The sequence below is a fragment of the Nycticebus coucang genome, chromosome 21 (assembly GCF_027406575.1).
Source record: "Nycticebus coucang isolate mNycCou1 chromosome 21, mNycCou1.pri, whole genome shotgun sequence".
NCBI lineage: Eukaryota > Metazoa > Chordata > Mammalia > Primates > Lorisidae > Nycticebus > Nycticebus coucang.
The window spans coordinates 43561720-43802960 of NC_069800.1; the positions used below are offsets into that span (position 1 = coordinate 43561720).

At 46.3% G+C, this 241241-nt stretch overlaps 4 protein-coding genes, 1 non-coding gene and 1 pseudogene across 12 annotated transcripts; 1 reads left to right on the top strand and 5 right to left on the bottom strand.

Moving 5' to 3' along the window:
• Positions 1-1688: 1688 nt before the first annotated feature.
• DSN1 (DSN1 component of MIS12 kinetochore complex) lies at positions 1689-28397 on the bottom strand. Of its 5 annotated transcripts, none has more exons than XM_053573575.1 (11): positions 28165-28397; positions 25339-25387; positions 24777-24881; positions 19583-19656; positions 18749-18821; positions 14254-14341; positions 12393-12452; positions 11919-11993; positions 10256-10388; positions 3353-3440; positions 1689-2463 (listed from the first exon to the last, which is right to left on the bottom strand). In XM_053573575.1, the coding sequence occupies exons 2-11, from the start codon at positions 25370-25372 to the stop codon at positions 2360-2362; spliced, it is 834 nt and encodes a 277-aa protein (XP_053429550.1). In that variant the 5' UTR covers positions 25373-25387; positions 28165-28397; the 3' UTR covers positions 1689-2359. The 5 variants fall into 5 exon arrangements, with proteins under 5 accessions (XP_053429550.1, XP_053429547.1, XP_053429549.1 ...); XM_053573572.1 differs by having other exon boundaries at positions 24777-25094; XM_053573574.1 differs by having other exon boundaries at positions 24777-25094; positions 28283-28373.
• Positions 28398-31566: 3169 nt separating this feature from the next.
• SOGA1 (suppressor of glucose, autophagy associated 1) lies at positions 31567-116226 on the bottom strand. The gene is made up of 15 exons (XM_053573545.1): positions 115398-116226; positions 93936-94160; positions 85487-85645; positions 71376-71438; positions 69389-70546; positions 68201-68341; positions 64276-64401; positions 62799-63029; positions 61336-61440; positions 60224-60391; positions 58527-58778; positions 52606-52677; positions 51242-51312; positions 47263-48613; positions 31567-40306 (listed from the first exon to the last, which is right to left on the bottom strand). The coding sequence occupies exons 1-15, from the start codon at positions 116082-116084 to the stop codon at positions 40154-40156; spliced, it is 4962 nt and encodes a 1653-aa protein (XP_053429520.1). The 5' UTR covers positions 116085-116226; the 3' UTR covers positions 31567-40153.
• A 9492-nt stretch (positions 116227-125718) lies between these two features.
• Positions 125719-142575, top strand: TLDC2 (TBC/LysM-associated domain containing 2). Its single transcript, XM_053573579.1, has 8 exons — positions 125719-125869; positions 129100-129177; positions 131608-131763; positions 132435-132587; positions 135670-135855; positions 140433-140506; positions 141462-141631; positions 142255-142575. Exons 2-7 carry the CDS (start codon positions 129145-129147, stop codon positions 141595-141597), a joined length of 738 nt encoding a protein of 245 aa, XP_053429554.1. The 5' UTR covers positions 125719-125869; positions 129100-129144; the 3' UTR covers positions 141598-141631; positions 142255-142575.
• SAMHD1 (SAM and HD domain containing deoxynucleoside triphosphate triphosphohydrolase 1) lies at positions 140518-206110 on the bottom strand. Of its 3 annotated transcripts, none has more exons than XM_053573565.1 (16): positions 205739-206061; positions 197480-197546; positions 192663-192735; positions 185389-185549; positions 182946-183061; positions 179821-179891; positions 173710-173868; positions 172009-172109; positions 171785-171893; positions 170296-170387; positions 167484-167599; positions 158007-158146; positions 157117-157209; positions 153889-153993; positions 152805-152942; positions 140518-141095 (listed from the first exon to the last, which is right to left on the bottom strand). In XM_053573565.1, the coding sequence occupies exons 1-16, from the start codon at positions 206046-206048 to the stop codon at positions 141087-141089; spliced, it is 1860 nt and encodes a 619-aa protein (XP_053429540.1). In that variant the 5' UTR covers positions 206049-206061; the 3' UTR covers positions 140518-141086. The 3 variants fall into 3 exon arrangements, with proteins under 3 accessions (XP_053429540.1, XP_053429538.1, XP_053429539.1); XM_053573563.1 differs by lacking the exon at positions 140518-141095 and adding an exon at positions 143482-146885 and having other exon boundaries at positions 205739-206110; XM_053573564.1 differs by lacking the exon at positions 140518-141095 and adding an exon at positions 149387-150407.
• Positions 167107-167247, bottom strand: LOC128574424 (U4 spliceosomal RNA). The gene has a single exon (XR_008376778.1). It is a non-coding gene; the product is annotated as a U4 spliceosomal RNA (small nuclear RNA).
• Positions 206111-208505: 2395 nt separating the features above from the next.
• Positions 208506-211185, bottom strand: LOC128573379 (serine/threonine-protein kinase tousled-like 2; annotated as a pseudogene). The gene is made up of 3 exons (XR_008376449.1): positions 210355-211185; positions 209025-210255; positions 208506-208752 (listed from the first exon to the last, which is right to left on the bottom strand). The product of XR_008376449.1 is annotated as a serine/threonine-protein kinase tousled-like 2 (transcript).
• Between the last annotated feature and the right edge of the window lie 30056 nt (positions 211186-241241).

The window sequence follows — 241241 nt, forward strand, 5'->3', positions numbered from 1 at the left end:
TGCCCAGTACCCATGTCTGTTTTTGGTCTTTGCCGTCTCTCTAGTTCCTAGAACTTGCCTGGCATACAGCAGGAACTCAGAAAATATATAAAGAATGAATGCATGGAATTCAGGCATGTGGCTCACATCTGTAATCCTAGTACTGTGGGAGGCCAAGATGGGAGGATTGCTTGACCTCAGGAGTTTGAGACCAGCCTGAGCCAGAGCTAGACCCTGTCTCTACTAGAAATAGAAAAAATCAGCCAGGTGTAGTGGCACATGTTTGTAGTCCCAGCTAATTGAGAGGCTGAGGCAGGAGCATCCCCTGAGCCCCAAGTTTGAGGTTGCAGTGAGCTATGATGATACCATTGTTCTCTAGCCCGGGTGACAGACTGAGACCCTGTCAGCAAACAAACAAACAAATAAATAAAATGCATGGAGGTCAAAGAAAGGAGATATCAATTCTCATTTTCCTTGAGATGGGCCTTGCTCTGTTACCTGGGCCAGAGTGCAGTTTTTTGGAGTTTTTTGGGTAGAATCAGGATCTTGCTCAAGCCTCCCACCTGGGCCTCCCAAAATGCTAGGAATTTAGGTGTGAGCCATTGGGCCTGGCCTATCAATTTTCAAGAACTGGTGCTTTAAGACTTAAGATTACATGAGTTAAGTGTTTAAATGAAATGGGTATTGTCCCATTAGTGGGATCAGAGAATAAGAAATGTAACAATAAATAAGCTGGTGTTTTTTTTGTTTTTTGTTTGGGGAGACAGAGTCTCAAGCTGTCACCCTGGGTAGAGTGCCGCCACATCACAGCAACCTCCAACTCCTGGGCTTAAGTGATTCTCCTGCCTCTGCCTCCTAAGTAGCTGGGACTACAGGTGCCCGCCACAACGCCCAGATATTTTTTGGTTGCAGCCGTCATTGTTGTTTGGCAGGCCCAGGCTGGATTCGAACCCACCAGCTCGGGTGTATGTGGCTGGTGCCTTAGCCGCTTAAGCCACAGGCAACGAGCCAATAAGCTGGTGTTTTATTGGCATTTCATGCTGAGGTATATCTCCATATTACTGTTAATTTCAGCAGCTTGAGAAAGAATCCTATTTTCTCCTGAACCTTCCCTGTCCTTTAAATTTTTTAATATACTCCTTGGAGGTTGCTGTGAGCTGTGACAGAACAGCACTCTACCCAGAGCGACAGCTTGAGACTGTCTCAAAATAAATAAATAAATAAATAAGGCTCAGCACCTGTAGCTCAAGCGGCTAGGGCGCCAGTCACACACACCGGAGCTGGTGGGTTCGAATCCAGCCCAGGCTGCCACACGACAACTACTACAACCAAAAAATAGCCGGGCATTGTGGCGGGCACCTGTAGTCCCAGCTACTTGGGAGGCTGAGGCAAAAGAATTGTTTAAACCCAAGAGTTTAAAGTTGTTGTGAGCTGGGACGCCATAGTACTCTACCCAGGCAAAAGTTTGAGACTGTCTCTAAATAAATAAATTAATTAAATAATTTTTTTTTTTTTTTGTAGAGACAGAGTCTCACTTTATGGCCCCCGGTAGAGTGCCGTGGCCTCACACAGCTCACAGCAACCTCCAACTCCTGGGCTTAAGCGATTCTCTTGCCTCAGCCTCCCGAGTAGCTGGGACTACAGGCGCCCGCCACAATAATTAAATAATTTTTAAAATATACTCAAAACATATACAAAGACAAGGGAAAGCTTTTAATAATGAGCAATTTTATAATGCAGATTACAAAAAAAAACAAAGAACAATTAAAAGTAGTACTTAGCCCCTTCTTGCTATGAATCCAGGATTTAGGAGATGAACTGAATATTAAAAACTAAAACACGCTATATACAATAGCACATAGAGAATGAGAAGTATTTCCTTCCAATTGGACATCTTATGAATTGATATATGAATCCCATTGATTCACAAAATGCTCAAAACTCTTCTATTTAAAATCACCTGCACAGCCACACTAGAAAATTAGTCTCATTCTTGCACAACCAATTTCAACCTGGCTCCTAAAAATGTCTCATCAGACTTGGTTCTAAATGCCTTTGGTTGTTTCAAAACCTGAAAAATGCCTTCAAAAGATAAAGATTTCTGACCATGAAGGATATATAAAAGCATGGGCCACTAGTTCTGAAGGTCATTTCAGAAAAGAAATTTCAAGTATTTTGTACATTCCTGGAAAAAATATCATATATATAACATTCTTTTGGATGTATAAATTCTATCATTTTTAGAAAAAAGTCAACGTGCTCTATAGTCAGCCAGTTATCCTCTAAAGTAACAGGATAGAAATCTCCGTGCTGTCATGTGGTGGGACACTCTTCCTATTCTTCTCCTCCTGAGCACCTGTCCCAGAAAAGCTGTGTAAGGTCACTGACCAGATCCAGATCCAGGTGTAGTAGGCGGGTTCTGAAGGTGAAGCTTCAGTAGTTTCCGAGCTGGTGAGGGATCTAATTGTTGCATGCTTCTCTTCCCTGCAGAGAAAAGGGGCAAACAGTTAAATTTCAATTGGATTCACATAACATTTATTGAAAATATAATAGGTGGACAGTGTGTCAGACATTGAAGGGGATTACAATGACAAATAAGAGTCTTTGTCCTCACGGAGATGGCTGTCTGATAACAAAGTCAGCCATTACTACAATTACAATGTGATGAATAAGAAAATGAAGGTGTGTATAGCAAATCATTAGAGCTGGGAGGAGGTCAGAAAAGGGTATGGAGGAGGACTGTCAGTATCATTTAGTAGATCCTTGACAAATGAAGAGGGAAAAGGCAATGGGTACAATGGGTGAGTATTTCTTCAGTCAAGAATCTATCAAAACATGGCTCGGTCCCCGTAGCACAGTGGTTATAACGCTGGCCACATACACTGAGGCTGGCAGGTTCAAATCCGGCCTGGGCCAGCTAAACAACAATGACAACTGCAACAAAAAATAGCTGGGCTTTGTGGTGGGTATCTGTAGTCCCAGCTATTTGGGAGGCTGAGGCAAGCTTGCTTATGCCCAAGAGTTTGAGGTTGCAGCACTCTACTGAGGGGGCCATAATAAGACTGTCTCAAAAAAAAAAAAAAAAAAAATAATAAAAACTATCAAAACAATAGGTCATAGGGATTTAGTTCTTAGTCTACTGTGCTTCTGTGGAAATAATATCTAGAAATTTTCCATCAACTCTGAGTACCTACAGCATAATACTTTTTGTGGGAAGAAAAACAAATCACCTGACATAGGTCTTACTTTCTGGGGACAATAACCTGATAAAGGTTTTACTCCTTGGGACCATATTTTTTGAAGGGCAATTGGTCTCCCAATTGCTATAATATAAAGAAAACCCAAGCTCTGATTACTAAAGAGACAAGCTTACCAAGCTGTGCTGACATCTTCTGGAAGCACTGGGTACTTTCATTCATAAAGGCCTGCAGCTGCTTCACAGATCCTTGCAATTCATCCATCTGCACATAAAAGACAGCTGTAAGCTGCAACAGTCCACGGTATCTCAGATGTTCCTCAAACCCACCAGGCAAGCTTGTACTCAGGAGCTCTGGATTTGTTGTTCTTCCAAACTGGAATGCTTATGCCAGATACACTTTCTCCCGAGCCACACTCCTGTCTTCTCCAGGCTGCTCTCTACCCCAGAAAGCTGACCTGTATGACCTCTGCTAACAGGATGCCATGTCCTCTGGCTTCTGGTTAGGTGTGGCCAAGAGGGAGCCCAATTGGGAAGGAGCTGAATAGGTCAGGCTTGCTCCTGGAAGGCTCATCTTGAGTTAGCTACGTCCTTTAACTGAAAGTCATGGCTCCATCAAAGAGCCTGTGACTTTCTTCCCCCAGGTGCCACAATAACTGCGACTGCCTCTTTTTAGAGCTATACTGCCTCTAAACCCCAGGTTAATTCTCTAACTCTTGTAGTTCCCTAATATCCACACTTAATTTTTTTTTTTTTTTGGTTTTTGGCCAAGGCTGGGTTTGAACCCGCCACCTCCGGCATATGGGACCGGCGCCCTACTCCTTGAGCCACAGGCGCCGCCCAATATCCACACTTTCATACATAGCCTCTTTGAAAATAAACACTTGTTTAAAATTTTTGGGGCCAGGCTCGGCGCCTATAGCTCAAGCAGCTAGGGCGCCAGCCACATACACCAAAGCTGGCAGGTTCAAATCCAGACCCGGCTTGCCAAACAACTGCACCAAAAAAGCCAGGCATTGTGGTGGGCGCCTGTAGTCCCAGCTACTTGGGAGGCTGAGGCAAGAGAATCGCTTAAGCCCAAGAGTTTGAGGTTGCTGTGAACTGTGACACCAAAGCACTCGACCCAGGCAAAAGCTTGAGACTCTGTCTCAAAATAAATAAATAAATTTTTGGGGGACAGAGTCTTACTCTGTTGCTCAAGCTAGAGTGCAAAATATCATCGTATCTCACTGCAACCTTAAACCCCTAGGCTTAAGTGATTCTCCTGCTTCAGCCTCCTGAGTAGTTAGGACTACAGGCACTTACCACTATACCCAGCCCTTTTCTTTTTTTGAGATAAGAGTCTCACTTTGTCATACTGGATAGAGTGCTGTGGCATCATAGTTCACAGCAACCTCAAACTCTTGTGCTCAAGAGATCCTCTTGCCTCAGAATCTCAAGTAGCTGGGGTCTCACTCTTGCTCAAGCTGATCTCAAACTCCTGAGCTCAGGCGGGGCCTGTGGCCCAGTGGGTAGGGCGCCGGCCCCATATACCGAGGGTGGCGGATTCAAACCCAGCCCCGGCCAAACTGCAACGAAAAATAGCCGGGCGTTGTGGCTGGCACCTGTAGTCCCAGCTACTCGGGAGGCTGAGGCAAAAGAATTGCTTAAGCCCATGAGTTGGAGGTTGCTGTGAGCTGTGTGACGCCATGGCACTCCACTGAGGGCGATAAGGTGAGACTCTGTCTCTATAAAAAACAAACAAACAAACAAACAAAAACCCCAACTCCTGAGCTCAAGCGAATACCCACCTCAGGCTTGCAGACTGCTAAGATTTTAGGCATGAGCCACCCTGCCTGGCCAATTTCTTTTTCTCTTTTTTTGTATAGGAGCGGTCTCTCTCTAGCTCAGGATGGTCTTCTGGCCTCAAGCAATCCTGTCGCCTTGGCCTCCTAGAGTACTAGAATTACAGGACTGAGACACTGCACCCTGCCTAAACTCTTCTTGAATTACCCTGTTTCAAATGCCACCTGCTTTCTGTTGATACCTAGATTGACACAATACTAGACCCCAAATGTTCTTATGGTTCATTTCCTAAAAGTCTCTGTTCAAATAGCATCTCAGAGGGGCCTTCAAAAACCAAGCTATTGTATAGCAATCCAAAAACAAGAAGCAAAGGCTTCCCTAGATGAGAAGTCAGCAGAAGATCTTGGGATACATATAAAATCAGTGAATGGACACCCCCAGAAAAAAAACAACTCATACCAGTGGAAACAAACCAAAATGAGAAATTAAAATGACTTTTAGGGCGGCGCCTGTGGCTCAGCGGGTGGGGCGCCGGTCCCATATGCCGGAGGTGGCGGGTTCAAACCCAGCCCCGGCCAAATTAAAAAAAAAAAAAAATGTTAAAATGACTTTTAAAGAATTTTAAAGATGGATTATAAGGGAGCTCAACAAAACACAAGAAAAACAGAAACCCAACACAAATAAAAAATAATAATGCAGGAAATGAATAAAGAAATCAAATTATTTTTTGTTCATGTGATTCTTTTTTAGCTTAATAAAGACTCTAGGTTCTAGTTTGACTTTATTCTTTATTTTTTTGAAACACAGTTTTACTTTCTTGCCCTTGGTAGAGTGCTACAGCATCACAGCTCACAGCAACCTCAAACTCTTGGGCTCAAGTGATCCTCTTGCCTCAGTCTCCCAAGTAGCTAAGACTACAGGACAGGCGCCTGCCACAACGCCTAGCTATTTTTAGAGGTAGAGTCTCACTCTTGCTCAGGCAGTCTCTTTCTTTTTTCTTTTTTTGAGACAGAGTCTCACTTTGTCGCTATTGATAGTGTGCTATGGCATCACAGCTCACAGCAATCTCAGACTCTTGGGCTAAAGCGATTCTCTTGCCTCAGCCTCCCAAGTAGCTGGGACTATAGGCACCCACCACAACGCCCGGCTATTTTTATTTATTTTTTTTTGACACAAGAGTCTCACTATGTCACCCTCTATAGAGTGTGGTGGCATCACAGCTCATAGCAACTTCAAACTCTTGGGCTTAAGCGATTCTCTTGCCTCAGCCTCCCAAGTAGCTGGGACTACAGGTGCCTGCCACAACACCCAGCTATTTTTATATTGTAGTTGTCATTATTGTTTAGCTGGCCCAGGCTGGCTTTAAGCCCACCGCCTTTCAGTATATGTGCCTGGTGCCCTAACCGCTGAGCTACGGGCAGCAAGCCTGCCCAGCTATGTTTAGAGACAGGGTCTTGCTCTAGCTCAGGCTGGTCTTGAATTTATGAGCTGAGGCAATGTGCCCGCCTTGGCCTCCCAGAATGCTGGGATTACAGGCATGAGTCACCATGCCTGGCTTGGTCTCTAAGTCTTGAGCTCAGGCAATCCACCTGCCTCAGAAAGAAATCAAATTATTTAAAAAAAAAAAAAATTGGCTCAGCACCTGTGGCTCAAGCAGCTAAGGCGCCAGCCACGTACACCTGAGCTGGTGGGTTCGAATCCAGCCTAGGCCTGCCAAATAATAATGATGGCTGCAACCAAAAAAATAGCCGAGTGTTGTAGCGGGCAACTGTAGTCCCAGATACTTGGGAGATGGAGGCAGGCGAATCGCTTGAGCCCAGGAGTTGGAGGTTGCTGTGAGCTGTGATGTCACAGCACTCTACCCGGGGTGACAGCTTGAGGCTCTGTCTCAAAAAAAAAAAAAAAAAAAAAAAAATCAAGTAGAGTTTCTGGAAATGAAAAATTCATTCGAGGAAATATAAAACATAGTGGAAAGCCTTAAGAACAGCCTAGACCAGCCAGAGGAAAGAATCTCAGAACTTGAAGATATCTTTGAATTAAGTAAATCAAAGAGAAAGAACAAAGAAATAAGAGGAATGAGCAAAACCTGCAAGAAATACGGGATTATGTAAAGAGGGCGGACATAAGAATCCTAGTCATCCCAGGGTGAAGAAGAAAATACACAAGGGCTGGAAAATCTATTTGAGGAAATACTTGAGGAAAAATTCCCAGGCCTTGCTAGAAATCTGTACATCCAGATATCAGAAACACAAAGGACTCCTAGGAGAGTCATCACCAGAAGGCAATCACTATGACATAAAGTCATCAGACTGGCCAAAGTTAACACAAAAGAGGAACTCCTATGAATCGTAAGGCAAAAGCATCAGGCAACTTACAAAAGAAAATCTATCAGAGTAACTGCAGACTTCTCATCTAAGAACTTACAAGACAGAAGGGACTGGGGCCCCATTCTTAGTCTTCCCAAGCAAAATAATGGCCAACCTAGAATTTTGTATCCTGTAAAACTGAGTTTCTTAGGCTAGGCACGGTGGCTTACACCTGTAATCCTAGCATTTTGGGAGGCTGAGGCAAGTGGATTGCTTGAGCTCAGGAGAGGGAGAATAGCTTGAGCAAGAGTGAGATCCCCGTCTCTACTAAAAATAGAAAATCTGAGGCAAGATGACTGCTTGAATTCAAGAGCTTAAGGTTGCTGTGGACCATGGCACCACAGCACTCCACTCAGGGTGCCAAGAGTGAGACTCTATCTCAAAAAAAAGAAGGCAGGAGGTTCCTGTGGCTCAAGGAGGAAGGGGCCGGCCCCATATACCGGAGGTGGTAGGTTCAAACCCTGCCCCAGCCAAAAACTGCAAAAAAAAAAAGGCAGACCACCAACAAACAAATAAAAAAATGCTCAATGTCTCTAATTTCAGAGAAATGTAAATCAAAACCACAATGAGATACCACTTTACTCCAGTGAGAACTGCTTTTATCAAAAAGTCCCAAAACAAGAGATACTGGCATGGATGCAGAGAGAAAAGAACACTTAATACACCATTGGTAGGACTGCAAACTAGTACAACCTCTACGTAGTATGGAGATACCTCAAAGAACTAACAGTAGACCTACCATTTGATCCAGCAATCCGACTACTTGGTATTTACCCACAGGGGAAAAAAATAAGTTATAAAAAAGACAATTGGGGTGGCGCCTGTGGCTCAAAGGAGTAGGGCGCCGGCCCCATATGCTGGAGGTGGCGGGTTCAAACCCAGCCCTGGCCAAAACTGCAAAAAAAAAAAAAAAAAAAAAAAAAAAAAAGACAATTGCACCTGAATGTTTATAGCAGCATAATTCACAATTGCAAAGATATGGAAACAATCCAAACGCCTATCAACACATGAGTGTATTAATAAAATGTGGTATATGTATACCATGGAATAATACTCAGCCCTAAAAAAAAAAAAAGGGTGGCGCCTGTGGCTCAGTGAGTAGGGTGCCAGCCTCATGTACCAAGGATGGTAGGTTCAAACCCAGCCCTGGCCAAACTGCAACAACAAAAAAAATAGCCAGGCGTTGTGCCAGGCGCCTATAGTCTCAGCTACTTGGGAGGCCGAGGCAAGAGAATTGCCTAAAACCCAGGAGTTGGAGTTGCTGTGAGCTGTGACACCTAGGTACTCTATCGAGGGTGATAAAGTGAGACTCTGTCTTTAAAAAAAAAAAAAAAAAAAAAGGTGGCTCGATGCCTGTAGCTTAGCAGCTAGGGCGCCAGACAGCCACCCACATACACCAGAGCTGACAGGTTCGAATCTGGCCTGGGCCTGCCAAACAACAATGATAACTACAGTCAAAAAATAGCCGGGTGTTGTGGCAGCCAACTGTAGTCCCAACAACTTGGGACGCTGAGGCAGGAGAAATCACTTTAAGCCCAGGAATTGGAGACTATGAGCCATGACACCATGGCACTCTACCCAGGGTGACAGCTTGAGACTCTGTCTCAAAAAAAAAAAAAAAAAAAAAAAAAAAAATGTGATCTACTATCTTTTGTAACAACCTGGATGGAGCTAAAGACTATTCTTCCTTCAGTCTGTAATACTGATTTGGAAAAAAAAAAAAAAAAGACCATTCTTCTAAGTGAAGTCTTATAAGAATGAAAAAACAAGGGACAGTGCCTGTGGCTCAACAGAGTAGGGCCCAGCCCCATATGCCCAAGGTGGCGGGTTCAAACCCAGCCCCGGCCAAAAAAAAAAAAAAAGAAAAAACAAGCACCTCTCGTTCTCAATACTAAATTGGAACTAGGTGATCAACACTTAAGTGTACATATGAAAGTAATGCCCAAAACATGCAAATCTATAGAGACAGAATAAAGTAGATGAAGGGTTACCTAGGGCTGGAGGATTGGAGACAAATAATGAGCAACTGCTAATGATTATGGGGTTTCTTTTTAGGACAATGAAAATGTTCTAAAATTAACTGTGGTGATAGTTACACAATTCAGTGAATACTAAAAATCACTGAACTGTACATTTTAAATCAGGCGTATCCAACCTGTGACCCATGGAATGCATGCAGATTATTTGACACTTGTTTTGCTTATCTGTGGTATTGGATATCACAAAAGTATGCACAGACCTTTTCTTTTGCTCATCACCTTTCATTAGTGTTTGTGTATTTAGTGTGTGGCCCAAAATAACTCTTATTTTTCCAATGTGAGAAAGAAAAATAAAAGGTTGGACACCCTGCTTTAAATGGAAGAATTATATGGCATGTGGATATTTCAATAAAGCTGGTTATGGTAAAAAAAATAAAAAAAGATTATACCAGGTGGCGCCTGTGGCTCAGTCGGTAAGGCGCCGGCCCCATATACCGAGGGTGGCGGGTTCAAACCCGGCCCCGGCCAAACTGCAACCAAAAAATAGCCGGGCGTTGTGGCGGGCGCCTATAGTCCCAGCTACTCGGGAGGCTGAGGCAAGAGAATCGCTTAAGCCCAGGAGTTGGAGGTTGCTGTGAGCTGTGTGAGGCCACGGCACTCTACCGAGGGCCATAAAGTGAGACTCTGTCTCTACAAAAAAAAAAAAAAAAAAAAAGATTATTCCAAATTTACACAATTTACATGTACAATATTCCCCCCCTTACCCTTGCTTTATCAGCTCCTACCACCATATCTATAGTTATGTATTATTTTTTTTAATTATCTCTCCATGTCCCCCCAAGGTGGAGTTGAATATACTTATTGCATACATTCTCAAGGTCTCTTCATTTCCAAGGATTACAAGGTAGCAAAGCTGGATAACTCAACAAAATAAACATGAGCCCACTTACCACTAACTCCATACAATCAAAAACTCTGTTCTGGTTCTGTAATATTTTCTGGTAGTCAGGCTTTGTACTGAGAATTTCACTCTGTGAAGACCCATTATATGTCACAGATTCCACTCTTGTTTCAGTAGAGCCTCTAAAAACAAAACAAAGCAAAAGAGCTTTGAAGGAATTTTCTGGGAAAGATACCAAAGATTTTCTTAAGAAAAAACTTCCTATGAGACTGAATTAGTTTCTTCCACCCTACTCTTAGAGCGGCTCTCTTATTTATAAGAGGTTTGGAACAATTATCCAACATTAATGTTTTTATATCTCTGGATTCTAGGAAATGCTGGAAGCTTCAGGTCATTGACTCGATCTTTAATAGTAAGAGCCATATACAAAGACTATTTCTTTTTTTTGATAAAGAGTCTCACTATGTCTCCCTGGGTAGAGTGCTATGACATCGCAGCTCACAGCAACCTCAAACTCTTGGGCTTAAGCAATTCTCTTGCCTCAGACTCTCAAGTATCTGGGACCACAGGTGCCCACCACAATGCCCAGCAATTTTTTTGTTGTTGTTGCAGTTGTCATTGTGGCTTAGCTGGCCCAGGTCAGGTTCAAACCTGCCACCCTCAGTGGCTGGCACTACAGGTGCTGAGTCTACAAAGACTATTCTTTTTTTTTTTTTTGCAGTTTTGGCAGGGCTAGGTTTGAACCCACCACCTCCGGTATATAGGGCCGACGCCCTACTCCTTGAGCCGCAGGCACCACCCTCTTTTTTTTTTTAACAGTCTCACTTTGTCGCCCTCGGTAGAGTGCCGTAGCATCACAGCTCACAGCAACCTCCAGCTCTTGGGCTTAGGCGATTCTCTTGCCTCAGCCTCCCGAGTAGCTGTGACTACAGGGCAACAAAGTACAACTCTGTCTCTAGAAAATAAAAAAGAAATAAAAAAAAAGATCTTCTCTTGCCTCACATCCACCTCCACTGCTCCTTTTCATTTCTTTTTGTCCCAACAAAGGTCCTAGCCAGGAGCACCACCACCACCCTAAAACTGCTCAGAGGCCATGAACTCACTGAAAGCACTTTCACTAACATTCCTGGCCCAACCCTAGGTTGCCAGGTATAAGGCAGAGATGTGCCTGGCTTGTCCAGGATATGAAATGGCAGCCAAGAACACAGAACAAGGGCAATTCTGTTTTGGGCTGAAATTAATAACACCAACTCTCCCCTCCCTCATGTTCCATTTTTGGTCAGAAAGTGCTAAAATATACTTTATAAAGGTCTTGCTGAGCTGACTGGCCTGTAAGAAAGGATTCATCGGGGCAGCGCCTGTGGCTCAGTCGGTAAGGCGCCGGCCCCATATACCAAGGGTGACAGGTTCAAACCCAGCCCCAGCTGAACTGCAACCAAAAAATAGCTGGGCGTTGTGCCGGGTGCCTGTAGTCCCAGCTACTCAGGAGGCTGAGGCAAGAGAATCGCTTAAGCCCAGGAGTTGGAGGTTGCTGTGAGCTGTGTGATGCCATGGCACTCTACCGAGGGCCATAAAGTGAGACTCTGTCTCTACAAAAAAAAAAAAAAAAAAGAAAGGATTCGTCATTCAATTTGTGCTAACAGAAATGAAATAAACTCAGACAAAACTCTTAAAGGTAAAAAGACAGCTTATTTCCAATTCACAGATCTAACCTGGATAGTATTTCTTCAGCCTCCTTCTGGTAGCGCAGCAAGAGCTGATCCCAAGTCTGACTTTCTACAGAAAACCTATAGACTCAGAAAAAATTCAGTTGATTTTTTTATCATCTCATTCTAAATCACTCAAGACAATAAGTATAGAATCTGGTTATAAAATTCAAGTTGAAAGGGCATAAAGGATTAGAAAGCTTGACCCATTCAAAGAATATTAATTTAATCACATGAAACGTGAGTTCTTAAAATCAAATTAACATCCTTATTCCCCAGACTCCACACTATGAAACTAGGCATGAGTACAGTCTACAAAAATCTCAATAAATAGCCTTCTAGCTTCTGGTACTGATGTATGTGCACTAGTACTGACTCTCTGAACACAATGTTTAGTAGTCATTTTTCCCAGGTTTAGTTATTTTCTCCAGATGGAGAATGACTGTAGATTTTCTAACAGAAGTATTCATTTTCACTTACTTGTTTAAGTATTCCTTCATCTCAGCCACTGATGCTCCCAGAGACAAATCTGATGCTTTTCTGGGAAATAGGTAAGATCATCAGATTAACATGAAACTTTCAAGGAAAACTTGATTTAGTATAATGCTTTAAATAACTTTAATAGCAATAGAATTCATAATTCTTATCTTTCAACAAATACTTACTCTTGGACTCTATCTCACTTTTGCACTAGGTAATAATTTTTGAAATTGTCTTTTTATGTTCTATTTCTCTCATCAACTCCAATTTACACCATAGCCAGATTAACCTTTCTTAAAAATATTCCTTTTAGTTTTTTTGCTTAAGAACTCTTGTGACTTTCGGGCGGCGCCTGTGGCTCAGTGAGTAGGGCGCCGGCCTCATATGCCGAGGGTGGTAGGTTCAAACCCAGCCCCAGCCTAACTGCAACAAAAAAATAGCCGAGCATTATGGCGGGCGCCTGTAGTCCCAGCTGCTCGGGAGGCTGAGGCAAGAGAATCGCGTAAGCCCAAGAGCTGGAGGTTGCTGTAAGCCATGTGACGCCACGGCACTCTACCCGAGGGTGGTACAGTGAGACTCTGTCTCTACAAAAAAAAAAAAAAAAAGAACTGTGACTTTCTACTGCATACAGAAGAAAAGTCAAAACTCCTTAACTTGGCACATAAAACTGCCTGTGTTCTGGCTCCACCCTCCTCACCAACTTTTTGATTCCTACTGTCACCCAATGGCTCAGCTGAGCTGGGTGATTAATTTTAATGGAAAATAAGAAGGCACCGAAATGCCAAAATATTACAGAAGTACTTGGTATTCTACCCATCAGAGACAAATCAGTTATGTTACCATTTACATTTTTCTACTAATGCCTGTGACACTCAGCCTCTACCACTTCTAGTTGAGATGCAGTTGTCTATGCTTAAACACACTTCATTAAGAGATGCTATGTTGTTGGGCGGCGCCTGTGGCTCAGTCGAGAAGGCGCCGGCCCCATATACCGAGGGTGGCGGGTTCAAACCCAGCCCCAGCCAAACTGCAACCAAAAATAGCTGGGCGTTGTGGTGGGCGCCTGTAGTCCCAGCTACTCGGGAGGCTGAGGCAAGAGAATCGCTTAAGCCCAGGAGTTGGAGGTTGCTGTGAGCTGTGACACTGTGGCACTTTACCAAGGGCAACATAGTGAAACTGTCTCAAAAAAAAAAAAAAAAAAAAGAGAGATGCTATGTTAAGCTAAAATATTTTTCATTTCCTGACAACCAACGTCAATCCTAAGAATCTGTGGAAAAGTAGAAAAATACATTATCTACTTAAAGTTCAGGATGTAAGCCCAAGTGGCATGATTTGTTACAGGGTAGGAATGAGGATTGGGGATGTTAGCCTTGCCCCTGTTGAGAAACTTCCAAGTTTTGGAAGATTTTTAAATTCCTGCTAATATTCTTGTTTGCCAAGAGCCAAAGAACACAAATTTCACTCATTTTGCATGGCAAGCAAAGATCTGAACAATACTTTTCTTTTCATGGCATGTTCCTTCTCATCATTCAGGTCTTACAGGATTTTGTCCAAAGGCTAAACCACTCGAGGTCTTCTCTGAACACTCCAGCTAAAGCTGCTCACCATCAAGTCCCTACGGTATTTACTGACTTCCTAGATTACTACTATCTGTGAAATCATTATTTTTATGCATTTGTTTGTTTCCTCTATTACAATGTATGACAAGAAAGACCTTGCTTGACTTATCTATCACTATATTTCCAGTACCTAAAAAGGACTGGGATGCTGGATAAATGTTTGTTGAGTGAATGAACAACTTTCTCATTATAATCAAAAGTCTTACTTCAATTATAATTTAGGACAAAAGGGGAACTACTACCTGTTTGAATCTTCAAAACATTTTTGTAGAGTTCCATCACTTTCTAGCCTATCTGCAAAATGCTTCAATTCTTCAGAAAGAGAAGATACTAAAGAAAACAAATTTATAAGTTATAAGATAAAGAAGATACACATTTTCATAATGAGCTGCTGAGAAAAGTGTAACATACTTAAGGTGGTCCCAGCGCTAGGGTCCCCTGTTAAATTTTGGCCATCCCAGCCCCCCAAAATAGTATGACTATACAGCAAAAATTTATTTTATTCTCCAGTAAGTATAGATAAAATGGAAGACAACTCTTCTTTGGCATTTATAGATAAAATGGAAGACAACTCTTCTTTGGCATTTATGATAAGTAGTTTTATAAATGATGAGTGAAAAAGCATTTTAAGGCTGAGTGTGGTGGCACATCCCTATAATCTTAGCACTCTAGAAGGAGGAAGTGGATGGATCACTTGAGCTCAAGAATGGGAGAGCAGGTTGAGCAAGAGTCAAGATCCTGTCTCCAGGCTCAGTGCTGGTAGCACAGTGGTTACGTCACTGGCCACATACACCAAGGCTGTAGAGTTTGAATCCGGTCCGGGTCAGCCAAAGAACAATGACAACTACAACAAAAAATTAGCCAGCCACTGTGGTGAGTACCTGTAGTCCCAGCTACTTGAGAGGCTAAGGCAAGAGAATCGCTTAAGCCCAAGAGTTTGAGGTTACTGTGAACTGTGATACCACAGCATTCTACCGAAGGTGACACAGTAAGTCTGTCTCCAAAAAAAAAAAAGAAGAGAAAAAAAAAAAAATCCTGTCTTTAGCAAAAATAGGAAATACTAGCCGGGGGTAGTACAGAACACATGTAATGCTAGCTACTCAGGAGGCCAAGGCAAGAGGATGGCTCAAGCCCAAGAGTTTGAGGTTGCTGTAAGGCATGATGCTATGGCACTCTATCAAAAGCAATAGAGTGGGACTCTCTCATAAAAAGAAAAAGAAAAAAGAAAGGGCCTGGTGCAGTGGTTCACGCATATAATCCTAACACACTGAGAGGTTGAGGCAGGTGGATTGCTTGAGCTCAGGAGTTCAAGATCAGCCTGAGCTTAAAAGTAAGACTCGTCTCTAAAAAAGCTATTGGGTGTTGTGGTGGAAACCTGTAGTCCCAGTTATTCAGGAGGCTGGCCCAAGAATTTGAGTTGCTGTGAGCTATGACACCATAGCACACTACACAGGGTGACAGAGTTAAGACTCTTTCCAAAAAAGAAAAAAAGAAAGGCAGAAAGAGAGCATTTTAAAAGGTGTTATCTGCAGGCTGGGCGCAGTGGCTCATACCTGTAATCCTAGCACTCTGGGAGGCCAAGGTGCCTGAGCAAGAGTGAGACCCTGTCTCTAAAAATAGCTGGTGTTGTGGCAGGTACCTGTAGTCCCAGCAACTCCGGAGACTGAGACAAGAAAATCGCTTAAGGGCAGCGCCTGTAGCTCAGTGAGTAGGGCGCTGGCCCCATATGCCAAGGATGGAGGATTCAAGCCCAGCCCCGGCCAAACTGCAACAACAAAAAAAAAATAGCTGGGCGTTGTGGCGGGTGCCTGTAGTCCCAGCTGCTCGGGAGGCTGAGGCAAGAGAATCATGTAAGCCCAAGAGCTGGAGGTTGCTGTGAGCCGTGTGACGCCACGGCACTCTACCAAGGGCAGTAAAGTAAGACTCTGTCTCTACAAAAAAAAAAAAAAAAAAAAAAAAGAAAATCGCTTAAGCCTAGGAATTAGAGGTTGCTGTGAGCTGTGATGCTACAGTACTCTACTAGAGGTGAGAAAGTGAGACTCTTGTCTCCAAAAAAAAAAGGTGTATCTGCACTGATATTTCATTCTTTCCAAGAGATTTGATAGACTGTTTATCACAGCTCAATTTACAATTGCCAAAATGTGGAAACAGCCTAAATGTCCACCAACCCAGGAATGGATTAACAAGCTGTGGTATATGTATACCATGGAATACTATTCAGCCATTAAAAAAGATGGAGACTTTATAACCTTTGTATTAACCTGGATGGAAGTGGAACACATTATTCTTTTTTTTTGTAGAGACAGAGTCTCACTTTATGGCCCTCGGTAGAGTGCCGTGGCCTCACACAGCTCACAGCAACCTCCAACTCCTGGGCTTAAGCAATTCTCCTGCCTCAGCCTCCCAAGTAGCTGGGACTACAGGTGCCCGCCACAACGCCCGGCTATTTTTTGGTTGCAGTTTGGCCGGGGCCGGGTTTGAACCCACCACCCTCGGTATATGGGGCCGGCACCTTACTGACTGAGCCACAGGTACAGCCCGGAACACATTATTCTCAGTAAAGCATCACAAGAATGGAGAAGCAGGAATCCTATGTACTCAATTTTGATATGAGGACAATTAATGACCTAGTATATAGTGGGGTGGGGTGGGGGAAGGGCAGAGCAGAGAGATAGTGAGAAGGGCGGGTGGGGGAGGAAGAGCAGAGAGTGGGAAAAGAGGGAGGGGGTGGGAGAAGGAAGAGCAGAGAGAAGAAAGGGAGAAGGGGGGTGGGGGAGTCACACCTTTTGGAGGAAAGACACAAGTATAAGAGGGACTTTACACCTAACAAATGCAATCAGTGTAACCTTGTTTCTTGTACCCTGAATGAATCCCCAACAATAAAAAAAAGAGAGAGATTTGAATTGCTGGCACTGAAGGGAAAACATTACAGAAGTCAAGCAAAAGGCAAGCATGTACAGGCAGTCACTGAGTTACAAACATCCAATTTATATACAACTTGCTCTTAGGAATGGAAGCCATAACAATTAATAGGTAAATGTACCTATTTCAACTTTCATACAAATTCAACTTAAAAACAAACTTATAGAACCGATCTTGTTCATAACCCAGGGACCGCCTGTAATAAGAAACATTGGAGGCAAATAAAAAATTATGGGCATAAGGTGAAAATAGGTCTCTGCTAGACTTGATGATTCTGCTAATAATCCCTTAGGAAGAATGCAGAGGGGAAAGGTTATGTTAATTACCTACCAAGATAACCCTGAAGTATTTAATTATGTGATGGTGCGATTCTCAAATAAACAATTTCAAGTGGTAAGTAGCCTGAGTTCATGTATTTTCTAGGTCTTCTAGTTGAGGATTTCTGATCCTAGATGATTGCATATTTTTATTATGAGGAAAATAGCTATTTCCTATAAAGTTGAAAATTGATTCCTGGAAAAGAATATGTTTAACTGATATCAAAGACAATCAGCTAATAATTTACTTACTATATAATGAGCTCCTACTAATCAATTTAAAAAGGCCAGCATTCCAATTTAAACAAATGAGCAAAGATATGAATAGATAATACATAGAAAATTAAGAATAGCTCTAAAAATAGGAAAAAATGCTTATCTTCTTCATAAGAAAAAGGAACATAGATTAAAACTATAAAATATTGGCTCGGCGCCTGTGGCTCAAGCGGCCTAGGCACCAGCCACGTACACCTGAGCTGGCAGGTTTGAATCCAGCCTGGGCCCGCCCAACAATGATGGCTGCAACCAAAAAATAGCCAGGCATTGTGGCAGGCGCCTGTAATCCCAGCTACTTGGGAGGCAGAGGCAGGAGAATCGCTTGAGCCCAGGAGTTGGAGGTTGCTGTGAGCTGTGATGCCACAGCACCCTACATAGTGTGATAGCTTGAGGCTCTGTCTCAAAAACAAAAACAAACAAACAAAAAACTATAAAATATCTTCTATCACCTATAAAGGAGTAAGAAAATCTAAAATTTTAATGAAACCATGCTGGTGAGAATGTGAGAAAATAGATACTTGGCATTTATTGCTGGTGACAGCTGTAATAAACTGATAAAACCTCTCTGGAAGATAATATAGTAATTCCTATCATTTCATTTGAATGAGTTAATTTTGATCCTAAGAACTTATTTTAAAAAAAAAATACTCCTAAAAGCCTACTGGTAAAGAATTGAATAAACAAATATGATGCACTTATATAATGGAATATTACAATATGTGGCTACCAAAATGTCAAAGCAGCAGCTCTACAACTCTGATATGGAACAATCTATTAGGTTAAAAATAAAAAAAGACAATGTATAGAATAGTACACAGTTATTCACATGAATTTTATGAATATTTGGAAAAGCAGTATCTCTCCCAGGATACACAAGAAATTGGAGCTGCCTCTAGGGAGAGGAGCTGAGACTAGGGTTTGGAGTAGAGAGGAGGATTATATCTCACTTTCCTACCCTCTGAGCTTCATAAGCATATATTCTTGCAATTAAGAATAAAAAGAAGGTGGTGCCTATGGCTCAGTGAGTAGGGTGCTGACCCCATATACTGAGGGTGGTGAGTTCAAACCCAGCCCCGGCCAAACTGCAAAACAAAAAAATAAATTAAAAAAAGGATAAAAAGAGAGCTCGTTTTATAAGGCAGCAGCTTCTGTAAATGGGGATCCTACAAATGAGGCTTTGGCTCCACGGAGTCAAATCTCACTCACTTATTTAGCAACTTACCTTTGGCTCTAAAACTTTCAACACTGAAGCCTTTAGAATCCCTTAGGAAAGGTTCAAGTTTCTGAACAGAGAACTAAATAAAGAAAAATATTTTCAGGACAAAAACATCTTTCAGGCCAGTACTAAATTCATGCAACTTTCTGATGTTTAACAAATATGAAACTAAATCGGAATTTTTTTTTTTTTTTTTTTTTTTTTTTGTGGTTTTTTTGGCCGGGGCTGGGTTTGAACCCGCCACCTCCGGCATATGGGACCGGCGCCCAACTCCTTGAGCCACAGGCGCCGCCCCTAAATCGGAATTTTTATACCTGAGACTTTTCATATAAAACAAATAGATCAGGGGAAAAAAAAACCTGTGCATTTTGATTTTTGGTTCAGGAAAAGATGATTGTATTCACACAAATTACTAACTTATCTAAACTGAGGCAAACACCAGTTAGCAATATAACACACAATATAACTTTAATAGAAACCTCTAAAGCATGGGTCATATATTGATTTAGCATGTAGCTGGACCATAAATGTCCATGATAATTTAGATTATGACCTCTACCCATTTAAAATTCCCATTATCTACTGCCAGTGGGGAAAAAGGACACTATATTAGGGAAATCTCTGCTAGCTGCTCAGTTAGCAGCAACATCACCAATGGGATTAGTAGAAAGCTCAAGTCAGAGAGAAATCAGCTGCTGGGATTAAATCCAGCTTTTAAATTTATTCCACCCAGACAGAAACATCTTTTAATCTTTAGAGATCCTCACATACTGTCAATGTGTCTTAGAGGTCACTGTAACAGTTAAAAAAAAAATAATTACCCAATCCTAAGAACCTCACCTGGAAACTGGAAAGCAGAAGAGAGCCAAGCCGTTTGCTTTCTGCTAAATTGACGCTGATGGACCTGCTGAGCTCTAACATAAGATATTGTCACATTTAAGGAACTGGATCCTTACCCAGTTAATAGAGAAACAAAACTGAAAAATCTCCTCCCTCCTGATGCAAATCCAACTTAAGGCAAGAAGCAGCCTTGTCTGATTAAAGAGAGAATTCCAATTTTTCCAGGACCACTGAGGAATGACCTGTTCCCATTTGTGCACCCAAACTTAAAAAATAAAAAAGTTGTTGACCAGGTGCCATGGCTCACACTATAATCCTAGCACTATGGGAAACCAAGGCAAGTGGATTGCCTGAGCTCAGGAGTTTGAGACCAGCCTGAGCAAGAGTGAGACCCCATCTTTACTAACAATAGGAAAACCTAGCAGAGCGCCATGGCAGGTACCTGTAAGTCTCTGCTACTTGGGAGGCTGAGGCAAAAGGAATGTTTGAGCCCTGGAGTTTGAGGTTGCTGTCAACTATGATGACGCCACCCAGAGTGACAGAGTAAGATTATCTCCAAAAAAAAAAAAAAAAAACCCCAAAAAAAACTGTTTTAAGAATATGTATATAACCTTAACATTTTGTTTTGTTAACCAGGGTGGATTAAAAAAAAAGTTATTTTTTCTTGATGATTCATATACACTATTTGAAGAAAGGATATGGGAACATTTGAACATTTTTATAAGACAGTAACTGCAATATGCCTTAAACATATTAAATACATTGTCTTAAGAGTCCTCTTATAAACTCTGTGATTTCCATTTTACAAAGAAGGAAAGTGAAGCTCAGAGGGGAAATGACTTGCTCAAAGCCAGAGATTGATGGAGCCAGAATTCAAACCCAAGTCTGTCACTAAGATAAATGTTTTTCCCACACATTGCATTTCTATAATGGCCTAATAATAACATTAGCAGCTAATATTTGTTAAACAGTTGCTATATAAAAGCATTTGATTAAATGCTTTGTATACCTAGTGGCTCATGCCTGTAATCCTAGCACTCTGGGAGGCCAAGGCAGGTGGAATGCCTAAGCTCACCAGTTTGAGACCAGCCTGAGCAAGAGATCCCACCTCTAAAAATAGCCCAGAGTTGTAAAGGGAACATGTGATCCCCGCTACTTGAGAGGCTGAGGCAAGAGAATCACTTGAGCCCAAGAATTTGAGGTTGCTGTGAGCTACAACCCCATAGCACTCTATCAAGGTTGACAAAGTAAGACTCTGTCTCAAAAAAAAAAAAAAAAAGTATGCATACCTCATTTAACTTTGAGGCAAGTATCTTAATTATGTTTTATTATTTTTATTTATTTATATATATTTTTTTAGAGACAGAGTCTCAAGCTGTCACCCTGCATAGAGTGCCGTAGCATCACAGCTCACAGCAACCTCAAATTCTTGGGCTTAAGAGGTTCTCTTGCCTCAGCCTCCCAAGTAGCTGGAACTACAGGTGCCCACCACAACACTCGGCTTTTTTTTTTTTTTTTTTGGTTGTAGTTGTCGTTGTTGGGCAGGCCCAGGCTGCATTCAAACCCACCAGCTCCAGTGCATGTGGCTGGCGCCCTAGCTGCTGAACTACAGGCACTGAGCCTTATTATTATTTTTTTGAGGCAGAATCTCAAGCTGTTGCCCTGAGTAGAGTGCCATAGCATCATAGCTCATAGCAACCTCCAATTCTTTGGCTCAAGTGATCCTCTTGCCTCAGTTTTTCTATTTTTAGTCGAGACAAGGTCTTGCTTTTTGCTCAGGCTGGTCTCGAACCCGTGAACTCAAGGTATCCAACCACCTCGGCCTCCCAGGGTGCTAGGATTACAGGCATGAGGCACCATGCCGGGCCTGTTTTATTGTTATTATTATTTTTTTTTTAGATAAAATCTCGCTCTGTCATTAGGCTAGAGTGCCGTGGCATCATTATGGCTCATTGTAACCTCAAAATCCGGGGCTCAAGAGATCCTCCTGCTTCAGTCTCCCAAATAGGTGGGATTACAGGCTTGTACCACTATGCCTGGCTAATTTTTAATTTTTTATAGAGACAGTCTTGCAATGTTGCTCAGGCTATCTTACTTCTATTTTGATGATACATGATAACACTGAGACACAAAGGCTATATGGTAATAGGTAATTGCCCAAGGTCACAAAGTGAGTTATTATACTGAATTGGGTAGTTTATTTTACATAATTATGCCACTGGATCCTCAAGTAAGATGTAGTTACTGCTTTTTCAATTATGCCCATTTAAAAACAATTATATGGCAAAGGAAGTTTGGGGGAATTATAAGAGCTACATGTCTCTATTTGACTTCTGCCCACAACTGGCTGTTTTTAAAGTTCTCTTGTCTCCTCTCTTAACTATCACCACCATTAGTGAAGAAAAATATGATAGGCCGGGTGAGGTGGCTCATGCCTGTAATCCCAGCAATCTAGGAGGCTGAGGTGGGTGGATTGCTGCGAGACCAACTTGAGCTAGAGCAAGACCCCATCTCTAAAAATAGCAGGGCATTGTGGCAAGCCCCCATAGTCCCGGCTACTCGGGAGGCTGAGTCAAGAGAATCACTTGAGCCCAAGAGTTTGAGGTTGCTGTGACCTATGATACCATAGCTCTCTACTGAGGTTGACAAAGTGAGACTCTGCCCCCACCAACCCCAAAATAGAAAAACAGAATACTTTCTGCCTTATAACCAAAGAACTTGGCAGGTAGCCAGGAATAACCAGGTGATAACCATCTTATTACATTGGTGATTTTTTTGTTATACAGAATTTTAAGTCTAAATGCTCTGGCATAGAGGGGAGGGGAAGGCTAATCTTGAGGAAGCACTGTTTCCTCAGCACATCTAGGGAGTAAAGTGCATGGGCACTATGGCAGCAATTTTCTGATGTGCCAAGTGGCTGTTTTTAACCAGATGTCCTTCTACACATCAGACTATCTGGAAGTAAGATAATAACTAAGAGTAATCGCCAATAGTTTAACATTTGACAGTTATGTGTCAAGTACCGTGTTATGTATCAACTCACTTAATCTGCGCACAATCCCTGTACAATAAATACTATTTCACCCTCTTAGGGTAAAGGTTAAGTAATCTCCGCTCAAGAGCACACCACCAGGGCCTGGCCTCTGGGAAGCTGAAATGGGAGGATCCCATTCAGCTCAGGAGTTGGAGACCAGCTCAAGCAAGAGCAAGACCCTCTCTCTATTAAAAATACAAAAATTAGCCCTGCCTTGTGGCTGGCATCTGTAGTCCCAGCTATTCAGGAGGCTGAGGCAGGAGGATCCCTTGAAACCAGTTTGAAGTTGTTGTGAGCAAGGCTGAGGCCATGGCACTCTAGCCTGAACAACAGAGTGAGACACTGTTCCTCCCCCCCCCCACAAAAAAAGCACACAGCTAGTATGTTCTTCTTGAACTTCCACATCACACATTATGATGCTTACTGAGATAGTTACTATTGTAAATTCAGACAAAATGACACAAATCACATTCAAACACAGCATCCTGAGATACGAGGTTTTCACTTTAGGTGTTTCTATGTGCATCTTCCCTCTGAGGTATTTCCAGTTATAAAGGCTAAAATCAGGTTATCAACCGAAGCACCTTCTGTTTCACTTTAGGGTATGAGGCAGAAAGCCACAAGAAGAATATTTTTTTTGAGACAGAGTCTCACTATGTTGCCCTCAGTAGAGTGCCGTGGCATCACAGCTCACAGCAACCTCAAACTCTTGGGCATAAGCGATTCTCTTGCCTCAGCCTCCCAAGTAGCTGGGACTACAGGCATCCGCCACAATGCCCGGCTATGTTTTGTTGCAGCTGTCATTGTTTTTTATCTGGCCTGGGCCAGGCTCGAACCCACCACCCTCGGTGTTTATGCCTGGCACCATAACCACAAAGCCCAGCTATTTTTTTTGTTGCAGTTGTCATTGTTGTTTAGCTGGCTGGGGCTGGGTTCGAACCCACCAGCCTTGGTGTATGTGGCTGGAGCCATAACCACTGTGCTATGGGTGCCCAGGCACAAAAAGAATTTTTGTTCTTTTTCTAGGTGCAGTCTCACTGTCACCCTGGGTAGAGTACTGTGGCATCATTGTAGCTCACAGCAACCTCAAACTTTTGGGCCGGAGCAATCTTTTTTTTTTTTTTTTTTTGAGACAGAACCTCAAGCTGTCACCCTGGGTAGAGTGCTATGGCATCACAGCTCACAGCAACCTCCAATTCCTGGGCTCTAACAATTCTCCTGCCTCAGCCTCCCAAGTAACAGGCACCACAGGCACCGGCCACAACGCCTGACCATTTTTTGGTTGCAGCTGTCATTGTTGTTTGGCAGGCCTGAGCTGGATTTGAACCCGCCAGCTCAGGTGTATGTGGCTGGCGCCTTAGCTGCTTGAGTCACAGGCGCCGAGCCTGAAGCAATCTCTTGCCTCAGCCTCCCAAGTAGCTGAGACTACAGGCATACACCACTATACCCAGCTAGTTTTTCTATTTTTTGTAGTGATGGGGTCTGGCTCTTGCTCAGGCTCATCTTGAACTCCTGAGTTTAAGCAATCTACCCACTTTGGCTTTGCAGAGTGCTAGGAATACAGGGGTTAGCCACTGCATCCGGCCAGGAAGGATTTTTTTTTTATTACCCTGGGTACAGTGCGTGGCATCACAGCTCACAGCAACCTCAAACTCTTGGGCTCAAGCGATCCTCTTGCCTCAGCCTCCCAAGTAGAGACTACAGGAGCCGACCACAATGCCTGGCTATTTTTTAGAGATGGAGTCTCGCTCAGGCTCAGGATGGTCTTGAACCTGTAAGCTCAGGCAATCTACCCGCCTTGGCTTCCCCAAGTGCTAGGATTACAAGTGTGAGCCACCTCACCCAGCCTAGGAAGGGATTTTTTTTTAATGTCTCTCATGCTTGCAGAACAATTAGAAATCAGAATGTTTGTGGCAGCCAATCATATCATCTAAATAGCAATAATACTGAACGCTTACTAGAAGTTTGACAACAGTACTTATAAATGTAGAATATCCCCACAAGGTAGATAGTTTTGTCTCCATTTACAGATAAGGAAACTGAGGCTCAAAGAGGTAAAGTAATTTGTTCAAAGTGACATCTATTCTGCACACTTTCTGCCATACCTGACTGCCTCTTATCTGAGCTGGAACCTCACTGTCTTATGTAATAGCACCCCACCTGTGATGCCCTGGTGAATGGGATGCAATGACTTCCGCCGGTTCGTTCCTTTCATACTTGCTCGCCGCCAGGATTGCCTCCTGTCTTGATGATGGGTAGATTGCTCTTGTGGAGACAAACGAAGGGACCTTGACTGAAGTCCTTCCTGGTGGCTGGGATCACAACTTCCCCCTTTTGTGAGGCTAGAGTCAAGGTAAATTCTTTCCTTTGAAACACCTTGAGTCATCTCCGGGTAGGCAGATGATTTAGTACACACTTCCACAGAGCTGAGACTTGATTCCAATTGATGATCATGAGTCTTAGACATCACTGGTTGTTCTAGCATTTATTACAAAAAAGTCAAAATACAAAATTCAAACCCACCACAACTAAGTATCTGTGCAAAAAGGTGGAAAAAGAAAATGAAAATGTATGCCCCCAGATCATGGAAACATTGAAGAAGCATCTCTACAAATACATAACTATGTAATTCCAAATCCACCAGGAGCCAAGAAAAGATTTGAATATAGCTCAGAAGCCTAAATCCAAGGCAAGAGATACTGAATTTCACTACAGTACTTACCTTCCATAATCTCTGATCTAGTCACTGAAGTCATCTTGGGTGGGGAACTCTGAAAAGAGGAAAATGAAGTGATCTGTTCTTCACATTTTAGCTCCACTCTCAGTGGAACAGCACCCACATAGGCCTTGTGCTTTCCAGCCTCTCTGAAGTGCCCTCACTGACCTCCTCCACAAAGAATATCTATTAGTGGCCAATATCTCTTCTTCTGAATTTCTACAGAACTTATGGCTAGAAATATTCACGTCTCCCTTAACACACACCGTACCTTATTTCCCAATTATTTCGTGTTTAACTCATTCCTAATTTGCTAATTCATTGATGACATTATGACCTACTTGGTCTTCCAAACTAGAAAAAGCTTGTTATCCTTTATTTATTCTTAGCTCTCCAGATCCAAAATCCTATCCATTCCACCATAAGTCTCTTCTCTAAATCTTTTCTTCATTCCCACTTCAGTTCTCACAATTTCTGCTCCCCTCTTCCACTACAATTCTCTCCATTAGTTTTCCTACATCCAATAGCTCTTTTCCAATCAATTCTTTAGACACATGCAGAGATTTTTCTACCTTCCTTAAGCTAGTCCCACCTATTTCTGCTCTCTCCTGCCACTCCTATTCCTTGTACTATTTTTTTTCTTTTGAGACAGAGTCTCAGTTTCTTGCCCCTGGTAAAGTGCTGTGGCTCATAGCTCACAGTAACCTAAAACTCTTGGGCTCAAGCAGTTCTCTTGCCACAGCCTCCCAAGCAGTTGGAACTACAATTGCCCACCACAACATTCAGCTATTTTTAGAGACAGGGTCTTGCTTTTGCTCAGGCTGGTCTTGAGCTTGTAAGCTCAGGCAATTTACCAGCCTCAGCCTCCCAGAGTGCTGGGATTACAGACTTGAGCCATCGTGTCCGTTTTTTTTTTTTGAGACAGTCTCATACTGTGCCCCTGGCATTTTTAATCTTCTCTATGGGTAGAGTGCTGTGGTTTCCTAGCTCACAGCACCTTAAACTCTTGGGCTCAAGTGACCTTCCTGCCTCAGCCTCTCAAGTAGCTGGGACCACAGGCAGCCACCACAATGCCCAGCTAGGGTCTCACTTTATCACCTAGGCTGGTCTCAAACTCCTAGCCTCAAGTGTTCCCTTGACCTTACCCTGTGGAGTAACTGGAATTGCAGGTCCAAGCCACTGCACCAGTCTCCCTATACTATTTTTGAATCTTTGCACACATCTGTCCTTCTAATTGTAAAACTTTCCAACCACTTCTCTTTGACACAGTTGGTAGCTATACACTACACCCCTTGGTCTCCCTAGCATGTATCTCCCCAGCAAAACCAATTAGTATTCTAGTGTCTGTCACAGACAACTGACTGAAAGAGGGCAAGGACATGACTGCGGCATTGTTATCTTCCATACTACCCCTCCTTTCCAGCAGAACTCTGTCTGTGGGGGTGCTTAGTATAGAAAAATGAACATAACAGAAGAACATGGAAAAGGTAACAATGAGGAGTCAAGGATCTCAGTCCTCACTGTCCTTATGATTGTATCATACAGACTGAAGTCTGGATAATAACAGCAACAACTGTCATTTGTTGAGAGTTTACTATATGCCAAGACTTGTGCTATGAAAGCATCTTACTAGCATCATCATCCCACCTGATCCTTTCCATAACTCCATAAACACTACTAACTGAAAGGTGGTCTTACTAATAACATGTCTAACAAGAAAATAAACTATCAAACACAAAACAAGAGAAACAAGTTCACAGTACAACTATCCTTTGTTTAATTAAAACACCTATGACCTAACTCCTTATCACTAAGAGTTCACAGCCTTGAACAGACAGGAGTGTGAGCTATCCACTTCTGTACCAGATCACTTTTGCTATAAAAAAGAAACTAATTTCTGTTATCAATCTGTTATATGAGAAAAAAAAATCCAACACAGTAGCTTCATGCCCACTTTTGTTAACAATACCGTGATGCAAACAAAGGGAGGGGAGGCACACTGTTGCCCTTTAAAAACACTAGCTGCTCTTCCTGAACTGCCCCACACTTTCTCCCTTCCTTCTTACCGTGGGACCTCTCTCAATCTCTCTGTGTCTCTTTCTTTCTTGGGAAAATAAAGTTTTTTTTTTCTTTCCTTTTTTTTTTTTTTTTGAGACAGAGTCTCAAGCTGTCGCCCTCAGTAGAGTGCCTTAACGTCACAGCTCACGGCAACCTCAAACTCTTGGGCTTAAGCGATTCTTTTGCCTCAGCCTCCCAAGTAGCTGGGACTACAGGCGCCCGCCACAACGCCCGGCTATTTATTGGTTGCAGTTGTCATTGGTTAGCAGGCCCGGGCCGGGCTAGAACCCGCCAGCCTCGATGCATGTGGCCGGCGCCCTACTCAGTGAGCTACGGGTGCCGAGCTAATTTTGAGAATTCTTTCTCCACCCGCAAGGAGCACCTAATAAATTTCCACCCTTTCACTAACTACATTTTGCAGATAGGAAACTGAGGTTCAAAGGGGCAAAAAGCCTGGCCCAAGACTGTTACACAGCCAGCCCGGGGGCAGAAGCGAAATTCGAGCCCAGCCTGTACCTCCAACCTCTCCCAGGCCCTTAACCACTTTTCTGAAGTCTAGTCCGCTGCCTCTGCAGACAGTCCCCTAACGAGGAGCGTGGCTCTCCCTCGGGTTTTATTTCACCTGGGAGGTCTAAGCGCTCCCGGTACCCGCGAGTGTCCGCTGTCAGGGGCAGTGGGAGCAGCGATTCAGGCTGGGCCCAAGGGGTAAGACGCCAGAGGCTGGTGCGGGGGAGAGCAGGGTCATATTAAGGGAGAAGTCTGAAACTTCCTGACCTTAGAGCGAGCCTGTGCAGTCCCGGGCCACAAGTCGCCCTCCGCGGCCTCAGCGGCCCCTTGCGCTACCGCGGTGGGTCCACCCCGGAGCAGGTAGGGTGTGCGGTCCGCCACTTACGCCAGTGTCGCCTGGTCCAAAACTCCCGCCAACCGAGGGCGCATGCGCAGCCTCCGGTCCCTCGGGCACGCGCACGCGCACGCACTACGCCCATCTCCAGCGATGCGCATGCGTACGCCGGGTTCACGGGTTTTGCCGGCTCCGCCTCTCTTATTTGAGTCCTCTGCGGTCCCCAAGGTTATGTCACCACCTTCCCCCCTACTCCTCTCGCCATAATATCGAGTCCTTTTGCTCCCGAGAGTCCCCAAAGCCCATCTAAGACAAGCAAACAGCCAGATATACTTGCCGAAGGAATATAGCGCATCAGAGGGCATCTAAGATACCTTGCCCTGTCACTGAAGGTTCCCCACTCCCTTTATCTTCCTAGTTCCAGAACTGTGTGACTCGTGACTCCTCCCAGGGTGGATCGGAGCTCAGAGTTCAGTTTGCCTCAGCCGATCCCACTCCTGCGGTTTAGGACTTCATGTCTTTTTGCGGCGGTTTCTTTTTTCTTTCTTTTTTTGAGACAGAGCCTCAAGCTGTCGCCCTGGGTAGAGAGCTGTGGCATCACAGCTCACAGCAACCTCCAACCTGGGCTCAAGCGATTCTCCTGCCTCCGCCTCCCAAGTAGTTGGGACTACAGGCGCCCACCACAACGGCTGGCTAGTTTTTGGTTGCAGCCGTCATTGTTGTTTGGCGGGCCCAGGCTGGATTCGAACCCGCCAGGTCAGGTGTATGTGGCTAGCGCCTTAGGCGCCTAGCCAGCGCTTTCAATTCACAACAAAGTTCAGGAACTTTCCTTTCCAGGAGCCTCATACAGGCCACCCTACCCTCAAACTTGCTTAAGCCATTTGCTCTCCTTGGGAGGCCCTTCCCAGCTTTTCCTACCAAAATTCTCCAATTTTAAGCCTTACCTAAGGAATCGTCTCTTTCAGAGCCTCCTCTGTGGCTCTAGGCTGAAAACCAGGTGTCCCTTCTCCCTGGAAGCTGTGCCTGTTCCAGGATCCCTTTGGGATTTGGAGGTCTCCAGACAGCAGGATCCTTCCTCAGCACCTAACTTGACGCCACCAAAATCTCCCTTTGTATTTGCGCAGTCTTTCCTTTCAGATCTGAAACCTACAAATGTTGAATTAAGTGCAGCTACAAAGTCTGAATGAGGGGTTAAGGAGAGGCAGGTGGAGCTGACTATAGTAATTCATCCATAGCAGGTGTGGTGCTTGGAAAAGTTTTCTGACCTGAGGCTGAAATCTGCCTTCCTGAAATTTCCACCCTGCTGTTCTAGCTCTACTGGCTCCTGAACGCAGAAATTTGCTCTGGGACTCAAGAGATATGCTTGCTCTCTATGCTTGCCCTCCTCTTAAACTCATTTGTTAATTTCCCTAAAACAGAACTCATTGTTCTCAGTGAGGGCTGGCCACACTGGGGCACACTAAGATTATTACTTAATTGAATCCAGACCTAATAAATCCTCTATGCCCTTTCCCTGCTTTGAATCCCTGTGGCTCCCTCCTGTCCACAAGATGTTTAAAATATATTCCCTGTAAAGCACTGTGTGATTTGACCCAGCCTCTTCTTTGAACTCCCCACTTCTGCTCTGCTGTCTTTCTACTAGGTTTTTTTTTGTGTGTGTGTGGTTTTTGGCCAGGGCTGGGTTTGAACCCGCCACCTCCGGCATATGGGACCAGCACCCTACTCCTTAAGCCACAGGCGCCACGCTCTACAAAGTTTTTAAATGTGCTATTCATTCTCCCTGGAACTACTTCCCCTGAATCTCCTGCCTACAACACATCACCATCCCCTTCACCTGGTCAATAAATATCTCTAACTTAGGTGTCAGTTCAGATGAAGCCTTTCCTGGTTCCCCCAAGCCATTGATATTTTGTTGCCTATCTTCCATGCCCACCTATTGTTTCCTCATGGCCCAGAACAGACCTTGGTCTTAAAAAAGATCTGTAAAAATAACAGATGTGGTAGCCAGCTTCCAAGATGGCACCAATGATCCCTGCTTCTGGGTGTTTCCACCCTCATGTAGTCTGCTCACCCTTTGAAAAGAGCTGGTCTGGCGGCACCTGTGGCTCAGTCGGTAAGGCGCCGGCCCCATATACCAAGGGTGGTGGGTTCAAACCCGGCCCCAGCCAAACTGCAATCAAAAAATAGCCGGGCGTTGTGGCAGGCGCCTGTAGTCCCAGCTACTTGGGAGGCTGAGGCAAGAGAATCGCTTAAGCCCAGGAGTTGGAGGTTGCTGTGAGCTGTGTGAGGCCACCGCACTCTACTGAGGGCCATAAAGTGAGACTCTGTCTCTACAAAAAAAAAAAAAGAAAAGAAAAAGCTGGTCTACATAACCAATAAGATATCACAAATTATACTGTGGGACTTCCAAGGCTAGCTACTTGAGCCATGACAAAAGTTTTTGAGATACACAAAAATCAGGTAACGCAAAATCCATGCAGATAGAAACAAATGAAGCCCTCGTAGCAATACCAATAGGCTGAGCAAGTTGAAACTTGCCTGGGTGAATCAGAAAGGACTCTATTGACTGTTTCTAGAAAGTGAAATAATGGGCCATAACACTGTTTCAAAACTTTCCTACTGACCCACACATAAAAGACATTGTGACTTCCACCCTGCTCTCTAATAGATCACTTGCCCTGGAGGAAGCTAGCTGCCATGCTGTGTGAGGACCCACAAGCAGCTCTATGGAGAGGTCTACATGGTAAGGAACTGAGGCCTCCTGGGGCCAGCACTGAATTAACACCCTTGCAAATGGATCTTCTAGTCTCAAGTCCTGTGCTAGGCATTGAGGACACAATAGATGGGCTTGGAAGATAGGCAATGCATTCTGCAGCCTGACTGATAACTTGACTGCAACCTCCTGAGACCCTGAATCAAAACTACCCAGCTCCCGAATTCCTGACTGATAGCATCGGTGGGGTATAATAAACGTTCTGGGATAACTAATCACACTGCAATAGATATTTAACACATCTAAAAGTGTTATTTTTTTCGTGATACATTTTTTTAGTCTCTTATAGAAAATTTCAATTCTATTTTTCTTGTTTTTGAAGACTCTGTATTTATTTCTCAGTGGTCATGTCGCACATGGTGGGAGATGCTGAAATATCAGCAGTTTGCAGCCAAAACATCTGGTGGCCCCTCCCAAGTGACTCCAAACCAGCCAGCTAGCTGTGGCATTCCCAGAGTTTACCCCTTCCCAGGCAAACAGGGGTGGAGTGAAATCAGGTTTCAAATCTGCTGGGGGCCCCACCCACTCAGCAAGAGAAATAAAGAGGCCAAGTCCACAGCAACTGTTCATATGACATACTTTATTTCCAATCTACAACAATTAAAAACGCTTTGTAAGTTTACACTGTACAATTATTCTCATGTCTGAAATAAGACACAGGGGCAGAAAGAGCTGGTGGATTGGACTGTAGTCATCCTAGCACCCGATCCATCCTGGGAAAGAGCCTTTTGAAGATAGAAGTGGGGAAGAGAGAACAGTGGACAAGAGAGGTGGACAGTTGGCCCAAGGATGCCCTTGGTCCCTTCCCTCCCAAGGAGCCTTTCCCTGGAGGTCCCCTAGGGCCTATGACTGCAGGACCCTCACCAGGAAAGCAGGCTAAGAGGGAAGGGGGCTTCACAGTTTTGGCGGGGGGGGGTGCGGGGGGAGGTGGACAGGGGTGCTGGGATGAGGAGGAAGGGCAGCTTCTGGCTCTCTTCCCAGCAGCTAGAGGTTGGAGCTATTTTTTGGCACTGTCTCCAAGGTCTCCCTGGGGTTGGGAGGAGGACCTGGGGATTTAGGGTTCTTTCTTTGTGGAGTTAAGTTTCCTTCAGTTTGAAGTGAGACCATCTGGCCCATGGTGAGGTTCCCAAGGGATAAAGGACAGGGTCTTTTGCCTCCTGCCTCCCCAGGACTCCCACTCCCTGCCTGACTGGCACCACCCACACAGCCACACAGCTTGGTTTTTGTAAAACCAAGACAAGTGGGAGAGGTGAGCAGGGCTAGAACCAAGCCAGGACTTCCAGGCCCTCCAACTCCTAGGAAGAGGACAGACTATAGGATTGGTTTCTTTTCTTTTTTTTTTTTTTTTTTTTTTTTGAGACAGAGTCTCACTTTGTCACCCTGGGTAGAGTGCCATGGCATCATAGCTCACAGCAACCTGAAACTCTTGGGCTCAAATGATCCTCTTGACTCAGCCTCCCAAGAAGCTGGGACTACAGGCACCTGCCACAATGCCCGACTAGTTTTTTCTATTTTTAGCAGAGACAGGGTCTTGCTCTTGCTCAGGCTGGTATGAAACTCCCAAGCTCAAGCAATTCACCTGCCTTGGCCTCCCAGAGTACTAGGATTATAGGCATAAGTCACCGTATCCAGCCAGGGTTGTGTGTTTAGAGACAGAGTCTCACTTTGTTGCCCTCGGTAGAGTGCCATGATGTCATAGCTCGCAGCAACCTCCAACTCCTGGGCTTAGGTGATTCTCTTGCCTCAGCCTCCCGAGTAGCTGGGACTACAGGCGCCCGCCACAACGCCCAGCTGTTTTTTTGTTGCAGTTTTGGCCAGGGCCAGGTTTGAACCCACCACCCTCGGCATATGGGGCCGGCACCCTACTCAATGAGCCACAGGCACTGCCCCAGGGTTGGTTTCTTTCGTGGATAAAGAAAAGTTTCCAGTCCAGGAGTACAGAAGATGTTGGTATTTTCCACCTGTTCTTGGCCTGGGCCATCCCTAGTCCCTCCCCAGGCTGCACTAACTGCTAACTTAGATTAGCAGTTGACAGACTCCTATGCATGTCAGAATCATCTGGAAGTCTCCTTACATCCAGCTTGCTGGGCCCCACAACACAAGTTCTAATTCAGTGGGTCTTGGGTGGAACCAATAATTTGCACCTCTCTCAAGTTCCCAGGTGGCACTCCTGCTACTGGAACACAATATGAAAACCACTGGCCTAGAATGGTGCCCCCAGTCACCTCATCCATAGCAACCTGGAGCCCCTGGGCAGTGCTAAGGAGCTGGGCCAATGCAGCAAGGCCTAACCTTAGAGGCACATAATATCTGGGAAGCTGCTGTGAATGGTCTTGGGGTGAGCCCCCTGTGCGGAGAAGTAATCTAAGGCACAGAGAACAATGGTAGAGCTGAGAAAAGAGCCAGGATACCAGGGCCCAGAGAGGAAAGGATGGGGCTGCAAGATCCCAAAACCCCAGAGGGGATGCTCTGGTGCTCATCATAGGATCAGAAAACTGGGAGGGCTAGAGAAGTTTAGAGATCTGCCCAGATTTTGGCCAGGTCTCCAGACCTCCAGCTGAGGCCCCTTTTCATGGGAGTGGCCTAAGTGGTTTCAGAACACACTCTCCCCCTCCTAGAATATGAATGTGTGCTGGGGAAGGGGGCTGGTGGGATGCTGAGGTTATAAGACAATTCAGGAGAGGGAATGGTGTGGGGAGGGCTTCCTGGGAGGGCTGAGGGCTGGATGCAACAGTAAGCCTGGGGCCAGTAAAGGAAAACCTGGCCAGGGGCCAGGCCACTCCATCTGCCCGCAGAAGCCAGCCAAGGAAAAGAGGAGGCAGGAGGGGAGGCTTTGGAAAATGAAAACATTAATAACAGAGAGGGTGGGTGGTAGGAAGCAAATAGATTGAGCCCAGAGAGAAGAAAGGGCTCAACCAAGATCACAGAAAGGCAGAGCAATTCTCATTCGCCACTGGGGATGCAGAACCTCTCGTGAGTCAGGGAACCTGAGTTCTGGTCTCCACTCTGCCTCTGGTTTTCTTTGTGACCTTGGTAAGCCACTCCCTTCCCTGGGCCTGATCCTTCCTCTTAGAAAAAGAGGAGGCTAGACACAGAACAAATATTGTACAATTCTACATACAGGAGGTATCAAGAATAGACCAAACTAAAAGTAGAGTTTAAGAGTAGAGGTTATCAGGGGCTGAGGGAGGAGGAATGGGAAGTTACTGTTTGGTGGGTAGAGTTTCAATTTGTGATGATGAAAAAGTTCTGGAAATGGGCTCCATGCCTGTAGCTCAGCTGCTAGGGCGCCAGCCACATACACCCGGGTGGATTCGAACCCAGCCTGGGCCTGCCAAACAACAATGACAACTACAACCAAAAAATAGCCGGGTGCTGTGGTGGGCACCTGTATTCCCAGCTACTTGGGAGGCTGAGGCAAGAGAATCGCTTAAGCCCAAGAGTTGGAGGTTGCTGTGAGCTGTGATGCCACAGCACTCTACTGAGGGAGACATAGTGAGACTCTGACTTAAAAAAAAAAGTTCTGGAAATGAACAGTGGCCATGGTTATTATACAACATCATGACTGTACTTAAAGTGGGGTCAGGCATGGTAGCTTACCCCCTATAATCCTAGTGCTTTGGGAGCTCAAGATGGAAGGACTGCATCAGGCCAAGAGCTCGAGACCAGCCTGGGCAACAGTGAGACCTGTCTCTACAAAATAAAAAAAATTAGCTTGGCAGGGTAGCATGGGCCTGTAGCTTCTCAGGAAGGAGGCTTGAGCCTGGAAGTTGGAGGTTGCAGTAAGCTATGATCATGCCACTGCATTCCACTCTAGTCCCAGAGAAAGAGCAAGACCCTGTCTCTACAAAAAAAAGAAAGAAAGGTAAAATGGTAAATTTTATGTAAATTTTACCACAATTTTTTTTGTGGGTTTTTTTTGAGACAGAGCCTCAAGCTGTCGCCCTGGGTAGAGTGCCGTGGCGTCACAGCTCACAGCAACCTCCTGCTCCTGGGCTCAAGCAATTTCTTTTGCCTCAGCCTCCCAAGTAGTGGGAACTGCAGGCACCCACCACAACGCACAACGCCCGGCTATTTTTTTTTTTTGTTTTGTGGTTGTAGTTGTTGTTGTTTGGCAGGCCCGGGCTGGATTCAAACCCGCCAGCTCTGGTGTATGTGGCTGGCGCCTTAGCCACTTGAGGTACAGGCGCCAAGCCTGCCACAATATTTTTTTTAAAGGGGGAGAGACCAGTCCAGATTATGTCATGATTTCCTTTCCTTTCTATTCATGAAGATTAGTGAGGGAGGTTAGGGGGGTGTCATCTCACAGGGCCAGGACACTGAGAAGCTGGCCTGGGACACTGAGTGTGATCATTTTACTGCAGAACCTTATGTTTTTCCAAGTAGACTTGCAGGCACGGTATAGTATTTGGTCCTCTCCATAGCTATGTGAGGTAGAAAGACATTATGCCCACTTTATAGCTGGGGAAACTGAGGCATAGACTAGCCACGTGATCTGACCAAGATCATTCAAGTTGGTGGCAGTTTATTATTATTTTTAAATAGTCACCTGGAAAGCATCCTTGCATCTTAGGTTAACCTGCTAAAACACCAACTGGCTCAGAGGCCTTTGAAGAAAGAACATAGGTTATAAATTAATAGCAGAAGACTTTGTCTCCTGGGGCAAACATGCTTGCTTCCATGACTGGATGATGAGAATTATAAAACCTTGCTGTGTTTCTCTTTTTACTATGGCTGCCAGGAAACTCAGAGTAAAAGTTAATCACACTATTATGGAATTACATCAGGTAGATTTAGAGAATAATTTGTCTTGCTTTTTTTTTGCAGTTTTTGGCTGGGACTGGGTTTGAACCCACCTCCTCTGGCATATGGGGCTGGTGCCCTACTCCTTTGAGCCACAGGCGCCACCCTGTCTTGCTTTTTGACTTTTTATTTTTGTTATCTTAATGAACGCTATGACCAATCTTGTAAATGGCTTCTGATGCCTTTTGGAATTCCTTAGAGTAATTAAATTAAGAGTTTGGTTGAGGAGGACCCAGTCCCTTATGTCCCAGCTCAGTGCTTGATGCTCGATAGCATTGTAGTGATTGGTTAAAAGAAAGATGGCCTAACAGTCAAGGCCATGAACACAAATGGTATAGCCAATGGTGCTCAGGATCCCCAGAGAGAAGTCAAGATGGGGTCCAGGAATCTGCATTTTGAGCATGCCCTCAGAGGATTCTGATAAAGGAGAATCCCAGACCACCTTTTAGAGCACACAGGTCTAGAACCTGGAGAGGACTTGTTTTATGTATGGGTCGACCAGTGGCATTTTTGGGTGTTCTGTATGCAAATAAAGCCCCCAGTGGAGCAGTAGGTTTGCAGAGACTGCAGGACAGAGAGGGAATCCAAGTTCTTATCTAAAGTTGATAACTTCCTAGGTGGGTACTGTGATGAGACCTGCCCCTTAGTTTCTTCATTTGCAAAATGAGAGCCCTAACCCTTATCCTGCCAAGGCTGCCTCAAACAGTTGTTCCTGAGAGGTCTCATGAAGATGGAGGTTGGGGAAGTGATTTCTAAATAGTACAATGCCTTGGGCAGGATGTATAGGGGATTATGATTATTAACAAAGAGGTCTGGGAGCTTGGGGGTCTGAAGAGGCTGGAAAGTGGGACATTCTGGATGGTAGGGGAAAGGAAGGACATGCTGGACGTTGGGTAGACAAAAGGAGAAGAGGTGGGGTGATGGAACCATGCAAGGTGCATGGGAGTGGGTGTGAGGGAGTCATGTTAGTGTCAGGGTGCACGAGAGTCAAGACTTTGGGCCTTCATATTTGTCACCTGGGAGGCCAGCTGGTACAGAGTATCCCTGGGAACACCTAGTGGGCAAGCCCATTTTTAGTCCATAGAAATCCTAAGACCTCTTAGAGGTCAGACTTTGGTGGGGAAAGAACTGGGGGAAAGGGCCAGCAGGGGCCAGGGAATTGGATTCTGATGCCTTGTGCGTGCAGGCCTAAGAGTCATGGATGCACCAAAGTAGTTTGATTTTCATTACAATAAAGACACTATTTCACCAAAAAAGGTATGATTTGGCTCTGGGGAGAGGTCGGACATAAACAACATGAGGTTGCCCAGTTTAGGGTCAATAATGCCAACTGGGTTCCCTACTTCCCCCCAATCAACTGGTGCCAACCCCATGGAGCCAAGCCAAGTGGTCTGTAGGGGATGGGGACCCCAGGGTTCCTTGGGACTTTGGTTGAAGAGAGAATAGAGATGAGAAAAAGACAAAGAAGGAAAGAGGAGAGGAAGGAAGGGGCACAGCAGAAGGGTGAGAAAGGGAAGAAGGGTAGCATTTCTTCCTGGGACCCAATCCTCCAGGGAAGCCCTCCTGTGGGTCAGTTTTCTGCTTTGGGAATGTTGCCAAGACTGAAAAGGCATTTAAAGAAACAAACAAACTTAGAAATTACATTCCAAAAGAGCAAAGAGTTTTTATAAACCAAACCCCCACCCCAAAAAGGAAAACACAACCAGTTATCAAGTAAAATGCTAAAAACCAAACCAAACCAATATTTACATGTAACATTTTCAACCCCATCAAGCCCCATGTCCCGAGGCTTCTACAGGAACAGTGACGAGTGGCCTTGCACAGAGACATGCAGGAAGTAGAAACTGGGGCTTTACTGAAAACCAAGATCTGGAGTCTCCAACAGTGGCTGGGGGCCGGGGGGCCTAGGTGTTGACACAACGAAGATGACAAGGACAATCTTGGATGAGGACGATGGTAAGGCTGAGTGGTCCACAGGCCTTGGGGTTCAAGTCTCACAGGGATTTCTCCCCAAGGCCAGGGGTGCAGCCTCCCTGGCCCTCTGCAGCTCTGGGAGGTGGCAGAAGGCCTCTGGTGGCTTGTGGCCTGGTGTGAGTCCCCTCATCTACAGATAATCTTGGAGGGTCCCCGTAACCTCTTGGATGGAAATAGCAGCACCCCAGATGGGAATTGGCCCAAGGCTCCATTGGCCTGCCCACGCAAGTCACTATGGCATGATGACGTGGCCAGGATTGGCATGACCCTGACGTTCAGGGAAGGGAGATGAAGGCCCTGGGCAAGCTGGTCCAGGTGACGCTGAAAGGATGCAATGAGAACTGGCATGTGGGAGGAGGGAGCAAAAGGGCATCTCCTGAGTCCTGGGGGCAAACTAGCAAAGCTGTTGGCTTTTGGTGTTCCTGATAAGGAATTCTGCAGATAAGCTATTCCATTCTGGTGTTTCCATTCTGGGTCCCCAGCCAGTTACAGGAGGGCTGCATGTCTCTGTGTGTGGGCATGTATGCAACCAAAATGGATTCGCTGGCATTAAGGAGGAGCCCATATGAGTGAGGCCCTCCTCACCACACTGCTATGCGCCATGCTGCAATCCAACCAATGGCTTGGGTGGCTCACAGTTCATGTGGGATGTGGGGAAGGGCAGGCCAGTGGGTTGGGAGAAGAGCCATGAAAGGCTATAAGGCTAAGGAGAGAGGCTGGTGAAAAGGTTGCAGGCTGAAGAGAACCAAGGAAGGCTAGTAGATGCTCTCAGATCCATGTGCAAAGCTGCAATAAACAACATTCTCCAAGTTCAGTCTTGTTTTCCTGCACGTTCTCACTTGGGGAACTTGTAGGGATCTTTATGCTCTTAACAGAGCCTTAGTAATCCATGTTCAACTCACCAAAAAAAGTCAGAGGGAGGGAGGAAAGAGAGAAGGGAAATGGAGAATGTTTGGGGAGTGGTGACAACAGTCCAGCCCTTTGCCATGTCAGTGGGTGTTTTACAAACTGACTGGTGGAGCTGGGCAAGTGCCAGGTGTGGAGTAACAAGAGGTGCTCTGAGGCCAAATGGCCAGCAGTGTAGGGGAGCAAGTTGCAGGGCTCCAGCTCTGTCAAGGGGCCCTCCAAGAATGACCAGGACTTCAGAGCTTGGTCTCCAAACCTGGCTGCTGAGCAGCCTCATCTACACATGGGATCCCACACCTGTCCATGCTATTAGAAGGCCCACATTGTCCCAGTGGCAAGAATACGCGTCTCAATCTCCAATAAATTACCTTAGGGACTTTGGGGGTAAATTAAATTATTAAAATAAAGTAAACCGCCTTAAATATTTATAATAAGAAAAATTCAAATAAACAATCTAGGCAAGAAGTGTGTTTCTAGGCCCCAGTCTACTGCTGCGTCCTGAGCTCTGGCCTCTTGGGAGTTCTCCTTGGCCTAACCCGGCCAACTGGAGTCTCAACAGGGAACATCTTTGCCCCTACCAGCTGCAAGATGTAAACACAGTGGAAATGTGGTGCCAGCAAAAGAGGCCCTGAGATCAAGGCAGTGGGCATTTAGGCATTTCTCTATGCACCAGGTCTTAAGACTGATTCTACCTATTTCTGTCCTCAAGAAGTCTCCTGGGAAGGATAGGGCCCCTCAAGTTACCTTGGCAGAGGAGGCAATCTCAAAGGCTCCCCAACTCTACACATTCCCACCTTATCTCCAAGTTCTTCCTGCATCCAGGGAATGGGCAGGGAGATCCAGGGCTCCAGGATGCCAAGCAGATACTTGGCACTGGCTTCAGCCCTATCATACCCCCCACCCCAAGTCCTAGAAATCTGGAGCAGCAGGGCTGAGAGGAGCAGGTGGCACAGGGAAGGAGGGGATAGTGCCCGGCCCAGCTCCATCAGGAGCCCCACATGGAGCCCTGCAGCAAAGCCTGTTCTTCTCGGCAAGGTCTCCTCTTCGGTGAAGGGGTACATGATCAGTAGGGAACATCTCTCTGGGCCCTTTTCCCCAAGGGCATCGCCAAAGGTGTACCCTTCCCAGGCTCTTCCAAGAAGTGAGCATGGGTAGAACCAAAAGAGGCTCTCCCTTAGGACCCAGGGATCAGCTTGAGACGGATCTCTCTGTAGATGCTTCCAAAGCCCATTTTTGGTCTTTCTCCCACTCACTGCTTTCCCCTGGGAAATTGGGGCTCACCACCCAGAGGTCAGCAGGAGACCCTGCTTTACCTTCATGTGAAAGCTGCTCTGTAGCAGTGTTGCAGCTGCTACACCTCCGGGCCCAGGGTGATGCAGAGGGCACGGCCCATCACCTCCTCTCTGCTGGTTCCTTCCTGCTATCCGGGGCCGGAGCTGGTTGAGGCGGGGAGTTCTGCTGTTCTGTCACTCGCTGGGGGGTGCTGCCCTCTCATCCCCACCCCAGCTGGACTCTGAAGGGTGCAGCCTGCACTTGGAAGGAGAGTGGCGAATGGCAGAGCGGGACGACCGTGAGAAGCACGAGGTGAGAGACTGGGTGCTACAGTCACAAATGGCATCCTAGGAGGAGAGAGGGGGGAAGTCATGCAGAGTCAGGAGGCACAGCCCCTTGGGGCTGGGTAGCCAGCCAGGCAAAGGGAAGTCAGGCAGAGTCAGGAGGCACAGCCCCTTGGGGCTGGGTGGCCAGCCGGGCAGAGAATCTGGACTCAGCCAGCCCATGGACCAGGACCTGTAGTTCTTTGCTGAATCAACTGTTTTCTTTACTGTTTTTCTCCGGTCACAGCAATAATCAATGTTTATTACAATATTGTCTGGCCTAGGCAGAAATGAGAATGGACACTGTCTGTGGTCCTAGACATTCAAGATAAATTATTATTATTATTTTTTTTTGAGACAAAGCCTCAAGCTATTGCCCTGGGTAGAGTGCAGTAGCATCACAGCTCACAGCAACCTCCAACTCCTGGACTCAAGCGATTCTCCTGCCTCTGCCTCCCAAGTAGCTGGGACTACAGGCACCGGCCACAATGCCCAGCTATTTTTTTTTTTTTTTTTTGGTTGCAGCCGTCATTGTTGTTTGGCGGGCCTAGGCTGGATTCGAACCCGCCAGCTCAGGTGTATGTGGCTGGCACCTTAGCCGCTTGAGCCACAAGTGCCAAGCCTCAAGATAAATTCTTAACACACTGTACATACATAACATTTACCAAAATAACCTAATTTCCTATAGCTTATTTTCTTTTTTCCCCATAGCTTATTTTCCAATTGCAAAACAGGAGCACTTTCCTATCACTATATATGTTTAGATCTTTCTTTCTTTCTTTTTTTTTAGAGACAGAGTCTTACTGTGTTCTCCTCAGTAGAGTGCTGTGGCATCACAGCTCACAGCAACCTCCAGCTCCTGGGCTTAGGCAATTCTCTTCCCTCAGCCTCCCGAGTAGCTGGGACCACAGGCGCCCACCACAGCGCCTGGCTATCTTTTTGTTGCAGTTTGGCCAGGGCTGGGTTCGAACCTGCCACCCTCGGTATATGGGGCCAGTGCCCTACTCACTGAGCCATAGGCACTGCCTCTAGATCTCCTTTCTATAGTGGCTCTATACCTTTCCATTGAATGGAAATAATTTATTTACCCAAATTATTTTTGATGTACACTGTGTAGTTTCTAAGTTTTTACTATTACCATTAGACAGGGATAATGTTTAAAATTGTTGCTATAGACTGCTTGGTTCAAATTCCAGCTGTACCATTTACTGGCTGTGTGACCTTGAGCAAGTTACTCAACCTCTCTGAGCCTTGATTTCCTCCTCTCTAAGAGGAGGGACATGATACTTTTCTCAAAGTTGCAGGAGTGAAATCAGATATGATATGTAAAGCGATTGATATGGAACCTACTTAGCACTCAATAATGGTTAGCAGGTTTTTTGTTTGTTTTTTTTGTTTTTTTGAGACAGCCTCAAGCTGTTGCCCTGGGTAGGGTGCCGTGGCATCACAGCTCATAGCAACCTCCAGCTCCTGGGCTCAAGCAATTCTCTTGCCTCGGCCTCCCAAGTAACTGGGACTATAGGTGCCCGCCACAATGCCCGGCTATTTTTTGGTTGTAGTTGTCATTGTTGTTTGGCAGACCCAGGCTAGATTCTAACCTGCCAGCTCTGGTGGTGTATGTGGCTGGCTCCTTAGCTGCTTGAGCTACAGGTACCGAGCCAGCATTTTTTATTAATAATGTGCTGTATTTCTTCCTTTCTTTTTTTCAAAGAGGAGGTCTCCTTCTATTGCCCAGGCTAGAGTGCAGAGGTACATTCATACCTCACTGCAACCCCAACTCTTGAGCTCAAGCAAACCTCCTGCCTCAGCCTCCCAAGTAGCTGGGACTACAGACATGTGCTACCACACCTAGCTAAGTTTCTGAATTTTTCTCGTAAAGACAGGTTCTCACTATGTTGCTCAGGCTGGTCTTGAACTCCTGGGCTCATGTGATTCTCTTCCCTCAGCCTCCCAAAGTGTTAGAGTTACAGACATGAGCCACCGTGCCTGGCTAGTACATTCCTTTATACAAGTATCTTCTTCCACTTATGTGAACATTCCATAGACTATATTCCTAAAAGAACTACTGGATCAATGGGTGGCATGTACCTTTTACATACTAAAAAATATTTGGGTCAATTTTTTTTTTTTTATTTGAGATAGAGTCTTACTCTGTTGCTAAGGCTAGAGTGTAGTAGCATCACCATAGCTCACTGCAACCTAAAAGTTCTGGGCTTAAGCAACCTTCCTGCCTCAGCCTCCTGGGTAGCTGGGACTATAGGCATGTGCCACCAAACCTGACTAATTTTTAGAAGTTCTTTGCAGAGGCCGGTGCAGTGGCTCACGCCTGGTAATTGTAGCACTGGAAGGCTCAAGCAGGAGGATCGCTTGAGGCCAGGAGTTTTGAGACCAGCCTGAGCAGCAGTGAGACTCCATCTCTACAAAAAGTAGAAAAATTAGCCAGGCAAAGTAGTATGTGCCTGTAGTTCCAGTAACTTGGGACACTGAGGCAGGGGAATCTCTTGAGTCCCCAAGTTTGAGGTTGCTGTGTGCTACGATGATGCCACTGTACTCTAGCCCAGGAAACAAAGTGAGACCCTGACTCAAAAAAAAAAATGTCCTTTTTGTAGAAACAAGGTCTTATTGTGTTGCTCAGGCTGGTCTCAAACTCTTAGCTGATCCTGGCCCTTTCTTTTTTTTTTTTTTTTAATTGCAGTTTTTGGCAGGGGCTGGGTTTGAACCTGCCACCTCCGGCACATGGGGCTGGTGCCCTACCCTTGAGCCACAGGTGCCACCCCTGATCCTGGCCCTTTCAAAGTACTAGGATTACAGGTATAAGCCACAGTGCCCAGCCTGGATCAACTTCAAAATCAACATTCAAAATCCAGCCAGCTCTGTACTGTTGTTTCTTGATGTAATGCTGGTTATATGAGTGTGACAGTTAATTTTTTTGTGTCAACATGACTTGGCTGATATTAGGTGAAATATTATTCAGGATGTTTCTGTGAGGGTATTTTTGGATGAGATTAACATTTACATTTTCCCCAATGTTGGTGGGCCTCAACCAATCAGTAGAAGGCCTGAATAGAACAAAAGAGCAGACCATCCAAATAAGAAATCCTTTTTTTTACTTTTAAGACAGAGTGTCACTTTGTCACCCGTGATAGAGATGCTGTGGCATCATAGCTAACAGCAATCTCTCAGACTCCTGGGCTCAAGCGATTTTTTTTTTTTTTTTTTTTTGTGGTTTTTGGCCAGGGTTGGGTTTGAACCCGCCACCTTTAGCGTATGGGACCAGCGCTCTACCCCTTTGAGCCACAGGTGCCACCCTCAAGCGATTCTGTTGCCTCAGCCTCCTGAGTAGCTGGGATTACAGAAGCCTGCAACAACGCCCAGCTATTTTATTTAATTAATTAATTAATTTATTTGTTTGTTTGCTTATTTATTTATTTATACAGAATCTCACTTTGTTGTACTTGGCAGAGTGCTGTTGCATCATAGCTCATAGTAACCTCAAACTCTTGGGCTCAAGTGATTCTCTTGCCTCAGCCTCCCAAGTAGCTGGGACTATAGGTGCCCACCATAACGCCCAGCTATTTTTTGAGATGAGGTCTTGCCTGAGCTCAGGCAATCCACCCACCTTGAACTCCCAGAGTGACAGCTATTTATTTATTTTGAAACAGAGTCTCACCATGTTGCCCTTGGTAGAGTACCGTGGCATCACAGTTCACAGCAATCTCAAACTCCTGAGCCTAAGCGATTCTCTTGCCTCAGCCTCCCAAGTAGCTGGGGCTACAGGCGCTTGCCACAATGCCTGGCTATTTTTGTTGTTGTTTTTGTTGTAGTTGTTGTTGTTTAGCAGGCCCAGGCCAGGTTGGAACCTGCCAGTCTTGGTTTATGTAGCCAGCACCCTAACCACTGAGCAACAGATACCAAGCCCTATTTTTATTTATTTATTTATTTGCAGTTTTTGTCTGGGGCAGGGTTTGAACCTGCCACCTCTCGTACATGCGGCCAGCACCCTACTCCTTGAGCCATAGGCACTGCCCCCCTATTTATTTTGTTGCAGTTTGGCCGGGGCTGGGTTTGAACCCGCCACCCTCGGCATATGGGGCCGGCGCCCTACCCGCTGAGCCATAGGAACCGCCCCTCCCATTTATTTTTACAGATACTGAGCCCTATTATTTTTAGATGCAGAGCATTGCTCTAGCTCAGGCTGGTCTCGAACTCCTGAGCTCAGGCGATCCATCCACCTTGGCCTCCCAGAGTGCTGAGACTTCAGGCGTGGGCCATTGTGCCTGGCCAAGTAAGAAATTCTTTCTGCGTGACAGCCTTCAGACTCAGACATTGGCTTTTTCCTGCCTTCGGACTAGAACTAAACCTTCAGCTCTTCCTGGGTCACCAGACTGCAAGCCTTTTGACCAGAACTAAACCATAAACCTTCCAAGTTCCCAAGCCTTCAGACTCAGACTGGAACTATATCATTAGATTTCTCAGTTTCCTACTTGCTGACTCACCCTGCAGATGGAGGGACTTTAGACTCTATAATCACATGAGCCAATTCCTTATGATAAATCTCTCTCTCCCCCTCTACTCTCTATATAGCCTATTGGTCCTATTTCTCTAGAGAACTCTCATTGACATAATGGCTGTATTCAGTTTGTGAAAACTTAGTGACCCATCCTCTTATAGTATGCTCAGTATGAATATTAAATTTAAATTTTAAAGCTTATTACAATAAAACTTTCAAGGATAAAAATAAATATTTAAAAGATTTTTTTTGTTTTTTTTTTTTTTGAGGCAGAGTCTCACTTTCTTGCCCCCACTAAAGTGCCATGGTGTCACAGCTCACAGCAACCTCAAACTCTTAGGCTCGAGATTCTCTTGTCTTAGTCTCCCAAGTAGCTGGGACTACAGGCGCCCACCACAGTGCCCGATTAGGTTTTCTATTTTTAACAGAGACAGGGTCTTGCTCTTCCTCAGGCTAGTCTTGAACTCCTGAGTTCAAGCAATCCACCTGCCTCAGCCTCTCAGAGTGCTAGGATTATAGGCGTGAGCCACTATGCTTGGCCTATTTAAATGATTTTTTTTTTTTAACAATAGCCAGCTGCATGAGAGAATAGAAAACTAAAGCACTTGCTACATACTATCAGAGGCTGTAGAAATTGGACCAATCTTTTTGAAAAAGAATTTGGCAACATTTATCAATTATTTTTAAAAATTTTATCTTCTTTCAGCTTGGCGTCCATAGTACCAGCCATATACAATAAGGGTGGTGGGTTCGAACCCGGCCTGGGCCAGCTAAACAACTGCAACAAAACAACAGCCAGGCGTTGTGGCGGGCGCCTGTATTTCCAGCTACTTGGGAGGCTGAGGCAAGAAAATCACTTAAGTCCAAGAGTTTGAGGTTGCTGTGAGCTGTGATGCCATAGCACTCTACCCAGGGCCACATAGTGAAACTGTCTCAAAAAAAAGAAAAAAATTGTATTCTTTCATCCTATAATTCCATTTCTGAGACTCAAACCTAATGAAATAATCTGAAATGTGGAAAAACATTTTTTAGCACCAAGATGTTCGCTACAGCATTATTCATAATAGGGAGAACTGTATTATCATAGAAATCACTGGGATGTACAATAGAGAAGCTGACCTTTTGAGTCAACCACAGCCCTTCCCACACACAGTCCTTTTCACATCCCTGTGCCCCTGTCTGTGCCCACTGGATCCACAGCAGAACAATCCCTAAGTGACAGCTGACTGGACCAAAGAGGTATACTTCACATAACCTGGACCAATTAGAATTTCTTTCTTCCAGAAATGTGGAACTGGGACAGAGAGATCTGAGTCAGTCTCCTCTAAATGCTCGAACTAGAAGACATTATAAAACCAGAGCCAGGGCTTGGCGCCCATAGCTCAGTGCTTCAGAGCGCCAGACACATACACTGGGGCTGGCAGGTTTGAACCTGGCCCGTGCCTGCTAAACAACAATGACAACTATAATAATAAAACAGCCGGGTGTTGTGGTGGGAGCCTGCAGTCCCAGCTACTTGGGAGGCTGAGGCAAGAAAATTACTTAAGCCCAAGAGTTTGAGGTTGCTATGAGCTGTGATGCCATGGCAGTCTACCAAGGGTGACATAGTGAGACTCTGTCTCAAAAAAAAAAAAAAAAAAAAAAAAGAACCAGAGCCAGGACAGCTCACCCAGGCCCTGTGCAAATGTAACAAAGAGAGAGAAAAAAGAGGAGGAAGAGGACATCACAGAAAATCAAGCTGAAGGGAGAGGACAGGGGGAAAGGGAGAAGCTGCTGAGGCCTGAAGGTCCTACTCCTGGGTTTCACAAGATACTCTGCCACCTTTCACCACCTGCAAAGCTAACTGATGTGCATTCTGTTACTAATATTCATATCTTCCCTAACTTATCAGAAATTGATTTCAGGAATGGGCTGTGCAGCAAAAAGTCCTCAGAGACAATGTGAACACTTACGGCATGTGAAGGGCTAATGGAGGGGGGGAAAGGGTATGCTAGTTACTATTTAATAGCTGATCTTCCAGGATTGAGAGAAGAGCCCTGATTTGTAGCATTTGTCAATTTTTATGGTGTAAAGCTTCCCACTGTAGTCAATCTTAAACTACCAAAGTAACATTACTGAACAAAGATGCTTAAGATCAGCTCTCTCAAGTCGAACGGGCTGGCTCCAGCAACACACCAATGGGTAACAGGAGAGCAGTGGGTACAGCACATCCCTGGAGGGGATGCTGGCAATCTCTCGTGGGTGGTGGCAAAGCAGCTAGTTAAGCTAGGCTCACTAATCTCTTGGTATTCAAACCATGTGAGCATCAGATCTGTGTTGTTCTAGGTCCAGAACCTTCTAACCCCATTCCAGAACACCATAAGAACTTTTTAAGATACATAACTATATTCCCTGAGTTTAAAAACCAGCTTGTGCCTTATCAGCTAATCCCACCTCCATAGAAAACAGGCAGTTCCCACCCACTACCTACCTCACTTGGAAGGACCAGAACTCCATCTCCATCCCGGAGGACACCATCCTTCCCCACCTGGGGGAGTACGGTGGGCCTGGCCTCCTCGCTGCTGCCTGACTTGGCTGCCTTCTTGTTCAGGATCCTGGCCACACCATCTGGCTGGTGGTAACTGGCTGGGGAGAGGGGCTCTGGCTTCTTGGTGCTCTCCTCTCCTGCTGCCGAGGTGGGGCTTGGTGCCCGGCCACACACATTGCGGAAGAACTCCTGCACAATGCCATACTTGGGAGGCTCCGGCTTGGCTCGGGCCTCAGACACGCCCAGTTTCCAAACAGATTCCGTGCTCCCTGAGTGCTCCACCACACTGAAGAGGCTGGACAGTCCATCGTTGATGTTCCTCAACACAGGGCTGTCCCGTGTGGTGGTGGAGCGGGCCCAGGCAGAGCCATTCTGCTTGCCTTGGTGGAGGTTCCACAGGCTGCGGTCCTTGGTGCTGTCCAGCTTGGATACAGACCGCCGCTGGAGCTTTGGCGAGCCATACTTGGGGGAGCAGCAGGGCCGCTCGATGCGTGAGTGGACCTTGTCCAGGGAGGAGGAAATCTGCTTGCTGCGCACGGACACGAGTGAAGAGCTGCGGGGTGACCAGCTCTTGCTGTGGAGGCTGCTGCGGGGCGGGTCAGTCTGCAGGCCCACGCTGACCGTGCGGATGGTCTGGGTGCCCACACTGGCCAGACCCACCGTCTGGCTGGACGTGCTCTTCACTTTCCTCTCCAGCGAGCCCGAGCGCATGGCCTGGCGCACGCAGTTGGTGATCTCCTTCATATCATCACTCATGTTGCCCGACATCTCGAAGTCATGCAGGGCTTCTGGGAAGCCAGACCCGGCCACTGAGGGGCTGCCCCCTGAGCTCCCGTCCAGGCGCTGCCGTGAGAAATTGCAGAGCCACCGGCCATAGGAGCTCTCGGCCAGCCCGTCAGCCTCAGCTGGCTCTCTGGGCTTGGCTGTGGTGAAGAGGAAGCCAGGCTCGATGACGATCTTGCCTTCCTTGTCATGGACCACAGGGACGCCCAGGCGCCGGGCCACAGGGGGGCTGTAGTAGACTCGGATGCCCGTCTTGTCGGGCGCAGTGTAGCTGCGCTGCATCTGCCTCCCTGAGGGGTCCTGGCAGCCCAGGGCACCCAGGCGTTTGCAGTCCCTTGGTGAGAGCCCGGGCTTTTCCTTGGCATCTTTCTCTGGATCTACTGGCTCGGCACTAACAAAGGAAAAGGCAGGGCTGTTGGGCAGCTTCTTGCCACGGGTGTCTCCACCAGCAAGGTAGGGGGAACAGTCCAGCAAACTTTCAAACTCAGACATGGAAGAAACAGATTTGGTCCTGCATGTGACGAGGAGGAAATGCAGTATTAGCAGAAAACCACGTACACTGAGCACTCACTCTCACCTCCCTCCATGCACTGCACAAAGGCAGAGACCAGGACTGCCTTGCCCACCTCCTGCAGAAGACGCTGTTGGTGCCCAGCCCCATATTCACTCTCTACCATCACCTATGCATCTCAAACTGCCTACTCTGAACGCCTGAGGCCTTATTCTCTACCTGTGGGATTGTACTTGGCCTCCATGTAGACAAAGCTAGAACCAGAAGCGTTTATGCTCCTACGGAAGTGATTTTCAACCAGTATGCCGTGGCACACTGGTGTCGTGAGATAATCTTAGGTGTACTGTGAAAATTTTTAAAGATCATTAATTAGGGCTGGGTGCACTGGTTCATGCCTGTAATCCTAGCACTTGGGGGTGGGGGTGGGGGTGAGGCAGGTCCTTAAGCTCACGAGTTTGAGCAAAAGTAAGACCCCATCTCTACTAAAAATAGAAAAAAACTGAGGCAAGAGGATAGCTTGAGCCCGAGAGTTGGAGGTTGCTGTGAGATATGACACCACAGCACTCTAACCAGGGTGACAGCTTGAGATGCTTGTTTCCAAAAAAAAAAAAACAAAAAAGACCATTAATTAAATTATTTTCAAAAGAAGTTCAAAGCATAGTAAGTATATTCTTCTTTTGTTTTTTACTCTTTTTTTGATCAACATAATTTAAGTGTGTCACAGAAGTTTAACTATAGGCTCGGCGCCTGTAGCTCAGTGGTTAGGGCGCCAGTCACATACACCAAGGCTGGCAGGTTCAAACCCACCGCAGGCCTTCTAAACAACGACAACTGCAACAACAACAACAACAAAATAGCCAGGTGTTGTGGCAAGCGCCTATAGTCCCAGCTACTTGGGAGGCTGAGCCAAGAGAATTGCTTAAGCCCAAGAGTTTGAGGTTGCTGCGAGCTGTGACACCACAGTACTCTACTGAGGGCGACACAGTGAGACACTGTCTCAAAAAAAAAAAAAAGAAAAAAGAAGTTGAAGTGTGCCATGAGATAAAATAGGTTGAAAAACACTGCACTGGCTCAGCGCCTGTGGCTCAAGCAGCTAAGAAGCCAGCCACATACACCTGAGCTGGTGGATTTGAATCCAGCCCGGCCCGCCAAACAACCATGACGGCTGCAACCAAAAAATAGCCAGGCGTTGTGGTGGGTGCCTGTAATCCCAGCTACTTGGGAGGCGGAGGCAGGAGAATCACTTGAGCCCAGGAATTGGAGGTTGCTGTGAGCTGTGATGCCACAGCACTCTACCCAGAGCGACAGCTTGAGGCTCTGTCTCAAAAAAAAAAAAAAAAGAAAAGAAAAGAAAAACACTGCCCTACACACAGCCTTCAATAAACAATAGGTAGAAGATCGGCGCAGTGGCTCACGCCTACAATCCCAGAACTCTGGAAGGCTGAGGCAGGTGGATTGCTTGAGCTCAGGAGTTCAATACCAGCCTGAGCAAGAGTGAGACCCCATCTCTATTTAAAACAGAAAACCTTGCCAGGCACTGTGGCAGGTGCCTGTAGTCCTAGCTACTTGTGAGGCTAAGGCAAGAGTATCGCTTGAGCCCAAGAGTTTGAGGTTGCTATGAGTTATGATGCCATGGCACAAAAGTAAGACTCTCTCTCAAAATAAATAAATAAATAAATAATAAAAAGTAAACAATAGGTGGGATTTCGTGAACAAATACCTCTGTGCTCCTTGATGGGACAACTGACTTGTAGGTCCTACTCTGGCTCCTTGAGTCCTGAGTGAGACTGCGTTCCAGTTACCAACGGGATAACTTGGTTGAAACTCCTCTTATAGTTGCTTTTTCTTTTTTTTTCAGATGTTTCCTGATATCCTCTCCCAGATAAACCATTTGCACTTAAATTTTTGTCTGTTTTAGCTTCCAGGAAACCCAAACTTATGCACATTAAATGCCCAGCACAGACCTAGTACATGTGGTACATGGAAGTACACGGCCATGTCAGACCACTCTGCTCGCTCTGAGAGGAGCTCCTACTATCCCTCCTACATGGAGATGAAAAATGGTGCCCAAGGCCACAGAGCTAGAAATGGCAAGGCTGGAATTCAAACCTGGCCCTCTGACCCCAAGCCCCATCATCCTACTCAAGGGCCTGTTTGGCTTCCCAGCTGCTTGGGAAGGCTCCTATGGGGTTCCACTTCCCTCATTCCTTTCACTGGTTTGCTAACAGTGGGGAGATGGTCCTTACAGTCTAGGGATCCCGCCAGCCACAGCACAGGCTAGAATTCAATAATCTGAGGAATGGATGTCCATCTTGACTCTCTTAATTCTGGAGACAAGAATAAAGGATCCCAAGAAGAGTTAAACAGTGTCTTTCCCAGTAAGGGTATGCCTGGCCCTGGTTTCCACACCCAGGCGTAAACAAATAATACACAGCAGGCTGGAATTCCCATTGCCCCAGGCTGTCTAGCTCCTAAGTGGCTTATACCCCGGACAAACCATATCCCTATGCTCCCCCAACTTTGATGAGGGGCAGTGGAGGATGTCTGGAGCAGAGGAGAGAAGAGAGGCAAAGGAGTGGGGTAGGGCAGAGCCAGGGGCAGGGCTGAGGGGGCTACAGAGCACAGCACCTCTTTAAGCCAGTTCCCCCAAGCTCAACTTCAGGAACAGGTTCTTTGTCATGGATCTTCTCATTGAGTGTCTGTCAAGGAAGAGAGACAGAAAAGGTCAATTCTGGGCGGCGCCTGTGGCTCAGTCGGTAGGGCGCCAGCCCCATATACCGAGTTCAAACCCGGCCCCGGCCAAACTGCAACCAAAAAATAGCCGGACGTTGTGGCGGGCGCCTGTAGTCCCAGCTGCTCGGGAGGCTGAGGCAAGAGAATCGCTTAAGCCCAGGAGTTGGAGGTTGCTGTGAGCTGTGTGAGGCCATGGCACTCTACCGAGGGCCATAAAAGTGAGACCCTGTCTCTACAAAAAAAAAAAAAAAAAAAAAAAGAAAAGGTCAGTTCTGGCCACCAGAGCACCAAGGACAGATGACAGGAGGGCTGTGGGGGAGCTGTGCCCAGACTTCAAATCTTAATTCTCCTCAACTGTAGAGCAGAATCGATACCATCCATGATCTCAAATGCAGTTTCTGGCTGCACTGCATCTAACTCCTCTACCATAATTACATGACTCAGGCTAAGCCAACCAGACCTCCAAGAGTGACCCCCATGGAAACAGAGACCGTTCTCACTCCAAATGAGTTAGCAGCAACCAAGCACTTAGTGGCCCACTGTTCAGTTGATGGTGACAGCTACAATCTGGCAGCTACTTGTCTGAGCTTGTTCCTCCCTGGTTCCAGTGACAGTGCCCTGGGACCTGCACTGGTTTTCTGAAATGTATCACCCATCCATTTGAGCCCCTAATAAAATCTTCTCCTGCCTCAGTTCCCTAGAATTGGTGTTTGTTTGCAACCAAATCTTCTGACTGACCCACATTTTCTCGGGCATCATGAGGATGGAATAGGATGATGCAAAGGGCCTGCAGTTCATGGTTTGATTAGGCAGTGTGTTGCTATATGACGACTGGCAACTAGGCTTATGTGCAAACCCCACTAGTGTGACCTTATTGATCTTCACCCACACCTGGTTGCAAGCAGAAAATGTGATTCTCATCTACCAAAGAGGCAACTGGGACTCAGAGAAGGAGAGCAATTTACCCAAGATCACACAGCTATTTGGGAGCCTTGTGTTTCACAGGGTATGACTGAAACAAAGAGAAGCCAGAAGATTCCCCTAGACATGGAAGGATAGCATTGGCAGAGGACCCTTCCCAAGTCCCAAACGTTTAGGCAGGAACTATGGAGAAGAGACCCCAGGGCTGAGGGGCCCAAGGCACAAAAGCATGACCCTGCCGGACAATGTTAGCATCCTCTTGTCACATCCCCCAGTAGCAGGGATCTTTACTGTATAGCAAGACCTGAGAGAACACAGGTGGCAACTGCCCTCCTCACCTCTTTCCAGCTGTTGTCCTGCTTCTCCAGGTCTGAGTGCTTCAGGACCCAGGGGTCGGCAGCCTTCTGCAGCTGGATAAGGGCGAAGAGAGGGAGTCAGAGGCAGGCAAAGCTAGTCAGCAGGTCCTGCCCAGAGCACAGCCAATCCCCAGACTCCACTCTGCAGCCCACAGGACCTACATCAGCGGTTCTCAACCTGTGGGTCCCTACCTCTTTGGAGGTCAAACGACCCTTTCACAGGGGTCACCTAAATACATCCTGTATATCAGATATTTACAATACGATTCATAACAGTAGCAAAATGACAGTTATGAAGTAGCAATGAAAATAATTTTATGGTTGGGGGTCACCACAACATGAGGAACTGTATTAAAGGGTCGCGGCATTAGGAAGGTTGAGAACCACTGACCTACATCATGTGTTAGGGGCCACCTTCTCAGTGGGTAGCAGCTGTGAGTCACCCACAGGTGGATTTGGGAAATGATAATAAAAGCAACTACTTGCAAGCATCCTTCTAAATGTCACTACAATATAGTAGCAGTTGTTATTATTATGTTATTCATCCTATAGTTCTTGGAACACTAGATCAGCTACGGAGCAGCTATAGCATATCCGGTGGCAAAGACAAGACCCAGGTACCCCTGCCGCTCCATCACGGTGGCCATCACTAATGGATCCCAGCACTCTCCCACTGGGCCTCAAGGTGACCTGTGTTTCTTTCCTCTCCTGGAGCTTCATCAACTCCAGGTGGAGGGGATGGAACCTGTTTACTATGTGCACATTAGCTAAGTTAGTCCTCATAGCAACCAAAGATGATAGCTGTCACTATGGTTATTTTCATCTCACAGATGACAGGATCAAAAAAATCAAGAGGAGAAACATGTCCAAGGTCAGGCAGCTGAATGAATGGTAATGATAACAACAACATAGGGGTACCAAAAGTCACCCCTAAAGTCCCCATACATAGGGAAAATAGGAAATCGTTGCTAAATGTAGCTGTATTTACAAACTATTCATTAAAAAATTTTACAAAGAGGTAGTCAAGGCCAGGTGCCTATAATCCTAGCACTCTGGGAGGCCCAGGCAGGTGGATTGCTTGAGCTCAGAAGTTCGAGACCAGCCTAAGCGAGACCCCATCTCTACTAAAAATAGAAAAAAAGGTGGTCAACATATAGAAAATATTTGTAAACATTTTTGTAAATATTTCCCATATTCTCTATGTCTGGTGACTTTAGGGGCGACTTTTGGGACATCCGTAGCGTAGCAGATCCTATGGCTCAGTGGCCTTATCTGTGCCATCGGGAGCTGCAGCTTCCTTGGAGGATCAGCTTGGGTTACTAGAACCCAGTCACTGCCAATGGCAGACAAAGGCAGGGGTTTCAAAAGGCTGATCCCACAGCCAGGCCTTTGCCCTGAGGCAGACCAGCTGTGGGGAGGTTTACCATCTACGATCCCGAGTGTGTCAGGGGATTGGGCTGAGGGCAGATTTTGCTGGAAAGCATATCCCTACTTGGCTTCTTCTCTTTCCCTGTTCCGGCTTCCTTTGTCCCTTCAAATCACAATAGGGGAACCAACTCATCTGGGTTTGCCCAGGACCTTCTCAGCAATGAAAGTGCCACATCCCAGAAAACCCCCAGTTCTGTGGCTCGGCTTGTTTCCAGTTTAAAACTGAAAGTCCTGGCTTGGCACCCATAGTTCAGTGACTAGGACACCTGCCAAATACACTGAGGCTGGTGGGTTTGAGCCCAGCCCAGGCCTGCTAAACAACAATGACAACTGCAACCAAAAACTAGCTGTGCGTTGTGACGGGAGCCTGTGGTCCCAGCTACTCAGGAGGCTGAGGCAAAAGAATTGCTTAAGCGCAAGAGTTTGAGGTCGCTGTGAGCTGTGATGCCACAGCACTCTACTGAGGGCGACATAAAAAAAAAAAAGTGAAAGTCCCAGAAACACCCTTAGTCCCAGACAAACCAGGATGGGTTGGTCACCTTACTTGCATTGAATCCAAGTCTCAGGATTACATGTACATACATGAACATACATGCACATATATGTTCTAAGGAACCCCACATGAGGCAAACAGGGGCAACAACAAGAACAATATTAACGTGAAAGGACAGAATCAACAGACAAAGACCACAGGATCAAAGCAAAGCCCAGTCAGGGGCAGGCCTAGGAGCACCTGAATTACCCCAAAGTGTTCTTATGACTGTCTCCTTTTTTTTTTCTTTGAGACAGAGTCTCATTTTGTCACCCTTGGTAGAGTGCTGTAGCATCACAGCTCACAGCAACCTCAAATTCTTGGGCTCAAGTGATTCTCCTGCCTCAGCCTCCCGAGTAGCTGGGACTACAGGCGCCTGGCCCAACGCCCGGCTATTTTTAGAGATGGCGTCTCACTCTTGCTCAGGGTGGTCTTAAAACTGTGAACTCAGGCAAACTACCCACCTTGGCCTCCCAAAGTGCTAGGATTACAAATGTGAGCCACCACACCTGGCCTGGCTATCTCCTCTTATTCCCATAGCTACCCTGTGAGATGAGAAGGTCAAGTACAGTCACCCTCATTGCACAGATGAGGCCCAGAGATCAGAAGTGACCTGGCTGGGGCTATACATGGCAGAGCCAGTGTCAGAACGGGCAAAAGTGGTTTGGACTTGCTCACCCGTGGCTCTGGGTATGGGACAAGATAAAGTTGTCTTGACTTTCTTACCCATGGGAAAGTGCCATGTGTTCCTACATAGCCATAACTACGTACAGTGAAGTCATGCTTACGTAAATGCTATTTGGCATATTGCCATTATTGTTCCCCTGGGTATAAAAGTGTTGAAGACCTTCTTCTGTACGTGGGGATTGAGCATACAGAACATAGACTTTCTGTGTTAACTCAGCTCCTCAGCTGCAGGAGCTGGATAAGGGCAGACCTCCCATGCTTGCTCACCACCCACCTGTGAGCTGAACAAAGCATGTTGCACCTGTTCTCCATGCCTCAGTTTCTCTCTGGTCTATTGGAATCAGAACATTGGCATTATAGCCAGGTAGGGACTGAGGACTGCTGGAGAGAAACTCTTTCCCAACAGCCACTCTCACCATATAACTGTCAATCCAGGGGACCTGGTTAGAAGTGTAGGAGGCTAGAGCTAGCGGGCCAGCAACTCCCATGCAAGATCCCCTGATGTGGAAACAAGAGAAGGACAAGGAATCTGTGCCCTGATGAACTGGCAGGACATGCTGTCAGCTGATACATGTTTCTACCGTATGCTATGGGGCTGGTGTCATAATTTCGAAACCATTTTAGAACTATTTTGTTTTTCATACAATAAAAAGGAATTATTCTTTTATACATAGGAATGTGGTTTGATGATGCAAACAGGTGCACCTGATCTACTTTCCAGGTCGTACGTGGATTGTTCTGTGGTTTGTCTGTCATCCTGTCACCCTGCAAGGCACTCGTCAAGCACAGGCTCCTTAGTAGGTGTGAACCTCAAAGGAGGTCTGTCCCTGCAGGAGAGTGGGCAGGGCCCAGGGACTGTCCTGACTTGGGAGTTCTGCCAGATTCTGGCCCTGTCCCTTAGTCATTTGATGAGTGAGTCACAAAGGGACACGTCACTTTGCCTCAGTTTCCTAATTTTTAAAGGGAGTTTAGTAATTGTAACCTTGAAGAACTGTTGGAAGACTGTAGGTAGCATTAGGAAGAGGAAACACGTGATCAATATGCTCACGAAAAGATGTTCACCTTCACTAGAAATCAGAGAAATGCAAATTAAAACAGAGACAGCATTTTACACTGACCTGGGCAGACATTTCAAATATTGGTAATTATAAGAAGAGGCAAAGATAAAGCTGAACAGGCTCTTCTCCTCTTGTGGCTGGTGGGAATGTGGTTGGGCAAACCCTTTCTGGCTGGTGGCTTGACAGTTTCCATCAATCATAAATGCAAATGCCCTTAAATACAGCAATTTCACTTCTAGGAAACTATCCTTCCAAAATATTCAAGTATGTACAGAAAAACATACATGTAGAGATGTTCACTGAAACACAACTTTTAATGGAGACAGAGTCTCGCTATGCTGCCCAGGCTGGAGTACAATGACTATTTCCAGGTCCAATCACACTACCCTACAACCTCAAAGTCCCGGCCTCAAGAGCTTTTCTTGCCTCAGTTTCCCAAGTAGCCAGGGCTATGGGCATGTGCCACTGTCCACAGCTTGAGGCACATCTTTCAATAGAGAAAAACTGGAAACAATCTAGATTTCTTCAATATAGAATAATAAATTATGGTGTCTGCACACTAGGCAAAGTGTAAACAAAGTGTATATTACGACTCGATTAATGATTAAAAAATAAGGAAAAAAACTATATGAATATAAATTTAAATAGCAAGAGGTTGGACATGTTGGCTAATGCCTGTAAAATCAGCACTCTGGGAGGCCTAGGTGAGAGGATCGCTTTGAGGTCAGGAGTTTGGAACCAGCCTAAGCAAGAGCAAGACCCTGTCACTACAAAAAATGGAAAAATTAGCCAGGTGTGGTACTGTGGTGCGCCTGCAGTCCCAACTAGTTGAGAGGTTGAGGCAGGAGAATCACTTGAGCCCAGGAGCAAAGATTGCTATGAGCTATGATTACACCACTGCACTCTAGCCCAGGTGATAAAGTGAGACCTGTCTCATAAGGAAAAAAAATTAAATAGTAAGAAAGGGAAGAAGTGGGTTAGAGTATGCTTTTGTAATACGTGTATTTGCACTTGGAACTCAGCTGTTCCTGAGAGCTACATCCTCTCTATATACATGCATATAAAGGCGAAGTCCTAATTTATGTAATTAAAGTAAAAAATAAAAGAAAGGAAAAAGTAAAAGTAAAGAGTGGGGCATAGCAGCATGGTAGGTGGTAGCTGAGTGTGTGATATGAACTGAGATGGGGGTAATGATCATTAACAGCTTTTCCTTTTCCCCTCTTCTGGTCAGATCACTCCAACATTCCCATAGGAACCACTCTTAGTTCCTCCCTCTTGCTTTTTTTTGTTTACTTGTTTTTTTGTTTTGAGACAGAGTCTCAGTTTATTACCCTGGGTAGAGTGTTGTAGTATCATAGCTCACAGCAACCTCAAACTCTTGGGCTCAAGTGATCCACTTGCTTCAGCCTCCTGAGTAGCTAGGACTACAGGCACCCGCCACAACGCCCAGCTAATTTTTCTATTTTTAGAAAATGTATATAAGTAGAGATGGGGTCTCACTCTTGCTCAGGCTTGTCTTGAACTCCTGAGCTCAAGCAATCCACCCACCTTGGCCTCTCAGAGTGCTAGGATAACAAGCATGAGCCACCACGCCTGGCCTCTCACTTAGGTTTTGGCAGGCTCCAGGGGTGAGCACATGACTCATACCTGGCCAATCAGAGCCTTGTGAAAATAGACCTCTATCTGTTGCAAATGCTAAACTGTAAGATATGAGAATGAAACCAACAGCAGGGGTGGTACCTGTGGCTCAGTGGGTAGGGCGCTGGCCCCATATACCGAGGGTGACGGGTTCACTGGCCCCAGCCAAACTGCGACATTAAAAAAAAAAAAATAGCCAGGCAATGTGGCGGACGCCTGTAGTCCCAGCTACTCGGGAGGCTGAGGCAAGAGAATCACCCAAGCCCAAGAGCTGGAGGTTGCTGTGAGCTGTGACGTCACAGTACTCTACCGAGGGCAATAAAGTGAGACTATCTCAAAAAAAAAAGAAACCAACAGCAACCAGATCTGGGGATAGCTTAAGAGTAAAGCTGATTGAGCGACTGGGTCAGAGAGAAAGACCTGGTTCCTAGTATGTTCTCTAAGCACTTGGACTCAGCTGTTCCTGCGAGCTACATCCTCGGCCACACTTCATTGTCTGAGCCCCGGATCCCTCTATACCTGAAGGAAACCCCACCTCTGGTAGGGGTTGGAGGCCTCACCTGACTCAGGCGGTTCTGCAGCTCCTTCACCTGCTGCTCCACCTGCTGCTTCTCACCCTGCAGCCGCTCCACCAGCTGCAGCTTCTCCTGGCTCCAGTTGCGCTCGCTGATTTGCAGCTGCCGTGTCAGCTCCATGACAGCGCTGTAGGACTCCGCCAGGAGGTGCTGCTGCTCCTCACGCTCCCTCTGTAGGGCTGCCTTCCAGTCAGGCCCTGCCCTCTCCCCAGCTCCCTTGCCAGCCTTCAGCTCCATCTGCCGAAAGAGGGAGATGGGCAGCTGGCACCAGGAAGCTCCTCTTCCTGCCTTCCCTCCTGGGTGCCAGCAGGGGAAGTGGGAGAGGAGTCTCCTGGGTAGACCCTTCACCTGGGAAGCCTTCACTGACCTCCTCATAATAGGGTTTGTAGAGCTCTTTCTACAAGCCAAACTCTGTGCAGTGGGCTTTTCAGGTATTACAGTGTCCTTGTGAAGACTCTGGAAGAATTACCATTACCCATATTTTACAGAGAAAGAAGAGGTTCAAAGGAGTTATTTGTCCCAGGTCACATAGCAATGACATGGCAGAGGTTCCTAGTTACTGTTTCTCACGATAGTTCATCAACTCTTACCAGTGGTATGGATTTTAATTCATGGATGACATGTGATTATACTTCTTCCTAGAAAGCTAGGGCCTCACCTCGTCTCCCACAGGCCCTGTATGGGGACATGCGCACACAGTCATGTAATGTGTATGTGCAGGAATCACCCCAGACCTCAGGGTGGCAGGATGTAAATGTGTAACCTTAAGACTCAATTTCCCCCACTCACTGCTGGCTGTGGTCTAGGAAAACAGCTCCACGGGGCTGGTCAGGTTCTAGGAGAAGGAGCGTCTGGAATGGCTGGGTCTGGGGGGCAACGGGAGCAGTGAACACAGTGGAATGTGCAGATGAGTGGGAGCTGTGAGATCAGCAGGGTGGCTCAGGAGGGGAGGACAATGGCCCTGGGAAGAAGCCAGTAGCCTGTGAGCACTGAGAAGATAGAATTGGGTAACGGGGAGCCCAGAGGAGCAGAGGCTTGGGGAACAAGGATTAGCCTGGCATTTACTAGCCAAGAGACACTGGAAGGGAAACTTAACTCCTCTGTGCCTCCTCTGTCATCTGTCCGGGGTGAACATCAGAGTACCACATCCCAGGGGCCAGTGATTTCAGGAAGGATGCCAAGCCTCTTACTTTTTAGAACAGAGGCAGGCAGCAGTTTGCCTCCAGGCACACAGCAGACAGCAAACCAGGGCTCCTAGCTAAGGCTCTTTTGGTCAGCCTGGGTTGTTAAGAGGGGAGGCCCCAACTTTGAGTGGAGGGAGCCAAACAGAGCCAGGTAACAGGGTTAAGGGGATCCAGCAAGGACACCCCAGTTTGTGTGAAGGGCATCACCAGGTACAGAGAAGCATTTAAGTATGCTGGCCTCACCTGAGCATCCAGGTACCACAGGGGTGCCTGTGATGCTCCATGCCTCTCTGTCAATCCCCCACCTTCTTTCCCTATCCCAGTGACTCCTGCTGTCTGATTCTAGGCAAGCCTCTTGCCCTCTCTGGGCCACAGAGTGAAGTGAGAGGGTACCTATACCTCTAAGACCACAGCGTGGGCAGACTACTCCCAGATCCGACAGCTGAAAGCTTGGCTGACAGCAAGGGAGCAGACATCCCTTATTGGTGGGGGCCTCACCTGGGTGGTGTGGGCTTTGAGTTCTGCCCGCTCTGTCTCCCAGGTGGCCTTGGCCTTGGCAAACTGTTGCTGAAGCTCGGTCAGACCACGGCGTTCATCCCGGAGTAGCCAGCATAGCTCTTTCAGTGTCACCTTCATGTCCGCCAGGGTCTTGATGTACTCATTGGGCTGCAGACAGAGAAGATATGGGTCAGAGCTTTTGGAGGGGCAGGGAGGGGAGCCTTGGCTCAGAGAACTCACCTACGAGTCCAGCTCAGGACTCTACCAGGCCTCGGGCAAGTCCCATGACCTCCTGAGGTCATCTTACCCATAAAACAGGGATGACAAGCCCAGCGCTGCTACCTCCTAGGCTGATGTGAGGCCCAAACCCAACACAAGCAGAAAAGTCTTACAGTTACAGTAATAATTATTCAAACTAGCATCTGAGCTAAGTAATCTGACTGCTTCAAAGCTCTGCAGCCTCAGGCTATATGTCTTTCTCTTTGCTCAGGATCTGCCTCTCTGACCCAATGCCAACCTCATTTCCCATCCCTACTCCAGCTCTCTGTGTGTGACCCTGGGATCCCAACTCCCTGTTCTCTCTGACTCATGGCTTAATTTGAGGGTTCCTGACCTGAGCCCACAAGGCTCCACTTCATATGATACTAGCCTGATGTCCTTACCCCCCCCCATATATATCCTAAGCTACACTTAGTCCCAGAATACCTTGCCTCTACAAGGGCATCACCAGGTGTACCTCTACACACAGTTTTCTGAGTTCACAGAGGTCTTTTCTCCATTCTCTATGAGGCAAGCTCCTATTCATCCTTCAAAACCCACTACATATGACCCTTCCTCTGTGATACTGTCTCCCATACTCCAAGTAGAATTAATGGCTCTGGGCTCTCATCTGTAACTCCACAGTCCATCATCTGGCATTCTGTCATTGCCCCAGAATGACTTATATACCCCATAGAACTGAGCATCTGGGAGCAAGTGTCCAAGCAATAACCCTATACAGCTTAGATGCCCACTGCAGGGGGGGCAGGTCAGAGAAAGCAGCAGGAAATGATCTGCAGATATACAAAGAAAGGAATGGACGGAACAGGACTGGGAAGGGGCTGAGAACACACCGTGTTCTGGGTCCAGCTGTCCCCTGTGCAGGCCTTGTTATCGGAATGCTGAGCATTTATTTCCTCTTCCTCCATAAGCAGGTACAACTCTTTCATGCTATTTACCTATTTTAAAAAAAAACACACTCAATAGGAGGTGAAAGGATGTCACAGATGGGGCCCCAGCCTTCAGAACCAGAAGACCCTGGCTAGTAGCCCCAATAGAAAGGGGACTGCACAGCCAGGCAGGCAGGGTGAACAGAGCTTTAGGCATCCTACTCCAGCACTTATTTCCCATCCCACATCTTAAACTTTGGCCCTTGGAACTGTGTAAGCCAGCGTTTTTCAACTTTTTTTTTCTTTTTATCTCATGGCACATTTAAACCTACAGTTAAACTTCCAAGCACACTTAAATCCTGTTGATAAAAAAAAAAAAAGTAAAAAAATAATATACTTGCTATGCTTTTGAAAATAATTTAATTAATGATCTTTAAGATCTTCTCACAGCACACCAGTTGAAAATAACTGGTATAAGCCAAGGTGCATAGCCTCTTGGGACACTGAATAAAATGTATATCCATCCATATGCAATACAATTGCAACAAAATTAGATTTTTTTTAAGATAAGAGTCTCAAGCTGTTGCCCTGGGTAGAGTGCTGTGGTGTCACAGCTCGCAGCAACCTCAAACTCTAAGGCTTAAGCAATTATCTTGCCTCAGCCTCCCAAGTAGCTGGGACTACAGGCGTCCGCCACAATGCCTGGCTATTTTATGTTGTTGTTGCAGTTGTCATTGTTGTTTTTTAGCTGGCCCAGGCCGAGTTCAAACCCACCAGCCTCAGTGTATGTGGCAGGCACCCTACCCGCATAGATTTTTTTTGATACAGTGTCTCACTCTGTTGCCCAGACTGGAGTGCAATGGTGTGATCACACTTCAGGAAAGCCCTCAACTCTTAGGCTCAAGTGATCCTCCTACTTAAGTGTCTCAAGTAGTAGCTGGGATGACAGATAGGCACATACAACCACACCTGGATGATTTTTCTTTAATGTTTTGTAAAGCCCAGGCTGGTCTTGAATTCCTAGCCTCAAGCAATCCTCCTGCCTTGGCTTCTCAAAGCACTAAGATTATAGATGTGAGCCACCGCACCCAGCAAAACTAAATTATTAAATTCACCTAGATACTGCTGCCTGTTGAAGTCTCTGTGTAAAGGACCAACCAGTCCCAAAAGAGACTTTCTCTTGTCAAGGCAGGACTGAGCCTGTTTTCTCCACCAGGGTATACCCACCACGTGCCACGTGCCCAGTGAAGGGCTAGTGGCAACCAACAGATGCTGAATTGAGCCCATGAATGCAGGGAAGGAAACCTGCAAACCCATGGCAGGGATATCAGCCTCAGAGTTGTGTCAACACCTGCCAAGTGTCCCTTCCCGTTCCTCTGCCCCACTGTTCACCACAGTCCCAGTCCTAGGCCCAGGCTCTACCATACCTCAAGGAAGTCATCTCCTTCATTGGGCAAAACCTTGCCCTGCCGCCAGCGCTTGAGGAACCACCTGAGCTTCATGAAGAGCAGCAGGAAGTTGTGCTTGAACTGCTGGGATTCCTGCACCAACATGTTCTTCTCCTGGCTCCAGAATTTCTGCTCCAGCCTCCGCTGAAGGCTCAGACTCTGCAACTCAAACTCCCGCCTCAGGAGCGCCCTCTGCTGGTCCTCCTTTAGCTGCAGGGAAATAAGGGTTTGAGCAAGCTGGGGTCACTCACTGGCCACTGCTCCCCCCAGACGCTGGACAAGGACAGGGAGGAATATCTTCAAAGTGCCTTTGGGTGATGGCTGCCAGGAATCCCACATCTACTAGCTCGTCCTATTGAAATAAGCATTGCCCTCTGCCACTTGAGGGAAGGGAAACTGACAAAAACAGCAGCCACAGCTCTATCTGGCTCAAATAACCATGACATCATATACTGAGCACCTACTAGGCACCAGGTGCTTCACATGAGCTTTCACATTCAATGAGGAACCCCCCAGGGGTAAGTGATGATGGCAGGAAGTGAAAGGCAAAGGGCATGCTGGGATTGAGGAAGGCCAACAAATATGCACTGTTCTAGGAAGCAATGCAGTGTCATGGCTGAGAGAAACCTGGGTTCAAGCCCCAGCCCTGGGCACTTTGCTCTGGATGTGTAACCCTGGACAGAGCACTTTAGCTATTTGGGCTTCAGTTTCCCCGTGTGTAAAATGGGGACACCTCATAGGCAAGGGCAAGAGGATTAAAGGATATAGTATGTGGAAATCGCATTGCACAGGCCTAGTATACAGTAAAGGCTTAATAAATGCTATTCCAGGACTTTTTTTTTTTTTTGAGACAGGATTTCACTTTGCCATCCTGGCTAGAGTCCAGTGGCATCATCTTAGCTCATAGCAACCTCCAATTCCCATGCTCAAGTGATCCTCCTGCCTCAGCCTCCCAAGTAGGTAGGACTATAGGCATGCAAGACCATTCCTGCTTGATTTTCCTATTTTTTGTGGGAAAATCAGGGTCTGATTTTTCCCTGTGGGAAAAACAGGGTCTTGTTCTTGGTCAGGCTGGTCTCGAACTCCCAGCCTACGGAAATCCTGCCTTGGCCTCCCAAAGTGCTAAGATTATAGGTGTGAGCCACCATGTCCAGCCCTATTATCCTGATTAACAGCTAACCCTGATAGGGGCACCATTACACAGATGGGAAATTGAGGTCCTAAGAGAAAAAAGGACTGGCCCAAGGTCACACAGGTCCCTAATAACAGGTCCAGCCCAACATAGCTAATGTAAAAGCACAATTGCAGTGATGCCCCAGCAGAGCCTGGGGGCTGGAAGACTCAGGTTTTCCCTGACATTTCTGCCTTCTGAGGACCCATGGATCCACAAGGCCTCTGCCTCCAGCTCAGAGAGGCTATTGGAGCAGGTGTGTAGAAGGCGCTGGGCACCACGCACCTGTACCATTATCTGGTTGAAGTTATCAGCCTCCTCCTTCCGTAGCTGCCGCTCCTGGGAGAGCTGCTCTTGCAAGCCCCGAAGGCTGTCATGGGCCTCAGCCAGCACCAGCTGCAGCTCCTTGATCTGAGGTTGGGGTGGGAGACAAAGAAAGAAGAGGGGGGCGAGAGGAAGAAGGTAGAAGCTATGATCTAAGGCTGGGAGTGGTAGGGGAGCAACAGTAAGTCAGACCCAAGTTGTTTAGGTATAAATCAGGCATAAGAGCTGTCCCTACCTCCATGGGTTGACATGACCATTAAATGAAACTGCGTATCAGATCTAGCTATTGTTATCAATTCACCTTGATCACCCCTCTTTGAAATTTATCTGAAGAAAACAATATATTGGGAAAAAATTTTGATTAAAGAGATATTCACTGTCTCATTGCTTATAACTGCAAAATGTTATAAACAACTTATGTGATAAATGATGAGAATTAAAATACATTTAACCAGCCTATTCATGTGTAAAAATCCATTCAACGGTCCACTGAAGGATAGTGTTTTGGTTTTTATCTGAGACAAGGTCTCACTCTGTCAGTCAAGCTAGAATGTAATGGCACAATCATAGCTCACCGCAGCCTCAAACTCTTGTGCTCAAGTGATCTTTCCACCTCAACCTTCTGAGTAGCTGAGACTACTGATGCACCTTGCCACCATGCACCACCGTCTTTTATTGTATATATATTATTATATTATACTTCAATAGAAATTTTTTTAAAAAGATATACATTTCAATAGGAAAACAAAGGACATGGACAAACACTAAATGTAAATAGTGGTTAACTACGTGAAGGTCTTATGATGTTGACTTTCTTCTTTATACCTTTATGCAATGCCACTTAAGGATTTTGCTGCAGTTATTTATTGTTTATAATGACAATGTAATAAAATCTTTAATTTATTTTTGTTTCGGTTTATTCCCTAGGTTTGATAATAAAATCTTTAAAAAAGATAGAACTGGCTCAGTGCGTGTAGTTCAGTGGTTAGGGCACCTGCCATATACACTGAGGCAGGCGGGTTTGAACCTGGCCCGGGCCTGCTAAACGACAATGACAAGTGCAGGCTTGGCACCCATAACTCAGTAGTGAGGGCGCAGACTACATACACCAAGGTTGGTGAGTTTGAACCCAGCTTGGGCCAGCTAAACAACAATGACAACTGCAACAAAAAAATAACCGAGTGTTGTGGCAGGCACCTGTAGTCCCAGCTACTTGAGAGGCTGAGGCAAGAGAATCACTTAAGCCCAAGAGTCAGAGGTTGCTGTGAGCTGTGACACCATGGCACTCCTACCAAGGGCAACATAGTGAGACTCTGCCTCAAAAAAAAAAAAAAAAAAAAAGATAGAACTTTAAATTATGTTTTAAAAATTTGTTGCTAGGCTGGTCGCGGTGGCTCAGACCTGTAATCGCAGCACTTGGGAGGCCGAGGAGGGTGGATTGCCTGAGCTCATGGGTTTGAGACCAGGTTGAGCCAGAGAGAGACTCATCTCTAAGAAAAAGTAACCAGGCATTGTGGCAGGCGCCTGCAGTCCCAGCTACTTGGGAGGCTGAGGCAAGAGAATCGCTTGAGCCTAGGAGTTCGAGGTTGCTGTGACAAAGTGAGACTCTATCTCAAAAAAAAAACAAAAAGTTTGCAGCTAAACAGGCATAATCAATCTATTCTGTTAGAGGTACAGATGGTGACAAGAAAGGCACACAGGGACTTCTCAGGGCAGGTTATACTTTGTTCACTGATCTAGGTACTAATTACATAGGAGTATTTAGTTTGTAAGAATTATGTAAGTGGGTGGCGCCTGTGGCTCGGTGAGTAGGGCGCCGGCCCCATATACCAAGGGTGGTGGGTTCAAACCCAGCCCCAGCCAAACTGCAACAAAAAATAGCCGGGTGTTATGGCAGGCGCCTATAGTCCCAGCTACTTGGGAGGCTGAGGCAGGAAGGTCGCCTAAGCCCAGGAGCTGGAGGTTGCTGTGAGCTGTGATGACACAGCACTCTACCGAGGGTGACAAAGTGAAACTCTGTCTCCAAAAAAAAAAAAAGGATTAGGTAAGCTCTTTACTTACAATATGAGCACTTTTCTGTATATGTGTTACAATTCAATAAAATAAAATTTCTTTTAAGTATTTCAGGTTAACAGAGGGAAATGTTTATGCTATCATATTAAAGCAAGGGGGAAAGGGGGGCAGGGAAGTGTCAGTCTCAGTTCCTGCATAAAATCTTCCCAGCCATGGCAGATGTCCCTTTGTGAAAGAAAATAAATATTTATCATATGGCTGTTAATGTGATAATTTGGCAACGGAAGGCATGCTGGCTTGAGGTATATCCTGTCTGTCTTGTATTAAAAATCCTTGCAGCGCTAAACGCAGTGTGCTCTCTGTGGCATCCTCCTCCAACCTAGCGTTCAACACAGTGCTGGGCAATTATAACTCATTAGAGTGGCTGAGTGAAACAACATCTGAATGCATGCAGAAAAGTCTACAAATGAGCCTATAGACATAGGCCTATTTCTTTTTTCTCAGCAAATGAGAATTAAGTACCTCGTTTTCTTCTCTTTTTTGCCATGACTTCTAGGAAGCTCAGACCACCTCACTTAGAGAGTTTGATCCATTGGCTTCAAAGAAGGTTCTCCTCCCTACAGTTACTAGCTGGCCTTCCTGGAACCAGAGTTGTTCCCCGGGACACTCAGAAGAAAAGAGATCTCAGGCTGGGATAGAAACAGGACTTTCAGAGTTCAGAAGTTACAGAGATACCCCACTCAGTCCAGAGGAGTCTTTTCTTAGCTTTAGGTTCATTATGAAAAGCTGAGAAGAGGCTTAGTAGGCTTGGGAGGAGCTCAGACCACTCAGAATTCCTCTCAGAGCTGACAATTCTATAGCCACCATTCACTCTTATCTCCATATTACAGAAAAGGAAGCAAGAGCCAGAGGGTAAGAACATGTCCAAGGTCACACAGCCACTCCAGTAGAACTAAGACTTGACCTCGGGTGGCGCCTGTGGCTCAGTTGGTAAGGCGCCGGCCCCATATACCTAGGGTGGCGGGTTCAAGCCCGGCCCCGGCTGAACTGCAACCAAAAAATAGCTGGGCGTTGTGGCGGGCGCCTGTAGTCCCAGCTACTCGGGAGGCTGAGGCAAGAGAATTGCTTAAGCCTAGGAGTTGGAGGTTGCTGTGAGCTGTGTGATGCCACGGCACTCTACCGAGGGCCATAAAGTGAGACTCTGTCTCTACAAAAAAAAAAAAAAGACTTGACCTCAGGCCCACTGAGTCCCAATGATGTGTCATCCTCATCATCCACATCCTCAACCAACATGGACCAGGCCTTCAGCTAAGGTGTTTCATGTATTTAATCCTTTCAACAACCCCATACGGGACCTCCATTTTATAGATAAGAAAACTGAGTCAGAGAGGTGAAATGATTTCTCTAAGATTTCACAGCCATTATAGAGTAGATCCACAGTCAGTTGACTAGAGACTGCTGCCTTCCTGCCACATAAATTATTATTTCTATTAAATGACAAAAATTATTAAATATCTGGGAGATTTACTATAGGAAAAAAATCAATTTCTTCAGATGAGTTTATAAGTTTCCTTTAATCAGGCCATAACTTTCTTTCTTTTTTTTTTTTTTTTTTGCAGTTTTTGGCCGGGGCTGGGTTTGAACCCACCACCTCTGGCATATGGGGCCAGCGCCCTACTCCTTTGAGCCACAGGCACTGCCCAACCCAAACTTTCTTATTTCCCTTTTTGCCCTGGCTGACAGGAAGCTTGGGACAAAATAGAACACTCAAAATCCATTATCATTACCAGTTAAGACTCTCCATGGGTCATTCTGAGAGGCCCTGGCCACTTTCCTCCTACCTACCCCCCTGCTTGCTCAGGCCAAGACCTACCTCAGAGGCATAGGAATCATTGTCTTCAGCTCCGTAAGGTCTGAAGCTCCGGCTGGGGTCAGGCTTGGAGTCTAAGTCGCCATTGCGGAAGGTCTCTCGGATCCTGGGCTCCCATTCTGGCAGGTCCCTGAAGTCAGATGGCTATACACAGAGGCATAGGCAGCAGAGACCAAAGATAACCATGGGGAAGGGACTGAGATGTGCCAGAAACAGCCCCCATCCCAGGCCTCCAGCTTCCGTAAGAGGCTCTGACCACCCATCACCTCTGCAACCCAAACCCAGCCCTGGCCGGGGGCCCTGCCACCACTCGGTGAATGTCTGCTGAGAGGACATAGGTAAGTGTGAATGAAAACAATGACTCTGTGAAGACTCTCAATGACTCTATCTTGTGCCCAAACTTTCTGAGTCAGCCCCAACTGTCCTGCCACACGTGACACCTGCTCATTCCTCTTTTTTTTTTTTTTTTTTTTTTGTAGAGACAGAGTCTCACTTTATGGCCCTTGGTAGAGTGCCATGGCCTCACACAGCTCACAGCAACCTCCAGCTCCTGGGCTTAAGCGATTCTCTTGCCTCAGCCTCCCGAGTAGCTGGGACTACAGGTGCCCGCCACAGCACCCAGCTATATTTTTTGTTGCAGTTTGGCTGGGGCTGGGTTTGAACCCGCCACCCTCGGCATATGGGGCCGGCGCCCTACTCACTGAGCCACAGGCGCCGCCCCTGCTCATTCCTCTTTTAAGAAGAACCAAGAGGCAGACTCAACACAGGGCAGTCTCCTTTCTTAAAAAAAGCAAGATCAAGCCAGACAAACAGGGCATGAGTTAAAGAAATTATGGCACAGTATCATGGTGTAAGTTATTGGAAAGAAAGAGCTAAACCTCTCTCTGGAAATACAAAGATCCCTGTGCCACTGCTGTCAAGATGAAGATCAAACCTCCCCAATGCTCTCTGCAGCCCAGCCTCATGCCTGCTCTTTAATCCGTGCCTGAGACATACTATGGTCCTTCTACCTCTGATCTGAGTTGTGCCTTTGCACAGGCCGTTCCTTCTGCCAAGAACTCTCTTCACTGGCCAATCCATCCTTTGAAGGGATGAAGCTGTATATACTCGTGTCTTTCCCTGTCTGTATGTTATGGTTCAGTAAAAATTAATTTTAAAAAAGTTATAGGGCCTATGACTGGGACTTGTTACCTGGAAGTCTGAGCCAAGGTCTTTAGCCAGAAGGATCTCCTTAGAGGGCCCCTGGGAACCCAAGGGAGACAGCGAGGAGAAGGGTTCTGGCTGCTCCTTGCCAGAGCTCCCCAGTGCTGCGTCTGCTTTCCGCACGAAAGCGTTCAGCTCCTGCTGCAGCACGCTCAGCCGCACCAGGATGGCATGGAGGAGCTTGGCATCCCTGGGGCCCTCGCTGTTATCGGCACACTCATTGTCCAGACACAACCGGAGGCCAGCGGAGAAGCCATTCGCATCTGCCACTAGGACGTCAATGGCCTTACTGACCAGGGCGGCCTGCTCCCTCAGTCCAGACAGTGCCTCGGCCTCCCTGGCCCTGCAAAGCCGGGCCACGTGGGGCTCGTGGGCCTCACCAAGGGGCGTGGGCACACACTGGGCGGAGTCCCCTGCCTCGGCGTCAGTCTCTAACATTGGCCGCGTGCTCTGGCAGGAGGCAAGGTCACAACGCTGGAGGTTGGAGAGAAGCACCCGGTTCTCATACTGCAACTTTTTGACCTTGCCGCTGAGCTCGCCGATCTGCAGTTTCGCAGCCGCCAGCTCCTCCTGAGAGGGCTCGCTGAGCACGGAGCAGCTGTCCTCTGACAGCGCCACGTCCAGCTCGTGCTCTGAGCGGAACTTCGTCAGCTCGTTCAGCAGCAGCTTGTTCTGGTCCTCGAGCTCCGCCGAGGAGCGCCGCAGCAGCTCCGCCTCCTCCTCCACGAACTGCAGGTGTCGCCGCAGCTCAGCCAAGCTCTCCCCACACTCGCCGCCACCCAGCGCAGGAAAGGCCAGGCGTGCCTCGGGCCCCCCACAGCCGCCGCCGTGATCTTTCATGTCATCCATCTCGGCCCGCAGGCCCCGGTTCTCCACCTCCAGCTCCACGATGCGGCGGCTCAACAGGTTAGCTTCCTCCTCCACCAACTTCAAGTGCACCTTCAGCTCGGCCTCCCGCGAGTGCGGCGCGTCGGCGAGCTCCTCCGCGGACAGGGCGCCATCCAGGTCCCCATAGAGCGAGCGGTACTTGAGCAGCTCCTCCTTCATGCCGTCGTTCTCCTTGGCCAGCTTGGTAAGCTTCTTGCACATGAGGGCCGACTCCTCCTTGGCAAAGTGCAGCTGGCACTTCAGATCTGCACTGTCCTCCTGGGGCCCGATGGCATAGAGACAGACACAAGCCAGGAAGGTTAGTGCTGAGAAGTTACTCAGCACCAGCTATAGCATCTTGGGGAATCCTGACTATATGCTGGGATTGCAGGAATAAATCAGACACTGCCCAACCCTCAAGGAGTTGGGGGTCAGAGAGGAAGCTGAGATTGCAGCAAGCGTGGACTACCACCCACAGCCTGGAGGCTGGGAGTAAGTGACACTCTGAGGCCAACAGCTGCTACTATTACTACTACAGCTTCCTCACCTGAGAAATGGGACAATCACAGTCCCTCTGACTCTGCACCTTTGAACTTGATTGTCATGTTGTTTGGGAAGTCAGCTTGCTGCTGGGGGATGGGGAGGTTCTGAGTATCCAAGAACCATGGGCTCAAGGTGTGGTGTAGCGCTCAGCCTGTAGCTCAGAGACTAGGGTGCCAGCCACATACACGGGGGCTAGTGGGCTTGAACCTGGCCCAGGTCTGCCAAACAATGACAACTACAACAAAAAAACAGCCGGGTGTTGTGGAAGGCGCCTGTAGTCCCAGCTACTTGGGAGGCTGAGGCAAGAGAATCACTTGAGCCCCAAGAGTTTGAGGTTGCTGTGAGATGTGATACCACAGCACTCAACCAAGGGTGACATAGTGAGACTCTGTCTCAAAAAAAAGTGTGGTTTGGGGAAGTGGAGAGCAAAGCTAAGAACACAAGGAGGACGGGGTAGAAGCTAGGGAGAGGTGGGCAGTCCTGGGGATTCCTCGCCTTAGGCCACCTGGAGTCAGGCTTGAGTCTTGAGGGCAAAACCTGCCTTGGGGGGACAGCTAGGAAGTACCTGCGCAGAAGGCTTCTTATCTGTCTTCCCCAGGGAGCGAGTTCCTCTTTTCTTCAAGGAATGCTAAAGGGAGATTTTAAAAAGTCAGAAAGAAAAGCTAACAAGGGTGATGCATATGCAGTCATGTACCCAGGGTCACACTGAGGGCTCCATACCCACCCTGCCCCAATGTCCAGGCCTTGACCAGAACCAACAGGGAGGCGGAAGGTCCTTGAGACCACCCAGTGGGCTGGAAATGGGGGACATGACAGAGCACCTGAGTACCCAGGGTTCCTCCCCTCTCTCCCACTGTCACATTGTGATCTTGCTGGTCTGGGCCAAGACCTGAAAATATAGGTTTCTGTTCTTGTTTGTCTTCCATTCATTCATTAAAGATTTCTTGAGCACCTATTATGTGCCAGGCAGTTAGCTGCAGAGAACACTACAGTGACCACCAACACTAAGTACCCAGGGAGGGTGCTGTGGTGGTTGGCCTAGATCCCCCATCAGAACTGAGACACTTATTCCCCAGCTCAGATTTCAAAGCTGAGTACCCCTTGCAGCAATGGCTGCTGGCAGAGAGAAGCTCCCTTGTCCAAGGTCAGGTGGTCTCCCTGCATGGATGGTGTCATTCCCAAAGGGACTCATCCATAAACTTCTGCATGCAAATCTCCATTTCAGAGGGAATCCTGGCTTCCTAAAACTGACATCTACTTGGAACTTTAATTCAGAATGCATTCTATTCAAATGAATATGGGTATAACAAATCATAATTATACAGGCTTAGAAATTATCATGAGAGACTAATAGCAAATAATGATTCAAAAATCCAGAAGCAATAAAGGGAGGAAATTTGACATATTAGATTTTACATGCAAAGAAAAAAGAAACACCCCAAGAAAAGTAAAAATATAAATGACAAACTAGGAAAAAAATGTTACGCCATTTATAATACCAATAAAGGATTATATCCTAAATATATAAAAATCTTCACAAAAAGCATAAAAAGACCAACAAACTTATATAATAGGTTAGAGATATGGAAAATGGTTCACAGGAAAAGAAAGGCAAATGAACTTTAACCACTTCAAAATGTTCAACCCCATTCAGACAGAGAAATACAAATTAAAACTACACTGACGGGGCGGTGCCTGTGGTTCAGTGGGTAGAGCGCCAGCCCCATATACCAAGGGTGACGGGTTCAAACCCGGCCCCGGCCAAACTGCAACAAAAATAGCCAGGCATTGTGGCAGGTGCCTGTAGTCCCAGCTACTCGGGAGGCTGAGGCAAGAGAATAGCCTAAGCACAGGATTTGGAGCTTGCTGTGAGCTGTGTGAGGCCACGGCACTCTACCGAGGGCCATAAAGTGAGACTCTGTCTCTACAAAAATAAATAAATAAATAAAACTACACTGAGGGGAAAAAAAAAAATACACTGAGATACCATTTCCCACCTACCAGACTAGCAAAAAATCGCTCTTGCTCAGATACTGTATCTGACAACGTATTGTATTCAAGAACGTTCATAAATTGCTGGCAAGAATGAAAAATGGCACAATCCCTATGTAGGGGAATTTGAAGGAATGTAAAAATAATTATTACTGAAGTTTCCCACTGTTTAGAAAAGTCATTCAATTAGATGCATGATTCCATTTGAACACTTCCTCCCAAGAGAGGGGTGATTCATGGTGGTTGTGTATGAAACCACGCTTAGGTTGCTTTTGACTTTAAGTTGAGCTGGTATATTTTTGAAAGTGGTCTCAAGTGATTTAGATACATGCCTACCTGCAACCCCCACCTCTCACACCTCATCCCTAAAGGTGAGGTGAGGTGATCCAAGCCGTTTTGCTCTCACAGCAAATCTATAGCTAACCTAAGACAAATCTAGGACAAGTTCTTTTTTTTTTGAGACAGAGCCTCAAGCTGTTGCTCCCTGGGTAGAGTGCCCTGGCATCATATCTCACAACAACCTCCAACTCCTGGGCTCAAGCGATTCTCTTGCCTCCGCCTCCCAAGTAGCTGGGATTACAGGCACCCGCCACAATACCCGGCTATTTTTTGGTTGCACTGTTGTTTGGCAGGCCCAGGCTGGATTTGAACCTGCCAGCTCAGGTATATGTGGCTGGCACCTTAGCCGCTTGAGCCACAAGTTCTTTTTTTTTTTAATTTAAAGACAGAGTCTTACTCTGTTGCCCAGGCTAGAATGCTATGGTGTCAGCCAAGCTCACAGCAACCTCAAACTCCTGGATCCAAGTGATGCTCCTGCTCAGCCTCCTGGGTATCTGGGATGACAGGTGCATGACATAATGCCTGTACTCTATTTTTAGTAGAGACAGGGTCTCATTCTTGCTCAGGCTGATCTCAAACTCCTGAGCTAAAGAGCCTCTCAACTTGGCAGCCTAGAGTGCTAGCATTACAGGTGTGAGTTACCTTGCCCAATCCTAGGCTCAGTTATTGACATGGCTCTTGATCAAATTCCAAAGACTTGGCAGGATAAAATGTGCCTTCAAATTCGATGAAGGTCAGAGTGGAACTAGCACTGTGGTTCTCACTTAGGGTGCACATCAGAATTACCCAGGGGAACTTAAAAAAAAAAAAAATACTGATGGTCAAATGTAGGTCCCTGGCATCAGGACTTCTAAATAGCTTCCCAAGAGATTCCAAAGTGCAGGTTAGGTCCACAAAGCCAGGGAAGGGAATTCCAGATTCGCTTTCAAGTAAAGAATATCTTAAGACCCAATCAAATCCTAAAGAGACCTTTTGAAATGCAAATGAGGCAGGAAAGCAGAGGCTGATATTTCAGATAAAGGGTGCCCAGGGAGCCAGTATTTGAGAAGACTCGACCTGGGAACTTTCAAAAGCTAGAAGGGAGGAGGAGGAACAGTGGTGAGTCACAAAACAAGTCCTTCCTCAAGAGCCAGGAGGTAGACAAGTAGCAGCCTGTAGAGCACTGGACGGGATGCTCAGAGGGAAACCCCATGTAGAGCGCTGAGGTGGGGGATCAGGGCCAGACTTTCGGATCTGGGCCTACATACCACAGGCTGAGTGGGGGGTTTGTGGCCTCAGCTAGGAGTTGAACACTTGAGTTTATGATCCTGGGTAAACCCCTTCCTCTCCCTGAAAATTCCACTTAATCATAGATTAGGTGACCATGGCCCCCCTCAAGCACTGTAGACTCCTCAGAAAAGCAGTGGCAGAGTGGCAAGTCAGGGGTCTCCGCAGGCACCAAGGGGCTCCACAGGTCACGGACAAATGAATAAGATAATGGAGAGCCATTAAAAAGGAGTGACAGGCTCAGCGCCTGTAGCTCAGCAGCACAAACACTGGGGCTGGCGGGTTCACACCCAGCCTGGGCCTGCCAAATAACAATGACAACTACAACAACAACAACAAAAATAGCGAGGCGTTGTGGCAGGCGCCTGTAGTCCTAGCTACTTGGGAGGCTGAGGCAAGAGACTCACGTAAGCCCAAGAGTTTGAAGTTGCTGTGAGCTGTGACACCATGGCTCTCTACTGAGGGCGACATAATGGGACTCTGCTTCAAAAAAAAAAAAGAAAAAGAAAAGGAATGACAGATGATGAGATTCTCTGACGTGGTAATGGAAAGAAGTAACCTGCAAACCAACCTACAACCCAACTCTACACACCAACTGATGAATAGATAAACCAGACATGGGCTATCCCCACAATGGAATATTACTCAGCCATAGGAAGGAACGAAGTCCCAACACATGCTACAACATGCATGAGCCTGGAAGATATCACGCTAAGTGAAAGAAGCCAGTTGTGAAAGGCCACATATCCTAGGATTCCACTCGCATGAAATGTCCCGAATAATAAAACCCACAAAGACAGAGAGTACGTTAATGGTTGCCAAGAGCTGGGGGAGGGTGGGATGGGGAGGGAATGTCAGTAGGTATCAGGTCTCTTTGGGGGAGGGTGTGATAAAAATGTTCTAGAATTAGAGAGTAGTGACACTGTAAACCTCTGTGAAAATACCAAAAACTACTGAGGTGGGCTCCACAGCAGTAGCACAGGGGTTATGGCGCCAGCCACATGCCCTCAGGGTGGCAGGTTCAAACCCAGCCTAGGCCTGCTAAACAATGACAACTGCAACAAAAAAAAAAAAATAGGCAAGCCATGGTGGGCATTTTAGTCCCAGGTATTTGGGGGGCTGAGGCAAGAGAATCACTTAAGTCCAAGAGTTTGAGGGTGCTGTGACACCATGGCATTCTAGTGCGGGTGACATAGTGAGATTCTGTCTCAAAAAAAAAACAAAAAACTGATGTGTACATTTTAAAAAGGGAAACTTCATGGTATGTGAATCATATCTCAATAAAACTGTTATTTAGGCTTAGCGCCTATAGCACAGTGGTTATGGCACCAGCCACATACATTGAAGTTGGTGGGTTCAAACCCGGCCCGGGCCAGCTAAACAACAATGACAACTGCCAAGAAAAAAATAACCGGGCGTTGTGGCAGGCACCTGTAGTCCCAGCTACTTGGGAGGCTGAGGCAAGAGAATCGCTTAAGCCCAAGAGTTCAGGTTGCTGTGAGCTGTGATGCCATTGCACTCTACTGAGGGCGACATAATGAGACTCTGTCTCAAAAAATAAATATAAATAAATAAATAAAAATAAAACTGTTACTTTAAAAAAAAACTGGCATGTTTCTACTATTATAAAAATATGCTAGTTAGTATATTTGTAGAGGCGAAGGAAGGTCTGAAGAATATAGAGCAGGCTGATAATACTAAGAACACAAGGGACTTGCACCTTGTATGTTTTCCCCTCCATTTTCTGGAGGGGGTAAAGGGAATATAATTTTCAGATTTTGTCCTGTAAAATTTTTTTTAACTATACAAAAAAAAAAATTTTTTTTTGAGACAGAGTCTCATATGTCGCCCTTAGTGGAGTGCTGTAGTGTCATAGCTCACAGCAACCTCAAAATCTTGGGCTTAAGCAATTCTCTTCCCTCAGCCTCCCAAGTAGCTAAGACTACTGGTACCCACCACTATGTCTGGCTAACTCCTCTATTTTTAGTTAAGATGGGGTCTCGCTTTTGCTCAGGCTGGTCTAGAACTCCTGAGCTCAAGAAATCCACCCTCCTTGGCCTTCCAGAGTGCTGGGATTACAGGCATGAGCCACCACCATACTCAGCCTGGGCTGTGTTTAAAATACTGAAATGGATGGTACTATTTTAGATTTTCTTTCCTTCCTATGTTTATTTGATTCTGTGATCTTTGATTTTTATAATAAGCACTTTAGGCAGAAGAAAACCAAAAACATCGAGTATGTAAAAAAGAACACTGTGTTCATGCTGTATTATTCTGCGCATTACAGGAATAGTGTATATAATATAATTCCACCTTTATTTTATAAAAGAAAAAATACATAGAAATATGCCGTGTATGAGCACAGACAGAGAAAGACCTGGGAAGATACAAAGCAAATTTGTTGATCATGGCTTAGGCTCAGCAGTAGAATCAAGGGAGGCAGTTAAGGAAGGCTTTCTTCTTTCACTTTATGTACAGTTTTCATTATTTCTGTTATTTCTTTTTTCTTTTTTTTTTGGCCAGGGCTGGGTTTGAACCCGCCAACTCCAGCATATGGGGCCAGTGCTCTACTCCTTTGAGCCACAGGTGCCGTCCCATATTTCTGTTATTTCTTTTTTTTTTTTTTTATCACTAATGATACATCATGACCAGGTAGGATTTAATCACAAGATATAAAATTAAATTCTCAACCAATGAAATTCAGAAGAAAAAACTAACATTAATTTAAAAATTAACATTAACAAAAAACAGAACACTCATATGATCTTTAATATAAATGCCAAAAAAAATTTTAACAAAACACATATTTATGGTCTTAAACTCAGCAAACTTGAAAAAGAAGGAAACTTCTTTAATAGATGTCCTTAATTTGACAAAGGGCATCTACTAAAACCTACAGGCAACATCACACTTAAAGGAAAGATCTAGAACTTTATAAAACTGCACTCCCCACTTTAACACTGTAGAGGAGGTTAACAGAAAATACTGATACAATTTTTTTTAAAAAAAGGAAAAAAGGAGGCCATCTGTCATGGCTCACTCCTATAATCTAAGCAATTGGGAGCCAGATGCAGGAGGACTGTTTGGGGCCAGGAGTTCGAGACCAACCTGAGCAACATACTGAGACCCAGTCTACAAAAAATAGAAAAGTTAGCTGGGAGTGGTGGCAAATGCCCGGTAATCCCAGCTAGTCAGGAGGATGAGGAAGGGTTGCTTGAGCCCAAGAATTTGAGGTTGCTGTGAGCTATAATCACTGCACTCCAGCCTGGGAGGCAGAGCTAGACCTTGCCTCAAAAAAAAAGTTAAAGACGACAGAAATGTATATAAGTATAGACATATCACATGTGTGTGATATATTCATATGTACTATTTGTGTAATTAAAATAACTTAAAATAAACTATACCTCCCAAAACGAGTGTACTATGAAACCAGACAGATACGACCACTTTTACAAAGAAATCTAGTGTTTCGATTCCAAGCAGCAGCAAAAAAAAAGTCTTTTTTTTTTTTTTGTAGAGACAGAGTCTCACTTTATGGCCCTCGGTAGAGTGCCGTGGCATCACACAGCTCACAGCAACCTCCAACTCCCAGGCTTAAGTGATTCTCTTGCCTCAGCCTCCCGAGTAGCTGGGACTACAGGCGCCCACCACAACGCCCGGCTATTTTTTGGTTGCAGTTCAGCCGGGGCCGGGTTTGAACCCGCCACCCTCGGTATATGGGGCCGGCGCCTTACCAACTGAGCCACAGGCGCCGCCCGCAAAAAAAAAAGTCTTAAGGCACTGTTTTAGTACACACTTTCTAGCTTTTTCATTAGCTACAGACAAATTTATAAGTTGTAATAGCTTTTTCAAGTTAAGTCCAAAACGCTCCAGGCCAGATCTTTAGCCGGCAAACAAATCTTCCAACTAGGCGTCGATATGTAAAGCAGAACCTTAAACAGAACAGATCCTTCTCTCCACAAAAATTTGAGTTGAGCCTTCACCACTCGACCCTACAGACTTCTGAGAAGGTGGCCCTCGGGGCGTAAATGTGAGTCTGACGTCAGAACGCCTTAAGTCATGTTCAGCTTCACCAACAAATCAATTAAGTTTCAAGGTTCCCAACTACACGCCAGTAAAATGGAGACCAGCAACGTCCATTAATTACTGCACCACGCAGCAGCCCAGGGCATTCTTCCGAGCGTGGGGGGGGGGAGTGGTCCAGGGCAAGAGCCCCGGGTGCAAAAAGTGAACCATGGCCACCCCCCACCGGCCGGGCACTGAGGAGAAAGCGGGCGTCGAGCAGACCCGGATCCCGCCAGAGCAGGCGTCCACCACCGTCTGGCGGCTACTGGGCACCACCAACCACACCGACCCAGCACGCAGCGCCTCTGTTATTTCTTAATAGATGACACACGTGTAACTTAAAATTCTGAAAGTACACAAGGGAATACAAGGACCCGGTTGCTCGATTCTCCTGCCTCGAGGCAACCAATGTGACCAGAGGCTGCTGTAGTTCTCCTCAGAGGTATGCTAGGCATCCATTTCTATGCTTTGGTAATGATCTTTTTTGCTTCACTGAGTTTATGTTACTTTTTTAGATGAAAAATGCATATTCACGTACACATTTAAATACATATATAGGTATTCATAGAAAAACTCACTGGAAATATATACACCCCCAACACCTAAAGAGATATTCCCTCTGACTTCTAGATTACAGGTGAGTTTTTTTTTTCTCTATGGCTTATTTGGACTTCATAATCTTTCTCTGCCAAGCATGACCCACTACACCTCCTGGGAAGGAGAAAAACCACAGTAAATGTTTTTAAATGTACTTTCCCCAAGAAGTCACTGAACACCTACCTTTCCAACAGTAGGGGAAAGGTGAGAGTGAGTTGAACTTTACCAGAAATGAGGGTGGGGGCAGAGCAGAGGGGTTCTGGCCTTTTCTGGCTGGATTTGCCCCTTCCCCCATCTTGTCTAAGTCATGCGGGCTCCTACCCAGCCCCCCTGCTTTGGAGGGAAAACAAGGCAGGCACAGATCACACAAAGATCTTTCTCCCCTCTGCAGGGCAGCAGCTGGCCAGGCTGCTGGGGGGCCGCCCCTCAACAGAGCCAGAGCCTGTCAGAGCCCCTTTGTGGAGCTCCTGGGGGTGGAGCCAGTCCCTGTCCAAGAGGCAGATGTTCTGGCACCAGGCCTCAGAAGGGTGGGATGGGCAGGGCAGCCCTAAGCACCAGCAAGAATGTAGCCGCAAGGCCTAGGGAAGTGCCTGGCCCTGAGGGCACACACACTGTGGCTTGGCCTTACAGCAGGGGCTCCCCACCCACAACTCACAAAGCTCACAAGGCCGCCTTTGAGCAGACAGCGTGGTGCCTCCAAGCATCCCTGCTCGGAGGCATCCTAGTAGGGGCTAGCGCTTTGTCTTCCCTCCTGCTTCCTCCACAGTAGCCCCTGCACCCAGCAGCGAGCTCCCTAAGTGGAGCTCTATGGGCCTTCTGCTCTCTGACACCTTCAAGAAACAAAGGCCACAGCCTGGCACAGTGACTCACGCTTGTAATCCTAACACTCCAGGAGGCTGAGGAGAGTGGCCTGCCTGAGCTCAGGAGTTCAAGATCAGCCTAAGCAAGAGTAAGACCCCCGTCTCTAAAAATGGCCAAGTGTTGTGGCAGGCACCTCAGGAGGCTGAGGCAAGAGGATCTCTTGAGCCCAAGAGTTTGAAGTTGCTGTGAGCTGTGACCACGGCAGTCTACTGGGAGCGACAAAGTAAGACCCTGTCTCCAAAAAAAGAAAAAGAAACAAAGGCCGATCTTCCAAGACACAAAACCAACCTGCCAAAATAACTAGGCAGGTTTTCCCCAAATGTGGAAGGGACGTGTGGACAGATCTCACTGAAAGCACAGGCTGTGCTTCATGTACAAAATTTCTTCTAGAAGGAACTCGGGGTAGGGGGACTCAAAAACTGAGCCACTCTTCCTCCACAGTAGCTGAAACAACCAGAGAGGCCATGTGGCTCCCAGTTAGGGAGAGACCATTTGGGGAAGGAAACAAAGAGTGGTTCAGACATTAGCCCCAAATCGAATGTCACAGGGACAGACGGTGCCAACTGCAGGCAGTGATTTCAACATAGCTGCTCGTTCCATGGGCAACTGGCAGCTCTACCCAGAGAGCGCCTCACAAGAGGCAGCAGAAACGTATTTATTTAACTAAAGTAAATGCCTCTCCCCATCCACAGCCATCACAGCGTTATGAAGGCAGAGATAATAGCAAGCAATTTAACAAGCCCTTATTCTATGCTAAGCACTTCACTTGCTTGTCTTATTTAACTCTCACAAACACCTCTGGGAAGGAGGGATTAATAATCACCTTTTATAAATAAACTGAGTACAGGAACAGTTACATGATTTGCCCAAGGTTAGAGTTATTTGCACTTAAGTGGTAACAGCAGAAGTGGGATTTGAACCTGCCTCCCTGACCCCCCCACTGTCTGAGGCATGGTCAGCACCCTTTGCTGATAGGAGATCAGGGAGAGAAGCCAATGCCAGGAAGAATACTCACTGCAGCGGACAGCCTCATCAAACGCTCTGAGAACACAGGAGGGTCCCAGGAAAGCCCCTGGGTGAGGTAAAGAGGGCAAGGGCATCACTGCAAGAGTCAGTGTGGGTTTGGTAGAGACCGAGTCCAGGGTTTCAATCCCACCTCTGTCTTTCTCCAGTCTCATCTATATACAGCAATTCCACTCCTTGGTACATACCCCAGAGAACTGAGAGCACTCAATCACTGAAACTTGTACAAGAATGTTCACGGAGGCATTATTCACAATAGCCCAAAGGTGGAAATAACCCAAATGTCCACCAAATGATGAACGGACAAATATAATGTGCTATAGCCATACAATGGATTATTATTCAGCCATAAAAAGGAATGAAGTCCCAATACATTCTTTGTCATGGATGGATAAACATTGAAAACCTTTTGCTAAGTAAAAGAAGCCAGTCATCAAAGATCACATATTGCATGATTCCCTTTGAATGAAATGCCCACAACAGGCAAATCCATAGAGACAGAAAGTGGATTGGTGGTTGCCAGGGGCAGGAGGGAAGGGGGAGTGGGGAGTGAATGCTCACAGGTACAGGGCTACTTTGGGGGGCAACAGAAATATCCTGGAATTAGATAATGGCAATGGTTTGTACATCATAAATAACACTAAAAAAATCACTGAATTATACACATTTAAATGGTGAATTGCATGGTATGTGAATTAAATCAGAATTTAAAAATTGCCAAGGAAAGAGTGGCACCTATAAAATGGGGACAAGGACACTATACACGTGGGGAGGCTGTGGAGAGGGTTAAACAATGTTGAGGACGTATGTACAATGTTGCTGTGGTGCCTGGTACAGAATAAGTGCTCAGACAGAGCAGTTATATTATAATAAATCACATCAACACTGTATTGGCTTTCTGCCTAAAATGCAAAGCGGGGGAAACGATACCAGACAAGAGGGTGGCTGGTGTTACGATTCTTGAGCTGCAGCCCAGCTGGGCAACAGTGCCACCGCAGCACTAGGCTGGGGGCTGCCACCTCCCTTCTCTCTAGCCCAGAGTTGTCTCCATGGCAACCACATCAGCTCAGGCCAGGGGCTCCTGTTCCCAGCCGAGTGACAGCATCGCTGCAGCAACCTGTCAGGACGGCAGAGGCAGATCTTGATGATGGGACTGCAGCTCTGGCAGAAGAATTGCTAAGGGACCCTGGTCTCCATAGAAACCATGTCAGGAAGGAGAGGAAGGAGGGAGAGGACAAACAGCAAATAAACACAGGCTCCCATCTCCTTCCCACATCCTGAGCCACCGTGGGGCACCCAGGAGGGCTAGACAGTCTCACTGACAACAGCCTCGCGGGGGAAGTGAACTGGCACTTGGCTTCTTTCACTTAGCGTGTTTTCAAGGCTCACATATGTTGTGGCGTGTGTCAGTACCTCCTTCCTCCCTGGGGCTGAATACTATTCCATTCTGTGCACATACCACTTTGTTTACCCATCCATCCGCTGACGAACATTGGGTTGCTTCTACCTTTTGGCTATTTTAAATAACGCTGTTATGAATGTGGGTGTACAAGTATCTCCTCAAGTCCCTGCTTTCAATTCTTTTGGAAATATGCCCAGAATTGCTGGATCCTGTTGTAATTCTATGTTTAATTTTTTGAGGCGCTGCCATACTACCTGATTCTTTTTAACTTCTTAAGAGTATCCCACGGTTACACAATCTTGTTAGTGAGCAGAACAACCTCGCAGACTAGGTAAAATTATTATCCTGATGTCACAGGAGAAGAAACAGATTTAGAAAGGGGAAGTGGCTTCAGGGGTTTAGCCACATCTCTGCAAAGGAAAAGCTAGGTGAACTCAGGCAAGCTCTTCCTCTCTGGGCCTCAGTTTCCTCACTTGTACAATAGGAATAGACTCACCTCTAAGGTACTTTCTGAAATAGATGCCCCTTTTCCCCATCAAGAGTAGCAGCAACAAGATGGAGTGAAGACAGTGCCCTGTGTTATGGGTCAGCCCACGGCAGGCAGGAGGCTGCATGAAGAGAGAGGGCCTGCCACCCAGCCCTGAGCAGCAAATGCCTTCTCTCCACACTGGAAGGTGTTGGCACATTACACCAACATGCCCAGCGGGAAGGACGGCTGGAGGGCAGTTGTGACCTCAGCCTGTGGCATCTCAGTCCTGGAACACTGACATGCACACCTTCTGGGAAAGGTGGCAGGCAGGGCCTCTAGCAAGGAGTGTGCCCTCAAAGAATGTACAATCCTAGGATACTTTAATTAACAGCAGTTCTCAACCTGTGGGTCGCGACCCCTTTGTATCAACGAAAATACATTGCGGGGCAGCGCCTGTGGCTCAGTGGGTAGGGCGCCGGCCCCACATACCGAGGGTGGCAGGTTCGAACCCGGCCCCCAGCTAAAAACAGCAGTGGCAACTGCAACAAAAAACAGCCGGGCGTTGTGGCGGGCACCTGTAGTCCCAGCTACTCAGGAGGTTGAGGCAAGAGAATCACTTAAGCCTAAGAGTTAGAGGTTACTGTGAGCTGTGACGCCATAGCACTCTACCAAGGGTGGTAGAATGAGATTCTGTCAAACAAAAAGGAAAATACATCGCAGCATTAGAGAGGTTGGGAAGCATTGCCTGAATAGCAGCCAGAAACCACCCTGGGCTACCTAGAACGCAGACTTCTGGAATCAGCAGGATTCTTGCTTTTTTTTTTTTTTTGAGACAGAGTCTCACTATGTTGCCCTTAGTAGAGTGCTGTGACGTCTCAGCTCACAGCAACTTCCAACTCTTAGGCTTAAGCAATTCTCTTGCCTCAGCCTCCCAAGTAGCTGGGACTACTGGCGCCAGTCACAACACCCAGCTATTTTTTGGTTGCAGTTGTCATTGTTGTTTAGCTGGTCCGGGCTGGGTTCAAACCCACCATCCTTGGTGCATATGGCTGGCACTGTAACCACTGTACTACAGGCGCCAAGCCAGGATTCTAGCCTTTGTTACCTAGGTTGATGATTTTCTTTCTTTTTTTTTTTTTTTTGTAGAGACAGAGTCTCACTTTATGGCCCTCGGTAGAGTGCGGTGGCCTCACACAGCTCACAGCAACCTCCAACTCCTGGGCTTAAGCGATTCTCTTGCTTCAGCCTCCCGAGTAGCTGGGACTACAGGCGCCCGCCACAACGCCCGGCTAAGGTTGATGATTTTCAATCAGCATTCTTCTTCTTTTTGTTTTTTTTTTTTGACACAGAGTCTCACCATGTCGCCCTTTGTAGAGTGCTGTTGCGTCACAGCTCACAGTAACCTCAAACTATTAGGCTTAAGCGATTCTCTTGCCTCCGCCTCCCAAGTAGCTGGGACTACAGACGCCCATCACAATGCCCGGCTATTTTTGTTGTTGTTGTTGTTGCAATTGTTTAGCTGGCCTGGCTGGGTTCAAACCCGCTACTGTCAGTGTATATGGCTGGCACCGTAACTACTGTGCTATGGGTGCCGAGCCATATATATTTTATTTTTTTTTCTTGTGGTTTTTGGCCGGGGCTGGGTTTGAACCAGCCACCTACGGCATATGGGACCGGCGCCCTACTCCTTGAGCCACAGGCGCCGCCCCATATATATTTTATTTTTAAGACAGAGTCTCACTCTGTCATCCTGGGTAGAGTGCCATGGCATCATAGCTCATAGCAACCTCAAACTCTTGGACTTGAGCAAACCTCTTGCCTCAGCCTTCTGCCATGTCTGACTAATTTTTTCTATTTTTAGTAGAAATGGGGTCTCGCTCTTGCTCAGGCTGGTCTGGAACTCCTGAGCTCAAGCAACCCACCCACCTCAGCCTCCTCAGTCCACTGCGCCCTGCAAGACCTTGAAGACATCCCTCCTTCTCTCTTTCCCTTTCAGGGGCTGTTTGCTTATCCATAAAATGGGTATGACTGCTATTGAATATGGAGTCTAACTTGCTGTATACCCAACACACAGCAAAAGGGGGAGAAAGTATGCCAGGAAGAGGAACTGACATGAACAAAGACAAACAGGATGGCACCTGGGGGGGGTCACAGTCAGGAAGCATATAGTCCCCCAGGGACACAGGCCTGACACCCAGCTCAGGACAGTACTGACTTCATACCCAATGGCAGCACTTGGCAGACCCTGCAGCATCTCCACGCAAGTTTTCCCAGTTAGTTCTCAAAACGACTCGGCAATATTGCCCCATTTATAAATAAGGAAACTGAAGTGCAGAAGGCAGGGTCCCATGCTGGACACTGCTGCGTGTTTTCTCAGTTAATTGCCCAGCAGCTGTGGTTCCCTGAAGGCCTGTGAGCTCCCTGAGGACAGGAGCTGAGTGTATTTCATTCCCCACTGCATCCCTGGTATCCAGCACACAATGTACAGAGTAGGTGTCAGGAAACGCATGCCAGGGGAAAGAATCAGTAACAACCCTGCAGGGAGGCATAACCTGCCCATTTCCTGCAAGCAGGCAGAGGTTCAGAGAGACACTGGCTAGGTGGGGCTGGCATGTGCCTGCCTGCTCCAGCCCAGCCCTGCCAGGGTAGACAAGGCCCTCACCTCTCTCGGCCGCTCCAGCTCTGTCTGCAGCACCTGCTTAGCCAGCTCAGCCTCGATGAGCCGCTGCCGAAGCTCCTCGTTCTCCTCTTCCAGCCGTGCTCGTTTCTTCTCCACCACTTCGAGCTCCTTGTGCAGTCGCATAGAGATGTCCTTGGAGACCTGGGCAGGAGTGCGAGGTAAGAAGGATGTGAGCGGGATGAGCACAGCAGCCCTCACCGTGCGGCCTAATGACCTTAGCCATGGAACACCCTGGAGGTGGGCAGATTCTTAGTTTTTCTCTCCCACTAAGCAGATGTGCAAACTGAAGCACCAAGAAGCCAAGAAACTCACCAAGGGTCACTCAGCCAGGAAGAAACAGAACCAAACGAAAACCCAGGCACCACACACTCCCAATGTCTATATCATAGCACAGCCCCAGGAAGTGGTGAGGGCCCCGCCTATTCTCAGGAAAGCTTTTTGATTTACCTGGGGCTTTTTTTTTTTGAGACAGAGTCTCATTCTGTCACCCAGGTCTAAAGAATGCCATGGTCTTGGCATAGCTCACAGCAACCTCAAGCTCCTGGGTTCAAGAGATCCTCCTGCCTCAGCCTCCCAAGTAGCTGGGACTACAGGTGCCTACCACAACGCCCAGGCTAATTTTTCTATTTTTAGTAGAGATTAAGTCTTACTCTTTTTTTTTTTTTTTTTTGTAGAGACAGAGTCCCACTTTTATGGCCCTCGGTAGAGTGCCGCGGCCTCACACAGCTCACAGCAACCTCCAAGTCCTGGGCCCAAGCGATTCTCCTGCCTCAGCCTCCCAAGTTGCTGGGACTACAGGCGCCCGCCACAATCCCCAGCTATTTTTTGGTTGCAGTTTGGCCGGGGCCGGGCTTGAACCCACCACCCTCGGTATATGGGGCTGGCGCCCTACCCACTGAGCCACAGGCGGCGCCCCGATTAAGTCTTACTCTTAATCTTGAACTCCTGAGCTCAAGGAATCCTCTTGCCTCAGCCTCTCAGAATGCTAGGATTGGGTGGCGCCTGTGGCTCAGTGAGTAGGGCGCCGGCCCCATATGCCGAGGGTGGTGGGTTCAAACCCAGCCCCAGCCAAACTGCAACAAAAAAGTAGCCGGGCATTGTGGCGGGCACCTGTAGTCCCACCTGCTTGGGAGGCTGAGGCAAGAGAATCGTGTAAGCCCAAGAGTTAGAGGTTGCTGTGAGCCATGTGACGTCATGGCACTCTACCCGAGGGCGGTACAGTGAGACTCTGACTCTACAAAAAAAACAAAAAAAAAAGAATGCTAGGATTACAGGCATGGGCCACCGTGCCCAGACTTACCTGGGTCTTTTTTTTTTTTTTTTGTAGAGATAGAGTCTCACTGTACCGCCCTCGGGTAGAGTGCCAAGACGTCACATGGCTCACAGCAACCTCTAACTCTTAACTCTTGGGCTTACGCGATTCTCTTGCCTCAGTCTCCCAAGCAGCTGGGACTACAGGCGCCCGCCACAACACCCTGCTATTTTTTTTGTTGTTGTTGCAGTTTGGCGGGGGCTGGGTTTGAACTCGCCACCCTCGGTATATGGGGCCGGCGCCCTACTCACTGAGCCACAGGCACCACCCTTTACCTGGGGCTTTTAATGCTTCCCAAAGCTTCTCTCCCAGCCACCCTCTTGCCAAGTCCTCATAAGAGCCTGTGGCAGGACCAGAAACACTTTTTTTTTTTTGAGACAGAATCTCAAGCTGTCACCCTGTGTAGAGTGCTGTACTGTCATAGCTCACAGCAACCTCCAATTCTTGGGCTCAAGCAATCCTCTTGCCTCAGTTTTTCATTTTTAGTAGAGATGGGGTCTTGCTTTTGCTCAGGCTGGCCTCAAACTCATGAGCTCAAGCAATCCACCCCCCTTGGCCTCCCAGAGTGGTAGGATTATAGGCATGAGCCACCACACCCAGCCTCAGAAACATCTTAAAGAGAAGGGAGTAAACTGGGATGGAAACCCAGAGTGAGATGGGCAGCCCTGTTGCCACCGAATCTCATCTCTGCCAGTGACCAACATGAGATCCTGGGCAGGTCATTTCCCTGCTCTGTCTCAGTCTCATTAACTATAAAATGGGTATAGAAACAATAAGACCAATCTCACAGACCCAACAGGAGGAATGAACCAGCTATTGTACAAAAAGGCTTGGCTCAGGGCCTGCACATGACTGGCTGGAGGTCACAACGTGACGCTGAGATCTATTCCAATTGTTTGAGATGTAGAACATGCCCAGAATGACAAAAGCTGGGCAGGTATCCAAGCCATCCCCATGAAAGAAGCTAACAGAGCTGCAATCCTGGTTCCGGGACTCAGAAGCAGCAGCACCCCATTTCCTGAAGGACACATTCCGTCCTGTCCCCTGCTGGCTGCGTGTGAGGGGCCAGGAAAGGTGGCCTGTGGGAATGAGGAAGGATGGCCCTACAGAGCTGGGAAATTGCAAGCAGACTCCATCCCCGTGTGGGCTAGGCGCTTCTGTTTGGGGAACACCTACTGTGTTCACCTTCACCAGCTGCGTTCATCTTCACCCGAGTCCTGTACCCCATTTTACTGACAAGGAAACTGGAGCTCAGAGCAGAATTGACTTGCTCAGGGTCACGCAAAGCCAGTGTGGACTGAGCTGGGCTAAGAGCTCTCGGGGGTTGGCTGAGTGGCTGAGGCTCCTCCGGGGTGTGAGGGCTTTGCCAACAAGAACTCTGTGCAGGGCAGACAGCCCAGCGCCCTGTGCCTACTGGTCTCGGAAATGACTATGGTGCCTCCTCCCTGCCGGAAGGAAAGAGGGCCCTCCCTGGCTCTTGTCCTCCACCTGGGCCCAAGCCCAGCTCGGCACGGACCCCTTGGCAGTGTATAAGGGAGAATAGGAAAAACAACGACCAGAAGGAAACTGGCACTGCTTCCCCTTCCACCATGGCCTCTGAAGATCCCCAAGGACAGCCTTTAAGGATTGGCCCATGAAACTGTGCTTGAAGCTCTCTAGGCTATCAGACTCCTTTCATCCCTAAAGTGGGATGAACAGTCCCTCAATATCCAAACCAGAACTTTGCAGATAAGAAAACTAGAACCAAGCCTGGTTCCGCCACTTGCTGACTACATGACCCGGGATGAGTTTTTTAACCATCTGAAGTCTCAATATGATCAGCAATAAAGGGGGTTCATATAATCTACTCACAAGACTGCTCTGAGGTATAAATGATATAATGCTTGGGCTGATGGCTGAAACATAGCAGGTGCTCAAAATGTTCAACAGTTTTTACTGCATTGTTAAGATGATTGCTTCGCCTCTGTGTACCTACTTTACCCATATTGGACCAGTCGCAGGGCTTTTGCTGGATCTGTTCAGCTTTTAGCTTTTGACTATGGTTCCTTCTTTGGTACTATTAGGTCACCGAGTACACCCCTGCCCTAATCCACACTATATTCATTCATCCTGCCTGGCACTGGGCCAGGGGACGTGGGGTCCCAGAGATCAAGGCCAGAGACCATGCCTGGGCTCATGTACATCTATGTGGCCCAATAGCAGACAGGACCTGTCACACACGCTAAATGCTTAATAAGCGCTTGTTGGATGAACAAACAAATCCAAGGGTCCAACAAGTGAAAAGGGAAGGAGATGAAGGGGTGAATGATTGAATATAATTGGGGAGACCTCACCCACTATCCAGGGAGGGCTATGGCCCTGGCTGGGTGAGGAAGCAGGCTGTTAAAGGCAAGGGCTCCTTTCCACCTGGGCAAATGTCCCATCCCCACCATGGCCTCCACCTGCGGAGGTGAGGACTCATTCCCACCCAGAAGTCAGAATCCACATGGGTTCCTAGATACTTTTGGGTTCATGAATGATCCTTTTGGTTCATTTCATCCTTTCTTATCCCCTCTGTTAGGCCCCACGTTTTTTTGTTTTTTTGGGGGTTTTTTTGGCCGGGGCTGGGTTTGAACCTGCCACCTCTGGCATATGGGACAAGTGCCCTAGTCCTTTGAGCCACAGGCACCGCCGTAGGCCCCAGTTTTTTGTGCCCCTTTCTCTACAGAATCCCTTCCCCACTTAGTCCCCACCCAAGGGCTACTATTTCTTTTTTTTTTTTTTTGTAGAGACAGAGTCTCACTTTATGGCCCTCGGTAGAGTGCCATGGCATCACACAGCTCACAGCAACATCCAACTCCTGGGCTTAAGCGATTCTCTTGCCTCAGCCTCCCAAGTAGCTGGGACTACAGGCGCCCGCCACAACACCCAGCTATTTTTTGGTTGCAGTTCAGCCGGGGCCGGGTTTGAACCCCCCACCCTCGGTATATGGGGGCGCCCTACCAACTGAGCCATAGGCGCCACCCCAAGGGCTACTATTTCAAGAGAGCCCAACCCCGGGCAGCTTGCAGAATTTCAATATGGACAAAAAAGCCCTTAATCTTAGATCCCCAGAGTGCCCTGCACCCTGATGGAGGCCAATGGGAACAATATGCTGGCCTAGGGGACAGGAGCTTTGTGGCCTGGGGCTTGTCCTTTTCCCTCCCCCAGCCCTCACAGCCACTTAGTGGGCGGGGCCCCTCAGCCCTCACAGGGGACCTACAGAGGCAGCTGGCACTTCCCCAAGTGCTTACCACACATTCTCTGCTGAGGAAAACACTTTGATTATTATCCCTATTCTGAGGCTAGAAAGGAAAGGTCATTTCCCAAGGTCACACAGCCAGGAGGCTACAGAACCAAAATTTGAACTCAGGTGGGTCAATTCTGAAGTCTTGCTCTTGACCTGACCCTGCTGTATCAGCTCAAAGCCCGAAGACACATTACATTAACATCAACAACACAAGTATTAATAATGAGCCCCAACAGTGGGCTCACTGTGTCAGGCTCTTGAAGGGCCCCATCTGCCTGTCCCATTTGATCCTCTCAGCTACTCCCAAGGTAGTGGGGCTGAGATGCTAAGGGAGGAGAGGCAGCTGTGGCTTCCAGAAACCAGGGCAAATCCCCAAAGCACAAAACAAATGCACTCAGCCATGAGGTTACTGTTTACAGCACTGGGGTCTGGCTCCTGCCCAGTGTAACCAACAGCCTCCAGGCCCTGCTTCCCATGCATTGGGATCCTGAGCCTCTGGCTGCAGGGTTTCCCTGTCACTCTGATCCTCAGGGTGGGGGATGGGAACTGTCACCAAACAGCACCCACTGGCCAGGCTGCATTCTGGGCTCTGTGTGGTTGAATCCCCCCCCAAGAACCCCAGGAGGGTGGGAATATCACCCCCATTTTACAGATGAGGAAACTGAGGCTCAAAGAAGGGAGAGGACTTGTACAGGTCACCTAGGAATTAATCCCAAAGCCAGCAACATCTGTATCTAAGGAAGGAAACATGTCACTTATATGTCCTAGGCCTCCTGCAAGAATCACTTCAGATGAGGATTTAGGTCCCAGAGGCCGGGAGTGGTGGCTCATGCCTGTAATCCTAGCACTCTGAGAGGCTTAGGTGGGTTGATTGCTTGAGCTTACAAGTTCAAGACTAGCCTAAGCAAAAGTGAGACCCCCATCTCTACTAAATAGAAAAACTGAGGCAAGAGGATCGCTTGAGCCCAACTTGGAGGTCACTGTGAGTTATGACGCCACAGCACTCTACCCAGGGTGATAGCTTGAGACTCTGTCTCAAAGAAAAAAAAAAAAGAGAGAGAGAATTTAGGTCCCTCACTCCCTGGAATTGATACCCTCCCATCAAGTTCCATTTCCTGAGGGGGCCTGGGAATCTGCATTGTGAATAAGTCCTCCAGGTGATTCTTATCCACCCTGGGAGGCTGAGATTCTGGCCTACTCTTCCCGCCCCCTGCCCCCAGCCACCTATCCTACACCTCCAAAGTTCTTCTCGAGCAATAACAAAACCACAACCAAACTGCTTATTTGCTGAGCGAGCACCCGCTACCAGACCTAGTGTTTAATACTCTCTTCACTTGAATTAGTTCATTTTATCACCACAAAAGTCCCTAGAGGTAAGGACTAGTTTTACTTCCATTTTCCACACTAGGGAAACAGGCTCAGAGATGTCAAGGTGCTTTACCTTCACATCTCTTCCACCCCCTTTTTTGAGACAGTCTCACTATGTCGCTCTTAGTAGAGTGCTGTGGCATCACAGCTCACAGCAACCTCAAACTCTTGGGCTTAAGAGATTCTCTTGTCTCAGCCTCCCAAGTAGCTGGGACTAGAGGTGCCCACCACAACACCCAGCTATTTTTTTGTTGCAGTTGTCATTGTTGTTTAGTTGCCCCGGGCTGGGTTCGAACCTTCCAGCATCAGTGTATGTGGCTGGGGCTGTAACCACTGTGCTGCCGGGGCTAAGCCAGACATGTCTGCCCCTTACCCCCGGGCAAAGTCTCCACTAAGGTTCTGAGGTTCTGTAGGTTCTGTCAACTGTGAGGACCAGCAGAGAGTGGGAAAATCTGGAGGGGGGGAACCGATGTCTGAGATTTCATTTATGACCCCTTCAACAATAAGCCAGCCGTCCAGTAAAACCACTGGAGCTCTTACGATTCAGTTGGTCTAAGCCCAGAATTAACGGAAGGGGAAAGTGAGGCACCAAGTGGTTGGGCCAGTCGGAGCATGGGCCAAACAGCTGTTGGAGTAGGTGAGGAGAGCCCCAGAGATGATCCCCTCCTAGGCAGCTCCCACTTCCTCCCCACCTGGGTCCATCAAGCCCTCCCAGGCGATGCCAGGGAAGCCAGCATTCTTAGGACATCCAAAAATGTCCTCAGAACATCCTCAGCACTTGAGCAAAGGGTGGAGGCCAGAGGCACGCGGCTCAGGCCCCAGGCCTGAGGATGAGCTCAGCGCTCCAGCTGCAGGGGTGCAGAAAGGAGGGAGGGAAGGGGGCAAGGTGGCTGCTGATTGGCTAGTTCAAATCCAACACAAGGGGCCCGCCCCTCCGCCCAGACTGGGAGAGACGCCACCCCCACCTCCAACGCGCGCTGGCACCCTCCCCCACGCGGCCGGCTTCAGCGCCGCGCTCGCTCCCGCCTCAGCCAGTCTTATCTCTGGACAGAGTCAAACTTCTTAGTGTCCCTCCAGAAATCCTCAACTACCTCGGCCCAAACGCAGATTCGTCTGACCACCTCTTGCTCTTCCCTACTTCCCCCAACCCCTGACTCTCCCCACCACAGCTAACCCTAAGCCTCTCACCCCTCCCAACCCAGCTATAGGAATTTGAATAATCCTGGGAGCTGCCCTCTCTAGGAGGTGCGCTTTGAACTTGGAGGCATCCCCTTTCTGAGATCGGTTTCCTCAAGGGTATGACAGACCTACACTCCCACTGTGCACAGTCAAGACCAAGGGACCTGACGCTCACTGTGAGAGCCGACGCTGTTTACCTCCCCTGGCGCTGGGGCCTTCACGATCACAGCTCCAGCTGGTCCCCTAATGCACATTTGTTTTCTTTTTATTCCACTGGAAAGGCTGCAGGGCTTAGGCGAAACTTCTCCCTCTGCTTTCTCTCTCATGCCCACTCCTCCCTCTGGTGTTAGGATCTCATCCCCAGCTCCTTCATCCCCCTGATCCACTGGGCTGATCTCTTTCTTTCCTTTTTCTTTTTTTGAGACAGAGTCTCTGTCACCCTGAGTGTCCTTGGCATTATAGCTCACAGCAACCTCCAACTCTTGGGCTTGAGCAATCCTCTTGCCTCAGCCTTCCAAGTAGCTGGGACCAGAGGCACAAGCCACTACACTAGTTTTGGCTAGTTTTTCTATTTTTAGTAGAGATGGGGTCTTGCTCTTGCTCAGGCTGGTCTTGAACTCCTGACCTCAAGCAATCCAGCCTCCCAGAGTGCTAGGACTACAGGCAAGAGCTACCTCACCTAGCCTCATGGAGCTGATTTCTGAGGGAGGATGCCCCATGGAGCTCCCAGCCCCCAGACCAGGGCTGCCACAGACACACAGGGTGGGCTTCTCCCTGGAACATTTTTGAGTGCTTATGGTGGCATTTTACCTATATTATCTCACTTAATCCTCATAGGACCCTGTGAAGCAGGGGCTGCTCTTGAACTCATTCTATGCACGAGGTAACTAAAACATAGATTAATTGCCCAAAAAGTACAAAATTTGGGCATATTAGAGTCCAGATTTGAACTATCCTTGTCCACCTCCAGGCCCCCACCACTCTCCATTAGCACAATAAATAAACATCCAAGGACCCTGAACTGGGCCTACACATAGCACCAGGTATAGAGTAGATGCTCAATAGCTGCTGTTAGCAGGATTCATATTATGATGTCACTTTGGGGTGTCCCTGGTAGAAGGCCTGTCAGCTCACCAGGGATCCCTACTTAGCAAATAAGGAAACTGAGGCCCAGCTAGGTGGTGGGATTTGCCTACAGACACATGGGAAGTGAGATACTGGGATCCCCTGGGCCTCATTCTGTTTCATGGTCCCACCTTCTAACCAGGGCACCTGTGAGGACTGGAGAAGGCCCCTGGGCTGACCTTGACGTCTTGCTCCAGACCACGGATGAGTTCGCCATCCACCTGGCCGGTCTGGGCGGCACGGAGGCTGCGGCGCTCTGCCTTGCGCAGCCGGTACTGCAGGATGCGGCAGGTCTTGCTGGCCTGGTCCAGCTGCTGCCGCAGCTCCTGCAGCTGGTACACATCCTCTTCCATGTAGACGTCTCGCATCTCCAGCATCTCGGCCCGCAGCTCCTCAATTTCGTCCTGCAGAGGGAAGGAGTGGTCAGTGACCAGGGTGCCCGAGTCCAGCTACTCCAATGCTAAACAAAGCACCTTGGGGACCTGGATGTGGTAGCCCCAATAATAGACCCCCAAAGATGTCTACTTCCAACCCCCCAGAATCCATGAATATGTTACCTTACATGGCAGAAGAGACTTGGCAAATGTGATGAAGTTATAGATCTTGAGACATGGTTATTATTCTGAATAGTCTAAGGGGACCCAGTGTAACCGCAATGGTCCTTATAAGAGGGAGGGAAGCAGAGGTTGGAGTGAGGTGCTCCAGGGATGGAGGAAAGGGCATACACCAAGGAGTGCAGCCAGGCCCTAGAAGCTGGAAATCATTCTCTTCTAAAGCCTTCACAAGGAAGATAGCCCTGCCAACACATTGATTTTCAGACTTCTGACCTCAGAAATTGGAAGGTAGCCAGGTGCCGTGGCTTGTGCCTGTAATCCTAGCACTCTGGGAGGCTAAGGCAGGAAGATCCCTTGAGCTCAGGAGTTCAAGACCTGCCTCAGCAAGAACAAGATCCTGTCTCTACTAAAAACAGAAAAATTAGCCAGGCATGGTGGTGGGTGCCTGTAGTCCTGGGAGGCTGAAAGAGAGGATTGCTTGAAACCATGTCTTAGAGGTTCATCTAAGCTAGCTGAGGCCACAGCAGTTGAGCCTGGGCAACAAAAGGAGACTCTGTCTAAAAAAAAAAAAAAAATTTAGGGTGGCGCCTGTGGCTCAGTGAGTGGGGTGCCAACCCCACATACCAAGGGTGGTGGGTTCAGACCCGGCCCCGGCCAAACTGCAACAAAAAAATAGCCGGGTGTTGTGGCGGGCGCCTGTGGTCCCAGCTACTGGGGAGGCTGAGGCAAGAGAATCGCCTAAGCCCAGGAACTGGAGGTTGCTATGAGCTGTGATGGCACAGCACTCTACCAAGGATAATAAAGTGAGACTCTGTCTCTACAAAAAAAAAAAAAAAAATTAGAAGTTGTTTTAAGCCTTAAATTTGTGGTGATTTGTTACAGCAGCAATAAGAAACTAATACACGAGGACAATGGCAAGGAGAGACAATGAGGACCAGGCTCCTCTGAATCTTCTGCGTGAAGTCTCCAAACCTCATGAGGAAGATACACAGTAAGTGAACAAATAAAATTATAACTGTGCTATATGTAGACTATGGACTTCTATTCAATCATAAAAAAGATAGAGACTACATCTTTTGTATTAACCTGGATGGAGCTAAAGCACATTCTTCTCAATAAAGCATCACAAGAATGGAAAACCAATATCCACTGTACTCAGTAGTAGTATGAAGCCAGTAGACGATCTAATAAACTTCCACATAGGAGTAAAAGTCAATTCAATATACGCTGGGGTGAGGGGAAATGCGGGAGGGGGAGAAGGAGGGAGGGGGGATTGGTGTGCTCCCACTTAATGGACACAATGTAGGGGTACATGGCACACCTTCTGGGTGTGGCATACAACTACAAGATGGACTCGGCCTAACAAATTCAAATATTGTGACCTGGTTGTTTGTACCCTCACATTAACCTAAAATTAAAAAAAGAAAAAAATTAAATTAAAAAATAGTTATACTTTTAAGGGTTATAAAGGCAAAAATAAAACAAAATTTAAAAATCATGGGTAAACTAAAAAAAAAAAAATCATGGGTAATATGAAAGTGTTTATAGGAAAGGAACTGTGATAGGGGCATGGTCAGGGAGGTCATCTCTAAATAAGGGATATTTGAGCTAAGACAAGAAGAAACAGTCATGCAGACAGTGACGTTGGCAGAGATTATTCCAGGCAGAGGACACAGTGTGTGAAGGCTCAGAGGCAGGAAAGAGTTTGGTGTGTCAAGATAGAGCAAGGAAGCCAGGTCAAGTACCGGGGCAATTTGAGGCTGAGGAACAGTCAGGAGACAGCCAGACAGGCCCTTGAAGGGCTGAGGAAAGGGTCTGGGTTTAAGTTTTCGGGGGTTTTTTGAGACAGAGTTTCACTATGTCACCCTTGGTAGAGTGCCGTGGTGTCACAGGTCATAGCAACCTTGAACTCTTGGGCTTAAGCAATTCTCTTGCCTCAGCCTCCCAAGAGGCCAGGCACCTGTGACAACACCTGGCTATTTTTTTGCTGCAGTTGTCATTGTTTAGCTGGCCCGGGCCAGGTTCAAACCCGCCAGCCTCAGTGCATATGGCCAGCACCATAACCACAGTGCTACGGGCGCTGAGCCCTGGGTTTGAGTTTTAGGTGGAGAGTGTTAGGGGTGACTAACACCCCTTAGGTCAGCACCTGCCACCTCTGTTACTAGCTCCTAGCTGTCCCTCACTTCTTTCGTAATCATTAGTACGTCTGCAATTTTGACAGGGTTTGTTTTTTGGCTTTGGGTTGGGGAGTTGTTTCTTTTTCTTTTTTAGAGATAGGTTCTCACTATGCTACCCCAGGCTGGTCTTGAATTCCAGGGCTCAAGAGATCCTCCCTCCCCCCTCTCTTCTTCCTCCACCCTTGGCCTTGGCCTCCCAAAGTGCCGAGATTACAGGCTTATAGGCTGGACCCACACCCAGCCCAATTCTTTATTTAATAGGTTGTCTCCAGCCAGACCATGCTGCCCCACCTGCCATATCCCCCACGGCCTAGCATGCAGCAGGGTCCCAACAAATATTAATTAAATGAGTGCGTGCATGTCCAGTTAGGTAAAAAAGACAACAGGAAGGACACAGCAATGTGTGACAATCATTAGACACTAAGAAAGGGGGGTGGGGAGAGTGGAACTATGCAGAAGAAATGTAGAATTATTACATCTCATAACAAATATGAAAACGCCATCACAAATGGGAATAATAATATCTACTCTTAGTGTGACAGAGTGGTTTTTTGGCTTTTGTTTTTTATGATCTCACTTCTATTATCTTCTGGAGGTTTACAGCAGTTAAAGTATTTTTGCTTCTACATATAAAGGTTAAAAAAATCTTTTTTTTTTTCCATAAAATACAAGAGTTACCAATTTCACCATCAGGTGAAAGTAAAAACTAGGATTCTTTTTAAAAAATTAGTCCAAAGTGGCATCTAGGAACTTAGTCACAGGCTGCTGTGCTGACACTATGACGAACCAATGTGTAAGGTTGGTTCTGGTGTTGGTTTGGGTTTTTTGGGTTTTTTTTGTAGAGACAGAGTCTCACTTTATGGCCCTCAGTAGAGTGCTGTGGCCTCACACAGCTCACAGCAACCTCCAACTCCTGGGCTTAGGCGATTCTCTTGCCTCAGCCTCCCGAGTAGCTGGGACTATAGGCGCCCGCCAGAACACCCGGCTATTTTTTGGTTGCAGTTTGGCCGGGGCCGGGTTTGAACCCGCCACCCTCGGTATATGGGGCCGGCACCCTACCGACTGAGCCACAGGCGCTGCCCATGGTTTGGGTTTTTTTTCAATATCCAGTGTTCATGGATTAAGTTCTGGAAATGCTCCAATTATAAGGCTGGGATCTGTTTGGATTCCACCACGGGTATGCTCCTTGGGTTGGATGCTGGAGGGTGAGGCACGTTTTGCCGGACCCATGTTTACCTAGTCATCAATGTGAAAAAATTTGTCATCTCCTCCTTGGCATTCCATTCCCTGGAAATTTACTCAGCACGGCACAATACCTCCAATTCCACCAAATCCTTTCACAAACTGGGATCCTTCTTGTGACTTATCTGTGACAATTTCCACTGTAGCTCCCAATTTTTTATAGTTGTTAGCAAACCATTCCATGCTCTCAATAAGCTCATGTTCCTGTGCTGTCTCTGTCTATGAAATGTGACTGAGTAGTTTAAATAAGATGGCGCACTCCAAAGAGGAACTGAGTCACCAGAGATGAATGACTGTCCTGGAGGAGCGAGAGAACAAATGCGAGGAGAGCCCTGATAGAAGCAGGGGGGTGGGTCTGAGGAGTGGAAGACCACTCCACGGGCGCTGGAGAGGGGGCCAGACCTAGAGAGCTGGTCCTCAGCCCTTGGGGTCTTCCCTTCCCCAAAGGAAATGAGAATGAAGGGAATGGGTAGGGGGCTCTCGTACCCTCCCTCCTCATAGTTCACCACGAGGAAAGAGCATGCACTCTGCCCCTCAGGGGGTACCACCAGCACCCCTTACCCATCTCCCCAGGGGCTGGGGCTGGGAGGGGACAGAGCTAAATTGAGTCTGGGAAAGGCACACACAAGAGAGGCTCTCTCTTCACATCTGGCTGCCTACAGGGCAAGGGCAGGGGCAGCTGTCCCAGATAGTCAGCTTGGTGGGGTGGCTCCCTGTGTGGAAGACAGAAAGGCCTGCCATTGTCCAGTGCCCACTGAGACTGAGTAAATTTAATTCAGGGCAGGGTGGGAGGGGCACCCTCCAGGCCAGTTCTTGACACCGTGCAAGCTGACCAAGGTTTTCACCTGGCTCCTAGGACTATTTCTCAGCTGGTTCTAAACTCAGGACAGTAAGGCAGAGATGACAAATCTGCTTCTCCCAACCTGAACAGATACTACCTCATTTACACTGTCAGCCAAAAGGTTTAATCCCCACTAGCTGCCACAGCCTGTCTCCTGGGGTGTGTTCAACAGCACCCCCTAAAGCACCCCCTGCCTGGCCGCTGCAGAGGAAAAGGTACCTCACCTCACCCCTACCTCTGTCCTAATATACACAGACTCATCATCCCCCACCATGCCAAGTGGACAGAAACAGAGTGAAAAAGGAGGAAGTGGGACAGTCAATGATCACACCAGTTAAAGAAATGAGGAAGTGAAGGGTCTCCCCAGACGTGTCAGCTAGTGGATTAAGGAAGCATGAAGGAAACAGCACTCAGATAGTACAAGCCGGTCAACTAAATCCAAGCTACGCCAGCTTCTGGATAAGCCTGTGTTCAAACCCTAGCTACGTCATTTGCCACACCTCCCTTACTCTCTTTGCAGTAATACTGACAGGACCTGGTGATGATGAGTATGTGAGGGTCTGAGTGGACCCCAAGCTCAGGAGTCCACTGAGTCAAGGAAGGGACACAAAAGCTCACAAGGTTGGGCTCCATTAACAGATGCATGACATTTAGATATGGGAGGTGATGTTGCTCTACATAGGATCACCCCCCAGAACACCAGAATCATTTTGGGGAATCATTTTTTTTTAATTTTTCAATAACTGCTTTTTTCTATTTATAAAAGTAAAATATGATCATAGAGACAGTTTTAAAAATACAGAAAACATAAAGCATGCATAATTCTTCTACTTGGTCCTGAATCTCAAAGGCTCTCCAAGTATAGTTCCTGGACCAGCAGTATTAGTGTCACTGGGGAATTTGTTTGAAATTCACAGTCCCAATCCAGACCTCCTATATCAGAAACTTGGGATGGGGCCCCCTAGTGATTCTGATGTGGGGTGTTTCCTTCTAGTTTTTGTTTTTCCCTAAAAGGGCAAGAGCCAGGCCTCTCAGCACAAGTCCCCAGCCCAGGGCCTAATACAGAGCAGGGTCTCAGTAAATATCTATTGACTAAGTGAATGAATGAATGAATGAATGATCGTTCTCACACAAGCAGCTGTCTCCCAAAGGCCTGCCCGTCACTGCAGTCAATTGGTGACAGTGCAGGTTGCCAGCTCCATCTCTCCAGGGTGGCCCAGGGGGGCCCAGGCCTCCCAGGGGTTTGTCCCAGCTGCAGGCAGAATGCTGGTCAGCCCCTCCTGGCACGGCTCCTGTGAGAGCAGGAGCTGACAAAGGCGGGCTTGTGGCTGCACAAGCTGGGCTGGCTGGCAGCAGAAGCTGGTGATGTCAGGACTTGGGCAGGAGCTCTGAGCTTTCAGGACCTGTGGTAGGGGAAGGAGAGGGGCTACTGGGACCTGGGGAGGGGACCCAGAGGCCAGGGCACCCCTCGATTCTACTCCAGAGATTCATAGTCCTCTCTGAGGCTAAGAATCTTCTGGGGCCCCTCAGTCACATGGGCTGGGTTTTCCAGTGACAGATCCAAAAGAAGGGCCTGGCGGGAGAGAGGGGGGACAGGGAACATGGGCCTCCCAGCTCCTTCATATGGGCCTCCCAGCTCCTTCATAGACTGCTCAGTGGTCCTGCACAGCCTCCTCCACATAGACCCACCCAACCATGTGGAAGTTGGGAGGGAGAGGACTCCTGGTTACAGAAGAAGGTTATAGAAATCCCCCTACCAACATCAGTGGGGAAGCCCTGGGCCTCATCCTCACTACAGACAACAAAAGGTCACACTGCCTGGCAGTGCTCCCCTCAGAGGGGGGCTCCTAACTGTCAAACCTTCTATGATCTGGCCACCTCTTTCAAGTTCACCTCTCTTCCCCTGCAGCTCACCTTGACTGTTTCAGACTGCAGATGGGGAACTAGGGGCAGCAGGGTAGGAACAGGTACCCACCCTGCTTTGAGAGAAGTCAGCACTTCCCTTTCTAGAGGATATTTGTTTCTTTTATTGTTATTGTTGTTTTTTTTGAGACAGAAGCTCACTCTGTTGCCAGGTTAGAGTACCTTGGCATCAGCCTAGCTCACAACAACCTCAAACTCCTGGGCTCAAGAGATCCTACTGTCTCAGCCTCTGTAGTAGCTGGCCCTGAAGGGGACACAATGCCCGGCTAGTTTTTCTATTTTTAGTAGAGGCAGCTCTTGCTAGGCTGGTCTTGAACTCCTGAGTTCAAGCAATCCTCCTACCTTGGCCTCCCAGAGTGCCAGGATTACACGGCACTTCCTGGCTGAGGAAGTTTGTTTTGCTCTAATTACACAGGAGATACCTATTTATTAGAGAAAATTTGGAAAAAGGTGCACAGCTTTCTCTCTCCTCTGCTAGTTCCCAGTGGCTTGTACATCAGCTCCAAGGCCTCACCCTGGACCCAACCAGCCACTTGGTCTCCCCCCTGCTCCTGTCTTACCTCTGCCCTCCAATGGCACAGCCCAGTCCAGCTGTGCTATTAATACCAAGTGGCTACACCCTCCTGGGAGGCTCACTCATCACCAGGCCCCAGCCCAGGCCTCAGATGCAATATCACTTGACAGTTTAATCCTCTTTTCAACCCCGTGGATAGGTGAAAATCTGCCTATTTGACAGGTGAGGAAATTGTCAAGTGCTCAGAAGTTCTCCAGAACTGCTCAAGCAAGAGATGACCAGAGGCGAATTCTAAATAAGCCCCGGGACGCTGGGCTGGTGCTTCGTAACTATGTTCTTCCAGGTGTACTCAGGCTATTCCCTCTGCTAGAATGGGCTTGCTAGGCTACCTCCTAACATTCTCGTCCTTTCAGAACATTCCCTCCTCCCCCAGGCTGATTCAAACCACACACTGAACTCTCTGGTCCCCTGTGCTAACAATTTTAGGTTACATTTGCCTGTTTTTGAGTCTACCTTCCCCAAGAGGTGGGGGGAAGGGCAGAGTCTGGTTTGATTCCTGCTTTGTCCCCAGCATTATCCAGGACAGACAGCACTAGGTATAGAGCAGGCCCCCGTCACTGTCTACAGGTAGACATGTGAATTTAAGAACTAATATGGCTTCTGTCTTGCCCAGTCTCTGTGCACAGTCTGGGGCAGTAAGCCCTCCTGACCCAGCTCCAAGCCAGCTGCAGAGGGCTGAGGAAAGCACACACAAATTCAAAACTGGTTGCAGACCCCCATACCACCCCTGGAGAGTGGGCAGGGTCTGCTCATTAGGGAACCTCCAGCTTACACCCCTACTCTCTGCCCACAAAGTGCATCTCTGTCCACCCCCTGACAATCCATGAGGTCAGCCGCAGGAAGCATCCTGTTCCCCTCAATGGCCTGGTTCCCAGGAACCCTGGGGGAATTGTTCAGGAAGAGCCTCACAGTCCAGGCTGGGCCGGAGGGCCAAACATGAGCTCACGCTCCTGCTAATAATAGCAAGGCCTTGCACAGCAGCACAGGACTTCACAGTTTACAAAGACATTCCATCTGAATCATCTCGTGCATCTCACAGAAATACACTGTTCAGGCAAGACACAAATTATCATCCCTGTTGCTCAGTGAGGAATAACCAAGAAGCCCAGGACAAGTGGGCCATGCCCCAGCCCAGATAGATTGGGGGGCATAGTAAGGAACTTCTAACCAAGACCAAATCACTAACTATAGGATTTTTCTTCTGTACTTGAGTTCAGGGAATCTGTGAACTTAAAAAAAAAAAAAAAATCACATTTTTCTACCACTTGATATCAATGCTTAAAAAAAAATAAAGAGGCTAGGTATGGTGGCTCACGCCTGTAATCCTAGCACTCTGGAAGGCTGAGGCAGGTGGGTTGCTTGAGCTCAGGAGTTTGAGACCAGCCTGAGCAAGAGCAAGATCCCATCTCTAAAAGTAGCTTGACATTGTGGCAGTTACTTGGGAAGCTCTTTTCAACCTACCCACAGGGTTAAAAAGAGTAAGTCTCAGTTACTCAGGAAGCTGAGTCAAGGGATCACTAGAGGGCGGCATCTGTGGCTCAGTGGTTAGGGCGCCAGCCCCATATACCTAGGGTGGCGGATCAAACCCGGCCCCGGCCAAACTGCAACAAAAAATAGGAAGGCGTTGTGGCAGGCGCCTTGTAGTCTGGGCTACTCAGGAGGCTGAGGCAGGAGAATCGCCTAAGCCCAGGAGTTGGAGGTTGCTGTGAGCTGTGATGCCATAACACTCTACTGAGGGCAATAAAGTGAGACTATCTCAAAAAAAAAGAGGATCACTAGAGCCCAAGACTTTGAGGTTGCTATGAGCTATCACACCACAGTACTCTACTGAGGTTGACTAAGTGAGACTCTGTCTCAAAATAAATAAATAAGAAAGCAAATCGCTTTTTTTTTTTTTTTTTTTGAGACAGAGCCTCAAGCTGTCGCCCTGGGTAGAGTGCTGTGACATCATAGCTCACAGCAACCTCAAATTCCTGGGCTCAAGCAATTCTCCTGCCTCTGCCTCCCAAGCAGCTGGGACTACAGGTGCCCGCCACAACGCCCAGCTATTTTTTGGTTGTAGTTGTCATTGTTGTTTGGCAGGCCTGGGTTGGATTCAAACCCACCAGCTCTGGTGTATGTGGCTGGCACCTTAGCCGCTTGAGGTACAGGCACCAAGCCAATTTGAAATACATTTTAACAACTATATTTCAATATATTTGGTCTCTTTTGCATTTCACTTTAAACATTTGAAAACATTATACTGAGAATTATTCTCAGCAGAGAGCTTAAAGGGGTCTGCGTCACAAAATAAGATGGAGTCTCTATTCTCTCTAGAGCACCTCACCCTTGAGCACTTCACCATTAAGAGTATCCCCCTGATGGCTCAGTGCCTGTGGCTCAAGCGGCTAAGGCGCCAGCCACATACACCTGAGCTGGCGGTTCGAATCCAACCCAGGCCTGCCAAAACAACAATGATGGCTGCAACCAAAAAATAGCTGGGCATTGTGGCGGGTGCCTGTAGTCCCAGCTACTTGGGAGGCAGAGGCAGGAGAATTGCTTGAGCCCAGGAGTTGGAGGTTGCTGTGAGCTGTGATGCCACAGCACTCTACCCAGGGTAACAGCTTGAGGCTCTGTCTCAAAAAAAAAGAGTATCCCCCTGAAGAAGCAGAGCTGTGTTCCAACCACATCGTCAAGGTTCTAAAAAGACTGTTCTCTGCAAGAAAGCTAAGCAAGTATAAGATGATTAATCTTTGTCCTGTAAGGACAGACCTGGGCCTGCAGGGACTCTTGCAAATGACTCCAAATGTACAAGTGTGATGCAATTGGCATGCAGGCACTGAAGAGCTGTCGGACTGGAGATGAAGGTGACCAACATGAGGACCCTGTGCAGAAACACAGCAAATGGCAGTGGGGGGTCTCAACCCAGCATCAGCTCCCAGCTGGCCCTGAGGGGACAGGGAGAGAACTGAGGGGATGTGAGGCTCCTAAAGGCAAGAGGAGGCTGCTGCTCACCAGCTACCATGGAAGAGACTGTTCTAGAGTTAGGGTCCCTCAGCTACCTCTCACCCAAAAGTCAGCCCGGAGGAACTCTGATATGGGCCCTACAGAAATCTGCGATATAACAAGGCTGCGTCAGGAGCCCTCCCAGCTCCCATGGCAATCCCCACTACCTGGACCTCCTTCTACTCTGCACCTGTCCCACCTTCTCATCTCTCTCCACCAAGAAGCCTCCCTGGCTGCCCCAGGGTGTGGGCCCTTTCATGTGAACAAGAAGTAAGTTCCTGTGATGAGCCTACCTCATCACCAAATCATTGGATTTAATCCTCACACAGGGCTGGGCATGGTGGCTGACACCTGTAACCCCAGCACTCTGGGAGGCTGAGGCAGGAGGATTGCTTGAGCTCAGGAGTTTGAGAGCAGCCTGAGCAAGGGCAAGACTCTGTCTCTACTAAAAACAGGAAAAAAACTAGTCAGGTGTTGTGGCACCTGTAATCCCAACTACTCTGGAGGCTGAGGCAAGAGGATTGCCTTAGCCCAAGAGTTGGATGTTGTGTGAGCTATGGTGCCACAGCACTCTACCAGGGTGACAGAGTGAGACTCTGTCTCAAAATAATAATAATAATAATCCTCACAGTGGCCACTCTGCTCCCTACTAATTTTTTGTCCACTCAGCACAGGGAATGATGGTTTTTAAACCATGTTTAAAATGTGGTTTAAACTATTTACAATTTTGTCCTGTTTCAGATCCTCCAATGATCACCATAACCTGGAAACCACCCAAATGTCCCTCAACACGAGAGTGGATAAACTGTGGTCGGTCGATAAGGTGGGGTACTACTCGGCAGTGAAAAGGAAGGAGCCGCTGACACCTGCAGCACCAGGAGGCGGCTCAGAGCACTGTGTGAAGTGAAGGAAGCCACGTGCAACAGGCTGCATTTACATGACATGCTGGAAAAGGGAAGACTATTTTCTATCTACCAGTTGTAAGGATCAAGGGGGAGGAAGGAATTGACCTCAAAGTGCAAAATTTGGGGGGGATGATGGCACCTCTCCCAAATGTACCACCTCCTCCCTAGGCTCCAGGGGCCTAACTAGCCAGCCAACAGGCAGACCGACCTAGAAAGAATGAGAAAGCTGAGCTGAGGGGCCCAGAACCGTCTCTCTGCAAGACGGCACTCCCTCCATGGAGGAACATCTTATTTGTGGGGGTGGTTACAGAATAGGATATTTGTTAAAATTCATTTTATTCTATGTACATTATTATTATTATTTACTCTATGTACATTATTATTTTTTAAAAACCAAAAAATCAAAGAGCAAACTAAAACAAAACCTCTAAAGACTTTCCATCTCATTCAAGGTGACAGCCAAACCCCATCACAGGGGACAACCTCTCCCTATTCATCCATCCAGCCACTTGGATCTTCCCTTGTGCATGTCCCATCGCTGAGACTTTGTCTTTGCCATCCCCTCTGCCTGGATCTCTCTGCCCTCCAACTTGGCACTGCTGGCCTGACGCCTTACCTGAAGACTCCACTGAAATGCCACCTCCTCAAAGCCTTCCCCACCCCACCAGGCTCCACTGTCCAGCTTGCTTTTGTTTCTGTCATTACGCATCACAGGCTTATCTGTGATACCAATTATTTTACTCATTTGTCTACCACTAGGAGATGATGCTCCAGAGGACAGAGCCTGCACAGTGGCTGGCACACACAGGAACAGCTCAGTAGCTAGCTGCTGAATGAATAAATGGGCCCTAGGGGCAGGGAGAATCACCCTGTTCCACTCCCCGGCAGAAAACCCCTTCCAGGCAATGCTACTTTGTCTGAATCTCATTCTTTGACTATATGAAGCTAATGCCCATGGAGGCTTCAGACCCAAGATGTAGGCCTCAAATCCTAGCCAACCCACAGCCAGGCCATAGCCTGCCAGATGCCAAACCTCACCCAAATGTACCACCTCCTCCCTAGGTTCCAGGGGCCCAGCTAGCCAGCCAATGGGCAGACTGACCTAGAAAGAATGAGAGAGCTGAGCTGAGGGGCCCAGAACCCTCACTCTGCAAGATGGCAACCCCTCCATGGAGGAACAGGAGCCTCCGTTTGACCAGTCCTTGCCTTGGGCCACAGCCCAAGGCTGCCTGTCCATCTGCCACTCTGGCTGTGGGCCACTTGTCTCCCATCTTGGCCCAGGACACTCAAGCCAGCCAGGAAGGGCTGACCTACAGGCTGGGCCAGCAGGGGCGGCCATGCCAGCCCCACCCAAGAGGCCAGGGTAGCCATCTGCTGTCCCTTCTGCCATCCCCCAGGCATCTGTCAAGGCCCCAGATGAGATCATTGCACTTAGATACCAAGGAGAGGTCTGCAAGAGGCTCTGCAGAGCTTCACTTCCCTCTAGCTCTGGCCACAGCAGCAAGGGGAGGAGAACCCAAAGATTCCATCCCTTACAGACAGGGACACAGAGGCCTAGAGAGGGATGGGGGACAATCCCATAATTCCCTCAAGGGGCCAGACTTCAACAAGGAAAAACTCTGGGGCTCCTACCTCCCAGCCCACAGCTCAAGCCAGCTCAGCCTCTTTGGATGGAAGCTGCACTTTAATTTGGGGGAAGAGTTGAGTCAAAGGTCCTGGGGAAAGAATGCCAGGAGCTTCTCTGGTCAGGAATGAGGGAAGTCAAGGGTTCTAGGCCTGCCTCTCCAACACCAACAAATATTAAGTAACAAGCAGGTTGCTCCCTATGCCCAGCAGTTCACATATCCTAAGCGATTTCTATGGGTGAGGAACCTGAGGTCGGAGGAGTCAAGTATATTGCCCAAGGTTACACATAAAGTGGTACAGCCAGGACTCAGGTCCAGTTTGAGCTCCCGTAAGCTAGACTAGACAGTCCTCATAAACAGGACAGTAACACTAATGGTATCTAACATTTACAAGGGTTTGCATGTTACAGACACTAGGCTGAGACTGAGTAGCTATATCTCTTGCTCAGTGATGATCCTTTAGAGGTGAGTGCTATTATCTCATCCCCATTTTACAGATGAGCAAAAGGAGGCTCAGAAAGATGAAGGCTTCACAGCTAGTCAGGAGTGAGTCTTCCAGATGTGGCACAGCTCTGCACACAAGGCCACAGATGCTCCCTCCATCAGGGAGCTGTGTGTGCGGGTATGTATGTCTATGTGGACAAGGTGCCTGAAGACTGCTACCCATCCAAGCCACAGCTGGCTTGTCTTCCTCACGAGCAGAGCAGGGAGACATTCCCAGGCCCAGGGGAAAGGGAGGGGGTCTTACAGCAGAAGTGCCTGACAGTCCATGTCCTTTCCGTGTGAACAGGAAGGAAGGCAGCTTTTGGATCTGGGTATGTTTAAAACATCCCTCAAATGACCTCTGGGCTGCAGCCAAATCTCTAACCTCAAAGCAGAGATCTGAGGTCTTTAGAGATAGAAAGTGAGGTTCTGAGAGTTAGGAGAGTGGCTCAGGGCCAATGGCCTGCAGCTCTGGGATACCCCAGCATGTCATGCCCCTGGGCCTTTGCTTGTGTCATTCTCCCTGTCTGGCATCCTGGAAAGAGAACCACAAGACTCTAGTCCTTCTGCCTCTTGCCACTTAAAGGCTGTGACCTCTGTCAAGCTCGTTAACCTCTCTGGGCCTCTAAGTACCCTGGAAAGTCCCTGCTTTCACACAAGACAAGAGGGGGTGGTGAAGTGAAGCTTGTAATTACCTCACTGGCAATCTAATCACCATCTTGCTAAGTGCCCCAGAGGATCCTACGGGGAGCTCCTAGGTATGAAGCCCGGACCAGAGCATCCCTGGAGAGGAGCTGCTAGGGCTGAATGCACTAAGGTGGAGGAGGAAACCAAGGGAAAGGGCAGGGAACCTGAGCAAAGGACAGAGGCCTAGGGTTTGTCAGGGGTGGTGAGGCTGTGGAAGGCAGGACCACACAGACTGCTAAGCCACTGGGCCAGGGCCAAGGAGGGGCGGGAGGGGAGAGTCTGGGACAGTTGACCAAGGCCCAGAAGATCCACAGTAGGGATCCAGCCTTGCTGGGGGACCCCAAATTTTTTCTCCCTGGAGTTTGAACTTCTCTTTGTGGCCCAGGCAATGGGAGATTAATCACCTTGGTTTTAGAATGAGGGACCCCAATGGCAGCCCTCTATTTGCAAAGGCTTATCAGTAGGTTACTTATCTGAGGCACTGGGGCCTTGGCCATTCAGGGAAGAGTGATACAAGGCAGGAAAGGGGGGACACTGAGGGAGAGATGTGTTTGGGTTCCCATGATGCAGTTCCGCTCCATGCGCACCTCCCAGACTTGGCTCCAAGCCCAGACCCGCAGAGGCACTAAAGGCTCTGCCACCTTCAGCCCCACAGTCCCTGCCACCAAGGACCCAGGGCTCACAAGGGTCAGACCAAAGCCTAATGATAACAGATCATGAGGGCTAAGAGTTGCTGAGTCCTTGCTAGAAGCCAGACCCTGGCTAATCCCCTTACACACGTGCTTCCTCTTATTTAATCCTCATAGCAACATGCAGGACAAGCCTATCAGGATCCTCACTTTACAGGTGAGAAGACTGAAGCCCATAAAGAGAAAGTTCAGAAAGGAAAAGGCAGAGCTAGGATCCACACGCAGGTCAGCCAGGCTGCAGACCATCTTGGCCCCTGGCAGGGAAGGGCTGACCTGCTGCTCCCACCTCCTCTGACTGCCTGTAGGCCCCAGGGTCAGAGCCGGCTCTAAGAATGCAGACAGGGCACTGATCTACAGGGCTCAGCCTGCCCCAGGACACCCCAGAATCTTTGGCTCCTTCCTGAACCCAGCCCTAAGCTCTTTCAGGCACTAGAGGGGAATGAATGTGACTGCTAAAGAGGTCATGCAGCAGGGAGGACAGAGAGATGACCTTAAAACCCTGCAAGCTGGTCAGACCCTTGCCTTGAGCTTAGCCAAGTCCTTCCCCTGGGGGACTCCCTCTGTCCCAGAGGCTACACAGGACATAGGGCTCCCTTCCTTCCTCCAGGCCCAGGAGGGTGCTAGGTGTGCCATACACCTGAACTCTAATCCTCCAGGTGCCCTGCAAGAAAGGATTAAACTCTCATTTACAGGCAGGAAGACTAGAGTTTGATGAGGGCGCCTGCACAGGAAGGAGACAACAAAGTCAGGTCTGTCCCTGGACTTGACCCCAAAGGTAGAGTTTGCTAGTGAGACCACACAGCCCTTCCCGCCTCCCTCCCTCCCCGGGACAGGCCAGGCCTTGTGCCCTATGCTGTAGACACATGGAAAAGGGGCAGCTCCCAGCCTTGTCATAAGTTAAGGCCCCCATCCCCAGCAAGGTGGTCACAGTGCTTGGCTGGGCTCAGCGTTCAATGCCCTTCCCAAGCAGGCCCAGACTCTGGCCCAGCACTGCCCCCAGCCCTCCAGCCCACCCCCAGAACCTGCCTTCTGCCTTCCATTCAATTACATACACTGTATTTTGAGTCCCTACAAGGTGGCAGGCACTGTCCCAAGAGCAGCGCCCAGAGGCAGCCACTCAAGGCTAATTCTAGGGGGCCTGCCAAGGTTCTCCGAGTGCCCATACGTCTTCTGGCGCCCTCTACGCTGGCCTCCTTAGTATTCCCCAGTCAGAACTGGGCACCTTCCAAAGATGGGAGTGGCATGGCCCTCTACAGCCCCCAGCAAGGGAACAGGGGTGCTGGCAGGAAATTCTGAGGAGATTAGAAGGGAGTTACCCTGGGCAGTGTTTCTCCTATGGGCAGGCCTGACAATTGGTCCGCTTCACTCAGCCCCACTGGGCCTAGGCCCAGTGCTGGGCAACAGGGGCCTGGGGGCTTTCACTGCAGCTTCTCCTGACCTTAAGACCTCCCAGCCCCCATCTGCCCACCACTCACCCGACTCAGGCTAGTAGGTCCCCCAGACCCAGAAGGTTACAAGAACTCAAGCCCCTGGCCACACTCAGCGCTGTTCCTAGCTGTAGAAGGAACAAAAACAGTTGTGGAGGAGCCCAAACAGTAGGAGTTTGTACACATTAGCTCCAGGGAGACACAGACCAGGATTTCCTGTGTTTCTGTGTGGGGGTGAAATGTCACAGGCTGTGTGTGTGTGTGTCTGGGTATCCTGGTTTGTAAGTCTCTGGCTCCTGTTGGCAAAAGCTACATTTGCATGCTCCATGCTTGTGTCCCTGCCTATGTATATGTGATTGTGTATCGTATCTGTGTGTGAATGTCACCATAAGTGTCTCCTTGGTGGGTGTCTATGAGCCTCGCATAGATGTACAGATCTCAGCTACTCTCTTTGTAGAAAGGACAGGTACCAGGGTGGTGAGCTTGTGCCTGTGCTAGCCTGGCCGGGTGGCTCTGTAGACATCCTTGGATACCAGCACACGTGTACATAACACCTGTGTACTTCTGATGTGTCCGAGAATGTTCCTAAGCTGTGTATCTACCTCTGGGACACAGCCAGGTATATCTGGGGTGTAAGATGTGTGTTTGAGAGTGTGATTCTGTGCCCAGGGGTCTCCTTGATGATGCGAGTCTCCACTGTGTCTGTTTGGTGATGTGTGGGAGTGATGTGACAGGTGGTTGTGTATCTGCACAGGCTTGTGTGTGTCTTTGGGTGTGTGTCCTAATATGTCTGGAGGCGTACTTCTGGAAGCCACATCAGGATGTCGCTGGATGGGAATGTGAGATGGGTGTTGGGTCTCTGAGCTGGAGCTGTGAAGACGTGTATGTGGTATATGTATATTTGTATGTGCAAGAGAGAGTGTGCCCAGGGACACTGGCAAGCTCCTTTTCAAGGAATGCTGGCAGCCCTAGGAGCTCCAGCTACAGGCTCACATTTTCCATCTCATTTTCCATCTTGCAGGAGCTGCCCTCCTCCCTGCCCCAGGCTGATTCTTAAAAAACCCAGGTCTCTGAGCAGCCACTTCCAAGCTACCTGTCATGCCCCACAGGGAGACTGGGACTCAGGGAAGGGACCAGCCAGGGCTCTACTGATCATGATGACCCAGAGACAGGCTGGAACCCTCCCCTACAGCTCCTGGGAGCTACATCCAGGGACCTACTTCGTGGCCACTGGGTCCAGATACCCAGCACACCTGGTACCCACCTGGTACGTAGGAGGCACTCGGAAAATATGTGTTATATAAGTGAATGAATGAAGGAATGACTAAATGAATGCCTGGAGGAACAGGAGAGGGAAGGGCGCTGACTGGGATGGGCAACACTAACATTTACAGCGCACTGGTGCACTCACTGGGCATCCTCACACTGAAAGGCCTTCTCCACACCCCGAGGCAGGCATGCTAATCTCATACCCTGCACCCACGCACATGCCCCCCTCCCAGGCTCTAGAATCCGGCATGTCTTATTCATCATTCGCCCCCATTAAGTTTTAGCCTAGATCCTGGCCTGTGACAGGATTCCTCTCACCATCCTGGGTCCCATACTCAACACATTGTTAGCAACCAAAAGCTCCCTGCTCTGGTCACAGTGCAGAAAGAACAGAACCCAGGGTTAGACCAAACTGGGCTGGAATCCTAGCTGTGTGACTCGGGCCTTCATTTACCCATCTGTAAAGTGGCAACTGAAGTAGCTTAGATGCTCCTCTGAGCCCTTCTGAGCTGACATCTAGAATCTCCAAGGAGGTAAGGAGGTCTGACTTCCCAGAGCCTACACATACCACAGGGAATGTGGTCACACCTTGCTGTCCTTCCTAGAGCAGCTATTGATTTATCAATATTCTAAAGCTATGGAAATCCACCCTCTTACATTCTCCCAGTTCCTCTAAGTACAAACACCCAGACATCCTGTCTGCTCATTGGCTAAGAATAACAATTCCTCGTGAGATGTAGAATTGCACTACTTGCAGAATGTTTTATTTATCTGTATTTCTCTGGTTCCTAAAAATAATTCCATGAGATTGTCCAGACAGGGCCCATCAGCTTCATTATAAAGATGAAAAAAAGCAGTTCAGACAGGCTAAGTGAATTGCCCATGGCCACACAATAAATGGTAGTGTCAGGTCTCTAAGCCATGGGCTCCAACTCTTAGATTTTTCCATCTATATCCAGTGGATTCCCACATGTCCTCACCACATGGACATGGGTAACAGTTAGTGGTGATGAGAAGCTGGAGGACCTCAGACCACCAAGGCCTTAAAGGTCAAACCCAGGTGATGTGTCTGCTCTGCAGCCAAAGCTGCATCTTAGAATTCCACAACCTCTGCAGTTAATAACCTTCAGACTTCCTTGGCTAGAGAGGGCCAAGGTCAGGCAGCTCAACTGTAGTCACTACATGATCTCCCCCAAACACTCCTCAAATAATCACAACCACCAGCATTTTGGACAGTTTATAAGCTGCCTACCACAAACTCTATGTGTTTATCCAAGCATGAGAGGTCGTCCAGCCTCTCTTTGGATAATTCAAGTGACGGCGAGCTCACTACCTTCTCTGTAGAAGCTCCTTCTATCTTCTCACTGGGGAAAGTCACCCAATTTACATTTTCGTCACATGGGCCCTGAGCAGGCCACATGAGACAGGAGATCTCCAGAGAGTTCTTCCCTGGTTGACAGTTTCTAGGGCCCCCAGATTAGCTGGGGAGGGAAGGATGAGCCTACGCAGGGCCACCAACCAGACTCTTCCCACCCCAAGCAGCCCCTGCAGGTGACACACTAGAAGTTGGAGTCTTATCCTTTGTTACCTTGTCCTTTCTGTATCTGAGAAGCAGAGTGGCCCAGAGGGCTAGGAAACATATCAAGAGTTTAACACACTTTGACTCCAAGCCCTGGCTGCCTAGACACCCAGCTCTGGGACCTGTAGCAAGTTCTTCCCCTACTCTGGCCACAGTTTACCCATCATGGAATGAACAGACCTCCTGTTACAACCCCCATATTTGTGGTCCACAGTCTGTCTCTAGATTTTGACCCAGCCTTGAGAGGCTGGCAGCCATGGTAAACAAACCTCCAGAGAAGTCAAGGGACTGACTCAAATGTACACAGTGAGAATTTGCATGGGTTAGCCTGGCTCACCTCTCTGGTTCTTGAATTCAACAAGGTTTCTCTGAGTTCCCTAAGCTTGGAATGTTCCTACTCCAGCTCCTTATCCAGCCAGCTCATGTCATCCTTCAGCTCCCTGAGCGGCCCAGCCCTCACCTCATGTGCTCTTAGCACGCCATCCCCTTCTCTACCCATATCATGATCTGTATTGTGATTTATTGTATAACTATTGTTTAATCCCGGTCTCCCCAAAGCTCCATGAAAACAGACACTTCAGCCTTGTCCACAGTTGTATACCAGACCTGCACTAGTATATAGCAGGCTCTAAATAAATGGTAAATGAATGAATAAGGAGCCAGGAGAAAGGGTCCAGTCTGCTTTGGGTGGGGAAGAGGATCTATTCTGCACCCACAGAATCCTCAAGAGACCATGACAGGTGCACAAGGAAACATGTACCACTCCACTGAGAACAGCAGTGATCACAGCTACTTCATCTGAGGTTCACAACATTCCACTCTGCTCTAGTGGTGTTTGCAGGCATTATCTCACTTAACCCCTGAGGTGGGAAAGTGTGTTATGGTCCCATTTTTCCAAATTAGAGAACTCAGGTCTAGAGGTATTAAATAAACTTGCCCAAGATCACACAGTCGGGGAGCTACAGACCTCAGATCCAATAGCAGCCTCATGAAGATTGAACCACGGAATGAATGGTAGAAATTAAAGGCCCAGGCCTGGCCCAGGCAGAGAGAGGTCCCCTGCTGGGCCCTGCCTCCTGTGAGGCCATGGGCTCCACCCCCAGACTCCTGGGACCATTTTCCAATCTAAACAGCCATGAGTGGCTCAAACAGACTTCAGGGCAGAACCTGATCACCTCCAAAGATGGACAGAGGCCCACAGGGACAGATGCATGACAGACCTGATGCAAAGCTCCATGACCCTCACCAGAGTGCACAGGCACCAGGAGGCAGGGGTGAGAAGCTGGGAGTCAACTCAGGCAGTGAGCACTGAGAGGGCTGGAGCAAAAGACCCTCCTTCTGGCTTGTCTTCTCCCTCCTTCTCACCTTCCACTAGACCTCGCCTCTGTAAGAGCTTATTGAACTCTCCAATGTCAAAACTGAATGACATGTCTTTGGGAAGACTCACCCTCCCATTTAACAGAGGAGGGGACTGAGGCTTGGGGAAAGACTAGAGACTGAGGAGGGTAGATCATCCTTCAGAGAGACCTTGTCCTTCTAGCATTTCCTACATATATGCTGGATAGCAGATCCTGGGGGAAAATGAGAGAGAGACACACAACAGAGCCAAAACCCAACACGCCTATCCAATGTGGCCAGAAGAGCCACACGAAAAGTTAAAAGTTAAGTGCTATGGGGCGGACACAAGTCAGCAGAGTGCTATTAACTCCAGGCTCTTGGCCAGGGGCTCTCTGGGTGTTGTGCCAGGCCACCAACTGACAAGAGTAGGCAACATTTCAGTCTCTTCCAAAATCGTGCCTAGCCCCTGGCAGGAGCAGCTCCCAGCCTCCAGGGTGGAGGTCAACACACAAGGGCTGGGCTGTCCCTGCCATGGTGCCAGGCAGTAGGTAGACCGCGGTTGGCTTGCACCCCTTGGGTGCTAGTGTCCACTGAAAGGGTGAAGCCAAAACTTGCTCTCCCAGAGAAGCTTAGGGAATGCCTCCTCCAGGCAGGCAGCTTCTCTCTTCTCACCAGGAACACAGGAAGGGGCCAATGGGACGGCTGTGTGCACAAGACCTGTCCCAGATAGGGCAGAAGACATCTTGGGATTTAGGAAGCTGCCTCTGAACCGGTTCTCCCACGACATCACTCTCCCGGGCTGTGAGACCGTTAGACTGGGCGGAAGTGGACTCCAGCCAAGGGGATGTTCCCAGATGTCATGCTTTCAAACTGGACCCGCCCTAAAAAGCAGGCGGGGACAGGCCTGCAGCTCAGGATGGCGTTTCTGGTCTCTCCTTGGCAGAAGGCCACAGGTCTCCCTGGCACAGAAAGGAGCCTGGGGTGGGAGTCCCGAGCAGCAGAAAGCAGGGATGCAGCCCCTCTCTGACTACCCACCCCCACACCAAGCCGCGCGTCTAAGCACCCTCCAAAACCGTCTTCCTGAGTCCCCTCTCCCCAGATCTGGGCGCTTCAGCCAGTCTCCTCATCCAGGTTCCTCCGCAAGAGACAGCCTCCCAAATAAAGTTGGAGGGTGAAGAGGGAAGGGTAAAGAAGCCCTACATCAAGCTCAGGGTGGTCCCCAAAGGGTTTAGGCCCCTTTCTCCAGCTAGTTCAGTGAAAGCAGGCTGGCTGGTGCCTCAGGCCCAAGGGGCTGGGACAGCCGGCACCTCCTGCGACTTCCCTGTCCCCATCAGCGCCCCCACCTTAAGATAGTCGTTCTCGGAGCGCAGCTCCTCCAGCTCCCGCACGAAGCCGCCGGGCCCACAGTCCAGCATCTCCTCGGTGAGGTCGGAGAAGGCGAGGGAGGCGCTGAGCGGCAGGCGGCTGCTGCCCACCGACGACGCGGCCACCGACGGCTCATCCGGGGAGGCGGGCGGCCGCGAAGGCTGCTGTGCGGACGGCGCGGGCTGGGGCGGCTGCCCGTTGCGGGCCCCTGACGGACCCCCAGCCGCCGACTCAGCGTCGCTGCTCAGCGCCAGCTCCAGACCCAGCAGGCGCGCCTCCTCCGACGCGCAGTCCGACACCTCCGAGCTGCTGTCGGTGAGGCTGGGCGGCGGTGGCGGCGGTCGCGGCCCGGAACCCGGGCGCGGGCGGCCCTTAGCTCGAACGCCAGTGCGGACTCCGGCCACCCGTGCCCCTGCGCCCCGCGCGCCGGGCGCCACCGCGCGCCCCTTCTTGTCCGGCCGTGCATTAGACGCAGCGCTGCAGGCGGCGGCTGCGCCCGGGCCTGGGCCGCGGCGGCCCTTAGCCAGCGACCAGCCAGCCACGTCTTTGGGCCGGGCCGGCGACGGCGCGCGGTGGCTCTTTTTCCTCTCCGGGGCGGGCGCGGCCGGGGGTCCGCAGCCCCGGGCCGAGGGCTCGCCCGCAGGCGCCTCCATCGCGGCCTCCATCGGCCTCAGCGCGCGACGCGCATGGCCCGGGCCCGCCCGGCCTCGACGTCCCTGGGGAGCGTCCGGTAGCGGCTCTGGCCGCTCGGGCTGCGGCTCCTCTCCGCCCACCGCAGCCCCAACACTGCGCTTCGGTCCCGACCCGCGCCGCACGGTCTCTCCACTGCTCCGAGCTCGGAGAGAGCGGCCTGACCTCCTCCAGGCGCCCCGGCTCCGGCTCCGGCTCCGCCCGTTGCCCGCCCCCTCGGCCTCGCCGCGCCCCCGGAGCGTGCCCGGGGCCCCGCTGCCTGCACGCCGATCGCTCCCTCGGGCTCCGAGTCCGGCTGCGGCCCGGGCCCCGGCTCCGCCCGGCGCGGCCCGCCCCCCGCGCAGCCCCGCCAGCTCCCCGCCCCGCTGCCTTGGCTCGGGGGCGCGCGGTTCCGCGAACAAAAGGCGGACGCGGCGGGAGCGGCGGGGAGGGACGCAGGCTGGGATCTGCGAGGCAACAGCGACCCCCTCGAGGGTCAGGCGGGCTCGGGCAGCCGCGGCCGGAGCTCCCTCCTCCGCTCCGCCGCCGCCCCCTTCCCTACCAGCCAGCCGAGCGCACCCGGCCGAGGTGCCCCAGCGCCCGAGGTCCCGGCAGGGGCCGCGGGAGCGGCGGGAGCGGGGACTCCCGGGCAGAGGCCGCGCGGACCTCGGGACGCAGCAGCCCGCATGCATGCACACCCTGAGCGCCGCGCCCCTCGCCCGGTGCGGAGCGTGCGCGAACTCCGCCCCCTCAACCTCGCCAGAGGGACCAATGATCCCACCGCTCTGAAGAGCAGACAGATGCCTGGGGGGACGCGCAGTTTGCTGGTGGTCAATGGCAAAGCCGGACGGAGCTCACACCCCCAGGGCGTGCTTCACCTCCTGTGCCTCAGCTTCCCTCCCACTGGGGTAGGGACCGCGGAACCCTGGGGGCTTGGGGACTCTGCTCTCACAGACAGGCTGTGATTCCTCCTCCCCCGCGCTAGTTTCGGGCTCCGAATGGCTATAATGGAGGTGTCAGACCAGAGATGCTTTGGGGGTAGCTTTTGGTCCGGATGGGCTGGCATGGACTGGGGACAGTTAACCTAACCCACACACGTAGCCTTCAAGAGCATTTGGGGACGAACCGGGAGCCCCGGCTCTGATGGGCATGGTTTCTTCCCGGGCTGGCCACGGCGTAGCTCCGGCCGGGTCCTTGGTTTTCCCGGTGTCTGTCACACCTTCCCCACCCCCACCTTCCCCTCCCCTGCGCCTCGCTGCTGCTTCCCATCCTGAGCAAGCTCAGGGCAGAGCCAGGTTAAGTCCTGTGGCCGCCCCACTTCCCACCAGGTGGGCAGGGCTGTGTTTCCTCCCCTATAATCTCCCCCCTTCCTCCTTCCCCTTTTCCTCCTTTTCCGTATCTTGCTTTTCTTCCTCCTGCCCCTTTTCTTCTTCCTCCTCCTCCCCCCACAGTCTTCTTCCTTCACCCCTTCACTTGCCCTAGACACAGCACCGGAACCAGGTCCGCTTCTTTGTCTTTCTTCTTTTTCTGCCCACCTCCCTCACATGCAGTGAATACACCCCCAAGGCGTCCCCTCTCACCTGAGGCCTGCCTGCGTCTGATTCAGGTGTGTGGTACTTCGCTCTCAGAGACTCCTGGCAACCCCCATGGAGACAGGTTAAGAGCAGGGCTACTCAGCAGGTTCTTGGCAAACACTTCTTCAGGGACATTCCCACCCCCTCCTGGCAAAACACCAGCCCTCCCACCCCCAGCTGTTCACATATTCTTTACAAAGGCACCAGGTAAGACACTGAGGGGTTCCTGCCCTCACAGAGCATCCAGTACAGGGGGGAGATGGACCACAAAAGATTAATCACAAACAAGGTGGTATATGCCATGGGGCAAGGGTGTGAGGCAATGATGTGGGAGCTCAGGGCCAGTGACCCAGGGCAGGCCTTCCCATTTTCTAGGCCTCAGAGTCCCCACCTGGTCTGGTCCAAGGTAACAGATGACACAGTTTTTCCAGCTTGGATGCCCCCAGCTCTAGTAGGCTGCATCTGGTCTGGCACAGATTGATACTGTGTAGCTCTTGAAAACTGTTTCCCTCTCTGTGCTTCAGTTTCTCCCCCTATGCAGGATGCAGGCTTGGAGGTGTTGGATGGTGTGAATACAAGCAAGACACACTGGACCAGGCAGCTGGCTCAGTCACTCCTGACAAAACCTAGACCACACCGGAGCAGCCTGCACTGAGCCAAGAGTCTGAGTGCTGGCTCTGCTACACCTAGGCACTGAGCACCCAACACTCAGGACAGAACAGAGGCCTGAGAGTCTTTCCTAGTGTTAGGATCTTTGGATTTGAGAAGCCAAGAGCTTGCCCTGCAGTCCCGGGGAGCCTCAACAACAAAGGCCTGGTGAGGAAGGTCTGGGTCAGATCCAGGTAGGGACTCAGACTTAGGGTTGGTTTACATGCAGAGGGGGTAAGACTTGCTGGGAGTCCAGAACTGGCTAAAGAGAGTTTCCAGCAAGCCCTACAGCCATCTGACCCTCAAGCACTCATGACATGCCAGGCTCTGTGCTCAACACTTGATTAAAGGATATCAGAAAAGCCAGGCACAGTGTCTCCTGCCTATAATCCTAGTACCCTGGGAGGCCAAGAAGGGTGGATTTCTTGAACTCAGAAGTTCTAGACCAGATTGAGCAGAGTAAGACCCCATCTCTACTAAAAATAGAAAAACTAGAGCGGTGCCTGTGGCTCAAGAAGTAGGGCCCTGGCCCTGGCCAAAAAACTGCAAAAAAAAAAAAGAAAAGAAAAGAAAGGAAAAACTAGCCAGGAACTGTGGTGGGCATCTGCAGTCCCAGCTACTTAGAGAGGCTGAGCCAAGAGGATCACTTGAACCAAGGAGTTTGAGTTTTTGTAAGCCATGACCCCATGGCATTCTACCCAAGGTGATAGAGTGAGTCTGTGTCAAAAAAAAAAAAAGAGTTGGCTCAGCTCCTGTAGCTCAAGTGGCTAAGGTGCCAGCCACATACACCAGAGCAGTCGGGTTCGAATCCAGAAGGGGCCTGCCAAACAACAATGACAACTACAACAAAAAAAATAGCCAGGCATTGTGGCAGGCGCCTGTAGTCCCAGCTCCTTGGGAGGGTGAGGCAAGAGAATTGCTTAAGCCCAAGAGTTGGAGGTTGCTGTAAGCTGTGATGCCACGGTACTCTACCCAGGGCGACAGCTTGAGGCTCTGTCTCAAAAAAAAAAGAAAAAAGAAGAGTCCTAGTACTCTGAGAGGCTGAGGTGGGTGGATAGGTTGAGCTCACGAGTTCGAGACCAGCCTGAGCAAAAGCGAGACCCAATCTCTACTAAAAATAGAAAAACTGAGGTGAGAGGATCGCTTGAGCCCAGGTTGGAGGTTGCTGTGAGCTATGACACAATAGCACTCTACCCAGGGCGGCAGCTTGAGACTCTGTCTGAAAGGTTAAGATGTTTCTTACAGCTGATTTCCAGAGATACACACCAGTATATATCTCATCCCAATTGCTCTTCACATTAATACAATGTAACATTGACACTCCTCCAACTGAGTGTCAGGGTGTTATGTTCCCTCCCCTTGAACCTCAAAGATCTTTGTGACTGCTTCAACCAATAGAGTATGGTGGAAGTAATACTCTGTAACTTCCAAGGTTAGGTCATAAAGGCAATCTGGCTTCTGCCCAGCTCACTCACAGAGTCATATTTTTTTCTCTCTCTCTTTCTCTTTCTCCCTCTCCCCACCTCTGATCACTCACCCTTGGAATCCAGCCACCATGTTGGAATCCCAGACCTCATGGAGAGGCCACGTGGAGGTGTTCCAGCCAACAACTCCAGCTTTAGTCTCCACTGCGCACTAGACCTGTGAGATAGTGGCTCTTTAGATGATTCATACCCCAGCCTCCGAACCACCCCAGCTGACGAGTAGAGCAGAAATGAGCTGTCTCACAACCCTGCCCGAACTGCAAAATAAATATTATTGCTTTAAGCCACTAAGTTCTGAGGTCATTTGTCACATAGCAATGGGTAGCTGGAATGCATGACCAAGGTCATACAGCTTGGAATTGGCAGGGCTGGGATTAATTTGAACCCAGGGCCACCCATTTCCAGAGCCTGTTATACTGCAAACTATCTGGCTCAGGAACACAGTGTATGCTTGCTAAAGTTCTACTCAAGAAGGAATGAAGTATTTAATTGTTATAAGAATTATATAATAGGGCGGCGCCTGTGGCTCAGTTGGTAAGGCACTGGCCCCATATACCGAGGGTGGCGGGTTCAAACCCGGCCCCGGCTGAACTGCAACAAAAAAATAGCCAGGCGTTGTGGTGGGCACCTGTAGTCCCAGCTGCTCGGGAGGCTGAGGCAAGAGAATCGCTTAAGCCCATGAGTTGGAGGTTGCTGTGAGCTGTGTGATGCCACGGCACTCTACTGAGGGCTATAAAGTGAGACTCTGTCTCTACAAAAAAAAAAAAAAAAAAGAATGGGAGGATTATAGGTATGAGCCACTGCACCCAGCTCAATTTTTCTCTTTTTTGTAAAGATGAGGTTTTGCTTTTCCTCAGGTCTCAAACTCCTGGGCTGACGCTAACTGATGTTTTAATATAACATTCTTGGCTTGGCACCCATAGCTCAATGGTTAGGGTGCCGGCCACATGCATCGGGGTTGGTGGATTTGAACCTAGCCTGGGCCTGCTAAACAACAATGACAACAATAGCAACAACAACAAAAAAATAGCCGGGCGTTGTGGCCGGTGCCTGCAGTCCCAGATACTTCGGAGGCTAGGCAAGAGAATCACTTAAGCCCGAGAGTTTGATGTTACTATGAGCTGTAATGCCACAGCACTCTACCGAGGGTGACATAGTAAGACTGTATCTCAAAAAATAAAATAAAATAGGGCGGCGCCTGTGGCTCAGTGAGTAGGGCACCAGCCCCATATGCTGAGGGTGGTGGGTTCAAACCCAGCCCGGGCCAAACTGCAACAAAAATAAATAAATAAATAAAATAAAGATAAATAAATAAATAAATATACCATTTTAGCTGCTAGCAAGAATAGATGTTTGCCAGATACATGTATCAAAATATCACATGTGGCTCAGCACCCATAGCTCAGTGGTTAGGGCACTGGCCATATACACGGGGGCTGGTGGGTTTGAACTTGGCCTGGGCTTCCTAAACAATATGACAACTACAACAACAACAAAAACATAGCTGGGCATTGTGGTGGGCGCCTGTCGTCCCAGCTACTTGGGAAGCTAAGGCAAGAGAATCGCTTAAGCCCAAGAGTTTGAGGTTGCTGTGAGCTATAATGCCACAGCACTCTACTGAGGATGACATAGTAAGACTCTGTCTCAAAAAACAAACAAACAAAAATATATATATACACATATCACATGCATCTCCCAAATATGTATAATCAGTAAAAGATTATATATTAAATAAAGAAACTTAAATTTTGTTAATTTTAAAGAAGAAATGGTAGAAAATGAATTAAGGGGCTCAGCGCCCTTAGCACAGTGGTTACAGCGCCAGCCACATGCACCAAGGCTAGCAGGTTCAAGGCCGGCCAAGGCCTGCTGAACAACAATGACAACTGCAACAAAAAAAAAAACAGCTGGGTGTTGTGGTGGGCCCCTGTAGTCCCAGCTACTTGGAGGCTGAGAGAATCTCTTAAGCCCAAGAGTTTGAGATTGCTGTGAGCTGTGATGCCACAGCTCTCTACTGAGGGCGACATAATGAGATTCTGTCTCAAAAAAAAAAAAAATGAATTAAGGGGTTATTAAACCAGTTTCTGAGTGATTATGGTGGTTTGGACGGGAATGAAAACAGCATAGGACACAGGAGAAAAGAAGAGGATAGGCCTGATGGAGTTTCCAAGAATCAAATCCCCTTGGTTGGAAATGGGAGATCACAAAAAGGAAGTCAACTGATTTCTGGTTTTAGTTACAGGATGAATGATGGCACCATTTAACAGGACAGGAAAGACAGGGTTGGAGGTGGTCAGGGAGTAAAGAGACCAGTTTTAGGGGAAATGAAGAGTTCATTTTGGACATGCTCAGTTTGAGATGGCAATGAGTCATCCCGAGTGGAGAATTCAAAGAGACAATTGACATTTAAGTGTGGACCCCAGGGTAGCAGTTGGGTTTGGAGCCAATGAGTCATCAGCATTTAGATGATATTTAAGTCCATGGGGGTGGTGCCTGTGGCTCAAGGAATAGGGCACTGGCCCCATATACTGGGGGTAGCGGGTTCAAACCCGACCCTTACCAAAAACTGCAAACAAACAAACAAAAAAACATTAAGTCCATGGGACTAGGTGAGGTACAGGATCTACAGAGAGAAAAAAACTTGGCCTAGAACCAGGAAGTTAAGAACCCTCAGGTCTAGGCCAGGTGCAGTGTGGCTCACGCTTGTAATCCTAATACTCTGGGAGACAGAGGTAGGAGAATCGCTTGTGGTCAAGAGTTGAAGACCAGCCAGAGCAAAACAGAGACGTCATCTTTACAAAAAATAGAAAAATTAGTTGTACTAGGTGGGTCCCACCTGTGATCCCAGTTACTCGGGGGGCTGAGGCGGGAGGATCACTTGAGCCCAAAACACCTCGGTTGATGTGAGTTATGATGACACCACGGCAGTCTGAGACACGGCAGACAGAATGAGACTAAAAAAATAAATAAATAAATAAAATTCCTGGCTCTAGAAAGTGGTTTAAAGAGGAGAAGCCAGCCACAAGTGACAAAGAGGGAGCGGCCAGCGAGGTAGGAGGGAAACCAGGACGAAGTGCCTGGGAAAGCTGAGGCAGCACAGGAGCGAGGGAAGAGGGAGGTGTCACACTGACAAGCTGCAGACAAGCTGGGGGGAGAGCAGAGAAGTGTCCCCTACTTAGGGTGACCTGGAGGTTGCCAGCGACCTTGACAAGAGCAGGGCTTTGGGGGACAGAAGCCACAGGGCGTGGGTTGAGGAGTGAACAAGAGGTAGAGTCAGAGTGTAGGGAGAAGGGAAACAGAGTAGTCATGGAGGGGACAGAACCATGGGGTCAACAGGGAGGGATGAGCAAGAGACAGGAGAAAGAACAGTGACTCCTCCCCACTGTCCTGGAAAGAAGGCAGAAGAGACGGTGAGATGCAGGGAGAGATGACTGCCTGACTATGGCTTCTGTTTTGCTCAGAGGTGGAACTCAGCCATCCCAGGATGTGTCAAGGAGTGTCGGGCCATTTTATCACCCAGTTGAGGTTCAAAGGGAAGCCAGTCAGCCCAGTGAACCCCGCGGGATGTATTCTCTTCTATGTGTTTTCTCTTTGACCACTTCAATTCATTTGCCTAGTTGAAATCATACTGCACATATAATTTTATATCCTGCTTTTTTCGTTTAACAGGATAGCAGAAGCATTTCCCAGACATTTATAAACTCCTTGCAAACCTCACATTTCATACTTAGGATTAATCCACTGAATGGATATTCCATGAGTCCATTACCATGCCTTTCCCCCATTTACTGGACACTTAAATTTTTTCCTGACTATTGCCATTCTGAGAGAGGTGGCATGAGGTCTGGCAGAGAAGAAAGGAAAAGGCAAACTACAGGGTAGAGCTGGGAGTCAAGCCTCCAACACCCAGGATTCCCTCACGGAAGCTTTGTAGTCTATTATGTGGTCATTGGTGCACCTGCCAGGTCCTGGACATGAGGACAAAGAATGGGACAGCAAGGCAAACCTGACTAGCTTCTCAAAGTGCCCAGTGTCTCAGGAATTTGACTCAGTGGGGAGGGGTGGCAGGACGTCTCACATGTGTGGCCCCTCAGCCGTTTACAGCTTAAACACATATTGCAACAGCCATGTTTGAGGTGGCAACAGGGCCTTCATTTGCCTGTTTTCCCCATAATATAAGTCCTTTCGGTATCCATGCTTTCTGGAGGGAACATTGCCCCAGGACACCTGGCCATGGGCAGGGCATCTGGGGATCCAAGGCCAGCAACACAGGGTCCCTTTCAGCTGCACGAAGATGGAGCAAGCCACCTAGCAAATGGTGGGCCCACCCACCCAACAGAAACTGAATGATCACTGGGGCCCATTTTCCAGGGGATTCCCATCCTGGGAATAGGCCACTTGTTCTGGGGCTGGTTGAAGCCCCTTTCAGGTCTGAAGTTCTGTGACTCAACATCACAGCCGTAATGAGGTCCTACTGGGAACCAGGGACAAAGAAGTAACCCCACCGACAGAGTGCCTACTATGTGCCAAACACTGGGCTTCCTGCACATGACCTCACCTAATGCCACCAGAGGTCAATGAGGGAAGTCCTCCTCCCATCTGAGAGGGGGAACCAGCAGGGACTGCTTTCTCTGGGCTTCCCCTGGTGCACAGGCAATTGATGGAGAGCCCCACAGTACTTCCATGGCATTTGCACAGCACAGATATTTTATTTTATTATTATTTTTTGAGACAGAGTCTCATTTTGTTGCCCTTGGTAGAATGCCATGGCATCAACAGCTCACAGCAACTTCAAACTCTTGGGCTCAAGTGATTTTCTTGCCTCACCCTCCTAAGTATCTGGGACTACAGGCGCCTGTCATAACACCTGGCTATTTTTTTTTTTTTTTTGAGACAGAGCCTCAAGCTGTCACCCTGGGTAGAGTGCCATGGCATCATAGCTCACAGCAACCTCCAACTCCTGGGCTTAAGTGATTCTCTTGCCTCAGCCTCCCAAGTAGCTGGGACTACAGGTGCCCACCACAACCCCTGGCTATTGTTTGGTTGCAGCCGTCATTGTTGTTTGGAGGGCCCAGGGCTGGATTCGAACCCACCAGCTCAGGTGTATGTGGCTGGCGCCTTAGCCACTTGAGCCACAGGCGCCAAGCCAACACCTGGCTACTTTTTTAGAGATGGGGTCTTGCTCTAGCTCAGGCTGGTCTCGAACTTGTGAGCTCAGGTGATCTGCCCACCTCGGCCTCCCAGAGTGCTGGAATTACAGGCATGAGCCACCTCACCTAGCCTTCAGCACAGATTTTTTAGATCAGATTGTTTTTTTTTTTGAGATAGAGTTTTACTTTGTCCCCCTTGGTAAAGTGCCATGGCATCACCATAGCTCATAGAACCTCAAACGCTTGGGCGAAAGCAATTTTTTGCCTTTGCCTTTGTCTCCCAAGGGACTCCCCTGGGACTATAGGCGCCCACCACAATGCCCAACTAGTTTTTTTATTTTTAGTAGAGACAGGGTCTTGCTTTTTCTCAGGCTGGTCTGGAACTCCTGAGCCCAAGCAAGCCACTCTCCTCAGCCTCTCAGACTGCTGGGATTACAGGTGTGAGCCACAGCAACTGGCACAGCACAGATTGTAACCTTAAGGGGAGAATCTTCAATGGCAGCATCTGGTATCTGGATCTGTGGTGAGAGGCTCCAGGTAAGAGCCAGGGAGCCCTGGATCCCTCACCACTTGGGTGGTTGGGGGCAGAGATGGGGACGACAGGGATGACAAGTTCTTGTTTGTGTGTGTTTGTGGAACTGGAGTTTCTGATGTCTGCCAGGCCTTCCTAGCTGGAACCGGAGTGGGCGCAGGGCCAGACATGTCACCTTCTGGGCAGGTTTAAGAACCAGGGAGGAGGGCCTGGAGCCAGGGCTGGGGCAGAGGTGCCAGCCACCTGCTTTGGGACCAGGGTTCATAGCTGAAGCTGCTACGTACAGACCAACAGGTAGGCTCGGTTGGTTCTGGGTGTGGCCCCCTCGCTGGGGGAAGGAAACCATCACTGGACAGGCTGGAGAGGTCTCTAGGGAACCAGGGATCGGCAAGGGTGAGTACATCTTTCCACAGTTCCCCTCAACCTTTCCCCACTGAGCTCCTCACCTGCAAGTGACCAAGTGACTGCCTGTCCCAGAGGTATCTAGGTGGGGGCCCAGTGGCCACCTGTCAGGGATTTGAGGCCCCTGGATCTCTCGAAGAGGCAGTGGTGGGAGTAGTAATAAAAACACTGTCATTTATTTATTCAGTGCCCACCAAGCACCTGATACTGTGGGTCATCTCACTGAATTGAGGCCAGGCCCAGCTTAGCATCCTAGCTCTCTAGGCATTATCTTCATTTACACTTACAACAGTCCTAAGGGTAGATATTGACATTTTATTTATTTTACTTTATTTTATTTATTTATTTATTTATTTATTTTGCGACAGAGTCTTATTTTGTCGCCCTTGGTAGAATGCTGTGGCGTCACAGCTCACAGCAACCTCAAACTCTTGGGCTCAAGTGATTCTCTTGCCTCAGCCTCCCAAGTAGCTGAGACTACAGGTGTCTGCCACAGTGCCTGGCTATGTTTTTGTTGCAGTTGTCCTTGTTGTTTAGCTAGCCTGGGCCAAGTTTAAACCTGCCAGCCTGGATGTATGTGTCCGGCACCCTACCCACTGAGCTATGGGCACCGCCCTATTTTTTCATTTTTGAGATGGAGTCTCACTTTGGCACCCTTGGTAGAGTGCCATGGTGTCATACTCTTGAGCTCAAGTGATCCTCTTGCCTCAGTCTCCCAACTAGCTTGGACTACAGGTGCCCGCCACAAAACCTACCTTTTTTTTTTTTTTTTGAGGCAGAGTCTCACCTTGTTGCCCCCAGGAGAGTGCTGTGATATCATAGCTCACAGCAACCTCAGACTCTTGGGCTCAAGCGATTCTCTTGCCTCAGCCTCCTGAGTAGCTAGGATTACAGGAGCCCTCCCATAGTGCCCAGCTATTTTTTTTTTTTTTTTGCAGTTTCTGGCCTGGGCTGGGTTTGAACCCACCACCTCCGGCATATGGGACTGGCGCCCTACCCCTTTGAGCCACAGGCGCCACCCAGTGCCCAGCTATTTTTAGAAGCAGGATCTTGCTCTAGCTCAGGCTGGTCTCTAACTCCTGAGCTCAGGTGATCCACCAACCTCGGCCTCCCAAAATGCTAGGATTACAGGCGTGAGCCACTGTACCGGGCCTGATATTGACATTTTACAGACATTTTGCAGACGAGGAGACTGAAGCACAGAGATATTAAGTAATATGTCCCAGGCCACACATCAAAGTAAGTGGCAAAAACAGGATTTGAACTCCCTGACTCTAGAACCTGTTCTTACCCACCAGGCTATACTGTCTGTATGACTATGATGAGTCCCTTCCCCTTTCTGAATGGCAGTTTCCTTATCTATAGTTTGAGGGTATAAGGCTTGACCAGAAAGATGGTATCCTGAGGTTTCCTAAAAGTGCCCAAGATAGGCTGGATGCAGTGGTTCATGCCTGTAATCCTAGCACTCTGGGAGGCCAAGGCAGGTGGATTGCTTCAGCTCAGGAGTTTGAGACCAGCTTGAGCAAGAGTGAGACCCCATCTCTACTAACAATAGAAAAAACTAGCTAGGTGTTGTGGTGGGTGCCTGTAGTCTCAGCTACTTGGGAAGCTGAGGCATGGGAATCTCTTGAGCCCAAGAGTTTGAGGTTGCTGTGAGCTGTGATGACATCATAGCACTCTACCCTGGGCACAGAGTGAGACTCTGAAAAAAAAAAAAGGACTATGTATATGCCCTTTGACCCAGCATTCAATTTTACAGATTTATCATAAAGATATAATCAGATTTATGAGTAAAGTTCATTACAGTTTTGTTATAAGTACAGAAAATTCGATGCAAATAAAATATCCAACTGTAGGGGGAATAAATTATGAATATCCTATGATGAAATAATACACAGCCATTCAAAATCATATTTTCTTTTTTTTGAGACCGAGTCTCACTATGTCACCCTCAGTAGAGTGCTGCGGTATCACAGCTCACGGCAACCTCAAACTCTTGGGCTTAAGTGATTCTCTTGTCTCAACCTCCCAAGTAGCTGGGACTACAGGCCCCCACCACAACGCCTGGCTAGTTTTTGTTGTTGTTGTTGTTGTAGTTGCCATTGTTGTTTAGCAGGCCCAGGACAGGTTTGAACCCACCAGCCCTGGTGTATGTAGTTGGTGCTGAGCCCAAAATCATATTTTCAAAGGATGCTATGTCATTGGAAAATTCTCATTGGTTATTAAGTTGAAAAAGCACTTTCTAAAACTATTCATGTTATGAGCCATTTACAAATATGTCTATTTTTGCTTGTATAACATAAACACAAAAGACTGGAAAAATATCCTTGGGGATTGAGAGTTTACTTCCAAGAGATGGAATTATACATATATATATATATTTATATATATATATATTTTTTTAGAGCCAGAGTCTCACTTTATTTCCCTCGGTAGAGTGCTGTGGTGTCACAGCTCACAGCAGTCTCCAACTCCTAGACTTAGGTGATTCTCTTGTCTCAGCCTCCCGAGTAGCTGGGACTACAGGTGCCCGCCACAATGCTTGGCTATTTTTTGTTGCAGTTTGGCCGGGCCGGTTTGAACCCGCACCGGGTGCCCTACCCACTGAGCTACAGGCGCCACCCAAATTATTAATATTTTTATATGCTTCTTTATTCTTTTCTGGATTTCCCAAAGTTTCTACAATAATAACTACTTTTTAATTAGAAAAAAGCTTTTTACAAAAAATGTATTCTTTTGGTCTAGGCGTGTTCCCTCAAGCTTCTGTTATAATGCACTCATTGGCTTTGAGAGGGAATTAAATTGTAGCCTGTCAGTCCTATGAGAGCTTCTGTGATTATCTGGTTCAACATGTGACATGTTACAAGTGGGGAGAATGAGGTCCAGGGGTGCAAATGAACTCAAGGTCATACAGGGAACCAGAGGTCCCAGACCCCCAGCCTTGTCCTTAGGCATCTGCCCAAAGGACCACAGTCCCCAGGCCAGGCTGCCAGAAGGGAAGAAAGGGGAAGGGAATCACAGCCAGGGTTTCTCCTGTGTGGCTGACATGCATTTGATGCCAATGCAGAGTTTCTCACAGACCCACCCAGCAGTAGGTCAGCCTGGGAGTGAGAGCTGAGAGGGAACAAAGGGCAGGTGGGTGGGCATGGAGCGAGCTGGGTGTGCCCAGGCCTCTCCCTCTCATCTCTAGACCTCGCCTATCAGCGCTTCCTCCTTAGCAGGGCTGCAGACTCATTCACTGCCCCAGGCTGGGACAGGACAGGAGAATGAAAGGCCTCCGCTGGCGTTACACTCGACTGGTAAGGGGTCTGGCTCAAGCGGTGGTGGGAAGCAGGGAAGGGTCAGACCTCTGACAGGATGGGACCTGGGCTAGGGTTGGATTCAGGCAGGGGACTTGTCCCTCTCTCAAGTTGCCTCCCTAGATGCCCAGAGGTTTGGAGCAAGGACTGACTCAAGAACCTGAGACCTTAGCCCCAAACCCCATGGCCCTGAGACCTTCAAGTGGGACAGATCACTGTCTCTGTCCCTTCTTCCTGGGACTGTGTGCCAGATGGAGTTCTGCCCAGAGCCCGCACAGCTAGGCCCCTCCTGAGGCCTGAGTCTGGGGAACAAAGGAGGGCAAGAGAGCAATCCTGTTCATCTCTCAGCCTCCAAGAGGTCTCTCCTTCCTAGAAAAAGCCCCTAAGCGGGCAGTGCCTGTGGCTCAGTCGGTAAGGCACTGGCCCCATATACTGAGGGTGGCGGGTTCAAACCCGGCCCCGGCCAAACTGCAACCAAAAAATAGCTGGGCGTTGTGGTGGGCGCCTGTAGTCCCAGCTGCTCGGGAGGCTGAGGCAAGAGAATCGCCTAAGCCCAGGAGTTGGAGGTTGCTGTGAGCTGTGTGAGGCCACGGCACTCTACCCAGGGCCATAAAGTGAGACTCTATCTCTACAAAAAAATAAAAATAAAAAAAAATAAAAAGCCCCGAAGCCATTGTGTACATGCACACACACACATACTCACACACACGCATACTCACACTTAAACACAAACATGCTCTGGTACCAAATGGAAGCTCAGTTGAATGAATGAATGAACGAATGAATATACCAATACATGTGCCCACTGATATGTGTATTTATACAACCCTTACTCACAAACACATTGACTTATAAACACAGAAATTAACACTCAGTACCTTCTCATGGGTGGTGCCTGTGGCTCAGTGGGTAGAGCGCTGGCCCCATATTCTGAGGGTGGTGGGTTTGAACCTGGCCCAGGCCAAACTGCAACAAAAAATAGCTGAGCATTGTGGAGGACACCTGTAATCCCAGCTACTTAGTAGGCTGAGGCAAGAGAATCACCTAAGCCCAGGAGTTGGAGGTTGCAGTGAGCTGTGACGCCATGGCACTCTACCGAGGGTGATAAAGTAAAACTCCGTCTCTAGGGGAAAAAAAAATCAAATTAAAAATAAATACCTTCGGGTGGTGCCTGTGGCTCAGTGAGTAAGGTGCCAGCCCTATATACCGAGGGTGGCGGGTTCAAACCCAGCCCCGGCTGAACTGCAACCAAAAAATAGCTGGGCGTTGTGGCAGGCGCCTGTAATCCCACCTGCTTGGGAGGCTGAGGCAGGAGAATCGCGGAAGCCCAAGAGCTAGAGGTTGCTGTGAGTCCTGTGTACATCATGGCACTCTATTGAAGGCGGTAAGGTGAGACTCTGTCTCTGCAAAAAAAAAAAAAAAAATTAAAAATAAATAAATAAATAAATACCTTCTCGGGCGGTGCCTGTGGCTCAGTCGGTAAGGCACTGGCCCCATATACTGAGGGTGGTGGGTTCAAACCCGGCCCTGGCTGAACTGCAACCAAAAAATAGCCGGGCGTTGTGGTGGGCGCCTGTAGTCCCAGCTACTCGGGAGGCTGAAGCAAGAGAATCGCTTAAGCCCAGGAGTTGGAGGTTGCTGTGAGCTGTGTGATGCCACGGCACTCTACCGAGGGCCATAAAGTGAGACTCTGTCTCTACAAAAAGAAAAAAATAATAAATAAATAAATAAATACCTTCTCACGCTGATTTGTCTATACAACTCTATTTTAAGCGAACCACAGTTCACACAGACAGAAACCTATTTACAAGAACCTAAGCATACAAACTCACGTGTGACTATAGGCATCACTTTGCTGGCTGACAGGCAAGCCTCTGGGCTTCATTTTCTTCCTTTGTAAAATGATGATAAGAAGCACATTCTTCTTAGAATTCTTGGGAAAATTAAAAGATCTTGCATGGCCAACACTTACTACTGGCCTGGCCAAGTGTATGCTACATCAGCCCTTATCATCGTCAGTATTGTTGTTGTTATTTCATGCACAAAGACAAACAGTTGCAGCTCCCTGGGCTGGGCTGCCACCTGTCCTTCTCCTCTGCTCCTAAGCTTAGAACTTGATCCCTGGCACCCACCCTAGATCCAGAGCAAACAGGCAGATCAATGGTAGGGCCCACAGCCACATCTGAGCAGCGCGGCGTGCCAGGGTGTGTGTGCTCTAGTTTTCCGCTGGCAGGGGCCAGGGAGGAAGCAGGTGGAGGTAGGGCAGAATCCTGTCTGCCCTGTAAACTTCCCAGCTACCATGCTCTGGGCTGGGGGTTGTAGGGGCTTGGCCAGGAGGTGAGGAGGCAGCTGAAGTTCTCGGGCTTAGGAGATAGTAGAAGCTGGAGTTTCCCGTCCCTCAACCCATCAAGCCTCTTTATGTCTTCACAGCCCAGCCAAGTGGAGGATGCCCTGTCTGGGGAGCAGAGTGAGGAAGAGGAAGAGGAGAAAGAGGAGGAGGCAGCCCCAGCCCCTGTTGCTGAAGATCTCGTGGAGCCCCAGCTGACAGAAGCCAGCCAGGTTCTGGGAACCTCGGAGATTAGGCAGGTTCGGACATTGCCCGTGGCTCAAGTTCAGCCCCGAGCCTAAGGGTCCCCCCTCCTGCTCTACATCGGCTATGCCCAGGAGTTCCTGGGGTCACTCCTGCTCTGCCTCCAGCTCACTGCATCACCTTGGGCAAGCCATTTCTTCTCTTTGAATTTTCTGTCCCTTTCCTGTAAAAAGATCCAGTGTTTGTAGCACCACTCTCTGCACTGGGCCGGGAGGTTAAGGACATAATGAAAGAAGCCAATTCTTATATAGAACAAGCCCTCAGAAGCTGGAGCTAAAGCTGGCCCAGGTGGGAGGATGAGATGGGGGTGAGGAGGAAGGGCTCTCTTCTGTTCTCTGGCCTCTGGGGACCAGGGTCACCAAGGGGAGAGGGTCCTGAGAAAAAACTGACCTGGGTTCAAAACTTGGCTCTGCCACTTACTCCTCTTGTGGGCTTTGGACAAGTTGCTTCACCTCCCTGACCCTATGTGTCAAATGTGTAAAATGGGAATAATCACCGCTATCTCTATAGAGCTATTGCTAATGGCATGAAAGTCCCTGGAAACAGCAAACTACTCTATAACCCGTCAAGTACCATCCCTGGCTGAATGGTGGCTGTTCAAGCCTCTGGGTCTGTGAGGATGGGGGTGAGTAGTGAAGAACTCTCTCACCTGCAATCCTGTCACCAGCTCAGCTTCCACCTCCCCTCGAGAGTCACTGGACAGCCCTGGAATCTGGTCTTCTGTACATCGAGGGACGGCTTCAGTCTTCGGAGCCTGTACCGGCAGATGGAGGGCCACAGCGGGCCAGTGCTGCTGGTGCTGAGGGACCAGGACGGGCAGGTGAGCTACCCATCCTGTTGGGAGTCTGGGGGCTCCCAACCAGGCATCAGAGGGCCCTGCCAGAGGGCAACCTCAGGGAGAAGGGAGAGGTGACAGACTAAGTCACCTGTAATGGACACTGATTTGATGGCATTGAGGCTTCCCTATTCAGACCCATTCCTTCATTTATTCGCCTAACATGTGTATGTGAAGCACCTTCTATGTGCCAGGTTAGATGTGGAACAGAGTAGGACAGCAAAGAAATGGTTCCCGCCCTCTTGGAGCTAATGGTCTAATGAGGAAGGGGTCAGACATTAAGCAAATAATAATTTGACTGTAAATGGAAAACCACATCTTTATCCCCAGAAGAACAAGAAACTACACGGACATCATAACCAGGTAACCTACACCTCACTGATCAGTGTATGGATTTTTGTTTTTTGCTTTACAAATATATTTTACTATGTACATTCTTTTTCTTTTTTGAGACAGAGTTCATTGTATTCCCCAGGCTAGAGAGCCATGGCATTAGCCTAGCTCACAACAACCTTAAACTTGTGGGCTCAAGTGATCCTCCTACCTCAGCCTCCTAGGTAGCTGAGATTACAGGTGTCCACCAATACTACCAATGCCCAGCTAATTTTTCTTTCTTTCTTTTTTTTTTTTGCATTTTTTTGACTGGAGCTGGGTTTGAACCCACCACCTCTGGCATATGGGGCCGGCGCCCTATCCCTTGAGCCACAGGCGCTGCCCCCAGCTAATTTTTCTATTTTTAGTAGAGACAGGGGGCTCGGCACCTACAGCTCAGTGGCTAGGGCGCCAGTCGCATACACCGGAGCTGACAGGTTCAAATCCAGCCTGGGCCTGCCAAACAAGGACAACTGCAACCAAAAATAAATAAATAAATAAATAAATAAATAAATAAATAAATAAATAGCCAGGCATTGTGGTAGGCGCCTATACTCCCAGCTACTTGGGAGGCTGAGTCAATAGTAGAGACAGGATTTTGTTCTTGATCAGGTTGTTTTTGAACTCCTAAACTCAAGCAATCCACCTGCCTTGGCTTCTCAGAGTGCTAAGATTATAGGCATGAGCCACTGTGCCTGGCTAAGTGTATGTTTTGAATACATTCCTGGTTGGTAAGAGAAGCCTGGACTGGAAGGAATAGGAATGGAAGCGGGTCAGAGGAGGCAGCCACAGGCAGCTCCTGCATTTACAAGAGGAACCCTGAGACTGCAGTGCCAGAAGTTCATCTGCTCTTGTTTTTTTTGAGACAGAGTCTCACTATGTGGCCCTTGGTAGAGTGCCGTCACAGCTCACAGCAGCCTTACACTCTTGGGCTTAAACAATTCTCTTGCATCAGCCTCCCAAGTAGCTGGGATTATAGGCGCCCACACAACGCCCGGCTATTTTTTAGGTTGTAGTTGTCATTGTTGTTTGGCAGGGCTGGGCTGGATTCAAACCCGCCAGCCCCGGTGTATGTGGCTGGCGCCCTAGCCGCTTGAGCCATAGGTGCTGAGCCATCATTTGCTCTTGTTAATGGTGGAATTTCAAGCAGGCTGTCCATGCAGAAGGGAAGTGGGATGGGAAGTTGGCTTCAAATGCTTCTCTTAGAGGCCAGGCGCAGTGGCTCACGTCTGTAATCCTAGTACTTTGTTTGGGAGGCTGAGGTGGATGGATTGCTTGAGCTCAAGAGTTTGAGACTATGGGGTGGTGCCTGTGGCTCAAGGAGTAGGGCGCTGGCCCCATATACCTGAGGTGGCGGATTCAAACCTGACCCTGGCCAAAAAAAAAAAAAAAGAGAGAGAGAATTTGAGACTAGCCTGAGCCAGAGGGAGCTCTGGTGGGCACCTGTAGTCCCAGCTACTTGGGAGGCTAAGGCAAGAGAATCACTTGAACCCAAGAATTTGAGGTTGCTATGAACTATGACGCCACGGTACTCTACCAAGGTTGACAAAGCAAGACTCTGTCTCAAAAAAAAAAAAGCTCTTCCTAGGAATGTATTAGAGCTGGGAGAGAGCTCAGGAATCTCAGAGGACTCCTACTTGGGCAGGAGATATTTCATTAAAATGCTGATGGAAGGGGATCCCACATGAAGGCCAGGGAGCTCCCGCCATCTACATGGAGCTCCTTCCGTAGAATTCTGACTATGAGGAAATTTCTCCTACTATTAAGCCAAAAACCTAATACTCATAGCTGCCCCCAGGGTTCCTGCCTCTGCCAGTCGGGACTGAGTGAAAAGTCACAGTCCCCCTAACTATCTCAGAAGAGTAAAATGGCTGAAGTGATTATGGCCCTTTCACACAGTGAAATTTTGGGCAGGAGAGAAAATGACGTAGAACCAGAGCTATAAAAGTGTTAAGTTTTTTTCTTTAAAGAAGGATATGAAAGGCATTCTTAGAGCAATTGGAGAAAACAGAATTTGAACTGGCTACTAGATAATACTATGGGATTACTGCTAATTTTCTTAGATGTGTTCATGGTATTGTGGTTATATGAAATTCTCATTCCTGTGATCTGAGCTAATTAGAGGTGGAGGGTCATAATATCTGCATCTTACTTTCAAATGGGAAACAGAGAGAGAGAAAGCAAATACAGCAAACACATTGATAACTGCTGAATCTGGTTGGAAGGTATCTGCACTGTGCTTTTAACCTTTCTGTACATTTAGAATTAGCAGATGCATTATATAGGACCTCATCTAATACGCTGGTAATGGACTGATACCGCAGGAAATGAATGAGAATGTTAAGAGTAGTTATCTTGTTATTATTTTATATCAAATATGAGAGATCAAATTTGGAAGCTTTGTCTATAAATAAAAATTTTAGAATGAAAAGTTAAAAAAAAAAAGAGTAGTTATCTTGGAAAAGAAGAAAGGGGATGTGGGGATGCCTTTATCTTTTCCTTTTGATTTGTCTATAAATTCTAATTTTTCCAGAAGGATGTTGCGTAAAATAAGCACATCTAAGGAAAAATAGGAGGGTCCTGACCACGCAGAGGAGGAAGCCACTGAGAACTCCTCCTTGGGGAGGGGGCACAAGGGTTCCTGCCAGGCACATGGAGGGCCCCTTCCTGCAGCTCTCCCCAGCTTCCCTTCTAGGACGAGCCTACATTACTGAGCCTGGAGAATGGGGGTGCCAGAGGACTCCCAACTCCCTTTCACCTGCAAACCACAAGTTCTGCTTTCCAGACATTTGGAGCCTTCTCCTCCTCAGCTATCCGGCTCAGCAAAGGCTTCTATGGTACCGGCGAGACATTCCTCTTCTCCTTCTCCCCACAGCTGAAGGTGATGTTCCCAGCCTCTCATGGGGGGAGAGGGGTCTATGGCAGGACATAGCTCCTGGGGACCCCAGTGGCCCCAGCTCTGCCCTCTATGCTGGGCTGCTTGTTGTTCACGCAGCACCGCAGTGGTGGGCAGAACACCCACCCTGGCCTACCTGTTGTCGTTTTACAAAACGCCCAGTAGGTCTCTGGCCACCACTGACTGGCTGAGAGGGGGTTGACTTCCCAGGCACAGGCAGGAAGACAGATGTGTGGGGGTAGGACAAGGAAAGTGGACACATCCAGAGGCTTCTTGTGGAGTACAGGGTGAACTCAGAGCCGAGAGGAGGATGAAGGAGTGGGTGCCAAGGCTTGAGGGGAGAGAAGGTATCAAATAGTCCTTGGAGTGTGGGAAGAGAAGCCTACCAGAGAAAACGAGAGCAACAGGAGGACAGCTGGGCGGTGCTGGTTGCCAGTTTGGGGCTGTGAGTTTAACAGCAACCAGTCACTCGCTGTGCACTTTGTGCACTTTCCTCCGGGAACAGTCGGCTCCTGGTGCGGGCCTACGGCAAGTGAATGGGAGGGTTCATCCAGGACTGGGGTTTTGTCAAACTGGTTTGAGAGACAGAGGGAAGAGAAAGTTGAAGGGAGTGAAAATACAAGTGGAGAGCGGTGCCTGTGGCTCAAAGGAGTAGGGCGCCAGCCCCATATGCCGGAGGTGGCAGGTTCAAACCCAGCCCTAGCCAGAAACTGGAAAAAAAAAAAAAAAAATACCAAGTGGACAACAGAACCTAGACTGGGCAAGGAGGTAAGGGGAGGCTTAGGGGGGACTGCAGGGTATCGAGGTAAAGATGGACTCAGGTCTCCTTGAGGCCACAGACTTTGAGCAGTGACAGCAGGTGAACGATGTGCTGGGAGATCAGATATGGTAGATAGAGAGGGGGGGCCTTTGAAATAGACTGCAGGAGCTGCCAGCTGTCCTTGGTGACCAGATGTGACCGTAGGGTACAGTGGCTGAAAACTCACTGGGGGGCTCAGCACTGGTAGCTCAGTGGTAGGGCGCTGGCCACATGCTGGGGTTGGCGGGTTCAAACCCGGCCTGGGCCTACTAAACAATGATAACTACAACAAAAAAATAGCTGGGTGTTGCGGCAGGCGCCTGTAGTCCCAGCTACTTGGGAGACTGAAACAAGAGAATCGCTTAAGCCTAAAGAGTTTGAGGTTGCTGTGAGCTGTGACACCATGGCATTCTACCGAAGGTGACATAGGGAAACTCAGTCTCAAAATAAACAAACAAACAAAAAACCCCCACTGGGAGTAAAGAGGAAAGGAGCTGAGTGAGGGGCGGGGGCTGGACGGACTCATGTGGATGGTGAAGTTCACTAGGCAGCTGGGAAGGGGATGTGAGTCAGAACTCAAGTCTCTGAGTAATGACAAGAAGAGATGAAGAGATTGGGAGTGACAGGCACATGGTGACTAGTACAGTCTGATGGCACAGGCTGCAAAGAGGCTGGGGCTTTAAAAGGAGGAAGGAAAATAATAGTCTTAAACTTCTTCCATCCAAAGATTTTCTGCCTCCAGGTTATTTATTGAATAAAGCTATTGAGCTATATGCTTGGCAGAGGGCAGAGAGGATGAGCACCTATATCAAATGGGGATGGGGAAAGCAAGGGAGACTTCCTGGGGGAGGAGCTTGGTGAGCTAGATCTTGATGGACAAACAGAAGATCACCAGGCGATGGAGGGTATGGACACCTTCTTGGAATGCGCAACAGCACAGAGAATGGAGAGAAGAGAAGTACATTTAGGAATTCAAGAGAGTAGGGGATGAGTGTGTGTGAGGAAGGGCATCTTGCTCTGCACTGGCATAACACACCCTAAGAAATTTTGTTCACATTTTGTTCAATGGAGGAAGAACTAGTTCCAAGTGGTTTTTTCTTTGTTTGTTTGTTTTTGTGACAGCACTCTGTCACCCTGGGTAGAGTGCTGTGGTGTTATAGCTCACAGCAACCTCAAATTCTTGGGCTCAAGCAGTCCTCTTTCCTAGCCTCCTGAGTAGCTGAGACTATAGGTGCCTGCCATAAAACCTAGTTAGTTTTTCTATTTTTAGTAGAGATGGGGTCTTACTCTTGCTCAGGCTGGTCTTGGACTCCTGAGCTCACCTCCGCCTTCCAGAGTGCTAGAATTACAGGCATGAACCAACACATCTGCTTTCTTTCTTTCTCTTTTTTTTTTTTGAGATGGAGTCTTATACTCTGTTGTCTAGGATAGAGTGTCATGGCCTAAGCCTAGCTCACAGCAACTTCAAACTCCTGTGTTCAAGAGATCCTCCTGCCTCAGCCTCCAGAGTAGCTGAGACTACAGGCATCCACCACAACGTCTGGTTAATTTGTCTATTTTTAGTAGACACGGGGTCTTGCTCTTGCTCGGGTTGGTCTTAAATTCCTGAGCTCAAGTGATCCCCCCAATTCAGTCTCCCAGAGTGCTAGAATTGATGACAGATGTGAGCCACCATGCCCAGCCAAAATCAGTTAATTCTTGTCTATCTTTGGTCTGTGGCACTTCTTGAGTTCTTCATGAATTCCGAGTGGTTCCTTGATCATGATTCCTAGCAGCACCATGAACTAGGTCTTAATGCTTCTGTGGCAACATTTATCTTACTTCTTCAAGTCTGAAGGTCACATCCTTGAAAAAAGTAGAGGAATAGAATGTTCTGTCTTCTTGTGGTGGTCACTTGTTAATATTATCTCATCTTTCCAGAATCCAGGACTTATCTTTTTATTTTTGGCCACGGCTGGGTTTGAACCCACCACCTCGGACACATGGGGCTGGCGCCCCACCCCTTTGAGCCACAGGTGCCGCCCAGGACTTATCTTTTATTAGTCCATATTTTTGCTAAAAACTCTTTGGCTGCTCACAGCATCTCTGGCAACTAATTAAGGTAATAATATGCTATCCTGGGCGGCGCCTGTGGCTCAGTGAGTAGGGCGCCGGCCCCATATACCGAGGGTGGCGGGTTCAAACCCGGCCCCGGCTAAACTGCAATCAAAAAATAGCCGGGCGTTGTGGCGGGTGCCTGTAGTCCCAGCTACTCGGGAGGCTGAGGCAAGAGAATCGCTTAAGCCCAGGAGTTGGAGGTTGCTGTGAGCTATGTGAGGCCACGGCACTCTACCGAGGGCCATAAAGTGAAACTCTGTCTCTACAAAAAAAAAAAAAAATAATATGCTATCCTTTTGTGGCCCTTTAAAAATTCTTTTATTGTCCAATTTGACTCTTAAATAATTTACTCATTCATCAAACCTCAATACCAAGTGTCAGGACTACAGCCAGGAATGAAAACAGGCCCTGTGGACTCACCCATTAGTGGGTCAGGAACGAAGACGGGCCGCGTGGACTTACACATTTGTGAGGCAGACAATGGCAAATCGACACAGGAATAGAATCATCTCAAAGAGTGGTAAAGACTGAGGGGAATAAAACAGGGTCTGGAATGAAGGGCTACTTTAGCTAGGATGGTCCAGGAACTTTCTCTGAGATGACATTTGAACTGAAAGATGAGAAGTGGGCCTTTGGGGGAATCTGGGAGAAGAGCATTCTGGGCAGAGGGATCAGCAAATGCAAACGTCCTAAGGAAGAATGAGCTTTGGATGTCCCAGGGACAGAAAGCCAGTCTTGACGTGAATAAGGGGAGAAGAGATCAGAGATAAAATCTAGGGTCAGAACAGGTCACACTTTTGGCCATACTGGGGAGGTTTTATCCCCCTTGCAATGGGAAGCCATTGTAGGGCTTTAGGCAGAGGATTGACAGTATCTGATTTAGATTTTTTTTTTAGACAAGGTCTTGCTCTGTCATCTGGGCTAGAGTGCAGTGAGGTTGTTACAGCTCACTGCAACCTCAAACTCACAGGCTCAAGTAGTCCTCCCACCTCTTGGCCGGTATGTCTCACCATCTCTATTTATTGCAGAGATGGGGTCTCCGCTATATGGTCCAGACTGGTCTCCAACTCCTGGCCTCAAGCAATCCTCCCGCCTTGGCCTCCCAAAGTGCTAGGGCTATAGGCCTGAGCCACTATACTTGGCCTGATTCAGATTTTGAACAAATCAGTCATTTTGCAGTGTAGAGACCAGGGTGAGCAGGAGAGACAAGGGAAGCAGAGAGACCACTTGGGAGGCTGTGATCCAGGTAAGCACTGAATGTGGCCTGGACTGTGTGGGCAAGCGAGCAGAGATGGACCAGGCGGAAGTGCTGGCAGTCAGGGAATAATTCCGGAGCCTCAGGACTTGCTGAGGAGCTGGCTGTGGACAGAGCTGGGTGCCTCCAGGGAGAGATGATGAGTTAGTTAATGGCAGTGTCAATCCAAGCTCTCCAATTTTGGAAGCAGGAAGCCTCAGAGGTTTGCATTCTATTTCTAGAACGAAGAGGTTCTAGGCTGTGAGAATTCAAACCAGAGGGCTGAAGGGGTGAACTCCAACTAGTGAAGCCTTAAGAGCCTGGGTTGGGGCTTGGATGCCATTCCCTCCATGACACTGCCACCCAGTGGTGTGTAATCAAACTGCAAGGGCGGACTTGTCTGGTAACCTGAGTCTTTCCCTATCACCCCAGGTCTTTAAGTGGACAGGAAGCAACGCATTCTTTGTGAAAGGAGACTTGGATTCACTGATGATGGGCAGTGGCAGGTGTGTGTCTCCATCCTCCCAAGTCTTGGGGTGGTCTGTGTTCTGGTCTCTGTCCCTCTCTGCTGAACTGCTAGGCTGTCAGGCTGCCCAGAGGAAACAGGGAGGCTGGTGGTTAATTTTGAGACCCTTCACTTTATTGCCCACCCCTCTCGTCAACCACCCCCCCAACACCAACACACTATTATGGAGAAAGGATGCTAGCTCCGTCTGAATTTATGTAACTTGGGGAATGGTATTCTGCATGGTTGGCTGAAGCAACAGTCAAGAGGAGCATGCCTCAATTTACCAGTCAGCCCAGTAGTCCTAGGGGACATAACTCGTCAGAGGAGTCTGTGTGCGAGCATAGGGGTAGAGGGAGTTACAAAAAAAAAAAAAAAGAAAAAGGTTGTTCTCACCCTGGTGTGACCTTCAAATTCAGGCAGAATAAGTCTTACCCTGAGGGCGAAGATGAAAGCAATGCTTGATTAGTACCATGCAAATTCCTTGCTCTTCCAGCTGCCTGAAAAGCCTCCATTGAGGGTCAGCTTGGCACAGAACACAGTAGCTATGCTGATTTGCAAATTCACTTCCTGGCTCCAGCTTAGGTTTTCTGTCAAATGAGGGGATTAGAATGGATGCTCTTGTAAGTGTTCTGGGCTCTCAAATTCATACTCCTTTGGTTAAGTATTGCCATCTTAAAAATGTTCCAAATGTTCTAAAACTGGGTTTTGGTAATGGTTGCACACTGCACGTTATTTATTAAAATTACTGAGCTGTTTAAAAAACATGCCCTAAACCCTGTGAGGAACAATGTGCTGAGTCCCTAACAATTAAGGATAACTCGGTTTGAGGGGAGATATAACATAGGCAAAACTGGGCTGCTGTCATGGTGTGGCTAAGCGCTAATGATAGGGGTAGACCCTAAGGTTTCAACATGTCAGAGTGAGCCACACCAAGATTTTCCTCTTCTCTTTAGTGGCCAGTTTGGGCTGTGGTTGGACGGAGACTTGTATCATGGAGGAAGCTACCCTTGTGCGACCTTCAACAATGAAGTGCTTGCCCGGCAGGAGCAGTTCTGCATCAAGGAGCTGGAGGCCTGGGTTCTGAGCTGATGTCCCTGTGGCAGGCAGTGTCCTGTGGCAATAGGTACTCAGCACTGCTCCACGCCTTTCTCACACAGGGCAGACATTCTGTTTGAAACTTAGATGGTTGTGGTGGGCACCTGTAGTCCCAGCTACTCGGGAGACTAGAAGTTCTCTAGTATTGGCTGTGGCCATTGGCTGCCCTCCTTGAGGCCTAGGGATCCAAGACAGTGATGAGGCAGGTACTCCTCTCTTGCAGTGTTGACTCTGACGGAGTCAAAGATGCTTACACCTTACCTAAGCAGCGCAAAGTCTCTCATGAAAATCATCTTTTTAGAAGTAATACAACTTGGGTGGCGCCTGTGGCTCAGTCGGTAAGGCGCCGGCCCCATATACCGAGGGTGGTGGGTTTAAACCTGGCCACAGCTGAATTGCAACCAAAAAAATAGCCGGGCGTTGTGGCGGGCGCCTGTAGTCCCAGCTACTCGGGAGACTGAGGCAAGAGAATCACTTAAGCCCAGGAGTTGGAGGTTGCTGTGAGCTGTGTGATGCCATGGCACGCTACCCAGGGCCATAAAGTGAGACTCTGTCTCTACAAAAAAAAAAAAAAGAAGTAATACAACTTACACATGTCTACTGCAGAAAAAACAGAAGACATAAACAAGATTTTTTTTGTTTGTTTTTGAGACAGAGCCTCAAGCTATCTTCCTGGGTAGAGTGCTGTGGCCTCATAGCTCGCAATGACCTCAAACTCCTGGGCTCAAGTGATTCTCTTGCCTCGGCTTCCCGAGTAGCTGGGACTACAGGTGCCCACCACAACGCCTGGCTATTTTTTTGGTTGTAGTTATTGTTTGGCAGGTTCCGGCCGGATTCAAACCTGATAGCTCTGGTGTATGTGGCTGGTGCCTTAGCCACTTGAGCTATAGGTGCCGAGCCATAAACAAGATTTTTTAACTGCCTAAAACTCACCTACCCCAAACTCCTAATGTTTTCATGTATATATCCTTTTGACAAGTATTTTTACAAAAAAGGGATTCTAATCCATGTGTGTGGAAAGTCTTTTATTTTTATTTATTTTTTTGTAGAGACAAGAGTCTCACTTTACCACCCTCAGTAGAGTGCCATGAAGTCACACAGCTCACAGCAACCTCCAGCTCTTGGGCTTAGGTGATTCTCTTGCCTCAGACTCCCGAGCAGCTGGGACTACAGGCGCCCACCACAATGCCTGGCTATGTGGAAAGTCTTTTAAAGAATATTGTCAGGGCGGTGCCTGTGGCTCAAAGGAGTAGGGCGCTGGCCCCATATGCCTGAGGTGGCAGGTTCTAACCCAGCCCCGGCCAAAAACCAACACCAAAAAAAAAAAAAAAAAAAAAAAGAATATTGTCAAACTTCAGAAACCAGAAACCCAGGTTTAACCAATGAAACCAATGAAGACTCTGATAGCATCATTCTTTCTCCTGCCTGGTTGCCTATTTGAGAACACTGATGGTTGTTTGTCTGCCACTAGGTGTTTATCTGTTATTTAACTTTATGAGGAAGAGATGAAACAGCATATGAATGAATGATATGCATATTTGGACAAAGAAGTCGAAACCTCTGTAAACAGGAACCTTAGGGAGTTTAAAAGAGAGGAAATTCTACATTTTCTGGCAGAACAGGGCAAACTTAAGAAAAATCCATATCCCTTCTTGTACTGGTGCCTGCCTGCAGTAAGAAGAAAAAGATTCTTTACTAAGCTATTACTTGCCAGCTGAGGAAACTAAATTCCATGAGTCCTGTAAATACCACCCTTCTGAAAGACCCAACTAAGAGAAATCTGGGCTGATTCCTACACAAAACACATTTCCTTTGCACAGAAGAGTGAAAACTGGGCACATGATGGTGTGATGGAAAGCAGTCAAGGATAAACTGTGGTTTCAAGATGGAGACATTCGCCAGGCTTTATTGCAGCTGTTTCCCTCATCCAACACAAGTAACCGGTCATTTTAACTTGCAGTTCTATTAACATCCTCAAGGTGACAATGTTCAGTAACTCTCCAGAGGCTAAGCTGTCAAAATTTCCATTTTTATACACTGAAGATGTTTCTTAAGAAAAATATAGTCTTGTAAATGCCACATGGTTGTCATAATTACAACAGTTGAAAGAACAAAGTGTAGCTGCCTTATGTGTGATGAAGAAATAAACAAAACAGTCCACTGTTTCTCAGCACAATGATACAACGTTAGATCTGTAAAATTCCAGAGTAAACAATGATTTAAAGGTAAGATAACAATCTTAGCAGAAAAAAATTACATTCTTGACCTTAGGTCTGGGCACACAATGTCTGAGACCTAGTTTTCTCCCCTGAATGTTTTAGAGGCACCTTGGTAGGTACCATGGTCAACCTCACTTGTGCATCTATGAGCCCACATGTGAACAAATCCCCACACACACAGCAATGTGATGGGCATGAAAGAAGGGTTTTAACAATTCTCCTATGAATTATAGTCAACCCTTGTTATCTACTGAGGGATGGATGAGGGGTGATGATACAAGACGGCAGACATTTCAAATACTCTGTGGATGGAACAGAACCTGGTGATACAGTGGAAAGTGACAATATTCCTAAAGTTGCTGGGTAATCTGCTGGCTCGATTACCCTTCTTGTTCCTCACCTCCTAGGGTGAGGGAGGCTTCTATCAAGGGAGTATCAGAGCATAAGGTGTCAGGGCTCATGGCTTCCATCCCCACTAGCCTGCATCTTCAGCAACCTCTGGCCACCACCAGACTTGGCTCTAACGGCAGACTTTGTTCTTGGTAAATTGTTGCGGAATTAGGAATGGGGGTGCTGGTGCCCTGGGCATGCTCCACTCCTGGGAAAATAAAGTTACATGGGGAAACCTGGAATCCACTTGGTGGTCACTAATCTCAGCATAGGCAGAGTGGTCGTTGTTCTAAAACATGTAAAATTGCACCAAACCAATAAAAACAAAGTCCCAGGTGTGAGGAGCTCTGAGAACAGTTCCTGTGATGAATTCTGACCAGCTCACCAGGGACACATGGAGAGCAGATCAGAGGAGAGGCCTTCTCCAAGCCAGGCAGTAGGAAAGCCCTTGGGACTAGGGTAGTGAGAATTAAGGAAAGAAAGAAACTGTCCCGGTCTAGAGCTGCAACTGACTCAAAGAACAGCCTGGTTTACAGGACTCTGTGCCACTGGAGGTAGGGATCTCCCAAAAGGTGGTTTGACGTTCCGCTCAAGAGGAGGCTAGAGGCTGGGCAGTCACTCATGCCTGCAACCCTAGCACTTTGGGAGGCCAAGGCAAAAGGATTGCTTGAAGCTAGGAGTTGGAGACAAGCCTCAGTAACAGGGAGACCTCATCTTTACAAAAAAAATAAATGTTAAACTAGGTACAGTGGCTCATGCCTGTAATCCTAGCACTTTGGGAGACTAGGGCAGGTGGATTGCTTGAGCTCAGGAGCTCAAGACCAGCTTTAGCAAGAGTAAGACTCCATCTCTACTAAAAATAGAAATTAGCCAGGCATCATGGCAGGCGCCTATAGTCCTAGCTACTTGGGAGGCTGAGGAAAGACGATCACTTGAGCCCAGGTATTTGAGGTCACTGTGAGCTATGATGACACCATGGCACTCTACCCAGGGCAAATGAATAAGACTATCTCAAAAGGAAAAAAATTAGGCAACTGTGATGGTGTGCGCTCATAGCCCCACTTGAGAAACTGAAGTAGGAAGATTCCTTGAGCCCAGGAATTTGAGGTTGCAGTGAGCTATGATCACCATGTTGCACTCCAGTCTGAGTGACAAAGGAAGAGCCTACCTCTAAAAAAAAAAAAAAAAAAAGAGGCCACACCCCCAAACTTAATCAGACCTCTCACTGCTGTGTTGAAGCCCTCACTCCAGGGCCTCATGTCCTACTGTTTACCCCACCTGGCAGCTTACTGGGGCTACAGGGGTGAGGAGAGGTGTCTTTCACTTATTTATGTTTAGGTCACTTGAGATAGTTTGAGTATCTTTTTTTTTGAGACAGAGCCTCAAGCTGTAGCCCTGGGTAGGGTGCCATGGCATCACAGCTCACAGTAACCTTCAACTCCTGGGCTTAAGTGATTTTCTTGCCTCAGTCTCCCAAGTAGCTGGGACTATAGGCGCCCACCACAATGCCTGGCTATTTTTTGTTTGTAGTTGTTGTTTGGCAGACTTGGGCTGGATTCAAACCCAGCGGCTCTGGTGTATGTGGCTGGCACCTTAGCCTCTTGAGCTATAGGCGATGAGCCAAGTTTGACTATCTTTAAACATGGAATGATGGGCACCTCCTTAGGCAGTAGGATTTTATGTTTTGTTTTTTAACCATGTGTGTCCATGACAATCCTAACTTCTAATTCCAATTTGTCTCATTTCTTTCTTTTTTGAGATAGAGCCTCAAGCTGTCACCCTTGGTAGAGTGCCATGGTGCCACAGCTCACAGCAACCTCAAACTCTTGGACTTAAGTGATTCCCTTGCCTAAGCCTCCCAAGTAGCTGGGAATACAGGTGCCTGCCATAACACCCGTTTTTTTGGTTGTAGTTGTCATTGTTGTTTGACAGGCCCAGGCTGGATTTGAACCTGCCAGCTCTGGTGTATGTGGCTGGTGCCTTAGCTGCTTGTGCTATAGGCACCGAGCCACCAATTTCTCTCATTCTAAATTAAAACAAACAGACAAACAAATAAAAAACACCAAAACCCAAAGCCAAAAACAATCATCTGTCATATAAGCTCAGAGTAAGCCAGATGCAGAGGCACACGCCTGAAGTCTCAGCTACTCAGGAGGCTGAGGCAGAAGGGTTGCTTGAGCCCAGAAGTTCCAGTCTCCAATCCGGTCTGGGCAAAAGAGCAAGACCCTATCTCTTAAAAAAAAGACAAAAAAGTGTTCAGAGTAGATAAAAGAGTTTTTTTTCCTAAGAAAATAGACTACTAAGCTTTAATTAGTATTAAAAATAGGCAAGGCAATGTTTTTCATAGCATGTAAAGCAAGATTTGCCTGATATCTTTTTGTTTCTTTGAATAAAAATTAATTAGCTGTAGCATGTGTGTACATTCAAAATACAGAATAAAAAGCACAGGTTGTCACTAAATTTGTGGAACTCTATGATTGACGTCCCTAAGCTAATTGTGTTGGGGAGGGCTTTTTGCAGCCAGCAGACTGCAGACATTCACATTGAGCCATCCTTAAAAAGCTGGACCCTGGTTCTGGATGCTTCTCGGGTACGAGCTGGACTTGGGGCTGCAATCATGCAATTCCATTCCTGCTTTTGAGGTGTTATAAGTGGAGCTACAATATCGCCATCCTAGTGAGAAGAGAGAGAAAAACAGGAAGCAGAGAAGAGCCAGTTTTCATCATTTTACTTCTGACCCAAAGTCTCAGGTACGCACACTTTTGTCTTGCATATAGATTGCCTCTAATTATACTTACTCTTGGGAAACTCTAAATTACACATGCCCTGTCCTTGGGTCAAACCGGAAACACCACAGTCTTAAGCAGGTCAGAACCTTCATCAAAAAAACCACTGGATCTCTTCTTTTCTTTCTTTTTTTTTTTTTTAATTTTACTTATTTATTTGCAGTTTTTGGCTGGGGCTGGGTTTGAACCCGCCACCTCTGGCATATGGGGCCAGCACCCTACCCCTCTGAGCCACAGGTGCCACCCGGATCTCTTCTTTTCAAAGATGATCAGAAGCAGCACTCTACTGCCCAGTTCAGTGACCTCCTCCTCCACACACCTTCATGGAAAACACTGTCCTGTTTCCCCAGAAGAAAGATAGACTGCACTCAACCCTGGCTCCTCTCTCGCCTGGTCCCCTCTGCAATAAATGGCCCAGGTCTATAAGATGGCAAAGAAAAGGGGGATGGACAATATGTACTTGCAGAACTTGAATTTTTCTCTGCAATCAAAGCTATAACTTTGGCCCCATCAGCATATGCTCCAGCCAAATAAGCTTCTCCACACAAAATGAAGGAGAGCGGTGACGAAATGACAGTGATTTTTCAACTGGTATGCCATGAGAAGATATGGTGTGCCACAAAAATTTTTAAAGATCATTAATTAAGGCTCAGTGCCTGTAGCTCAGGGGTTAGGGCACCGGCTACATACACCAAAGCAGGTGGGTTTGAACTCGGCCCTGGCCTGCTAAACAACAATGACAATTGCAACAACAACAATAACAAAAAAAAAAAAAAATTGCTAAGGGAGGTGCCTGTGGCTCAGTGAATAGGGCGCTGGTCCCATACACTGAGGGTGGTGGGTTCAAACCCAGCCCTGGCCAAACTGCAAAAAAAAAAAAAAAAAACAGCTGGGCATCGTGGCGGGTGCCTATAGTCCCAATTACTTGGGAGGCTGAGGCAAGAGAATTGCCTAAGCCCAGGAGCTGGAGGTTGCTGTGAGCTGCGACGTCACAGCATTCTACTGAGGGCGACATGAGACTCTGTCTTTACCAAAAAAAAAAAAAATTGCCAGGCACTGTGGCAGGTGCTTGTAGTCCCAGCTACTTGGGAGGCTGAGGCAAGAGAATCGCTTAAGCCCAAGAGTTTGAGGTTGTTGTGAGCTGTGATAGCTCTCTGTTGAGAGTGACCAAGTGAGACTCTGTCTCAAAAAAAAAAAAAATAAAAGAAAGAAAGATTATATTATTTTTGAAAAAAGTTCAAAGCACAGTAAGTATATTCTTTTTTCTTTCTTAGATCAACATAATTTAAGTGTGACACAGAAGTTCAACTATAGTTTCAAGTGTGCTGTGAGATAAAAAGGTTGAAAAACACTGCCACATGACCTTCGAAAGCAGAGAACGTAAGAAAAGCAAGGCTCTCTAACACGTGACTCTGTTAAACCACTCTTGACCTTGCAGATAGATTCTCTTTGATAATAGAAAGATATAAGGTCTCTGAGAGCCTTTATTATACTAGGAATGCAATGTTGGTGGTAGGATAGTGTACTCCTCATTTGTCTGTATCTCTTCACCCTTCCTCTGCTCTGCTCTGTTTCACAGGAGCTGCTCCTATAAACTACATTTCCCAGCTCCCATGCCTATAGGCTTCCAGTTAGGTTTGGCCAACGGGAGATCAGAGAAGGGCAGAGAAGCCAGATTATATCTCTCCCTGTGCCCTCTGGCCTGGGCAGCAGTGGCCACGACTCTTCAATGGTTCTAGCTTCTGCAGATGGCCCCAACTCCCAGACTACCATCGATCTCCTCTAGAGGTGGTGGCAGCTTTCTGCCATTGTCTCACTGTCCTCTATGCCAAAACTTTCATATCTCACTCTCCATGTTAAATTTCTTCTGAATTATGCTGGATCTAACTTAAAAGCAGCCATTCAGCTTGGCGTCCATAGCACAGTGGTTACAGCACCAGCCACGTACACCGAAGTTGGTGGGTTCGAACCCAGCTCAGGCCAGCTAAAACAACAATGACAACTGCAACAAAAAACAGCCAGGCGTTGTGGTGGGCGCCTGTAGTCCCAGCTACTTGGGAGTCTGAGGCAAGAGAATCGCTTAAGTCCAAGAGTTGGAGGTTGCTGTGAGCTGTGATGCCAGGACACTCTACCAAGGGTGACATAGTAGGGCTCTGTCTCAAAAAATAAAAATAAAATAAAAAATAATAAAAGCAAGCCATTCAGTTGCCATGATACTCATATTTGAAGACCTGTCTATCTCAAAGTCAGCAGTATTTCACTTCAAACTCATCTCTATTTCTACCCATTCTAATTTCAACTTTTGTGTCTTGTTTTTTTTTGGGGGGAAACAGAGTCTCACTCTATCACTTTGGATAGAGTGCTGTGGCGTCATAGCTTGCAGCAACCTCAAACTCTTTTTTTTTTTTGGGGGGGACAGTCTCGTTATGTCACCCTCAGTAGAATACCATGGTGTCACAGCTCACAGCAACCTCAAACTCTCAAACTCTTGAACTTAAGTGATTCTCTTGCCTCAGCCTCTTAAGTAGCTGGGACTACAGATGCTCATCACAGTGCCTGGCTTTTTTTTTTTTTTGTAGTTGTCACTGTTGTTTAGCAGGCCCGGGATGGGCTCAAATCCACCAGCACTGGTGTATGTGGCCAGTGCCCTAACCACCGAGCTCTGGGTGCCAAGCTGAGCAACCCCAAACTCTTGGGCTCAAGTGATTCTCTTGCCTCAGCCTCCCGAGTAGCTAGGATTAAGGTATCTGCCACAACACTGGCTAGTTTTTCTATTTTTTCATACAGACAGGGTCTCACTCTTGCTCAGGTTGGTCTTAAACTCTTAAGCTCAGGCAATCCACTTGCCTCAGCCTCCTAAAGTGTTAGCATACTAGGCATGAGCCCCTGTGCCTATAATTTTATATATTTATTTAACTCTAGTAAACTGTATAAACAAATATGCCACTTTCCTGCTTAAAATCCTTCAATGGCTTTCACTGCTCTTGGCTCATAGGATTCTGCATAAAGCTCCAGAGCCCTCACACTCCATGCTCCTTCCTGAAATGCACCACGTTCCCTCTGATCTTCTGACCTACCCCTACGGTGCCTCTGCCTCAGCACCTCCCCAACACCACTTCTCTGCTGCCAGTCTTTTATAGTCAATTCCTGCTCATTCAACCTTAGCTCATGAGCCTTTCTTTAAATAAGCCTTTCCTGACCAGGTAAGACTAGTTAAATCTTCATTTTTTGCTCCTCTAAGACTCTGTACCAACTCTACAGGGCCTGGCAAAAATACCCACTCAATGAATGAATGTACTAGACTTAAGTCATCACTACATGGCAGAACTATCTGTTTCCAGCCTCTCCACATTCCAATTTCCCTGCGCTAGAGTTCTCAGTGGTTTAGTTTCCTCTGGTGTTACGGTACCTAAGACAGACAGATATACAGTCAACCCTCCAAATCCCTGGGTTCCACCTCAGTGGATTCAACCAACTATAGATTGAAAATATTAGGAAAATAGAAATAAGTCCACCTCCTGGACCTAGCAGACCTCCCTCTTCCACAGGCTTTACAAGCCCTCCCAAGTCTCTGAATCCCAAGAATTTAATCAGCATCACGCCTTCTGGCACTTGATAAAACACTAACTTCCTGAGATATCCTTTCATGTCTGACCCTTCACTTTGTTCCCTTCAACACCTGATAGGCAAAAAAGGCAGCTATGGTGTTGTGAGGAAGAGTTCTAGACTAGGCAGTAGAGTGCTGTTTCCCATCTGCAAGCCAATTACATTCATTCACTCCGCCAACAAATACTCTGCCAGGCACTGACCATGTGTGAATTAATAAGAGACAATTTTAACAACATTCTCTACAGCAGTGGTTCTCAACCTTCCTAACTGCTGCATTGTTACAAATGGAAAAAAGGGGTCGCGACCCACAGGTTGAGAACGCTGCTCTACAGGGCTGGAGACTGTGGCTTGGCTCTTTTTCCCCCTCCATGCTCATTCTAGAGAATTTAAATAGTTTTTTTTTTTTTTTGTAGAGACAGAGTCTTACTTTATTACCCTCGGTAGAGTGCCGTGGCATCACACAGCTCACAGCAACCTCCAACTCCTGGGCTTAAGCGATTCTCTTGCCTCAGCCTCCCAAGTAGCTGGGACTACAGGCGACTGCCACAACGCCCGGCTATTTTTTGGTTTGCAGTTCAACCGGGGCCGGGTTTGAACCTGCCACCCTCGGTATGTGGAGCCAGTGCCTTACCGACTGAGCCACAGGCGCCGCCCTAAATAGTTTTTTTAACATACCAAAGTAACCAGGTTTGAAAACACTGAGCTTGAAATAGTTAAGTTAAAAAACTTATTATCGGGTGGCGCCTGTGGCTCAGTGAGTAGGGCGCCGGTCCCATATGCCGAGGGTGGCGGGTTCAAACCCAGCCCGGGCCAAACTGCAACAAAAAAATAGTCGGGCATTGTGGTGGGCGCCTGTAGTCCCAGCTACTTGGGAGGCTGAGACAAGAGAATCGTGTAAGCCCAAGAGTTAGAGATTGCTGTGAGCTGTGTGACGTCAAGGCACTCTACCCGAGGGCTGTACAGTGAGACTCTGTCTTTACAAAAAAAAAACAAAACTTATTATCAATTGTATGTTAAACAAGTTAACTACTCAGCTTTGGTAATCCCTGAAAGATGGTGACACTGTGACTCATCTCCCAGGATCCCTGGGAGTCCTGGAAGAGACATGTGGTGAGAGTATTATAAAGCACTATTCACAACTCACCATTTTTTTTTTTTTTGCAGCTTTTTGGCCAGGGCTGGGTTTGAACCCACCACCTCCAGCATATGGGGCTGGTGCCCTACAGCCACAGGCATTGCCCAACCACTCGACATTTTTTATCTTTTATTATTAGGAATATATGGATAAAGTATTCATTCCCTACTTGTGGTAGAAGAAATCACTGGTTGATTCAGATTTGCATATTTTAAAAGAAAAGAAAGTGAAAGACCTTATTTTCGAAACCATAACCATATGATTATAATTTTTTTTTTTTTTAAGATAGAGTCTCACTTTGTTGCTCTCAGTAAAGTGCTGTGGCATCTTAGCTCACAGCAACCTCAAATACTTGGGCACAAAGGATCCTCTTGCCTCAACCTTCCAAGTAACTGGGACTACAGGAGCCTGCCACAATGCCCAGCTATTTTTAGAGATAGGGTCTTGCTTTAGCTCAGGCTGGTCTTGAATTCCTGAGCTCAGGCATTCTTTTTTTTGTTTTGTAGAGACAGAGTCTCACTGTACCACCCTCGGGTAGAGTGCCGTGGCGTCACACGGCTCACAGCAACCTCTAACTCTTGGGCTTACGTGATTCTCTTGCCTCAGCCTCCCAAGTAGCTGGGACTACAGGCACCCGCCACAACGCCCGGCTATTTTTTTTTTGTTGCAGTTTGGCCGGGGCTGGGTTTGAACCCGCCACCCTCGGCATATGGGGCCGGTGCCCTACTCACCGAGCCACAGGTGCCGCCCCTCTTTTTTTCTTTTTTAAGTTCTTTGTACTGTATTTATTTATTTATTTATTTATTTATTTTTTGCAGTTTCTGGCCAGGGCTGGGTTTGAACCCACCACCTCCAGCATATGGGTCCAGTGCCCTACTCCTTTGAGCCACAGGCGCCACCCTGAGCTCAGGCATTTACCTGCCTTGGCCTCCCAGATGGCTAGGATTACAGGGGTGAGCTGCTAATTTAAATGAGAACTTTTTAGAAGGTAGAAAGGTTTCCTTTTGGCTTTTACTTAAAAATAAAAAATTGTACAAAGCATGTGAATAATAGGCCACCTACCTGTGGCTTGGTGTAGTTTTTATTTATGCACCACTGAACAAAATGTTGTCGTGCAGCATACAAACTCTTCTCATCTGTCTTTTTACAGTATACTCGAATCAGCTGCTCTGCAAATCTCTCTGGCAGAAGCTGTGAAACCTTTTTTAAAATGAAAAGATGTCACCTTGAATTCACACATTAGGGAGATAAAAGCTGTTCCCCAGGATCCTAAGTACCATTCTTGATGGTATATTAAAACTGCCACATTGCTTTGCTATTTTATCCCAATTGTAATCCAAAGAAAAAATTTAAGGTAACTGTCATGTTGCAAAGAGTCTCACAATGTCAGGTCAATTAGATCCAGAAGGTAAGATTGTGTTTGGGTGAGCAGCAGCCTTAATAAAAGACTAAAGGCTTCCATTACATAATTACATGTAGACTACAGACTCTCATAAAGAAGATATTCAAATAAGCACTTTTTTTTTTTTTTGAGATAGTCTTATTATATCACCCTCGGTAGAGTGCTGTGGCATCACTGCTCACAACAACCTACTCTTGGGCTTAAGCAATTCTCTTGCCTCAGCCTCCCAAGTACCTGGGACTACGGGTGCCCGCGACAATGCGTGGCTATTTTTAGAGATGAGGTCTCGCTTTGGCTCAGGCTGCTCTCGAACTTGAGCTCTGGCAATCCATGCCCAGCTATTTGTTATTGTTGTTGTTGGTATTGTTGTTTTTAGTAGGCCTGGACTGGGTTAGAACCTGCCAGCCCCAAAATATGGGGCTGGTGCTCTAACCACTGAGCAATGGGCACCAAGCCTCAAATAAGCATGTTTAACTTACTTGTCTGCAACCATATATTACCCTTCTCTGTAACCTGGCCTCTAAACTAACAACTGTGCTCTTATTGACATTTAGCAAACAAAAAATCTGGCTGTTAAGATAGTCTAGTCTGTACAAAATCAGATGTACATGAGTTTTAAAGATAATGTTTTTTTTAAAACTGTACAAACTAACTTTAAAGCCTAATCTGCATATAAAACGCAAATTTACTATAAAGACTTACCAAATACACGACAGTATATATTTGTTTTGCCTAAGTACTTACCTGATTTTTAGTAATCCTGATCGCTTTATTGGGATCACTCTTACAATAGAAGCGAACATGATCAATAGGATTTTTGTCTTTCATTCCATAATCCATGTCGATAACCTTAATAAAGCAGTTAAATAAACAATCATATAATAATCATGAGAATTGAACTCAGAGTTGTAAGGGTATCACAATAAATGGAACGGAGCTTTTTGGAAGCTTAGCGGGAAGAACACTGGCCAGGTAGCTCACAGCAGAATAAAAATAACTCTGGTGCAGCACCACCCATAGGGCTTTGGTTTTGAAATCTAGGGGGACGTGGGAATGGATTTGTGTTTCAACCTAAGTATGGTGTAAAGTCAATACCTTAAGTGATAGTCACTGGTAGACACTAGAGGTATAACAAAGACATTTTTGATACAATCTCAGCCCCCACAGACCACGTGGCCTAGAGGTTGAACAAATAATTATAAAAATAACTACTTAATCACATTTGTTACAAGGGTTAGCAAGAAAAAGCAAAGGGTGCTTTGAAACTTTCTAGTAGCCTGGAGTGCCAGGGGAATGACTAGAAATGTTTTCTTGGAAAGGTGACTTTATTAAGTGAGCAGGAATTAAACAGGTTTAGGTAGGAAGGAAAAGAACTCTAAGCAAAAGAAAAGCTCTAAGGCAGAGAGGACTTAACCTGTCTGCTGGACTTAACAACACTGAAGTAATTAATGATTTTGGAGAGAGTAATTTTGGTACAGTGATGGAAACAGAAAAGAAGGCTCAGGAGACTCCAACCCTGTATAATCATACCACAATAAAATATCTGAGTTTTAAAAATTATTTAAAAACATTATTTTATATATATATAATATATATATATACACACACACATCTGGTTCTACTATGGAGGTTCTACTGTATATATGTGTATATGTGTATATATATATATACACACACTTAGTGTGTATATATATATACACACACACACTTACCTCCCTACACTGACCACCTTAAATTGACCTAATTTTTATAGACTAGAAAAGCACCACATGTATATATCAGTATGGCAGGCCTAGTTCTTTATGTTGACCACCTCTGCATAATGACCAGTTTGTTACAGTCCTTTGTGTGGTCAATGTACAGAGGTGCTACACTCCCCTCCACCCCAAAATTGATTATCTCCTTAGGATAAATTCCTAGAATTCAAATGACTGGATCAATTTAGAATACACTGCTAATTTGGTCTCTTGTGTCAAATTTACACTTCCATTCTCACCTAGCTATAGTAACACAGTATTTTATAATACTTTTTGTTCTCATAAGTCTAATAGTAAAAAAAGAATGTTCGTTGTGTAGCAGTTTTTCTTTTTTTGAGACAAAGTCTCACTATTGCACTCGGTAGAGTGCTGTGACATCATAGTTCACAGCAACCTCAAAGTCTTGGGCTCAAGCGATTCTCTTGCCTCAGCCTCCCGAGTAGCTGGAACTACGGCACCCACCACAATGCCCGGCTGTTTTTAGAGACGAGGTCTGACTCTGGCTCAGGCTGGTCTCAAACCTGTGAGCTCAAGCAATCCACTCGCCTTGGCCTCCCAGAGTGCGGGATTACAGGCTGAGCCACTGCACCCGGCCTTCATCAGTTTGTCTTAATGTGGTTATTGTTTCGTGTCTGTTAGCCACATGTGTGTCTCCTTTGTGACAAGTGCCTATGATCTGTGTCCACTCAGAGACTGCACTGTGGGAAGAAAGTCAGATGGGAGATTGAGGGATTAACCAGGATCAGCCACTTCACTGAGGGTAAGGAAAAACATTTTGGGAGTGAAGTCCTTTCAGAGTCTCAGGAAATTGATAGGAGATCCCTTTATTCTAGTGAAATGTCATCTAATGAAACAAACTGCAGCTTGATCGGAAGATCTTAGGCATGTCAGTAACAACCAAGAGAACAAGTGACCCAAGGGCAATTCACTGGTATCTTTCAGCACAAAATGGTTATGGAGCGATGCCCTTCAATCAGGAATTTGTCAACAACAAAATAACAAATGAGAGGCTTATAAAAAAACAAACAAACAAGGGAAACACATACAGTCCCAAGGTTTCAGGAGTAGAAAGAACTCTGGAAAGTATTTCCCATAGGAAATGGAAAAAGTGAGAGAAAGCTATTTGGCATCTTCATTAGGATATGAGAAAACAGTGCAGTTTCTATGAAAACAGGAGTCCAAACATCTTAATTTTTCCCTTCATGTATATATACATATAGGCAATTTTTAAAAATTGGAATAAATTACTTTTATAATTGAAAAAGTTTAAATCAATATATACAATTTTCTATTAATCACATGGCAATTAAAAAACTGGTTAATAATGTTGGTGCTCTCTGTGAGATCACAGATGATTTTCTTCCTTCTATTTTTATTTTTCAAGGTCTTCTTTTTTTTTTCCTTTGAGACAGAGTCTTACACTGGTGCCGTGGGTACGGTGCCGTGGGTACAGTGCTGTGGCATCACAGCTCACAGCAACCTCAAACTCTTAGGCTCAAGTGATCCTTTTGCCTCAGCCTCCCAAGTAGCTGGGACTATAGGTATCTATCACAACGCCCAGCTATTTTAGAGAAAGGGTCTTGCTCTTACTCGGGCTGGTCTCTAACTCCTGAGCTCAAGTAATCCACTCACCTGGGCCTCCCATGGTATTAGGATTACAGGTGTGAACCACTGTGCTTGGTCTTTTTTTCTTCCTGAGACCAGAGTCTTGCTCTGTCGCCCCCAGCTAGAGTGCAATGGGATTATCATAGCTCACAGCAACCTCAAATTCCTGGACTCAAGCAATTCTCTTGCCTCAGACTCCTGAGTAGCTGGAATTACAGGCATAGGCTACCACACCTAGGCTGTTTTTCTAGGTTTTTTTTTTTTTTGTAGAGACAGAGTCTCACTTTATTGCCCTTGGTAGAGTGCTGTGCCATCACAGCTCACAGCAACCTCCAGCTCCTGGGCTCAGGCGATTGATTCTCTTGCTTCAGCCTCCCCAGTAGCTGGGACTACAGGCGCCTGCCACAACGCCTGGCTATAATTTTTTGTTGCAGTTTGGCCAGGGCTGGGTCCGAACCCACCACCCTCGGTATATGGGGTCGGCGCCCCACTCACTGAGCCACAGGTGCCGCCCTCTAAATTTTTTTTAACAAACATGACTTCTTTAATGAGGGGGTGTTTTATCTTTAAAATATTCTTCACTTAGTATACTACTGAATTAATTACTTACATCTACTATAAAATCTTTAGCCTTCAGTTGAGCTTCCAGTGATACTTCAGGTTTAGCATCAGCAACTTCTTCTTGAAGGCGTTCATAGTCTTCCTGGAAAAGGTGAGACTCCCCATGTTAGAATCCCAGTTTTTCATTATTAAGTGTTTGTGCCACAAACAGGTTCTCTCTCTGAAAATGGCACTTATCTATGAAAAATATTTGTTAGAGATACCCCTAACAAGTATAGCTCCTTCCTATGCCATCTTTTAGACAAATAGACAAAAAAATGTTGTATTAACCTATTAGAAAACAAGAGGAAAGAAAGTATAACGTAAGAAATTATTATGAGGTAGGATGTGGTTATCACTGAGACTTGTGTTATGGCTTTATGGCAAAGAGAAAAAAACAAGAGGTGAAAATACATAGTTGAACTAAAAAAGACAGCATGTGCCATTTGGGAGACTGACCTAACTGGGAAAGAAGGAAGTGGTTAAAATAGGACATCGGAGTCTCAATGAAACTCATGCAAGTACTTTGAGCTCCCTTTCCCACACACTCATTTTACTATGCTTGGATCTAGCCAAATTTGAGGCCACCTCTCAATTCCAGAATGAGAAACCAAAGATTTGGAGTCAGTTCGATCCAGCTTTGAATCCTGGCTAACTATGCTTCCATGAACAAGTTATTTAATCTCACCCAAACCTCAGTTTCACCAGCTCTAAAACAGGCTTAAAAACACTGCATTGCTCCTGAATGCGCCCATCTCGTCTGATCTCGGAAAAACACTGCATTGCTATGAAGATTAAATCACAATAAACATGAAGAGCTTAGTACAGAGTCATGATTTCCCCATGGAGGACAGAGATCACGACAACTTTTCATTAATGGGAAGATGTTTTATAACTTACCCTTTTAATCTTCTCGTGTCCACTTGGCTGAGTCTCACCCACATACTTGTATAGATGACGGCATTCAATATTTTTTAAAATCTCTCTCGCTGCATCCAACTTGGGATCAGCAGAGTGTAAAATCTCCAGAAAAATGTTATCTGCAAATTTGACAAAAAATTCAATCATGTTAAAATGAAAACATAAGATTCAAAGATTTATATACTACTGTATTATTGAAATGTTTTTCTTTTTTTTTTTTTGAGACAGAACTTCAAGCTGTCACCCTGGGTAGAGTGCCGTGGCATCATAACTCACAGCAACCTCCAACTCCTGGGCTCAAAAGATTCTCTTGCTGGGCGGCGCCTGTGGCTCAGTGAGTAGGGCGCCGGCCCCATATACCGAGGGTGGCGGGTTCAAACCCAGCCCCGGCCAAACTGCAACCAAAAAATAGCCGGGCGTTGTGGCGGGCACCTGTAGTCCCAGCTGCTCGGGAAGCTGAGGCAAGAGAATCGCGTAAGCCCAAGACTTAGAGGTTGCTGTGAGCCGTGTGACGCCACGGCACTCTACCAAGGGCGGTACAGTGAGACTCTGTCTCTACAAAAAAAAAAAAAAAAGATTCTCTTGCTTCCGCCTCCCAAGTAGCTGGGACTACCGGAGTCCGCCACAACGCCCCGCTATTTTTTTTTGTTTGCAGCCGTCATTGTTGTTTGGCAGGCCGGGCTGGATTTGAACCCGCCAGCTCAGGTGTATGTGGCTGGTGCCTTAGCCGCTTGTGCCACAGGCGCCGAGCCTGAAATGATTTTTAAGAGTCAGTTCACAAATGTAGCCACATAATGATTTTAGCAATGTGAAATTAATTAAAAAAAAAAAAAACCTTAAGTTGGCTGGGTGTGATGACTCACTCCTGTAATCCTAGCACTCTGGGAGGCCGAGGTGTGTGGATTGCCTGAGCTCACAAGTTCAAGACTGCCCTGAGCCAGAGCAAGACTTTATACACCTGTAGTCCCAGCTACTTGGGAGGCTGAGGCAAGAGAACCGCTTAACCCAAAAGTTGGAGGTTGCTGTGAGCTGTGACGCCACAGCACTCTCCTGAGGGCGACATAGTGAGACACTCTCAAAAAAACAAACAAGGGCGGTGCCTGTGGCTCAGTCGGTAAGGCACCGACCCCATATACTGAGGGTGGCGGGTTCAAACCCGGCCCCGGCTGAACTGCAACCAAAAAATAGCTGGGCGTTGTGGCGGGCGCCTGTAGTCCCAGCTACTCGGGAGGCTGAGGCAGGAGAATCACTGAAGCCCAGGAGTTGGAGGTTGCTGTGAGCTGTGTGATGCCACGGCACTCTACCGAGGGCTATAAAGTGAGACTCTGTCTCTATAAAAAAACAAAACAAACAAACAAACAAACAAAAAAACCCTGAGAACATCAAGAAAGAGTACTGTCATTATCGCCACTGCACTCCAATCTCCGTGACAGAGAGACCCTGTCTGTAAAAAAAGAAAAAGTTTATCTAACACAGTCTACATTCAAATTTGCTTAATTGTCCCAATAGTGTGACTTAAGAATTTTTTTGTTGGATAGAGAAACCAAACCAATCAAGTATATGGATGACATTATTTGCCATGTTTTTTAGTCCCTCTTATTTTAGAACTAGAATAATTCCCCTTTTTGGTGGTACCTGTGGCTCAGTGAGTAGGGCACCGGCCCCATATACCGAGGGTGGTGGGTTCAAACCCAGTCCCAGCCAAACTGCAACAAAAAATAGCCGGGCGTTGTGGCAGGCACTTGTAGTTCTGGCTACTCTGGAGGCTGAGGCAAGAGAATCGCCTAAGCGCAAGAGCTGGAGGTTGCTATGAGCTTGATGCCATGGCACTCTACTGAGAGACTGTCTCTTAAAGAAAAAAAAAAAAATTCCCCTTTTTGTCTTATTTGACGTAGACATTTTAGAAAAGTTCAAGCAATTGTTTTATATAATAAAATGTCTGACACTTTTGATCTAGTCTGATTGATTATTCACCATTAGATTTATGTTAAACACCTTTTTTCTTTTTTGAGACAGGGTGTTGCTCTGTCATCCAGTCTAGAGTGTAGTTGTATTGTCAGAGCTCACTGTAACCTCAAGCTCCCAGGCTCAAGCAAGGTACAGGTTTTTGGGCAGGTTTATATTTCTACTTCTGTTAAGTATGTAGAGGAGTGTTACAGGATAAGTATATGTTTATAAGAAGATGACTATTTTCCATAGTGGCTATCCCATTTACATTCCTACTAGCCAAGTATGAGAGTTCTATTTGTTCTGCATACATGTTTTCAGAAAAAATCATATAGAGGTAGAGGAGGCTCAGCACCCGTAGCTCAGTGGTTACAGCGACAGCCATATACACTGCGGCTGGCAGGTTCAAACCCAGCCCAGGCCAGCTAAGCAACAGAAAAATAGCCAGGCATTGTGGCAGGCACCTGTAGTCCCAGCTACTTGGGAGATTAAGGCAAGAGAATCATTTAAGCCCAAGAGTTGGAGGTTGCTGTGAGCTAGGATGCCACAGCACTCTACCGAGGGTGACGTAGTGACACTATGTCTCAAACAACAAAAAAAAAGTAGTGGTAGAGGAAACTGCTTGTCTATCAAACTTAACAGCTAAAACATCACTCTGAAATAGTTTAAAAAGCATTCAATTTGGGAATCTGAAGACCTGGTTTGAATTTATCTGTCATTTATTAGGATAAGTTGTTTTCATTTATTTGGGCTCAGTTTCCTCATTTGAGGAGCTTGAAATAGATTATCTCTGAGGCACTTTTGTTTTTTTATTTTTTTTAATTTAATTAATTAATTTAGAGACAGAGTCTTACTTTGTCACCCTCGGTAGAGAGCCATGGAGTCACAACACTGTGATGCCTCGGCACTCTACTGAGGGCAACATAGTGAGACTTTGTCTCAAAAAAACAGACAAACAAACAAAAAACTACTGTAACTCAGCCGTTAGGGCGCAAGCCACACACACCAGGTCTAGCAGATTCGAACCCAGCCTGGGCCTGCTAAACAACAATGACAACAACAACAAAAAATAGCCAGGCGTTGTGGCAGGCGCCTGTAGTCCCAGCTATTTGGGAGGGTGAGGCAAGAGAATTGCTTAAACCCAGGAATTGGAGGTTGCTATAAGCTGTGACGCCATGGCACTCTACCAAGGGTGACATAATGAGACTCTGTCTCATATAAAAACAAACAAAACAAAACAGAATGCTGAGTAAAAGAAGCCTTGCACACAAGAATATATAATGTGTAAGGCCGGGCACGGTGGCTCACACCTGTAATCCTTGCACGTTGGGAGGCTGAGGTGGGTGTATTGCCTGAGCTTAGGAGTGCAAGACCAACAGGAGCAAGACAGACCCCATCTCTACTACACATAGAAAAACTAGCTGGGCATGGTGGTACGTGCCTATAATCTCAGCTACTTGGGAGGCTGAGGTGGAAGGACTGCTTGAGCCCAAAAGTTTGAGGTTGCTATGAGTTAAGACACCATGGTACTCTACCCAGAGTGACTGAGTGAGGCTCTAACTCAAAAAAAAAAAAAAAAAAGAATATATAATGTATAATTCTGTTTATATAAAAGTCTAGAAAAGGCATATTGTGGTTACTTTAGATTGGGAAGAGGAACAAGGGAACTTTCTGGGGAGATGCTAATGTTCTGTGTCTTATATTTGTCAAAACTAGCAAACACACACTTAATATTTATACATATGTAAAAATTACATGTAAACTTTACATCTAGAAAAAAGTCAATTAAAAGAAGAGAAAAAACAATAATGGAATTTTAGTTAATATGTATGCTAAAGGATTCAAGGTAAAGCGCCTTGATATTTGCAATTTTCTTTGAAAGGCATGAGAAATAAAATAGGTTGACAGATGATAAGTAATAGATATGTGATAAAGCAAGTTCAGTAAATGCTAGAATTTAGGTGGTGGAAAAACAGTATTCACTGAAAAATTCTTTCAAAACTGCTATATTTTTAAACACTTCCTAATAAAATCCAGGGCCGTCCCCTGCACATTAAAGTCAAAGCAAATACCCATTGTGGGGATTTGTATTTGGCCAGGGCAGAGATCAAGGAAACAGCTCGAGCCCTGAAATATAGGCAAGCTGGCCATAAAGATAAGTTGAGTTGACTTTTGGAAAAGCAGTAAAGGAAATGATGGCACTCATGGCCCTATCATGCAGTTAAAGCAATAAGGGGTATGTGACAGCTCGGAATACAAGAATGATTAGGTTTATCCCTGTCTCAAATGATGAAATCTGGAAAGACTGTATGCTTGCTTTCCCATAGTCCAGCAGATAAAGCACAAAAATGTGACCTAATATCATGTCTGAGATTTTTCTTCCTGGAACAAATGATGTAAAGAGTGAAGGAGAGTTCATATCAGAGCCATCCAAAGTAGGATCTAGTGCTTATCTACAAACCATTAACCAGTCTACAGAGGTAAATACGGCAACTAATGGTAGGCACTAAAACACCTGTGTAGCAGCATGACATTGCAACAATATCCAAGCACTTGGAAAGAGGACTCATCTCACTGAACAGGACAAAGGCCAGTTTGGGTGTTAGGAAAACTTTATGGTAAGTGAGAACTGTATACAGTCATGCACAACAAGATTACATTAAAATGTATATTTAAAAAATTCAAATACTGGGCAGCGCCTGTAGCTCGGTGGGTAGGGCACTGGCCTCCTATACCAAGGGTGCTGGGTTAGAACCCGGTCCTGGTCAAACTGCAACAAAAAATAGATGGGCACTGTAGCGGGCACCTGTAGTCCCAGCTACTCAGGAGGCTGAGGCAAGAGAATCGCCTAAGCCCAGAAGTTGGAGGTTGCTGTGAGCTGTGTGACTCCACAACAGGCACTCTACCAAGGGCGATGAAGAGAGAATCTGTCTCTACAAAAAAATAAAATACTTTATTTAGGTGGTGCCCTTAGCTCAGGGGGTAGGGTGCTGGCCACACACATTGAGGCTGGTGGGTTAGAGCCCAACCTGGGCCTGCTAAACAACAATGACAACTGTAACCAAAACATAGCTGGGTGTTGTGATGGGCACCTGTAGTCCCAGCTACTTGGGAGGCTGAGGCAAGAGAAACACTTAAGCCCAAGAGTTTGAGGTTGCTGTGAGCTGTGATACCAGGGCACTCTACTGAGGGCAACATAGTGAGACTCTGTCTCAAAAAACAAAACAAAACAAGAATTACTTAAAAATAAAATTCAAATACTTAATTTTGTTCTCTTTTAAAATTTTTATTTCAATAGATTAAGGTGGTACAAGTGTTTTCTTGTTCCATGAACTGTATAATGCTGAGGTCAGAGGTTTTTAGTGCACCCATCGCCCAGTGTATACTGCACAACACAGATAAACTCTTATCCCTCTCCAGCTGTCTCACCTTTCCCCAATTTCTTAGTCTCTAATGTCCATTATACCACATTTCACCATGTAAAATGTATGATATTTTAAGGTTACTTTGCCAGTTAATCTGGAAGTATATAAAATCCAGAATTCATAATTTTTCATCAAAAGGTAGTTTAAGTAGAAATATGACTTGATTTAATTGTTAGAACTGACTTCTGATAAAGGACAGAAAATAACTTTTTTTTTTTTTAAGAGACAAGAATGGTGGCACCCGTAGCTCAGTGGGTAGTGTGTCGGACAAATGCACCAGGGCTGGTGGGCTCGAACCCAGCCCAGGCCTGCTAAAACAAAAAAATAGTCAGGTGGGCTTGGCACCCATAGCACCAGCCACATGCACCAAGGCTGGCGGGTTTGAGCCTGGCCTGGGCCTGCTAAACAACAATGACAACTGCAACAAGAAAATAGCTGGGGGCGGCACCTATGGCTCAGTGAGTAGGGCACCCGCCCCATATATCAAGGGTGGTGAGTTCAAACCCGGCCCTAGCCACACTGCAGCAAAAGAATATCCAGGTGTTGTGGTGGACACCTGTAGTCCCAGCCAGTAGGGAGGCTGAAGCAAGAGAATCACCTAAGCCCAAGAGCTGGAGGTTGCTGTGAGCTGTGACGCCATGGCACTCTACCAAGGGTAACAAAGTGAGACTCTGTCTCTAAAAAAAAAAAAGAAAGAAAATAGCCGGGCATTGTGGCAGGCATCTGTAGTCCCAGCTACTTAGGAGGCTGAGGCAAGAGAATTGCTTCAGCCCAAGAGTTGTAGGTTGCTGTGAACTGTGATGCCATAGCACTCTACCGAGGGTGACATAGTAAGAATCTGTCTAAAAAAAATAGAGAGACAAGATCTTATTATGTTGCCTAGACTGGTCTCAGAGTCCTAGACTAAAGCAATCCCAGCACCTCAGTCTCCTGAGTAGCTGGGACTAAAGCAGTGGTTCTCAACCTTCCTAATGCTACAATGTATTTTTTCTTTTTTTCTTTTTAGAGACTGAGCCATAGGCACCACTCATGTAGCAATGTATTTTCTTTTTTCTTTCTTTTTTTTTTTTTTATTGTTGGGGATTCATTGATGTATTTTCATTGTTACAAAGGGGTCGCGACCCACAGATTGAGAACTGCTGGACTAAAGGCATGTGTCACTGCTTCTAAGAGAAAATAACTTTTAACTTATTATTTATTTTTAATTAATTTTTTTGTCACCTTCCATAGAGTGCTGTAGCGCCATAGCTCACAGCAACCTCAACTCTTGGGCTCAAGTGATCCTCTGGCTTCAGCCTCCTGAGTAGCTGGGACTACAGTCACCTGTCACAATGCCTGGCTGGTTTTAGAGATGGGGTGCTGCTCTTGCTAAGGCTGGTCTCAAACACATGAGCTCAAGCAATCCACCTGGCTTGGCCTCCCAGAGTGCTAGGATCACAGGTGTGAGCCACTGCGTAAGGCCCCTATTATTATTATTATTATTTTTAGACAAAGTCTCACTTTGTTGCCCTTAGTAGAGTACTGTGGTGTCATAGCTTATAGCAACCCCAAACTCTTGGGCTTAGGCAATCCTCTTGACTCAGCCTCCTAAGTAGCTGGGATTACAGATGCCCACCAAAACCCTGGCTAGCTTTTCTATTTTTAGTAGATGGGGTCTCACTCTTGCTCAGACTGGTCTCAAACTCCTTCGCTCGGGCAATCCCCCTGCCTCAGCCTTCCAGAGTGTTAGGATTACAGGTGTGAGCCACCTCACCAGGCCTTGAAAATGATTTTTTAAAATAAAGTATCACTTGCTTAATTATGAATGAAAATTGAAAGTAAAGATGCTCAGCTTATTCAGATTGTTTTAAAATCTTTTTACATTCCTAACAACATAATAACGGGAGACTCGGTTTTTTTATTTTGAGACAGAGCCTCAAGCTGTTGCCCTGGGTAGAGTGCCATGGCATCACAGCTCAGGTGCCCGCCACAATGCCCGGCTATTTTTTTGGTTGTAGCCGTTGTTGTTTGGCAGGTCTGGGCTGGATTCGAACCTGCCAGCTCTGGTGTATGAGGCTGTTGCCTTAGCTGCTTGAGCTACAGGCACGGAGCCAGGGAGACTAGTTTAATCTATTTTTTTTTTTAATTTTCTAAGACAGAGTCTCACTGTTGTCATCCTGGGCAAAGTGCTGTGGCAACATAACTCACAGCAACCTCACATTCTTGAGCTCAAGAGACCCTCTTGCCTCAGCCTTCCAACTAGCTGGGACTATAGGTGTCCACCACATGCCTGGCTACTTTTTCCATTTTTAGTAGAGATGGGGTATCTCATTCTTGCTTGGGCTGGTCTTGAACTTCTAAGCTCAGCCTTGGCCTCCTAAAGTGCTAAGTGCTAAGATTACAGGCATGAGCCATCATGGCCAGCTTACTATGATGTTATTAAAACAAAACATAGGAACAATTTAGATATACATTATCCGTGTCATCAATCAAACCTTTAAGAAAAACTTTAGTTAACTGAGCAAAGTCAGGTGTTATCATTATAAATCTTAAATATTGATATATATATAATGTTCTTGGTGTTCACAAAGACATTTACTATGAGAAATTTCTATTTCACTTCAAATTGTTTATTTTGTTATGATTGGAAAATGCCTAAAAAGTTACAAGTCTAATTGGGATTCTCTATATCAATTCTCTACAGGTATATTTTTAAAGAATAAATAGTTGGCTTGTCGCCTGTAGCTCAAGCAGCTAAGGTGCCAGTTGCATATGCCAGAGATGGCAGGTTCAAATCCTGCCTGGGCCTGCCAAACAACAATGACAACTACAACCAAAAAATAGCCGGGCATTGTGGCTGGTGCCTGTAGTCCCAGCTACTTGGGAGGCTGAATCACTTAAGCCCATGAATTGGAGGTTGCTGTGAGCTGTGATGCCACAGCACTACCCAGGGCAACCGCTTGAGGCTCTGTCTCAAAAAAAAAAAAAAAAAAAAAGAATAAATAGTTTTGGCTCGGCACCCATAGCACAGTGGTTACAGCACCAGCCACATACACCAAGGATGGCGAGTTTCAACCCAGACAGGCCTGCTAAACAACAATGACAACTAAAACAACAACAACAAAACAATACCCAGGCATTGTGGCAGGCACCTGTAATACTTGGGAGGCTAAGGCAAGAGAATCTCTTAAGCCCAAAAGTTAGAGGTTGCTATGAACTGTGACACCATGGTACTCTACCAAGGATGACATAGTGAGACTCTGTCTCAAAAATAAATAAATAAATAAAACAAAAGGCGGGAAGCTTCTGTTGTTTTTGCCCATTTGCAAAGCCTCAGCTTTTCCACTGCTTGTGTAAGTAATTGCTCTCCAATTTTACTTTTGGTTAAACAATCAGCTTCATGATTTGCAACTAAGAACTCTGATTAGCATGCATTTTTTGTTCCCCTTCTTTTGCTTTACTGATCTTTCTCAATTTGTATTTTACCACATTAAAGAACCAGCTGCCACACCTTTACCGCTCTTCCTTCTCCCCCTAAGCGGGAGATTTTGTTTCCGCAGAGATGTGGACAGAGGTTTCTGGCATCTCGTGTTTTACAATGAAAATAATGTTAAATGGTCAAGCCAGTTTTTTGGTAGTTGTTGTTATTAGCCCAGGAATATTGAGTACTTATATGCCAAGCCTATACTAGGAGCTATACTTCATCATATTACTATTTTTTAATTCAGTCTCTGTAGAGACCATCAAAAATTGCCAGTGCCAATTATATTGCAAGTGGTCATGGCGGGGTATTGGGAAAAGTTTTCAATTAGCAATAATCACGCCTCGGATAAACCTCATTGGCTACAATACTGCCACTGTGCAAAGCTAGGTGCTGTACTTCATTCAAACATCATTTTATAATTGAGAAAACTAAGGTTCAGAGAGGCTAAATCACTGTATCAAGGTCATCTTGTTGGTACAAGGCAGAGATAAAACTCAAATCCAAAAGTAAAGAATCACCAGGGAAGCTAAGATACATTTGAGCATCGAGAAAATAACCCATCAACAATCCAGCTTATACTTTATCTAATAAGGACCACTTATGTTACCTTCTAGTTCTTACCTGTCAGCTTAGTGAAGGCTTCCATGTCATTAATTGCTGTAGAAATGTGATACTTTTTTCCTTCAGCACCTGTGATCTCTATGTGGCGGTCTGCTTCGAGGAAAGCATCTGTAATCCTAAAGATTTTGTAAAAATTAATGCTTGCAAAAATTGTATTTGCCCCATGCCTTACTTAAGGAAATCTTTCTTTTCTTTTCTTTTTTTTTTTTTTTTTTTTTTATTTGAGACAGAGTCTCGTTATGTTGCCCTTGGTAGAGTCCTGTGACATCACAGCTCACAGCAACCTCAAACTTTTGGGCTTAAGCAATTCTCTTGCCTCAGCCTCCCAAGTAGCTGGACTACAGGCATCCCACAATGCTTGGCTATTTTTTTTTTGTTGTTGTTGCAGTTGTTTAGCTGGCCTGGGCCAGGTTTGAACACACCACCTTTGGTGTATGTGGCTGGCGCCATAAACACCGTGCTAAAGGCACTGAGCCAGGAAATCTTTCTACTTTAGGAAAATAGAACCTTGAGGTATAATATTCTATAGAAAACTGCTTCTCAATCATACTAAGGAAGTGCATGGGGCTACAATGTTTTCTGTGTTCAAGACACTATCAGGTGGGCAAAAGTGAGACCCTGGTCTCTACCAGAAATAGAAAAGCTTAGTTGAGCATGGTGGTACATGCCTGTAGCCCCCACTATGGAGGAGGCTGATGCAGGAGGATTGCTTGAGCCCAGGAGATTGCGGTTACTGATCTAGTCTGATGTCATGGCACTCTACCTGGGCAACAGAGCAAGACTCTTTCTCAAAAGAAGAAAAAGAAAAAAAAAAAAAGAAAGGCTTGGCACCCCTAGCTCAGCAGCTAGGGTGCCAGCTACATACACCGGAGCTGGCGGGTTCGAATCCAGCCTGGGCCTGCCAAACAATGAGAACTACAACCAAAAAGAAAAAAAAATATATATATATAGCCAGGCGCATGTAGTCCCAGCTACTTGGGAGGCTGAGGCAAGAGAATCACTTAAGCCCAAGAGTTTGAGGTTGCTGTGAGCTGTGACGTCACAGCACTCTACCTAGGGTGACACCTTGAGACTCTGTCTCAAAAAAAAAAAAAAAAAAAAGAACACTAAGGCAGGGCTTTAGATACATTATCTTATTTAATCTTTCCAACCATAAGGTAGGTATAATCACCCCCAATTTTATAGATGCAGAAATTAAGTAATTTTTACTTAACCAAGTTAGAAAGAAGCTTGACCTTAGATCTCTCTGACTCTAAAACAAAAAATCTCCCAAAAGCCCCCCCAAAAAACTCTGTAAATTATCAATTGTACAAATACAAATGTATTCTAACCAGTTTGTTCATGACAAATGATAGGTAAAAGATGAAATAAAAATAAATTTCCTCTAGCCGGGCATTGTGACAGGTGCCTGTAGTCCCAGATACTTGGGAGGCTGAGGCAAGAGAATTGCTTAAGCCCAAGAATTGGAGGATGCTGTGAAATGTGATGCCACGGCACTCTACCAAGGGTAGAGTGAGACAGTGAGACTCTGTCTCAAAAAAAAAAGATAAATTTCCTCAAAGAAATGTAAAAATGAATCTAAAAAGTTTATAATAAATCAATTTAAGGCTATCTTAGAGATGTGAAATTACCTTAAAGCACACCCAATTTTTTATAATGCCTCATGGGGTATCTGAGTCAGACAGAAATTTGGCTGTGTATACTTTTCTGCTATGGTTCTGACTGGATTGGGAAAAGATAAAATTCCTGTGGGTTTTACTATTTGGTACTAATTTTGATAAAATATTTGACAGGGTGAGAACAAACACTAATCTCAATGATCTCTCTCTCTTTCTATCTTTCAGACAGAGTCTCTCTGTCACCTCAGCAGAATGTCCTGGCATCATAGCTCACAGCAACCTCAAACTCTTGGGCTTAAGAGATCCTTTGCCTCAGCCTCCCGAGCAGCTGGGATTACAGGCACTTAACACAATGCCTGGCTATTTTTAGAGACAGGGTCTTGCTCTTGCTCAGGCTGGTCTCGAACTCCTGAACTCAAGCAATCTACTGGCCTTGGCCTCCCAGAGTGCCTAGATTACAGGCATTAGTCCCTGCACCTGAGAGGCCAAGGTAAGTCTTCTGTACAACAGTAGGCTATTTGGGGGGAGTCTCATACTCTATTGCCTACACTAGAGTGACATGGTCAAGCCTAGCTTGCAGCAACCTCAAACTCCTGGTTTTAAGCAATCCTGTTGCCTCAGTCTGCCAAGTAGCTGGGACTACAGGCGTGCACCACCATGTCTGGCTAAATTTCTCTATTTTTAGTACAGACAGGGTCTCACTGTTGCTCTGGCTGGTCTTGAACTCCTCCTCAGCTCAGGCGACACTCCAGCCTGGGCCTCCCAGAGTGCTAGCATTACAGGTGTAAACCACTGCACCCTGCCACTAATCTCAATTCTTAATTTTTTGTCATTAATCTCAGAATATCAATTCTTCACACCCGACCTCCTATGACCTTGATGAGCAGTGTCTGATACGACAGTGACTCCCTGTGCAGAGCTCCTGGGCCGTCCCAGCACTGCCTCTTCATGTCTAGTGTAAGCCAGCTCGTTTTCCTTCATTTACCTTTATCCACTTCTCTTCTCTCTCTCTAACAAAATTAAGTTCACTTTGTGCTAGATTTTGTTTTTGCTATTTAAGGAAACCATTTTATATAGTATATCCTCTTAAAATTCACTTGAATTTGTCTAGAAAGCTCAAATTAACTACAGTAGGGTATGCTAGCAAAGTATCATGGAAAATTTTATAGGGAAATAACAATCAAATTTCTTACATTTTATCAATGATGTTGCCAACTTTGTGTTGATAAGCTCTACGGTGTAAACAGTTGCGAGTGTGGAACATGTCATACAGATTTCCAACCTCCTGCAGGAAAACATGAAATAAATATTAAGGTAGGATCCAATTATGTTAATCTTATTAACAGAAAATACATATGACAAGGAAAAGGGATGGTGGCAGACAAGAAGACTCTACATGGGGGCTAATTCATTAAAAGCTCTAAACCTACTAAAAAATGGGAGGCAGATTAGTAAAGCCATTTATTGGTTTGCAACTTTCCTTTTGTTTACTAAAGTTTATTGCATGTTCTAACGCCGTGACAGGTTGTTTTACTTTTTAATCCTCCCAATAATTCTAGGAAACAAGTATTATTATTCTTGTATTCTTTGTTCTTGACAGAAAGACTTCCTATTGTATAGCACCACGCTAGTTTTGGTTACATGACTGACTGCCATCTAGCAGAGACCTAATGATTTCAGTAACTGACTTTGAACAATAGGGGTAGGAACTTCACAGGTCCCTTTATATTTGGATTTTCTCCTGCTTCTGCCATCTCTGAGATAGCAAGACCAAGACCCTCCTCTTTCTTAGTCCACTCAATTTGAAGATAACAAAGATGAGATCTTTATGATGATCTCGTTCCACTTAATGAACGTAATGTATTTTCTCTTCCTTATGATTAACTTAGTAACATTTTCTCTAGCTTATTTTATTGTGAGAATATAGTATATAATACATATAATATACAAAATGTTATTAATTAACTATATATGTTATTGGTAAGTCTTCTGTACAACAGTAGGCTATTTGGGGGGAATCAAAAGTTATCATACCCACTACGTGGGAGGGTCATCACCCCTCACCACCACACTTTCAAGGGCTAACTGTATTCTGATACACTAATACAGTGATTAAAACTGAGACTCTGGAACCAACATTTCTGAGTTGAAATTCCATCTCTTCCACTTATAAACTGTATGCTTTGTCTGTGCCTTAACTGCTCCCTTTAAGTTAAATGGGATAATAACAATTTTTACCTCACAAGGTTATGGGGATTGTGTTGATTCATCTAAAGCACTTAGAACAGTGCCTAGCACAAGCCAGGCAGAGTGGTGTGTGGCTGTAGTCCAACCGCTGTGGTGGCTAAGCTGGAGGACCACTAGAGTTCAGGAGTTCAAGACCAGTCTGGACAAGACGCACGATGAGATCCCATCTCAATTAAAAGAAACAAACAAACGAACAACTCCAACCAAACAAAAAACCACAAAACAAGTACCTAACATGAAACTCAACAAATGTCAATTTCAATTTTTTATTATTATTATGTAATAATTCAGTGCAAGTGAAAGAACCTTAAGATACTCACAAACACTAGACATGAAGTAAAAAGATTTGCTAATTTCTCCAAATTGTTGATTGGTATTTCCAGATTTTAGACCATGAAATATACTCTTTTTATAGTTTTCTCTGACATTGCTTACCTTATCTCTAGTACAAATATGCATCTTTTTATCTACTTCACAGACACGGGCAAACTTAATGAAGCGCTTGTAATCAAAATTATTTTGGATTCCAAGATGATGGCAGTCCCTAAGAAGGATTCCAAAGCAGAGAGTTGAAATTTTTCAAGGAAGTTGTATCTTAAATATTAACCCTAAATTTATATAAAGACTTGAACCTGCTTTCTGAAGCGTTTAGTGCATACCTGGCAAAATAATCCCATTTGTCCACATCAATGCCATTTCTTTTATTAGCCACTACCTCATAAAGGAAGCTTTTCTCTTTAGGGCGCCCTTTATATGGCCACTGGGAGATAAGAAAACCCACAGAAAGTGTTAGGATAGCCACCATATCTACATACAAGCAAAGCAATTACATTAATCTGCAAATTATAAACAGATACGTGACTTGGAATGCGAGCTAAGTTTCAAGATTCTATTTTTTCCTTCTATTTGATTACTAATAGAAAAGAAATGCTAAGGTATGATCCTCTATTAATATTAAACTTTCTTGTGCCACTGAAAGGATCTTAACTCTATTACACATCTCATAACCAACAATTTTTGCATTTTGCTGTTTTAAAAGCTTTCTTTTTTTTTTTTTTGGACTTTCCTCACAAAAGCAAACTACATAATCTAATTATATGTACTCCCATATTAATCTGAAATTACAAAAAGAAAGATTCTAGTATTCATTGCTTATATTTCATTGTATTTTGTAAATGCATGGAAAAAAGATTTCAATTATGATTTACAATACAAGCAAAGTTTAACATAAGAAGTCAATTCTTTGGTAAGAAACAAAAACCCACCAGAGCTTACTTGAAACAATATTTAAGATTTAAATCGATGGAGATTCCTAATACCACTTTTCTTTTCTTTTTTTTTTTATTGTTAAATCATAGCTGTGTAAAGCTTTCTTAAAATATAAAATCTACTTATAAAATATTAAGAATACTTCTTAAATAACACTTGAATTCATACATTGAAACAGTACTATATCTTGAAGTAGCTATATACCTAATCTAAATAATATGCATTGTACAAAAGCATTTCTGGGAGTTTCATTTTTTTGGAAATAGGATATTTACTGCAAACCCATTACTTTATCTTACAAGTAGACTTGTATATATTTGTGGAAAAAACTAAAAATCAATAACAGGAAAACTATTTTCAGTTTCTTTTTTAATTTAATAAAATACAAAAGATCAAAAAGGAAACAAAACAGATTTTACTCTGACCAATTTTAACTTTTTTGTAGCTCACCATTTATAATGTTTCAAATATGCTCATTGTGATGGTTAAACAAGACATACATTTTCACATTTCCAAACAAAGTTACTTTAGGCTTCTATATAAAATACTGAATATATATCCATTAAAAATGATTTATATAAAAAAAAAAAACAATGATTTATATATATATTTTAATTTTGGGGATAACTTCTAAAAGACCTCAGTTAAGAGGTAGAACTACTTTAAGCCTTTTTATTTTCTGCACTAAATAGTAGAAATACATAACTTATATTTAGCCTCTAAAATAGACTAATATATAGCTCTGAAAAAAAATAAGAAAAGACTAGAAGAAAAGTGGGCAGCGCCTGTGGCTCAGTGGGTAGGGCACCGACACCATATACCGAGGGTGGTAGGTTCAAACCTGGCCTCGGGCAAACTGCAACAAAAGAACAGCCAGGCATTGTGGCGGGCACCTGTAGTCCCAGCTACTCAGGAGGCTGAGGCAAGAGAATCGCCTAAGCCCAGGAGTTGGAGGTTGCTGTGAGCTGTGACACTACAGTACTCTACCAAGGGAGATAAAGTGAGACTCTGTCTCTACAAAAAAAAAAAAAAAAAAAAAAGACTAGATGAAAAGCAACAGTGAGTTCAAATTAAGTTGTAGGCAAACTTACCAAAGAATTGTTTTTGATAGGTGATTCAAGTGGTCCTGCAATTTGTTCCTTGATAAAGCAAATATCTTCTTCAGGGACGAGACCGTAGTGTTTCATGACATCTTTCAGGTTATTAGAATTAATTAAGTGTTCAAACATCTCAACTGAGCCCTGTTCATGCTAGGAAAAGGCAGCACAGTATGGTGTGTTATAGATTCTAGTCCCTTGGGGGCCCTGATTATCAAAACTAATCTTGCTTCTAGATGATTTTGCAATAAGGTTCTACCGCATATTAATTACATAGTTTTCAAATATAGCCTTGCAGACATTTAAAAATCCTATCAAAGGGCTAATAACCAGAATCTACAGAGAACTCAGTCAAATCACCAAGAACAAACAACAATTAATTATTGCATAAGACAAATTAACAGAACCTTTTCCCAAGACAGAAGAATGGCCAACAAACACATGAAAAAAATGCTCATCAGCCCTAAGCATCAGAGAAATGCAAATCAAAACTACCTTGCGATATCACCTAAGCCCAATGAGAACAACCCACATCACAAAGTCCCAAAGCTGCAGATGATGGCATGGGTGTGGAGAGAATGAAACACCTATACACAGCTGGTGGGATTGCAAACTAATACAGCCTTTTTGGAAAGAAGTATGGAAAATCCTCAAAGAGCTATAAGCAAATCTTCCATTTGATCACGCAATCCCATTACTAGGTATCTACCGAGAAGAAAAAAAATCATTTTACCATAAAGACCTCTAAAATTGGATGTTTGCAGCCGCTCAATTCACAACTGCAAAGATGTGGAAACAACCCAGGTGCCCGTCAATCCATAAATGAATAAGGGCCGGGTGCGGTGGCTCACGCTATGTTAATCAGGCTCAAGCAATCCTCCCTACTCAGCCTCTACTCTAGTTCTATTTCTCATCAGCCTTTGAACCTGTGAAGTTACAAGCTGTTAGCGCTCCCATCTAGTGGTGGGAAGGTGTAATTGCAAGTATCAGAACTCTGGAGTCAAGATGCAGGTTGAAATCTCAAATTGGCCTCAGTTTGCTCATCGGTCTCTGCTCACTCATTCATAATCAATGTAAAGAACAAATGACCTGAAGATATCTGCACTATCCGAGGTCTTACCAAAAACACAAGATGAAAAACAAAATCAGAATGGTCCTATTATAAAAAATTTAATTAAGGTGCATATAAATATACAGAGAAAATATACTAACATTAGGATGGAAAAATTTAGCAGACACTGCCTTAATGAAGTGAGCAAAGCTAATATTACTAATAAAGACTCCGCTAGAATTTAGGTGCCTCCTGGTATGATACACTATCAAGGACACATCACTTCAGTGTCATTCTGCCAAAAGTACATAGCTTGAATCTATGAGGAAACATCAGACAAACTGAAACTCAAATTGAGGAACATTCCACAAAATAGATCAGATCACCTACTCTAAAAAAAAGAAAAAAAAAAAAGACAAAGTCATGAAAGATAAAGACCAAGGGAGGGCGGCACCTATGGCTCAAGAAGTAGAGCACCGGCCCCATATACCGGAGGTGGCGGGTTCGGCCCGGCCAAAAACTGCAAAAAAAAAAAAAGACTGAGGGAATAGTTAGAAACTAATGATAAATGGCAACTAAATGCATCCTAGATCAGGGGAAAAAAGGCTTTTTTTTTCCTATAGGGAAATTGGTGAAATGTGAAAGTCAGTCTGTTGATTAGATAACTGTACTGCATCAATATTAACTTCCTCCTTGTACTCTGGGAAGTCAAGGCAGGTAGATGGCTTGAGCTCAAGAGTTTCAGACCAGTCTAAGTAAGAGGGAGACCCTGTCTCTACCAAACACAGACAAAATTAGCTGGGCCTCGTAACACATGCCTGCAGGCTCCCCTACTCCCCTGCCTCCCCTACTCAGAGGCTGAGGCAGGAGGATTGCTAGAACTCAGGAGTTTGAGGTTGCTGTGAGGTAGGCTGATGCCAGGGCACACTAGCCTGGGGCAACAGAGTGAAATTCTTCTCAAAAAAAAAAAAAAAAAAAAACAAAACCCAACAACAAACACCTAAATAAATTAAATACATAAAAATGATCCAGTTATTTTTTAAAATTAGATTTCCCTCATATACATAAACAAAGATATATTTCACACAAGCTAAGAATTTAGATGTGAAAGGCAAAAAATTAAAGAAAAATACTTGGTAATGGCTGAGTAGATCAACTCTGCTGGAGAAAAAACTACAAACTCTAGACTACTGCCAGAAGAAACTGGAGAGAGACCAAAAGCAAGCAGATGCTAGAAGAAAGTCAATACTTGGAAGAGAAAGGTATTGAGCAATATTCGACTTTTTTTTTTTTTTATTTTTTTTTATTTTTGGCCGGGGCTGGGCTTGAACCCGCCACCTCCGGCATATGGGACCGGCGCCCTACCCGTTGAGCCACAGGCGCCGCCCAGCAATATTCGACTTTTAAGGCTTTTAGTCTGAGGTCAGGCCCCAAGGCAGGAAAACTGATGAGAAACTCCATTTTACTGGCTTGAGGAACGAGAGTAGTTCATCAAATTTAAAACTTCTGTTTGTCCAAAGGTACTATTAACAGGAACTGGCAAGCCAGGTGCTAGGGAAAAACATTCATAACATACAAATCTAACAATATATATGAACAATTCCTACAAATCAGTAGAAGAGCAAGCAATCACCATTTTTAAATATGCAAAATGTTGAAAGAGTTCTTCACAAAAGAAGACATTATCAATCACAAAGTATAGGAAATGGTATTCAACATACATTAGAAAATGCAAATTAAACCAGAAAATACTATTTGACACTAATTAGAAGGGTGAATATGAAAGACTAAAACATTGGTGAAAATGCAGAACTAGAACTCTCACGTGTTGCTGGTGGCCATGTAAAATTATACAACCACATTGGAAGAATCTGGTAATTTCTTACAGAGTTAAAATGCATCCACCATGACCCAGCAATTCTCCTAAGGATTCAGCTAAAAGAAACTATGTATTTCCGCAAAAGTCTTTTTTTTTTTTTTGTAGAGACAGAGTCTCACTTTATGGCCCTCGGTAGAGTGCCGTGGCCTCACACAGCTCACAGCAACCTCCAACTCCTGGGCTTAAGCGATTCTCTTGCCTCAGCCTCCCGAGTAGCTGGGACTATAGGCGCCCGCCACAACGCCCGGCTATTTTTATTTTTTGTTGCAGTTTGGCCGGGGCTGGGTTTGAACCCGCCACCCTCGGCATATGGGGCCGGCGCCTTACCGACTGAGCCACAGGCGCCGCCCCGGCAAAAGTCTTTTTGTTGTTGTTGCAGTTTGGCCGGGCCGGGTTTGAACCCCCTACCCTCGGTATATGGGGCAGGCGCCCTACTCACTGAGCCACAGGCGCCGCCCTCCACAAAAGTCTTGTACAATAACGTGCAGAGCAATCTTATAAATTTATAACAGTCAAAACCAAAAAATCCAAATTCCATCAAAAGGAGAAAGATAAACAAATTGTGACTTATTTACACAATGGAATACCATTTCAGCGATAAAAAGGGATCAGTTCTGATGTATGCAACATGAACAAATCTCAAAACCACTATGTTGAATAAAGCTAAACACATCTACAACATAGTCTACTAACTAATCCATGTTTACAACATTCAGGGTGATGCTGGGCAGAGGACTAGGAAGTGACTGAAAAAAGACACAAGCAAATTTTCCAGAAAGATGAAAATGTTCTATATCCAACTTGAGTAATGGTTATATGGATGTATATGCTTATTGAAACTCGTTGAACTGTACTCTTAAGATCTGTACAACTGGGTGGCACCCATAGCTCAGTGGGTAAGGTGCTGGCCACATACAGAGGCTGGTGGGTTCGAGCCCAGCCTGGGCCTGCTAAACAACAATGACAACTACAACCAAAAAATAGCCAGGTGTTGTGGCGGGCACCTGTAGTCCCAGCTACTTGGGAGGCTGAGGCAAGAGAATCACTTAAGCCCGAGAGTTGGAGGTTGCTGTGAGCTGTGACACTACAGCACTCTACTGAGGGCCACATAGTGAGACTCTGTCTCAAAAAAAAAAAAGAAAGAAAGATCTGTATAACTGGCTGGGCATGGTGGCTCACACCTTTAATCCTAGCTAGAACTCTGGGAAGCTGAGGCAGGTGGATGGCTTGAACTCAGGAGTTTGAGACCAGTCTGAGTAAGAGTGAGACCTTGTCTCTACTAAAAATGAAAAACTGAAGCAAGAGGATCACTTAAGCTCAACAGTTTCAGGTTGTATGAGCTACAATGTCACAGCACTCTACTGAGGGTGAAAAAGTGAGACTGTCTCAAAATAAAAAAAAGATCTGTACAAATTATTGTATTTGAATTATACCTCCAAAGAAAAGAGATAAAATAGTGGCTGATGTGGGAGAAGCTTTTAATATTAATACCCTTTTCTACTCCAGTTCCAGACTACAGAGTATAAATGCTGAGGGGCCAACTTTACTTCTCAAAAGCTGATTTCAGCCATCTGAAAATACCTAATTATAAAATGGTTCATTTAATATATATGATGAAACGTGGCTGGTAGTAATTACTTCTTGGTCATACCAAGTGAGTCAAACCAGAACTAGCTTTTATTTTTTCATTTTACAGTTGTGTGATGGAATAGAAAGAGTATTAAGGGCGGCGCCTGTGGCTCAACGGGTAGGGCGCCGGTCCCATATGCCGGAGGTGGCGGGTTCAAGCCCAGCCCCGGCCAAAAATAAAAAAAAAAAAAAAAAAAGAAAGAGTATTAAACTGGCAACTATTTCTTTCTTTTTTTTTCCTTTTGAGACAGAGTCTCACTATGTCGCCCTCAGTAGAGTGCTGTGATGTCACAGCTCACAGCAACTTCCAGCTCTTGGGCTTAGGCGAGTCTCTTGCCTCAGCCTCCCAAAAAGCTGGGACTACAGGCGCCCATCACAATGCCCGGCTATTTTTTTGTTGTGGTTGTCGTTGTTTAGCAGGCCCAGGCTGGGTTCCCACCGGCCAGTCCTGGTGTATTTGGCCAGTACCCTAACCACTGAGCAACAGGTGCCGAGCCCTGGCAACTGGTTTTCTAGTGCTGGTTCCAGCATTTAAAAGCTTTTGTGATTTTTTTTTTTGCAGTTTATGGCCAGGGCTGGGTTTGAACCCGCCACCTCTGATATATGGGTCGGCGCCCTACTCCTTTGAGCCATAGGTACCGCCCAGCTTTTGTGATTTTTGATGGATCAATATAATTCCAAGAGTTTTAAGTTCCAGTGTAAAAAGGGAGATATGAGGCTGGTCTGATGGTAGTCAGTTATCAGAGCTTATTAACATTAGTGTCACTAAAGTTGGTATTCAACTCTCCACTGCTAAATTTGACTGGCTTAAAAAAACAAAAAAAGGGCAGCGCCTATGGCTCAGGAGGTAGGGCACCAACCCCATATATCAACCACGGTGGCCCAGCCCCAGGCAAACTGCAACAAAAAATAGCTGGGCTTTGTGGTGGGCACCCGTAGTCGCAGCTACTTGGGAGGCTGAGCCAAGAGAATCACCTAAGCCCAAGAGCTGGAGGTTGCTGTGAGTTGTGACACCAGAGCACTCTAATTGAGGGAGATAAGGTGAGACTCTGTCTCTAATAAAAAAATGAGATAAAAGTAACTGCCTTACAGACTACTGTGAAGATCAAAGGAAAACATATATATGCAAGAAAGCACTCTAAAAACTGTAATGGGGATATATTCTTTAATATGGCAGTGGAAACAGATACTTTAACTAAATATCCTACTGAAAATTTTTTTCTTTTTTTTCTTTGAGCCAGAGTCTTACTTTGTCACCCCTGGTAGAGTGCTGTAGCGTCACAGCTCACAGCAACCTCAAACTCTTGGGCACAAGCAATTCTCCTGCCTTAGCCTCCCAAGTAGCTGGGACTACAGGCACCCACCACAATGCCCGGCTATTTTTAGAAACAAGGTCTCACTCTGGCTCAGGCTGGTCTCGAACCTGTGAGCTCAGGCAATCCACCCACCTCAGCCTCCCAGAGTACTAGGATTACAGGCGTGAGCTACCATGCCTGGCCTGCCTGCTTGAATATTTTTATTGACTATTGAACATATGAATACATACCGTCCATTTTATCTCTGGGCAAGCAAGGGGAATAAATCTTCCATCAAACATATGAGAAAATGGCCCATGACCTTAAAAACAAAAACAGCCTTAGAATGAGAAAAATGTTTATAAATGGTCAAAAATTGAATACTTTAAACTTTTAGTTTAACTTGAATATCAATGGAAATAAACTATAAATATATCACAAAGTAACCTTTAGAACTTTACTTGCTGGGCTTGGCTCATGGACTATGTCCTTTGCTAGAATTTTTCTCTTCTTTGTAGTTATAGTGACTGAATATACAGCACAAAAAAGGAGATCATAGCGTGATTCTTCAAAAGTTCTTTTTGTTAATTGAGGCATTCATTCACACTGCTCCCTTTGCATATCTGCTTTGAGACAATTAAATAATATAGAACTAGGGCGGCACCTGTGGCTCAAGGAGTAGGGTGCCAGCCCCATAGACCAGAGGTGGCGGGTTCAAACCCGGCCCCAGCCAAAAACTGCAATAACAACAAAAAAAAAGGGGGTGGGGGGCCAGGCACAGTGGTTCATTCCTGTAATCCTAGAACTCTGGGAGGCTGAGGAAAGAGAATTGCTTGAGCTCAAGAATTTGAGACCATCTTGAGCAAGAGCAAGACCCCATCTCTACTAAAAAATAGAAAAAGTAACTAGCCATTATGGCAGGCTCTTATAGTCCCAGCTACTTGGGAGGCTGAGGCAGGAGGATCACTTAAACTGAGGAGTTTGAGGTTGCTGTGAGCTAGGCTGATGACATGGCACATTCTACCTAGGGCAACAGAATAAGACTCTGTCTCAAAAAAAAAAAAAAATCATGGAGGGACAAATCCTTCCTTTGTATTTTCTAAAACAAGAAAATAAGAGCTAGACCCTGTAGGAAATTAAACTCTCCATACAGGGATCTCTAGTCTCCAGAGCTTACATAAATCTGATCAAAGGACAGGGTTTTGTTTTTGTTTGTTTTTTAAAGAGATAGGGTCTCACTATAGTGCCCAGGCTGGAATACAGTAGCTATTTATAGGTATGATTGTTGCACACTACAATGCTGAACTCCTGGGCTCAAGTGACTCTCCTGTTCAGTAGCTGGCACCACAGGCATGCACCACGACACCTCACTTGATAGATCTTAAAAGGAATGTTAATGCTAAAAATTTTTGAAATCTTCAGAAGGAATTTATTTTTTTATTTTTTTATTAAAAGAACAGTTTGAAGATAACACACTGGCATTCAGGAAGAAAATACTAGAACTTGATTTGACTACTCTCAACCTTTAAAACATCTACCTTAGGCTCTGAGCCAGTATCACAGTGGTTATGTGCCAGCCACATACACCAAGGGTGGTGGGTTCGAACCCATCCCAAGCCAGCTAAACAAAAATGACAACTGCAACCAAACATAGTTGGGTGTTGTGGCAGGTGCCTGTAGTCCCAGCGACTTGGGAGGCTGAGGCAAGAGAATCACTTAAGTCCAAACCCAAGAGTCTGAGTTTGCTGTGAGATGTGATGCCACAGCACTCTACCGAGGGCAATATATTAAGACTCTGTCTCAAAACAAACAAACAAACAAACCTATCTTAATAACAATGTTATAATGTACATAATACATTTTATAATAAATATACACATATTGGGGCTTTATTTATTTATTTATTTTTGGTTTTTGGCCGGGGCTGGGTTTGAACCCGCCACCTCTGGCATATGGGACCAGCGCCCTACTCCTTGAGCCACAGGTACTGCCCGGGGCTTTATTTTTAATGGTGACATGGGCAATCTAAAGTAAAGATTACTAATGTCTTTCTTTCTTTTTTTTTTTTGAGACAGAGCCTCAAGCTGTCGCCCTGGGTAGAGTGCTGTGGCATCATAGCTCACAGCAACCTCCAACTCCTGGGCTTAAGCGATTCTCTTGCCTCGGCCTCCCAAGTAGCTGGGACTACAGGCGCCTACCACAACGCCTGGCTACTTTTTTGTTGTAGTTGTCATTGTTTGGCAGGCCAGGGTTGGATTCGAACCCGCAGCTCTGGTGTATGTGGCAGGCACCTTAGCCACTTGAGCTACAGGCACTGAACCAGATTACTAGTTTCTTATTCATAAGTGATTTTACAGTTCCATGCATTTTTTTTTTTCCTCTTAAAACTCAGAATTACTCTGTTGCCTGGGCTAGACTGCAGTAGAAATCCTGGGCTCAAACTCCTGGGCTCCAGTGATCTCTTGATTCACCCACTCAAGTAGCTGGGAGTACAGGTGCCTGGCACAACGCCCAGCTTATTTTTCTACCTTTTTTTCATAGAGGGGGGAGTCTCACTCTTGCTCAGGCTGGTCTCCAACTCCTGACCTTAAGCAATCCTTCTGCCTTGGCCTCCCAAACAGTTTCACAACATTTACTAATGAAAACTGCACAACTCTGCCATTGTCAGAATTTCCTTATAAGTATCACTTGGCTGGAGCCGAAGTCCACCTGGACCAGCCCTGGTTTTCTTTGCATGTCACAGTCTGTACATAAAGGCTCCTTATTATAGTGCTTAGACTCCTGGGGACCTGCAAAGGTTTCCTGATAATTCTCAAAATAACAAGAATTTGTTAATTTATCATCTAGGAGGTTCAACAGGTTCTATTAAAATATCAGGGGGGGCTCGGTGCCCGTAGCTCAGTGGTTAGGGTACTGGCCACATACACCAATAAATAAATAAATAAAATTTTTCTTCTTTTTTTTTTTTTTTTCAGTGATAAGATAGAATTTTTATTAGAAGTTAGAAAGGAATAAAGAAGTGGTTGGTCTGATTTCTTTTTTTTTTAAAGAGACAGGGTCTGCTCTGCTGCCCAGGCTGTAGTACAGTGGCGTGATCAGAGTTCACTGTAGCCTCAAACTGCTGGGCTCAACCAATCTTTCTGCCTTAGCCTTCCCAGTAGCCAGGACTACAAGTGCCTGCCACCACACCTCAATAATATTTTATATTGTTTTTCCCAGGTTTGTCTAAAACTCCAGGATTGAAGTGATCCTCCCACCTTAGCCAAAGTGCTGAGATTAACAGGCATAAACCACTGCCCCATGACTGATTTTTAAATTTCAGAGAGAAGCAATATATGTCATGGTTTTACATAACCTGGCTCTTTATACAGCTTACCAAGATCATGACAAAGCCCAGCAATCTGGACACAGAGGATATCTCGTTCAGTTATCTGCAGCTCTGGTTGTTTCTCACATAGTGCACGAACTAGGCATCCTGCTAGGTAGCCGACCCTACAGGGCAAAACACAAAATGTCACACTTCCATCTGAAAGATAAGTGGTGTTTCTGATCCTTAAGTACTTCAGTATTTTTTCTCAAATATTCTAATATTTCTAGGGCAATTTTACAGAACAGTCTATTTCAGAACTAAATAGTCACATTCAAACAGAAACCCAGAAGCAGGAACTTGGCTCAACATCATCAATAATTAGGGAAATGTGAATCAAAAGCACAATGCAATAGCACTTCATACGCATTAGGATGATTATTATCAAAAAACAAACACTGACCTCCCCTCCAGAAAATAACAAGCATTGACCAGGGATGTGGAGAAACTGGAACCCTTGTACATTGCTAGTAGGAATGAATAATGGTGCAGCTGCTATGAAAAACAGTACAAGTACAATTTTTCCACAAAAAATTAAAAATGAAACTATCATAATGATCTAGCCATTCCACTTCTGGGTATATACCCAAAAGAACGGAAAGTAGGATTCTAAAAGAGATATTTGCACATTTATGTTCACAGCAATGCTATTCACAGCAGCCAAGAGATGAAAGCAACCTAAGTATTCATCAACAAATTAAACAAAATGTGATATATATGTACAGTAAACTATTATTCAGCCTTAAAAAGGAAAGAAATTTGGACACGTTACACCCTATATGAACCTAGATGACATTATGCTAAGTGAAATAAGCTAGTAAAAAAAAAAGACTATATGATTTCACTATGTGAGGTACTCAGAGTAGTCAAATTCACAGAAAAAGAAAGTGGAATGGTAGTTCCAAGGGACTGGGGGGAGGAGAAAATGGAGAGTTGTTGCTTAATAGGTATATATAACTTCAGTTTTACAAAATATAAACAGCTCTGGCCTGTGGCTGCACAACAATGTGAATGTATTTAACACTACTTAACTGTACACTTACAAATAGTTAAGATGGTAAATATTATGTTCTGTGTTTTCTACCACTATTTTTAAAAAGCCAAGAATCTCTGGCTTTGTCATGTTTACTACACAGATTGGTGAAGATAAAGTATGGAACAAACGTAAAATGTACTTTAAGCACTTCCTTCTGAGACTAATTCCTAAGTGCTGTGGTCCCTAATCCCCAGTAAACTAGTGAAGCTTTATCTGTATTTCCTATGGCTGCCCAGGCTGCCCATTACTTGCTCATGTCATCTTCTGAGCTCCGCCTCCTGTCAAATCCCACCCTCTCTTCCCTCTACCCTGGAAAAACTGTCTTCCATGAAACCACCTTCCTGGTGCCAAAAAGGTTGGGATCACTGCCTAAATGAGTATATCTTTCTTTTCCCCTAAATTCTAAGCTCTGTGAAGGTAACTACAGACAATTGCTATCTTGTTCACAGTTTGGTACAGCTTTAAATTAATATTTTTGATAAATGAGTGAACAGTTGAGTATAGATCCATATGTTTTGTTGAATTAAAAATGCTTTTAGGCTGGGCGTTGTGGCTCACACCTGTAATCCTAGCACTCGGAAGGCCAATGCAGGTGGATTGCCTGAGCTCAGGAGTTTGAGACCAGCCTGAGCAAGAGCTAGTCTCTAAAAATAGCCAGGCGTCATGGTGAGTGCCTGTAGTCCCAAACTACTCTGGAGGCTGAAGCAAGAGGATAGCTTGAGCCCAAGAGTTTGAGGTTGCTGTTGATCTATTACGCCATGATACTCTACTGACGGTGACAAAGTGAGAATCTGTCTCAAAAAAAAAAAAAAATGCTTTTAAGTAAACAAAAAAAAGTAATACACTATGAATACTTCACGAAAATCTAAAAAACTGTCTAATTAGTTCTTCCCTGTCCATGTCCTCTGGGCTCCTCATTTTATAACAGAAAAGCAAACCAAAGTTTCAGCTTGGTTTTATTTTAACAGAGGCACCACTTCCTCTAAGATTATAAATACTCCTGACTTACATAGGTTTCACAGGACAATTTTTTGAAAGACTAGAGACTACAGAAAACTAAATGATCAAATTTATAGAGTTAGTTATATTGGTAACTAACCCTAATAACCTTTAAATAACATTTAAACACAGATACCTATTCAATTGACCTGCTGTACACACCTTCGTTATCTTACTAAGTATATATAAATAATATGTAGCAAAGTAAATAAAAAATCTATATTTTCTCATCAATAAAATAAGGAAATTACCATCAATGTAAAATTATTCTCTAAAAGATTAAGACAAGATGTAAAGGAATCACTGCTTCATTTATGATTAAAATTTTAAAAAAGATTAAGACAAGATAATTATTTCACGAGACAGAAGAGGTACTTAATAATCAGGTGCAGGTTCCCCACCCTGATCCCTCCTTACCCAAGACTATGCTCAAATCGATTGTGTGAAGCTCCTGGAAAAACATAGTAACCGCCTCCCAGCTGTTTAATGTATCGAAGCCTCTGAAATTGAGGTGTATCAATGATTCGGATAAGGAGAGGGTGGAGTTCAATGTGGCCATGGATAGGATCATTAATTACCTAGAAAATTACATTTAAATCAATATGTACTTATATTAATAAGTAACTCCATCAAAAACTTTTATGCAGCCATTCCTAATTACAGTGCAAAGTCAGAGGTATTTAACTATTCAAGTAAGAATACTATTAAGGGAAATTACAATAAATTAATATCATTACCTTGTTTAGGTATCACTACCAGAAATATCATGTATATTGGATTTGGGTATATTTTACTTCTTAATGAATTCTAACAGAAAGATAAGGATTTCAATCTTTTTATTATGAATATGACTTAAACAGCTTTTAATAAGGTAGCAAGTTAGTCTTTTAATAAGGTAGTCTTGCATTCAAGTTAAATACACTCATTTAAAATATTCATTTTGACTTAAACACTTTCATTCAGATCATTGCGTCTAAATATTTTTCTAAATGTATCTGAATAGTACTGATCATCAAAATTGAAAGGAAGGGAGAGAGGAAAAGAAATTCTTCTGTCATATAGATAAGAAACACATATGGGCTCAGCGGCTGGGGTGCCAGCCATGTACACCAGAGCTGGTGGGTTTGAACCCAGCCCGGGCTTGCCAAACAACAATGACAACTACAACTTAAAAAATAGCCGGGCGTTGTGGTGGGCGCCTGTAGTCCCAGCTACTTGGGAGGCTGAGGTGAGAGAATTGCTTAAGCCGAAGAGTTTGAGGTTGCTGTGAGCTATGACACCACGGAACTCTACCCAGGGCGACAGCTTGAGACTCTGTCTCAAAGAAACCAAAAAAACCAAAAACAACCTGTCTTTTAATAAGAAGACTATAGAATTAAAAAAAAATCTGGGATGGCACCTGTGGCTCAAGGAGTAGGGTGCCGGTCCCATATGCCAGAGGTGGCAGGTTCAAACCTAGCCCCGGCCAAAAACAAAAAAAAAAACAAAACTGATAAATTGTCTAAAGCATGATATTCAAATTGCTCTATGAAATTTTTAAAAAGTCATGCCCCGGGTCAGCTCAACAATGACAATTGCAACAAAAAAACAGCCAGTGTTGTGGCAGGCACCTGTAGTCCCAGCTACTTGGGAGACTGAGGTGAGAGAATCGCCTACACCCAAGAGTTTGAGGTTGCTGTGAGCTATGACAGCACAGCACTCTACCCAGAGCGACAGCTTGAGACTTTGTCTAAAAAAAAAACAAAAACAAAAAAAACCCTGTCTTTTAAAGAGAAGGTTATAGAATAAAAAAAATCTGATAAATTGTATAATGTATGATCTTCAAATTGCTCTATGAAATTTTTAAAAAGTCATGGCCCGGGCCAGCTAAACAACAAACAATGACAACTGCAACAAAAAAACAGCCGGTGCTATGGCAGGCGCCTGTAGTCCCAGCTACTTGGGAGGCTGAGGCAAGAGAATTGTCTACGCCCAAGAGTTTGAGGTTGCTATGAGCTGTGATGCAACTGCACTCTACTGAGGGCAAGAGATGGAGACTCTGTCTCAAAAAGTAAAAATTAAAAAAAAAAAAGCATATAGCATTCTAGGTGAAGGATCATTGTCTATCTAGTTGCTGCTATATTCTCAGAACTTGCCACACATCACCTTGCCTGGCACTTAGCAGGAACTCAAAACATGTTTTGAACAACTACAGGTGAATTGCTATTACAAAGTAATGTATGTTAATAAGGCTGGGTGCAGTGGCTCACGCCTGTAATTCCAGCACTTTGGGAGGCCGAAGCAGGTAGATCACTTGAGTCCAAGAGTTTGAAATCAGCTTAAGCAAGAGTGAGACCCCGTCTCTAAAAATAGCCGGGAGTTGTGGCAGGTGCCTGTAGTCCCCCTCTACCCCAGCTACTGGGGAGGTTGAGGCAAGAAGATCAACTGAGCCCAAGAGTTTGAGGTTGCTGTGAGCTATGATGCCAGAGCACTCTACTGGGGGCAAGAAAGTGAGACTCTGTCTCATTAAAAAAAAAAATAATGTATGTTAATGCACTAGGCTGTTTAAAGTGTATCATGTCAATACCTAGAAATATGTAAAGAATTAATTACAGAACCTCAATGCTATAAAGAAGCTTAAAGGGGTCATCTGGCCCAACATTTGAATATATTAGTAATAAGAAATTCATTCTCTTAAAAATATAGTCACAGGGGTCCCTGTAACTCAGTGGTTGGGGTGCCGGCCACATGCACCGGGGCTGGTGGGTCCAAGCCTGGCTGGGGCCTGCTAAACAACAATGACAATAGCAACAAAAAATAGCCGAGGGTTGTGGCAGACGCCTGTAGTCCCAGCTACTTGGGAGGCTGAGGCAAGAGCATCGCTTAAGCCCAAGTGAGGTTGCTGTGAGCTATGACCCTATGGCACTCTAACAAGGGCAACATAGTGAGACTGTCTCAATTAAAAAAATAAAAAAAAAGCTATTGCTATAGTAAGCAGATGATAGCTCCATGCTTGTTATTGCCCCTGAGGATCTTCCAATGGGACAAGATGTAGAGGTAGAAGACAGTGATATCAACCATCCTAACTCCGCGTAGGCCCAGGACAAAATGTACCTTCGTATTTTAGGGTTTTTTGTTTGTCTGATTTTTTATTTTCTATTTTTTAACTTTATTCAAATTAATATGAGGGTACAATAGTTAGGTTACATTGTTCTCACTTCCAGGGTAAAGTTCCATTTGCAGAAGAGCCCCTCACCCAAGGGGCCTGTTACACACCCTCACAGTGTGCACATTAGGTGAGATCCCGCCACCTGCCCTCCCTCCTTCTGCTATACGTCCTTCCCCTTTCCCCCTCCCACTTCTCTCTACCTGTGAACTGGACATAATACTGATTTATTGGGCGGCGCCCGTGGCTCAGTGAGTAGGGCGCTGGCCCCATATGCCGAGGGTGTGGGTTCAAACCCGGCCCCAGCCAAACTGCAACAAAAAAATAGCTGAGGGTAGTGCCTGTGGCTCAATGGAGTAGGGCGCCAGCCCCATATGCCGGAGGTAGTGGGTTCAAACCCAGCCTTGGCCAAACACTGAAGGAAAAAAAAAAAAAAAATGCTGGGTGTTGTGTAGGCGCCTGTAGTCCCAGCTACTTGGGAGGCTGAGGCAAGAGAATCTAAGCCTAAGAGCTGGAGGTTACTGTGAGCTGTGATGCCACAGCAATCTACCCAGGGTGACAAAGTGAGACTCTGTCTTTAAAAAAAAGTGATTTATTGGTCTTAGGAACATGTAATTTTTTATATATCAATTTCATATTAGTATGGAGTACACTGTATATTTATCTTTCCATTCTTGCAATACTTTACTAAGAAGAATGTATTTCAGCTCCATCCAAGTAAATGTAAAAGATGTGAAGTCTCCATCTTTTTTTGTAGAGACAGAGTCTTACTATGTCTCCCTCGGTAGAGTGCTGTGGCATCACAGCTCACAGCAACCTCCAACTCCAGGGCTTAGGTGATTCTCCTGCCTCAGCCACCTGAGCAGCTGGGACTACAGGCACCCACCACAACACCCGGCTACTTTTTGTTGCAGTTTGGCCGGGACTGGGTTTGAACTTGCTACCCTTGGTATATGGGGCCGGTACCCTACCCACTGAGCCACAGGCACCACCCAAAGTCTCCATCTTTTTTAATGGCTGCATAATATTCCATGGTATACATATACCACAGTTTGTTCATCCATACTCTTTTTTTTTTTTTTTTAAGAGACAGAGTCTCACTTTATTGCCCTCGGTAGAGTGCCGTAGCTCACAGCAACCTCCAACTCCTGGGCTTAAGTGATTCTCTTGCCTCAGCCTCCCGAGTAGCTGTGACTACAGGCGCCTGCCACAACACCCAGCTATTTTTTTGTTGTTGTTGTTGTTGCAGTTTGGCCAGGGCTGGGTTCGAACCCTCCACCCTCAGTATATGGAGCCGGCACCCTACGCACTGAGCCATAGGCACCGCCTCTGTTTATCCATTCATGCGTTGATGGGCACTTAGGTTGCTTCCACGACTTGGCAATTATGAACTGAGCCGCACTAAACATTCTAGTGCAAATGTCTTTGTGGTAAAATGATTTATGTTCTTGTGGGTAGATACCTAGTAATGGGATTGCAAGGTCAAATGGAAGGTCTACATTTAGATCTTTGAGGATTCTCCATACTTCTCTCCAAAAGGGCTAAATTAGCTTGCAATCCTACCAGCAGTGTAAAAGTGTTCACTTTTCTCCACTGTTTTTTTTTTTTTTTTGTAGAGACAGAGTCTCACTTTATGGCCCTCGGTAGAGTGCCGTAGCCTCACACAGCTCACAGCAACCTCCAACTCCTGGGCTTAAGCGATTCTCTTGCCTCAGCCTCCCAAGTAACTGGGACTACAGGCGCCCGCCACAACGCCCGGCTATTTTTTGGTTGCAGTTTGGCCGGGTTTGAACCCGCCACCCTCGGTATATGAGGCCGGCGCCTTACCGACTGAGCCACAGGCACCGCCCCACTGTCTGTTTTTTTATACAGTCTCACTCTATAGCCTTGGGTAGAATGCTATGGCATCATAGCTCAAGCAACCTCAAAGTCCTGGGTTCAAGCGACCCTCTTGCCTCAGCCTCTCGAGTAACTGGGACCACAGGTGCCTGCCACAATGCCTGCTAGTTTTTCTACTCTTAGTAGGGTCGGGATCTTGCTCTTGTTTAGGCTGGTCTCGAACTCCTGAGTTCGCACCTGCCTCGGCCTCCCAGAGTGCTATGATTACAGGCATGAGCCACCTCACCCAGCTTTTACATACACTTATCACTCACCGACACACCCAAAGTAACTTCCAGTCCTGCAAGCTCCATTCGTGAGAAGTGTTTTCTAGATAGATGTACCACCTTTTACTTTTTTAACCACATTTTTATATCTTTTTCATGTTTAGATACACAAATACCATTGTGTTACAATTGCCTACAGTGTTCAGTACAGTAACATGCTTTAAAGGATTATAGTCCAGCAGCAATAGGCCATGCCATCTAGCCTAGGTGTGTGGCAGGCCATACCATTTAGGTTGCTCTCTCCATGCTCCCAGAGTGATGAAATCTGGGAATGATGAATTCATCTAACGATGTATTTCTCAGAACTATTCTTTTGTTAAGCAATAGGTAACTGTAGTTCAATTTAACGTGGATACTGAGAGCTTGAGTCAAGTAATGACCAGAATTCACAACTTTGTTAAATGATACATCTGCATGTTGACAAAGTTTAATTAACAAATGTTTAATAATTACTAATTTTTTTCATCCTGCTCTATAAAATTTATGATTACTACAAACTATACCAAATCTAGCCTTTAATATATGTACATACCAGGAGTTATGTTAAAGTAGATCTCAGGAATAGGAGGAACCATGAATGCCATAATTCACCCTAGTGAATATTCTTATAAGTCATCAAAAAAAATCTCATGATTTAAATTTTTTTTTTGTTTTTTTTAGACAGAGTCTCACTATGTTGCCCTTGGTAGAGTGCTGTAGTGTCACAGCTCATGGCAACCTCAAACTCCTGGGCTCAAGTGATTCTCTTGCCTCAGCCTCCCAAGTAGCTGGGACTACAGGCGCCCACCACAACGCCCGACTATTTTTTGTTACAGTTGTAATTGTTGGTCAGCTGGCCAGGCTAGATTAGAACCTGCCAACTTCATTGTATTGTGGCTGGTGCCGTAACCACTGTGCTACGGACGCCAAACCGATTTTTAAATATTTGACAGTCAAATATTGGCCTACTCCTTCCCCCTTAGATAAGATTGTAGTAACAACCACAAACAAATGAGAATCTATCTCATTATTAAAGATTATCAAAGAAAACTTCTAACATACACTTTTGAACCATTTAATGGCCTAAAATCTTCACCATCCTTTTTGGTTGTAATTATTGGGGGGGGTTTGTTTTTGGGTTTTTTTTTTTAATAGCTTGGGCTTTTAATCACTCTTGGGCTCAAGTTATTCTCTTGTCTTAGCCTCCCAAGTAGCTGGGACTATAGGCACCTGCCATGATGCCCAGCTATTTTTTTAAAATTTATTTATTATTAAATCATAGCTGTGTACATTAGATGCCCAGCTATTTTTTTTTACAGACAGGGTCTTGCTCTTGCTCAGGCTGGTCTCAAGCTCCTGAACTTAGGCAATCCACCTGCCTTGGCCTCCCAGAGTGCTTATGATTACAGGAGTGAGCTGCTCACCTCACCCATAACTACTATTCTTAAAACATGTATTCACCCTAAATATGCTAAAATAAATCAAATTTAAGCAACTTTATCAAAACAAGGAATTCAGTGAAAATTAAACTTAGTAATAGCACAATAATAGATATTCTTTCTTTCTCTTTTCATGTCACATGCATAGTGAACACTTTCTCATGTTTCTATAATCTTAGGGCTAGGGATATTAAGATTTTACAAGTTAGGTTAGGGGTCTATTTATGCTTTTCTGTATACATATGTTAGGTAAGTGGTCTATTTATGCTTTTCTGTATACATATGTTAGTTTTTCTTCTGATTTAAATACTCTGTGCTGGCTCGGCGCCATAGCTCAGTGGTTAGGGTGCCAGCCACATATACCAAGGCTGGTGGGTTGGAACCCTGCCTAGGCTTGCTAAACAACAACAACAACTGCAACGAAAAAATAGCCAGGCATTGTGGTGGGCTCCTGTAGAACCCGCTACTTCGGAGGCTGAAGCAAGAGACTCGCTTAAGCCCAAGAGTTTGAGGTTGCTGTGAGCTGTGATGCCATAGCATTCTACTGAGGGTGACATAGTGAGACTCTGTCTCATAAATAAATAAATACTCCGTGCTTATTTTAGAAAATACAGAAAGTTTAAAACATAAAGATCCTAGCCGGGAGTTGTGGTGGGTGCCTGTGGTCCCAGCTACTCCGGAGGCTGAGGCAAGAGAATCACCTAAGCCCAGGAGTTGGAGGTTGCTGTGAGCTGTGTGACGCCATGGCACTCTACCGAGGATGATAAAGTAACACTCTGTCTCTACAAAACAAAAACAAACAAAAAAAAAACAACCAAACAACAAAAAACATAAAGATCCATTACCTATAATCCCATCACCAAGAACAGAATTCTTTACATTTTCTTCAAAGTGAGTTTGACATGATTGAGTTATACCACTTTATATTTGAAAAACACAATATTAAGTACAGATTCCTCTTACCTTCATTGTATCAATAAGAGTTTGACTCAGTCGCTGGATATGACTAAGCAGCTTCTTCCTCTCCCCACAGGAACTAAAATTACAATAGAATATGCAAATCTATCATTATTCGCTTAATAACCATGCCTGGAGTTTATAATAGTAATCAGCTCTAGATTATCTATAGTAATAGACAGGTTAGATTGGAAAGATCAATAATTCAAATATACTCCTCCTAGAAACCATTTCCTCCATTTGCTCCTAAGATAGGAGACTCACCTACTAAATCAACATAGGTCCTGCCCAGGGTTCTACCCCTGACCCTCTGGACTCTCCTCAAGTCTCAACTCAGACTTGATAAACTCAATATCTTCTTCATCTCTATTCAATGCTCACTTTGTATTTCAAACTTATTTTAATCAAACTGAAGTCAGTATCTACCCTCAGAACCCTGAACTGACTTGAGCACCAGGTCAGTGACTTAAGCATGAATCAAATATATATGAAGGTTTTAGCTTCATTTATACCCATCTTTCACTGTCAGTAATCTGTTGTCATGCTCGTTTCAAGACAAACATTTAAAGGGAATTAAATCTGAAAAGCTCAAAATCCTGTGACTCATTACTTTATTTACAATTAAAATACTATTGGTATTTTAACAGATAATAAAGGCAAAGGGTTTTAATGATCTACTAGCTAATCAAAGTAAATCTTCTGCTAGAAGGCATAGGTAGACACAGAGTCAGAAGCACTACATTTTCTATGTTGTACTCTGAGAAGGAGAGTAATAAAAAAAAAAATCTAAGAATGATATTCCTGAGATGAACAGAAGTATTATCATAGCTGTAGTCCCAGCTACTCGTGAGGCTGAGACAAGAGAATTGCCTAAGTCCGGGAGTTGGAGGTGGCTGAGCTGTGAGCTGTGTGATGAGCTGTGATAAATAATACATACCTTGTGTGTTGTATTGTGTTGGTGAGCTGTGTGATATTGCTGTGATAAATAATACATACCTTGTGTGTACTATTCCTCTATCCTCACCAGTTTGACATAACAAGAACAGCACAAAACCAGGCTTTAACAAGTACTTATAGGGCAGTGCTTGTGGCTCAGTGAGTAGGGCGCCGGCCCCATATACCAAGGGTGGCAGGTTCAAACCCGGCCACGGCCAAACTGCAACAACAACAAAAAAATAGCTGGGTGTTGTGGCGGGCACCTATAATCCCAGCTACTCGGGAGGCTGAGGCAAGAGAATCGCCTAAGCCCAAGAGCTGGAAGTTGTTATGAGCTGTGGTGCCACAGCACTCTACCGAGGGCAACAAAGTGAGACTCTGTCTCAAAAAAAAAGAAAAAAAAGAAGTACTTATAGATGAACTTGAGTTAAGGTAGTCACACAGTTGAGCATAACCATAAGTCACAGCATAAAATATTAGACCTAAATTAATCTCACTACTGCCCCACATTTTCCTGAACTGATACTCACTACTCATCACTTAATTAAAACCTGGCTGGGCATTGTAGCTCATGCCTGTAATCTTAGCATTCTATGAGGCAGAAGTGAGAACACTGCTTGAGATCAGGAGTTCGAGACCAGCCTGAGCAAAAGGGAGAGACTTCATCTCTACCAAAAATGGAAAAAATTAGCTGGGTATGGTGACACAAGTCCCAGCTACACTGCAGTCTGAGGCAGAAGGATCACTTCAGTCCAGGAGTTTGAGGTTGCTGTGAGCTATGATGATGCCACTGATGCATTCCAGTATGGGCTGCAGAGTGAAACCCTGTCTCTAAATATAAAAATTAAAAACAAGCCTTGGCACGGTAGTTCAAAGGTTAGGGAGCCGGCCACATACACCGGGGCTCACAGGTTCGAACCCAGCCTGGGCCTGATAAACAACAATGACAACTGCAACAAAAAAAAGCTAGGCATTGGGGTTGGCGCCTGTAGTCCCAACTACTTGGGAGGCTGAGGCAAGAGAATTGCTTAAGCCCAAGAGTTTGAGGTTGCTGTGAGCCGTGATGCTACGGCACTCTACCGAGGGTGACATAGTGAGACTCTGTCTCAAAAAAAAGAAAAAGAAAGAAAAAAAAATTAAAAACCAAAAAACCCAAAAGCAAACTATTCATAAGGAAACCATCGACGATAAGAATATTTAAAATAACCACCCAAAGCCTAGTTTTTTATTTCTTTGTTTTTGATACAGGGTCTCACTATCTCTCTCCAGGCTTGTCTTGAACTTCTGGGCTTATGCAATCCTGCTGCTGCAACCTCCTGAGAAGCTGGGATTGTATGTGAGAGCCACTGTCCCTGGCTTTTGTTTTGTTCTGTATTGTTTTGAGAAAAGCCTATGGCATTAAATAAAGATTTAAAGTAACTATAGGGCAGGATCCTTAAACTACAATAAGATTTTATTTCTGTATTCCAATGTTTCTGAAATCCAATGCATCTTATAACTGGTATGTGCATACTGTAATAAGGCTTAATAGAAAAACCTTTATAAATCAATAGCTGTTTAAGAAATACAGGGAAAAAAGAAGGGCTTGTCTAAACTGGATTTTCCCTAGAAAGCAGAATATAAAACAACAGCTTGCATGCGAGTAATTTATTTTGAGGTATGGATCCAGAACGCTGAAGTAGGGTACTGGAAAGGGTGAAAAAGGAAATGAGATAATAACAGTACAAAGGTACATCAACAGGTTGGTTGCATTGGTATCACAGTGAGCAGCTGAGTGGACTGGTGTGTAGGGCTGCTAATCTCACTAGCATCCTCTAAGGCAGCACTGTCCAGAAAAATTTTCTGTGATGATGGAAATATTTTGTATCTGCTCTGAGCAACATGGCAGCCACTAGACATAGTGACTACTGAGTATCTGAAATACAGCATGTGTAACTGAGGAGCTGAATTTTAAATTTACTTTTAACTAATTTAAACATGTAGCTAGTTACTACCACACAGAACAACAAAGCTCTAATGAATCTCGCAGAATCTGAGTTATAAAGTAGGGTACAAGAAGTATGCCATATCATGTTCCTTCCAGAATTTTGTCTGTTTTGTTCACTTATGCATCCCAAGTTCCTGGAAGAATGCCTAATACATAGTAAGCCTCCCATAAATATGTGTAGAATGAATTGATAGAATGTGGGTGCACAAAGACACATGTGGTTCCATCGAACAAATTGCATTTCATTCAAGTGGTAAGCAACTATTATAGACAGGAAATAGGTAGCAAGGGGGCCTTGGAGAGAACTGAGGGGGCTGAAATATGGTTACGAAAGAGCCAAGATGAGGTCCCTGAAGATTCTGATCCAAAGGATATTTACTGCAAGTTAAAGGTCCTGCCAAGGTCTTCTTTTACAGTCTACACCCATTATCATATACCAAGCAATAGCTCATGAAGTAATCAGTACAATCCTTTGTTTTGATTCTTTGGTTACTGTTACCACAAACATTTAGCTAAGTGAAATTCCAAAAGAAAAGTTGCTAATTCTCTAATAAAAACAAAATCTCCATTTTAAGGAATTTAACACTGGATCTTCAACAGAGATTTTTTTTTTTTTTTTTGTAGAGACAGAGTCTCACTGTACTGCCCTCAGGTAGAGTGCTGTGGCGTCACACGGCTCACAGCAACCTCTAACTCTTGGGCTTACACGATTCTCTTGCCTCAGCCTCCTGAGCAGCTGGGACTACAGGCGCCCGCCACAGCACCCAGCTGTTTTTTTGTTGCAGTTTGGCCGGGGCTGGGTTTGAACCCGCCACCCTCGGCATATGGGGCCAGCGCCCTGCTCACTGAGCCACAGGCGCCGCCTCAACAGAGATTTTTTAAGTGGTCTTGCTCTAGTCTAGATCCTATACATCTAGCCCTATGTAGAGACCTACCTATCTAAAATTAATTAAGGCCTTATTATAATTGTCTCATTATCCATTTCACAGGTACACAAACTGAAGGGTCTTCTCCCAAATTATACAACTAAAAACTCGCCAAACTATTTTACATAGTGCCTTTTAAATCTAATACCAAGGATATGTCCTAGTCTTAAAATAGCTTTAGGAAAACCTAGAAATATGCTCAAGATAGGTTTGTAGCCTTGATTTTCTTAGCAATATATATTTTTCCTCTTGGTTCTTATATAGGGTGGACACTAAGTTCAAGTACAATTTACCATACTAAACTATTTTAAATTGCACATGAACTTTATGTCCACGCTGCATATTTTCTGGTATATGTAATTTAATTATTCTGAAGTTAAGAGTAAAAAGGTAGTCACTACAAACTTCATGATGGCTTGTCTGTAAAGTTCTTTTTTTTTTTATTTGAGACACAGTCTCACTCTGTTGTCCCAGGTAGAATGCAGTGGAATCTTCACAGCTCACAGCAACCTCAAACTCCTGGGCTCAAGTGATAAAGTGATCTCCCTCAGCCTCCTAAGCAGCTGGGACTATAGGTGCCTGCCACCACACCCTGCTCATTTTTCTATTTTTAGTAGATGTGGGGTCTCAATCTTTCTCAGGCTGGTCTCGAACTCCTGAACTCAAGCTATCCACCCACCTCGGCCTCCCAGAGTGCTGGGATTACTTACAAGGCCTCCCAGAGTGCTGGGATTACTTACAAGTATGAGCCACTGTGCCTCATACTTGTAAGTAATCATTGTTTACACAGTGAATTTAGAATTAGTGGATAAATATTATGAAAGACAAAGGGACATGTCTGTGAACAAATATAACATGAATTGGATACTTGAATCCTAATCTCAAAAATAGTGCGTTTGGTTATAATGTGAACATTTTTTTTCCTTTTCAAAGGCACCAACTATAGAAGATACCATGTGGATTTTATCACTTACCTTACTCCAAGATTTTCAAGATGAGACTCATCAAGATAGGGCAGTAATGAACCCGTGATTTTATTTTCTATGGAAGAAAGGAGAGTAAAAAGACAAATAAATTCAATATTTATAACATATGCTTTTTGATTTTTTTCAATTTGAATCCACCAGAAATTATTTAAGTCAACATTTAGTGAGCACCCTCTACAGGTAATGGACTGTGCCAAGGACCACTTTTTTGATTTACTACTTATAAAGTCTTAATTTCAATTACATAAGAAGCATTTTTTTGAGAAATCAGATAAAAATGTAATTTATTATTAATATTCTTTTTAAGATAGGCTGGGCGGCGCCTGTGGCTCAAGGAGTAGTGCGCCGGCCCCACATACGGGGGGTGGTGGGTTCAAGCCTGGCCCCAGCCAAAACTGCAAAAAAAAAGACAGGGTCTTGCTTTGTCACCCAGGCTAGGCTCAAGTAATCCTACCACTTCAGCCTCCTGAGTAGCTAGGACTACAGGCAGGCACCACGATGATTGGATAATAATAATAAGAATTCTTATAAGATAAGAATTTCTTGTTTCTTTTTTGAGACAGTCTTACTATGTCACACTTGGTAGAGTACTGCGGCATCACAGTTCACAGTAACCTCAAACTCCTGGGCTCAAGCAAGTCTCTTGTCTCAGCTTCCCAGGTAGCGGGGACTACAGGTGTCTGCTACAATGCCCGGCTATTTTTGTTGTTGTTGTTGTAGTTGTCATTGTTGTTTAGCTGGCCCCAGCTGGGGCTGGCACCATACCCACTGAGTTACAGGTGCCGAGCCTTTTTTTTTTTTTTTTGTAGATAAAGTCTGAATATGTCACCCGAGGCAGAGTGCCAAGGTGTCATAGCTCATAGCAACCTCAAACTCTTGGGCTTAAGCGATTCTCTTGCCTCAGCCTCCCAAGTAGCTGGGACTACAGGCACCTGCCACAATGCCCGGCTATTTTTTGTCCTTGTTGTAGTTGTCATTGTTGTTTGGCAGGCCCTGGGCCGGGTTCGAACCTGCCAGCCCTGGTGTATGTGGCTGGCACCCTAACCACTGAGCTCTGGGCACACAGCCTAAAAAAAATTTCTTATAGAGAAGTGGTCTTGCTGTGTTGCCCACGCTGGTCTTGAACTCCTGGCCTCACAATAATCCTCTTACTTCAGCATCCCAAAGAACCAATTACAGGTATGAACCAATTTGCCTGGCAGAAAACTTAAAATTTATGTAAGTGATTTGAAGGAAAGTCCAGTTGCAAAAAATGAAACTAGACTACCTGTGGGGTTTTGCCAGGGCAGCAACTTCCTTTCAAAAAGTTAGGGTTTAGTGTAGGGATGAGAAAGAAAACTTAAGTTAAAACCTCAGGAACACCCAAAGTGTTGATTTTCCTAAAATCTCCTTAGAAAACACATAATACTCTGTGATTTGATTAAGTTATACATATATACATACTATGTTGTTGGTTTTTTTCCCTTTCTCTCTTTTTTCTTTTTTGAGACAGAATCTTACTTTGTTGCCCTGAGTAGAGTGCTATGGTGTCAGAATTCACAGCAACCTCAAACTCCTGGGCTTCAGCGATTCTCTTACCTCAGCCTCCCAAGTAGCTGGGACTACAGATACCCACCACAACACCTGGCTTTTTTTTTTTTTTTAGAGACGAGGTCTCGCTCTGGTTCTGGCTTAGGCTGGTCTTAAACTGTGAGCTCAGGCAATTCACCTGCCTCAGCCTCCCAGAGTGCTAGGATTACAGGTGTGAGACACCACGCCTGGCCTCCCTTTCTCTTTCTATATAGTTTATTTTTGTCCTTCCTGATCTCAGATTCTAGAACTAGAGACTATTTTCTTTCTTTCTTTTTTTTTTTTTTTGAGACTATTTTCAAACAAACAAAAGCCTTCTTTCTCAAGGTAACAAAAGAAAATGAGGAAGCAGTTTTCCAAGAAGAAAAAAATGTTTAAACAAAATAGTATCTTCTACATTTTTCTATTATGCAAAATAGCCATTCAATGTAAGAAAATCCAGACAATCTAAAACAAAAAAACAAAATCAACTCAAGTTCTCTTTATAGGTAACCACTGCTAACATTTTAGACGGCACCATTCAAAACACATTTATACAATTATGTAATTTTATATAAAAATAAGGCTCGGAGCCAGTAGCTCAAGCAGTTAAGGCACCAGCCACATACACTAGAGCTGGAGGGTTCAAATCCAGCCCAGGCCTGCCAAACAACGACAACTACAACCAAAAAACAGCCAGGCGTTGTGGCGGGCACCTGGTTGTAGTCCCAGCTACTTGGGAGGCTGAGGCAAGAGAATCACTTAAGCCCAGGAGTTGGAGGTTGCTGTGAGCTGTGATGGCACAGCAATCTACCCAGGGTGACAGCTTGAGGCTCTGTGTCAAAAAAAAAAAAAGATTGTATTGTCTTATAACCTATTTTTTCCTGCCCCAATATGTCATAAATATTTTTTGTCAATTATTAAATTATATATCATTTTTAATGGCTATCTCATATTCCACAGTATAGATATACTATATTAAACAGTTTTTCTACATCTTACTCTCCTCACCTCTAAAACAGGTATGTAATTGAACCTATGTTATAGAGTTTTTTTGGTTTGTTTTTTTTTTTTTGAGACAGTCTCCTACCCACCTCGGCCTCCCAGAAGGCTAGGATTACAGGAATGAGCCACTACACCCAACCCAGTCATAGTTAAAGTTGCCAGGACAGCATCTTCCTTTCAAACAGGTAGTGTATGGGGGTGGGGATGAGAAAAGAAATTTAAGGCTATTGTTCTTGGAATTATCAGGTTAAAATGTCAGCAACAGGCAGTTAGCCAGGAGGGACATGTTGAGGTTGGCATACCCAGTAAGGACAGTAACTATCATGGCTTCCAGTGCTTTGGCCAAACCTCAAATGCATGACCTCTTGCCAAGGCAGCTGCAGATTCATATTGTTGGAGCATTTGCTATATCACTGGAGGTTGCAGCTTTTTATAAGTCTGCTGTGGCTGAACTAAGAAAAAAGGCATATGCAAATTTGTACAGAAATTATTGATTCTATGAAAGATTTTTTTTTTGAGACAGAGTCTCATTGTGTCACCCTCAGTAGAGTGCGGTGACATCACAGCTCACAGCAACCTCAAACTCTTGGGCTTAAGTGATTCTCTTGCCTCAGCCTCTCAAGTAGCTGAGACTACAGGCACCCACCATGCCTGGTTTATTCTTTTTGTTGTTGTTGCTGCAGTTGTCATTGTTTAGCAGCCCAGGCTGGGCTCGAACTTGCCAGCCTCCGTGTTTGTGGCCGGGACCCTATTCACTGACTTACAGGCACCAAGCCTCTATGAATAATTTTGATAAGATGAAGAAGGCTGGTATCTTTTAGAGCACAAACTGATTTTGGAATGTAAAGAATTTCTTTGGCTAGCTGGGCGTTGTGGCGGGTGCCTGTAATCCCAGCTGCTCGGGAGGCTGGGGCAAGAGAATTGCGTAGGCCCAGGAGTTGGAGGTTGCTGTGAGCTGTGTGACGCCACGGCACTCTACTTGAGGGCCGTACAGTGAGACTCTGTCTCTACAAAAAAAAAAAAAAAAGAATTTCTTTAGGATGATTTATTTATTTATTTTTGAGACAGAGTCTCAAGGTGTCGCTCTGGGTAGAGTGCAGTGGCGTCACAGCTCACAGCAACCTCAAACTCTTGGGCTTAAGCGATTCTCTTGCCTCAGCCTCTCAAGTAGCTGGGACTACAGGCATCCGCCACAACACCCAGCTATTTTTGTTTTTGTTGCAGTTGTTGTTGTTTTAGCTGGCCGGGCTCTGTTCGAACCTGCCAGCCTCAGTGTATGTGAACGGTGCCCTACCTACCGGCACGGTTGGGGCTGATTTATATAGAAGTTTGTCACTGACCTGTATTCCTGAGCTATGAATATGAGTGACAAACTATTAATAAAAAATCTCAGCAACATCCAAAATGTTGATTTTTCTAAAATCTCCTGAGAAAGCACACAATACTCTGTGATTTGAAAAAGTTATACATATACACATACTATTGTTGGTTCCCCCTGCCCCTTTCTCTTTCTATATAGTCAATTCTTGTCCCTCTCAACCTCAAGATTCCAGAACTCTGGACTATTTAAAATCATTTAAATTGATTATCTAACATTGTTTATGTTCTCCTGTGGTTTTTAATGAGTTTTTCTTTTTTTTCTTTTGAGATAGGGTCTCACTCTTTCACCCTGGGTAGAGCGCCATGATGTCATCATAGCTAACAGCAACCTCAGAATCTTGGGCACAAACTGTTCTCTTGTCTCAGCCTCCCAAATAGCTGAGACTACAAGCACCTGCCACTACACCTAGCTAGATTTTCTTTCTTTCTTTTTTTTTTGCAGTTTTTGGCGGGGGTTGGTTTGAACCCGCCACCTCCAGCATATGGGGCCGGCGCCCTACTCCTTTGAGCCACAGGCGCCGCTCTAGTTTTTCTATTTTTAGTGGAGATAAGGTCTCACTCTTTCTCAGGCTGGTCTCAAACTCCTGAGCTCAGGTTATACACCTGCCTTGTCCTCTCAGTACCAGGATTACAGGTGTAAGCCCCTGCACCCAACTGAGAATACTTGTCAAGGCATAGCTGGCCTGAGTTTTAAAGATTTTATAAGACCTGTAAAGTGCATAGAACAGTACTTCACACAAAGTGAACATGCAAATGTTAGCTATCACTATTATTGATAAACATTTAGGTTATTTCTACTTATTCACTATTTATACCTAATGGTTAGAAGAATAATTTTGAGGTGGCACCCCTAGCTCAGTGGGTAGGGTTCTGGCCACATACACCCAGGTTGGCAGGTTGGAATACGGCCTGGGCCAGTTAAACAACAATTGACAACTATAACCAGAAAATAGCTGGGTGAGGGCGGCGCCTGTGGCTCAGTCGGTAAGGCGCCAGCCCCGGCTGAACTGCAAACCAAAAAATAGCTGGGCGTTGTGGCGGGCACCTGTAGTCCCAGCTACTCGGGAGGCTGAGGCAAGAGAATAGCTTCAGCCCAGGAGTTGGAGGTTGCTGTGAGCTGTGTGATGGCATGGCACTCTACCGAGGGCGATAAAGTGAGACTCTGTACAAAAAAAGAAAATAGCTGGGTGTTGTGGCAGGTACCTGTAGTCCCAGCTACTTGGAAGGCTGCGGCAAGAGAATTGCTGAAGCCCAAGAGTTTGAAGTTGCTATGAGCAGTGACGCCGTGGCACTCTACTGAGGGTGACATAATGAGACTCTGTCTCAAAAAAAAAAAGAAAACACGTAGGGTTCAAGAGAACATAGATCATTCTGGAGGCTGATGAGTTAATCTACAGAATACCACTAAAATATAGAGCCAACAACATAGCCAATCACATTACGGAGATAAAATATAGAACTACTTCACCCCACTTGTTATTAGCTAAAGAAAAAAAAATTCATTATTGTGGTGGAAAACAAAAGGAAGAGAGGAAAAAAGAGAAGTACCATTTCCCAATACCCATTCAAGCTATCTTTAGGTCCTGAACCACTGAAGTTCCTCCTACCCAGGCCTCAACCCAGGCAAACAGGGCTCCACCCCACAAATGCAGACGGCTTACTGCATTTGCAAATCACAATCACCAAATAACCACTTTCCTATTAAACACTTCACAGGGAAGGACCTGAAAAAGAGAAAAATGTTTTATGTGCTTTCTTTTTAAAACCACCCCCACTCTGGCTTGGCGCCCGTGGCTCAGTGAGTAAGGCCCTGGCCACATACAACAAGGCTGGCAGGTTTGAGCCCAGCCTGGGCCTGCTAAACAACAATGACAACCGCAACCAAAAAATAGCCAGGCATTGTGGTGGGCACCTGTAGTCCAGCTACTCAGGAGGCTTAGGCAAGAGAATCGCTTAAGCCCAGGAGTTGGAGGTTGTTGCTGTGAGCTGTGACGCCAAGGTACTCTACCAAGGGCAACATGGTGAGACTGTCTCAAACAAAAAACAAACAAAAAAACTACCACCACTGTTTTTGGGAATTAAAACCAACATCCCTATCCAAGGCCAGTAATCAGAGGGACAGGGTGATATTCTTTTACCTCAGGACATGGCTAAAGGGAACTATACGGGCAGAGGTCATAGAGGTTAGGAGATTATGTAGTTAGAACTATCAACTATAGTTAAACAATACCCTGAAACTGAAAACCCCCTGTATTTCTTCAAAAAAAAAATTGTTTTTTTTCCAAGATGGAGTCTCACTCTTCGCCTTGCGTGGAGTGCTATGGCATTGTACCTCACAGCAACCTCAAAGTCTTAGCCTTGAGCAATCCTCTTGCCTTAGCCTCCCTAGGAGCTAGGAGTATAGGTGCTAGCCAAAACGCCCTGCTAATTTTTCTATTTTTAGTAGAAATGGGGGAGGTTGTCTCACTCTTGCTCTGGCTGGTCTTGAAGTCCTCAGTGTAATCAATCCAGCCAACCTGAGCCTCCCAAAGTCCTAGGATTACGGGTGGGTATGAACCACTGCACCTGATTCAAAATCCTCCTTTAAAAGCTCCTGCAACCCTAGCACTCTGGGAGGTGTAGGTGAGAGGAAGGCTTGAGCTCAAGAGTTGGAGACGAGTCTGAGCAAAAGTGAAACTGAGTAGAAAAATAGAAAATAGAAAAAATAGAAAAATTGGCTTGGTGCCTGTAGCTCAGGCGGATAGGGCGCCAGTCACATACACCAGAGCTGGCAGGTTCAAATCCAGCCTGGGCCAAAAAATAGCTGGGTGTTGTGGCAGGTGCCTGTAGTCCCAGCTACTTGGGAGGCTCAGGCAAGAGAATCGCTTAAGCCCAAGAGTTTGAGGTCGCTGTGAGCTAGAACGCCATGGCACTCTACCAAGGGCAACAAAGTGAGACTCTGCCTCAAAACAGAAATAAATGAAATACAAATAAAATAAAAATAGAAAAATTTGCTGGGCATTGCGGCAGCGACCTGTAGTCTCAGCTACCCGGGAGGCTGAGACAGGGGGATCACTTGAACCCAAGAGTTTGAGGTTGCTATGAGCTATGATGACACCATAGACTCTGCACCAAAAAAGAAAAATAATAGGCTCGGTGCCTGTAGCACACTAGTCCCAGCTACTTGAGAGGCTGAGGCAAGAGAATCACTTAAGCCCAAGAGTTTGAGGTTGCTGTGAGCTGTGACACCATGGCACTCTACTGAGGGCAACACAGTGAGACTCTGTCTCAAAAAATAATAATAATAATAATAAAACTGTGTGTTTCTGCTTATGGATAGGACAATGGTACCTGAAAAGAGGAGTCCTCCATTCTCCACATTTGCTTGCAATAAACCTCCCTTACTTTCTTCTCAAACCACTTGTCCTAGTTCTCTCTGATGCAGCCTGGTGGACAAGTGTCCAACTTCCAGTAACAAAAGGACAAAAAGGTTGAGTAGACTTCAAGTGGACATGAACCAGTCAACTCATTTAAAACTCAACCTCCGCCTTTCCCCTTGCAATATGGCCATCTGGGTGCTGAGGATTCAGTGTTCAAGTTAACAACCCCAGCCTTCAGACTTAGGAAGGGCAACAGCTTTTAAAGAGCAAGACATGACCGTTATTGAGCTTTGCAAGTACAATTAGCCCACACTTCTTAAGTGCCGAGATGCTATGGGAGGCAGTGGGAATTCAGAGATGAACCAAGTTCCTTCCACAGGAAGGAAACCGAAACCTAAAAGCGCCAGAACATCCTTTCATGTGGAAAGTGTTCAAGGAGCTGTGGTTAGCACAGAGGGGTCTCCCGAGCCTGGGGAGTCTTAATGACAGCAAACCTCTGACCAAAGTCTGGGGAAAAAATTCTTCCAGCTAAAAAAAGGTACCCCGGGGCTGGGGTGACAAATTCCTGAAAAAACCCCAGCTGAGCGAGAACCAAATCTACACCAGCCCCTCCCAGGTTCCCAGAGTCTGCTCCCTTCCTAGGGATTCCCCGACCCCATACACCCCCATTTCTCCTTCCCCCGCCTCAGGGAGGGCCGACAGCCCTTCTGGGCGCCTCCCTCGGTGGGGCTCCCCCTTCCCCGCCTTGGGCCCCCCTCAGGAGGGCTCTCCGCCTCAGGTCTTCCCTCCCACGGCGCCCCCCACCGCGGGTCCACCCTCCTCGGAGCCGCCCGCGCCAGGTCTACCTCCTCGCCTTTGGGTCCTCTGGCGTAGCCCTCTACCCGAGGGAAGCCTCTCCTCAAGACCCGCTGGCCCCCGTCCCTGGTCGCTGTCCCGCGCCCCTCAGCCCCTCTACCTCGAAAGTTTTTCAGCAGTCCCGGCTCTTCGAATCCATTGCGTTTTAGAAAAGAGCACACCTGCTCCGGGCCCCAGGTCTTGTGGTCGCGGTGGAGTTCCGGGCCAGGGGACCTGTCTGCCCCTGCGGAAGGAGTGTTTGGTGGGGTTCTTGGGCTGCCATCCTGTCTGGGCCGCTTAGCGCGATGCTCGGATTCGGCTCCCTGCATGACTGCACCTGGAGTCCGGCACTGCACACTTAAGAACCGCGGCGCCCAGCCCGCGCGCAGGCGCACTGACAGCCCGACCCGGGCGGCGAGTCTGCTCAGCATTGCCAACCTATTGGCCTCCCGCGCAGGCGCACTGACAATTCAGCCCTTTGGCCCAGGCGGCCCTGAGGGCTTTAGCCTTTGGCTCCCTGCGCAGGCGCAAAGGCAGTCCAGTTGTCCTCAACTCCGGTCCCCGGGACGGCAACGACAAAGGGAGTGGCTTGGAAGTCGCGCAAAAAGGGCAGGGGCGGGGAAAGAGCGCGCCCTGGTCTACACCTGCGCACTGTGTCCCTCTGGTTAATTGTGGGTATCCTCCTCCAAATGAGTACCCCACATCTACCTTTAGCCGGGTTTCGGATGCCCCAAACTTAAAATAAACCTAAAAGGCTGCCAGCACCTTCCCAATGAAGAGAAAAATGGGCAGGACGCTGAACTAGAAGACCCTGGAATGATGGAGGCTTTTTGCATTTTACAAGTTCCACACTATTGCTGGGCCACTAAGGCTTCAGGTTTCCACAAAGGAGCAGACTTCAGACTCCCCTCCAACTGGAGACAGTTTCCTCGAAAGAAGTATCCTCACCTCCTCTTTCCATCCCGACTTCCTTAACATTTACTTTCAGAGATTGTTTAGTACCTTGTGGTAAGAGCACATAAAAACGGCAGGGATTTTCCTCTCACTTTGCCAATCTGAGACAGAGTCCAAACTTCTGTATAAATACTGGTCCATGCAATTGGCAAGTGAAAAGACAACCACTACTGCTACTAACAAAGCAAACACACCTTCCCAGCAACCAACCCATAGACCTATCTAGGGATAAAGGATGAATGAGGCAGATTAGACCTGGGGGTCTAATGGTAAACCAAACTTACCTAGCAAACAGAGCATTATTGTGTACCAGGCGCTGTTCCAGGGGCCTTACAAATGAATTCATAATGTAGGAAACAGGAACAAGATATAGGCAACAGGTACAAAAAGAAAAATAGGCTCGGTTCCCATACTCAGGGGTTAGGGCGCCGGCCACATACACTGGGGCTGGCGAGTTCCAACCCGGCCTGAGCCTGCTAAACGACAATGACAACTACAACAAAAAAACAGCGGGGATGGGGCGGCGCCTGTGGCTCAAAGGGGTAGGGTGCTGGGCCCATATGCCGGAGGTGGTGGGTTCAAACCCAGCCCTGGCCAAAAACTACAAAAAAAAAAAGTAAGTTAAATTAAAAAAAAAAAATAGCGGGGAGTTGTGGTGGGAGCCCGTAGTCCCAGCTACTTGGGAGGCTGAGGCAGGAGAATCGCTTAAGCCAGTTGTTCCCAACCCTTGAGTCGTGACCCACAGGAACTGTATTAAAGTGCCGCAGCATTAGGAAGATTGAGAACCATTGGTGTAAGCCCACAAGTTTGAGGTTGCTATGAGCTGTGACACCGCGGCACTCTACCTAGGGCAACATAGTGAGATTCTGTCTCAAAAAAAAAGAAAGAAAGAAAAAGAAAAGTAATTTGCCCAAGATCCCACACCTAGGAAATGAAGAATCTTATACTCAAACTGAGAAAATGTAGCTTGGCTTCAAAGTCCATGCTCTTTTTTTTTTTTTTTTTTGCATGGACAGATGAACCTTTATTTAAAAAAATAGCACTTCAAATAAATTAAAAGGGACAACCCTCAAGTGTTCAAATTGTGAAGAAGTAGTTGAAAACCTAGATTCCAAGTTGCAGTCTTTCAACCTCATTCTTTGTCCAATGGGAAACACCCACACATCTCAGTCTTCCCACTCAATCTTTTCCCTACTGAGATGAGGGAAGCAATTGCAAACAGGAGACCAGACAGAGGAGAAAGCTGCATCTGATTGGAATGAACATTGCCACATACTTGCTAATACGGGTTTCACTTTATGACCAAATGTATTCTTTCAAAAATAAAAAAGGGGGGGAGGGAAGCTGCATGTTTTTAAAAATTGAAATCATTTAGGGATAAAACACTAACTCTAGTGCCTTAAATGGGCAATAGCAACTTTTTTCATCCGAAGTCAAACACCATCCCCAGCTGAGCCTTTGTGCTACAAGCTTTTCAGGAGATGTCACCTAAACTTTATTAAAAGAAAAGAACAAGTTTAAATATAGACACTGGACTAGCCCAGTCTGTATTTTCAAGTCCACATTCTTCATCTGAAGCATTGCATCAGGGATTCCCCCCACCCCCCGAGTCTGCATGTTTTCAAGTTCACAGTATATGGAACCAGTTTTTCTTTTTAATTTTTTCCTCACTCAGAGCAGCCATGCATAGTGGCCGTGTCGCCGGAACCTCGGGCAGGTCCTTTTCCTACGAGGCCTGGCCAGAGCTGCCCAAGGTTTCTCCTCAATGAGAATCGATGCTGTCATGCTCTATGGATGGGAAAAAAGCAAGAAAATAAAAGCACCTGGTACAGGTTTCATGAGATCCATTTGAATTGGCTATGTTCCAAACCCGCTGCTGAATGCCGTTTTTCCACTTTGTGTGTGTTGAACAGTTTGTGGCCTTAGAGTCGGTCTCAATTCGAAAATCTGTTATTGGCTGCCCCAGAGGTCGATGCAATAGCAGCTCCAGCAGGGCTACTTGTGGAGACCGACTTTTGGATGTGAGGCAGCAAGTAGGGGTCACAGGCCAATTGCTGGACATCAATGTGGTCCTCCTTTCGGTCTGCCAAATATCGTCAAATAAATGCCTTTGCTTCAGGTGTTACTACTGGCTTTGGCGGGAACGGCACTTCAGTAGCTTTAAGAATAGTATTCTCTTGGGCGGTGCCTGTGGCTCAGTGAGTAGGGTGCTGGCCCCATATACCGAGGGTGGCGGGTTCAAACCCGGCCCCGGCCAAACTGCAACAAAAAAATAGCCGGGCGTTGTGGTGGGCACCTGTAGTCCCAGCTGCTTAGGAGGCTGAGGCAAGAGAATCAGGTAAGCCCAAGAGCTGGAGGTTGCTGTTAGCCGTGTGATGCCACGGCACTCTACCGAAGGCAGTAAAGTAAGATTCTGTCTCTACAAAAAAAAAAAAAGAATAGTATTCTCTTGCAGAATGTCTTGCTGGGACTGGTTATGGCCAAAAGGCTTCCTTCCATAAAGACACTGGTATAAGATCACACCCACTGACCGGACGTCAACTTTATTTGAGATCTTTGGTGGTTCTTTCCCAACCACGAAACACTCTGGTGGTAAATACCAGAAAGTACCTTGTGATGTTAGCTCCATGCCATCCACTGAATTGTAGCCATCATCATCCATGATCTTGGAAAGACCAAAATCTGTAATTTTTATCTCTCCACACGCTGTACCATTTACTAAAAGAATATTACCTGGTTGGAGGTCATAGTGTATGATGGGAGGTTTTATTTCATTTAAGTACTTTAAAGTATTCACAATCTGCATGATAATGGATTGGGCCTCTTTCTCCGACATTAATTTGTGCTGTTTCAGGTAGAAGTCCAGATCATTTCCCTCACAGTATTCTAATACTGTTCAAAATGAGTCAGTGTCCAGTGAAAAGTAATCATACAGCTTTATTATTCTGGGATGATCCAGTTCTTTGTGAATCCGGTATTCCCGACACGCATGCTTGTGGTAATTCTTCATTTTCTCATCTCTCCAGTTTTTATTTAACTGGTGAATTTTCACAGCTACATATCTTTGCTCTGTTAGATCAAAGGCCTTATAAACTTCACTGAAACCTCCTCTACCCAAAAGATGTAACAACAAATATCTGTCATTTAGCGTTGGATGATCTTTAAATTGTGAATTATCTTCATTATGTATCCTTTTTAATTCCCTGATATGTAGATTTCTAACCCTTTCTAGTCTTTCCAGCTCTGCCTGGATCTCTGCTTCCTCCTTTTTAAGATGACCTAATCTAAGTTTGAAAATTTCTTCTTGTTCACGGTATTCCGCTAATGTTAATGTTTCGTTTTCGGCTCCATTGGTCTTGCTTTTCCGCTGTTTCTGCCCATTGGTTGCTGGAGGGGCCTGGCCCATGGCAGGAGGTTTCCACTTTGCTAACATTTTCCGTTGTCTTTCTATCTCCTCCCTCTGCGAATTGATCCTTTCCTGTTGCTTGATAAGGTTCTGGAAAGCATAACCATCTGTCCATTGTTCGGTAAAAGAGGCTCCGTGTCGGACAGTAGTAAAGGGGCCCAATCTCAAACGGTCTTGCATGCTCTTATCTCTACATTCCATCTTCTCTTGTTTTGACTTTTCTATAAGGAGTTTCTTGCTCACTGTCACACATCTATTTAATCGTTCCTTGTATTTCTCTAGCATCTTTTTTTTTTTTTTTGTGGGTTTTGGCCGGGGCTTGGTTTGAACCTGCCACCTCTGGCATATGGGACCTGCACCCTACCACTTTGAGCCACAGGCGCCGCCCATCTCTAGCATCTTTTGCTGTTCATCAATCTGCCCTTTCAAATCACAGTTGGCTCTTAATAAATCATCTATTCTTCCCTCCTTCTCCTCTAAGTCAGAATTCTTACTGTTTTCTAGTGCAGATATTTTTTCTGTTGTGAGGTCAGAATGGGTCTGTCTGTGCTGGATGGAGATCTGTTTTGGGGAGCTGCAGGAATGCTCTGTGTTGCCAGATCCCGTTGAAGAAGGACTGTTTTGTTGAGCTGAAACAAAAGTGAAGCAGAGCCCAGCTCCTCTTTGTGCCAACTGCTCCCTGTCAAGCCGAGGCTTTGCTAGCATCACCGACGAGGGTTGGCAGAGCAGACTGCCCCTCTGATGCCTCCTTTGCAGCACTGCCATCTAAGCCATAAAGGGGCTGCTCTACTCGCTGCGGTAAGGGATTGGATAAGGAATGTTGCAGTGAGGATCGTGCAACTGGTGGAACACTTCTGCCAGGGCTGGTTCCTGGCCCGCTTCCCCTAGCAAACGCAAAGTAATCACTAATTTTATGTCCCCTAGGAGTACCTTTCCCTTGGCTAGTTTCATATGGTTAAGCTTTTCTTTTCCGATTTCGCTGGTCATTCTGCTTTTTTTCAGGAGTTTCTACTTCTTTATCACTCAAGGACCCCACACTGCACAAGCTCTGATTGGAAGACTCACTATTGAGTGGTCCCTTACTAACATCAACTCCACTAAACCTGGCCTCTAATAATTCCTGCCGTCGTGGGTCCAGGCTATGCAATTCTTCCATTATTTCTACTGCCGCCGCCGCTGCCGCTCCACGCTCCTCCCGGGAAGGGCCCCGACCCGACCGGCTGCGGGCTGCTCCGCTCTCCCCCTGGACAGGCCGGGGCGGAGCAGGGGCCTCTCCTGAGCGCCGCAACCCCCAGCCCGGGCAGCCGCCGCCGGCACCGGGCTCCAAGAGAGGGCGGGCGGGGGAGGGGCCACGGAGGCCGCAGATCCCCGGGCTCGCGTACAGAGCCAGGCGCCCGATGCGGGCCCGGGCCCAGGCGGCCACGGGGGGCGCGGGCCAAAGGCCATGCTCTTAATAACTTGCCAACCATCGGTTGTTAAAGGGAGTTTTGCTGTCAAATTATTTTCTATTGGTTAACTCCAAATTTTCAATTGCTCCCCTTTTTCACAGATAAATGGAGGAAAGTATAAAGAGGTATTCCATCTACACTGAAGGCCCAGGCGGGGAAAAACATACCCTTAAGAACAAGAATACTTTGTGAAAAGAATTGACAATTGCCAAGACTTCTGAAACCGAAACAAGGGCGTAAAAGAGACAATAAATAGACTATGTATGAAAGACTCACATCTTAACACAGAAATAGTTGTTGTTTTGAAAACTTGTGTATATGAGACTTGTGGGAAGACCTGCCCTGACAGCAAGGTTTCCTATGAAACAGAAGGAGGTTTTTTTTTTTTTTTTTGTAGAGACAGAGTCTCACTGTACTGCCCTCAGGTAGAGTGCCCTGGCGTCACATGGCTCACAGCAACCTCTAACTCTTGGGCTTACGCGATTCTCCTGCCTCAGCCTCCAGAGCAGCTGGGACTACAGGCGCCCGCCACAACGCCCGGCTATTTTTTGGTTGCAGTTTGGCCGGGGCTGGGTTTGAACCCGCCACCCTCGGCATATGGAGCCGGCGCCCTACTCACTGAGCCAGAAGGAGGTTTTTTAATTTAATCAACTGGGTTTGCGCAAAGCAGTTGCTTTCTTTCTTTTTCTTTTTTTGAAACCAAGTTCTACTCTGTTGCCCTGGGTAGAGAGTGAACTCATCTCACTCTCTTGAGCTCAAGAGATTCTGTTGCCTCAGCTTCCCGAGTAGCTGGGACTACAGGTGCCCACCACCACATCCTACTAGTATTTCTACTTTTAGTAGAGACAGGCTCTTGCTCTTGCTCAGGCTAGTCTAGAACTCCTGAGCTCAGGTGATCCACTTACCTCAGCCTCCCAAAGTGCTAGGATTACAGGCTTGAGGCACCACTCCTGGTTATCAGTTGCTTTCAAGAACATTTATTTTCTTGTTTTGTTAAAATGTGTAATTCAATGTCATATTTATTATTTTGCCCCTAATCCCCTACTTTCTAGGGGTCTTTGATGTTGTCCTAAGTGGTTGGTTACCTGCTCAAGGTCACATGGCTGGTCAGTGACAGAGCCAGGATTCAAAGGCAATGCTGACTACAAAATACAGGCTCTCTTCAATTTGCCATTTCACTTACCCCACTTAACAGTCCTCGTGATCCTTTTCTATCATCATTCCACAACCTGGGAAGCAATATCCACCAGACACAGACCCAGGGCTCTGACCATAGTGAAAGAAATGACAGGTCAAGTTCTCCTTATCTAAAGGAGAGTCTCACATAGGTTAGGATTAGAAAAGACTGTAAGACCAACTAATTTCAGTCTGACCGCCCCATGATCTTGTACATCCCCATTAATTCTTCCCTGACCACCTCTATCTACTTTCCACCCAGCCAGCCAAGCTGGGCGGTTTTCTTTCTGGCAACATTAGTCTTGTGATGAGTAAATTTCTTTATGGCTTCCTCTTTGACCAGTGTTGCTGCTTATCCATGCCAGCTACCACCACCCTCTGCTTCTTTGTTTTACTTCCTCTTCATCCTTTATGGAACTTAGCCTCTTCAGCATATTCTTTTTTCCCATCTGCCCAAATCCCAAAACCAAGCCAAAATTCTAAAAAAAAAAAAAAAATAGTATACATGTCTTTATCTGTTAAAAACAATGCTCATGGGCGGCGCCTGTGGCTCAGTCGGTAAGGCGCCGGCCCCATATACCGAGGGTGGCGGGTTCAAGCCCGGCCTCGGCTGAACTGCAACCAAAAAATGCCTGGGTGCTGTGGCGGGCGCCTGTAGTCCCAGCTACTCGGGAGGCTGAGGCAAGAGAATCGCTTAAGCCCAGGAGTTGGAGGTTGCTGTGAGCTGTGTGATGCCACGGCACTCTACCGAGGGCCATAAAAGTGAGACTCTGTCTCTACAAAAAAAAAAAAAAAAAAAAACAATGCTCATGGAAAAAGGGTTGGAAAACAAATACACAAAATATATACACACATACAGAGCCAAAGATCAACTGCTAGTGTTTCCTATCAGTCTTTTTCTGTTCATACATGTAGAAACATATATGTATGTTTGAAAATTCTTTGAAAGAAAGTGATCCTAAAAAATAATAACAGCCACCTAATATGAGTCAGACATTCTACTTGTGCTTTACTTTATACTTATAATTTCTAATCTGCATAACAATATCATTAAATAGGTATTATGCTAGTTAGGCTTGTTTTTTTTTTTGAGACAGAGTCTCACTGTGCCACCCTCAGTAGAGTGCCGTGGTGTCACAGCTCACAGCAACCTCAAACTCTTGGGCTTAGGCGATTCTCTTGCCTCAGCCTCCCGAGTAGCTGGGACTACAGGTGCATGCCACAATGCACAGCTATTTTTTGGTTGCAGTTGTCGTTGTTGCTTGAAACAGCCAGCTTCGGTGTATATGGCCGACGCCCTACTCACTGAGCTACGGGTGCCAAGCCAGGCTTGTTTGTTTGTAAATACATTCATTCATTCAGCAAATATTAACATTTACTTGGTACTTACTATTTGCCAGCCATGGCTCTAGGCACGTCTAGGAATTGGTTGTAGGCATCAGTGAACAAAATAAGAAAAAAATCCCTATCGTGGTGAAATGTATATTCTAGTAGTGGAGAGCCTGTCAGTGTAGTAATGTAAATAACAATGACAAACTTACATTATACCTTAGAAGTAGGTACTTTGGGAAAAAAATAGAACAGGGTAAGAGATTAGGAGAAGAGTATAGGGTCACCATTTGGGTTAGGGTGGCTAGCATAGGCCTTTGGAGAAGGTGCCATTTGAGTGGAGACATGAAGGAGATGGAAGCAGTCAAAGCATTCCAGAGAGGAAAGAGCAGGTGCCAAGGCCCTGAAACAGAAGCATGCCTGGAGCTGCGAACCGGGGAGGCGGCAGAGTGAGTAAAAAGGGAAGTAGTGAGAGATGAGGTCAAAGAAGATACAAACTATAGGGGCTGTTGGCTGCAAGCATCTCTGAGGTCCCATCCTCTTGTAACAGAGGAAATGGCCTGAAAAATTGGCAAAAATGTCTTCTGTCTCTTTAAAACACTTTTTGGAAAGTGAGACTTGCGTCTCTGTCCAGTAGTGATCCACAGGGGCATTACAGAGGGTAGACCAGGAGCCCAGGACTGGCTGACTAGTAGCAGTGCTGAAGTTCCAGCTGCTGGGTCCAGGGGCCCTCCCAGATGGGCAGAGGTCGGTTTTGTCCTGAATGACAAAAGATCCTCCCTTTTGAAGACTCTGGGTTTCTTTTTTTGAGATGAACAATCTGCCATTTTCTCTCCTTTGCCAGCAAAGTAATCCTTTCCCTTTCCTTCTCAAAAACCACTTGTTCCTGTTTTCTCTGATGCAACCTGGAGAACAAGTACCAAACATACAGTAACACAGCTCCACATGTAGGGGTGAAAGAAAACCTCTCCTCCTCCAGTTCTGACAGAAAATCACTTCAACATATCTGGATTGCATACATTCCTGCACCAGCTGCTGTGGACAGGGTTATGAAATGATTGACCAAATCAAGTTACATGGGTCAGAGGGCAAGGTCTAGTCCCAGGAGGAAGAGAATCTGTTTTGGACTGAAGGAGCTTAGGAAATTTCACCCCCAAACTGTGACTACTTAGTATAAAGAATATTTGGAATTAAAGGCCTTGGAAGGGGCTTTCCCTTTAACTGCATAACCAGGCTGACCCATCAAAAAGCTTCCCCTCCCTGTCACCTTAATATATAGCAGGAAAGAAGACCAAGAAAGCAACCAGACATGACTCAAATAATTTGCAACAGAATAGCTGTCTCTCAGGTTAACTGAATCTTCTTCTTCTTCTTTTTTTTTTTTTTTGTAGAGACAGAGTCTTACTTTATGGCCCTTGTTAGGTGGCATCACACAGCTCACAGTAACCTCCAACTCCTGGGTTTAAGCAATTCTCTTGCCTCAACCTCTGGAGTAGCTGGGGCTACAGGTGCCCGCCACAACACCCGGCTACTTTTTTGCTGCTGTTCGGCAGGGCTGGGTTTGAATCTGCCACCCTCGTATATGGGGCCGGAGCCTTACCGACTGAGCCATAGGAGCTGCCCAATTTAATCCTCTAAGAGACTGATTTACAAGTCAATCTGTTCCTCCACCCATTTGTCCCTCCAAGCAACAATTTATTGCTCCTGATCAGAATTACCTATACTGCTCACAGCTGTAATCCCAGCACCCTGGGAGACCAAGGCCAGTGGATCCCTTGAGCTAGGGAGTTGGAGACCAGCCTGAACAGAGCAAGACCCTGTCTCTACTAAAAATAGAAAAATCAGCTGGGCATGGTGCATGCCTGTAGTCTCAGCTACTCAGGAGGCTGAGGCAAGAGGATTGCTTGAGTCCAAGAGTGAGTTAAAATGATGCCATGGCACTCTACCCAGGTTGACAGAGTGAAGCTCTGTCTAGAAAAAAAAAAAAATTACCTATACTGTTCATCCTTCTCCCTCCTAAAACGAAGGTATAAAAATATCTGGATCCTGGGCGGTGCCTGTGGCTCAGTGAGCAGGGCGCCGGCCCCATATGCCGAGGGTGGCGGGTTCGAACCCAGCCCCGGCCAAACTGCAGCAAAAAAATAGCCGGGCATTGTGGCGGGCGCCTGTGGTCCCAGCTACTCGGGAGGCTGAGGCAAGAGAGTCGCCGAAGCCCGGGAGTTGGAGGTTGCTGTGAGCTGTGTGACGCCACGGCACTCTACCGAGGGCGATAAGGTGTGACTCTGTCTCTACAAAAAAAAAATAAAAATAAAAATAAAAAAATAAAATAAAAATATCTGGATCCCAGCCAGGTACTGTGGCTCGTGCCTGTAATCCTATCACTCTGGGAAGCTGAGGTGGGTGGATGGCTTAAGCTCACAAGTTTGAGACGAGCCTGAGCAAGAGTTGGATGCTAAAAATGAAAAACTGAGGCAAGAGGATCACTTGAGCCCAAAAGTTTGAGGTTGCTGTGAACTATGACCCCACAGCACTCTACCAAAGGCAACAAAATGAGACTCTGTCTCAAAAAAAAAAAAAAAAAGTCACAGCTCACAGCAACCTCAAACTCTTGGGTTTAATGGATTCTCTTGCCTCAGTCTCCCAAGTAGCTGGGACTACAGGCGCCTGCCACAATGCCTGGCTATTTTCTTTTTTTTTTTTCTGTAGAGACAGAGTCTCACTGTACTGCTCTTGGGTAGAGTGCCGTGGTGTCACACAGCTCACAGCAACCTCTAACTCTTGGGCTTATGCGATTCTCTTGCCTCAGCCTCATGAGCAGCTGGGACTACAGGCACCTGCCACAACACCCAGCTATTTTTTTGTTTTTGTTGCAGTTTGGCTGGGGCTGGGTTTGAACCCGCCACCCTCGGCATCTGGGGCCGGTGCCCTACTCACTGAGCCACAGGTGCCGCCCCCTGGCTATTTTCTTGTTGCAGTTGTAACTGTTGTTTAGCAGGCCTGGGCTGGGCTCGAACCAGCCAGTCTCGGTGCACGTGGCCAGTGCATGTGGCTGGCGCCCTCACCACTGTGCTACGGGCTCTGAGCCAAGTCACTCTAATTCTTTTTTTTTTTTTTTTTTTTTTCTAGAGACAGAGTCTCACTTTATGGCCCTCGGTAGAGTGCCGTGGCCTCACACAGCTCACAGCAACCTCCAACTCCTGGGCTTAAGCGATTCTCTTGCCTCAGCCTCCCAAGTAGCTGGGACTACAGGCGCCCGCCACAACGCCCGGCTATTTTTTGGTTGCAGTTTGGCCGGGGCCGGGCTTGAACCCGCCACCCTCGGTATATGGGGCCGGCGCCTTACCGACTGAGCCACAGGCGCCGCCCTCTAATTCTAATATTGAAAGACATGGTATAGTGTACCAATTAAAAATTTGGCTGCGGGGCGGCACCTGTGGCTCAAGGAGTAGGGTGCCAGTCCCATATGCCAGAGGTGGCGGGTTCAAATCCAGCCCCAGCCAAAAACAAAAAAAAAAAGAAAAAAAAATTTGGCTGCATGGCTCCGCGCCCATAGCACAGTGATTACGATGCCAGCCACCTACACCGAGGGTGGCAGGTTCGAACCTAGCCCAGGCCAGCTAAACAATTGCAACAAAAAAATAGCTGGGTGTTGTGGCGGGCATCTGTAGTCCCAGCTACTTCAGAGGCTAAGGCAAGAGAATCCATTAAACCCAAGAGTTTGAGGTTGCTGTGAGCTGTGACATCACAGCACTCTCCAACAGACAAATGGATAAACAAGATGTGACATATACATATAATGAAATATTATTCAGCCTTCAAAAAGGTGAAAATTTTGACCAGGCATTCTGGGAGGCAAAGGTGAGTGGATGTCTTGAGCTCAGGAGTTGGAGACCAGCCTTAGCAAGATTGAGACCCCATCTCTACTAAAAATAGAGAAACAAGTCAGTCATGGTGGCACATGTCTGTAATCTTAGATAGAGGCAGAAGGATTGCTTGAGCCCAAGAATTAAAGGTTGATGTGAGCTAGACTGATATCACAACACTCTAGCCTGGGTGAGAGTGAGACTCAGTCTTTTTATTTGTTTGTTTGTTTTTTTTGAGACTCAGTCTTAAAAAAAAAAAAAAAGTGGGCAGGGCACCTGTAGCACAGTGGTTATGGTGCCAGCCACATACACAGAGGCTAGCATGTTTGAACCCGGCCTGGGCCAGCTAAACAACAATGACAACTGCAACAAAAAATAGTTGGGCGTTGTGGCAGGTGCCTGTAGTCTCAGCTACTTGGGAGGCTGAGGCAAGAGAATTGCTGTGAGCCATGATGCCATAGGCCTCCATAGTGAGACTCTGTCTCAAAAAAAAAAAAAAAAGTAGGCTGGGCACAGTAGCTCACTCCTGTAATCCTAGTACTCTGGGAGGCTGAGGTGGGTGGATTGCTTGAGCTCACGAGTTTGAGACCAGCCTGAGCAAAAAGCAAGATCCCCGTCTCTACTAAAAATAGAAAAACCCAGGGAAGAGGATCTTTTGAACCCAAGAGTTGGAGATTGCTGTAGGTGATGATGCCATGGCATTCTACCCAGGGCGATAGCTTGAGACTCTGTTTCAAAAAAAAAAAAAATTGAGAAAATTTTGACACATGCTACAACATTCATGAACTTTCAGGACATTATGCTAAATGAAATTAAGCCAGTCATAAAAAGACAAATAATGTATGCTTTCACTTATATGAGGTATCTACAATAGTCAAACTCAGCTGGGTTCAGTAGCTGACACCTGTAATCTGAGCACTTTGGCAGGCTGAGACAGGAAGATCACTTGAGTCCAGGAATTTGACCACAACCTGGCAACATTGGGCGATCCCCATCTCTACAAACAATTGGGGCTTGATGCCCATAGCTCAGTGGTTAGGGGACTAGCCACATGCGCAGGGGCTAGTGGGTTCAAACCCAGCCTGGGCCTGCTAAACAAACAAACAAACAAAAATAGCAGGGCATTGTGGCAGGAGCCTATAGTCCCATCAACTAGGGAGGCTGAGGCAAGAGTTTGAGCCCAAGAGTTTGATGTTGCTGTGAGCTGTGACACTGTGGCACTCTACCAAGGGCACCATAGTAAGACTGTATCTTGAAAAAAAAAAATTGCATGAGCATGGTGGTGGGCACCTATAATCCTCGCTACTCAGGAGGCTGAGGCAGGAGACTCACTTGAGTTCAGGAGTTTGAGGCTGTAGTGAGTTATGATCAAACCACTATCTGGGTGAGATGGTGAGAATGTGTCTCTAAAAAATAAAAAAAAAAAAAAAGAAGAAGATGTTCAATCCATGTGACACATAATTATTATTAAAAGGCATACAAAATATCTTCCTTCTTCAATTCATTAATTCAACAAGTGTCACCAGGTGCGGTGGCTCACACCTGTAATCCCAGCATGTGGGAGGCTGAGGAGGGAGGATTGTTTGAGCTCAGGAGTTCAAGACTTGTGTGAGTGAGAATGAGACCCCAACTCATTAGAAAAATTGAAAAATCTAGCCGGGCACAGTGGCGAGCACCTGTAATCCCAGTGGCCTCAGAGGCTGAGGCAGAGGATGTCCACAGCCAGAGTCTGAGGCTGCAGGGAGCTGTGAGGCCACTGCACTCTGCTCAGGGCATAGAGTAGAACTCTGTCTCAACAGCAACAACAACAAAAAACCCACAGCAACAAATGTCAAACAGATATCTGCAGCCCTTGGGCCACATGTGATGGCTATGAATGTGGCTGAACACAAAAATCATAAACTTACTAAAAATATTGTAAGATTATTTGTTGATTGTGGCGGGCGCCTGTAGTCCCAGCTGCTTGGGAGGCTGAGGCAAGAGAATCGCGTAAGTCCAAGAGTTAGAGGTTGCTGTGAGCCGTGTGACACCACGGCACTCTACCTGAGGGTGGTATAGTGAGACTGTCTCTACAAAAAAAAAAAAAAAAAAAGATTATTTGTTGATTTTTTTGGTGGAACTCGATAGCATGGTTCTGAACTTTGGTTATGAACTTTATAGATGACAAAATCATGTTGCAGTGTCATGTAAAATAAACATATGTATGCTCTCTCATTATGTGTATGCACGTGGTTTCAGTTTTATAGTGGTATGCAGATTCCTTTGTGCTATCTTCCAAGTCCAGACAGTCAAATTGAAACGTTACATGTGCTTGTAATGACTTGGTGAGGCAGTGAGTGGCGGTAGTATTTCAACCTGCCATTGCAACATTAGGCATTTAACGTTATTTTGAAGTCAGGTAAGCATTCTTATTTGATTTTTTTTTTTTTTTTGAGACAGTCTCATTGTGTTGCCCTGGGTAGAGTGCCATGGTGTCCTAGCTCACAGCAACCTCAGACTCCTGGGTTTGAGTGATCCTCTTGCCTCAGAAAAATAATCAAGATTTTGGTGCATTTGAAATTTTATTTTCAGTCATCATAAATATGTTACCTCCCAATTTTCAAATGGAATGTGTAGAGCTGCAAACTGACACTCAACTTAAAGAAAAGTTTTATTTCATTTTTAAAAATTTTTTGCAGTTTGGGCGGCACCTGTGGCTCAGTGAGTGGGGCGCCGGCCCCATGGGGCCGAGGGTGGCGGGTTCAGGCCCGGCCCCGGCCAAACTGCAACAAAAAAATAGCCGGGCGTTGTGGCGGGCGCCTGTGGTCCCAGCTGCTCGGGAGGCTGAGGCAGGAGAATCGCGTAGGCCCAGGAGTTGGAGGTTGCTGTGAGCTGTGTGACGCCACGGCACTCTACCGGAGGGCGGTACAGTGAGACTCTGTCTCTAAAAAAAAAAAATTTTTTTTGCAGTTTTTGGCTGGGCCCAGGTTTGAACCTGTCACCTCTGGTACATGGGGCCGGTGCCCTACTCCTTGAGCCACAGGTGCCGCCCCTAAAGAAAAGTTTAATTGAAGGACCCAGTGACGCCGAGACGTCATTTTGGGCTTGTAGGCTTTTGTCCTCCATTTGGAGAAAACCTGAAAGCTCCTAGTTCCGTTTCTTAGTAAACCACACCCCTCCCTATCTCCTGGAATGCGTCCCTATCTTCCGGAGTGCGTCAGCCCTTCCCCCCCAACAGTTAAGATTGGCGGGACCCTATCAGCTTTGCTTCGCACAACCCTCACCCCCTACCCCCCTCATAAAAACCCCGTGCACAGTGAGCACGGGGCTCTCGGTCCCATCTGCATCTGGGGGTGCTGACAGCCCAGGCTCAAGCTTGAATAAACACCCTTGTGTGATTGCATCAGTGTCTGGCTCTCTTGTGTGGTCACTGGGGACCCCGATTCTCAGGTGTAACATTTGGTGCGTTGGCTGGGAATCCCCAAGACCCTGAGAGACCCCACCCGGAGGGCCGGTAAGTGTACGTGTCTTTGTCTTTGTGAATTCTTTCTGTACTGCGCAGGTTTTGGGTTGTGGTTGGAAGACGGCCTAGGTGGACGCACCGGAGGGCCACTGACCGGAGGTAGTGGAAGACGTTCCCACCTCCCCGGGGAAGGCTGGGACGTGGAATCCCCAGCCTCCTACAGTAGGGATCACATGGAATCAATCCCCTTAGGGCTTTTGAGTAGGGTCTGGGAGATGGAATCCCCAGCCTCCTACAGTGGGGATCACGTGGAATCGATCCCCTTAGGGTTTTTTGAGTAGGGGCGGGCTACGCCAGCAGACGAGCACCAGGCCGTCCATTCACTTTCAGTTTTGCTTCACTTCAGTCCGTGTCTGCCTTTGTTTTTGTATTGTATGTGTTGTGTTGTGTGATGGCTGGGCAACTCTGACAATGGGACAGACTCAGACGACTCCCGTTTCACATGTCCTTGACCACTTCCAGGACTTTAGGCCCGAGCCCACAACCTGGGTCTAGTGGTAAAGAAAAATAAACTTGAAACCTTTTGCAGGAGTGAATGGCTGACTTTCCACACTGGATGGCCACCTGAAGGAACTTTTCACCTCCCCTTTATCCTCCAGATTAAGGATCTTGTCTATAGACCTAAGACGGGCCATCCCGATCAGGTCCCGTACATTACCACCTGGCAGGACCTGGTTGAGAACCCCCCTCCCTGGCTGAAAAGTATCCTACTGCCTCGGTTGGAGAAAACCGAGGCCAGCACAGTGCTTGCCCTGCGGGAAAAGCCTAAGCCCAAAGAGACTAGAACCACCGCTTCCACCTCCCTGTATCCTGTGTTGCTGAGCAAGGCGAGCCTGGAAGAACTTTTCCCCCACCCTACCTTCCTTTGATCCAGGCACGCCATAGTGCCCAGCCAGTCCCAGGAGAGGCTGATGCTGCGGCAGCGCCACCTGTTGGTAGTCCTCCGCATACCCGCAGGAGGGCCTTATGGGACGCATCTGGACAGCCTGGGCGGGTTGTAGCCGATTCTACCGCCTTACCGCTCTGGGAGGTGGGCCCTCCTGAGGAGGGAACCCTGCACTATTGGTCCTTCCCCACGAGTGACCTATACAACTGGAAAATGCAAAACCCTAAGTTCTCAGAAAAACCCACCGCCCTTATTGACCTATTAGATTCTATCCTTTTCACTCATCAGCCCACTTGGGACGACTGCCAGCAATTGCTACAGGTCCTCTTCATTACTGAGGAGAGGGACTGAATCTTGGCAGAGGCACGGAAGTCCATCCTAGACGACAACAGGCAGCCTACCATGAACCCAGTACTAACTGAGGCTGTGTTCCCACTGACCCGGCCACATTGGAATTTCAATATGGCAGAAGGTAAGGAGAGACTCCAAGTTTACCGCCAGACTCTCATGGGGAGGTCTCCGTCAAGCGGCAAGGAAGCCGACTAATTTGGCCAAGGTAGGTAATGTATAGCAAGAGAAAGATGAGTCCCCCGCCGCCTTCCTAGAGCGGATCATGGAGGCGTTCTGCACTTTCACGCCCATGAATCCAGAGGCAGAGAGTAGTAAGGCAGCGGTTATGATGGCTTTTGTTAATCAGTCAGCTCCAGACATTAAGAAAACTTCAGAGAATAGACAGGTTGGCAGAGAAGTCCCTGCAGGACTTGGTGGTGGTGGCTGAACGAACATACAACAACTGAGAAAGCCCTGAGGAAAAACAGACATGTGCCAGCAACAAGTGGTAAGTGGCTCCCAAGAGAAGGAACGGAGGCTGCGGAGGAGGTAGGGAGTCGCCCCGGGGGATCAACCTTGGCTACGGAGAAATCAGTGTGCATACTGCAGGGAGACTGGCCAGGGAATGCCTAAAAAAACGGGACATTGAGGATCCCCATCATAACTGAGCCCACGTCCTAGAACGTGGGGAACTCAGTGACTAGTTGATGGGGTTCGGATCCCCTCCCCCTCGGGGGAGGGGTAACCCTCAAAGTGGAGGGGGCGCCAATGGACTTCTTAGTTGACACAGGTGCACAACACTCAGTCCTAGTTGAAAGTGGAGGCAAATTAGCCTCCAAGAAATCCTGGGTGCAGGGCGCCACTGGGATGAAACAATACTGCTGGATCACCCGGAGAACAGTAGACCTAGGGACAGGCTGGGTGTCACATGCATTTGTGGTCATCCCAGACTGCCCTTACCCCTACCTCAGTAGAGACCTCCTTAGTAAAATCGGAGCACAAATTTCTTTCAATCAAGGAACGCCACAGGTTATGGACAGACAGGGGCATACAACCACTGAGCCAAGCGGATATCTCTGAGTAGCTGAACTCCTACCTGTCACCCTGGGCTGAAATGGGGGTAGTGGGACTGGCAAAACACTGGGCCCTGATCATAGTTGAGCTCAAGCCTGAAGCTGAGCCGGTGTGGGTAAAACAGTACCCCATGACCCCCGAAGCCATAAACGGAATCCTGCCACACATTCGGTGGTTACTGGATGCTGGGATTCTGATCCCCTGCCAGTCACCATGGAACACCCCCTTGTTACTAGTTAAAACCCCCCTCACTAATGATTACTGGCCAGTTCAAGACCTCCGGAGGTTAATAAGAGGGTAATGTACATTCACCTGACTGTACCAAACCCCTACAACCTCTTAAGCTCACTGGCCCCGTCCCAGACCTAGTATACAGTATTAGATTTGAAAGGTGCCTTCTTCAGCTTGTCGCTGGCGCCCCAGAGCCAGGACCTGTTCGCCTTCGAGTGGAGTGACCCAGGCATCAGTGGACAGCTAACGTGGACCTGCTTGCCACAAGGGTTTAAGAATTCTCCAACTATCTTTGATGAGGCCCTGCACAAGGACCTGGGTGAGTTCCGCAGGCAGCACCCCAACCTGACCCTCCTCCAATACGCAGATGACATCCTAGTGGCAGCCATCAGTGAACAGGACTGCTTACAAGGCACACAAGACCTGCTCATCATCACACTGGGAGACTGGGAGTATCAGGCATCGGCGAAGAAAGCCCAGCTCTGTCAGCAAACTGTAAGTTACCTGGGATACACCCTTAAAGATGGTCAAAGGTGGCTCACTGAGGCCAGGAAGCAGACTGTACTCAAGATCCCGACCCCAACCAAACCCAGGCAGGTGTGAGAGTTTCTGGGGTCTGCAGGGTTCTGTCGACTTTGGGTACCAGGCTTTGCTGAAATTGCAAAACCCCTCTATGAAGCCACAAGGGAGGGGCACCCCTTCGAGTGGACAACAGAAAGAGAATTAGCCTTTCAGAGACTTAAGACTGCTCTGCTGGGCGGCGCCTGTGGCTCAGTCGGTAAGGTGCTGGCCTCATATACCGAGGGTGGTGGGTTCAAAGCCGGCCCTGGCCAAACTGCAACCAAAAAATAGCCGGGCGTTGTGGCGGGCGCCTGTAGTCCCAGCTACTCGGGAGGCTGAGGCAAGAGAATCGCTTAAGCCCAGGAGTTGGAGGTTGCTGTGAGCTGTGTGAGGCCACGGCACTCTACTGAGGGCCATATAGTGAGACTCTATCTCTACAAAAAAAAAAAAAAAAGACTGCTCTGCTTTCTTCCCCCTCTTTGTGACTCCCTGACATTACAAAACCATTTCATCTCTATGTGGATGAACATAAAGGGATAGCCAAGTGGGTGTTGACCCAGACCTTGGGGCCCTGGAAACACCCAGTAGCCTACTTATCAAAAAAACTAGACCTAGTGGCATCAGGATGGCTCCCCTGCCTCTGCATTGTGGCAGCCACTGTGCTGCTTGTAAAGGACACAAACTCACCCTGGCTGACCACGCCCCATGCCATCGAAGGGGTCTTGAAACAACCCCCCGACCGGTGGATGAGCAATGCGCATCTAACACACTACCAGAGCTTGTTACTTAACCCACCACCAATCCAGTTCTTGCTCAGCACTGCCCTAAACCCCGCCACTCTCCTGCTCAACCCGAATGTGGAGACACCACTCCACAATTGCCAGGATATCCTAGCCCAAGTCCACAGCACGCACCAGGACCTGACTGACCAACCGCTGCGGGACGCTGAGGAGACCTGGTTCACAGATGGCAGTAGTTTTATAAAAGATGGCCAATGGTACGCGGGGGCAGCAGTGGTCTCCGAGGCAGGTACACTTTAGGCTGAGCCTCTTCCAGTCAGAACCTCTGCCCAATGGGCTGAATTAATTGCCTTTACCAAGGCTTTGGTTCTAGGCCAAGGAAAAAAGCTTAATGTCTATACTGACAGCCAAAACGCACTCGCCACTGCTCACATACATGGGGCCATCTACCAGGAAAGGGGATTGCTGACAGCGGAGGGGAGGACTGTTAAAAACAAACAAGAAATACTAGACTTACTAGCCGCCATCTGGCTACAAAAAAACTAGCCATCATCCATTGCCCAGGACATCAAAGCCCACTACCCCAGTGACAAAGGGCAATCATCAGGCAGACAAGGCTGCCAGAAGTGCAGCCCTCAGAGCCACACAGGCCCTGGCAGTTAATCTACCCAACACTGGGCCTCCAGTCCTACCAGAAGAGCCCAAATACACCCCTGAGGACTTGGCCTGGATCCGCATCATCCCTCAGGCACATACCCCTCCTAGTATAACGGCTGGTGGTGCACAGCCGATGGGAAAATCATCCTCCCTGCGCAGCTGGGGCTAGACATTTTGCAGTGCATGCACCAAGCAACCCATATGGGCAGTAGGAATTTAAGAGATCTAATCCGACATGCACGGATTAAGATCAAGTGAATGGATGCAAAAGTGGAACAGATAGTTAATGCTTGCAAAGCTTGCCAGCTCACTAATGCCCGAGCCGGACCTACTACCCAAGGCACCTGCACAAGGAGCACCAAGCCTGGTGCGTATTGGGAAGTGGACTTCACGGAAATTAAGCCTGGTCAGTATGGGCACAAATATCTCTTAGTCTTTATAGATACTTTCTCAGGGTGGGTAGAAGCCTTCCCCACCAAACATGAAACTGCTCAAATCATGGTGAGAAAGCTGCTAGAGGACATTCTTCCCAGGTATGGACTGCCGGCTATAATTGGCTCAGACAATGTGCCAGCCTTTATATCTCAAATAACTCAGGGGGTAGCCACAGCACTGGGAACAACCTGGAAATTACATTGTGCGTACAGACCCCAGAGCTCAGGACAGGTAGAAAGAATGAATAGAACTTTAAAAGAGACCTTAACCAAATTAACCCTGGAGTCTGGTGGGGACTGGGTGGCTCTCCTTCCCTTTGCCCTATATAGGGTCAGAAATTCCCCCTATACCCTAGGTCTCTCTCCCTATGAAATTCTCTATGGGAGACCACCTCCTATTATTCCAAATAACCGCATAGATCTTTTAACAGAGGCAAATGATGAAGATTTTCTCCTTCCCCTCCGCTGTTACCAGCAGGTTTAGAAAGAGAACTGGAACCACCTGAGTGCCACCTACACGGTGGGCCCGATCCCAGAGCCTCACAAGTTCCGGCCAGGGGACTGGGTCTATGTCAAGAGACACCAGCAGGAGACTCTCAAACCACGGTGGAAAGGGCCTTACACTGTGATCCTGACCACCCCCACTGCACTCAAGGTCGATGGCATCACTGCATGGGTTCATCATACCCACGTCCGGTTGGCAGACCGGTTTGACATCAAGGAGGATTATATCCCACAATGGAAGCTCAAGACCCTGCCAACTCACTCAAGCTCAAATTGAAGCGTCCAACACAGTCACCCTGATGACAGTCCTGACACTCTTGTAAACTGTATGTGCCCCTTGCTCAAGCTCACGCCAAGTCCTCAGCAGCCCACACCAACCTTTTAACATCACCTGGCAGATCCTGGGAGGAGCCACGGGAGGAATTCTAAACCAGACCTGGGGCTTACCCCCTTTGGGCGACTGGTATCCAGATCTACAGGCAGACTTAGACGATTTAACTGGAACCGTTGGATGGGATACCAGTCGCTATTATGTGTGCCTTGGTTACGGGGTAGACAAGTGTGGCGGAGCTGAGCATTTCTTCTGCCAAGCTTGGAGTTGCATCTCCACAGGCAATATCTGGTGGGATCCCCCTTACAAAGGGGACCTCATTACAGTAAGGTGAGCCACGACGGCCCCACCATCTTGCCGGTGACCGGGAGTGCAGAGCCCCTCAGACCAACTTTGTGACCCTGTCCTCATCAGATTCACGGCAACAGGGAGAAAGGCAGTGGGATGGGAATGGGAAAGACTTGGGGAATCCGCCTGTATGACAGAGTTCAGATGCCCTACACGGTCAAAGGGGTACGTTCACCTTAAAAGTTATTTACTCCGCACCTACTCCCCACCTCTATGCCCTCTGCTCCCCTCTCTCCTAGCCCCTTTCTCAGTGTCTCACCAATTAACCTCACCGGGCCCCCGGATCCTATTTGGGACCTTCTCGTCAGCACCTATTAGGTACTTAATCAATTGTGGCCGGAGTTGACTAACGCTTTGTCTTGATGTGAAAACCGCCTACTATGAGGGAGGGTTTCACACCCCTCCCTATCTCCCGGAATGCGTCCCTATCTCCCAGTTGCTGCTGGCATCAGCATGGTCGCCCTCTTCCTTACCCTCCAATCTATCTCAGGGAAGGGAACTTGCATGGGGTGGGTGCCCACCTCCCACAGACACTTATGTAACAATATCTACCAGTGGAATGGAATCAGGTATTTACTGCCCCCCAAAGATGCCTGGTGGGCTTGCTCCACGGACCTGGCTCCATGCATGCATTCAGGAGTCTTAAATGCAACCAAAGATTACCGTGCCCTTGTGCAACTGATACCTAGACTAATTTACCATAAGCAAGAAACGGTTTTTCAGAGATTTGAAAACACAGGCCTTCGTTTCAAAAGGGAACCGATGATAGCGCTCACCATCTCTGCCCTGTTAGGACTGGGGTTAGCAGGGGCGGGCACTGGGATCTCAGCTCTAGTCCTCCAAGACAAAAACTATGGGGTGCTAAGAGCGGCCATCGATCTAGATATAGAAAGGATAGAAAAATCCATTCCTCTACTTCAGAACTCCCTCACTTCCCTTCTGAAGTAGTGCTCCAGAACCTGAGGGGGCTCGATTTGCTGTTCTTGCAGCAAGGAGGATTGTGTGCTGCTCTAGGTGAGGAATGCTGTTTTTATGCTGATCATTCTGGGATAGTTAAAGAATCCATGACCCTAGTATGGGAAGGACTATAGAAATGCAGACAAGAAAGAGAGCAAGCTCAGAGCTGGTATGAGGCTATGTTTAATTGGTCCCCGTGGCTTACCACCCTTATTTCTACCATAGCTGGACCCTTAATCCTGCTCTTACTAGCCTTAACAATAGGACCATGTGTAATTAACAGGCTTACAAATTTTATAAAAGAACAAGTTGGGGCAGTGCAACTCATGGTTCTCAGAGCCCAGTATCAGCCCTTAAGCTCCCCTGATGATCCCAGACTCACCACTGAGGTCCCATGATTGGGTCCTCTTAGTTACAGGAAAAGGGGGGGAATGAAGGACCCAGCGATGCCATGACATCATTTTGGGCTTTTATTTGGAGAAAACCTGAAAGCTCCTAGTTTCATTTCTCAGTAAACCACACCCCTCCCTATCTCCCGGACCCTATCTCTCAGAGTGCATCCGCCCCCCCTCCCCCAGCCGTTAAGATTGGCAGGACCCTATCAGCTTTGCTTCCCACACCCCTCACGCCATACTCCCCTCATAAAAACTCCTGTGCACAGTGAGCACGGGGCTCTCGGTCTCAGCTGCGTCTGGGGGTGCCAACAGCCCAGGCTCGAGCTTGAATAAATGCCTTTGGGCGATGGCATGGGTGTCTGGCTCTTTCGTGTGGTCATTGGGGACCCCGATTCTTGGGAGTAACATGATCATGTCTCTTTACTAGACTTTTATAGCTCCTATCTTCCCAATGACACATTGGTATATTCACACATTGGAACACAGACATAAAATTGTCACAGAAGTACAATTTAGACATGATGACTTTGATATGTTAAGTAATGTATATATGAACCACATTTACTTAAAAACACATAATATATGCATTAAAAATAAGTCTGGAAGATTCATTTCAAAAGGTGGCCTTGATGTGGAGCAAACAGAACTCTTTTTTTTTTTTTTTTTTGTAGAGACAGAGTCTCACTTTATGGCCCTTGGTAGAGTGCCGTGGCCTCACACAGCTCACAGCAACCTCCAACTCCTGGGCCTAAGCGATTCTCTTGCCTCAGCCTCCCCAGTAGCTGGGACGACAGACGCCTGCCACAACGCCCGGCTATTTTTTGGTTGCAGTTTGGCCGGGGCCGGGTTTGAACCCGCCACCCTCGGTATATGGGGCCGGCGCCCTACTGACTGAGCCACAGGCGCCGCCCGCAAACAGAACTCTTAAACATTGCCTGTTGGAATAAAAAATGACATAGCCACTTTGATGAAGAATATGGCAATATCTTATGAAGTTTAACATATATTTACCATTTGGCTCAGAAATCCAACTAATAAGAAATTAAAGGGAAATAAAAATGTGTTCAAAGATTGCATGTAAATATTCATAATTATTCATACTAACCCCCAAACTGGAAACAGCTGTAAGAGGAGAAATTCCTGCCCCATTAGCTGCAAAAAGTTACTTAATGCTCTAATGAGTTATCAGGTAATCATGATGGCCAGCCCTCTCCTGGTTTGGACACTGACAAGGCCATCATGACCCAGGCTGAAGAAAAAAACACCAGATGTGCAGCTTGGGAATGTAATGAACACTGAGATGAGAGAGCAGATGATATACAGCTGAAGATCATGACTTTGGGGAAAGGTATAAGAACTCTCTGGAACTCTCTCAAAGGAAGGCAGGCTTTGAGAATGATCTCCCTGTCTTTCTGGGATTCTGACTTTTTTTTTTTTTTTTGTAGATTTTTTGGGATTCTGACTTTTTTTTTTTTTACTTTATCACCCTCGGTAGAGTGTTGTGACATCACACAGCTCACAGCAGCCTCCAACTCCTGGACTTAGGCAATTCTCTTGCCTCAGCCTCCCGAGTAGCTGGGACTACAGGTGCCCGCCACAATGCCTGGCTATGGGATTCTGACTCTTGATAAATGAGGGACAAATTTAACGCACATGAGTGTTTGGCTCATGCTCCTAGTACCTGTGCCTGTTTACATACCTCGTGCCCAAACATGGGGTGATGCACAGAGGCTTGTGGTAAGTATCAGAGTTTTCCTTACTTGCAAAAGCTCTCCAGGTGATCAAGACAGAGGGACACTGAGAAACCTGACTTGGACTGTCCTCCAGAGCTGCCATTGGGACATTTGCTCTGAGGACTCCTTGGCAGATTGAATCCACATCCTACCTAAGGAAAAGTCTGTCCTTTATTCAAGATTTCAGTTAGGTAATTAGTGCACTCCTATTCCTGTTTGTGTACACACCTGGTACACTCTCTAATTTTGAGTGCACCTGCTGCTTCTGCCTGTGCATGCACTTGGTTACCAGGGCACTGTCTGATTTTGATTTTGAGTGCACTCTGTATCTCTGCATATGTACCTGTTATCTGGTCTATGTATACACCTGGTTATCTTTTTCTTTTTTTTGTCATCCTCGGTAGAGTGCCATGGCCTCATAGCTCACAGCAACCTCAAACTCTTGGGCTCAAGCAATCCTCTTGCCTCAGTTTTTCTAATTTTAGTAGAGATGGGGGTCTCGATTTTGCTCATATTGGTCTCAAACTCATGAGCTCAAGCAATCCACTCGTCTCGGCCTCCCAGGGTGCTAGTATTACAGGTGTGAGCCACTGCACCCGGCCTTTTTGTACATTTTGGTCTGTGAGGAAAGATGGCCCTCGAAAAGTGCCTTGAATTACTATATTGTTTTACAGCTAAACTATTTTGTTAATGATCAGCAAAATGAGATGAAATTCCACATGTACAGTTTTTTATGTCTTTACATAATACAGATACAAGAAAAGAAGGGACTCTTCTGATAGTTCAGAGAACAGAGGGAGAAAAGTTAGCCACTTGGGAGGAAAAGATTATGTAATTCAGGGTGAGGGCTGGACAAGCGAGTTGGATGAGGCTTGTATGGCTAATGCTTCTGTGATCCCATCTGTGATCCTATTAGTTACAGAGAGCTGAGAAAGTCAACCCCTCCTTATCCAAGGGAAGGGGGCTTGTAGGTGGTATGCCCATCAAAACCCATCAGGGAACTCAATTGGGGAGCCAGCCAGGAGGAGGTGTGTTTCACCGATTTACTTTTATTTTCAATGCTTTCTTTTTACTTTATGCCCTGCTGAGGTTTAAGTTTGCTGGACTTAATGATCTATATTCCGCCTGCTCTCACTGACTTCACTTTCCAGATAAAGTGTTTCTTTTGACTTCCTCCTTCCCAATTTAGATTCTGACACTACCGAGGGACAAACTATCCTGATAGTGCACTTCATTTCCCATTCGGCCCCTGATATTTGGCATAAACTCCAAAATCTTGTAAAGGAGCCTCCACAAGTAGCATTCCCAACCTGGCCTTCAAAGGTCTATTGATGGAGACAGAGAGAGTGGGGAGAAGAGGTGGGCCCTTTGAGCAGAAAGAAGCTTTTGAAATGGTGGTTAACACTATGATAGAAATTGTTCAGAGACAGAAGTACCTGGGAGGGTCAGGCACCCTGCTTCCTCTGCAGCCATCTGGGGCTCTGGAAAGAAATGTGTCAGGGAATGGAGCTGAAATCTGGAACTGGCAGAGCCCCCCGAGGGGCATCTACATCCACAGGCCCTCCAGGACTACTTCAGTCTTGACAGACAGACCCCAGCCTTGAAACAGGCTCCACTTCCTCACACCAGGATGGCTGAGCCTGGGGTAACGCTTTCTCAGTTACAGGTAAGCAAACTGATTTTAGTAACACCAGAGCCACTTCCTCTCCTCTCCCTGAATTTTTGAGACCTCTATTTCCTCTCCTATCTCCATCATAGGAGTGGAAGGTAAAATACAATCCCCTGTATATTTCACAGCTTCTCTGACTGCCGGGAGATCAAGTCAAATTGTCCTAACCCTACTGTTTGGACATAATCGTTGTTTTTTTTTTAATGAATATGACGGTAAAATTTTAAGTTACATTGTTTTCACTTCCAGGGTAAAGTTCTATTTGTAGAAGAGCCTCTCCCCCTGGGATGGTGCTATATACCTTCACAACGTACACATTAGGTGAGATCCCACCTCATGCCCTCCCTCCTTCTCAAATGTCCTCCCCTCATCCCCACCCCGGACGTAATCTTAAGGTTAACTCCTTTAACACCATAGGCTTCCTTTCTCAGACTCTTGGAGAAGCTTAACTGAGATTTTTTTTTTTTTTTTTTAATTGAGACAGAGTCTCACTTTGTTGCTGTTGGTAGAGTGCGGTAGCATCATAGCTCACAGCAACCTCAAACTCTTGGGCTCAAGTGATTTTCTTGCCACAGCCTCCCAAGTAGCTGGGACTACAGGCGCCCGCCACAACGCCCGTCTATTTTTAGAGATGAAGTCTTGCTCTGGTTCAGGCTGGTCCAAACCTGTGAGCTCAGGCAATCCACCTGCCTCTGCTTCTCAGAGTCCTAGGATTACGGGCATGAGCCACTGCTCCTGGCCTACTGTGAAAAATTATAAAGATAATTAATTAAATTATTTTTTGAAAGAAATTCAAAGCCCAGTAAGTATATTCTTCTTTTTTCACTTTTTTTTTGATCAACATAATTTCAGTGTGTGTAACAGCAAAATAACTTTGAAACTCAGAGTTCCTATGAAGGAAGGTTCCTTTGAAGACCCTCCAAAGTGATTAGAAAACTAGTCATGTAGGAGACAGACTCTGAAAACAGGGCCTGAGGGTGGCACCTGTGGCTCAGTGAGTAGGGCACCGGCCCCCTATACTGAGGGTGGTGGGTTCAAACCCGGCCTTGGCCAAAACTGAAAACAGGGCCTGTGTGGTTAGGAATTTCCTGGAAGGGACCTGGGAAGTGGAAAATCAAGATAAGTTGGTGAGCTGGCAAAGTTAAAGGTTACATCTGTTTTTCTTTTTTAAAATAAGCTTATTTATTTTTATTTATTTGTTGTTGTTGTTGCAGTTTTTGGCTGGGGCTGGGTTTGAACCCGTCTTCTGGTACTTGGGACCGGCGCCCTACTCCTTGAGCCACAGGCACTGCCCGTTACATCTGTTTTTCACTGATGAAAGATTTGGTTTTTGCAGCTGAATAGGTTAAATGGTTTATGGTGTTTTTGTGTTGTAATCTTAAGAATCATCTGGACCAGCTCACGCCAGCTGGTCTAAAATTAGATTGTAAATGTGCAGGTGGTCATGTGTGTATGTGCAGAATACTGTATTGTTAAGGTATATAAGTTGGTAAGAAATAAAGTAGGATCCCTGTTTGCCTGAGAGAGCTTCAGCCCTCCACTCCTTTACTATATTCTGACTACTGGTCTTATCTCTGTGACTTCGGCCTGAACATTTCCAGCAATAAGTGTGCCACAGAAGTTTAACTAGAGGGTGTACCATGAGATAAAAAAAAAGTTGAAAAATCCTGAGCTAATCAAAGTCCCATTAACTTTCTGACATGGACAGACAGATGTAATCATACATCATACTAACTTGGATTTTTTGGGGACTAGCCTGATCAGGACCCTAGGAGGGGGCTCCCAAGGGAGAACAGATGACATATCAGGGAGGTCCCCAAGGACTGATCAGATGTTTGGTCTATCATAGGAGGTCTTTAGGACACACACACATTTGAGGTAACAATGTCCCTAAATAAACCACCTCATTAACATAGTAAAAATCACACCCATCAGTGCCATGACAGTTCACAAATACCATGGCAATCCCCTTGAAATTGCGTTACAAATCTGAAACAAATCTCATAGATATGATATCTAGAAATAAGAGCGGGGAATGGAAGGGAAACAGCCTCAAGCCCCCTCAGCTGTAAAAGTTACCTAATGCCCTAAATAGTCATGGTGGCCAGGCCTCTGGGTTAGACACCGAGAAGGCCATGACAACCCCAGGCTGAAGAAAAATCCACCAGATGTACAGCTTGGGAAAGTAACAAGCACCAAGTCCTTCAACTAGAGATCAGACAACAGATGATGTATAGCTGAAGATAATAACTTTGAGGGAGGGTATAGAAGAAACTCTTTGAAACCCTCTCAAAGGAAGGCAGGCTTTGAGAATGTTCTCCCTGTCTTCCCAGGATTTTGACTCTTGATAAAAAAAGGACAAATTTAAGTGTGTGGCTCATGCTCCTGGTTCCTATGCCTTGGTTATACAACTAAATGTTCATTAACTGGCAAATAAACAAATTGTTGTATACTACCAAGAAATATTGCTCAGCAATAAAAAGAAACATTCATACATAAAACATAGACGAATTTCAAAAACAACATACTAAGTGAAAGAACTTAAATATGAAACATTACATACTGTGCATGTATATATTCATTTATATGAAATTCTAAAAAAGGCAAAACTACAGTTACATAAAACAAACAGTTGCATGGGTAATTTGGTAGGAAGGATGTGGGGAGGGCAGTGAAGAAGATCAAAGGGCGCAAGAAAACTTAAGAGTGATGGAAACATTCTATATATTGCTTGTGGTGGCAGTTACACAACTACATTTAATTATTAAAATTCATTAAACTATACATTTAAGATGGGTTAAGTTTATTGTATGTAAATAATACCTTAATAAAGTTGGAAAATTCATTATACTATGCAATTTAAGTTTGTTTAATTTCCTTAAGGTAAAAAAGTAATTGTAATAAAATGTTAAAAATTTTAAAACACAGAGTCTCCAAATGGTAGCAATACAGATTTTTTTTTTGCTTACATATGCTCTAATTTTTCTACAATGAATGTAATTTTCTTCTTCTTCTTTTTTTTTTATTATTGTTGGGGATTCATTGAGGGTACAATAAACCAGATTACACTGATTGCATTTGTTAGGCAAAGTCCCTCTTGCAATCGTGTCTTGCCCCCAAAAGGTGTGGCACACACCAAGGCCTCCTCCCTCCTTCCCTCTCTCTGCTCTTCCCTTCCCCCACCCCCACCATGACCTTAATTGTCATTAATTGTCCTCATATCAAAATTGAGTACATAGGATTCATGCTTCTCCATTCTTGTGATGCTTTACTAAGAATAATGTCTTCCACTTCCATCCAAGTTAATACAAAGGATGTAAACTCTCCATTTATTTAATGGCTGAATAGTATTCCATGGTGTACATATACCACAGCTTGTTAATCCATTCCTGGGTTGGTGGGCATTTAGGCTGTTTCCACATTTTGGTGATTGTAAATTGAGCTGCAATAAACAGTCTAGTGCAAGTGTCCTTACGATAAAAGGATTTTTTTCCTTCTGGATAGATGCCCAGTAATGGGATTGCAGGATCAAATGGGAGGTCTAGCTTGAGTGCTTTGAGGTTTCTCCATACTTCTTTCTAAAAAGGTTGTACTAGTTTGCAGTCCCACCAGCAGTGTAAAAGTGTTCCCTTCTCTCCACATCCACACCAGCCTCTGCAGTTTTGAGATTTTGTGATGTGGGCCATTCTTGCAGGGGTTAGATGGTATCTCAGGGTGGTTTTGATTTGCATTTCTCTAATAGATAGGAATGATGAACATTTTTTCATATGTTTGTTAGCCATTTGTCTGTCTTCTTTAGAGAAGGTTCTATTCATGTCTTTTGACCATTGATATATGAGATTGTTGGCTTTTTTTCATGTGGATTAATTTGAGTTCCCTACAGATCCTACCCTGTTTTCCCGAAAATAAGACATCCTCCAAAAATAAGACCTACTTACTGGAAAGATAAGACGTCTCCTGAAAATAAGACCTAGCGCATCACCCTGTCTTATTTTCGGGGAAACAGGGTAGTTATCAAGATTTTGTCTGATTCAAAATATGCAAATATCCTTTCCCATTGTGTAGGTTGTCTATTTGCTTTGGTTGTTGTCTCCTTAGCTGTACAGAAGCTTTTCAGTTTAATGAAGTCCCATTTGTTTATTTTTGTTGCTGTTGCAATTGCCATGGCAGTCTTCTTCATGAAGTCTTTTCCCAGGCCAATATCTTCCAATGTTTTTCCTATGCTTTCTTTGAGGATTTTTATTGTTTCATGCCTTAAATTTAAGTCCTTTATCCATCTTGAATCAATTTTTGTGAGTGGGGAAAGGTGTGGGTCCAGTTTCAGTCTTTTACATGTGGATATCCAGTTCTCCCAACACCATATATTGAGGGAGTCTTTCCCCCAAGGTATGTTCTTGTTTGGTTTATCAAAAATTAGGTGGTTGTAAGATGTTAGTTTCATTTCCTGGTTTTCAATTCGATTCCAAGTGTCTATGTCTCTATTTTTGTGCCAGTACCGTGCTGTCTTGACCACTATGGCTTTGTAGTACAGCCTAAAATCTGGTTTGGTGATGCCTCCAGCTTTATTTTTATTACTAAGAACTACCTTAGCTATACGAGTTTTTTTCTGGTTCCATACAAAAGGCAGAATCATTTTTTCCAAATCTTGAAAGTACGATGTTGGTATTTTAATCGGAATGGTATTGAATAGGTAGATTGCTTTGGGAAGTATAGACATTTCAACAATGTTGATTCTTCCCAGCCACGAGCATGGTATGTCCTTCCATTTGTTAAAGTCCTCTGCTATTTCCTTTCTGAGGTTTTCATAATTTTCTTTATAGAGGTCCTTCACCTCCTTTGTTAGGTATATTCCTAGGTATTTCATTTTCTTTGAAACTACGGTGAAGGGAATTGTGTCCTTAATTAGCTTCTCATCTTGACTGTTATTGGCGTATACAAAGGCTACTGACTTGTGGACATTGATTTTATATCCTGAGACATTACTGTATTTTTTGATGACTTCCAGGAATCTTGTGGTTGAGTCTTTGGGATTCTCTAAGTATAAGATCATGTCATCAGCAAAGAGGGAGAGTTTGACCTCCTCAGCTCCCATTTGGATTCCCTTTATTTCCTTGTCTTACCTAATTGTATTGGCTAGAATTTCCAGCACTATGTTGAATAGTAAAGGTGAGAGAGGACAGCCTTGTCTGGTTCCAGTTCTAAGGGGCAAAGCTTTCAGTTTTACTACATTCAGTAAATTTTTTTTTTCTTTTTTTAAGAGATGGGGGTCTTGGCTTGGTGCCTGTAGCTCAGCGGCTGGGGCGCCAGCCACATACACGGGAGCTGGCAGGTTTGAACCCAGCCCAGGCCTGCCAAACAACAATGACAACTGCAACCAAAAAATAGCCACGTGTTGTGGTGGGCACCTGTAGTCCCAGCTACTTGGGAGGCTGAGGCAAGAGAATTGCTTCAGCCCGAGTTGGAGGTTGCTGTGAGCTGTGATGCCACAGCACTCTACCAAGGATGACATAGTGAGACTCTGTCTTAAAAAAAAAAGAGAGAGATGGGGGTCTTGCTATGTTGCCCAGAGTGGACTGCAAGAAAAAAACACCAGATGTACAACTTGGAAAAGTAACAAACACTGAGTCCTTCATCTAGAGATCCAAGAGTGGATGATAGAAAGCTGAAGATAGAAACTTTGAGGGAAGGTGCAAGAACTCTGTGAAACTCTCTCAGAGTTTCCTGGGCTCAAGCAACAATCTCCCCACTTCAGCCTTCCAGTTCCCCTTCCCAACCAGCTAAGACTACAGGCATGTGCCACTGCATCCAGCTAATTTTCTATAATTAATCTATTTTTTCTTTTTTGTGTTTTTTAATTCTTACTATTTTCACAGGCAGAAAAAGATACTGTCAGATATAACAGGTTTTAACATTATCAATTATTTATTTATTTTTAGAGACAGAGTCTCACTTTATCACCTGTGGTAGAGTGCCCTGGCGTCACAGCTCACAGCAACCTCCAACTCCTGGGTTTAGGCGATTCTCTTGCCTCAGCCTCCCGAGTAGCTGGGACTACAGGCGCCTGCCACAACGCCTGGCTATTTTTTTTAACTCTCAAGTTCTATTTATTTATTTATTTATTTATTTTATTAAATCATAGCTGTGTACATTGATATGATCATGGGGCATCATACACTAGTTTCATAGACCGTTTGACACATTTTCATCCCACTGGTCAACACAGCCTTCCTGGCATTCTCCCAGTTATTGTGTCAAGACATCTACATTCCACATTTACCAAGTTTCACATATACCTTTGGAAGATGCCCCGCAGGTGTAATCCCACCAATCCCCTTCCCTCCGTCCACTTCCCCCCTCTCTCCCCTCCCTTTCCCCCTTCCCCCTATTCTTAGGTTGTAACTGGGTCATAGCTTTCATGTGAAAGCCCTAAATTAGCTTCATAGTAGGGCTGAGTACATTGGGTACTTTTTCTTCCATTCTTGAGATACTTTACTAAGAAGAATATGTTCCAGCTCCATCCATGTAAACATAAAAGAGGTAAAGTCTCCTTTTTTCTTTAAGGCTGCATAACATTCCATGGTGTACATATGCCAAAATTTATTAATCCATTCATGGATCGATGGGCACTTTGGGCTTTTTCCATGACTTAGCAATTGTGAATAGGGCTGCAATAAACATTCTGGTACAGATATCTTTGTTATGATGTGATATTTGGTCTTCTGGGTAGATGCCCAGTAGAGGAATTACAGGATGGAATGACAGATCTATTTTTAGATCTCTAAGTGTTCTCCATATATCTCTCCAAAAGGAATGTATTAATTTGCATTCCCACCAGCAGTGCAAAAGTGTTCCTTTTCTCCACATCCTTGCCAACATCTCTGGTCTTGGGATTTTGTGATATAGGCCAGTCTGACCGGAGTTAGATGATCTCTCTCTTTTTTTTTTTTGTGGTTTTTGGCCAGGGCTAGGTTTGAACCTGCCACCTCTGGCATATGGGACCGGCGCCCTACTCCTTGAGCCACAGGCGCTGCCCTAGATGATATCTCAAAGTAGTTTTGATTTGCATTTCTCTGATGATTAAAGATGATGAGCATTTTTTCATATGTCTGAAGGCTGCGCGCCTGTCTTCTTCAGAGAAGTTTCTCTTCAAATCCCTTGCCCAGCCTGTGATGGGATTCCTTGTTCTTTTCTTGCTAATGCATTTGAGTTCTCTGTGGATTCTGATTATTAAACCTTTGTCAGAGATATACCCTGCAAATATCTTCTCCCATTCTGAGGGCTGTTTGCTTGCCTTACTTACTGTGTTCTTGGCTGTGAAGAAGCTTTTTAGTTTGATCAGGTCCCAGTAGTGTATTTTTTAAGCTGCTTCAATTGCCCGGGGGGTCCTCCTCATAAAATATTCGCCCATCCCGATCTCTTCAAGGGTTTTCCCTGCACTCTCCTCTAGTATTTTTATAGTTTCATGTCTTAAGTTTAAATCTTTAATCCAGTGAGAGTCTATCTTAGTTAATGGTGAAAGGTGTGGGTCCACTTTCAGTCTTCTGCAGGTTGCCAGCCAGTTCACCCAGCACCATTTGTTAAATAGGGAATCTTTTCCCCACTGAATGTTTTTAATTGGCTTGTTGAAGATTAAGTAACGGTAAGTAGCTGGATTCATCTCTTGGTTCTCTATTCTGTTCCAGACATCTACTTCTCTGTTTTTGTACCAATAGCATGCTATTTTGATCACTATCGAATTGTAGTATAGTCTGAGGTCTGGTAGCGTGATTCCTCCTGCTTTGTTTTTATTTCTGAGTAATATCTTGGCTACTCGAGGTCTTTTCTGATTCCATATAAAACGAAGTATTGTTTTTTCCAGATCTTTAAAGCATGACACTGGAGCTTTAATAGGGATTGCGTTGAAATTATATATTGCTTTGGGTAGTATGGACATTTTAACAATGTTGATTCTTCCCAGACATGAGTATGGTATGTTTTTCCATTTGTTAACATTTTCAGCTATTTCTTGTCTTAGAGTTTCATAGTTCTCTTTATAGAGATCTTAATGTCCTTTGTTAGATAAATTCCCAAATATTTCATCTTCTTTGGGACTACTGTAAATGGGATAGAGTCCTTGACTGTTTTTTCAACTTGACTATTGTTGGTGTATATAAAGGCTATGGATTTATGAATGTCAATTTTGTAACCTGAGATGCTGCTGTATTCCCTGATCACTTCTAAGAGTTTTGTAGTAGAGTCCCTAGTGTTTTCCAGATATACAATCATATCATCTGCGAAGAGTGAAAGTTTGATCTCTTCTGACCCTATATGGATACCCTTGATTGCCTTTTCTTCCCTAATTGCGGTGGCTAAAACTTCCATTACAATGTTAAAAAGCAATAGAGACAATGGGCAGCCTTGTCTGGTTCCTGATCTGAGTGGAAATGATTCCAATTTAACTCCATTCATTATGATATTGGGTTTGCTGTAGATGGCCTCTATCAGCTTAAGAAATGTCCCTTCTATAACAATTTTCTTAAGTGTTCTGATCATGAACGGATGCTGGATATTATCAAAAGCTTTTTCTGCGTCAATTGAGAGAATCATATGGTCTTTGTTTTTTAATTTGTTTATGTGCTGAATTACATTTATAGATTTACGTATATTGAACCAGCCTGGGATAAAATCGACTAGGTCATGATGTATAATTTGTTTGATGTGTTGCTGGATTCTGTTTGTTAGGATCTTTTTTTTTTTTTGTAGAGACCGAGTCTCACTGTACCGCCCTTGGGTAGAGTGCCGTGGCGTCACACAGCTCACAGCAACCTCTAGCTCTTGGGCTTACGCGATTCTCTTGCCTCAGCCTCCCGAGCAGCTGGGACTACAGGCGCCTGCCACAATGCCCGGCTATTTTTCTGTTGCAGTTTGGCCGGGGCTGGGTCCGAACCCGCCACACTCGGCATATGGGGCTGGCGCCCTACTCACTGAGCCACAGGTGCCACCCTGTTTGTTAGGATCTTGTTGAATATTTTTGCATCTATATTCATTAGTGATATTGGTCTATAATTTTCTTTTCTTGTTGCGTCTTTTCCTGGTTTGGGGATCAGGGTGATGTTT

Coding starts and splice junctions, on each gene's coding strand:
- DSN1 (XM_053573572.1), bottom strand. CDS start 25,372: ATGACTTCAGTGACTAGATCAGAGATTATGGAAG. Junction 3,441..10,255: donor TTGATTGTATGGAGTTAGTG/GTAAGTGGGCTC, acceptor TTTTATGTGCAG/ATGGATGAATTGCAAGGATC. Junction 2,464..3,352: donor GAAGATGTCAGCACAGCTTG/GTAAGCTTGTCT, acceptor TTTTCTCTGCAG/GGAAGAGAAGCATGCAACAA.
- SAMHD1 (XM_053573563.1), bottom strand. CDS start 206,048: ATGCTGAGCAGACTCGCCGCCCGGGTCGGGCTGTCAGTGCGCCTGCGC. Junction 197,547..205,738: donor ACTGCTGAAAAACTTTCGAG/GTAGAGGGGCTG, acceptor TTTCTTCCATAG/AAAATAAAATCACGGGTTCA. Junction 152,943..153,888: donor TCAGGATTACTAAAAATCAG/GTAAGTACTTAG, acceptor ATTTTAAAAAAG/GTTTCACAGCTTCTGCCAGA.
- TLDC2 (XM_053573579.1), top strand. CDS start 129,145: ATGAAAGGCCTCCGCTGGCGTTACACTCGACTG. Junction 135,856..140,432: donor CCTTCTCCCCACAGCTGAAG/GTGATGTTCCCA, acceptor CTATCACCCCAG/GTCTTTAAGTGGACAGGAAG. Junction 140,507..141,461: donor CTGATGATGGGCAGTGGCAG/GTGTGTGTCTCC, acceptor TCTTCTCTTTAG/TGGCCAGTTTGGGCTGTGGT.
- SOGA1 (XM_053573545.1), bottom strand. CDS start 116,084: ATGGAGGCCGCGATGGAGGCGCCTGCGGGCGAGCCCTCGGCCCGGGGC. Junction 58,779..60,223: donor TCAAAGCCCACACCACCCAG/GTGAGGCCCCCA, acceptor CTCTTTCGGCAG/ATGGAGCTGAAGGCTGGCAA. Junction 40,307..47,262: donor TTCTGGTCCTTCCAAGTGAG/GTAGGTAGTGGG, acceptor CTCTCCTCCTAG/GATGCCATTTGTGACTGTAG.